Source organism: Homo sapiens, chromosome 12 (assembly GCF_000001405.40).
Source record: "Homo sapiens chromosome 12, GRCh38.p14 Primary Assembly".
Taxonomy (NCBI): domain Eukaryota; kingdom Metazoa; phylum Chordata; class Mammalia; order Primates; family Hominidae; genus Homo; species Homo sapiens.
In genome coordinates, this window is record NC_000012.12 from 55,848,055 (window position 1) to 56,076,843 (window position 228,789).

The window sequence follows — 228,789 nt, forward strand, 5'->3', positions numbered from 1 at the left end:
TTGGTTAGTGACCAGGGAAGTGGGAGGGGCTTGGGGATGGCTCAGGGACAGGGCCAGCACATTCTGTTCCCATGATGCTCCAAACTTCCTCAACCCCCATATGAACACTTCCTGGCATTCCCACCCACCCACCACTGCAGCTTGCACACACACTGCGTCGGGCACTGGCCTGCATCAGCTCAGTTGAGAGGACGTCAGACCCAAATCCAGAAGTTCTTCAGTTTCTGCCAAAGTGTGAGGGAGACCAACATCTGCTCCCCTTCTCCATTTCTCAGAAAAAGGTGCTGTCCCACAGGACTCCCCTGGAAATGGCTGGAGGCTTTTCTTTTCTTTTCTTTCCTTTTTTTTTTTTTTTTTTTTTTTTTTGGTGAGACAGAGTCTCACTCTGTCACCCAGGCTGGAGTGCTATGGCATGATCTCAGCTCACTGCAACCTCCACCTCCCGGGTTGAAGTGATTCTCCTGCCTTGGCCTCCCGAGTAGCTGGGATTACAGGCACGTGCCACCATGCCCAGCTAATTTTTGTATTTTCGCTAGAAATGGGGTTTCACCGTGTTAGCCAGGCTGGTCTCAAACTCCCGACCTCAGGTGATCCACCTTCCTCGGCCTCCCAAAGTGCGGGGATTACAGGCGTGAGCCACCACCCCCAGCCTGGTGCCTTCTACTGGTGGTCTTATTCCCCAGCACAGCGCCTGTTGCATGAAGGGATGAATTATAGCCCCTGGGACAAGGAGGAGACTAGAGAAATGAGAAATGTCAGTGTTCTCTCAGCATCTGGGATGATAGGGAAATGAAGGTAGCACAGGGGTTTTTTGCTGCTTCTAGGAATGGCAGGCTTTTCTTTCAAGAAAACCAAACTGCTTTTCCTAAGGGAGGTAGGATGTGGGTAAGCACTTTGCCCTCTTGTCCTCACCCTGTGACACCAGGAAACAGATCTGTCTTGACGTTGGGAACTGTCATGGGCATGGAAAACCCACGTTTGGTTCCTTTTTTGTTGGCAAAAGGGCTTGATAGGGGATTGGCAAGGGAAAGAGCCCAGCGCTGACCTCTCCTTCTTTTTTTTTTTTTTTTTTTTTGAGACAGAGTTTCGCTCTTGTTGCCCAGGCTGGAGTTCAGTGGCGCAATCTCAGCTCACCACAACCTCCACCTCCCGGGTTCAAGCGATTCTCCTGCCTCAGCCTCCCGAGTAGCTGGGATTACACGCCCGGCTAATTTTGTATTTTTAGTAGAGAGGGAGTTTCTACTAAAACCCAGAGGACGTCAGACCCAAATCCAGAAGTTCTTCAGTTTCTGCCAAAGTGTGAGGGAAATCAACATCTGCTCCCCTTCTCCATTTCTCAGAAAAAGGTGCTGTCCCACAGGAGTCCCCTAGAAATGGCTGGAGGCTTTTCTTTTCTTTTTTTTTTTTTTTTCTGTTTCTTTTTTTTGTGAGACAGAGTCTTGCTCTGTCCTCACCTTGGGTGAGGACAAGAGGGCAAAGTGCTTACCCACAACCTACCTCCCTTAGGAAAAGCAGTTTGGTTTTCTTGAAAGAAAAGGCTGCCATTCCTAGAAGAAGCAAAACCCCCTGTGCTACCTTCATTTCCCTATCATCCCAGATGCTGAGAGAACACTGACGCTTCTTATTTCTCTAGTCTCCTTCTTGTCCCAGGGGCTAGAATTTATCCCTTCATGCATCCTGGTGAGCCACTGCGCCCAGCCTGACCTCTCCTTTAGAAGAGAGTGGTAACTAGATGAGGGAGGGAAAGTTGGGAAAGACCTAGCTCTGTTCGTGCCAGGCCAGCAACTGCAGAGAGGGGTTTTGGGGTGAGAAGGCTGTCCTTGATGACGAAGGGATGCCTTGACACCTGTTTTGATGGGGTGGGGGGTTCTCCGCAACCCCTATTTTGCCTCTAAATTTTTTAAGAAGGATACTGGGTGTTCACCAGTGTGTTTTTATTCTTTTTTAAATGGAATTCATTAATTTGACCACAGGGGAAGGGTTGATGCTGTGTACAAGTATATCTTGCACAGAGGAAGAAAGAACTAAAAGGTTTTAAAGTGGTTTTAAAGGGGCACAATTCCAAACTCAAACTGGAATTGAGCTGTGTGCAACTTTGGCACAATGAGCACTGCTGCTCAGCTGTGAAAGGAGTTTTTGAAATGTGAAATAGGAAAAGATAACTGAGAAAAAAGACTGTTGATCCTAAGGAGACTGTTTTCTCGGATTTTTAATCTTTCTTTGCCTTCACTGGTTTGGAACCGCCTTCACTGTGAATCTCTCCTGGGCAAACAGAATGTGAATTGTTGCCTTCACACAGCCCCACAAACTAGAGGACATTTTACAGGGCTAGTGTCACCCTCCCCAGTGAATTCTTGGAGCCACACAGTCTTGGTGCATAGCATGGTCTTCGGGTCTCAGTTCCCTTCCTAATCCTTAGTGTTGTGGTTTTTAAGTGGAATCAGCATCCCAGACTAAAAAGCAACATTTATAGCTCCTTGAACAAGCCACCAGGGAGGCACAAATACCTCCCTGCTGTCTATAATACACCCTTACAAATCACAAGCTGGCTGTGTGATTGTCACCCTGTTTGACCTGGGGTAAGAGGGCACAAAGGAGGAAGCAGAAGGGGAAATTAAGTCTGAACTAAACAATGCCATAATACAAAGAAATTCCAGACTGCTTTTTTATGCTCTCAACTTCCAGAGGGATCTAAGACCCTGTTAAGTGAAAACTCAGGAAATGTTGACTACATCTTTTGCAAAAGGCTGAAAGACAGAAGACAGAGTGAGGTTGCAGGACCCAAGGATTGATCCCTGGTCTTCAGCACCTTTTAACTGAAATGGGGAGGACCCAGCCAGACAGGACCTAATAGGTTACTTGGATATTTCAGATAATTTGTCCTGGGGTTGTTGCCTCTTCTCAGCGCCCGGTTTAGAGAACATATGTCTCAAGCCATAACAGTCCAAAGGGGACATTACATCCTCAAGTCTTCCATTTTCAAGTGCCTCGTCATGAGTTGGAGAAACCTGGCCCAACACTTTGCTGACTCCTGACCACATTCCAGGCTTTGCTGCTAGCATAGCAGGGAATTGCTCTTCAGTGAGATCAAAAGCCTTGTTACAGGGAGGAGTTTCACAAGGGGAACCTAACTCTGTGGATGCCCCAGCTCTCTTTTTTGGTTGTGAATGTTCTCTACTTAATGTAATACTTGGTTAATATACTTTTTTAATTGAGAGATAGCACACATGCAATAAAATGTATAAAGTGCACTAATTTTAAGTGTGTATTTTGATTTTTAAAAATGTGTATATTGGCCTATGAAGCCATCACTCAGATCAAGATAGAAAATATTTCAGGCACCCCATGTTCTTTCCTTGTCTGTATTCCATCAAAGGTATTCTAGGCCAGGTATGGTGGTTCACACCTATAATCCCAGCACTTTGGGAGGCTGAGGTGAGAGGATAGCTTAAGCCCAAGAGTTTGAGACCAGCCTGGCAACATAGGGAAGCCCCCATCTTTAAAAAAAAAAAAAATCCATCCTGGCCAACACGGTGAAACCCCGTCTCTACTAAAAATACAAAAATTAGCTGGGCGCGGTGGTGCATGCCTGTAATCCCAGCTACTTGGGAGGCTGAGGCAGGAGAATTGCTTGAGCCTGGGAGGTGGCGGTTGTGGTGAGCTGAGATAGTGCCACTGCACTCCAGCCTGGGTAACAGAGCGAGACCCAGTCTCAAAAAAAAAAAAAATTATCCAAATGTCATAGCGCATGTCTGTGGTCCCAGGTACTCTGGAGGACGAGTCAGGAGGATCACTTAAGCTTGGGAGGTTGAAGCCGCAGTGAGCTGTGATCCTGCCACTGCACTCTAGCCTGGGCAACGCAGCAAGACCCTGTCTCAAAAAAACATCTACAAACACCTGTTCTGCTTGCTGCTTGTTCTTTTTTTAAAATTTTTTTAAAATTTGAGACAGGGTCTCTAAAGGTTATATGGAAAGGTAAAAATAAAACACAACAAAACAGAATAGTCAACTCAATATTCAAGAACAAAGTCAGCGGGCTAATACTACAAGACTTCATGACTAATAATAATCAAGACAGTGTGGTATTGGTGAAAGAATAGACAAATAGGCTGGGTGAGGTGGCTCACACCTGTAATCCTAACACTTTGAGAGGCTGAGGAGGGTGGGTCACTTGAGCTCAGGAGTTTGAGACCAGCCTGGGCAACATACTGAAAACCCATCTCTACAAAAAAATGCAAAAATGAGCTGGACATAGTGGTGTGCACCTGTAGTCCCAGCTACTTGGGAGGCTGAGGTGGGAGGTTGGCTTGAGCCCAGAGGTTGCAGTGAGACAAGATCGCACCACTGCACTCCAGCCTGGGTGACAGAGCCAGACCTTGTCTCAAGAAAAGAAGGATAGATAAGTAGATCAATGGAGCAGAATAGAGAGCCCAGAAACAGAAATAGAGCCGCATAAATATAGTCAACTGAGCTCCGACGGAGGAGCAAAGGCAATACAATAGAGCAAAATAGTCTTTTCAATAACTGTGCTAGAACAGCTGGAAATCCTCATGCGAAAAAAATGAATCTAGACGCAGACCTTATATCCTTCACAAAAATTAGCTCAAAATGGATCATAGACCTAAATGTAAAATGCAAAATTACAGAACTCCTGGAATATAACATAGGAGAAACCTAGATGACCCTGGGTATGGAAATGACTTTTTAGATACAATACCAAAGACATGGTTCATAAAAAAAAGTGATAAATTGGACTTAATTAAAATTAAAAACTGCTCTGCTAAAGACAATGTCAAGAGAATGAGAAGACATGACACAGACTGGAAGAAAATATTTGCATATCTTAATCAGAAATCTTATCTGATTTGTTTATCAGATATGTTTATCTGATTAAGGATTGCTAACTAACATATGCAAAGATCATTTAAAATGCAATAAATATATAACCCAATTAAAACGTGGGCAAAAGATCTGAAGAGTCACCTCATCAAATAAGATATACAGATTGCAGGTAAGCATATGAAAAGATGTTTGACATCATATGTCATTAGAGAACTGCAAATTAAAACAACAGTGAGATATCACTTACACCTATTAGAATAGCCAAAATCCAAAACACTGACCATACCAAATGCTGGCAAGGATATGGACCAACAGGAACTCTCATTCATTGCTAGTGGAAGTGCAAAATGGTACAGTTACTTTGAAAGACAGTTTGGCAGTTGCCTACAAAATTAAACATACTCTTATCATATGATCCAGCAGTTGTGCTCCTTCGTATTTACCCAAATGAACTGAAAAGTTATGTCCATACAAAATTTCCACATGGATGTTTACAGCAGCTTTATCCATAATTGCTGAAACAGGGAAGCAACCAAGATGTCCTTCAGTAAGTGAATGTATTAATAAACTGTAGTACATCCAGACAATAGAATATTATTTATTACTAAAAAGAAATGAGTTATCAAGCTGTGAAAAGACATGGAGGAAACTTAAATGCATATTACTAAGTAAAAGAAGCCAATCTGGGCCTGGCGCAGTGGCTCATGCCTGTAATCCCAGCATTTTGGGAGGCCAAGGCAGATGGATCACCTGGGGTCAGGAGTTTGAGACCAGCCTGGCCAACATGGCGAAACCCCATCTCTACTAAAAATAAAAAAAAAAAATTAGCCGCCTGTGGTGGCGGGTGCTTGTAATCCCAGCTACTTGGGAGGCTGAGAAAGGAGAGTTGCTTGAACCTGGGAGGTGGAGGTTGCAGTGAGCCGAGATCGTGCCACTGTACTCCAGCCTGGGCGACAGAGTGAGACTCTGTATCAAAAAAAAAAAAAAAAATTAGCCTGATGTGGTGGCATACACTTGTGGTCCCAGATACTCAGAGGCTGAGGTGGGAGGATCGCTACACCCCAGGAGGAGGAGGTTGCAGTGAATTGAGATCATGCCACTGCACTCCAGCCTAAGTGACAGAGTGAGACCCCATCTCAAAAATAAATGAATAAATAAACAAAATAAAATAAACAAGCCAATCTGAAAAGGCTACATGCTATGATGTAGCTTGTATGTATGATTCTAACTATATGACATTCTGGGAAAGGCAAAATCATGGAAACAGTAAAAAGATCAGTGTCAGGCTGGATGTGATGGCTCATACCTGTAATCCTACCACTTTAGGAGGCTGAGGCAGGAGGATCCCTTGAACCCAGGAGTTCAAGACCAGCCTGGGCAACATGGCAAAACCCCATGTCTACAAAAAACCAAAAACGGCCAGGCGCGGTGGCTCACGCCTGTAATCCCAGCACTTTGGGAGGCCAAGGTGGGTGGATCATGAGGTCAGGAGTTCGAGACCAGCCTGGCCAACATGGTGAAACCCCGTCTCTACTAAAAATACAAAAATTAGCTGGGCATGGTGGCAGGCGCCTGTAATCCCAGCTACTTGGGAGGTTGAGGCAGGAGAATCGCTTGAACCTGGAAAGTGGAGGTTGCAGTGAGCCGAGACCATGCCATTGCATTCTAGCCTGGGCAGCAGAGTGAGACTCCGTCTCAAAACAAAAAAAAAAAACAAAAATTAGCTGAGTATGGTGGTGTGTACCTGTGGTCCCAGCTACTCGGGAGGCTGAGTCAGGAGGATTGCTTGAGCCCAGGAGATCAAGGCTATGGTGAGCTGTGGTCACACCCCTGCACTCCAGCCTGGGCGACAGAGTGAAATCCTGTTTCAAAAATTAATTAATTAGGCCGGGCACGGTGGCTCACGCCTGTAATCCCGGCACTTTGGGAGGCTGAGGCGGGCGGATCACGAGGTCAGGAGATCGAGACCATCCTGGATAACACGGTGAAACCCCGTCTCTACTAAAAATACAAAAAAATTAGCCAGGCGTGGTGGCGGGCGTCTGTAGTCCCAGCTACTTGGGAGCCTGAGGCAGGAGAATGGCGTGAACCCGGGAGGAGGAGCTTGCAGTGAGCAGAGATCGCGCCACTGCACTCCAGCCTGGGCGACAGAGCGAGACTCCGTTAGGAGACATACATAATGTAAATGACAAGTTAATGGGTGCAGCACACCAACATGGCACATGTATACATATGTAACAAACCTGCATGTTGTGCACATGTACTGTAGAACTTAAAGTATAATAAAAATATATATATTTTAAAAATTAATTAATTAATTACATGCATTTATGTTCACTCTGTCCTCTAAAATGTTAATAAAGGAATAAACCCACAAGGACAAGGAGAACAGGAGAAGAGTCAATGCATGGGAGATGACAACACATTTTTGGAAGAGGGAAATCAAATAGAGGAGTGATAACATATAGTTTGGAGAGAGTTGAAGCCTAAATGCCCATGGAAGGTGAAACAAACAGGAAGCAAACCAATTTATGCCCTGACCCTGTCTCCTTTTTTTTGAGATGGAGTTTCGCTGTTGTCACCCAGGCTGGAGTGCAATGACATGATGTCGGCTCACTGCAACCTCTGCCTCCCAGGTTCAAGTGATTCTCCTGCCCAGCCTCCTGAGCAGGTAGGATTACAGGCACCTGCCACCACACCCAGCTAATTTTTTGTATTTTTAGTAGAGATGGGGTTTCACCATGTTGGCCAGGCTGGTCTCGAACTCCTGACCTCAAGTAATCCACCTGCCTTGACCTCCCAAAGTACTGGGATTACAGGCGTGAACCACCGCGCACGGTCGACCCTGTCTCTTTTATTCCAGAAGTATCAGAAATTGAAGGCATCAATCTCTCAGATGGCAGGGGAAGGGATAATTTAAATAAGACATATAGTTTATATAAGATCCGCAGTAAAAAAGTTTGTGGACCAGGCACAGTGGCTCGCGCTTGTAATCCCAGCACTTTGGGAGGCCAAGACGAGCAGATCACTTGACGCCAGGAGTTCAAGACCAGCCTGGCCAACATGGTGAAACCTCATCTCTACTAAAAATACACAAATTAGATTACAGGTGTGTGTGGTGGGATAAGCCTGTAATCCCAGCTACTCGGGAGGCTGAGGCATAAGAATCGCTTGAACCTGGGAGGTGGAGGTTTTAGTGAGCCAAGATCATGCCACTGCACTCCAGCCTGGGTGACACAGCAAGAATCTGTCTGAAAAAATAAAATTTATTGAGGCCCCTATACTTGTGTTTCTCTCACCAGGCCCAGGCAAATTCCCAGCAGATGTGAGGTTTGTTCTCCAGAGAAATTGATCCTGGGGAGGCAGAGCAGGGCATGAAACCAGACTGAAAGCAGAGATTTAAGTGAAAGTCACTGTATTCCTTTCCTATGGCTACTAAAACAAAATACCATAAATTGGCTGGCTTTCAAACAACAGCTATGTATTCCGTCACTGTCCTGGAGGCCAGAAGTCTGAAATCAAGGTGTCAGCAGGGTCACACACCCTGCAAAGGCCTTGGAGAAAATCTGTTCCTTGCCATTTCCAGCCCCTGGTGGCTCCAGGTATTCTTTGGCTTACGTCCACATTATTCCAATCTCTGCTTTCGTCTTCACATTATCTTCTCCTTTGTGAGGGTCTCCATCTAACCATCTCACCTCCCTCTGCCTCTGTCTTATAAAGGTGTGTGTAATAGTGTTTAGGGCCCATCTGGATAATCCAGAATAAAAAATCTTTTTTCTTTTTCTTAAAAATCCTTAATTTAATCATATCTTTTGCTATACAAGGTACTTTTTTGTTGTTGTTTTTTTTTGGTGTTTTTTTTTTTGTTTTTTTTTTTGAGACGGCATCTTGCTCTGTCACCAGGCTGGAATGCAGTGGTGTGATCTTGGCTCACTGCAACCTCCACCTCCCAGGTTCAAGGGATTCTCCTGCCTCAGCTTCCTGAGTAGCTGGGACTACAGGTACCTGCCACCACACTCAGCTAATTTTTTGTATTTTTAGTAGAGATGGGGTTTCACCGTTTGACCAGGATGGTCTCGATCTCCTGACGTCGTGATCCGCTCACCTCAGCCTCCCAAAGTGCTGGGATTACAGGCCTGAACCACTGCACCCAGCCATATGCAAGGTACTTTTAACTCTTTCATCAAATAATGTAATAGTCACAGGTCCTGGGGAATAGGAAGTAAATATATATCTGGAGGTGGGGGCACTCTTTCTGCCTATCAGAGTTACCATACTGAAGAATGAGACTCCTTGTCCTTCCCCGCTGCCAGTGTACTGGCATCCAGAATTTCGCCCACCATACAGAAAACTGGAGTATTCTTCTCTGGCAGGACTGAATAGCTCCAGAGGAAAGCACAAACACTGATACTTGGGTAGCCCCTTGACAAAAAGCCAACACACTGCCTGCTTCCCCACAGTGAAACTCATCATCAGCAGGTCACTGTGAAACACACAGAGCTTCTAACTAGGTTTTTTAGTTCCACACTCTTACATATAAATGAACAGTCACAGTTCACAAGACATCTGAGGAAAACTTCCAATATGGAAAACTGAGACCAGAACAAACAAGAAAAAAAAAAAAAAAAAGACTTGGAGAAACAGAATAAGCAACAGAAAAAGATTGCTTTTTAAATATATATATTTTTGGACAGGAGAAAACATCAGTGCCATGAAATGAAAGGTGCTATTTTTTTCTTTCTTTTTTTTTTTTGAGAGTCTCACTCTGTCGCCCAGGCTGGAGAGCAGTGGCGCGATCTTGGCTCATTGCAACCTCTGCCTCCCAGATTCAAGTGATTCTCCTGCCTCAGCCTCCTGAGTAGTCGGGATTATAGGCGAGCACCACCATGCCTGGCTAATTTTTGTATTTTTAGCAGAGACGGGGTTTTGCCATGTTGGCCAGGCTGCTCTCAAACTCCTTGCCTTGGCTTATCAAAGTGAAAAGGTGCTATTTTTTATAATTCAAAGAACAAGAAAAAAGTCATGGAAATTTAAAGTATGATAACCAATATAAAAACATTCCATTGGAAAAGCTGGAAGCTAAAGTCAGGGAAATCTCTAAGTAGAACAAAAAGACTAAATGAGTGACAATAGGAGTGAAAAGGATAGAAAACTCAAATGTCAGTTGAGAAGATATAATATCAGAAAGGAACAACAGAGAGAGAAATAAGGAGGAAATTACCAAGGAAATAATATGAAAATGCTTTCCAGGCCAGGTACAGAGGCTCAAGCCTGTAGTCCCAGCACTTTGGGAGGCCAAGGCAGGAAGAACTTGAACCCAGGGGTTTGAGACCAGCCTGGGCAACACAGGAAGACCCCATCTCTACAAAAAATAAAAATGAATTAGCCAGGCGTGGTGGCGAGCACCTGTAGTCCCAGCTATTCCGGAGGCTGAGGTGGGAAAATCTCTTGAGCCTGGGAGGTCAAGGGTACAGTGAGCCGTGTTTGTGCCACTGCACTCCAGTCTGTGTGACAGAGCAAGACCCTGTCTCAAAAAAGAAGTTTTCCAAAACTGAAGATTAGTCTCAAAATTTAAAAAAGTGTTCTAAGCATTCAGAAAGATAAAAATAAAGATAGAAATATACCAATCACATCATCAAGTTAAAGAGCGGATCCCAAAAACTTTCTTTTCTTTCTTTTTTTTTTTTTTCTTTTTTGCGACAGAGTCTTGCTCTGTTGCCCAGGCTGGAGTATGCAGTAGCACAATCTTGGCTCTCTACAGCCTCTGCCTCCCGGGTTCAAGCGATTCTCCTGCCTCAGGTTCCTGAGTAGCTGGGATTACAGGCGCCCACCACCACACCCGGCCGATATTTTTTTTTTTTTTTTTTGAGACGGAATCTCGCTCTGTCTCCCAGGCTGGAGTGCAGTGGTGCGATCTCGGCTCACTGTAACCTCCTCCTCCTGTATTCAAGCAATTCTCCTGCGTCAGCCGCCCAAGTAGCTGAGATTACTGGCACCCGCTGCCACACCTGACTAATTTTTTTTTATTTTTAGTAGAGACAGGGTTTCACCATGTTGCTTGCCCAGGATGGTCTTGATCTCCTGCCCTCGTGATCCTCCAGTCTCAGCCTCCCAAAGTGCTGGGATTACAGGCGTGAGCCACCTCGCCCAGGTTTGTTTTTTTTTTTTTTTTGAGACGGAGTCTCGCTCTGTCGCCGAGGCTGGAGTGCATTGGCGTGATCTCGGCTCATTGCAACCTCCGTCTCCCGGGTTCACGCCATTCTTCTGCCTCAGCCTCCCGACTAGTTGGGACTACAGGCGCCCGCCACCATGCCCGGCTAACTTTTTTGTTTTTGTTTTTGTATTTGTATTTTTAGTAGAGACGGGGTTTCATCCTGTTAGCCAGGATGGACTCAATCTCCTGACCTCGTGATCCGCCCACCTCCGCCTCCCAAAGTGCTGGGTTTAGAGGCGTGAGCCACCGCGCCCGGCCCTTTGTTTGTATTTTTTTAGTAGAGATGGGGTTTCACCATGTTGGCCACTCTGGCCGCAACCTCCTGACCTCAGGTGATCTGCCCACCTCGGCCTCCCAAAGTGCTGGGATTACAGGCATGAGCTACTGCACCCAGCCCCTAAAACTTTCAGAGAGAAAGCACAAGTCATATATTAGGTATCAGGAATGAGATGACATCTGTTTTCTCAATGCAATATTGAAGGCTAACGTTAAAAAAAAATGCCTTTAAAATTCTGAAAGAAATTATTTTAACCTAGAATTAAATACCCAGCCAAACTATAAGTCAAATGTGAAAGGTGAATAAAGGCATCTTCAGAAATTCAAGCTCACAATTTATCTTTCTTGTACCTTTTCTCAGTAAGGTTTTGTAGGGGCCAAAGGAAAACTTACCCTCTAGCCTCTGAAGGTTCACTGAAAACTCAACTCACAAAAGGCAGATTGATTGGAGAAAAGGCATACAAACTTAATAATGTGTACAGGGGAGACAGCCGTAGAATGATTATCCTATCCCCAGTGTGGTGCAGAAGCTTATATACCATCTCGAGGTTACAGATAGAATGGGGCTCAGAGCATGGCCAAAAACAGGCTACAGTGGTAAATCAAGTTATAGTGGCAAAACAGATAATGGGAAGGCGAGAAGAGGCCTGGCTAGCAAAGGTGGTCTTGTACTGCAAATGAAACCTCTCAAGCAGCAGCCCTCAAAGAGGATTGATGGTACATGTTTCTTTCAGGGGTTTAAAGGTGTCAGACTCTCACTGAATCTTCTCTGGATTTGGGCAAGGGAAGGCCAAGCTGTATCAATGCAGATTCTTACAGATGCAAATCTTCCCCCACAAAATACAGCTTTACAGAGCTACTATTTTCTGGCTCTCTGACAGCCATCTCAGAATATATCAAATAAATATATTTTGGGGTAAAACATTTTTATTTCCTTCAGTCCCCACTTTGAAACTTAAAAATGATTCAAATATTAAAAGTCAGGTTGATAGCTTTGGAGAGATTTGAGTTGAAGGTTGTTAGATAGAGATAGAGAAAGGAGCTGACAAATTTGGATAAGCAGAAAAGAGCAAATTTAAATGTATCATCCCATTTCTTCATTAATCAGAGTCTTAGTTCTGAGAATAGATCAGTTTGGTTAAACAGCTGTGTCCCATTCTAGGCGGTGCCACTGCAGATGGGCTAGGCCTCTATTTATGATGCAGACAAACAGATCTTTAATAAGAGTCATTTATATGGAAACGGAAGAAGAGCAAAAGTTAATGTCAGGAGTAGTCTATAAATTCATTTTTGCAGAGTCTCTAAAGTATCTTCAGATTGCCAATGCAATCCGACAGATTTTTCTGAATTGTAATTCGAACCAGGTGTTCAGGTGAACTTTCTGAGTATTCTATACATTAGCAAGCACAAATGCTGTTTCTACATAAGTTGCTGTGGTGATTTCTCCTGGAGTATACATCAAGCTATCTAGCTTCAGTATGCAGGGCTTCAATAAAAGCACAATTTTAATTTTTAGTGAGTCTGAGTCAGAAAAATCGCAGGAAAATTTGAAAACATTAGTTTGGAGACTTGTATCTGGGAAAGAATTCAGATTCAGTCCAAATTGTAGGCAAATAATAAAGACTCAAAAACAACGGCCAAGGCTACAATCTAATATCATGTGTACTATATTTTTTTGTGAAACATAATTTTTCTCTTTCCAGTTCCCCATTTCTACTTCTACCAAAGACAAATAATAATAGGATCAATTTATTTGCAAAATACATTTTACTTGTATTATACGTGGCCTGATTATCTGCATAAAGTGCAGCAAGAATAGTGATTGGTCATATAGTATATATAGTATCTTTTAAAGTTGTCTTTGCTGAAATTTTTTTTTTTTTTTTTTTTGAAATGGAATCTCACTCTGTCTGCCAAGCTGGAGTGCGGTGGCACGATCTTGGCTCACTGCAACCTCCGCCTCCCGGATTCAAGCAATTCTCCTACCTCAGCCTCCCTAGTAGCTGGGATTACAGGTGTGCACCACCATGCCCAGCTAATTTTTTGTATTTTTAGTACATATGGGGTTTCACCATGATGGCCAAGCTCGTTTTGAATTCCTGACCTCAAGTGATCCGCCCGCCTCAGCCTCCCAAAGTGCTAGGATTACAGGTATGAGCCACGGCACCTGGCCAGAATTTTTTAATAAGGAATTTTAGATTCGACTTTTAAAAGCCTGAAGGCTAGAAACCCACGTCAAAGATTTATCATCAGATTGTAACACCTATATGAATCTGGTGAATTCTTTTCTTCCCAAGGTCCTCAAAATACCTTGAAATTCCTAGACCTGGGCTGGGTGCGGTGGCCCATGCCCATAATCCCAGCACTTTGGGAGGCTGAGACATGCGAATCACTTGAGGCCAGGAGTTTGAGACCAGCCCGGTCAACACAGCAAAACCCCGTCTCTACTAAAAATACAAAAATTAGCCGGGCATGATGGTGGGCACCTATAATCCCAGCTTGAGAGGCTGAGGCTTGAAAATCACTTGCGCCTGGGAGGCAGAGGTTGCAGTGAGCTGAGAGCATGCCACTATACGCCAGCCTGGGTGATGGAGTGAGACACTGTCTTAAAAAAAAAAAAAAAAAAAGAATGAAAGAAATTCCTAGACCTGTCAGAAAGTGACATTCTTTACTTATCACAAGTCAGAAACCTTGTTAAGGGAAATATGTAGACAAGGTAGCAGGCCAGGCTTTCCAGGAGGCTTTATATCAACTCTGCAAAGTCTACTTCAATTCCTGAAAACAATTGGTCATATTTGAAAATATGCCAGTCCTGTCACAGCCTTAGTAAAATAAGGCTCCAATTGTGTCTCTTTACAAAAGAAAACGGATTCTTATTGAAATTTTTCAAATAACCATATTGCCATAAACTAAGAATCTTCACAAACAGTTTCTGAATTCTGGAGAAATCAGGCAGAGAGAAAAGCAAATATTTTGATTTTGCTCATAGAAGTATAATTTACCCAATTGTTATAAACTATAAATAGCTCAAGGCCAAGTGCAGTGGTTCATGCCTGTAATCCCAGCACTTTGGGAAGCCAAGGCTGGTGAATCACTTGAGCCTAGGAGTTCCAGACCAGCATGAGCAACATGGCAAAACCCCATCTCTACAAAAAATACAAAAATTATCCAGTGGCATGCATCTGTAGTCCCAGCTATTCAGGAGGCTGAGGAGGGAGGACTGATTGAGCCCATGAGCTCAATGCTGAAGTGAGCCATGATTTTGCCACTACACTCCAGCCTGGGTGACTGAGAGAGACTTTGTCTCAAAAACAAACATTAGGCCACACACAGTGGCTCATGCTGTAATCCCAGCACTTTGGGAGGCTGAAGCAGGTGTATCACTTGAGATCAGGAGTTCGAGACCAGCCTGGCCAACATGGTGAAACCCTGTCTCTACTAAAACTAGGAAAATTAGCTGAGTGTGGTGGCACGCGACTGTAATCCCAGCTACTCAGGAGGCTGAGGGGCAAGAATCACTTTAACCTGGGAGGCAGGGGTTGCAGTGAGCCAAGATCACGCCACTCCACTCCAGGCTGGGTAACAGAGACTGTCTTTTTTTTTTTTTTTTTTTTTTTTAACAATCTGATCTCTCTTTCTTTTCCCCACATTTTCCCCTTTTCTATTTGACAAAACCGCCATCGTCATCATGGCCCGTTCTCAACGAGCTGTTGGATACACCTCCCAGACGGGGTGGCGGTTGGGCAGAGGGGCCCCTCACTTCCCAGACAGGGCAGCCTGGCAGAGGCGCCCCCCACCTCCCGGACAGGGCGGCTGGCCGGGCGGGGGCTGCCCCCCACCTCCCTCCCGGGCAGAGACTCTGTCTCAAAAATAATAATAATAATGATAAAGGCTGGGTGCAGTGGCTCATGCCTGTAATCCCAACACTTTGGGAGGCCAAGGTGGGTGGATCACAAGATCAAGAGTTCAAGACAAGCCTGAGCAACATAGCAAGACCCCATCTCTGCAAAATCTTTTAAAAATAGCTAGGCGCCAGGCATGGTGGCATGACCCTGTAGTCCTAGCTACTCGGGAAACTGAGGTGGGAGGATCACTTGAGCCCAGAAGTAGTTCTAGGCTATCATGAGCAATGATCATGACACTGTACCCTAGTCTGGGTGACAGATTGGGATCCTGCCTCTAAAAAACAAAACAAGGAGCCAGGTGCATTGGCTCATACCTGTCATCCCAGCATTTTGGGAGGCCAAGGTCAGAGGATTGTTTGAGCCCAGGAGTTCAAGACCAGTCTGGGCAACATAGTGAGACCACATCTCTATGAATATTGTTTAAATTAGCCAGGCTTTGTGACATTAGCCAGCTAGTCAGGAGGCCAAGTAGTTTTTGCAGTTTAATTAAAAGGTAAGCAAAAATTGGCCAGGCGAGGTGGCTCACGCCTGTAATCCCAGCACTTTGGGAGGCCGAGGCGGGTGGTTCACGAGGTCAGGAGATCGAGATCTGGCTAACACAGTGAAACCCCGTCTCTACTGAAAATACAAAAAAAATTAGCCAGCTGTGGTGGTGGATGCCTGTAGTCTCGGCTACTCTGGAGGCTAAGGCAGGAGAAAGTCATGAACCCAGGTGGCGGAGCTTGCAGTGAGCCGAGATCATGCCACTGCACTTCAGCCTGGGTGACAAAGTGAGACTCCATCTCAAAAATAAATAAATAAAATAAAATAAAATAAAAATACAAACAATTAGCTGGGCGTGGTGGTGGGTGCCTGTAGTCCCAGCTACTCGGGAGGCTGAGGCAGGAGAATGGTGTGAACCCAGGAGACAGAGCTTGCAGTGAGCCGAGATCGCACCACTGCAGTCCAGCCAGGGTGACAGAGCAAGACTCAATCACAAAAAAAAAAAAAAAAAAAAAGTAAGCAAAAATCTTTTACTGTCTCTTAATACTGCACAAAAACCTTGTTTAAAAGAGAAAGCCAAATTCTATCTTTGCATGTGTATTATTAATGCCAAAGCTAATTTTAATAAACTCTTATAAACAAATCCATCCAATTTCAACCAATTTTGACCACACAAGGTAACATTTTTGTAAACCTTTTATAACCTCTTACAATTTTTTCATTCCTTTTTTCCAACTTTTTTTTTTTTTTTTTTTTGAGACGGAGTCTCGCTCTGTCGCCCAGGCTGGAGTGCAGTGGCGGGATCTCGGCTCACTGCAAGCTCCGCCTCCCGGGTTCACGCCATTCTCCTGCCTCAGCCTCCCAAGTAGCTGGGACTACAGGCGCCCGCCACTACGCCCGGCTAATTTTTTGTATTTTTAGTAGAGACGGGGTTTCACCGTTTTAGCCGGGATGGTCTCGATCTCCTGACCTCGTGATCCGCCCGCCTCGGCCTCCCAAAGTGCTGGGATTACAGGCATGAGCCACCGCGCCCGGCCTTTTCCAACTTTTTATACCCATTTAGTTTTATCTATCATCATTCTTCAATTTAAAACAACTTTTTTTTTTTTTTTTTTTGGAGACGGAGTCTCGCTCTGTCACCCAGGCTGGAGTGCAGTGGCATGATCTCAGCTCACTGCAACCTCTGCCTCCTGGATTCAAGCGATTCTCCTGCCTTAGCCTCCTGAGTAGCTGGGACTATAGGCACCCGCCACCATGCCCGGCTAATTTTTGTATTTTTAGTAGAGACGGGGTTTCACCGTGTTAGCCAGGATGGTCTTGATCTCCTGACCTCATGATCCGCCCGCCTCGGCTTCCCAAAGTGCTGGGATTACTTTGCATACAGAACTGTTTCTCTTGTATGTAGTAGTTTTTTGTTTGTTTTTTGTCTTTTTTCTTTTATATCTAGTAGTTTTAATTACACATATTCATTACAATGTTAGCTCTTAGTAACCCTAATTTTTAGTGTGAAACCTAGGAAGTAGGCAATTTTAATTATGTACCAGATGCAGATCCCAGGGCAAAGGACAGATCTGTGAAGATGCTGCCTGGAGGATCCAGCCACTCCAGCATGGCCAGGAGGCACAGCTGGAATAGTGAGGATGGGGCTGGGTGCTGTCCTCGGGCCTCACCAAGGCCACTTGTCTAGACCTGGAAATCTAAAGGCTCAAATTCAAAGACATAAGCTCACAGACAAAACAAGGAAGTATCAAAAAATATCAGAAGCAATAATTTTATGACCTTAAAATATCTAGCAGAGATAACATAAACTTGGTAGACTGATAGACCCAGGCAAAACAATGTCTAAATTAAATTTCGAAGATGTTTCTGTTTGATTTTTACCAATTTTTGAACAGGTTTTATTTACCAAAGATTATTAAAGTCACTTGAACTTGAAAAGCATTTGGGCTTATTTACTTAATTTATGAGTTTTCATTTATTTATAATCTAGTTTGATATCATATAGACAATATATAAACATAGACATGTATACATATAACATAAAGATACAAACAAACACAAATAAAGACTTTATATCTTTATTTTTTTTAATTTTAGCCATGAGACTGGTAAAACTCACTAGTTTTAAAAGGACAGTTGGATTAAAACTCTGCCTTTGTGAATGGAAAAGGTTAAAGTGTATTTTTTTCAATCCTAATGCTTCTGTAATTCGTTTCACATGGCTGAAGCCCTGAGTTTTAGAGAAAACAAAGTGGCAAATTTATATCTCAAAGCACAGAAAGAAAATTTAAGCTTTTTGAAAAAGGAGTTTGGGTGTGTTAGAGAAAGATTAAAAATAAATGCCATTCATAGCCTGCCAGGAATTTAAAAAAAAAAAAAAAGCACTGGACTCAGTGGCTCATGCCTGTAATCTCAGCACTTTGGGAGGCTGAAGTGGGAGGATTATGTGAGGTTGCGAGTTCAAGGCCAGCCTGGCCAACATGGTGAAACCCCATCTCTACTAAAAACACAAAAATTAGCTGGGCGTGGTGGTGGGCGCCTGTAATTCCAGCTACTTGGGAGGCTGAGGCAGGAGAATCGCTTGAACCCAGGAGGCACAAGTTGCAATGAGCCAAGATTGTGCCACTGCACTCCAGTCTGGGTGACAGAGCAAGACTCTGTCTCAAAAAAAAAGAAAAGAAAAGAAAAAAAAAAGGGTGCCAAGGAAACACAAAATCATAAGAATTTACCATAGGATTTTACAAGGAAACATATAGATGAGCCTAGAGGGAATTTAGAAATCTTATTAAAATAACCAGCTAAATCCCAGAAAGTTGTATTTTGGAGACTAACCTAGCTAAACAGTTTTTAATTTAGTCTCTGTTTTCTCACTGCATTGCGAAACTCAGGTCAGCGCCCATTAATGAACAGGGCCAACAAAGCATTTGCAGTCTGGGGGGCCTAATAATTTAAATATGTGAAAGCAGGCACAGCTGGAAAACAGAGCACCCACCTCTTTAAATATTATATATATTTTATTTATTTATTTATTTATTTATTTATTTATTTATTTTAGACAGGGTCTTGCTCTGTTGCCCAGGCTGGAGTACAGTGGTGTGATCTCAGCTTACTGCAACCTCTACCTCCCAGGTTCAAGTGATTCTTGTGCCTCAGCCTCCTGGGTGAGTAGCTAGGGTTACAGGCATGCGCCACAATGCCTGGCTAATTTTTTGTATTTTTAGTAGAGATGGCGTTTTACCATGTTAGCCACACTGGTCTCGAACTCCTGACCTCAGGTGATCCACCTGCCTCAGCCTCCCCAAGTGCTGGGATTACAGGCGTGAGCCACTGCGCCCGGCCTAAAAACCAAGATTTCTAATTTTACATTGAATCCTTGGTCCCCCCAAAAGAGGGAAACACCATGAGACTAGCACCATGTTTCCACAGTGCACCTTGCTGCAAGGACATTCCCCCAAAGCTGGTGGGTAACCAACACCAACCAACCCACCCTGTGATCAGCCCATCCCCCATGGAAGTTTTTTTTGTTGTTCTTTTTTTTTTTTTTTTGAGACAAAGTCTCACTCTGTCACCCAAGCTGGAGTGCAGTGGCGCGATCTCGGCTCACTGCAACCTCCACCTCCCGGGTTCAAGCGATTCTTCTGCCTCAGCCTCCTGAGTAGCTCGGACTACAGATGTGCACCACCATGTCCGGCTAATTTTTGTATTTTTAGTAGAGACGAAGTTTCACTATGTTGGCCAGGCTGGTCTCGAATTCCTGACCTCGTGATCCACCCTCCTTGGCCTCCCAAAGTTCTGGGATTACAGGCGTGAGCCACTGCATCCGGCCTCCCCCTGGAAGTTTTATCCCTTGATGGTGAATGTTCTCATAGCCTCCAAGTGCACTAACCTGTAGTCTCCTGCAGTAACAATTATTTATCACAACTGAAGTCAACCACCTCCAAAACTGCAGCTCTTACCAGTGACTTGCCAGTCATCACAAACACAAAGGTTAAGTTATCTCATAGTACAGAGTAACCCCTGGTACCTCCAAAAGTCAAAGACAGGCCGGGCGCAGTGGCTCACGCCTGTAATCCCAGCACTTTGGGAGGCCGAGGCAGGTGGATCACCTGAAGTCCAGAGTTCGAGACCAGCCTGACCAACAAGGAGAAACCCCATCTCTACTAAAAATACAAAATTAGCCAGGCATGGTGGCGCATGCTTATAATCCCAGCTACTCCAGAGGCTGAGGCAGGAGAATGGCTTGAACCTGGGAGGCGGAGGTTGCTGTGAGCCGAGATCACACCATTGCACTCCAGCCTGGGCAACAAGAGCGAAATTCCATCTCACAAAAAAAAAAAAAAAGTCAAAGACATCAGGTAACTCAATACAAAGCTTTAAACCTGAGAAGAATATGTCCACCATTCTTCAGACTCCATAGGAAGAGAGAAGACCCAAAAAAAGGGGTTAGTGGTGCCTTTTTCTGTGTTCCTTAAAGGGTCTGAGTCACTATAAGTTCCCTCTAAGCCAAATGCAGTGGCCCACGCCTGTAATCCCAATACTTTGGGAGGCCAAGGCAGGCAGATCACTAGAGCCCAGGAGTTTGAGACCAGCCTGGGCAACATGGCAAAACCCCATCTCTACAAAAATACAAAAATTTGCTGAGGGTAGTGGCATATCACGTACCTGTAGTTCCATCTACTTGGGAGGCTCAGGTGGGAGGATCACTTGAGCCCAGAGGTCAAGACTGCAGTGAGCCATAATTACGCCACTGCACTCCAGCCTGGGTGACAGAGTGAGACTCTGTCTCAAAAAATAAATAAAATAAAATAAAAGTCCCCTCTAGATCCTTTCCTGTGTTAATGAAGGGGAAAGAGAAGCAGGGAGAAGTAGAAGTAAACGGGAGAGCAATCCTTAAGAAAGTAAGAGAACACAGATACCAAGCACATAATTTTCTCTCTTTTTTTTTTTTTTTTTTTTTTTTTGTGATGGGGTCTCACTCTGTTGCCTGGGCTGGAGTGCAGTGGCACAATCTCAATTCACTGCAACCTCCCCCTCCCGGGTTCAAGTGATTCTCCTTCTTCAGCCTCCCGAGTAGCTGGGATTACAGGCACCCACCACTATGCGTGGCTAATATTTTTTATTTTTAGTAGAGACAGGGTTTCACTATGTTGGCCAGGCTGATCTCAAACTCCTGACCTCGTGATTCACCCACCTCGGCCTCCCAAAGTGCTGGGATTACAGGTGTGAGCCACCACGCCTGGCCCAAACACATAATTTTCAAAAGGGATTTCAGGGCTGGATGTGGTGGCTCACACCTGTAATCCCAGCACTTTGGGAAGCCAAGGTGGGCAGATCACTTGAGGCCAGGAGTTTGAGACCAGCCTGGCCAACATGGGAAATCCCCATCTCTACTAAAAATACAAAAATTAGCTGGGTGTGGTGGCACGCACCTGTAATCCCAGCTACTCTGGAGGCAGAGGTTTCAATGAGTCAAGATCACACCACTGCACCCCAGCCTGTGCAACAGAGTGAGACTCCATCTCAAACAAACAAATAAATAAAGAGGGGTTTCAAGGCTGGACATGGTGGCTCATACCTGTAATCCCAGCACTTTAGGAGGCCAAAGTGGGAGGATCATTTGAGGCCAGGACAACATAGCAAGGCCTTCTCTACAAAACATTTTTTAAAAAATTAGCCAGGCATAGTGATACTCACCTGTATTCTCAGCTACTTGGGAGGCTGAGGTGGGAGGATCACCTGAGTCTGGGAGTGGTCCTAGGCTACAGTGACCTATAATCATGCCATTTCACTCCAATCTGGGTGACAAAGTGAGACCCTGTTTCAAAAATTAAAAATTAAAATAACTTGTTTGTAGAAGATTCCCATCTCCCCAACGTTGTCCCTTCAGTTTTCAGAATTTTTTTTTTCTTTTTTTTTTTTTTTTTAGACGAAGTCTCGCTCTGTCGCCAGGCTGGAGTGCAGTGGTGCGATCTCGGCACACTACAACCTCTGCCTCCCAGGTTCAAGCAATTCTCCTGCTCAGCCTCCCGAGTAGCTGGGATTACAGGCACGTGCCACCACACCCAGCTAATTTTTGTATTTTTAGTAGAGACGGGGTTTCACCATGTTGGCCAGGATGGTCTCAATCTCCTGACCTCGTGATCCACCCGCCTCAGCCTCCCAAAGTGCTGGGGTTACAGGTGTGAGCCACCATGCCCAGCCAGAAATTTTAATTTTAAAAAGTCATAGGCCTTTTGGAAGTTGTACATTTGTCTAAGCAATAACTAAAATTTGTTTCTTCTTTGGTTGTTGAGGTGTACTAAATTTAAAGAAAATAACATCTACACTTTCCACAGTATAATTTCTGCTTTGTTGTCTGTACTTTGCAGCAGGCTTCACTGCATTTTCAGAAACGTCCTCTTTAAAATTTTCATATTTCATTATGTCAGCCATACTGAATTCCTTTTCAAAATCTGTATGAATCTGTTCCACGGCCTGAGGAGCCTCCATCTCTTTGCAGATGGTCTACGTATGTACTTCATCTGGGCCTGCAGTGAAAAAGTGTTCTAGCAGGAGTACTGCAAAACCAGCCTTAATGATCTTTAGCAAAGTACTCTGTGTCATGTTCACTTTCAGATACTCTGTCTCTCTCAGTACTCAGTTCTTGCAACATGTGTTCCAAGGCCCCACTCAAAGTAATGACCAATACACCGGAGTCATACTTGTCCACCAACTCTTTATTTTTATCAAACATTCATTTTTCTTTCTAATGCAGACTTTTTCATAAAGATTAATCAAGTACACCACTGGTTTAGAAGTAAAAAATAAATATTTAAAAATACAATCTCTTTGTCCCAATCATGATAGAAACAATGATGTTTCTTTTGATCTATACCCAGGATTTGACTGCAAATTATATCATGTTTGGGGCTTGTGATGGTTAATACTGAGTGGCAGCTTGATTGGATTGAGGGATACAAAGTATTAATCCTGGGTATGTCTGTGTGGGCATTGCCAAAAGAGATTAACATTTGAGTCAGTGGGCTGGGGAAGGCAGATCCACCCTTAATCTGGTGGGCACCATCTAATCAGCCCCCAGAGAATATAAAGCAGGCAGAAAAACATGAAGAGGCGAGACGGGCCTAGCCTACCACCCTACATCTTCCTTTTCCTTTTTTTTTTTTTTTTGAGACGGAGTCTCACTCTGTTGCCCAGGCTGGAATACAGTGGCATGACCTCGGCTCACAATCTTTATCTCCTGGGTTCAGGTGATTCTCCTGCCTCAGCCTCCCAAGTAGCTGGGATTACAGGCATGTGCCACCACACCCAGCTAATTTTTGTATTTTTGGTAGAGACAGAGTTTCATTATGTTGGCCAGACTGGTCTCGAACTCCTGACCTCAAGTGATACACCCGCCTCAGCCTCCCAAAGTGCCGGGATTACAGGCGTGAACCACCACACCCAGCCCACCCTACATCTTTCTCCCGTGCTGGATGCTTCCTGCCCTCAAACATCAGACTCCAAGTTCTTCAGTTTAGGGACTCAGACTGGTTTTCCTTGCTCCTCAGCTTGCAGACAGCCTATTGTGGGACCTTGTGATTGTGTAAGTTAATACTTAATAAACTACTATATATATATACTATTAGTTCTATCCCTCTAAGAGAACCCTGACTAATATAGGGTCTTTTGTTTCTTTGAAGACAGGGTCTAATTCTGATTGCCCAGGCTGGAGTGCAATGGTGCAATCTCGACTCAGTTCCTCGAGTTCCCAGGCTCAGGTGATTCTCCCATCTCAGCTCCCCAAGTAGCTGGGACTACAAGTGTGTGCCCCGACACCTGGCTAATTTTTTGTATTTCTTTTTTCAGTAGAGGCAGAGTTGCGCTATGTTGCCTAGGTTGGTCTCAAACTCCTGGACTCAAGCAATCCGCCCGCCTCCGCCACTCAGAGTGCTGGAATTACAACTGTAAGCCACCGTGCCTGGCCTCAGGTTTTAATTTTTTATCTCCTTCACTAGTTTTCACTAAACTAGAAAAAGGCCACCTTTTCTAGTTTATCTTTAATGGGCCCAATTATTCCCTCATATTTAAGCCCTTCATGTATTAGTTTTTGTTGTTTTTTTTTTTGAGACAGAGTCTCACTCTGTTGCCCAGGCTGGAGTGCAGTGGCATGATCTCGGCTCACTGCAACCTCCACCTCCCAGGTTCAAGTGATTCTCCCAACTCAGCCTCCCGAGTAGCTGGTATTAAAGGCTCCTGCCACCACGCCCGGCTAATTTTTGTGTTTTTAGTAGAAACGGGGTTTCATCATGTTGGCCAGGCTGGTCTCAAACTCCTGACCTCAGGTAACCCACCTGCCTCAGCCTCCCAAAGTGCTGGGATTACAGGCGTGAGCCACCACGCCCGGCCTCATGTATTACTTCTATATCTCAAACAGGATCTATACTTTCTTTAACATGCATGATATCATTATCTTTGGAAGCAAGTGTTAGAGGGAAGATTCCATCACAGGCACTGATTTGAGATAAAAAAGCGTCTCCACGGCCGAAATCAACTCCTCTCACAAAGCCAGCAATATTCACTACATCTAGAAAGGCAGAAATTTTGCGTGCTAGTTTGTGGTCCTGACAAAGAAAGTCAAATCTTTCATCTGGCACAGGTACTCTCCTCTAGTTAGAATCAACAGTTTAGAATAGGAAGTTTACTGCTGAAGTCTGACTACTGGTTAATACAGTGAAGATGGCAGATTTCCAAACATTTGGCAATCCAGCAACACTAATTTTCAGTGAGATTCCAAATCTTCCAATAATTGGGAGTGGTTTAATTCCATCACCTCCCTTTTTGGGGGTCATCATCCTTGGGGTGGGCAATGATATGGGGTATCAGTGTCAGCGAGGGACAGGTCCTGCTGGCAGTCAGAGGTAGACAGGAAGGAAGAGAGAGCAGGCCTGGCCCCTCTGCTAAGTGGCATGCTGAGCAGTAGTCTATTTTAGGTCAATTTTTGTTCTTTAATTTTTTTCAAGATAATTTCTTTTCTTTACTTTTCTTTTTTTTGAAACAGAGTCTTGCTCTGTTGCCCAGGCTGGAGTAAGTGGTGCAAACTTGGCTCACTGCAACCTCCAGGTCCTGGGTTCAAGCGATTCTCCTGCCTCAGCCTCTCTAGTAGTTGGGACTACAGGCATGCGCCACCACGCCCAGCTAATTTTTGTATTTTTAGTAGAGATGGGGTTTTACCATGTTGGCCAGGCTGGTCTCAAACTCCTGACCTCAGGTGATCCGCCCATCTTCGCCTCCCAAAGTGTGGGATTACAGGCGTGAGCCACCGAGCCCAGCCAAGAGAATTCCTAAGACTAGCCATGACATGATTATGTGTCTTTCTTTTAATTTACTCTCATAAATACAAATAAGGCAATTATTTAGAATGAGAAATCTCTATAATCTTTTTTTTTTAATTGAGGGATCTTTCTGATTTCAGGGATCCATTTTTTGGCCACTGATTAGAATTGCCAATGATGCATTTATTCCAATAGTGACACAATCCAATAGTCTCTTCATGGAAAAACCATGATGTAATTTTCCAGGTTTAGAAAAAGAGGTGTTTCCTAGAGAGCAGTATAAAAGGCAATCCTAAAGATTTCCACCCAAAAATTCACTCCCAGGAATAGGCTGAGATAACAAAGACTCTTGTTGCCACAGACAGTTAAGAATGGTGTTTCTGCATACAGTTCCTTCGGTAACCCACAAATTTGTGGGGGGCGGGGAGCTGGCAGTCACAGACTCATTAATCTGTGACACTCAGTAGGCCCTCCTGGGATTGGATCTTCTCTGGATTAATTTGGCAACAGGGGTTGAAACAAAAAAAATCCCTTATGTGCCAGCCGTGGTGGCTCACGCCTGTAATCCCAGCCCTTTGGGAGGCCGAGGTGGGTGGATCACTTGAGGCCAGGAATTCAAGACCAGCCTGGCCAAAATGGTGAAACCCCATCCCTAGTAAAAACACAAAAATGAGCCAGGTGTGGTCGCACGCACCTGTACTCCCAGCTACTTGGGAGGCTGAGGTGGGAGAATCACCTGAACCCAGGAGGCAGAGGTTGTAGTGAGCCAAGATCAAGCCATCGCACTCCAGCCTGGGCGACTCTGTTTCAACAACAACAACAACAACAACAACAACAAATTCCCTTATGGATGGAACTTATTATTAAGACAAACTCTACTGAGAGCTTGACACATTCAGAACAAAAAGTTTGTTGCTTAAAATCTTACATATCTTGGGTTCCCAGCCATTTTCAGACTGGCGACCTGACATGGCCTGAAAATCACAGCCCCTCAGATGGCAGAAACTAAGAGAAAGTGCTCCCACTCGGTCACACATCAAGCTCTCAAGGACATAAAACAAGATGAGAGGGGAACTTCCCTGGGCTTATATTTTGGGGACCCACAGCAAAATTTATATGCCAGTCTGATCAGAACCACAAAACTGACCAGTCTGCAGGGTCAGCTTGAATAATGGGCTTCTGTGGTACCTCTCTTTATGACAGAGCAACACAGAAAGACAAAGACAAAGGAAAAAACTATTTCTTGGAGGAAAGAGATCAAACAATATGAATATTCATACCAAAAAGTACACCAGAATGGCTATACTCAAGATTTAGTCACACAAATTCTTTTCTCCCATTAGACTTTGCAGAGGAAAAAGGGACAAACAGTGATTTTTACCATCTGCCTGACAGAATTCCACAGAAAGAGAGGCTGCAAGCCTGACCGAGAAATTCTTAGCCTTCTTCTGGCTTGTCATGTACTGAGTTCCCTTCACTGTGGCTTCCAGAAGAGTGGAGCTTTGGTATTCTGTTCACAGTGCCAAAAGTGTAGGAGCCAATGGGAAACTTCCCCCTTGCTCACTGAAGTTTCACTGAAAAACCAACTCACAATACTTACCTGGCAGGGGAGATATCATGATCACAAAGGGGATTTTTCCAGGGCGAGGCTTCTTGTTTGCACTCCAGATGTGCTGACTCCTGCAATTTCCCCAAATGTGGGAAACTCAAGTAAACAATTTGTGGCAGTGGGGAACTGCATTTGCACTCTTCCCTGATGTTTTTCATTCCAAAAAGCAAGTCACTTGTTTTTGCAAATATATAATACATTTGTTTGTTTGTTTGTTTGTTTGAGATGGAGTCTCACTCTGTTGCCCAGGCTGGAGTGCAGTGGCACGATCTCAGCTCACTGCAACCTCCGCCTCCTGGGTTCAAGCGATTCCCCTGCCTCAGCCCAAGTAGCTGGGATTACATGCGCACGCCACCACACCCGGCTAATTTTTGTATTTTTAGTAGAGACGGGGTTTCACCATGTTGGCCAGGCTGATCTCGAACTCCTGACCTCAGGTGATCCGCCTGCCTCAGCCTCCCAAAGTGCTGGGATTACAGGCATGAACCACCGCACCTGGCCATAATTTTTAAGAAAAAATATATAAAAAGAAGAAAAAGAAAAATCATCTCACGAAAGGCAGACTAATTGGGGGAAAGCATACAAATTTATTAATGTGCACATGGGGGAAAACCACAGAATGATTACCCCACCTCCAATGTGGTGCAGAAGCTTATATACCATCTTAAGGTTACAGAAAGAATGGTGTCTTCGAGCATGGCCAAAAACGGACTATGGTGGTAAATCAGGTTATAGTGGCAAAACAGGTTATGGGAGGGAGAGAAGATGAAGCCTGGCTAGCAAGAGTGGTCTTGTTCTGCAAATGAAATCTCACAGGTAGCAGCCCTCAAAGAGGAATGATGGTAAATGTTTCCTTCAGACCTTTAAAGATATCAAACTCACAGTTAATCGTCTCTGGATCTGGACAAGGGAAGAGGTGGCTGAATCGATACAGATTCTCTACAGATGCAAATTTCCCCAACAAAAGACAGCTTTGCAGAGCTACTTCTATTTTCTGGCTCTCTGACAGCCATCTCAACATATGTTAAATAAATATATTTTGGGGTAAAATATTTTTATTTGTTTCAGTGTTCTCCACCAAAAAGAATTAAGCCAAGATAGAGGAAAATATGAAGGCCAGGAAATGAGATTCTACCCATGAGATGGGTGAAGATCATCGCTACAATGTGGCAAAGGGAAATTCCAGGATATCAACAATGTAGCAGGCCCAGTTCTGAGGCCTCAGCAGCCAGTCCCAACTAAAAGGCATAAAGGTAGGCCCCAGAGGGATGTCACCAAGGAGAAACAACGGAATCAATAGATTATCTAGGCAGCCACTCCAAATCTATTCTAGAATCTTCGAGTTCTGGTGGGCTGCCTGTAAAAAGGAAACGAAAAGAAAGAAAAGAAAAAAAAAAGATTATCTAAGGATTCTAGGAAGATGGCAGAGTGGGAAGCACTGGGAATCTGTCTCTCCACCTACACAATAATTGCACTGGCAGAATCTGTCTGGTGTGAACTGTTTTGAAACTCTAGAGTCTATTGAATGCTTGCAAATTCCAGGGCAGGGCTTGGACTGTAAATTGCAGCTACTTTCAGTCAATTTCAGCTCTCTTAGCACAGTAAATTTTTTCAGCCCTTAGCCACCCATTCCTCACACCTCAGCTGCAGGCAGCTGTGCCTGTGTTCCTGGAACAGCTTGCCACAGTTTGCAGAGCCAGGTAGACAAAAAAGGATCTTACTTTCCAAATATTGGTTATCTATGCTCTCATAATTGATTGCTGCTTCTGGTCACAGAACTACAGAAAAAGAGTTGGGTGCCCTTGTTTTTTTACTTCCTTCCCACTCCCCTTTAAATCCTTTAAAGCCAGCACCCTTTCCTCTTGCCACACTTCATTTTTCTCTTTTTCCCCTTTTGGAACCCAGTCATTAAAGACTTGGACATTCAAAAACAACTACATATGTGGGGAAAAATTAGAAAATGACCATGCATGCACAGAGAAAATCTCAGAAAAGAGCTGAGAAGGAAGACCCTAAGTTCACATCTCAGGCCAATCCTCAGAACAGACACAGCCTACAATAATTAAAAAATTAAAAAGTTGGCCAGGAGCGGTGGCTTACGCCTGTAATCCCAGCACTCTGGGAGGCCGAGGCGGGCAGATCACAAGGTCAGGAGATCAAGACCATCCTGGCTAACACAGCGAAACCCCGTCTCTACTGAAAAAAAAAAAAAAAAAGCAGGCTGGGTGTGGTGGCTCACGCCTGTAATCTCAGAACTTTGGGAGGCTGAGGTAGGTGGATCACGAGGTCAGGAGTTCAAGATCAGCCTGGCCAAGGTGGTGAAACCCCATCTGTACTAAAAATACAAAAAAAATTAGCGTGGCGTGGTGGTGGGCACCTGTAATCCTAGCTACTCGGGAGGCTGACTCAGAGAATTGCTTGAACCCGGGAGGCGGAGGTTGCAGTGAGCCAAGATCACACCACTGCACTCCAGCCTGGGTGACAGAGCGAGACTCCATCTCAAAAATAAAATAAAATGAAACAAAAAAGCGATCAACAAAAATAATATCTAAAAACAGCAAACTCTCAGGGAGGGGACAGAATCTAATTTCCAGAGTTACCACATTATTAGATTCAAATGTCTAGTTTTCAGTGAAAAATCAGAAAATATACAAAAAAGGAAGGGCCCAAAGGAAAAACATAAATCAATAGGAGCTGTCCCAGAAAAAGACGTGATGACAGATAAACTAGACAAAGACTTTAAATAAACTATCATTAAGATACTCAAAGAACTAAAGGAAGATATGGACAAAGTGAAGAAAATGAGGCATAAACTAAATGGAAATATCAATGAAGAGATGGAAAATTTTAAAAGAAACCAAAAAGAAGTTCTGGAGCTAAAATTACAATAACTGAAGTAAAAATTTAACTAAAAGGCAGTTTGAACAGGCAGAAAAAAGAATTAGGGAACTTGAATAAAAGACAAAGGAAATTATCAGGTCTGAGGAACAGAAAAGAAAATTATTGAAGAAAAGTGAACAGAGCCTAAGGAACCTGTGGGACACCATCAAGCAGACCAATATATACATTGTGGGAATCCCAGAAGGAGAAAAGAAAGTGAAAGGGACAGAGAATATTTAAAAAAACAATAGCTGAAATCTTTCCAAATTTGATTTAAAAAACATGAATTTGAACACCCAAGAAGCTCAAAAACTCTAAGTAAGATGAACTTGAAGAGATCTACATGACAAATATTATAATCAAACTGTCCAAAGACAAAGAGAGAAGCCAAAAGTAATAAGAGAGAAGTGACTCATGACATACAAGGGATCTTCAGTAAGATCATGAACAGATTTCTCATCAGAAACTTTAGAGGCCAGAAGGTAGTTGCCAGATATATTCAAAGGAAAAAAAAAGTTCAACCAATAATTCTATATCCAGCAAAACTATCCTTCAAAAGTGAGGGAAAAATTAAGATATTCTCAAATAACAAAGCTGGAAAAGTGAGGAATAAATTAAAATATTCTCAAATAACAAAGCTGAGGCTGGGCATGGTGGCTCACACCTGTAATCCCAGCACTTTGGGAGGCCGAGGAGGGCGGATCACGAGGTCAGGAGCTCGAGACCATCCTGGCCAACATGGTGAAACCCCATCTCTACTTTTACAAGTAGAAGCCCTGTCTCTACTTTTTGTATTTTGTAAAAATACAAAAAAATATTAGCTGGGCGTGGTGGTGGGCGCCTGTAGTCCCAGCTACTCGGGAGGCTGAGGCAGGAGAATGGCATGAACCCGGGAGGCGGAGCTTGCAGTGAGCCAAGATCGCGCCACTGCACTCCAGCTTGGGCGACAGAGCAAGACTCCGTCTCGGAAAAAAAAAAAAACAAAGCTGAGAGAGTTCATTACCATTAGACCTGCCCTGCAAGAAATGTCCAAGGGAGTCCTACAGGGTGAAATAAAAGAACACTAGACAGTCACTTGAAGCTGTATGAAGAAACAAAGATCTCAATAAAAGTAAATACATGGGGCCGGGCGCGGTGGCTCACGCTTGTAATCCCAGCACTTTGGGAGGCCAAGGCGGGCAGATCACGAGGTCAGGAAATCGAGACCACGGTGAAACCCCGTCTCTACTAAAAATACAAAAAATTAGCCGGGCGTGGTGGGGAGCGACTGTAGTCCCAGCTACTCAGAGAGGCTGAGGCAGGAGAATGACGTGAACCCAGGAGGCGGAGCTTGCAGTGAGCCGCGATTGCGCCACTGCACTCCAGCCTGGGCGACAGAGCAAGACTCCGTCTCAATAAAAAAAAAAAAAAAAAAAAAAAAGGAAATACATGGGGACAGGCACAGTGGCTCATGCCTGTAATCCCAGCACTTTGGGAGGCCAAGGTGGGTGAATCACTTGAGGTCAGGAGTTCGAGACCAGCCCGGCCAACATGACAAAACCCCGCCTCTACTAAAAATACAAAATTTAGCTGGGCATGGTGGCATGCACCTGTAATCCCAGCTACTTGGGAGGCTGAGGCAGGAGAATCACTTGAACCTGGGAGGTGGAGTTTGCAATGAGCCGAGACTGCGCCACTACACTGGAGCCTGGGCAACAGAGTGAGACTCTGTCTCAAAAAAAAAAAAAGTAAAATACATGGGCAATTATAAAAGATAGCATTGTAGCAATGGTTTGTAACTACTTTTTGCTTAATACACGATTTAAAAGACAAACACATTTTTAAAAAACAACTATTAGTCTAAAAGATAGTATTATTGTAACTTTAGTTTGTAAATCCACATTTTGTTTTCTACATCATTTCAGAGAGTAATGCATTTTAAAGAATTATTAATTTATGTTGTGGGACATATAATGTATAAAGATGTAATTCTGGCCGGGCATGATGGCTCATGCCTGTAATCCCAGCATTTTGGGAGGCCAAGGAGGGTGGATCACTTGAGCCCAGGAGTTCAAGACCAGCCTGGGCAACATAGTGAAACCTCGTCTCTACTAAAAATACAAAAATTAGGCCAGGCATGGTGGCTCACGCCTGTAATCCCAGCACTTTGGGAGGCCAAGGTGGGCGAATCACTCGATGTCAGGAGTTCGAGACCGCCTTTGCCAACATGGTGAAGCCCTGTCTCTAATAAAAAAATACAAAAAAAATTAGCTGGGCATGGTGGCGAGCACCTGTAATCCCAGCTACTCAGGAGGCTGAGGCAGGAGAATCGCTTGAACCCAGGACCCAGAGGTTGCAGTGAGCCGAGATCCTGCCACTGCAGCCTAGGCAACAGAGTGAGACTCTGTCTCAAAAACAAAACAACAACAAAAAAACAAAAATTAGGCCAGGTGCAGTGGCTCACGCTTGTAATCTCAGCATTTTGGGAGGCCGAGGCAGGCGGATCACCTGAGGTCAGGAGTTTGAGACCAGCCTGACCAACATGACAAAACACCGTCTCTACTAAAAATACAAAAATTAGCTGAGCGTGGTGGCACGTGCCTGTAATCCCAGCTATTCAGTTGGCTAAGGCACGAGACTCGCTTGAATCGGGAGGCGGAGGTTCCAGTGAGCCGAGATTGTGCCACTGCACTCTAGCTTGGGCAACAGAGTGAGAGTAGGTCTCCAAAAAAAAAAAACAAAAAAAAAAATTAGCTGGCTGTGGTGGCGGGCGCCTATAATCCCAGCCACTCAGGAGGCTGAGGGAGAAGAATCACTTGAACCTGGGAGGTGGAGGCTGCAGTGTGTGGAGATTGTGCCACTGCACTCCAGCCTGGGTGACAGAGGGAGATTGGGTCTCCAAAAAAAAAAAAAGTAAAAAAAAAAAAAAAGATGTAATTCTGTGACATCAACAACTGAAAGGGGTGGGGATAGAGCTATAAAGGAGCAGAGTTGCCAGGCACAGTGGCTCACGCCTTTAATCCCAGCACTTTGGGAGGCTGAGGCAAGAGGATTGCTTGAGCTCAGGAGTTCAAGACCATCTTGGGCAACATTGCATGACCTCATTGCTGGGCGCAGTGGTTTATGTCTGTAATCCCAGCACTTTGGGAGGCTGAGGCAGGCAGATCACAAGGTCAGGAGTTCAAGGACGGCCTGACCAATATGGTGAAACCCCGTCTGTACTAAAAATACAAAAATTAGCTGGGCGTGGTGGCCTATGCCTGTAGTCCCTGCTACTCAGGAGGCTGAGATAGGAGAATCGCTATAACCCGGGAGGCAGAGGTTGCAGTGAGCCGAGATTGTACCACTGCACTCCAGCCTGGGTGACAGAGTGAGACTCCGTCAAAAAACAAAAAACTTTAGAATGCTAAATGTCATCCCCATGGAAACCACAAAAAAATAGCTATAGAATGTACATGAAAGGAAAGGAGAAAGGAACTTAAACATTTCACTACCAAGAAACCAACCAAACACAATTCTAAATAGAAAACAATACTGCCCAGTCTGGGCCTAATTAGGAGAAAGAAACCACACAGTAATTTGAACAAAAAAAGTTTAATATACCAAAGGGCAGAAAAGAAACTGTGATGCCACACCCTCAGGACTTGCTGGAAGTCTGCCCTGTAATGTGTCAGAGAAAACTATTCATGAGAAGATGCCTCACCTTTTGCTACAAAACCATCCAAGAAGGGGAATGCCATGGAAACTGCTGAGCTCTGGGCACTGCTTGCCACCATGCACTGCAGGAGCCAGGCACTGGAGAAGCCTTGCAAAATGCCGGAGCACATCAGAACCAGGAAACAAAAGACCTTCCTCCTGTAATGTCTCTGCAGTGCTCTCTTCTGATAAAGCTTCAGTGCCTACTGGCAAAGGAAAACTACTCAAAGCATCCCCATTCATTTCTTTTTCTTTTTCTTTTTTTTTTTTTTTGAGACGGAGTCTCGCCCTGCCACCCAGGCTGGAGTGCAATGGTGTGATCTCGGCTCACTGCAATCTCTGCCTCCCAGCTTCAAGCGATTCTCCTGCCTCATCCTCCTGAGTAGCTGAGATTACAGGCGCACGCCACCATGCCCGGCTACTTTTTGGATCTTTAGTAGAGATGGGGTTTCATCATGTTGGCTAGGCTGGTCTTGAACTCCTGACCTCGTGATCCACTCACCTTGGCCTCCTGAAGTGCTGGGATTACAGGCTTGAGCCACTGCTCCCTGCCATACCCCCATTCATTTTTACAGAGCAGGCCAAAAGGGTGAATTTGGAGCTAAGAGACAAAAAAAAATCAATAACCATCTCGGGGTTGACCTCTGTTGATTATCTTTTCCCTTGATAATTAGTCATATTTTCCTGCTTTATGTGTGTGTTGAAGACTTTTGGACTATGTCCTAGACATTGTGAATGTTATGTTATACAGACTCTGTTTGTTATATTCTTCTTAAGATTGTTGATGTTTCTTTCTTTTTATTTATTTATTTATTTATTTATTTATTTATTTATTTATTTATTGAGATGGAGTCTCACTCTGTTGCCAGGCTGGAGTGCAGTGGCACGATCTCAGCTCACTGAAATCTCCACCTCCCAGGTTCAAGTGATTCTCCTGCCTCAGCCTACCGACTAGCTGGGATTACAGGCGCATGCCACCACACCCAGCTAATTTTTTTGTATTTTTAGTAGAGACAGAGTTTCACCATGTTGGCCAGGATGGTCTCAATCTCCTGACCTCATGATCTACCCACCTTGGCCTCCCAAAGTGCTGTGATTACAGGGGTGAGCCACCACACCTGGCCAGAGTGTTGATGTTTCTGTTTGTGTAAAAAATAGGTTCTCTCTCACCTATGGTGGTGGGTGGTAGCTCGGATCTCAGGGTAAAATTTTAAGGCTGAAATTATTTTAGCCTTAACTGCCAGCTTCTCTCAGATCAGCCAGAGACTTAGTATTTATAAGCAGATTTGGGGGCCCCCATTTCCTGGTTTTCTTCTTTCTGGCATTGCCTCCTCACTTTCCCATGACTGTGTGTGCCCTGAGCTCTGAACTCTGGTTCTTCAGGCCAGACAGATGGTGGGTTTTTCATCAAAGTTTTAGCTGTCTCATTTCACACCATGATGTGGTATGCCCTTAGTCTAACAACATACAAATGGGAAACTCACCCTGGACCAAGTCCTTCATCCAACTTTCAACTCTCCTCCTAAATATGCCTGCTTTGGCTAACTCTCCAGAGCCTTCAGGTCGTTGTTTTGTTTTGTGTCCTCAGTTTATGTTGTTATCTGCAGAAAGGTAGGGCTGTTAGAAATTTCACTATTCTGGAAGAAGAAACCACTATACCTTTGTTGTTTTTATTAGTAAAGAAATTGCCTATTAAGAAGTAAGTTATAAACATCAATATATAGTGGGTCATAACAGAGCTAGGCAAAGCTATCAATTAAGGAAATAGAACAGTCCCCAGGCTAGAACAAGATGAAAAAGAAAAACTAAGCCAACCAAAGTAGTTTTGTAAGCCATGGAAGCATCAAAAAGCAGAGCCACAGACAGGCCAGGCACGTTGGCTCACACCTGTAATCCCAGCACTTTGGGAGGCCAAGGCAGGCAGATCACCTGAGGTGAGGAGTTCGAGACCAGCCTGGCCGACATGGCGAAACCCCATCTCTACTAAAAGTACAAAAATTAGCCGGAAGTGGTGGCGGGTAGCTGTAATCCCAGCTACTCAGGAGGCTGAGGCCGGAGAATCGCTTGAACCTGGGAAGCGGAGGTTGCAGTGAGCCGAGATTGCGCCGCTGCACTACAGCCTGGGCGACAAGAGCAAGACTCCGTCTCAAAAAAAAAAAAACAGGCCAGGTGTGGTGGCTCACGCCTGTAATCCCAACACTTTGGGAGACCAAGGCAGGTGGATCACCTGAGGTCAAGGGTTCGAGGCCAACCTGACCAACATGGCGAAACCCTGTCTCTACTAAAAATACAAAAATTAGCTGGGCATGGTGGCGGGCGCCTGTAACCCCAGCTACTTGAGAGGCTGAGACATGAGAATAGCTTGAACCCAGGAGGCAGAGGTTGCAATGAACCAAGATCATGCCACTGCACTCCAGCCTGGGCAACAGAGTGAGACTCTGTCTCAAAAAAAAAAGAAGCAAACACTGGTAGTGACCGTTCAAGGATGGTATTTGGGAGAATAAATCTTGGCAATGGACTTGAGTATTCAGGACACTTGACTAGGCCATCCCAACTGTGGAAGTAAATGCATCACACAATGGCAGCCTGATGTCTTCAATCTTTCTAGCGGTATAACTCACTCCCTGTATTAGTCCATTTTGCATTGCTATAACGGAATACCTAAGACTGGGTAATTTACAAAGAAAGGAGGTTAATTTGACTCACGGCCCTGCAGGCAGTACAAATATGGCACCAGTGAGGTCTTCCGAAGCTTTTACTCATGGCAGAAGGTGACGGGAGCAGTCGTGTCACATGGCGAGAGAGGAAGCAAGAGAGATTCCAGGCTCTTTTAAATAACCGGCTTTTGTGTGAGCTAATAGAGTGAGAACTCATTCATTACCATGGGGAGGGCACCAAGCCATTCATGAGGGATCTGCCCGCATGACCCAAACACCCACCTCCAGCCTCCAACATTGAAGGTCACATTTCAACATGAGATTTGGAGGGGACACACATCTAAACCAGGTCACTCCCCTAGTCCCAATTTCCATGCTGTGATAAGTTGAAAAATGTTCCCTGAAAAAAGATCTTAACTTCCTAATCCCTACAACCTGTAAACAATGCCTTATATGGCAAAAAAAAAAAAAAAAAAAAAGGTTGGGGGGCGGGGGGTGTCTTTGCAGATGTGATTAAGTTCAGGATCTTGAGATTATATTACTCTAGATTATGTGGCTGGGCCCCAAATACAATCACCTGTATCCTCATGAGAGAGAGAGAGATTTCACACACAAAGAGAGAAGACAATGTGAAGGAAGATAAAGGCAGGGATTGGAGTGATGCTGTCACAAACCAAGAAATGCTGGCAACTACCAGAAGCTGGAAAAGGCAAGGATTAGATTCTCCCCTATAGCCCCTGGGGAGGGAGAGTGCAGCCTTGTCAACACCTTGATTTTTCTTTCCTTTTTTTTTTTTCTGAGATAGAGTTTCACTCTTGTTGCCCAGGCTGGAGTGCAATGGTGCAAACTTGGCTCACTGCAACCTGTACCTCCTGGATTCAAATGATTCTCCTGCCTCAGCCTCCCAAGTAACTGGGATTACAGGCATGCACCACACACCCAGCTAATTTTGTATTTTTAGTAGAGATGGGATTTCACCACGTTGGTCAGGCTGGTCTCGAACTCCTGACCTCAGGTGATCCACCGGCCTCCCAAAGTGCTGGGATTACAGGTGTGAGCCACCGCACCTGGCTTTTTTTTCTTTTTCTGAGACAGGGTCTCGCTCTGCCACCCAGGCTGGAGTGCTGTGGCACAGTCATAGCTCACTGCAGCCTCCACCCCCTGGGCTCAATCGATCCTCCTAACTCACCCTCCCTAGTACTAGTAGCTCCCTAGTTGCTGGGACTACAGGCATGCACCACCATGCCTGGCCGACACCTTTGCTTTGATCCAGTGATACTGACTTTGGACTTCTAGCCTCTAGTACTTTGAGAGAATACATTTCTGCTATTTTAAGCCACCAAGTTGTGGTAATTTGTTATAGCAGTCACAGGAAACTAATATGCATACTCACCAAGTAACCTTCTGAATATAATTTGGTGAACCAAGGAGCAATGTTTGTGGGCAGTGAGAGTGCTGGTTGTGCTGACTCAAGTGTTCTATTCCTCATGGTAGGTTTGGTTTGTATAAAATGATAAACTGACATTCTAATTTATATGTTCTAGTTTATAAATCAGCCTTGTAAGCTTGACTAATATGGGTCTATCCTCAAGAATTGGATCTACTGTCTGTGCTGACAAAACCAGATGTCTGTAGGGATATTGGCAAGATCCAGACCATGGTCAACACATCAGGAAAAGAAATACTATTTTGTTGAGGTATCTTGAGAAGTACATACCTGGTTTCTCCTCATTTTCCATGATCTTACCATCAGTTCTCTATTTCAAAACTTCATCAATAATAACTAACTTTAGGCTGGGCATGATGGCTCATGCCTGTAACTCCAACACTTTGGGAAGCCCAGGCAGGAGGACCACCTGAAGCCAGAAGTTCACAACCAGCCTGGGCAATATAGCAAGACCCTGTCTCTACAAATAAAATTTAAAAATCAGCCCAGGCATTGTGGTGCATGCCTGTAGTCCTAGCTACTTGGGTGGCTGAGGTGAGAGGATTGCTTGAGCACAGTAGGTGGAAGTTGCAGTGAGCTGAGATCACGCCACGGCACTCCAGCCCAGGAGACAGAGGGAGACTCTGTCTCAAAAAGAAAAAAAAAAAAGAACTGAGATTTGAACCCGGTATTCTGAGAGCAAACCCTGGGAACTAGATTTGTTCAAAAAACAAACAGCTATATTATGTTTCATTATACACTAGGTACCAAGAATCATGGATTTAGAAATGGATAAGACTAGTCATTTCTACAGCCATGAGGAGCTCCTAACCTAGTAGGAATAAATAGAAATAATTCGCTGAATTTGCCTTTGTATTTTAGTGTTTGAGGATTGTTACAGCCTGCACTTTATTATCTGAAACACTATTGTTAGATAAGGCATTGTTTTTACAACCCATTTAAAACAAGCTTGTCACTCAAGGAGAGGAACTCCAGGCAGAAGGAATTCATATCAGGTTGGGCACTGTGGCTCACACCTGTAATCCCAGCACTTTGGGAGGCCAAGGCAGGTGGATCGCCTGAGGTAAGGAGTTCAAAACCAGCCTGGCTAACATGGTGAAACCCCATTTCTACTAAAAATGCAAAAAATTATCCGGGCATGGTGGCGCCTGCCTGTAATCCCAGCTACTCGGGAGGCTGAGGCAGGAGAATCTCTTGAACCCAGGAGGCAGAGGTTGCAGTGAGCTAAGTTCACGCCATTGCATTCCAGTTTGGGCAACAAGAGCGAAACTCCATCTCAAAACAACAACGACAACAACAACAAAATTAATCAGGCCTGGTGGTGCGTGCCTGTAATCCCAGCTACTTGGGAGGCTGAGGCAGGAGGAGGAGGAGGTTGCAGTGAGCTGAGATCACGCCACTGCGCTCTACCCTAGGCGACAAGAGCAAGATCCATCTCAAAAAAAAAATTATCCTTTTACAACATAGTTCTTTATTTTTTTTTCTAATCTATCTTCAGATAGAATAGTGGGTTTTGGGGTTTTTTTTGGTGGCTATATGGCATTTTATTGTATATCATATTATATTTCACCAGTGGTCTGTTTGGGGACATTAAAATTGAATTCTTTGTTTTTGTTTTGTTTTGTTCCATTTTGTTTTGTAAAACTACTCTTTAAAAATCCATATGACTAAATCTTTACACATCTCATTTTTTCCTTAGGAAAAATTCTTAGTATAATTACTGTGTCAAAGAAAATGTACCATCTTAGCTCTCTCGTTTTTAATTTTTTCCTTATTTTTTAATTGTGATAAAATATACATAACATAAAATGTACCATTTTAACCATCTTTTTGTCTGTGTGTGAGACTGAGTCTCACTCTGTCACCCAGGCTGGGTATAGTGACATACTTGTAGCTCACTGCAGTCTTGATCTTCTGGGGTCAAGCATTCCTCTCACCCCAGCCTCCTGAGTAGCTAGGACTACAGGCATGCACCACCATGCCTAGCTAATTTTTTAATGTTTTTATAGAAATGGGTTCTTGCTATATTACCCAGGCTGGTCTCAAACTCCTGACCTCAAGCAATCCTCCTGCCTCAGCCTCCCAAAGTGCTGGGAAAACAGGCATGAGCCACCACACTTGGCCATTTTAACTGTATTTAAGTGTATAATGCAGTGGCATTAAGTACATTCACAATGTGTTGTAACCATCACACGATTTCTAGAACTCTTCAATTATCCCAAACAAAAACTCTATATCCATAAAGCAATAACTCTCAATTCTCCCTCCTAGTCCTTGGCAACCGCTATTCTACTTATATCTATGAATACATCTATTCTAAGTACCTCTTATAAGTAGAATCATACAATATTTTTCCTTTTCTGTCTGGTTTATTTCACTTAGCATAATATTTTTAAAGTTCATCCACATTGAAGCAAGTTTCATAATTGTATTCCTTTTCGTGGCTGAACAGTATTCCATCCTATGTATATACCACATTTTGTTTAACTATTCATCTGTTGATGGATAATTAACAGATGGGTTAACCAACTTGGGTTGTTTGTGCTTTTTGGCTATCGGCCTCTAATACTTTTAACAAACTGTCCATACAAGAAATTTGCACCACCAGAAATATGTGAATGTACCCATTTCCCTGAGTCTTACCGACAGTGGACTCTTTATTTATTTATTTTATTTATTTATTTTTGAGACAGAGTCTCATTCTATCACACAAGCTGGAGTGCAGTGGCGTGACCTCGGCTCACTGCAACCTCTGTCCCCTGGGCTCAAGTGATCCTCCTGCCTCAGCCTCCCGAGAAGCTGGGATTACAGGTGTGTGCTGCCATGCCCGGCTAATTTTTTTGTATTTTTAGTAGAGACAGGGTTTTACCATGTTGGTCAGGCTGATCTCAAACTCCTGACCTCAAGTGATCCGCCTGCCTTGACCTCCAAAATGCTGGGATTACAGGTGTGAGCCACCATGCCCAGCCTCTTTTTATTTAAACAACACAATAGTAAAGTATATCTTATTGCTGTTTTACTTTTCCTTTCTAACAAAGACGCATTCCATATATGGGAACAAAGATAACAATGTAAGTCTAAAGACAATAGAATGACACCTTTGAAGTATTAAAAAATGTGAACCTAAAATGTTATACCCAGTGAAAATGGAATTGTATATTTATGACCATGACAAAGTAACTGGTATCTGACTAACCCATCTACCATTTTAAAAACTTAAACTGTACACAATATGTGAAACAACATTTTTCAGATGTTAGACAAAGGCAGCATAGGATTATGATCCCTGAGAAAAGGAAAGAAAACAAATTGTGTAAGCCTTTCAATTATCCCAACTATCTGCCAGAGAAACTTTCCAGACTGGCACAGGAATGGGAAACCTAAGCAGAGCACAGTAGTTTTGCTGAGTTGAAGGGTCAAAGATCAGAGTTCGGGGAGATTGAGGAGGTAGATATTACGGAAGAGAGTACAGGAAAGAAGGGAGCTATGCAAAGAAACAGCTCCACGTTGGCCTCCCAAAGTACTGGGATTACAAGTGTAGGCCACCACATGCAGCCATGAAAACCAATTATCAAAGCCAGGCGTGGTGGCTTACGCCTGTAATCCCAGCACTTTGGGAGGCCAAGGCAGGTGGATCACAAGGTCAGGAGTTCAAGACCAGCCTGGCCAAGATGGTGAAACCCCATCTCTACTAAAAATACAAAAATTAGCTGGGCGTGGTGGCGTGTGCCTGTAGTCCCAGCTGCTTGGGAGGCTGAGGCAGGAGAATCACTTGAACCCAGGAGGCAGAGGTTGCAGTGAGCCAAAATCGCAGTACTGCACTCTAGTCTGGGTGACAGAGGGATACTCCATCTCCAAAAAAAAAAAAAAATTATCAAAAGGAAATCTGAAAAGAAGCCAGAGAAAAAGATAAGTTACATATAGGGAAGCAAGGATAAGAATAATCACCGACTTATTGGAAATAATGCAGGCCAGAAGACAATAGAATGACATATTCAAAGTGCTAAAAGAAAAAGATGTCAAGCTAGAATTTTGTATCCAGTGGAAGTAACATATACCCATCAAACACAAAAACATTTTTAGACAAACAAAAGTTGAAAATGTTATCATTTGCACTACAAGAAATTTTAAAGGAGGTTCTGCAGATTGAAGAAAAATGATATTAAATGGTAACTGAGGCCGGGCGCGGTGGCTCACGCCTGTAATCCCAGCACTTTGAGAGGCCGAGGCAGGCGGATCACAAGGTCAGGAGCTCGATACCATCCTGGTTAACATGGTGAAACCCCATCTCTACTAAAAATACAAAAAAAAAAAAATTAGCCAGGCGTGGTGGCAGGCGCCTGTAGTCCCAGCTACTCGGGAGGCTAACGCAGGAGAATGGCGTGAACCCGGGAGGCGGAGTTTGCAGTGAGCTGGGATCGCACCACTGCACTCCAGCCTGGGCAACAGAGCAAGACTCCATCTCAAAAAAAAAAAAAAAAAAAGGTAACTGAGATCTACACACACAATAAAAGGCCATGCAGGAGTTAGAGACCAGCCTGAGCAGCATAACAAGATTCTGTTCCTACAGAAAAAAAATTGTTTTAATTAGCCAGGTGTGGTCACATGTGCCTATAGTCCTAGCTGCTTAGAAGGCTGAGGTGGGAAGATTGCTTGAGTACAAGGTTGCAGTGAGCTGTGATCGCACCACTTGCACTCCAACCTGGGTGACAGAGTGAGACCCTCTCAAAAAAGAAAAAGAAGGAAGAAAGAAGAAGAGGAAGGAAGAAGAAAGGGCATAGGAAATAGTAAACATGTACGTAAATATATTTTTTAATTTTTTTAATTATTTAAAAGAGCCAGGGCTGAGCACCGTGGCTCATGCCTGTTATCCTAGGACTTTGGGAGGCCCAGGTGGGAAGATTACTTGAGGCCAGGAGTTTGAGACCAGGCTGGCCAACATGATGAAACCTCATCTCTACCAAAAAATACAAAAATTAGCTCGGCTTGGTGGCACATCCCTGTCATCTCAGCTACTCGGGAGGCTGAGGCAGGAGAATCACTTGAACCCGGGAGGCAGAGGTTGCAGCAAGCCAAGATCACGCCACTGCACTCCAGCCTGGGTGACAGAGCAAGACTCCATCTCAAAAAAAAAAAAAAAAAAAAAAAAAAAAGTCAAAAATAATAATAGTGTATTGTGGGATATAATAGGTTTATAATATATGTAGAAGTAAGTACAAAGTATGACAACAATAGCAAAAAGGATGGGAGAGGGGAAAATAGAAGTATGATTTTATAAAGTTTTTACATTACATATGAAGTGGTATAATATTATTTGGGGCCGGCATCGGTGGCTCACGCCTGTAATCTCAACACTTTGGGAGGCCGAGGCGGGCAGATCACTTGAGGTCAGGAGTTTGAGATCAGCCTCGCCAGCACGGCAAAATCCCATCTCTACTAAAAATACAAAAAAAAAATTAGCCAGGCGTGGTGGTGGGTGCCTGTAATCCCAGCTACTCAGGAGGCTGAGGCAGGAGAATCTCTTGAGCCCAGAAGGCAGAGGTTGCAGTGAGCCAAGATCATGCCATTGCACTCCAGCCTGGGCGATAAGAGCGAAACTCCATCTCAAAAAAAAATTAAAAAAAAAAAAAAAAAAAATATATATATATATATATATATACACACACACACACACACACACACATATAAAATCATGTATTATAATATATAAATATGATTATATATTATAATATATAAATATGATTATATATTATTTGAATGTAGACTAATAAATTAAAGATACCTATGGTAAACCTTAGAGTAACCACTGAAAAAAATAAGAAATATAAGGGGAGATAATGTGAAATATCAAAAATAATCCAAAGACAGCAGGAAAAGAGGAAGAAAGCAAAAGTAAGTTGGGTACTGTGGCTCATGCCTGTAATCCTAACACTATGTGAGGCTGACGTGGGCAGATTGCTTGAACCCATGAGTTCAAGACCAGTCTAGGCCACATGGCAAAACCCCATCTTTACTGAAAATACAAAAAATTAGCCAAACGTGGTAGCATGTGCCTGTAGTCTCGGCTGCTCAGGAGGCTGAGGGAGGACCACTTGAGCCCAGGAGGTTGAGGCTGCAGTGAGCCATGCTTGTGCCACTGCACTACAGCCTGGGCAACACAGCAAGACTCCGTCAAAAAAAAAAAAAAAGAAAAAGAAAAAAAGGATGGAACAAACAGAAAACAAACAACACTATGGGAGATTATGGTAGACTTAAACCCAACCGTCTCAATAGAAATTGTCTCTTTAAGTACTTTGCCTGTTTTTCTGTTGGAGTAGTTGTCTTTTCTTGTTGATTTGCAACAGCTCTTTGTATATTAAAATATAAATTCTTTGTTATATAATATAGCCTTTGTTATATATAAATGTTATGCTTAGGAAACGTTTCCCTTTCCAAAAGAGTGTTGTGACAAGCAAGATAAGAGGAATAGCATAAACTTAGACCCTGAGGTAGAAAAGCATTAGCTATGTTCAGGAAGTAGTAAGTAGGTGGGTTTGTCTGTAAAAGGCACTTAAGGGAATTATACGGTATAAGATTGAAAGAGTAATTTAGGACCAGAACATAGTGTGCCTTGATTATTCAATGGACGAACTTAGTCTCCACCAGGTAGAGCAAAGTGAACTACTAAAGGTGGTTGTTCAATGAAATGTACCATCAACATTGGGCTTTAGGGAAGTAAATCTTGTTGAAAATCAAAGTGTTTAGGACATACTGGGGAAGTGGGTGGTGGGGAGAGACCTAAGTTGAAGACCAGTTAGTGTGGACCACTGGTTTGTAGTAGTCCAAATGAGAAGTAACTAAGATATCCACCTGGGTAATAAAAATATTGATACAAATTATTATGATCACCATAAAAGCTCATAGCCTCAGGCTTCCTTCAGTGTTTGGTTTTTAGACAAGTTGAATTTTAAGCATCAACACCAAAATAGGAGATATCTGATGGTTTTAGAGAGATGACTGGGCTAGAAAAAGATTGGGCATTATTAGCATAGATGTAATTATTGAAATCACAGGAGTAAATGAAGACACCAAGGGAGACTTGAGTACAGCAGAAATGTGTGGATTTTCAGGATGTTAGAGAGATACTATTAATTTTTCCAGACTCAGCCTTGGCCTCCATGTCATCTCCTCTGGGAAGCCTTCCCTGAGCACCATCTCCCCATCCCCATCTTCATAGCTGACTGAAGAGTCCACTCTCAGCCGGGCGTGGTGGCTCACACCTGTAATCACAGCAATTTGGGAGGCTGAAGTGGGCGGATCACTTGAGGTCAGGAGTTCGAGACCAGCCTGGCCAACATGATGAAACCCCATCTCTACTAAAAGTACAAAAATTAGCTGGGCGTGGTGGTGCACACCTGTAATCCCAGTTACTCAGGAGGCTGAGGCAGGAGAATCGCTTGAACCCGGGAGATGGAGGTTGTAGTGAGCTGAGATTGCGCCACTGCACTCCAGCCTGGGCGACAAGAGCAAGACTCTGTCTCAAAAAAAGAGTCCACTCTCTGCTTCCATAGCACCCTGTGTATGTCCCTATTAGGGTACTTATCACCTTGTATTGTGGTTGGGTATTGACCTGTGTTTCCCTTTAGTTTCTAGAAAGGAAAATTTATTCAACTTTCTATTATTCTGGCCTATAGAATGCTCTTGAAAAATGTTTTTATATTCAATATTTTCATTTATTCAAATTCTATGACTTGTTGCTTTCCCAAAGAAGAGATCCTTTAACATTTCCTTTTTCTCCTCCTCTCAGCCAATTATATTACCCCACACAGCCAGTTGTTCATTTGGGGTATAACCCCTATCCCTTCCACTGCAATAGAACATCTTCTTTAATCTCCAGGAGAGAATGGAATGCATTCCTGATCTTTAAGAGGTGGCAATATTGACCAAAAAATGTACCTGCTTCATCTTAGATTTTCTATCCTCCTCAATTTGTTCATCTAGGTTATATTTGGGAAGGAGAGGAAGATCTAGATACCCTTTCCTGAAATTATTGGGAGCCTGGGGAGAAAAAATTATCTAACAAAATAAACCTATCTGCTACTCTGAAAAAAAGCTGGAGTTTAGGGTCAAGGTAACTTGCAAACATTGGCTCCTCCTAGTACGACCTAGTGGACAATAATAAACTAACACATAGGTTCTGAGCCCATGAAAGTAAATGACCAGTCCTAAAACAACTCACTTCCAGATCCCTAGAATCTTGCTATTTGCACATCATGAGAGAATCACATGCAAGGCGGAGAGCAAGATTAAATAAATAGCCTTAGAAATAGAAAAGAAAGTCAAGGGATAATTTAATTTGCCATAAACTACACGGGCCCATTGGGGAAGTAATTAAAATAATATCCTTCTACCTCACACATCCCAAATATAGGAACCAGAAGAAGGAAAGGATGCGTGATACCTCAGCCTCTCACAATTGATTGTTATCAGTGGCTATCAAATTTATTATATATATATATAGTATTATGTACAGTTATGTGTTGCTTAGCAACAGAGATGTGTTCTGAGAAATGCATCATTAGGCCTTTTCATCACTGTGCAAACATTATAGAGTGTACTTACATACTAGATGGTATAACCTCCTACACACCTAGGTTATATAGTATGGCCTATTGCTCTTAGGCTACAAACCCCTATGGCATATACAAGCATCTACTGAATACTGTAGGCAAATGTAACACAATAGTAATTTATTTGTGTATCTAAACATGTAAACATAGAAAAGGTACAGAAAAATTAGGATATAAAAGGTAAAAAATGGTACACCATGAATGGAGCTTGCAGGACTAGAAGTTGCTCTGGGTGAGTCAGTGAGTGAATGTGAAGGCCTAGGACATTATTGTACACTGCTGTAGACTTTATTAAAGTATACTTAGCCTGCACTAAATTTATAAGAAAGTATTTTTCTTCAATAATAATTTAACCTTAGTTTACTATAAGTTTTTTTTTTTCTTTTTTCTTTTTTGAGATGGAGTCTCACTGTGTCACCCAGTAGAGTGCAGTGGTGCAATTTCAGCTCACTGCAACCTCCACCTCCCGGGTTCAAGTGATTCTCCTGCTTCAGCCTCCCGAGAAGCTGGGATTACAGGCACACACCACCACACCTGGCTAAGTTTTTGTCTTTTTAGTAGAGACAGAGTTTCACCTTGTTGGCCAGGCTGGTCTCGAACTCCTGGCATCAAGTGATAAACCCACCTCGGCCTCCCAAAGTGTTGGGATTACGGGCGTGAGCCACTACACCCAACTGATGTTTTTACTTTACAAACTTTTAAATTTTTTGTTAACTTTTTGACTCTTTTGTAAAAAACACTTAGCTTAAAACAGAAACACATTGTACAGCCGTACAAAAATATTTCTTTATATCCTTATTCTATAAGCTTTTTTCTATTTTTATTTATTTACTTATTTATTTTGAGATGGTGTCTTGCTCTGTTACCCAAGCTGGAGTGCAGTGGCGTGATCTCGGATCACTGCAACCTCTGCCTCCTGGGTTCAAGCAATTTTCCTGCCTCAGCCTCCTGAGTAGCTGGGATTACAGGCACACACCACAGTGCCCAGCTAATTTTTTTGTATTTTTAGTAGAGACCGGGTTTCACCATGTTGGCCAGGCTGGTCTTGAACTCCTGATCTCAAGTGATCCACCCGCCTCGGCCTCCCAAAGTGCTGGGATTACAAGGCGTGAGCCACCACGCCCGACTCTTTTTTCTATTTAAAAAATTTTTATTTTATTTGTATTGTATAAACTTTTTTGTTAAAAACTAAGACATGGGACAGGGCGCAGTAACTTTTAGTAATGTTTTAGTAACTTTTAGTCTCCACTAAAAATACAAAAAAAAAACATAATTGGGCGTGGTGACACACGCCGTAGTCCCAGCTACTCAGGGAGGCTGAGGGAGGAGAATTTCTTGAACTCAGGAGGCAGAGGTTGCAGTGAGCCAAGATAGCATCACTGCACTACAGCCTGGGTGACAGAGGGAGACTCCATCTCAAAAAACAAAACAAAACAAAAACAAACAAACAAAAAAAAAACCCCTAAGACATGGGAGCTGGGCGTAGTGGCTCATGCCTGTAATCCCAGCACTTTCGGAAGTTGAGGTGGGCTGACTGCTTGAGCCTAGGAGTTTGAGACCAGCCTGAGCAACATAGTCAGAACCCATCTCTAGAAAAAAATTTAAAAAATTAGCGGAGTGTGGTGGCACATACCTGTAGTCCCAGCTACTAAGGACGCTGAAGTGGGAGGATCACCTGAGTCCAAGGATTTAAGGCTGCAGTAAGCCGTTATCGTACCACTGCACTCCAGCCTAGGTGACAGAGATCCTGTCTCAAAAAAAGAAGGCCGGGAGTGGTGGCTCATGCCTGTATCCCAGCACTTTGGGAGGCCGATGCAGGCAGATCACTTGAAGTCAGGAGTTAGAGACCAGCCTAGACAACATGGTGAGACCCCGTATCTACTAAAAATACAAAAATTAGCCAGGCATGGTGGTGCACCTGTAATCCCAGCTACTGGGGAGGCTGAGGCAGGAGAATCATTTGAACCCGGGAGGTGGAGGTTGCAGTGAGCCTAGATCGTGTCACTGCACTCCAGCCTGGGCAACAGAGCAAGACTCTGTCTCAAAAAAAAAAGAAAATTAACTGAGCATGATGGAGTAAGCCTATGGTCCCAGCTACATAGGAGGCTGAGGCAGAAGGATCACTTGAGCCCAGAAGTCAAGGCTGCACTTAGCTGTGTTTTCACCACTGCACTCCAGCTTGAATGACAGAGAGGTGCTGCCTCACAAAAACAAAAACAAAAGCTAACAGACATATTAGCTTAGGCCTACACAGGATCAGGATCATCAATATCACTGTCTTCCACCACCACATTTTGTCCCACTGGAAGGTTTTCTGGGGCAATAACACACATGGTGCTGTCATCTCCTATAACAATGCCTCCTTCTAGAATATCTCCTGAAGGATCTTCCTGAGGCTGTTTTACAGTTAACTTTTTTTTTTTTTTGAGACAGATTCTCGCTCTGTTGCCCAGGCTGGAGTGCAGTGGCATGAACTTGGCTTACTGCAAGCTCTGCTTCCCAGTTCAAGCAATTCTCCTCCCTCAGTCTCCCGGGTAGCTGGGATTACAGGCGCGTGTCACCACACCTGGCTAATTTTTGTATTTCCTAGTAAAGAGGGGGTTTCACCACATTGGCCAGGCTGGTCTCGAACTCCTGACCTCAGGTTATCCACCCGCCTCGGCCTCCCAAAGTGCTGGGATTACAGGCATGAGCCACTGAGCCTGGCCAATAATGGTTTTTAAAGTATAGATTCCTGTAAGATATCTAAATTTACAAAGCATCAAACATCTCTGTATAAGCCAATTAAATCTCACATATAAAATCTCTATAATTTTATAGGGATCCTATGAAAGGGAACTCAGGCTGCTTTTGGTCTCACACTTGACTGGGGTGCTCAGTCAAGTACTCATTAACTGTTCAGCTGTGCGTGAGGCACTAATTATCCCCCATCTTCTGTTCTGCACATGACTTGCAGCCTCATTCAGTCAAATATTTGAGAATGTACTATGTCAGGGACTGAGGATGCAATGATGATAAATACAATCCCAGGGCTTGAGGAGTTCATAGTTTAATAAGGAGGAGGGCTGGCTGGGCACAGAGGCTCACGCCTGTAATCCCAGCACTTTGTGGGGCTGAGGCTGGCGGATCACCTGAGGTTGGGAGTTTGAGACCAGCCTGACCAACGTGGAGAAACCCTGTCTCTACTAAAAATACAAAAATCAGCCAGGCGTGGTGGTGCATGCCTATAATTCCAGCTACTCGGGAGGCTGAGGCAGGAGAATTGCTGGAAGCCGGGAGGCGGAGGTCATGGTGAGCTGAGATTGTGCTCCAGCCTGGGCAACAAAAGCAAAACTTTATCTTAGAAAAAAATAAAAAATAAATGCTACTACAAAAGTTAAGTTTGAGCTGGGCGCAGTGGCTCACGCCTGTAATCCCAGCACTTTGGAAGGCTGAGGCGGGCACTCACTTGAGGTCAGGAGTTCAAACCCAGCCTAGCAAATATGGTAAAACCTGTATCTACTAAAAATTAAAAAAAAAAAAAATTAGCCAAGCATGGTGGTGCACGCCTATAATCCCAGCTACTCAGGAGGCTGATATAGGAGAATCGCTTGGACCTGGAAGGTGGAGGTGACAGTGAGCTGAGATCACGCCACTGCACTCCAGCCTGATGACAAGAGTGAGACTTCATCTGAAAAAAAAAAAAAAAAAAAAGAAGCCAGGAATGGTGGCTCACGCCTGTAATCCCAGCACTTTGAGATGCCAAGGCTGGTGGATCGCTTGATGTCAGGAATTCAAGACCAGCCTGACCAACATGGTGAAACTCTGTCTCTACTAAAAATACAAAATTAGCCAGACATGGTGGCACACACCTGTAATCCCAGCTACTTGGGAGGCTGAGGCAGGAGAATCACTTGAACCTGGGAGGCAGAGTTTGCAGTGATCTGAGATCACACCATTGCACTCCAGCCTGGGCAACAACAGCAAAACTCCATCTCAAAAAAAAAAATAAAAAAAAAAAAAAGAAGAAGGCTGGGTGTGGTGGCGTGAGCCTGTAGTCCCAGCTACTTGGGAGGCTGAGGCAGGAGAATCACTTGAACCCAGGAGGCAGAGGCTGCAGTGAGCCGAGGTCGCGCCACTGCACTCCAGCCTGGGTGACAGAGCAAGACTGTCTCAAAAAAAAAAAAAAGTAAGTTTGGAGTTAAAAAGGAAGCAAATAAAGGTGCATAAATTAACATTTGAGAGTACAAGGCAGGCGGATCACCTGAGGTCAGGAGTTCGAGACCAGCCTGGCCAACATGATGAAACCCCGTCTCTACTAAAAATACAAAAATTAGCCCGGTGTGGTGGCACACGCCTGTAATCCCAGCTACTCAGGAGGCCGAGACAGGAGAATCACTTGAACCTGTGAGGCAGAGGTTGCAGTGAGCCAGGATCATGCCACTGCACTCCAGCCTGGGTGACAGGGTGAGACTCCATCTCAAAAAAAAAAGACTTCAAGACCAGCCTGTCCAACATGGTGAAACCTCGTCTCTTACTACAAATACAAAAATTAGCTGAGCATGGTATTGGGTGCCTGTTACCCCAGCTACTCAGGAGGCTGAGGCAGGAGAATTGCTTGAACCTGGGAGGCGAAGGTTGCAGTGAGTCAAGATTGCACCACTGCACTCTAGCCTGGGCAATAGAGCAAGACTCCATCTAAAAAAAAATATATATATATATATATATATTTATATATACACATATTATTTGTGTGTGTGTATATATACATATATATGTGCATATATATACACACTATATATAGTATATATATATACACACACATATATATGTATGTGTATATATATGTATGTGTGTGTGTGTATATATGAATAAAGGAAGGCTTCCCAGAGAGAATAACATTTAAGAGAGCCAAAGGCTAAGAAAAAGTTCATTAGGGGCCAGGCTCGGTGGCTCACGCCTGTAATCCTAGCACTTTGAGAGGCTGAAGCAGGCAGGTGGCTTTAGCTCAGGAGACCACCCTAGGTAACATAGTGAAACCCCGTTTCTATCAATTAAAAAAAAAGTTCATTAGGGGGTCAGGAAGTGTTCTAGGCAGAGGGACAAGCAGAGGCAAAGGACTGAGACTCAGACAGAATATGGTTCATCTGAAGAACTGAAAGAAGTTCAGTATAGCTGCAGCAATGAGTTTGATCAGAGTTGGAGAATGGAAAGACATGACGCTGGAGTTAAGTAGGGCCAGATTATATGTGAGCTTATGAGTCAGGCTAAGAACTCTGAACTCTTGAGATAGTTCATTACAGCTGACTTCCCACTCCTTTCATCTCCACCCCCACAGCTAGCTAGAGAAAAAGGCTGCGATAAATGAGGGTATGGAAACCAGAGGACATGTAAAAATTAAGTGACAGATCTTTTGGGTGTAAGTTCCTCTACATGTATCACTAATTTGCCCCACAATGCCATCTTGGGGTGGCATCTAAGAAGGTGAAATTTCAAAAGAGTTGTCCTAGGTGCAGCTGTGAAATAAGATTATCTTCAGAAACAGTAAGGAAGGTACAGAACTCCCGTTGCTATTCAGCACACTAATGGCAACATATAAATTAACATGTCAAGTTAAATTTGTTCTAAGTTTCATTTGATTATAACACTAATTCGTCTACTGAAGTCTCAGCAAACATGCAGAAATTAGTGTTGCTAATTTGGTCATAAACTCACAATTTTTAAAAATTAAATACCTCTGGCCGGGTGCAGTGGCTCACGCCTGTAATCTCAGCACTTTGGGAGGTTGAGACAGGTGGATCACCTGAGATCAGGAGTTCGAGACCAGCCTGGCCAACATGGTGAAACCCCATCTCTACTAAAAATAAAAATAAAAATAAAAATAATTAGTCAGGCGTGGTGGTGCACGCCTGTAATCCCAACTACTCAGGAGGCTGAGGCAGGAGAATCGCTTGAACCCAGGAGGTGGACATTGAAGTGAACTGAGATCATGACACTGCACTCCAGCCTGGGCAACAAGAGCAAAACTCCATCTCAAAAAAAAAAAAATTAAATACCTCAGGCTGGGCTCGGTGGCTCACGCCTGTAATCCCACTTTGGGAGGCCAAGGCAGGTGGATCACCTGAGGTCAGGAGTTCAAGACCAGCCTGACCAACATAGTGAAACCCAGTCTCTACTAAATACAAAAAATTAGCCAGGCTTGGTGGTGGGCACCTGTAATCCCAGCTACTTGGGAGGCTGTGGCAGGAGAATCACTTGAACCCGGGAGGCGGAGGTTGCAGTGAGCCGAGATTGCACCATTGCACTCCAGCCTGGGCAACAAGAGGGAAACTCTGTCTCAAAAATAAAGTAAATAAATAAATACCTCACCCTCATCTATACCAACTACGAGGTGGGCAAGGGTGACTTATGTGAAGGCACTCCCCAGGCAACTGAAGCCTTTTGAGACCCTGCCGTCCCAGAACCAGGGAGGATAGGCCTTCATTGTGGGCGACCAGATATCCCTCGCTTACTACAACCTGCTGGACTTGCTGATCCATGAGGTCCTGGCCACCAGCTGCCTGGATGTGTTCCCCCTGCTCTCGGCCTACATGGCACACCTCAGCGTCCGGCCCAAGCTCAAGGCCTTCCTGGCCTCCACTGAGCACCTGAACCACCCCATCAATGGCAACGGGAAACAGTGAGGGCTGGGGGGACACTCGGCGGGAGGCAGGGGCCGTTTGCCTCCCTTTCTCCAGGACCAACGAAGTTTCTAAGAGAAAAAAAAAAAATTAAAAGAAATATTGGGCTGGGTGTGGTGGCTCACACCTGTAATCCTAGCACTTTGGGAGGCTGAACTGGGTGGATCACCTGAGGTCAGGAGTTTGAGACCAGCCTGGCCAACATGCTGAAACTGTCTCTACTAAAAATACAAAAATTAGAGGGGGTGTGGTGGTGGGTGCCTATAATCCCAGCTACTCGGGAGGCTGAGGCAGGAGAATTGCTTGAACCCGGGAGGCAGAGGTTGCAGTGAGCTGAAACCGCGCCACTACACTCCAGCCTGGCAGACAGAGCGAGACTCCATCTCACAAAAAAAGAAAAAGAAAAAAATATATATCGGCTGGGCACAGTAACTCATGCCTAAAATCCCAGCACTTTAGGAGGCCAAGGTGGGTTGATCACCTGAAATTAGGAGTTCAAGACCAGCCTGGCCAACATGGTGAAACCCCATCTCTACTAAAAAATTAGCCAGGTGTGGTGGTGGGCACCTGTAATCACAGCTACTCGGGAGGGAGGCTGAGGCAGGAGAACTGCGTGAACTCAGGAGACAGAGTTTGCAGTGAGCCCAGATTACGTCACTGCACTCCAACCTGGGCAACAGCACAAAACTCTGTCTCGAAAAGAAAAGAAATCACTCCCAATACTTGTCTTCCTGTGCCAAACTCAGGAGATACAATATCTACTAGGAGCTGAAAATAAGGAGGCAAAGCCAGACATGTCTACTTGTGTTTATTCTCATTTTTGCTTTTTTTAAAAAAAAAAAAAAAATGAGGGATGGAGAGGGAAATAACCCATAAACACCGCGAACAGGAACCAAGACTCCAAGACTTGGGCATACTCCCTCTACCCTCAGCCTCAGTTCTCCAAGAGATTCCCACCCACCTGATTTTCTTTTAAACAAGACACCCAAATCAGCAGCAAAGGTACCTGGGGTAGTCACTGAGATTTTGAACACTGGGAATGGGAGGGGGAAAGTCCAAAAAGTAGAAGTTGGGAAGAAAAGGGAAGGATTGAGGGAGACGCTAGGCTCTGGAGGACAGAGCTGGGCCGCAGGAGGTGGAAGTAAGCCAGTATGGGGGGTACCCCTCCTGACTGCTGTTGCCCGTATTCCCCCAGACCCCAGAGAGCCCCACGGTTTGTTCTGCAGTCCATTCCCTATTCCCCAAAGGCCTCAGAGGCCTAACTCCAAGTCCTCTAACTCCTCTTCTAGCGCCCTCCTCCTTGCTAGCTTTTCTAGCTGCTCTTTGCTAGGCTGGCTGACTTCCCCAGCCTGGATCCGCTGCTGCAGCTCTTCCACCTGCCGGAGTTTCTTCTTTAGGTTCTTTATCTTCTTGGCTTTCTCAGTGGTGGCAGCTGAGTCAGGCTGGTCAGATGCAGCTGTGGGGGCTGCCCGAGAGCCCTGTGGAGCACTGGGGAGTTGGGCTGTCTCTTCCAGGGACACCTTATCAAGAGTCCTGCTCAAGGCCTCTGCCTCTCCTTTCTCTTGCTGCTGCCGCCTCTTCTCCTTTCGCTTCAGGTTACGTTTGGCTGTCTTGGAGAGGCCTGGTTCACCACCTTCAGGCCTGGATGGGGTGACAGGAGCAGTGGCCTCAGGGCTTAGCCCTGGGGGCAACTCTGGTTTACTCTTGAAAAACTTCACATACTTGTTTTCATATCTGCAGGAAACAAAGGATGTCAAGAGTTTCAGAGAATTACTGACTTTTTGATCCCTTTTCTTAAACTTCCAAACACTTCATCCTCATTACATTCTTGCTTCCTTTTTTTGTTGTTGTTTTTGTGGGGTTGTTTGTTTTTTGAGATAGAGTCTCGCTCAGTTGCCCAGGCTGGAGTGTAATGGCGCAATCTCAGCTCACTGCAACCTCCACCTCCAGGGTTCAAGCAATTCTCCTGCCTCAGCCTCCCGGGTAGCTGGGATTACAGGCGCCTGCCACCACGCCTGGCTAACTGTGTATTTTTAGTAGAGATGGGGTTTCACCATGTTGGTCAGGCTGGTCTTCAACTCCTGACCTCAGGTGATCCACCGATCTTGGCCTCCCAAAGTGCTTGGGATTACAGAGAGCCACTGCGCCTGCCTGTTTGTTTTTGAGACAGAGTCTCGCTCTGTCGCCAGGGCTGAAGTGCACTGGCGCAATCTCAGCTCACTGCAACCTCCCACTTCCCGGGTTCAAGAGATTCTCCTGCCTCAGCCTCCTGAGTAGCTGGGATTACAGGCTCGTGCCACCACGCCTGGCTGATGTTTGTATTTTGTAATTTTGTATTTTTAGTACAGACGGGGTTTCACCACTTTGGGGAGGCTGTTCTTGAACTCCTGACCTCAAGTAATCCACCTGCCTAGGCCTCCCAAAGTGCTCAGATTACAGATGTAGGCCACTGGGCCTGACCACCTTTCTCTCTTTATGGTCCCTCCCCAACTTTCCTCTGCTCTGCAGGAAAGATGCAGCGAAGTCCCTAGAACCTAAAGCTCTGGAGGTTCTAATGAACAGAGGTCAAAAGTATAGGACTAGTGATCTGTAACCCTCACTCATCCCTGAATCCCAGACTCTTTCTCTCCTTTCTCAGATAGTTGCCCCTCCTTCCATTTCCTTGGGGCTTAGGAGAGTCCTCCCTGAACTTGTAGGCATAAGGATATTCTATCCTTCTGTAGGGACCCCATCAGAAAACCCCTACGCAAAGCCTAACCACGTACACTGGGACCTCCTCCTGGGGCACATATCCTTCTTTCACCCTCCGCTGCTTGCGCCAGGTCCCGTCAGGTCGCTGTGTTGACGCGATATACTTGCCTAAAATAAGAAAAATCAAGTTGAAAATTACTCTTATTTTCAAACATTTTACAAGATGAGACAAGAATGTATAAATGTACATACCATCTCTCAGCACCCATTCATCCAAATGCAACCATTAGGCTCCTTTTCTCATACCAACACTCAATCCCTCTCTCATTATTTATTTACCGAGTGCCAATACACCGTACAAGAAACCATCCTTGCCCTCAAGAAGATTCTATTTGTAGGTAAGACAGGATAGGCACAGAGGAAGAATTTTGTTAAAAAACCAAGGCAATAGCATGGGAACATGAAAGGCAGTAAATGAACAAGAGGCTAAAAAGACACAAAAACCACGGGGAGGAGAAATGACAATAGCGGATGTTGTAAAGGAGAAATTTTATTTAGATGGAACTTAAAAAAATAGGTCAACTTTTAGGAATTCATACCATAGATACATACACACCAGTACACGAGGATGTATTTAAAGGGTATTTGGTTTTTGTTTCATTTTGTTTTGTTTTTAGATGGAGTTTCACTCTGTCACCAAGGCTGGAGTGCAGTGGTGCAATCTCAGCTCACCACAACCTCCACCTCCCAGGTTAGGTGATTCTCCTGCCTCAGCCTCCCGAGTAGCTAGGATTACAGGCCCCTGCCACCACATCCGGCTAATTTTTGTATTATTAGTAGAAATGGGTTTCGCCATGTCAGCCAGGCTAGTCTCGAACTCCTGACCTCAGGTGATCCGCCCGCCTCGGCCTCCCAAATTGCTGGGATTATAGGCATGAGCCACAGCGCCTGGCCTTTAAAGGGTATTCGTTGATGCATGATTTAAATTAGCAAAAAGCTGGCCAGGCACGGTGGCTCATGCCTATAATCCCAGCACTTTGGGAGGCCGAGGGGGTTGAATCACGAGGTCAGGAGTTCGAGACCAGCCTGACCAACATAGTGAAACCCCGTCTCTAATAAAAATACAAAAAAAAATTAGCTGGGCATGCTAGAGAGCGCCTGTAGTCCCAGCTACTCAGGAGGCTGAGGCAGGCAAATCACTTGAACCCAGGAGGCGGACATTGCAGTGGGCAGAGATTGCGCCACTGCACTCCAGCCTGGGCAACGGAGTGAGACTCCATCTCAAAAAAAAAAAAAAAAAAAAAAAAGAAAAAAAATTAGCAAAAAGCTGAAAGCAACTTAAAAGGCCATCAAGTGGAGTTCGAGACCAGCCTGGCCAACATGGTGAAACCCTGTCTCTACTAAAAATACAAAAATTAGCCGGGTGTGATGGCACACGTCTGTAATCCCAGCTACTGGGGAGGCCGAGGCACGAGAATCGCTTGAACCTGGGAGGCAGAGGTTGCAGTGAGTCTCAAAAAAAATAAAATAAATGTTCTGACACTGACTAGTGTTCAAGATACACTAAGTGAAAAAGCAAGCTGCAGGATAACATGTGGAGTAGTGGTCCTCTAACTTTTTTTATTTCAGGACCCCCTTTACACTGTTATTTTATAATATGCATATCATTATACAATATTTATTTATATTTATTTATTTATTTATTTTGAGACAGAGTCTCGCTCTGTCGCCCAGGCTGGAGTGCAGTGGCGCAATCTCGGCTCACTGCAAGCTCTGCCTCCCGGGTTCACGCCATTCTCCTGCCTCAGCCTCCCGAGTAGCTGGGACTACAGGCGCCTGCCACCACACCTGGCTAATTTTTTTTTTTTTTGTATTTTTAATAAAGACGGGGTTTCACCATGTTAGCCAGAATGGTCTCAATCTCCTGACCTCATTATCCGCCTGCCTCAGCCTCCCAAAGTGCTGGGATTACAGGTGTGAGCCACCGTGCCTGGCCTATTATACAATATTTAAAAGAGATCATATTCATTAATCTCATCACTAAAGTATTTAAGTACATGGAAGCTATCAAGCTCAGAATGGGAAATATAAGTTTTCCAAAATTCTTGGCAGGGCACAGTAGCTCATGCCTGTAATCCCAACACTTTGAGAGGCTGAGGCGGGCGGATCATCTGAGGTCAGGAGTTCGAGAGCAGCCTGGCTAATATGACAAAACCCTGTCTCTACTAAAAATACAAAAATTAGCTGGGCGTGGTGGCAGGCGCCTGTAATCCTAGCTACCCGGGAGGCTGAGGCAGGGAGAACTGCTTGAACCCACGAGGCGGAGGTTGCAGTGAGTGGAGATTGCGCCACTGCACTCCAGCCTGGGTGACAGAGCGAGACTCCAACCCAATTAAAAAATATATATATATGTATATATATATATATTTTATAGAATTTTGGAAAATTTATTTTATATTATATATATATTATTATTATTATATAAAATAAATAAGTTTTCAAAAATTCTAATTTTCTATATATATTAGATATATATATTATATATTAGATATATATATATCTATTAGATATATATATTATTATATATATCTAATAGATATATATATTATTATATATATCTAATAGATATATATATTATTATATATATCTAATAGATATATATATTATTATATATAATATAAAATAAATAAGTTTTCCAAAATTCTAATTTTCACCTAAGTGTTTGAATTTTATCATTGGCGAGAAAAACTATCAGTTGTTTTCCTTCACTTTCACTTCCTTCATTTTCAGGAAAATGATCATTGGATAGTCAGGTCTGAATTACCATAGTTTGTCAGTGTTTTTTTTTTTCAAGTAAAAAATACTGCTCCATGAGAAGAAAGTTTGTTCAGCTTGCAATTCAGACAACCATCCTACTTCGGTATGCAGCAGAAGTGTTTCATGCTTACTTCCCATGAGTCACAGAGAACATTAAAAAAATATGTATTCAAGGGCTGGGCTTAATACAATTAATCATTTTCATTGTATCATCAATGATATCCTTAGGTGAAACTGGCATTTACAGCAAGTGTGTGGCAGTGAAGAACAAAATGATTAGTATAATTTGGTGCCACTGCCCTGACAAATGCATGCTTACAGGGCCAGCAGTTTCACCAACCATGTCTTTTGCACCATTGGTGCAAAGTCAACCCCATGAAAAAGACAAATAAATAAGCATGATTATGAGAATAGTTTTGCTTGCAGACCTTCTGAAAGAGTCTCAGGGACCCCCTTAAGGGTCCTGAACCACACTTTGAGAATCGCTGATATAGAGTATGGTACTATTTTATTTTATTTATTTATTGATTGATTTTGAGATGGAGTTTCGCTCTTGTTGCCCAGGCTGGAGTGCAATGGTGCAGTCTCGGCTCACTGCAACCTCCTCCTCCCAGATTCAAGTGATTCTCCTGCCTCAGCCTCCTGAGTAGCTGGGATTACAGGCATGCACCACAATACCTGGCTAATTTTGTGTTTTTAGTAGAGACGGGATTTCTCTGTATTGGTCAGGCTGGTAGCAAACTCCCGACCTCAGGTGATCCACCCGCCTCGGCCTCCCAAAGTCCTGAGATTACAGGTGTGAGCCACCGCACCCAGCCAGTATGGTACTATTCTTGTTGGAGTAAAGGGCAACACTTAAAGACATGTAGTCTGTGTACAGGGACAAAGAAAAAGGTGTGCAAGGACACATACCAAACTGTTAATACATATCAAACATATATATATATATGTTAAGAGAGAAAGTTAACATATATATATATATATATATGTTTTGTTGTAGCTCTCTTATTTTAAGTATTACTTTTGTAAAAATAAAGAAAAAAGATTTTTAAGGCCAGATGCGGCGGTTCACACCTGTAATCCCAGCAATTTGGGAGGTTGAAGTGGGTGGATCACACAAGTCCAGGAGTTCCAGACCAGCCTGGCCAATATGGCAAAACCCTGCCTCTACTAAAAATACAAAAATTGGCAAGGCAAGGTGGCTCACACCTGTAATCCCAGCACTTTGGGAGGCCGAGGCAGGTGGATTGCCTGAACTCAGGAGTTCAAAACCAGCCTGGACAACATGGTGAAACCCTGTCTCTACATACAAAACCCTGTCTCTACATAAATACAAAAAAAAAAAAAAAAAAAAATTAGCCGGGCACGGCGGCATGCGCTTGTAATCCCAGCTACTTGGGAGGTTGAAGCAGGAGAATCACTTGAAACAGGGGGTTGGAGGTTGCAGTAAGCCGAGATTGAGCCACTGCACTCCAGCCTGGTGACAGAGCGAGACTTCGTCTGGGAAAAAAAAAAAAAAAAATTGGAGGCCAGGCGCAGTGGTGCACACCTGTAATCCCAGCACTTTGGGAAGCTGAGGTGAGTGGATCACTTAAGGTCAGGAGTTCGAGACCAGCCTGGCCAACATGGTGAAACCCCATCTCCATTAAAAACACAAAAATTAGCTGGGTGTGGTGGCAAGTGCCTGTAGTCTCAGCTACTCAGGAGGCTGAGGCAGGAAAATCACTTGAACCCGGGAAGTGGGGTTGCAGTAGGTCAAGATCATGTCATTGCACTCCAACCTGGGCAACAGAGCGAGACTCCGTCTCAAAAAAATAAAAAATAAAAAATAAGGCTGGGCATGGTGGCTCATGCCTGTAATCCCAGCACTTTGGGAGGCTGAGGTGGGCGGATTACTTGAGGTCAGGAGTTCGAGACCAGCCTGGCCAACATGGTGAAACCCTGTCTCTACAAAAATACAAAAAATATCCAGGCGTGGTGGCGGGCGCCTTTAATCCCAGCTACTTGGGAGGGTAAGGCAGGAGAATCACTTGAACCCGGGAGGTGGAGGTTGCAGTGAGCCAAGATTGCACCGCTGCACTCCAACCTGGGCGACAGAGAAAGACTCCATCTCAAAAAGTAAAAATAAGTAAAATAAATAAAAATAAAAAAATTAGCTGGGCATGGTGGCACGTTTGTAATCCCAGCTACTGGGGACGCAGAGGCATAAGAATTGCTTGAGCCCAGGAGGTGGAGTTTGCAGTGAGCCAATATCGTGCTACTGCACTCCAGCTTGGGCAACAGAGTGAAAATCTTTCTCAAAAAAAAAAAAAGAAGAAAGAAAAAAGAAAAAAAGACTTTTAAAATAAATGTCTAGGGCCTCCTACATGAATTATATATTATTACATGAATTGGTTTTTTGTTCAAAATGCAAATATCATTAATACATTAAAACAAAAAAGTCCAGGCGCACGGGCCCACTCCTGTACTCCTACCACTTTGCGAGGCCGAGGCAGGCAGATCACCTGAGATCAGGAGTTCGAGACCAGCCTGGCCAAAATTGTGAAACCCCATCTCTACTAAAATACAAAAAATAGCCAGGAGTGGTGGCTGGGCGTCTGTAATCCCAGCTACTCCAGAGGCTGAGGCAGGAGAATCACTTGAGCCCAGGAGGCGGAGGCTGCAGTGAGCCAAGATCATACCATTGCACTCCAGCCTGGGTGACAGAGCAAGACTCTGTCTCCAAAAAAAAAATAAAATAAAACAAAAAAAGTTGTTAAAGGCAATGGGTGATTCGACAGGTGGAGGGCATGGAAGAAAGAAAAATCATGAGCAAAGGGGCTCAAACTTGAGCAAAGAAAGGCATGGATGTGGGAATGGGCGTGAGTAGGGAACAGAAAGTTGAGAGGTTCAGGTGAATGAGACAGTTCATGTTAGGGAATAGGAAGCCTGGTTGGAAATGAAAAATGGGGTAATCGCAGAAAGCCTTAAAAACAAGGTCAAGAACTTTGGACTTTACTGGGTGAGTAAAACATAACTACTATGGATATTTTTTGCCCAGCTGTGACAAGAATAAAAACCAAAGAAAAAAAACTAGGAGGCTTCCTGGAGGGAGGACTGAGACAAGAGCTGGGCTTTGAAGGAAGAGTCAAACTAAACAAAAAGGGAGACAGAGTAGATTAGAAACAGTTCGTTCTCAAACAAAAACTCACGCATGGGAATGTAGATAGCATTTTCAGGCAACGACAAATAGACCAGTCAGGCTGAGCCAGAGACAAGGGCTGGAATGTTCAGACCTTGAATACCAGTTAAAGATTTTAATATCTGGCACATGGCATGCACTCAACAAATATTTGTCAAATGAATTAATCCTTTATGCGAAGTATTGTCTTAGGGCTTTGAATAAATGAATGAATCCTTTATACAAAGCAGTGTTTCAGAGTATTTAATCTAGCATAATAAAAGGGTGACTTGGAAAAAAAAAAAAAACACCAGAGACATGGAAACTAGTTAGGGAAAAAATATTGTGATAATCCTGGCATGAAGGGACAGAATTGGCTGAAACAGGGGCACTGGAACGTAAGAGACTAAGGGCAGATACATTATCAAAGAATCAACATTTGGTAATTCACTAACTAGGGAAGGAGTAAGAGGATAAGAAATCAAAGATAATTCAGTACACTTTTTATTTTAGTAATCTCAATGTCCACAATTTACCATAAACAGTTACTATCGGAAAAAATAAAAACAAAAAAGAGAGGAAGAGATAATCATATGAATATGATAAGCATTATCAATAAATAGCGAAAGGTCAGGCACAGTGGCTCATGGCTGTAATCCCAGCACTTTGGGAGGCCAAGATGGGAGGATCCCTTGAGCCCAGGCATTCAAGACCAGCCTGAGCAACATAGGGAGACCCCTGTCTTTACGAACTATACAAAAATTAGCTGTGTATGGTTAGTGGCATGTACCTGTGCTACCAGCTACTCAGGAGGGTGACCTGTGTTGATGAAAAGAGTCAAACTCTGTAAAATATTTTTAGAGATTCTGAGCCAAATATAAGTGACCATGGCCTCTGACACTGACCTTAGGAGGTCCTGAGAACATGTGCCCTAGGTGCTTGAGGTACGGCTTGGTTTTATACATATATATATATATATATATATATATATATATATAAAATTTTTTTTGAGACGGAATCTCACTCTGTCTCTCAGGCTGGAGTGCAGTAGCCCGATCCCGGCTCACTGCAATCTCCGCCTCCCCGGTTAAAGTGATTTTCCTGCCTCAGCCTGCCGAGTAGCTGGGACTACAGCGCATCACCACACCTGGCTAATTACTGTTTTTGTTTTTTGACACAGTCTAACCCTGTTGCCCAGGCTGGAGTGTAGTGGCATGATCTTGGCTCACTGCAACCTCCGCCTCCTGGGTTCAAGTGATTCTCTTGCCTCAGTCTCCCGAGTACCTGGGACTACAGGAGCCCACTACCACGCCCAGCTAATTTTTTGTATTTTTAGTAGAGACAGGGTTTCGCCATGTTGGCCAGGCTGGTCTCAAACTCCTGACCTCAGGTGATCCACCCACCTCAGCCTCCCAAAGTGTTGGGATTGCAGGCGTGAGCCACCACACCTGGTTTTATATATTTTAGGGAGGCATGAGACATCACTCAAATACATTTAAGAAATACATTGGTTTGGTTCAGAAAGGTGGGATGACTCAAAGCAGGGGGCTTCCAGGCTATAGGTAAATTTAAACATTTCTGGTTGACAATTGGTTGAGTTTGTCTAAAGGCCTGAGATCGATAGAAAGGTTCAGGTTCAGATAAAAGATTGTGGAGACCAAGGTTCTTTTGAAGTCTTATGGTGGCTACCCTTAGAGACAACAGATGACAAACGTTTCCTATTCAGTTCTTTAAAAGGTGCTAGACTTTTAGTTAACCTCTTCGGCATTGGGAGAGCCTGGAAGAAATAGATCTAGCTATGTTAATACAGAATTTTATTTATTTATTTATTTTTTTGAGATGGAGCTTTGCTCTTGTAGCCCAGGCTGGAGTGCAGTGGCACCATCTCTGCTCACTGCAACCTCCGCCTCCCAGGTTCAAACGATTCTCCTGCCTCAGCCTCCCGAGTAGCTGGGATTACAGATGTGTGCCACCACGTCCGGCTAATTTTTATATATTTTTAAGTAGAGATGGGGTTTTGCCATGTTGGCCAAGCTGGTCTTGAACTCCTGACCTCATGTGATCCACCCGCCTCGGCCTCCCAAAGTGCTGAGATTATAGGTGTGAGTGACTGAGCCCGGCCTGTTAATAGAGATTTTTTACAGATGCAGTTTCCCCTACAAAGGTCGGCTTTGCAGAGCCATTTTAAGATACGGCAAGAAACATGTTTTGGGGTAAAATATTTTTATTTTCTTGTTATGTCAGAGTCAAATTGAAAAGTAAGTAACGAGGCCAGCCATGGTGGCTCACGCCTGTAATCACAGCACTTTGGGAGGCCAAGGTGGGTGGATCACCTGAGGTCAGGAGTTTAAAACCAGCCTGGCCAACATGGTGAAACGCTGTCTCTAGTAAAAATACAAAAATTAGCTGGGAGTGGTGGCGGGCGCCTGTAATCCCAGCTACTCGGGAGGCTGAGGCAGGAGAATCACTTGATCCCAGGAGGGGGAGGTTGCAATGAGCCGAGACTGCGCCACTGCACTCTAGCCTGGGTGACAAGAGCGAAACTCCATCAAGAAAAGAGAAGGGGAGGGGAGGGGAGGGGAGATACAGGGTTAAATAACCCATCTGATGAGAACTTATGGTTTGTAGGGCATGACTCCCCAGACCCCTTAGATAGGAATTTTGGCAAGATAAAAAAAGTCAGAGCTTAGTCCTCATGTGGTAGGATCAATTGAGTCTTGGACAACATATTGAGACCCTATCTCTATTTTAAAAACTTTTTTGAAAATAATGTGCAAGGCAGGGTATAGTGGCTCATGCCTGTAATGCCAACACTTTGGGAAGCCGAGGCAGGTGGGTCACCTGAGGTCAGGAATTCGAGACCAGCCCGGCCAACATGGTGAAACCCTATCTCTACGAAAATAAAAAAAAAAATTAGCTGGGCATGGTGGTGCATGCCTGTAGTCCCAGCTACTCAGGAGGCTAAGGTGGGACAATCACTTGAGTCTGGGAAGTGGAGGTTGCAGTGAACCGAGATCACGCCACTGCACTCCAGCCTGGGTGATAGAGCGAGACTCCACCTCAAAAAATTAAAAAAAGAAAAGAACATGCAATAATGAAAATTCTATTGGGGTGATAAGATAACTTTTCTGTTAAAAATTTCCATTAGGCCAGGCGTGGTGGCTCACGCCTGTAATCCCAGCTACTTGGGAGGCTGAGGCAGGAGAATTGCTTGAACTTGGGAGGCAGAGGCTGCAGTGAGCCAAGATCGTGCCATCGCACTCCAGCCTGGGCAACAGGAGCAAAACTCCGCAAGAGGGGGGAAAAAAAAAAGGCCTTCTTGATTTACCTCTTGCTAGTTTTCAGCCTCTTAGCATAAAGCCACCATACTCTCTGCTCTAGAAACAAATATTTGGCTGGGTGCAGTGGTTCACGTATGTAATCCCAGCACTTTGGGAGGCGGAGGCGGGTGGATCATCTGAGGTCAGGAGTTCGAGACCAGCCTGGCCAACATGGAGAAACCCCATTTCTACTAAAATACAAAAATTAGCAGGTCACTGTGGCAAGCTCCTGTAATCCCAGCTACTTGGGAGCCTGAGGCAGGAGAATCACTTGAACCCGGGAGGCGGAGGTTGCAGTGAGCCAAGATCACGCCATTGCACTCCAGCCTGGGCAACAAGAGCAAAACTCCGTCTCAAAAGAAAAAAAAAAAATAGAAACTAAAATATTCACAAATCTCAACCTGACCCATGTCTCTATTCTCTGTACCTTTTTGCTTTTGCTTCCTCTGGCCTGGAATAGACTATATTTGCTTATCTTAAGTTCATTCCCATTGGTCTTTAAAGGTCAAATTCAAGTATCAACTCAAGGCAGCCTTCCTGACTTCCTTACGCCAAGCCAGGTTAAAACTTGCTTTCTGTGCACTCGCAGCACCTGTTTTAGCTTTTATCATGCTCTAATGCTTAACATAATTATTTGCTTGTTGGAAAGCAGAAACTGTCTTTGAACTTTGTAGCAAAGAGCCTGGCCCACAGAAGACAGTAAATATGGACTGAATTAATGAATAAATGTGAGTATCTCATCAGGGAAGAGCAAGAATCCAGAATGTTCTGGGCAAAAAGCATATGTAACGTGAAAAGAGACTCAGGGTAAATTAGTGAGACTATGAAAGGTCTCCAACCTCCACTGAGTTTGGACTGAAGCCTTAAGCTGTAGAATACTGATGGCCAATAAGGGAGTACAGGTGATCTGTTCAAAGCAATGATTTAAGATTAAACTGAAAAATGTGTACCATAAACTAAAGGTAGAGAAAATGAAAACAACAGCTGCAATGTGAAAAGACTTGACTTCGATGGTTTCTACAGGTAATGAAAGGAAAATGAAGGAGAAATTCATTGTGAAGATTAAATCAACAGGATCCAAAGACTTACCAAGATGTGAATTAGAGAGGAAATAATCAAAACAGTGACACAGTGGATTTAATCTCGTGCTTTTCACATGTATTCTTATTTTTCTCAATATACGGTAGGGCACATGGTAATCACATTTATTCACACGTGGATTTTAAATTTTTATTGAGCACTTACTCTTGTGCCAGACACTGTAACAGAAGCTAGGAATACAACAATGAATAAAGCAAGCAAGGTTCTTGCCTTCTTAGAGTATACATTCTAGTGAGAAAGATAACAAACAAGAACACAACTATTTATAATTATCACTCTTGAATTTGGAAAATTGGGAAAATAAAAACTACTGATATAAACAAAGTCCACAGGGGAAAACAACTTTGTGGAAACAATTCAATTCAGGCAAGTGTTTTACATGGAATTTGGGAGAAAGGGACAATACTACAAACATATATTTAAGTTGATTGCATAGAGATTATAGCTGAAGGTTTAGGAGGACTAAAGATAGACTGTAATGAAAGGCAGAGCAGAAGCTTCTTGAATGGCCATCCTGTGTGGAAGCCCTCAGAGATACAAATAGCCCATTATCACAAAGGAGCACCTATTTTATGTTATCTTGGTTCCATCCTCTGGCCTTGATGGTATCCAAGGGTGAAGTCAAAAAGAAGGGAGAGGTTTGGCGGTTCCCACCCCTAGAAATAAAAACCAAGGGCAAAATATCAGGACTTTCAGATAATATCTTGCAGAGAGTCAAAAACTAGAGATTGGGGACTGCTACTGTAAGAATCTTTTTAAGCTTTGTCATTTTCTCACATCTGCCGTTTTTTAATTCTCAATCTATTTCCTTAAGTCTGTCAGCAATAAAAACTCTTACACTGAAAGGGTCCTTGTTTCCAGGGGTTGCAGGTAGACAGTGAAAAGACAACATAGCAAGGCATGGAGGAACTCCAAAGAGGTAGGGGACATGGTTGTTAAAGGTATGAGACCTTTTTCAAATAAGAAAAGAGATCTAAGTCACAGGTCTCAGCCTGCGGATGATCTCAGGGCCAAAATAAGACCTGGATGTGGTTTCCAACACAGAGAAAATATAACAAAGAGAAGATGAGAGCTGGAGGAATGACCCTGAAATAATGATCATAATCATTTCCCTCAAGGAAGAAAAGGTGACAGCAACAACAGGAAATGATTCATAGGAAAGGAAGACCAGGACATGCTAAGCCATGGAGACCAACAGTTTTAAATAAAGGTAGGTAGGTGATGGCCGGGCATGGTGGCTCACACCTGTAATCCCAGCACTTTGGGAGGCCGAGGTGGGTGGATCACGAGGTCACGAGATGGAGACCATCCTGGCTAACACGATGAAACCCCATCTCCACTAAAAATAGAAAAAATTAGCCGGGCATGGAGGCACATGCCTGCAGTCCCAGCTACTCAGGAGGCTGAGGCAAGAGAATCCCTTGAAGGCGGGAGGCAGAGGTTGCAGTAAGCCAAGATCGTGCCACTGCACTCCAGCCTGGGCAACAGTCCAAGACTCTGCCTAAAAAAAAAAAAAAAAAAAAAAAGTAAAGGTAGGTGATTAACAGTATTAAATACTGCAGAGAGATCAAGGAAAGGAGAACTGAGAAAAAGGTTCTGGCTTTGGCATTTTGGAAATCCCTGGTTATCTCCACAAATACAGCCTCAGAAAAGCACGGTGGTAAAGAGGCCAGACTACAAATTAAACAAAATAAACATTAAAAGCCTCCTAGCTGGGCTTGGTGGCACACACCTGTAATCCCAGCTACTCGGGAGGCTGAGACAGGAGAATCACTTGATCCTGGGAGGCAGAGGTTGCAGATCATGCCATTGCACTCCAGCCTGGGCGACAGAGCAAGAGTTTATCTTTAAAAAAAAAAAAAAAAAGCCTCCTAGAAGAAAAGTACCGTAAGTGCCAATAGGGTTATCAAGATGAGTAAGATGGTCCCAATTTTCAAAAAATTTACAGACTAAGTAAGGAGGAAGTGGGCAAATTAGGCAAGCAAAGCATAAGACAAAAGTAAGAGTGTCGTAAGTATCCTAAGAGATGACAGGAGATAATCAGGAAAACCTCATTTGACACTAAAGACTAGAAAGTAGTAATAATTAATGATAACAACAAATCAGCAGCCAGTATTTCTGCAGGCAGAGAAAAGGGAAAGGGGATAAGAGGAACAACAAAAGCAAAATCCTAGCAGTGGAAAACTCAGTATTTAAGAATGATTAGTAAAGAGTATTTATTAATAAGTAGCTACATTACAGGAGGAACTTTGTATACATCATCCTGTTAAATCTAAACGATAGATAGATATCATCATTTACAGCCAAGGAAACAGTCTTCAAGAGGTTAAACACATGGTCAAGTCTTGGTGCGGTGGCTCACGCCTGTAATCCCAGCACTTTGGGAGGCCAAGGCGGGCGGATCACCTGAGGTCAGGAGTTCGAGACCAGCCTGGCCAACATGGCGAAGCCCCATCTCTACTAAAAATACAAAAATTAGCCAGACGTGCTGGCACATGCTTGTAATCCCAGCTACTCGGGAGGCTGAGACAGGAGAATTGCTTGAAGTCAGGAGGCAGAGGTTGCAGTGAGCTGAAACCACACCAGTGCACTCTAGCCTGGGTGACAGAGTGAGACTCCAGCTCAAAAAAAAAAAAGACATGGTCAAGATCCCAAAGGTAGCACATATCTGTAACCTGAACTCAAGTCTGATGCCAAAGCTTACACACCATCGCACTGCTGTTCCACATCAGCCATACAGCCCAGTTTCACTAGAGGGTATGGGCAAAAACATAGCATGTGATAATACTACATTTAAAAGTAGTCAGCCAGGCACGGTGACTCACGCCTGTAATCCCAGTACTTTGGGAGGCAGAGGCGGGCGGATCACCTGAGGTCAGGAGTTCAAGACCAGCCTGACCAACATGGAGAAAGCCCCGTCTCTACTAAAAATACAAAAATTAGCCAGGTGTGGGGCACATGTCTGTAATCCCAGCTACTCGGGAGGCTGAGGCAGAAGAATCACTTGAACCCGGGAGGTGGATGTTGCGGTGAGCCGAGGTCAGGCCATTGCACTCCACAGCCTGGGCAACAACAGCAAAAGTCGGTCTCAAAAAAAGAAAAAAAGAAAGTAGTCTGAGGTTGGGCGTGGTGGTTCATGCCTCTAATCCCAACACTTTGGGAGGCTGAGGCAGGCAGATCGCTTGCATCCAGGAGTTCAAGACCAGCCTGGGCAACATGGTGAAACCTCTTCTCTACAAAAATTAGCTGGGCATGGTGGCGCACACCTGTAATCCCAGCTACTTGGGAGGCTAAGCTGGGAGGATCACTTGAACCCAGGAGGTCAAGCCAGCAGTAAACTGCAATCACACCACTGTACTCCAGCCTGGGCAACAGAGTGAAACTCTGTCTCAAAAATAAAAAAAAATTTAAAAAGTAGTTTGTCAGCTGGGCGCAGTGGCTCACCATGCCTGCAATCCCAGCACTTTGGGAGACCAAGACGGGTGGATCACCTGAGGTCAGGAGCTCGAGACCAGCCTGGCCAACATGGTGAAAGCCCGTCTCTACTAAAAATAAAAAAAATTAGCCGGGCGTGGTGGTGGGTGCCTATAATCTCAGCTACTTGGGAGGCTGAGGCAAGAGATCACTTGAACCCAGGAGGCAGAGGTTGCAGGGAGCCAAGGTCGCACCATTGCACTCCAGCCTGGGCAACAAGAGCAAGACTCCATCTCAAAACAAAAAAAAATTAATTAATTAAATAAAAAGTAGTCTGTCACAGCCATAAAGAGCAAAATAATGTCCTTTGTAGCAACATGGATGCAGCTGAGGGCCATTATCCTAAGCAAATTAACACAGGAACAGAAAACCAAATACTGCATGTTCTCACTTATAAGTAGGAGCTAAACACTGGGTACTCACGGACATAAAGATGGCAGCAACAGACATTGGGGATTATTAGAGGCGGGCACGGGTTTAAAAACTATCTACTGGGGCCAGGCACAGTGGCTCACGCCTGTAATCCCAGCACTTTGGGAGGCCAAGCTAGATGGATCGCCTGAGGTCAGGAGTTGGAGACCAGCCTGGCCAACACGGTGAAACCCCAACTCTACTAAATACAAAACTCAGCCGGTCATGGTGGTGCATGCCTGTAATCCCAGCTACTTGGGATGCTGAGGCAGGAGAATCACTTCAACCCGGGAGATAGAGGTTGTAGTGAGCCAAGATCACACCACTGAACTCCAGCCTGGGCAACAAAGCAAGACTCCATCACAAAAAACAAACAAACAAACAAAAAAAAAACTTAACTATTGGGTACTAAGCTCACTATCTGGGTGATGGGATCACTCATACCCCAAACCTCAGCATCACATAATTATACCCATGTAACAAACCTACACATTTTCTTTTTTTTTTTTTTCTTTTTTTTGAGACGGAGTCTCGCTCTGTCGCCCAGGCTAGAGTGCAGTGGCGTGATCTCGGCTCACTGCAAGCTCCGCCTCCCGGGTTCACGCCATTCTCCTGCCTCAGTCTCCCGAGTAGCTGGGACTACAGGTGCCCGCCACCATGCCCGGCTAAGTTTCTTTTGTATTTTTAGTAGAGATGGGGTTTCACCGTGTTAACCAGGATGGTCTCAATCTCCTGACCTCATGATCCGCCCGCTTCGGCCTCCCAAAGTGCTGGGATTACAGGCGTGAGCCACTGCGCCCAACCACAAACCTGCACATTTTCTAAATCTAAAATAAAAATGGAAATCAACAAATAGGCCAGGCATGGTGGCTCACGTCTGTAATCCCAGCACACTAGGAGGCTGACGTAGGAGGATCACTTGAGCCCAGGAGTTCAAGACCATCCTGGGTAAGATGGTAAGACCTCCATCTCTATAAAAAATTTAAAAATTAGGCTGGACATGGTGGCTTACACCTGTAATCCCAGCACTGGGAGGCCAAGGCGGGTGGATCACCTGAGGTCAGGAGTTTGAGGCCAGCCTGGCCAACACGGTGAAACCCCGTCTCTACTAAAAATACAAAAATTAGCTGGGCGTGGTGGCACGTGCCTGTAGTCCCAGCTACTTGGGAGGCTGAGACAGGAGAATCGCTTGAACCTGAGAGGCAGAGGTCGCACTGAGCCGAGATTGCACCACTGCACTCCAGCCTGGGCGACAGAGCAAGCGTCCATCTCAAAAAAACAAAAATAAAAAAGGTAGTCCTATCATTTAATCACATTTCCCAAAGCTTTTGTTATGTAAAATACTACTCCCATAAGATATTAAACAGGGGTTATCCCTAAAAATTGTTAAATAAGTTTGGGAAATTCTGGGTTAAACACCAAAAAAGATTTTGCGTTTGTTTTTTTTAACAGCAAGGCTTAAATGAGTTACTATGTTCTTATTCAGGTACATATGCAAGATGGGAATATGGTTTACAGTGTTTCTCAAAATTTGTGCACAGAAACATTATTTGCATTTTATTTTATTTATCTTTGAGATGAGGTCACTGTCACCCAGGCTGGAGTGCAATAGCTGGACCTTGACTCACTGCAGTCTCCACCTCCCAGGCTCAAGCAATTCCTCCCACCTCAGCCTCCCAAGTAGTTGGGACTACAGGAGTGTGTGTGTCACCACACCCAGTTAATTTTTTGTATTTTTAGTAGAGACGAGGTTTTGCCATGTTGCCCAGGCTGGTCTCGAATTCCTGGGCTCAAGCAATCCACCCGCCTCAGCCTCCCAAAGTGTTGAGGTTACAGGCGTGAGCCACCACTCCCGGCCTCTATTTTAGTTATTTATTTTGTGTCACATCTCAGAAGATTACTAGGTGTTTCAAGGATTCATATTTTAGAAAATAACAGCCAATCTTAACAGTATAATTCAAAATATGTCATTTTACCTTAATGTTATATATGCATATGTGCTTAGAAAAACTAGGCTGGGGGCCAGGCATGGTGGCTCACGTCTATAATCCCAGCACTTTGGGAGGCCAAGGCAGGCAGATCACCTGAGGTCAGGAGTTCGAGACCAGCCTGGCCAACACGGTGAAACCCCATCTCTAACTAAAAATACAAAAAAATAGCTGGGCATAGTGGTGCGTGCCTGTAATCTCATCTATTTGGGAGGCTGAGGCAGAATAGCTTGAGCCCAGTTGGCAGAGCAGAGATCGCGTCACTGCACTCCAGTCTGGGTGACTGGAGACAGAGCAAGACTCCGTCTCAAAAAAAAAAGAAAAAGAAAAAAGAAAAACTAGGCTGGGTGCAGTGGCTCATGCCTGTAATCCCACCACTTTGGAAGGCCATGGTGGGAGCACTGCTTGTGAAAATGAGTTTGAGAACAGCCTGGGCAACATAGCTCTATAAAAAAATTCAAAAATTAGCCAGCCATGGTGGCGCATGCCTGTAGTACTAGTACCAGCTACTCAGGAGGAGGAGGCAGGAGAATTGCTTGACCCCAACAGTTAAGACTACAGCAAGCTATGACTGTGCCACTGTACACTAACCTGGGCAACAGAGCAAGACCTTGTCTCTTTAAAAAAAAAAAAGGAAAAGAAAAACTAGTTGCTCATGCCTATAATCCCAACACTTCAGGAGGCCAAGGTGAGAGGATCACTTGAACCCAGGAGTTGGAGACCTGCCTGGGAAACATAGCAAGACCTCATCTTACAGATAATTTAAAAAATCAGGCCGAGCACGGTGGCTCATGCCTGTAATTCTAGCATTCTGGGAGGCCAAGGTGGGCGATCCTTTGAGGCCAGGAGTTCAAGACCAGCCTAGACAACATGGTAAAACACCATCTCTACTAAAAATACAAAAATTACCTGGGAGTGGGGGTGCATGCCTGTAATTCCAGCTACTCGGGAGGCTGAGGCAGGAGAATCACTTGAGCCCAGGAGGTGGAGATTGTAGTGAGCAGAGATCGCACCACTGCACTCCAGCCTGGTGACAAAGCGAGACTCCGTCTCAAAAAAAAAAAAAGAAAAAAAAAGAAAAAGAAAATAACCCTAAATGCCGAAAAAGATGCATGCACAAAAACATTCTAGTGTTCTTATAATAAAAATTCTGAAAACAATCTAAAAGTCCAATAACAGAAGAAAGTAAGATAGGGTGCATGCCCAAACTATAAAACACTCTGCCAGTATTTTAAAAGATGTTTACAGAGTTTTTAATAGCAAGGAAAAACATTTACCTCATAAGGCTAAATGAAAAGGCAAGATATAAAAATGTATATACCATCTGGTTCTGCTATGTTTAAAACAGTTTAGAAAGATATATGCCATATATAACAGCAGACTCTGGGTTGATGAATTAATATTGAACAAAAATTACATAACTAAATTTGCACTTAAGAAGCAGTAATCTGGTAGCAGTGTATCTGTAGAAATGAAACAAGAGAGGGACTGGAAATACGATGACCAGTTTAGGAGGTCACAGTAATATTTGCAGAACAACAGAAACTAGAATTTTAGCAGGCACTTGGAATGGCCCAAGTACTATGCCTGGTACTTGGCCATATATAGTAATTTCTTCTAACCCATACAATGACCCTTACATAATAGTAATAATTATAGAACAATGTGTTGGACACTTTTTATGTGCCAAACATGTAAATTACTTTATTTAAATTTTAATACGCATAATAATCCTGTGTTGCAGGAGTTATTCCAATTTCATTGATGAGAAAACTAAGACTTAGATTCCCAAGGCTATATAGCTAACAAGTACTGTAGATGGGATAAGGGTAACAGCAGTAGGAATAAAAGAATGATATTTTGATAACTGATATACATGAGGAGGGCAAGAGAGAAGTAAAAGATGATAATAAAAATAATCATAAAAAAATAAAACTCCCATAAATAAAAAAAAATACTCCCATAGAAATAAAAACACCTAGTGATCAGATCTTAGTTTTTAACATTACTCTTTAGTAAAAAGAACAAGGGCTTCTTGGAGAAATGGCAGACCGCAGGACTGGAGCAGAGAACAAAATCATACCTGCAATGATGGCAAATGTCAAAGGGAGATGGGCCAAGTAAAAAACTAAAAGAGTTCCCAATGTTCAAAACTGGAACATTTGAGCAATAAAGCAAATAAAATAGTATTGGATTATAACCTAACATATAAAATACACATCTATAAGTCCATATTGATATACATAAATTAATAAAGGAAAAGAAAAAAATCTCCTGGGCAGAAAAATGCCAAATAGTGTGTTTTTTTAATTGTTTTTTGAGACAGCCTCTCACTGAGGATGGAGTACAGTGGCACAATCACGGCTCAATGCAGCCTCAGCCTCCCTGGCTCAATCTTCCCCTCTGAGGCTCCCTGAGTAGCTGGGACCACAGGTGTGTGCCACCTTACCCAGCTCGTTTTTTTTTTAAATCTTTTTGTAGATAAGAGGTCTTGCTATGTTGCTTAGGATGGCCTCAAGCAATCCTCCAGCCTCAGCCTCCCAAAGTGCTGGGATTACAGGCATATGCCACCATGCCCAGCCCTTAATCTCTTTTTTTAAGGAGAGCACAACTCTCTACTCCTTATGCGTGGGCTGGCAATAGTGACTTCCCTACAGTATGGAAAGGAAGGGGGTAAAGCCTAACTTTACAGTGAAGCCTTACAAACAATATCTCTGCCAGATGATCACGGTCAATACTAACAGGCTGGGCATAGTGACTCATGCCTAGTAATCCCAGAATTTTGGTAGGCCAAAGGGGAACAATACCTTGAGCTCAGGAGTTCAAGACCAGCCCAGGCAACATAGTGAGACCATCTTTACCAAAAAAAAAAAAAAAAAAAAAATTAGCTGGTCATGATAGCACACGCCTGTGGTCCTAGATACTCAGGAGGCTGAGGTGGGAGGATCAATTGAGACTGGGAGGTCAAGATTTCAGTGAGCCATGATGGCATCACCGCACTCCAGTCTGGGCAACAGAGGGAAGACCCTGTCTCAAAAAAACAAAAATATTAACAGTAAAAAATCATTGTGATACTATGTACCCTGATACAATGTGATGAAAATGTCACTTTACCTCTGTGGTCTTCCTCCCCAAAACACATAACCCAAATCTAATCATGAGAAATACATCAGACAAATTCCAATAGAAGGATATCCTACAAAATACCTGACCAGTACTCCTCAAAACTCAAGGTCATGGAAAACAAGGAAAGCCTGAGAAAATGTCACAGCCAAGAGGAGCTTAAAGAGACATGAGAACTAAATGTTATGTAGTACCCTGGATAAGATCCTGGAACAACAAAAAAAAATTAGGTAAAAAGGCTGGGCGCAGTGGCTCACACCTGTAATCCCAGCACTTTGGGAGGCCGAGGTGGGCAGATCACCCGAGGTCAGGAGTTTGAGACCAACCTGACCAACATGGAGAAACCCATCTCTACTAAAAATACAAAATTAGCCGGGCATGGTGGCACATGCCTGTAATCCCAGCTACCCAGGAGGCTGAGGCAGGAGAATCACTTGAACCCGGGAGGCAGAGGTTGCGGTGAGCTGAGATCTCACCATTGCACTCCAGCCTGGGCAACAAGAGCAGAACTCCGTCTCAAAAAAATAGTAATAAATAAATAAATATAAAAATAAATTAAGTAAAAACTAAGGAAATCAGCCAGGCATGGTGGTTCACACCTGTAATTCTAGCACTTTGGGAGGCCAGGGCGTGAGGATTGCTTGAGCCCAGGAATTTGAGATCAGACTGGGCAACAGAGCAAGACCGCATTTCTACAAAAAATACAAAAATTAGCCAGGCGTGGTGGTGTGTACCTGTAGTCCCAGCTACTCAGTAGGTTGAGATGTGAGGATCACTTGAGCCCAGAAGTTAAGACTACAGTAAATGGTGATTGCACCACTGCACTCCAGCCTGGGTGACAGAGCAAGACCCTGTCTGAAAAAAAAAAAAAACAAAACTAATGAAATGATGTATGGATTCTAGTTAATAGTAATATATCAATATTGCTTCATTAATTGCAAGCAAAGTACTATATTAACGTAAGATGACAGTAATGGGGAAACTGAGTGTAGGGTATATGGGAAATCTCTGTAGCATCTTCTCAATTTTTCTATAAATCTAAAAGTGTTCTAAAAAATCAAGTATATTTAGAATATTAAAAAAAGAAATGGCTAGGCGTGGTGACTCATGCCTGTAATCCCAGCACTTTGGGAGGCCAAGGCTGGCAGATCACGAGGTCAGGAGTTCGAGGCCAACCTGACCAATATGATGAAACCCTGTCTCTACTAACAATACAAAAATTAGCCAAGCGTGGTGACATGTGCCTGTAATCCCAGCTACTCAGGAGGCTGAGGCAGAAGAATCACTTGAACCAGGGAGGCGGAGGTTGCAGTGAGCCGAGATCGCGCTACTGCACTCCAGCCTGGGCGACAGAGTGAGACTCTGTCTCAAAGAAAAAAAAAAAAAGAAACGATACAAAAGTTTACCTTGGGTTGGCTAGAATAATGGTGCCTTTAACAGAAATAGTGATGGAAAAACTGATACTGGTTTTGGTCAGGTTGGATTTGAGGTATAACAGTATATCCAAGAGTGAAGATATTCACGAAACAATTAGAAAAAGGCATAGGCAACTCGAGAGAGGGTAGTGCTAGAAATAATGACTGCAAAGAGTTAAGAACAAATAGGCAGCAAGGAAACAGAAATATCAGGAGATTTCTTCATATTCGAGAAATCTGGGGCCAGGTGCATGCTCACACCTGTAATCCCAACATTTTGGCAGACTGAGGTGGGAAGATCACTTAAGGCCAGGAGTTCAAAACCAGCCTGGGCAACATAGCAAGTCTGCATCGCTTCATTTTTAAAAAAAGAAAGAAACAAACAAAATCTGGCTGTGAAGAAAAAGGAAACAAAAATGATAGGCCTTGAGTTTTCAGTGAAATAAAAATGAAGTCTTCTGCCAAAAGAAGGAGAATTAAAAGGGATGGTCACACAGATCTGGAAAAGGTTGGGGAAACAGCTATGGAAGAACATAAAAAATAAATTTAAATATTTATTTATTATTTATTTTTGAGACAGAGTCTCGCTCTGTCGCCCAGGCTGGAGTGCAGTGGTGCGAACTCAGCTCACTGCAACCTCTGCCTCCTGGGTTCAAGCGATTCTCCTGTCTCAACCTCCCGAGTAGCTGAGATGACAGGCCCACGCCACCATGCCACCACACTCAGCTAATTTTAGTAGTTTTAGTAGAGACGGGGTTTCACCATATTGGTCAGGCTGGTCTTGAACCCCTGACCTCAGTTGATCCACCCACCTCGGCCTCCCAAAGTGCTGGGATTATAGGCGTGAGCCGCCATGCCCAGCAAAAAATTTTTTTAAAAAGAAAAAAATAATTAGAAGCCATGATCTTGGCAGAAGTTAAGTTATATTGAATCTGATAGCTCTGTACTTTTTCTCTAGCAACATGCTGTGGCCTAGAAGCGGAAGCCAAGAAAACATCTCTAATCATACCCATCATTAGAGACAACAGAAGTGCCTGCTTAGTATAGAAAATCAAAATGAATAAAGAAAGCAAGAGGATATTATCAAAGTGGCTGGTCACAGAGGTCTAGCTGGGCAGCACCAAAGGCCATAAGGTACTGACAGATTCAATGAAATGGGAAGGTCAAGAACCAGAGAACTTGAGGACAAAAAGCTGATCCTGTGGGTTTAAGATAGTGAAATAGGTGACTGGTAAGGAGGCTAAAGTGATGGGGAGCAGCTGAAGAAAAAGCGGTGTCCTAGATGAGATCCAGGTTGTAGTGATTCTGATGTGCAACTGGTTTGAAAATACAAAGGAAAGTCGACCGTCTCATGCTGAGGAACTATGAAATCAGAATATTCCAATGGTGCTGGAGACACTGAAAATGATAGCAAGAAAAAAAGGAGAGAAAAAAATATGATGCAATAGGTCTGGGTCCCTGTGGGCAGTAAATGATGACACTAAAGTTTTACAGAAACTGCTATAATTGCATGGCAATACCTTCCATGAGGATTAGAGTGACAGTGGTAGATCAATGATCTGGACATAGTAAAGGAAAACAAAAAAGCAGTTTATTCCTTTTTCTCTTCCACATAGTCACGGAAAACAGAAAACAGCTTTTAGTGACAAGGTAAGGTAAGATGTGATACCTGGATTTTCACGGAGTCAGGGTAAAGAAAATGATTAAGAGTAAAGAGAAGTATACTGGATAAGTAGTATTTTCAAAACACACATTAAAAGTTGGTAATTCATGAAGGAGCTACTGGGTAGAGAACAGAAGGAAAGAGGTAGTACCACTTTAAATTGTGAGGTTGGGGAGAAGTAGCAGCAACCTGGGTTGTCATCAGATACCATAAAATAGGTGGGCTGAGGTGTAAGGAACATGGAAAGCAGCAGAGCAAGAAGCAAAATGGCACATTTTAAAACACCGTGTGTACCAAGGCACAGGCACACTGTTGCTTCTACAGACTACAGACTACACATATGAGGGCTACAAAAACAGAAACACTTTGCACTTGCACAGTATTTTATAAATTGCTTTTACATATATTATTTGATCATCATTGAGTAGCTATTACTACTATGCATATTTTCCTAAAGATGAGGCCATTAGGAAGGGACAAAACCATGATAAAAGCTGTGATTCTCCGTTTCCAACACATACACCTTACATACACAGCAGACACTTCAGCATCTCGGCCAGCCAGGCTGCAAATTCTTCTCTAGCCAGAAGGAATAGTGGGTTTTATTCACTTGTCAAAGGGCTTCGGAGAAAAGCCACTAGATACTTTCCTGTTTGCCTTTTCCCACCTTAGACCCCTCAATTTCTATCACCATCACGGGAGAAGGTAGCGAAGGGTGGCTCCATCAGGGAGAAAACTCAAGCTGAAAGTTGTATTAGGGTCCTCTTCCCTTCACACCTCTAAACCTCAGTGACCCAACAAATGAAGATACGGGAGAGGAAAAGGTACTATGTAGAAACGAGGAGGTCTTCAGCAAATAAAGCTTCGAGAAAAATAATGAAAACGGGACTGGGGTAGGGCAGAAACCAAGTATAGCTGAGATGGGGGAGGGGAAAAGAAGGAGGGCAGGAACTGGAGGGAAATGAGAGTGTAGAAGCCCCCAAGCCTGAAGAACCTAAAAGAGATATGAGTGGTCCAACTGCTGGAGAAAAGCTAAGGGCCCGTGAGGGTCCTGAAGCAGGGACCAGCACTGAAGGACCCCAGGGTTTGGGTGACCGGAAGCAGAGACCCCAAACACGAGACCAGAAGGGGGCGCAGGAGACACCCCGTAGGAGAGAATGAATGGGGAAGGCGGTCCGGGGGGCGGGGCAAAGGAGGGGCCCCGGGATGGGCGGGGCACAGACCCCTTTCCAAGTCCGAACCCCTGCCCCGAGAGCCCGGAGAGAAGCGGCTCCGCGCCTCCCGCACTCACCGCCGGTCTCGTCAGTAACATAGGGAGTCGCCATCTTGAAAACGCAAACCACTTCCGGCGTGAGCGGGCTGGGGTCCCGCCCCCCTCCCCACCGGAAGTGGAGTCCCGATCGTAGCAAGCCACCATCTTAGTCTTAAAGGGAGAGTGCACCATTTCATGGGCGGAGGTGGAGGAGGAGGAAGAGTGGAGAAGCTGAAATAGTTAATAAAATAAAGCCGTGGGCTTTTTACTGCCACCGATACCATTACTGAGCGCTTGCTGCCTGTAAAACAGTCCTCAGGGAGCCAAGAGAAGTTCCGAGGCACAGTCCCTCTCATCCCCAGGAACTCCTCGTACGTCCAGGACCTGCGAGGGAAAAGGGCGCAAGGCCCACCTGCACCCAAAAAGGGGGCCTTATAAATGAAGAAAGGAAGAATATCCAGGCTCTGGCCTGCACCCAGATCTCAGAGCGGCTTGGTGACGTGGAGCAGACAAACTCCAGGAACGCACTGGGGCGCACAAGTGTTTCTAGGGACGGTTGGAGACCCTATCTAACCCTAAGAAGGTGGGGAGGTCGAATTCGTGTGCCGATTGCTGTCGGCCAACCCACTCAACCACCAGAGACCCGCGGGAGGGGCGTGCAAGGCGGAGGGCGCCGCGGGTCGGTCACCTGTCTCCGTAGCCGCAGGGCTGCCGGCAGCTTCCATGGCCGAAGAGGCAGCGGACCAGGTTGGGCGGGCGGCCCTGGCCTGGCTCTGCCCCGCTGGGCGGCGCCGGGGATTCGGCGGCGAAGTGATGAGGGCCCTAGTTGCTTCTCGCCCAGACCTCCTAACCCTGAGTGCCTCCTCGGGCTGGGCCCTAGGGTCAGAGGGCAGGGTGAAAGCTTCTGGGCGGACCTACTTAGTATTCTAATTAAACTCGTCCAACCGCTGAGGATCTAAAGCGGGGCAACTCGCCAATAATCCGGTCCCGTAGTGTCACTCCATTTGTAGTCCTGCCCTGCGCCGTACCTCCCTATTCTGCAGACGAACCCATATGGTCTCCCTCCGCCGCCCATTTCAGCAACTGTTGTTCCTTCAGGGCTAAGTCCTGTTAAACTTGTTTCCCCTACAGCCTGAGAGGAGCCCGGCTGCAGGTTCCTCTCCTCAGGTGTCAACTCTGCCCTCCTCCACCCTCATATAGCTTTTTCCTTATCAACCCTTTTACCTTCCTGCTTATATCCCCACTTTGGCTTAGTTTAATGTCCAGCAGTACCCCTGGAACCAGGGAGGAGGCAGGAGGTAAGTATTGGTGACTACCTCCAACACTAGGCAGCATGTCCCATTTAAAAAACAAAACAAAACCCAGGCGCGGTTGCTCACGCCTGTAATCCCAGCACTTTGGGAGGCCAAGGCGGGTGGATCACGAGGTCCGGAGTTCAAGACCAACCTGGCCAAGATGGCGAAACCCCGTCTCTACTAAAAATACAAAAAAATTAGCCGGGCGTGGTGGCGGGTGCCTGTAATCTCAGCTACTCGGGAGGCTGAGGCAGAGAATTTCTTGAATCTGGGAGGCGGAGGTTGCAGTGAGCCAAGATCGCTCCACTGCACTCCAGCTTGGACGACAGAGTGGGACCCCGTCTCAAAAAAAAAAAAAAAAAAAAAAAAAAAAAACTAAAAAACTGAGCAATGGCTGACTAGGACCTTTATAAGACAAATTAGGCCTCAGAAGTTTTCTGGGGGCCGCAGCTTGCCTTCCTTCCCATCCTCCATGTCTGTGACTTCCACTAGAGGCCAATTCAGAATGTCTGGGGGTGGGGCTCATTTAAAAAGTATTTCCAGGCCGGGTGCGGTGTCTCATGCCTGTAATCCCAGCACTTTGGGAGGCCCAGGTGGGCAGATCACTTGAGGTCAGGAGTTCGAGACCAGCCATGGCCAACATGGTGAAATCCCATCTCTACTAAAAATACAAAAATTAGCCGGGTGTGGTGGCGAGTGCCTGTAATCCCAGCTACTCGGGAGGCTGAGGAATGAACCTGGGAGGTGGAGGTTGCAGTGAGCCAAGATCGTGCCACTGCACTCCAGCTTGTATTATAGAGCAAGACTCAGTCTCAAAATAAATAAATAAAAAGTATTTGCATACGATACACTGTTATTGCAAGTGTTGTGACACTGTGGTCTTAAACCCTTGCTCTCTTTTCACCGATTGTACTTCAGCCCTGCAGGGTCTAACATCTTGTCCTTAACCTTGTTATGATTAGACGTGAGAGTGTGGGATGAAGCCTCTAAGAACTAATGGGATACGTTGGTCTTGACTGAACTACCTCAGGAGTGGTCTCTGCAGCTTTCAGAGGCTGCTCAATAGACCTTTGTGCAGGAGGGAAACCTAAAGTCGCCCCTGTTCACTACCAACCCTAGGCCCCCTTCCCACCCCCAGACATCCTGCCTCAGCACTAGGGTTGACAGGAAGTGAAACTCAATTGTCTGCTTAGTAGACCTGCCTGGGACCCAACCCGGGGCCCCGGATGTGGCCCCCCACCCTGAGGAGGAACAGGGCAAAAAAGGCCGGGGAGAACAGGCTGTTGTTTTTTCCTTTCCCTTTGTTCATTGCGGTTTCTTTCTTTCTGATTTTTATGATGTGGTTGATTAAAGAAATGAGCACCTGGAACCGTAGGCATTAAACGCCTCCTTCTTAGATGTTTCTTGGCTTTTCTTCCCCCACCCACACCCCCCAGTAACTGACTTGGGGTATGATGGAGCACAGATCCTAAAGAAGACACAAAGAAGTCTAGAGTAAGACTGATTCCACCTTATTCCTTATTCGAGAGATAACATTACACCCCACTTTGAAGTACCAAAAACTATCTTAAAAGGAGTGTCTTCAACTTTATTTAGGGACATATCTAAAGACGATAGAGTGAGAAACACAGGTAATACATAGGGTGGCATTACTTTGAGCATTCTTTGCAAGGAAAGCTGAGTGCCTTAGAGATTAATATCGTTCCAAGATTTCTAAATGAAAGATCCAGGGACAGAAAACTGATAGGCAGAGGTGTTAGGGGACCTATTCTTACATTGTATGTTTGTTTAAAGTAGCTCAGAGCAGAGAGGCTTTACACACATTGCACCACTCATTGATATAGTCCCTAAACTGGACTATGTTTTTGCTTGTATTGCAGAACTAAGTACAGGACTTAGTGTATAAAAGGCCTTCAGAAGAGTTTGTTTACTATGACTAAGGAGGTCATAGAGGAAGGAGAGATGAAGCTTTGCTAACAGTGAAGAAAATACTGTAAAGACAGGATGGGGAGTGTCAAGGGCCTTGTTTTTTTTTTTTTTTTTTTTTTTTTTTAGACAGAGTTTTGCTCGTGTCACCCAGGCTGGAGTGCAGTGGCATGATCTCGGCTCACTGCAACCTCTGCCTCCCAGGTTCAAGCGATTCTCCTGCCTCAGCCTCGCGAGTAACTGGGACTACAGGCATGTGCCACCACGCCCGGCTAATTTTTTGTATTTTTAGTAGAGACAGGTTTTCACCGTGTTAGCCAGGATGGTCTCAATCTCCTGATCTCGTGATCCGCCTGCCTCAGCCTGCCAAAGTGCTGGGATTACAGGTGTGAGCCACCGCGCCCGGCCTTTGGCCCTTGTCTTTTTATGATTGGGGGTGAGAGGGTGAGACTTGGAGGGGCACAGGAGCAGAGAGACAGACCCCTCTTCAACCTATGCCCGAAATCTCCAGTTTGGATACAACAATACTCCCAAACCCTATTACTCAGCAGCTATATTTCTGGCAAATGTGGAGGAGTCTGTTCCAACAAGCCTGTCTTGAAACAATCAAGAACTGCTTAGATATCCCTGTTTCCACTAGAGGGCCTCATGTATTCATTCCCTTTCCAACCCCCACCAAAAGTATGTATATATTATGTGTGTGTATGTATGCATACACAATACCCACACATGCATATACCCTTCTAGTCAGAGGTCTCCCCTCCCCCTTCTTCCCACCCCCAGGTGTAAGAAGGACGATTCCAGGAACCTAAGGCTTTGTTACTCTGCCCCATTTTCAATGAAGGGTAGGAGGGAGTTAGACAGGGGTTGGGGCGGGGCCAGTGAGCAGGATGCCTGGGTCTCCAGTTCCTGCCAGTGAGTCCCTAGGCCTCCATCTCTCTCCCTTGCTGTACCACCTTCACCACCATCCATGCGACCCCAAGAGCCTTAATGACTCTAGAAGAGACTCCAGGCAGGGGAAGCTGAAAGGACCTTTCACTCCCTACTTTTGGCCAGGGCCTTCTGTGCCACCTGCCAAGACCAGCAGGTAAAGTGGGAGGATGAGGGCGTGGAGAAAGGGTGGACATAGACCAAAGTGCAAAACTCCACCCTAGAATTAAGGAGAGAACATGAGTCTTGACAGGAGGTGTCCTTAGACTGGGGAAAATAGGTCTAAAAGGAAAGAGGAACGTGAAGAAGGTGGGGAGATTGTCTCAAGCAGGGTAGAGCCCGGGGCGGGAGGGAGGTGTTTGGTCAGGTTGTGGAGTTTGGGACTCTGGGCTTGCCCCCGTGGGATCTCCTGAGTGTGAAGTCAGTGGTGGATGGAAGGGAGTTGGTTAGGGAAGTTCAGGATGGCAGCAATCAGGAGAGAATGAGACGTTGGTTGGGTGCCCAACTGCCGAGCTGTTCTGTTAGCGGCCCGCCCGGTATCTTGGTCTCCCAGGTTTGGGATGAAGGGAGAGGCTGTGAGTGATTAGAAAGAAGGGAAAATAGAAGCAGAGCTGCCGCCGGCGCGGGAAGAAGATGAGGAGCGCAGCAAATGGAGAAAATGTGTCCAAAGCCCCGGACATATTCGAGGGAGGGTGGAGCAGGTTATGGTGAACTGGAAACCTAGAAACGGGCCTCTCCAACTTCGAAGTTCCCAGAGTCGGGGGCGCCGGGCGCGGGCGCGGCGGGCAGGCTGGGGTGGGGGGCGGGCAGCTATGTCGTCAGGAACGGGGCGGCCCCGCTGCGGCCGCGTCTGCCTGGCCCGTCCCCTCCAGCCCAGCTCGGGCTCCAGCTCCAGCGCCGGCGCTTCAGCTGCGACCGCGAGCCCTCTCAAGCAAGGTAGAGACCCCGCGAGCCCCCCAGCGCCCCACCCTCCCCCATCGGAAAAGGACAGGGGTAGGGAAGCCGAGGACCCACGGGCTGCGTTCGTGCTGCTGGGTCGGGAAGGAGGAAGCGTGACAGCTGGAGCGGGTATCGAGAAGGGTCTGCGCTGGGACGCGGGGGTGCAGCGGGAGGGCTGGGCCCGAACCCGGTGGGTAACGTTTCCCAGACCTTCCCCTCCATCCCTCCCGCTCATTCGGAGGGATGGTGAAGCCCGGTTCCTGGGACCCGACTCGGAGGGAAGTCCTCTTCGGAACCTCCACAGTGCCGCACGGGTGGAGAAGGGTTCTTGTTTGGCCTCCAGGTCCCCAACTTCCCACCCCATCCTCTCCCCACCTGTCACTGGGAAGTTTCTGAAAATACCTGAGTCTGAATCTCACTTTTCACCTTGATAGGAGAAATGAGCCTTCCTGAGGAAGAATGGCAAATATTACTGGGCATCTCTTCAGCCTCAGCACAGACAAGCCCACATCCCCCAACCATGCCAGTATCGTAACTTCCTCCTATACTACGCAATGACACCCTCTACACACACACACACACGCACACACACACACACACACACACACACACACAACCCCCTCAGCCAGGTGTAGCACTGCAGTCTTCAGTGTTTGTGGAGGCTTAATAAGTTTTGAGGCTTCAAGCAAATGATTCCCTCTTGAGGGCTACCTACTAGCAGCAACGGTCAGGGAGAGGAGGAGGATACAGTCTATGATGTGATTAAGGAATTCAGAAGTCCAGGTAATCAGGCCTGGGCCCTCAAATTCGGGGCTCCTGCCCCTCTGGGGCAGCCTCAATATTCTGGAGACATAGCTATTTCCTGAGTAATGGTCGACTTAAAGGACTTGGAATGTGAGCAATGAACGCTTAAGTGAAAAAAGGAAACTTTAAATACTAACACAGGCTTTGGAAACAATATTTATCTCTTGGTTAAAATTTTAGTATTTGATGTTTAAAATTAGATCCAGAGAGCCATGAGCTCTAAGATTTAGTGGAATGTACTAAGGATGGGTGTCTAGAGTCTGACTGTGCCCTTAAGAGAGTAATTCTCTCTCTATGCCTCAATTTCCTCCTCTGTAAAATACGAGGGTTGGTGACTCCCAGCTCTGTGGATGTTCTAAGATTCTCTGCCTCCAAGTCAACTTCTTCCTTTCTCGCCCCAATTGGGTAGGGGCGGGCAGGGAAACCAGAGGAGGGAAGGGAAGGGTGAGTCACAAATAGCTGGCAGGCTGGCAGCAGACCCCACCCTCCCAGCCCTGGCCTTCGCCTAGACTAGCCCAGGTTATAGCCTCAGGGTTGGGATGGACCTGGAGGAAAAAAAATGGACTTGTTCTAGGTCTTCAAGTCCCCAGGATCCCACAGTTTGCTGCCCTTCAGCTCCAGGGATAGCTAAACTTTCAGTCAGAGAAGTCAAGAAAACCACTGAAAAGATCCCAGGAGCACTCGTTTCCAAGATTCCAGCCCAGGGGTGTCCTTGAACCCTGAGAGTCTAGCTCTAGCCACCTCGTCATCCTCCCAGAGGCAAAGTTCAGAATCCTGATACTACATGTTTGCACCTGACAGATATATTAATAACAAGGGGTAAGACGTACAACTGGGCTTCACTGATGCTAGCAGTCCCTGAAATTTATGCCTTCCTGGTTCAAAGACATCATTTTTCCTAATCTCCAGAAATGTTTCTCTAGGTACTACCCTTGTGTAATAATGATAATAGCTGATGTTCATTGAGTTCTTATTCTGTGCCATGCTGTTTGCTAAGTACATTGCATATATCATCTTATTTAATGCCCACATTGCGACTGATTTCTGTAGGTGCCCACTTTACTGATGAGAAAACTGAGGCTCAGGGAGATGAAATGACCTTTTAAAGAGCTAGGATTCTGATCCTTGCCTGTCCAATTTGCAAGTCCATTCTCTTAACTTCTACTGTATACTACTTCTCCAGGTTTAAGACCTGGGGAGCTAGGAAGGAGCAAGAAAGAGTTAGATCATTGTAAAAAGAGAGGCAGAGAAGAAGCCTGTCCTCTCTCCTTTGCATTGTAACTTGTTTGCTCCCTCCTTGTCACTTTCTCCCTCAGATTCCATTTCCTAGAACTTTGGAGTCATCTTAGAATCCCCAGGGGTAATCAGAGAGGCTAATTAAGCTATAGAGGCCCCATTAGCCATAAGACTATTAGTATTCATTAGGTCTGTTGGCAGCAGAAGTTGGACTATGGTCATTGAAAAGTGCCAGATGGGTAGAGTCCTTTCTCTAGGATGTCAGTATCCCAGAACCCTCTTCTGAGTGTTCCCAGAGAGCTGCTGGAATAGGAATGGTGTGCTGCATAAAAGTAGGCAGCAGAGATGTCCCAAGGGAAGAGGCTGCAGAGAAAGTTCTTGCATCATCAGAAAGGAAAAGGGCTAGGCTGTTCTTGAACACCCAAACTGCTTCCCTTACCCAACAAGCCCTAAATGAGTGGGTGGAGATCAGGGTGTTTGATGGGGTAGTCAATAAGTGCTTTTCAGCATCATTCATTTATTTAACAAATATTTATTTAGCACCTACTCTATGTACTACAAATTATCTCCTTTCCTCTGACTGTCAGGTGGACACTCTGGCATCCTATTCCCATGTAACCATATTTGGATTAATAGCCCCAAATTATGAATCCCCAGCTTTACACAATCATGTGTACAACCAATATTCAGCACCCACTACATACTGGGAAGGGTATCCCAGGCAGACAGAACAGTAAGACTCATTGCTTTGAGCAGGGGAGAGCTTGGCATGCCTGAGGAACAGAAAGGAGCACAGTGAGACCAGATGGCGGGGTGTGAGGAGAGAGTGGAACAAGAGGAGGGCAGAGGGACAAACAGAGGCACTACCACATGGCCTTGGGCTGGAGCCTTGGATTTTCCATCTATCAACTGCCTTAGGAAATCCAAGCTTCTCTGAGCTCCAGTTTCTTCATCTGTAGAATGGTTATGCCAATAATTTCCTATGTCTGATGATTTGATTCTAATTGTTAGTACAATAATAACTAGCATTTCTTGTAGGCCTCCTAAATGTCAGGCATTGTATGAGTGACTTTTCATATATTGTTTTACGTAAGCCACACAACTGTGAAAAATGGTTCTCATTCTCCCCATTTTGCAGATATAACTTCCCCAAGTCACACAGTGGTATCAGAGCTAAGAATGGGACCCAGATATGACTGATCTAGTTCTGTTCCAAAACCGTGCTGTATTATATTAACGTAAGATATGTTATTATCATTACTGAATCAAGGAAAGTCGCCCACTGCACCTTGGTCCCTGGATCCAGTAGCCAAAACCTGGGGCTCCCTAAGCACTGCTGACCTAGCGGAGTGGAAGGAAGTTCCCAGGAGCCGAGACACTAGCACTCGGCTCCATCGTCCCAGGACTGGGAAACACTAGATCTGTTGGCAGCAGAAGTTGGATTATAGTCATTGAAAAGTGCCAGATGGGTAGAGTCCTTTCTCTAGGATGTCAGTATCCCAGAACCCTCTTCTGAGGAAGAGACTCTGTGGGTACCCAGAGTCTCTTCCCCTGCCTCTTCCCTACCCCGCGCCTAGTTCCCCACCCTTCCCTAGTGGAGCTCCGCGGAACGCAGTCCAGGCGGGGCCGGGGCTAGGGACCTTGCCAGAGCTGGTTCTGTGTCGCGCGTCAGAAGCGCTAGAGGTCGTTGCGTGGCGTGGGTGGCTCGGGGAGTGGGTGGCTGAGCGGAGCTGGGGTCCCTGGCCAGAGGCGGAACAAAATGGGGTCATGGCCAGGAAGACGCGCTAACGCAGTAAGAGTCACTCAGAGGGCCGGAACTGCCGGAACTGCCGAAGACCCGAGATGGGAGAGAGCTCAGGATGGGGAGAGTCTGCAGAGATTGACGATGGTGGAAGAAAGCGCAGAAACAGACAAGGGACACACCCACAGAAACATATATAGACTGAGAAAGCCGGGTGCGGGTGGGAAGGTGAGGGTGGTCAGATGAATCAAGATAGGTTGGGGGAGAGGGAGAAGGATCCAGAAATGGAGAGACAGAGATGAGTCAGAGAAACAGAGACAGAGGACAGACACTGTCAGGGAAGGTAGAGGCATAGGGAAGAGGGACACAGGGAAAGGAAGATGTTTAGGGAGGGACTAGGAGAGAAGGAAAGAACAAAAAATAATAGTGGGAGTAGAGACAGAATGGAACAGACAGAAGAAAAGACACCCAGACAGCTGGCTCTTCCCACTGTACGCTCTGTCACCTTTCCCCAGGCCTACCCTCTGAAGAGGTCCAAGCAACGGAAGTACTACTACGAAGCTGCCTTTCTGGCCATCCTTGAGAAAAATAGACAGATGGCCAAGGAGAGGGGCCTAATAAGCCCCAGTGATTTTGCCCAGCTGCAAAAATACATGGAATGTGAGTCTTCCTGTCAGGCCTTCAGTTCTGGAGACCCTGCCCCAGAGAATCCCTCCTCCTCCTCATTACACCCCCTGCCCCCCAGCTTCCTCAGTGGCTTTGAGCAGTGTGCTGCTCAGATGTGCCCATGACTGGAAATGGGAGGAGTGGGAGATGGGGAGATGTCAGAAAAAGATCCGGATCTACCACAGTCTAACTGGGCTGCATTGTGCAAGGTCTCGGCTCTCTACCCACCTTCGCTATACCTGGACTGCTTGCTCCAGCTCTCAGAGAAGAGGAGTAAAGAGTGGTACTGTTTTGGAGGATCTGAAATATTTTTCCCTCTGTATTTCTGTGTTTCTTCTTGGAATTTCTTCATCTCATTTGAATCTTTTTTCCTGCTGGATTTCTCTGGCAAGAGAACTCAGCTGGACTAATAATGCTGTTCTCTTACTCTCTCTACACCCTAGACTCCACCAAAAAGGTCAGTGATGTCCTAAAGCTCTTCGAGGATGGCGAGATGGCTAAATATGTCCAAGGAGATGTGAGTGGCAGCTGGGAAATCTTCTTCTTGATCAACTCTTCCCATCTTTGTTTTTGATCCCCAACTTCCAGGAATTATTCTGGGCCTGCCCCTCACTATCCCCTCTAGAGATACCCTAGTGTCCATTGTCACTCTGACTATTGCTTTAGGATAAAACAAGGGATTCTATTAACTCAGGACTTAATCAAAGAAACCATACTCCTGCCTCAGATGCTTCTCAGCTCTGCATTTATTATCCCTGTCCCCGCTACTCCCAATTCTTCAGCCCCAGCTCTGACCTTGCAGACTCCCCAGGATAATGCTCACTCTCATTATAGGCCATTGGGTACGAGGGATTCCAGCAATTCCTGAAAATCTATCTCGAAGTGGATAATGTTCCCAGACACCTAAGCCTGGCACTGTTTCAATCCTTTGAGACTGGTCACTGCTTAAATGAGACAAATGTGACAAAAGGTATGGTCAAGCAGGTAGGACTGGGCTAAGCCTCTGGCAGAAAAATCAAACTAGTATGGATTTGGGGTTGAGAATTAACTTGAGTCACACGTTGTGCAGGTTGGGGGAAATTGGTGGAGAATAGTCAGGCTGGTCTAGGAGCTAAAGGGAGGAAAGGTAAAGGGGAAAGGTAAGTCGAGGGCAGTGGCTCACACCTGTAGTCCCAGCACTTTGGGAAGCTGAGGTGGGAGGATTGCTTGAGGCCAGGAGTTCAAGGTGCAGTGAGCAGTAATCATGCCACTGCACTCCAGCCTCAGTGACAGAGCAAGACCCTGTCTCTCAAAAAAATCAGTAAATCTTTTTTTTAAAAAAAGGGAGAGGTGGGACAAACAAAGGATAAAACATGAGCCAAAGTGGAGGGAGCCCTGACTTCTGATCTGCTTTTTTGTAACCAGATGTGGTGTGTCTCAATGATGTTTCCTGCTACTTTTCCCTTCTGGAGGGTGGTCGGCCAGAAGACAAGTTAGAATGTGAGTTGCCCTTCTGAAGTGAGGTGGCAGGGCAGTGAAGGGAGAGAGAGGTGTTTCCCATCCTCCTTTCCCTTATTCCTTCAGGATTCCTAAAGGCTGACAGGTCTAGACAAAGGTGGGGCCAGAGAATGAGCCCATTTCCTGTGTTCTCCCAGACTATTTATACCTAATACCCTTCACCATAGTCACCCCAGTACCCATGTCTTGTGCATTCCCATGTAGGCGGCCTAGGATGTCCTTGGGATATGGATTATGTATTGTCTCCCCTGACACATTCACTGAGGGTAGAGTCCATGCCTGTTTTCCTTTCCTTTTTGTCTCTCTCTCAGTCCCATCCCAGGCTCTAGGCTTCTCACCCAAAAGCTCTCTCCCTGTCTCTTTGTTTCCCCCATATTCTGGTATGAATTCTTTGGGTATCTCTCACAAACTGACCCTGGCCCCCCTAAAACACCCCACAGTCACCTTCAAGCTGTACGACACGGACAGAAATGGGATCCTGGACAGCTCAGTGAGTTGGGGACCCTGTATGCTGGGCAAGGGAATATGTGTTAATTTGTCTGCACCCTCCTGCCCCAACTCTTCCAGGGTCTTAAGAAACAGAAGAGGATGGGGGGAGAGGTTGAGTCCTCTAGGACTAAATTTGAAAGTAAGTCCCAAGCTCTTGACCCCTCAAAGAGAATGCTGGATACATGAATTGGGTCTGCCTTACAAACATACAAACACATTTATTTACTTGGCAGACATACCTGAGAATGAGAGGTGTGAATCTGGGGTGGAACCCAGGAACACTGATTTCTGGAAAAGAGTTTGGATGGTGGTAGTAAAGGGGATATGGCTGTGGCTCTTGCCCTTTTTGCTCCAGGAAGTGGACAAAATTATCCTACAGATGATGCGAGTGGCTGAATACCTGGATTGGGATGTGTCTGAGCTGAGGCCGGTAAGGCAGCTCTTCCTTCATGTCCCTTCTTGTACCTTCTTCCCTGGTGAGTCCTGCATCTGCCTTACTTCATCTCTGACAGGCAACCTGGTTCCCTTGGCTAGGATGGCTGGGCTGGATATCCTAAGAGGCAGTGGAGAGGTGTTGGGTCTGAAGACCCACTCATACTGAAAGTCCCTTTCCACTCTGTGCTCAGATTCTTCAGGAGATGATGAAAGAGATTGACTATGATGGCAGTGGCTCTGTCTCTCAAGCTGAGTGGGTCCGGGCTGGGGCCACCACCGTGCCACTGCTAGTGCTGCTGGGTCTGGAGATGGTGAGTAGGAGAGACTTTGGGGGATGAGTAAGACAGCCTTGGGTTATGCTTGCCCGGATTGGCCCTGTAAGGGCTTTGACACTCCCTAGCATCTACTGTGCCTTCCTAGACTCTGAAGGACGACGGACAGCACATGTGGAGGCCCAAGAGGTTCCCCAGACCAGTCTACTGCAATCTGTGCGAGTCAAGCATTGGTCTTGGCAAACAGGGACTGAGCTGTAACCGTGAGTAATGGGAGCTGGGAGGTAGGGGAAGAGGGTCAGCCCAGCTATCTGTGGGAGCTTGATGCTGTAAACTTAGAAAAGACCTAGGTTTGAATCCTGGGCTCTGCCACTGACTAGTTATGTGACCTTGGGAAAGCCACATCACTTCTTTAAGCCTTAGTTTCCTCAACTGAAAATGAGGTAATTGTGAGCATTAAAAAAGTTGGTGCAAGAAAAGTGCTTCAGATGGTGCATGCACATACTATAAAATGCAATAAAAAATATCTATTATGATTACTGTTGCTGTTAGACCTGGGCCTCCCAAGCATTATCCAGCTCAGTTCCTGCCTGGCACATGGATGGTGTGGGGCAGGCATGCAGTAGCAGCTGATCTTTTAGGAGGAAGAGTAAGGAAAAGGCGTGGGTTTTGGAGGTGGGCACTTCACCCCGAACTTTTATTCTGCTACACCCTCAAGCAAGGGATCACATATCTGATCCTGCCTCACCCTCAGGTAAGAAGGAAATAGGGGGAGAGGCTCAGCTAAGCCTCCCAACTTCTTCCTTCTCCCTCAGTCTGTAAGTACACTGTTCACGACCAGTGTGCCATGAAAGCCCTGCCTTGTGAAGTCAGCACCTATGCCAAGTCTCGGAAGGACATTGGTGTGAGTGATCTCATGCCTCCACCCCCAACATCACCTACATCCTGGCCCTGGCCCTGGCCCTTGGCCCATTGCTGCCCTCAGCCCCTCCCTCCCCTAGGTCCTGCTCAGACCCTGCCAGACAAGGAACTGCCTTTCTCCCCAAGGTCCAATCACATGTGTGGGTGCGAGGAGGCTGTGAGTCCGGGCGCTGCGACCGCTGTCAGAAAAAGATCCGGATCTACCACAGTCTGACCGGGCTGCATTGTGTATGGTGCCACCTAGAGGTCAGTTTGGGAGCCATCCCTTCTGGGTGCGTCTTACCCCGCAGAGCTGCCTTCTCCACGGGCCTCCGGCCACACCTCCTTTACAGGCACAGTTGCCCCTGCTCCCAAGGGCTCTTTCCAGCCCAGACTGCCAGGTTGAGAGGAGACAGGGTTACCTTCGTGATCTCTCTGTGCCCACCTCGTCTTTCAGATCCACGATGACTGCCTGCAAGCGGTGGGCCATGAGTGTGACTGTGGGCTGCTCCGGGATCACATCCTGCCTCCATCTTCCATCTATCCCAGTGTCCTGGTGAGACCCTCGGCAGCAGCGGGGAGGGGACAGGAGTGCCTCCCCGATTTCCCACACGCACAGAGTGGCATTTAGAATAGAGAGCTCATACTTTTAGGATTCAAGTCAGACCCCTCTATTTAGGGATTCATGCACAATACAGCTTTTCTTCCCTCTACTTTCTTCCCCTCCCAGGCCTCTGGACCGGATCGTAAAAATAGCAAAACAAGCCAGAAGACCATGGATGATTTAAATTTGAGCACCTCTGAGGCTCTGCGGGTACAGGGCTGAGAGTCTTGGGCTTCATGATGGGGGCAGGTTTTTCACTGGAGCCCTCATGGGTGGGAATGAAGTGGGAGAGCCTGGTGGGGAGCGGTTGATGCTCACTCTCCAGAAACTCCACCATGGTAGGGGAGGGAAGGGGAGGGAAACAGGAGGGAGGGGGGAAATATCTTGGTGGAATGCTAGCCCTCTGCCCCTGTCTCCTGGGCCCACCTTAACTCTGACAAAATCCTGCTTTCTTTGTCCTTATTTTCTTCCCCCAATGCAGATTGACCCTGTTCCTAACACCCACCCACTTCTCGTCTTTGTCAATCCTAAGAGTGGCGGGAAGCAGGGGCAAAGGTGAGGAGAAATATATTGGGTCTTCTAAGATGAGAGGCAGGGCCTGCCTGCAACACTTAGAAGGTGGAAGGGGATGTGTGTGTCTGGAGGGGCATACCTTGAGGAACACACAAAGAGGGTGAGGTTCAGAAGATCACCCCCAACCCCCGCGCCTGCCATGAACTTTTCTTTTTCCCACACACAGGGTGCTCTGGAAGTTCCAGTATATATTAAACCCTCGACAGGTGTTCAACCTCCTAAAGGATGGTCCTGAGATAGGGTGAGCACAGGTTAGGGACTGTATCACAGTGTTTTCGTGGGTCTGTGTATCTGTATATGTTAGGAGAGTGCAGGAAAGAGTGCAGATTGGGAGAGGAGGGCTAGAGATCCCCAAGAGGCCAGAATTCAGAATATTTCCTTCCCTAGGGTCACTGGGTATCCCATCCTCCGAGCTCTCTGGCCCATCTTTGTCCTGCTCTCAAAGAATGAAGATCCAATTTTTCCCTAACCACTGAGGAGTGGCTATAACTTTCCCCATTGTTCTTTTCTGTGACCTTCATAGAAACTCAAGTCTTTTGACAAAAAGGAGGAGGGTCCTACGGAATGAGAGACAAGAAGCAATCTGCCTGCTCAGGACTTGGGTAGCCTCAGTCCTGTTATCCTTCTTCATATTCTCTCTCCCCTTTGTCTCAGGCTCCGATTATTCAAGGATGTTCCTGATAGCCGGATTTTGGTGTGTGGTGGAGACGGCACAGTAGGCTGGATTCTAGAGACCATTGGTCAGTGCAGGGAGGGGCGTGGGGAAGGTATTGGGGTCGTAGTCTTGCAGAGCTAACTCACTCCATCCTTCTCTTCACCTGCCTCCGCAGACAAAGCTAACTTGCCAGTTTTGCCTCCTGTTGCTGTGTTGCCCCTGGGTACTGGAAATGATCTGGCTCGATGCCTAAGATGGGGAGGAGGTAAGTGGTTAGAAATTGTTTTGCTGTAGGCTGAGAGGAGTTGTGTAGGAAGGGAAAGGCACTTAGAGAAGAAACTAGGCATCTGGTATGGAAAGGATTGGGGAAGAAGAGGGGCACAGACAGGTGGATACAAAAGTGGAATGTCCAAAAAGAAGAGAGCTTTGGAAGAAGCAGGGACCACAATCTGAACCTAGAAGGGTCAAGGGTGATAGTCCCCTTTCCTGTAAATATTTTTATGTTTCTCCCAACCAACTCTTATGGCTCAGAGAATCAAGGAATATGGGGGTGGGGAACAATGTGTGAATAAGGAAGGTTGTATAAGAGCTAAGCCAGATGCTGAATGATGGAGCTAGCAGGTCATGACTCATTCACTCATTCAAACAATTAACCAGGTAGTCATTAATTAATTCACTATGATTTCTTTCAGAGTATTGCAATAGTCTCCTAACTGCTCTCCCATTTCTAATCTCTTATGCCTTTCAAACAGAAGGAGTTTGAGGGATGGTATTGGTAGATAAAGAGGTCAGTGTAGGGCAGATTGTGTTTGAGGAATCTTGGAGTTGAGGTTATTGGGTTCAGGGTCCAGCTCTAAGATCTTGCTGGAGATCTTAGGGAATAGAGATCTGCTAAGGGCAGCGGAAGGCATTCTAGGTGGAGGAAGTAGTGTAAGGCCAGAGGAGCCACCAAACAACATGGTGGTGCATTGGGGGAACTGTAAGTCATTCATCATGATTGGGACATAGGGTGAAAGGTGGAAAATGTGGAGAGGGAAGACTAGTTGAGCAGAGTCCAGATGATGGAGGGTTATGAATACTGTGCCAGGGAGTTTTTAATTTTATCCTGTCAGAGATTGCAAGCTGACAGCCCACAGTAATGATTTTGTGTTGTTTTGTATTAGTTGCCTTGCAGTGTTTTCAATTTCTTTGTACTTGATTATTTCTAAGTGGGACATGTATTCTTCAGTTTATCACAATCCCCTTGGCTCCCTGCTAGTCACTTATTCACTTTCCCTTTCTTTTTTTTTTTTCTTGAGATGGAATCTCGCTCTGTTGCCCATGCTGGAGTGCAGTGGTGCCATCTCAGCTCACTGCAACCTCTGCCTCCCAGGTTCAAGTGATTCTCCTGTCTCAGCCTCCTGAATAGCTGGAAATACAGGTGTGTGCCATCACGCCCTGCTAATTTTTGTATTTTTAGTAGAGACGAGGTTTCACCATGTTAGCCAGGATGGTCTTGAACTCCTGACCTCAAGTGATCTGCCCACCTAGGCTTCCCAAAATGTTGGGATTACAGGTGTAAGCCACCATGCCCAACCCACTTTACCATTCAAGCCACTCAGGTATTTGAGTGTGCAATCCCTGAACTATGAGCAAACTCTTTTTTTTTCTTTTCTCTTTTTTTTTTAACTCAATCAAACAAGCAGCAGTGAGGGGGAACTCGATGTAAGTAAAAGATGTAACTAAAAGAACAAATAGGAAGAAATATCTCTGAGTGCTCATTATAACTTGTTTTATATATAGACATATAACCAATTCTTTGACCAGTTTTCAGATCCTCAACATCTGACTTCTTCATTTATAATATTAGATATTTTGAAATTACATATTTTATGTCTTCCCTGTATTCTGCAAACAAAAATCAAGTTAGCATAAACAAGCAAACAAGTTAGCAGAAAACATTGCAGTTTTCTGCTAACTCAACCTGAATCATGACAATAAGGATATAAATGTAGCACTAATGAAAATGTATGTTGGGCTGGGCACGGTGGCTGATTCCTGTAATCCCAACACTTTGGGAGGCCAAGGTCAGAAGATCGCTTTAAGCCAGGAGCTGGAGACCAGCCTGGACAACAAAGTGAGACCAAGTCTCTACAAAATATTTTTTAAAAAATTAGCTGGGCATGGTGGCACGCACCTGTAGTCCCAACAACTCAGGAGGTGGAGGCTGGAGGATTCCTTGAGCCCAGGAGTTTCAGGCTGCAATGAGCTATGATTGGGCCACTGCACTCAATCCTGGCTGACACAGTGAGATCTCATCTCTAAAAATAAATAAACACACAAATAAATAGCCAGGCATGGTGGCACATGCCTATAGTCCCAGCTGAGGCTGAGGCGGGAGGATTGCTTCAGCTGAAAAGATCGAGGCTGTAGTGAGCCATGATTGCACCACTGCACTCCAGCCTGGGCAACAGTGTGAGACTTTAAATTAAAAAATAAAAAGGAAAACATGTTGACACTGAAAAAATCATAAGGTTCGAAGAGGGGGGATTGAAGGGATTATCACTATGGGAGCTCTGTGGAAGATGGATTGTAGGAAGGAGACAGAATAGGAAATTACCTGTTTGCAGTAGTCCAGACAAGAGATGATGAATACAGAAGCCAAGGCAGCAGCAGTGGAGTTAATGAGGTAGAAGCCACAGCTCTGGATAACTGATAGGTTGTGGAGAAGGAGGTAGAGAAAAGTCTAGGACATTTCCTAGGTTTGTGGATTCAGCAGATGGAGGTGGCATTTATTTATTCATTTATTCATTTATTTATTTTTATTTATTTATCTTTTTGAGACAGAGTCTCATTCTGTTGCCTAGACTGGAGTGCAGTGGCACAATCTCAGCTCACTGCAACTTCTACCTCGCAGGTTCCGGCGATTCTCCTGCCTTACCCTCCCGAGTAGCTGGGATTGCAGGTGTCCACCACCACATCCAGCTAATTTTTGTATTTTAAGTGGAGACGAGATTTCACCATGCTGGCCAGGCTGGTCTCGAGCTCCTGACCTCAGGTGATCCGCCCACCTCTGCCTCCCAAAGTGCTGGGATTATATGCGTGAGCCACCGTGCCCAACCTTGGGGTGGCATTTATTAAGACAGGGAATATAGGAGGAAGACCAGTTTAAGGAAGAAAAATTCAGTTTGGGGCAGGTGGAGATGTTGTGGTGGGTGGTTAGAAATACATGTCAGGAATTTAGGAGAGAAGTCAAATATTTTAGGAGATACATGTTTGAGAGTCATCTGCTCCTAGGTGGTAATTGACATTCTGAAAGTAGCTGAGATTACCCAGAGAAAGAGGTAAGAGAAGGTGAACAAAGACAGCAAGATCCTGGTAAACACCCTATTTAACAGTTGAGCAGAGGAAGAGGAGTTATTAAAGGGTCTGCATTAGCGTCCCATTGCTGCTGTCGCCAATTACCACAAACAGTGGCTTAAAGCAACACAAATTTATTGTCTTACAGTTCTGGATGAGAGAAGTCCAAAATGGGTCTCACTAGGCTAAAATCAAGGTGTTGGCAGGGCTGAGTTCTTTTCTAGAGGCTCTAGGGAATAATCCTTTGCTTTTTCTAGTTTCTACAGGCTGTCTGCATTCTTTGGCTCAAGGTCCCCCTTCCAACCAGTGGTCTTATCACTCCAACCCCTGCTTCCACAGTCACATCTCCTTTTACAACTCTTTTCTCCTGCCTTCCTCTTTCACTTATAAGGACCCCTGTGATTACATTGGTACCACCCAGATGATCCAGTATGATCCCCCATCTCAAAATCCTCATTTTTTTTTTTTTTAAGACAGAGTCTCCCTCTGTTGCCCAGGCTGGAGTGCAGTGGCACAATCTCGGCTCATTGCAACCTCTGCCTCCCTGGCCCAAGCAATTCTCATGTCTCAACCTCCCAGGTAGCTGGGCTTACAAGCCTATGCCAACACACCGGCTAATTTTTGTATTTTTAGTAGAGACAGGTTTCACCGTGCTGCCCATGCTGGTCTCGAACTCCTGACCTCAAGTGAACCACCTGCCTCAGCCTCCCAAAGTGCTGAGATTACAGGCGTGAGCTACCATGCCTGGCCCAGAATCCTCAATTTAAATGTATCTGCAAAGTCTCTTTTTCCATGTAAGGTAACATTCACAGTTTCTTTTTTTCTTTCTTCTTCTTTTTTTTTTGTTTTTGAGAGGGAGTTTTGCTCTTGTTGCCCAGGCTGGAGTGCAATGGCACGGTCTGGGCTCAATACCACCTCTGCCTCCCAGGTTCTAGCGATTCTCCTGCCTCAGCCTCCCTAGTAGCTGGGATTACAGGCATGTGCTACAACACCTGGCTAATTTTGTTTTGTTGTTGTTGTTGTTGTTGTTGTTTTTGGAGATGGAGTCTCACTCCATCGCACAGGCTGGAGTGCAGTGGCGCGATCTCAGCTCACTGCAACCTCTGCCTCCCAGGTTCAAGTGATTCTCCGGCCTCAGCCTCCTGAGTAGCTGAGATTACAGGCGTGCGCCATCACAACTGGCTAATTTTTGTATTTTTAGTAGAGACAGGGTTTCGCCATGTTGGCCAGGCTGGTCTCAAACTCCTGACCTCAGGTGATCCACCCGCCTCGGCCTCCTAAAGTGCTGGGATTACAGGCGTGAGCCACCTCACCCAGCAATATTCACAGTTTCTTGAGATTAAGATGTGGACATCTTTGAGAAGCTAGTATTCTGCCTACCACAAAGACTAAAAAGGAATAGTCAAAGAGAAAGGAAAGTCCCTCTGTAACCGAGAGAGTGATATTTCAGAGGTTAAGTGAAGACTTTCAAGAGTTAAAATGAGAACGAAAGATACACTGTTGGCAGGAGTCATTGGCAATCTTTGCCAAAAAAGTTTCAGCAGGGTGGGATGGGCAAAAGGTAAATTACAGTGGATTGAACCCTCAGTGGAGTGTGAGGAAGTGGAGACTTTTTTTCTTTTTCTTTTTCTTTTCTTCCTTTCTTTCTTTTTTTTTTTTTTTTTTGAGGCAGAGTTTTGCTCTTGTTGCCCAGGCTGGGGTGCAATGGCGCGATCTCGGCTCATTGCAACCTCCACCTCCCGGGTTCAAGCGATTCTCCTGCCTCAGCCTCCCGAGTAGCTGGAATTACAGGCATGTGCCACCACGCCCAGCTAATTTTGTATTTTTAGTAGAGATGGGGTTTCTCCGTGTTGGTCAGGCTGGTCTCGAACTCCTGACCTCAGGTGATCCACCTGCCTTGGCCTCCCAAAGTGCTGAGATTACAGATGTAAGCCACTGCGCCCAGCTGTGGAGACATTTTTAAAACCTTTTTTCTTCCCTGACTACAATTATAATACATGCTGGTGGTAAAAAATAACTCAAACATTTCATATACATGTGCCAAGAAAGTGAAAGCTCCCTATAATCTATGCCCTACAGTTTTGGGGGCTGTTCCTCCATGTTTTACTTCCTAGACACAAACTAACATGTATTTAAACAATGAGATCATTTTATAGATGTTTTTCTTCTTTTTCTAACTTAACAGTTCATATTGATTATCATTATATTTCTATACAGTCAGGTTTGCCTCATCCATTTTAGCACTGAATAGTGTTCCGTTGTGTGAATGTGTAATCATTTATAAACAGTTCCCTATTGGTGGACATTAGGGTAGCATTCAGTTTTTTAATCTTACAAACCATGGTGCAGTGAACACTCATACATCTATCTCTGCGCACAGATATGAACATTTCTCTAGGAGAGACTTCTAGAAGTAGAATTGCTTACTCGGAGAATATGAACATTTTTATTTTATTTTATTTATTTTTTTGAGACGGAGTTCCACTCCTGTTACCCAGGCTGGAGTGCTATAGTACAATCTCGGCTCACTGCAACCTCCACCTCCGGGTTCAAGCGATTCTCGTGCCTCAGCCTCCCAAGTAGCTGGGACTAAAGGCACGCGCCACCACGCCTGGCTAATTTTTTGTATTTTCGGTAGAGACGAGGCTTCACCATGTTGGCCAGGCTGATCTCGAACTTTTGACCTCAGGTGATCCTCCCACCTCGGCCTCCCAAAGTGCTGGGATTACAAGTGTGAGCCACCATACCCAGCCGAAAATAACTATTAATAGTAAAATGTTCATGCTGGACATGGTGGCTCATGCCTGTAATCCCAGCACTTTGGGAGGCCAAGGCGGGTGGATCATGAGGTCAGGACTTCAAGACCAGCCTGGCCAAAATGGTGAAACCCCGTCTCTACTAAAAATACAAAAATCAGCTGGGTGTGGTGGCAGGCACCTGTAATCCCAGCTACTCAGTAGGCTGAGGCAGGAGTAATCGCTTGAACCCAGGAGGCGGAGGTTGCAGTGAGCCGAGATCATGCCACTGCACTTCAGCCTGGACGACAGAGCTAGACTCCATCTCGAAAAAAAAAAAAAAGGTATTTTCTTTTTAAAAAACTATTCAAATAGCTGAACATGGTGGCTCACACCTGTAATCCCAGCACTTTGGGAGGCCAAGGCTGGAGGATCGCTTGAGCCCAGGAGATTGAGACCATCCTGGGCTACACAGTGAGACCTCATCTCTATGAAAAATAAAATAATTAACCAGGCATGGTGGCACACGCTTGTGGTTCCAGATACTCAGGAGGCTGAGGTAGGAGGATAGCTTGAGCCTGGCAGGTTGAGGCTGCAGTGAGCCAGTGCACTCCAGCTTGGGCAAGAGAGCAAGATCCTGTCTCAAAAAAAAAAAAAATTACACAAATGGGCTGGGCGCAGTGGCTCACGCCTGTAATCCCAGCACTTTGGGAGGCCAAGGTGGGTGGATCACGAGGTCAGGAGATCGAGACCATCCTGGCTAACATGGTGAAACCCTGTCTCTACTAAAAATACAAAAAATTAGCTGGGCCTGGTGGCACACGCCTGTAATCCCAGCTACTTGGGAGGCTGAGCAGGAGCATAGCTTGAACCTGGGAGGCAGAGGTTGCAGTGAGCTGAGATCATGCCACTGCACTCTAGTTTGGGCAACAGAGCCGGACTCCATCTCAAAAAAAAAAAAGAAAAACTTACATAAATAAGTCATCAGTACGTTGTCACCGTAAAGATTTAAAGACTCCCCACAAAACTCCATGTACCTCCTCAGAGATAAACATTGTTTCCTATTTACAGTCATTTTTCTGTTTTTACATGCATGCACACACACACACACACATATGCATAAACAGACATTTTTTTTTTTTTGAGACGGAGTCTCACTCTGTCACCCAGGCTGGAGTACAATGGCACGATCTCAGCTCCCTGCAACCTCTGCCTCCCGGCCTCAAGCGATTCTCCCTGTCTCAGCCTCCTGAATAGCTGGGATTATGGGCACCCACCACCATGCCCAGCTAATTTTTGTATTTTTAGCAGAGACAGGGTTTCACCATGTTGGCCAGGTTGATCTCGAACTCCTGACCTTAGGTGATCTGCCCACCTCGGCCTCCCAAAGTGCTGGGATTATAGGCATGAGCCATGGCACCCAGCGAAAAATATGTTTTGATAAAATTGGATAACATTTTGATAAAATTTGCCAAAATGCTTTCCAAAAATGACTTATCAAGTCATGCTGTAGCTAACAGCAAATGAGAATGCCAATTTATTCATAAACTCATTAGCATTTGGTTTTCTGAATCTCCTTATACTTTGCCAACCTGATATGCAACAAAAGTTAGCTAATTGTTTTAATTATGGTTCTTGAAATTGTTAGTAATACTGAGCACCTTTCCTATGCATATTGGCCATTTGTATTTTTTCTTCTATCATAGGCTTGTTTGTATTATTTGCACATTTTTCCTTTTTTGTTTTTTGTTTCTTTCTTTGTTTTGAGATAGTCTTGCTCTGCTGCTCATGCTGGAGTACAGTGGTGAGCTCACAGCTCACCACAGCCTCGAACTCCTAGGCTCATGCAATCCTCCCACCTCAGGGTAGCCTGGACTACAGTCACATGCCACCACACCTGGCTAATTTTTTTTTTTTTTGAGACAGAGTTTCACTCTTGTTGCCCAGGCTGGAGTGCAGTGGCGCAATCTCAGCTCACTGCAACCTCCGCCTCATGGGTTCAAGCGATTCTCCTGCCTCAGCCTCCCAAGTAGCTGGGATTGCAGGTGTCCGCCACCACGCCTTGCTGATTTTTTGTATTTTTATAGAGATGGGGTTTCACCATGTTGGCCAGGCTGGTCTGAAACTCCTGACCTGGTGATCTGCCCTCCTCGGCCTCCCAAAATGCTGGGATTACAGGCATCAGCCATCGCGCCCGGCCTACACCTGGCTAATTTTTATTTTATTTTATTTTATTTTATTTTTTATTTTTTGAGACGGAGTCTTGCTCTGTCACCCAGGCTGGAGTGCAGTGGCGCAATCTCGGCTCACTGCAAGCTCCACCTCCTGGGTTCACGCCATTCTCCTGCCTCAGCCTCCTGAGTAGCTGGGACTATAGGTGCCCACCACCACGCCTGGCTAATTTTTTGTATTTTTAGTAGAGACAGGGTTTCACCATGTTAGCCAGGATGGTCTCGATCTCCTGACCTCGTGATCCGCCCGCCTCGGCCTCCCAAAGTACTGGGATTACAGGTGTGAGCCACTGATACCTGGCCAATTTTTATATTTGTTGTAGAGATGAGGTTTTGCCATATTGTCCAGGCTGGTCTCAAACTCCTGGTCTCAAGGGATCACCCGCCTCAGCCTCCCAAAGTGCTGGGACTACAGGAGTGAGCCACTGTGCCTGGCCTTGTTTGTTTGTTTTTTGAGATGGGGTCTCACTATGTTGGCCAGGCTGGTCTCGAACTCCTGGGTTTGAGCAATCCTCCTGCCATGTAGCTGGGATTATAGAGGCTACCATGTCCGTCTAGTTTTAAATTTTAATATAATTATATTTATCTATCTTTTTCTTTTGGGCTTCTAGTTTTGTATCCATTCAAAGATTATAAAAACATTTACTAATGTTTTCTTCTAGTACAAATTCTGGCCAGGCGCAGTGGCCTGTAATCCCAGCACTTTGGGATGTTTGGGGTATGGATGGTCACATCATGCAGGTAGCGAGCATAGAACCCAGTAGGTAGTTTTTCATGCTGCTCCTCCCTTTCCCCAGCACCATTTATTGAATAATCTGTCTTTTCCCCATTTATTTGAAATGACATCACATACTAAATTTCTATATATACTTGAGTCTATTTGGGGGCTCTCTATTCTTTACTATTGAACCTTTTATTGCATTCACTCTGCCTGTATAACACTGTTTACACATGGTTGCTTTGTACTGTGGTCTGTCTGAATGGGGAGTGAAAGCATCAGGGGTCAAGGGTGAGAGAGGATTATCCCCATTTGTCACCCATCTTTTTCAGCATTCTCCTGGCTATTCTCTCCAACCTTCCAGATGACTGTTGGCACCATCTTTGCATATCCACACACATTGGAAACATTCACCCTCCACACAGCATGGAGGAAAGGTCCATGGGAGCTGTGACCATGCACCCTGCCCTGTCACTGGCTAGGGCTGGGAGGCTCTGTAGAAACAGGGCAGAAGGCCCCTGGGAATTTGTGGAGCTGGGAGCTGAGAAGAGGCCTCTCTGGGACCCAGAGCTCAGTGCTAACCTGTCTTCTCCACTCCTAGGTTATGAAGGACAGAATCTGGCAAAGATCCTCAAGGATTTAGAGATGAGTAAAGTGGTACATATGGATCGATGGTCTGTGGAGGTGATACCTCAACAAACTGAAGAAAAAAGTGACCCAGTCCCCTTTCAAATCATCAATAACTACTTCTCTATTGGCGTGGTCAGTGGAATGGGGCCTGGGGAGAAGGGAGAAAGGGGGGGCCAAGCAGTCAGAGGCTGGAGGAGAGCAGAAAAGGAGGGGGAGGTTAAGTGACCTGTGACACAGGGAAATTGGGAGTGCAGTACAGTGCTGAGTTGCAAGGGAAGATCTTGGGACATGCTGTGGGGAGCAGCATGGGGACTTGGGAAAGAGGGGAGACCGGGAGGGAGAGATTGAGCTCTGTACTGACCTTCATGTCCCGAACTCTCCAGGATGCCTCTATTGCTCATCGATTCCACATCATGCGAGAGAAATATCCGGAGAAGTTCAACAGCAGGTTAGGGAAAGGAGGGGGCAGTGTGGGCATACACAGTGTCAGGAGCCAGGTTTTGACCAAGTTTGACTCAGATTGCTCAGAAGAACAGTGGCACCTCTAGGAGGTCCCCCCAACCAAAGCCACCCTTGTTCCCCATGGGACTAAAGTTAGGAGGTTGATGCCCTTCCCTGTCACGTACCACCCCTGCCAGCACTGTGTAACCTGTCCCTCCCTACTGGGCCTTGTGTTGGGGCTGACACAGAATGAAGAACAAGCTATGGTACTTCGAATTTGCCACATCTGAATCCATCTTCTCAACATGCAAAAAGCTGGAGGAGTCTTTGACAGTTGAGGTGTGTGTAATAAGACTTAACCCTACATCCTTTTCAGCTTCTTAATAGCCAAGTTTCTCCCTCCATGGCACCCTTAGGAACTTCCCATATTCTTGAACCTATGCTTCTTTAACCTCCCAGCTCTCCTACCCCAATTCTCCAAGTCCTCAAGATACACTAGTCCCTATTTCCATTCCTTGCACACCTCCAAATCCTGCCTTCTCCAGTTTGTCATCTGGTGGAGGGAGCGATCACATCTATGATCATGCCATGAGGTGAGGATCTGTACCCTCCCTAACTGGGACTGTGCCCCCTCCTCTCAGATCTGTGGGAAACCGCTGGATCTGAGCAACCTGTCCCTAGAAGGCATCGCAGTGCTAAACATCCCTAGCATGCATGGTGGCTCCAACCTCTGGGGTGATACCAGGAGACCCCATGGGGATATCTATGGGATCAACCAGGCCTTAGGTGCTACAGCTAAAGTCATCACCGACCCTGATATCCTGAAAACCTGTGTACCAGGTGAGAGGAGCAGCCTTGGGAGCTGAGTGGGCAGGACGAAGGGAAAGTGTGACTCCCTATGGGGATACCCTGTTTATGTAAAACTTTACTCCCTACTTCGTCCCCAGACCTAAGTGACAAGAGACTGGAAGTGGTTGGGCTGGAGGGTGCAATTGAGATGGGCCAAATCTATACCAAGCTCAAGAATGCTGGACGTCGGCTGGCCAAGTGCTCTGAGATCACCTTCCAGTAAGGAAGACTCCACCAGGGTCCCTGAGGGAAGGTGTGGGGCTGGGGCAGCAGAAGGGTCATGGGAATGGTGGGGAGGGGCTTTACTAGATCTCCCTCAATGACAAAAGGTCTCAAAGCCAACCTAAGAAGCAGAGTTTTGGTATTCGATTGGTAAGGAAATCACCAATGTTCCTTGGCCTCCTATAGCACCACAAAAACCCTTCCCATGCAAATTGACGGAGAACCCTGGATGCAGACGCCCTGTACAGTGAGTATTGACGATCCCAGCCAAAAATTAAACCCTTGGGCTCCATGGATCCTAAATCCCCATTCCACAGCTTCTTTACACCCTTCTGATGCCTGAACTTCCCCTGCACATCATTCATCCTAAACCCTGATTTCTCAGCCCCTGGTTTCCCTATCGTGGCCTCTCTAGGAACCTAGCAACCCACCCCAAACCCCACAGATTTCCCTCTAAATCTCTGAAGCCACAGCCCCAAAGTATCAGGTCCTGCCTCTGAATGTGCTCCCTTCCCTTCCAGATCAAGATCACCCACAAGAACCAGATGCCCATGCTCATGGGCCCACCCCCCCGCTCCACCAATTTCTTTGGCTTCTTGAGCTAAGGGGGACACCCTTGGCCTCCAAGCCAGCCTTGAACCCACCTCCCTGTCCCTGGACTCTACTCCCGAGGCTCTGTACATTGCTGCCACATACTCCTGCCAGCTTGGGGGAGTGTTCCTTCACCCTCACAGTATTTATTATCCTGCACCACCTCACTGTTCCCCATGCGCACACACATACACACACCCCAAAACACATACATTGAAAGTGCCTCATCTGAATAAAATGACTTGTGTTTCCCCTTTGGGATCTGCTAAGTAAGTGGTACACTTCCTTCTTTTATACCTTCACTCCTTAAATGACGTAGATTCTCCCAAGAAGCAACAGAAAAACCAGCATCAGGCTCTGAGTATTTATTTCAGTTAATAGTAGTCTCCCAGGGAAGACTGGGGGAAATATAGGTGTTTCTGTCAACTCCAGGAAAATCACAGCATCATATGAGAGTACTCAGACCTGCTGCCCACTGAGGAGGGGGCTGTTCTCACCAATGGGACAAGAGCAGAAGATGCGGGGTAGACGCAGCCAGTGACTGCTGCTATGTGGCAACTGGGGTACGGAGAAGTCTTGCTTCATAAGTCTGCGCCTGATATTGGGAGAAGGGGTAAACTGGTTAGCAATGGACAAAGGTAGCTTGTCTGTGCTTCTCCAAAGAAGGGAACACACCCATATCCCAGTCTGCTTAGCCTTGATCCTAGCTTCCTCCCCTTCTCCTCACCTCCAGGGTTTACCCTCTCTTATTTCTGTGGTAACCTCTGTCCATTCCTCCCTCACCCCGTAAGCTTTCCTGCCTGAGGACCATGCCACCCCAGGCCTGGGGGATCTGCCCTTCTTGCAGGTAGAAAACTCAGTTCACCCCAGGCCAGGCACGGTGGCTCATGCCTGTAATCCCAGCACTTTGGGAGGCCAAGGTAGGCAGATCACGAGGTCAGGAGTTTGAGACCAGCCTGGCCAACATGGCGAAACCCTGTCTTTACTAAAAATACAAAAATTAGCCAGGTGTGGTGGCAGGTGCCTGAAATCCCAGCTACTCGGGAAGCTGAAGCAGGAGAATCGCTTGAAACTGGAAGGTGGAGGTTGCAGTGAGCTGAGATTATGCCACTATACTCCAGCCTGGGCAAAAAGGGTGAAACTCCGTCTCAAAAAAAAAAAGAAAACTCAGTTTACCCAAACTGCCCCCACTCTTCATATTATTAACAACAGTCATTAATATCAATTATTGCACTCTTGCTTCAGAGCCAGGTGCTTTACTCATTGTTTCTAATCTTTACAACAGCCCCACAGGGCAAGTATTAGTTTACCTACTTTTCAGAGGCTTAGACAGGTTAAGCTACTTCCCCCAGGTCCTACAAGCAAGACTGCAACCCAAGTCTGTCTAACTTAAAAGCCTGGGCTCTTTCCTGGACACCATGCTTCCTCAAAGGGAGAGGTGGTTTCTTCTCCCCTTGAGGAAAAGTGAGTAGTGATAATAAGGGATAAGGGGGTCTGAGCTGTGTGATGAGGCCCTTACCTATATATCAGAGATGCAAGGACCACAGCCATCAACACCAGCAAGATGCCCACGATCAGCGGAACCTGCCCAAGGCCTGCTTCTTGACCTGTGAGAAGAATCCCAGGCACTGCTTCACTCAGTGTCTGCTGCTTGCCAGCTGCCCTCTATCCACTCCCTTCCTCATCTTAGCTCTTGTCCAAGGACCTACCAGGCATGATAAGCTGGGTGCTGACCACTGCCAGGCTGTTGGTATCAGCCAGAGACACATTGAGGCAGTATGTCCCCGAGCCACCCTTCAGTATCTGGTGCAGAACCAGCTGGCAGGCTGGGCTGGGTAGCACAGGCTGGCACAGCCGCTGGGCAGGGGGCTGGCACCCTGGCGATGAGATCTCCATGCAGGCTTCCTTGGGCAGCCTGGAAGAAGTGTCAGCATATATAAGGGGATCTGGGAAGGGACACTAAATGCCAGAGAGCGGAGAAACAGTCAACCAAAGAGTTACCAGCACACTAGTGAGACACTCACCCGCCTTGGCAGGACACAGTCAGCTCAAATGCATCCCCCTCACCGGACGGCACAGCCTGCAGGATCTCGGCACTTTCAATACCCTCTGCAGAGTTGCAAGCTTATCAAATTAGGATTCCTCTACCTGGCCTCCCCAAAAGCCCAGAGACAGAAAAGCCCCAGGGCTGCTCCACCAATCCCATCCCTGTGCTTTCAAATGAGGACTCTGGCATTTGGGTATTCTTCCTATCTAGGTGAGTAATTCCTCCCAAGGTGTGCTTCCACTGACCAGCCCTAGGTAGCACACAGCTGCCTCCATCAGCCACCAAAGTAGGCAAGACTCACGGACAATGTCCAGGGTGACGGAAAAGGAACCATATCGATACAGAACACAATCCAGGGGGACTTGTCTCTTCACCAGCCTTAAGGTGGCTGTACCATCCAGCAGGGGGCCCAGGGAACCTGGCAGGAGAGGATCAAGGAGGCAAGATCAAGAGACAGATGACTCATCTGGAGGCAGAGGCCAAGCAGGCATTTTTTCAGGTTGAACCAGAGTTACTGGATTCTGGAGTCACAGGCTTGGAATCAGATAAGACCTGGGAAACCTTATTCTATAGATAAGGAAACTGAGGCCCAGAAGAAGAAAATGACTCCTCCAGAGTCACAGTTAGGGGTGGCATTGGAGTTTTAAAAAATCCTCAAATGTTTATCACACCCCACACTATGTCAGGTCCTAGGCTAGACATTCAACGTGTGTTAACTCATTTAAGCATCACTGTTTCATTCCTCCCTTTTTGCTTTGGGATGGGAATCCAGGGTTGGGAAATGGAAGGATCAGGATCTCGGAATCTGGGAAGGATTTTCGTGCATTTATGCTTGAACAGAAAATGAGCTATAAATATTATATAAATGATCACAGTCTGTTCCCTGGTCTCGCCAACCGTTCTCAGCAGTAGAGAAAGCAACAAGCTCTTTCCTCATGGCCTAGGGGAAGACCTTGGTTTCCTGAACTCCAGACCTATTCCATGTCATTAAGAGAGACTGGAGGGCTTTATAGCCAGGCCAGTGAGAACTCTGAGGGGACCATAGTGCTAAGCAAAGGATTGGGTAACATCTGAGTCCTGGGTAAGACTTACAGAGTAGAGTAGGGTACCCCACCTCCGTGAACCTCATTCGCACTGATACTCTTACCTGTAATACTTTCCGTAGACATGATTGAGCTGGCATCTGGACCTTCAGGCTCAGGGATAGGTAGCTCTCTAGCTGTGGTCTCCACCCACTCTGTAGTTGTTACCTGTGCAGCTGTGGTTCCAGAAAGCACCACAATTGATACCTCTGCAGGTGTCATACCTGTAGCCTCTGGAGTTGACATCTCTGCCAGTGTGGTACCCATGACCTCTGAAACTGGCACCTTCTCAGGTGTCATACCTGTGCTCTCTGCAGTTGGCATCTGCACAGGTGCAGTGCTTATGACTTCAGTGGTTGGCACCTGCACAGATGTGGTTCCAGAGGGCTCTGCAGTTGGCGCCTGACCAGGTGTAGTACCCACAACTTCTGTAGTAGGCACTTGGCCAGCTGTGGTGTTAGGGGCCTCTGCAGTTGGCCTGTGCCCATCTGTGGTGCCTGGAACTGGGGAGGAGCCACAGGAGGTGAGAGGAATGGCAGCCTGCAGGACCACCTGGGCAGTGACTGGGCCAGGCTCCAGGTAAGTATGAGTGACCACAAGTGCCCGAGAGATCAGGGTTCCACTACTGTCTCCAAAGTCCCAGGTGTAGGAGAGGTCAGCTTCAGCCAGATAGCCACTGGGGTCATGGAGCTGGAGGGCAAAGGTCAGAGGCTGATTTCTCAGGAAGTGCTTGTTCCCTCCATCCAAGGCCCGCAACTGGGACACGCTCACGGAGAAAGGCACCTGGTCTGGGATTGGAGCCAGAAAAGGTGAGAACCAGGCCTGAGCCACAGCTTCTCCTTTCACAGCCACACCCTCCAACTCCAAGCTGACTGGCTGGCCCTTCACTGGCACTAAGCCTCACATTTCTCTGCCTAGGTCTTCCTGGCCCTTCTACTTTAAGTTTGCACAGCATTTCACCTTTCTCCTTTCCAGTCCATCCAAGCCTCCCTGCCTTCTCTTGCCCTACAACTGGCCTTGCCCCTTCCTAAACCCTTACCAGTAATGGTGAAGGCTGAGCTGGAATGAGCAAGAGGCACATAGCTCCGGGATCCCCGGCGATGGTAGACAGTCACTTCCATGGTGTGTGTGCCCAGCATTGCCCTGCCTGTCCCAATGCTCAGCCCAGACACTGGGCCCCCTAGAACTTGCCAGTATTGGCCTGAAGTTTTTGGAATGAAAAGCAAGGAAGAAGAGATTACTGGTCAAAGGGGACTGAGGGACAGGCTTCGAAACGGCACTGGAGATGGGAGGTCAGGAAGTATGATTACTTCTGAGGGTGTTTGGAAGGCTGTGATATGGGGGGACAGGGAAGGGGTCCTAATGAGGCATTCCATGGGGTAGGACTACAATTGAGGAAGAGTTGCCAGAAAGAATTATGATAGAGTTGAAGGGGGCTAGGTGCTAAGAAAGAGAAAAGATCTAAGAGGAAAATGAAGATTAGAGAAAATCACAGAAGTTAAGGTGGAAGGGGCGGCCAAAAGAAAGGTGATCAGGTAGAAAGAAGTAAACACAAGTGTGGATGATAGGCTGAGAAGGGAGTCCCTCACCCCAGGTCTTCCAGACATAAACAAAGCTTCTCTTCTGAGACCAAGAGCCAGATGGGCAAGGTCCACCATCAGGGAAGATGCAGGCATCGTCAGTTTCCTGGGGATACACTGGCTGTCCTCCCCACACCTGGCTCCCTGAAAGATAAATACAGAGTCACTCTCAAACCCTGGCATTCTTTTTTGTATATCAAAACCCCTAAAATTGCTCCCAGGGTATCAGAGAGGGGCTCTGGGAATATTCCCTAGCTAGAAAGTACATTCTCCATGATATAACCATTTGGGGTGGTAGTTGGGGGTTGAGGGTGTGGAAACTACATTTTTTTTTTAGAGACAGGGTCTTAGTCTGATGCCCAGGCTGGAGTGCAGTGGTGTGATCACAGCTCACTGGAGTGTCAACCTCCCAGGGTCAAGCAATCCTCCCACCTCAGCCTCCCGAGTAGCTGGGACTACAGGTATGCACCACCATACCCAGCTAATTTTATTTTTTTGTAGAGACAGGGTCTTGCTATATTGCCAGGACTGGTCTTGAACTCCTGGGCTTAAGCAATCCTCCCACCTCAGCCTCCCGAAGTGCTGGGTTTACAGGCGTGCACCACCATGCCTGGCCAGAAGCTATAATTTAATTGGCCAGGTGTGGTGGCTCATGGCTGTAAACCCAGCACTTTGGGAAGCTGAGGTGGGAGGACTGCTTGAGGCATGGAATTCAAGACCAGCCTGATCAACATAGCAAGACCCTGTCTCTACAAAATACATTTAAAAAAAATTAGCCAGGTGTGGTGGTATGCACCTGTAGTTCCAGCTACTCCAGGGGCTGAGGAAGGAGGATCACTTGAGCCCAGGAGGTTGAGGCTGCAATTAGCTATGATCACACCACTGTACTCCAGCCTGGGAGAGAGAGAAGGACCCCGACTTTAAAATAAATAAATAAATAAATAAATAAAATAAGAAAAATAAAAGAAAAAGAAGATATATGTATATATATATAGCCACATATCAAAATATTTAGAGTGATTTGCTCTAGCTAGTGGAATAAAAATAACAGCACTAGGGGGCCAGGCGCAGTGGCTCACACCTGTAATCCTAGCACTTTGGGAGTCTGAAGCGGTTAAATCACCTGAGGTCAGGAGTTCAAGACCAGCCTGGCCAACATGGTAAAACCCTGTCTCTACTAAAAATACAAAAATTAGCCAGGCGTGCTGGCGGAAGCCTATAATCCCAGCTACCCAGGAGGCTGAGGCAGGAGAATCGCTGGAACCTGGGAGGTGGAGGCTGCAGTGAGCCAAGATCGCACCACTGCACTCCAGCCTGAGCGACACAGCGAGACTCTGTCTCAAAAATAAATACATAAATAAATAACAGCACTAGATAGCATTTATTTAGCCTTTACTGTAGGCTAGAGCAGACACTACATTAAGTACTTTACACATATTATCACATTCTAATCCTTACAACAATCCTTTTATCTTCGGAAATGGAAACACAGTGAGGTGGGCAGATCACTTGATCTCAGGAGTTTGAGTCATCCTGGATAACATGGTGAAACCCCGTCTCTACTAAAAATACAAAAGAATTAGCCGGGCATGGTGACATGCGCCTGTATCAGCTACTCGGGAGGCTACTCCCAGCTACTCAGGAGGCTGAGGCGGAAGGATCACTTGAACCCAGGAGGCAGAGGTTGCAGTGAGCTGAGATCCTGCCACTGCACTCCAGCCTGAGCGACACAGCCAGACTCTGTCTCAAAAAAAAAAAAAAAGAAAAGAAAAGAAAAGAAAAGAAAAAAAAAGAAATGGAAACACAAAACAAGTAACTTGCCCAAGGTCACATATCAAGGACAAGTTTAAATATAGGTCTGTTCAACTTCTAGGTCCCCTGAATTCTGCTGTCCTCCACTTTAGGGACTGTAATTTTCTTTTTTCTTTTTGAGACAGGGTCTCACTCTGTCACCCAGGCTGAAGTACAGTGGCGTGATCATGCAGTCTCGACCTCCCAGGCTCATGATCCTCCCACCTGAGACTGCTAAGTAGCAGGGACTACAACTGTAATTTTCTTTTCTTTTTGCTTTCTGTTTTTTTTTTTTTTTTTTTTTTTGAAATGGAGTCTCGCTCTGTCGCCCAGGCTGGAGTGCAGTGGCATGATCTCGGTTCACTGCAAGCTCCACCTCCTGGGTTCACGCCATTCTCCTGTCTCAGCCTCCCAAGTAGCTGGGACTACATGCGCCTGCCACCACGCCCGGCTAATTTTTTGTATTTTTTTTTTAGTAGAGACAGGGTTTCACCGTGTTAGCCAGGATGGTCTGGATCTCCTGACCTCGTGATCCGCCCGCCTCGGCCTCCCGAAGTGCTGCGATTACAGGCGTGAGCCACCGCGCCCGGCCTTCTCTGTGTTTTTAAATTTTAACTACAATGAGTATGTATTACACATATAACTTGTTTTAAAAATTAAAGGAGGAGGCCGGGTGCGATGGCTCACGCCTGTAATCCCAGAACTTTGGGAGGCCGAGGCGGGCGGATCACAAGGTCAGGAGATGGAGACTATACTGGCTAACACGGTGAAACCCTGTCTCTACTAAAAATACAAAAAAAATTAGCCGGTCATGGTGGCAGGCGCCTGTAGTCCCAGCTACTCGGGAGGCTGAGGCAGGAGAATGGCGTGAACCCGGGAGGCAGAGCTTGCAGTGAGCCGAGATTGCGCCACTGCACTCCAGCCTGGGCGACAGAGCGAGACTCCGTCTCAAAAAAGAAAAAAAAAAAAAAGTAGAGAAGGAAGGGGCATTCCCTGAGCTCACTGGGCATACCAGGGAACCTGAGCCCTAGGAATAAGGACCTAGAATAGAGAAGTACTCACCATTGATGATGGTATTGTTGACCCAGATAACCTGCCCATCTGGCAATACCTTTTGGCTTCCAGGGAAGTTCAAGGCAATAGAGAAGGAGGCATTTGCACCAATCAGTGTAGGCCCATCATTACTGACCTTGAGGGACACTTGACCACCTGGGAAGGAAAGCTACATTAGCTGGGACTCCTGGGCTTCCCCTCCCTGTATACGTTTCCCCTCCTTTTCTTCCCAAGCTACACTCGATGCAGTTCAGCTTGCTTTTTTCCTCATCCCACTCCCACCATGCCCTCCCCTGGAACTTCCAAGTTCCTACCTCTCCAGCAGTCAAGTCTCTGGGCTTCTGTCCACTCTGGATACAGCTGCCTGTTCCAGGCTTTGGTTCTGAGTTGCCTTGAGACACCAAGCCAGTCCTGGTTTCTGGGTACTAAAAGGAATGTGCCATGAAGGGCCCTAGGATCCTTTCAGTTCCTTCTCAGGGATAACACTCTATTCATGTCACTCCATTCATTCTCACATTCGAAGTGCATTTTTTTTTTTTTTTTTTTGAGATGGAGTTTCGCTCTTGTTGCCCAGGCTGGAGTGCAATGGCATGATCTCGGCTCATTGCAACCTCTGTCTCCTGGGTTCAAGCGATTCTCCTGCCTCAGCCTCCTGAGTAGCTGGGATTACAGGCATGTGCCACCATGCCAGGCTAATTTTGTATTTTTAGTAGAGATGGGGTTTCTCCATGTTGGTTGGTCTGGTCTCGAACTCCCGACCTTAGGTGATCTGCCTGCTTTGGCCTCCCAAAGTGCTGGGATTACAGGCGTGAGCCACTGCGCCCGGCTGAAGTGCATTTTTAAAACTCATTTATTTGGCCGGGTGTGGTGGCTCACACCTGTAATCCCAGTACTTTGGGAGGCTGAGGCGGGTGGATCATGAGGTCAAGAGATAGAGACCATCCTGGCCAACATGGGGAAACCCTGTCTCTACTAAAAATACAAAATTAGCCGGGCATGGTGGTGCGCACCTGTAGTTCCAGCTACTTGGGAGGCTGAGGCAGGAGAATTGCTTGAACCCGGGAGGCAGAGGTTGCAGTGAGCTGAGATTCTGAGATTGCACCAGTGTACTCCAGCTGGCGATAGAGTAAGACTCCATCTCAAAAAAAAAAAAAAAAAAAAAAACACAAAAAACCCCTTATTTATTTGTTTATTTATTTATTATTACTCTTTTTTTTTTTTTTTTTTTTTTTTTGAGATGGAGTCTCGCTCTGCCCCCTAGGCTGGAATGCAGTGGCGTGATCTTGGCTCACTATAGCCTCCGCTTCCTGGATTCAAGCAATTCTCGTTCCTCAGCCTCCCAAGTAGCTGGGACTACAGGCACCCACCACCACACCCAACTAATTTTTGTATTTTTAGTTTCGCCATGTTTCATGGTTTCTCCATGTTGGCCAGGTTTGTCTCAAACTCCTGACCTCAAGTGATCCAACCGCTTCGGCCTCCCAAAGTGCTGGGATTATAGGCGTGAGCCACTGCGCCTCGCCTGTTTTGTTTTAAATCAAGACATAATTCACATACCATAAAATTTACTTTTAGCCAGGCATGGTGGCTCACATCTGTAATCCCAGCACTTTGAGAGGCCGAGGCAGGTGGATCACAAGGTCAGGAGTTCGAGACCAGCCTGGCCAAGTGAAACCCTGTCTCTACTAAAAATACAAAAATTAGCCGGGCGTGGTAGTGGGCACCTGTAGTTCCAGCTACTCAGGGGGCTGAGGCAGGAGAATTGCTTGAACCCAGGAGGCGGAGGTGGCAGTGAGCCGAGATCACACCACTGCACTCCAGCCTGGGCTACAGAGCAAGACTCCGTCTCAAAAAAAAAAAAAAATTTACTTTTGAACATGATCAAATTTGTGTTTTAGAAAGATCACGATGGCAAGCAGTGAGGAGGATGGATTAGAGGCTGGCAGAGATTGGGGATGGGGACAGGGAAGACAAAATTATTGTAACTGACCAAGAGAGGTCTGAGAAGAAAAGGATATGCTGGACCTCCATCTGCCCCACCCAGGTCCAACAACTATCAACACCTTGCCACATTTGCTTTGTTTATCCTTACTAGTTGTTGTTTTTGTTTTTGTTTTGGCTAAAGTATGTAAAAGCAAATCCCAGACATCGTGTTATTTTAACCCTACAAATTTAAAATGTATGAGTATTTTCTTGCATAAGCACAATGTCATTTCATGCTAGACAAAATTATCAAACTCAGTCCATATAAAATTTCATGAATATCTGGAAAAATGTCTTATGATTTTTAAAATCAGGATCCAAAATATAAGTACAGTCTTTTTGTTAAGAGCCTTAGGTGGGTGGGTGTGAACAGACTCTTTCCAGGATACATTAAGGAATATAGTAAAAGAAAAAGACTTGAAACTGCAGCACAGCGAGGAAAGTCACATCAAGGAGAACTTCCTAGAAATCTGTGACACTAAACATCTAGGGAGAAAGCAGGGCTGGGATATAATGTATGTATTTCAGCACAGCAGAAACTACCCTCACCCCATTTTTCCCTTTCCTGCAGAAACCTCTCTCCCCTCCCCTTCCCTCCCCTCTCCTCTCCTTTCTGTATATAGTTCAGCACAGCAAAAACTACCCTCACCCCATTTTTCCCTTTCCTGCAGAAACTTCCTTCCCTTTCCTTTCCCTTTCCCCTTTCCTTTCCTTTTGATACAGGGTTTTGCTCTCTCACCCTGCGTGCAGTGGCACGTTCATCACTCACTGCAGCCTCAAACTCCTAGGCTGAAGCCATCTTCCTCATTAGCCTCCCAAGTGGCTAGGACCACAGGTGCTCACCACCAAGCCTGGCTAATTTTTTTTTTTTTTTTTTTTGAGACAGAGTTTCGCTCTTGTTGCCCAGGCTGGAAGGCTGGAGTACAATGGCACGATCTCAGCTTACTACAACCTCCGCCTCCCGGGTTCAAGCGATTCTCCTGCCTCAGCCTCCTGAGTGGCTGGGATTACAGGCATGCACCACCACGCCCAGCTAATTTTGTATTTTTAGTAGAGACTGGGTTTCTCTATGTTGGTCAGGCTGGTCTCAAACTCCCAACTTCAGCTGATCCACCTGCCTTGGTCTCGCAAAGTGCTGGGATTACAGGCGTGAGCCACCAAGCCTGGCCTAGGCCTGGCTAATTTTTTTACGTTTCGTAGAGACAAGGTCTCACTATGTTGCTCAGGCTGGTCTTGAACTCCTGGGCTCAAGCAATCCTATGACCACGGCCTCCCAAAGTGCTGGGATTACAGGTGTGAGCCACTACACCCGGCCTCCTTATCTCTTTTCTTTTCTTTTCTTTTTTTATTTTTTTGAGACAGAGTCTTGCTGTTGCCCAGGCTGGAATGCAATGGTGTGATCTCGGCTCACTGCAACCTCTGCCTCCCAGGTTCAAGCGATTCTCATGCCTCGGCCTCCCAAGTAGTTGGGATTACAGGTGCGTACCACCATGCCCAGCTAATTTTTGTATTTTTAGTAGAGATGGAGTTTCACCATATTGGCCAGGCTGGTCTGACCTCAAGTGATCCACCCGTCTCAGCCTCTCAAAGTGCTAGGATTACAGGCATGAGTTACTGTGCCGGGCCTCATCCCCTTTCTTTTTTTTTTTTTTTTTGAGACGGAGACTCGCTCTGTCACCCAGGCTGGAGTGCATTGGTGTGATCTTGGCTCACTGCAACCTCTGCCTTCTGGGTTCAAGTGATTCTCCAGCCTCAGCCTTCTGAGTAGCTGGGACTACAGGCATGTGCCACCATGCCCAGCTAATTTTTGTACTTTTAGTAGAGACGGGGGTTTCACCATATTGGCCAGGCTGGTCTCGAACTCCTGACCTCGTGATCCACCTGCTTCAGCCTCCCAAAGTGCTGGGATTACAGGCGTGAGCCACGGCGCCCGGCCTCATTCCCTTTCTAATGTGTGCTGTAACCCTAGTTGATTCTGCTGGGGGAGGATCTGGAATCATCTATTGAGCATCCCACCACTAGAACAAGAGAAGTCATAAGATACCCCATTCTTTCTCCACTTCCAACTCTCCTCAGAGCAGCACGGGACATTCCAGACCCTCTCACCACCCCACCCCCGCCCCTTGCTCCTGTCACGAGGCCCAATCCCCCAGAGCCCTTTCATGTGATGCTCAGCTGAGACCCCTCTGCCTATCTCTCCAGCCCCAGAACAAAAGGTCTGGGCTGTGTTCACCCGTACCCATCCCAAGAGGAGAGGATTGTATCTCCTTAGTGTTCTTACCCAATACCACATTCTCTGACTCCCCACTTTAAATCTCCTACCCCAAGAGACGTTTCCTAAAAGAGTCTCCTGCACATTTCACCCCTTTGGAGCCCGTGCTCCAGCTCACTGCCAAGGAAGCCTCAGAATCAGTGCCACAGAGACCTTCTATCCTTCTGCCCCTCCAAGCATATGAGATTATTTTCAGGCAAAATCCCAAATCTCCATGTAGGGAGGGAGCCCAGGTGCCCACATCCTCACTAAATCAAATGAGTGGGAGACGCCTGAAATATTGCCGCTATCTCCCATTAGGAGGACAGAAACCAGAGCAGGGGGAATTCATCCCCAAGTTCACACCTGCTCATGTCCACATATCCACACATACCTTTTGTAGCCCCCACAGCCAGCAAAGCACCTATCACAGCCAAATGAAGAAGGCATCTTTTTAGCACCAGATCCATTGTGTTCTTCCCTCCAGCAACCAAAGGCACTGGGGGGACTGGGATAGGCCCCTATATAAGAAAAGGGTGCTCATTTGCATAGCCCTTCCTCTTCTCCCTCAGAGAAGGCCTGGGAGGGGCCGGAGGAGAGGAAAAAGGAAAAACTGACAAAGGGATCCTGGTCCCTAGACATTGCTTTCCCATCCTGCTACTCAATGACAGTTTCTGGTTTCACTGGGTCACTCTCATCTTGATGCACTCCCGGGCAAGAGCTAACTGAAAGGCAGCTGCGTAACACATACCAGACACAACAGTTTATCATGGGAGAGTGAATTAAACCAGGAACTTCTCAAAAAGACAGAAACAGAACCCTGCATCCCAAAACAGAGACAGTGTCGGGGTATGCTATGAGGCAGAGGCAACGACTCCTCTGAGGCCCAGGATTCCTTTGCAACGAGATTCCCGGCTTCCTGGTTTCCAAAGGAGGCTCCTGGGCCAGGTGGAATTTAACCTTAGGTCGATACATATTTTCCCCAGGATTGGTGAAAATAGTGAGTTAGAAATCAAGAAATCCCTACAGACTAGAGACATAGGTAGGAAACTTGGACCCAAAGCAGGTACTTGGGAAGAGTGTTCAGCCGCCCCACCGGGGAAGAAACTTGTCTAGCCCCCAAGAACCAAACTTGCCTGGGGCGGGATCATTTGCGGGGAGGAGCGCTGGGCTCGCCCCCCGGCTCTGACGTTGACCAATAGAAAGGCCTGGGGGCGGAGCCAGGGAAACGCGGGAAGCAGGGGCGGGGCCTCTGGTGGCGGTCGGGAACTCGGTGGGAGGCGGCAACATTGTTTCAAGTTGGCCAAATTGACAAGAGCGAGAGGTATACTGCGTTCCATCCCGACCCGGGGCCACGGTACTGGGCCCTGTTTCCCCCTCCTCGGCCCCCGAGAGCCAGGGTCCGCCTTCTGCAGGGTTCCCAGGCCCCCGCTCCAGGGCCGGGCTGACCCGACTCGCTGGCGCTTCATGGAGAACTTCCAAAAGGTGGAAAAGATCGGAGAGGGCACGTACGGAGTTGTGTACAAAGCCAGAAACAAGTTGACGGGAGAGGTGGTGGCGCTTAAGAAAATCCGCCTGGACACGTGAGTGGCCTCTGTACCCGGGACTCCTAACTGGGGACCTCCTTGATTGTCCCCCCCAACCCCCCACGGGCGGGTAGCCGTCCAGGGACCGGAAGAGAGCAGGGAGGGACTTCTTTAGAAGTGGAGAGGTGGGTTGGGGGCCAGTAGAAGGTGAAGAGTATACTTATACTCCCTGGGGAGAGTATAGGGTGGTGTGGAATCCATGGAAAACTTTCTTCCCAAACTGAGCCGGATCGTGCCCCCAAATGTGCGACTACAGACTCGGGGAGAGAAAGGAGGTCTCTGAGATGAGGTCCAAGACTCTCCATGGAGTGGAGTTATGTGGGAACCGGCGAGAATCGCCTTTCTGAATGAAGAGCCCTCTTCACTGCCCCACCCTCACCTTAGAATTCTCTCCTCTTTCCAAAGAATGGCAGTTGAACCTCACTGGCCCCTCTGGGGAGGCTGGGGGCTACTCCTGCATTTTTTCCCCTCCATTACAGTCTCCCTGCTTCACCTTCACCAGGCGGCTTTACTTACCTACCCCTGGGAAAAGAGGAGATAATGGCCTTAATATATCCAAAAACCACACCCTGACTACCCAAGAATTAGCTCTTACCATCACCCTTTCTCTTCTCTCACTTTCCTAGGGGGTGCTGGGTGGTGTCTCCTTGGGGGAAAGAAATGACTAGGTGGGGGGGAAAGGAATATTTGTAACCATATTCCCATCTCTGCTTTCCCAACCTCTCCAAGTGAGACTGAGGGTGTGCCCAGTACTGCCATCCGAGAGATCTCTCTGCTTAAGGAGCTTAACCATCCTAATATTGTCAAGTAAGTATGCGTCTGAGAGGTGATCCAGCTGGAAAGGAGGATAAGTTCTGTCTGTACAGTGTGGGCATTTCTCTCTCTCACACACCTCCATTTCCTCAAACTTTCCTTCTCTAGGCTGCTGGATGTCATTCACACAGAAAATAAACTCTACCTGGTTTTTGAATTTCTGCACCAAGATCTCAAGAAATTCATGGATGCCTCTGCTCTCACTGGCATTCCTCTTCCCCTCATCAAGGTAATGCTTCTCATCAGCTCCTCTCATCATGGGCATGTCTTGGGGGACTGGTGGCAGGCAATTCAGGGTGATATTTTATGATTTTGGCCTCCTTCTGAGCCCTCATCTCCTATACACACACACTCCCCTTCTTTTTGTGTCTCCTTCCCTGCTCATTATATTCATTAACCCTAGGGTTGGACTGAACAATCAAAGTTGAAACTCTAGTGAGTCAACCTAGCAACTCAGGTGGGAGGTCAGATGAAACTCAGATAAACGGGATTTGAGAGCACTTGGTAAATTCCTCCAAAAAGCCCTTCCATTTGGTGGAAGACCTAGCTAGTGAGTCCCTATTGTCTATTTTAGGGCTGGATTCTTCACTCCCAGAGCTACTTTCAATCTATTAACAAACATTTTTTCAATGCACAGGATGTAGAAAAGGGATGGAAAATTGAGTAAGACTTGGTCCTTATCCTCTCTGGGCTGACAGTCCATTGGGAGAAATAGCTTGTAAATATGTAACTATAATCCAACATAATAAAGGCTTTAGTAGAGTTTTAGGGGCACAGAGCAAACCCAGTCTGCTCACTGTAATGGAGAAACACAGTCCTCTCTTTCTCCTTTGTCAGAGCTATCTGTTCCAGCTGCTCCAGGGCCTAGCTTTCTGCCATTCTCATCGGGTCCTCCACCGAGACCTTAAACCTCAGAATCTGCTTATTAACACAGAGGGGGCCATCAAGCTAGCAGACTTTGGACTAGCCAGAGCTTTTGGAGTCCCTGTTCGTACTTACACCCATGAGGTGAGTCCCTTTATGTCTTTTTTCTCTGAGCTTCCCAAGAGGTGTTAACTAGGGTATTCACAAAGTTACTAAAAATATCTGGCTAACAGTTTCTTACTAGGTAGAAATAATCTCTTGACATCCTAAAGAGTCTTAGGGTATGCATGGAATTCATACTGTGTTGCTAACTGGGCCCACACCTGTAATACCAATACTTTGGGAGGCTGAGGTGGGAGGATCACTTGAGCCCAGGAGTTCGAGACCATCATGGGCAACATAGCGAGACCCCATCTCTACAAATCTACAAAAAGAAAAAATTTAGAAATAAAATTATGACCAATTTGTCTCAAGTTTTTCCAGGAAGATCTCAAATTAGGGGTTCAGTCCAGAACTATGGACTGGAAATCAGTGGGAGGGGAAAGATGATGGAGGGAAGGAAACTGCTTGTTAAGAGGCCAAGAGTAAGCAGAGTAGTGTTGAGGAACTGAGATGCGGGAATTTCCATACCCTATAAACCACCCCGCCCCTCCCTATTCCCGTCCCTCAGGTGGTGACCCTGTGGTACCGAGCTCCTGAAATCCTCCTGGGCTGCAAATATTATTCCACAGCTGTGGACATCTGGAGCCTGGGCTGCATCTTTGCTGAGATGGTATGGAGGCTTGCCCAAGTTCCACCCAGCCCCCTCCCTCTCCTCCCCACATCCAAGAACAACAGAACTGCTTCTTGGCCCAGACCTATGGCCCTTCTATCACAGGGTTCTCTCTCTAAAGTAGCACCAAGGGGAATGGTGGGAAAGGATGCAACTGTTGCCCTGATATCAACCACAGTGTTAGGATATCCTCAAACAGCCTTAGTACCTGGTATACATCTCTTATCCCTGAAATAAGTTAAAGCATTTCTGCAGCTGTTTTAGCTGTAGTCTGCATATATTTGGGAGAATGATTCCATTTAGTGCCTCTTTTATTTCAGGCCTTCATTTCAAGGCTTGTAGACCTTGTTGTATGGTGCCAGCAATGTAGTGAAGACAACTGTGGTCACTTTACCCACACCTTTCATTTAAACTGCAGATTTAGGCAGGGTGCAGTGGCTCACACCTATAATACCAGCACTTTGGGAGGCTGAGGTAGGTGGATCACCTGAGGTCAGGAGTTTGAGACCAGCCTGGCCAACATGTTAAAACCCTGTCTCTACTAAAAATACAAAAATTAGCCAGGTGTGGCTACTTGGGATTACACACCTGTAATCCCAGCTACTTGGGAGGCCAAGGCAGGAGAATCGGTTGAACCCGGGAGATGGAGGTTGCAGTGACCAAGATTGCACCACTGCACTCCAGCCTGGGCGACAGAATGAGATTCCATCTCAAAAAAAAAAAAAAAAAAAAAAAAAAAAAGATTTAGATCATGTTCCCCTTCAACCTCTGGCTTTTCAGACTGAAGGATCCTTGAAGCCTGGCTTTATGTAGAAGCTCCCATCTCCTTTAATATAACAGTACAGTGGTGCAGTAGGCTGTCTTCAAATCAGCAATATGTTTTATTGTCTTTTATCTTGGTTGTAACCAAGAGCTTAAAGACCATTAGCCTATACATATGTAATGTGCATTTATCCCCCCAGTGCATTACCTTACAATTGTCCGTATTCCTCTCTCAATTCATCAAAAAATATTTGTTAAGCACCTAGTGGGTACCCAGCACCATGCTAGGTGCTGTGGGGAACACAGAAGAAATGGAAGACAGAGTCTCTGCCCGCTGTGCTCGTATCTAGAAGTGGCTGCATCACAAGGTTGGGGGATGACCGCAGTGTCTACCCCCTACCCCGTGAGTGGCTTGGGATACCTTTGCTACATGTCAGTGGCACCCCAGACATTCACCCCCTCCCAGACCCACCCAGCCTTGGGGATCTGCAAAGCCATGGTTGGGGGAAGGAAGGAGGGGGCGAGGAGACAGATGAAGGAACTTCATTGTCTCAGGTTCTGTGTGACTGACCCCATGAAAGGCCCTGGGGAGGGAGTCATGGGGCCCTGCTGACCTTTTACTGTCTGTGGGAACTCCTTTGTATAGAGGAGAGTTTTGACTGACGTCAACGTGGGTCTTGGTATTTCCTCTTTCCCCATTTTCAGGTGACTCGCCGGGCCCTATTCCCTGGAGATTCTGAGATTGACCAGCTCTTCCGGATCTTTCGGACTCTGGGGACCCCAGATGAGGTGGTGTGGCCAGGAGTTACTTCTATGCCTGATTACAAGCCAAGTTTCCCCAAGTGGGCCCGGCAAGATTTTAGTAAAGTTGTACCTCCCCTGGATGAAGATGGACGGAGCTTGTTATCGGTGAGAGTGGGCACCTGTTTTCCCTCATTCATTTCTCCCAGGGAAGGGCTTTTCCAGGATGAAGGAAGGATGAGACCCTGAAATCTGGGCCTCAGTGTTTCATTTCCCTGGTTCCTGCTCTCCCTGTTGGCACACTGATTCAGCTATGGGAGGATGGAAGTGAGAATTCTGCCTTGGGTAGAAGGAGTTCTGGTTTCCTGATTTCTGGGAACACCTGCTGCCCATTTAGTCCACTATCACATCATTGAAGTCAACATGCATCTCTCCCTCTAGCAAATGCTGCACTACGACCCTAACAAGCGGATTTCGGCCAAGGCAGCCCTGGCTCACCCTTTCTTCCAGGATGTGACCAAGCCAGTACCCCATCTTCGACTCTGATAGCCTTCTTGAAGCCCCCAGCCCTAATCTCACCCTCTCCTCCAGTGTGGGCTTGACCAGGCTTGGCCTTGGGCTATTTGGACTCAGGTGGGCCCTCTGAACTTGCCTTAAACACTCACCTTCTAGTCTTGGCCAGCCAACTCTGGGAATACAGGGGTGAAAGGGGGGAACCAGTGAAAATGAAAGGAAGTTTCAGTATTAGATGCACTTAAGTTAGCCTCCACCACCCTTTCCCCCTTCTCTTAGTTATTGCTGAAGAGGGTTGGTATAAAAATAATTTTAAAAAAGCCTTCCTACACGTTAGATTTGCCGTACCAATCTCTGAATGCCCCATAATTATTATTTCCAGTGTTTGGGATGACCAGGATCCCAAGCCTCCTGCTGCCACAATGTTTATAAAGGCCAAATGATAGCGGGGGCTAAGTTGGTGCTTTTGAGAACCAAGTAAAACAAAACCACTGGGAGGAGTCTATTTTAAAGAATTCGGTTGAAAAAATAGATCCAATCAGTTTATACCCTAGTTAGTGTTTTGCCTCACCTAATAGGCTGGGAGACTGAAGACTCAGCCCGGGTGGGGCTGCAGAAAAATGATTGGCCCCAGTCCCCTTGTTTGTCCCTTCTACAGGCATGAGGAATCTGGGAGGCCCTGAGACAGGGATTGTGCTTCATTCCAATCTATTGCTTCACCATGGCCTTATGAGGCAGGTGAGAGATGTTTGAATTTTTCTCTTCCTTTTAGTATTCTTAGTTGTTCAGTTGCCAAGGATCCCTGATCCCATTTTCCTCTGACGTCCACCTCCTACCCCATAGGAGTTAGAAGTTAGGGTTTAGGCATCATTTTGAGAATGCTGACACTTTTTCAGGGCTGTGATTGAGTGAGGGCATGGGTAAAAATATTTCTTTAAAAGAAGGATGAACAATTATATTTATATTTCAGGTTATATCCAATAGTAGAGTTGGCTTTTTTTTTTTTTTTTTGGTCATAGTGGGTGGATTTGTTGCCATGTGCACCTTGGGGTTTTGTAATGACAGTGCTAAAAAAAAAAAGCATTTTTTTTTTATGATTTGTCTCTGTCACCCTTGTCCTTGAGTGCTCTTGCTATTAACGTTATTTGTAATTTAGTTTGTAGCTCATTAAAAAAATGTGCCTAGTTTTATAGTTCATCTCTTTCCTCCTCTTATTTACTGAAAGAATGGTGGGAGACAGAATATGAATGTGTGTATGTGATCATTGATTTCAGACCCCTTTTCCTAATCTCTCTGTGCATGGCTGCCCACCCCACCCCATTTTGGCTAGTGCTGACGGTGAACAAAGTGGTTATTATCATCCCTATTTATGGCTGGGGAAACTGAAGCCTATATACTTCCTACTTCACTTTCTCCACACACCAGCAAACCTCCTTTCCCCCAGCCAACATACCACACACACACCACACCACACACACATCACATACACACACCACACACACATCATATACACACATATACCACACACACCACGTATACATATACCAAATACACACACACCACATACACACCATATATGCACACACACCCCATACATACACACACCCATGCACATACATAGCGGCAGGAAGAGGGCTCCCGGGGAATTTGCCTTTCGACACTGCATTTCCCAGTAAGCCCGCCGTTTTTCCTTTCTGTTTCATATCACAGACAGAAAAGTTTTCCAAAGATTCTTTTATTTACATTTACATACGATTCTGAAAAAGCGTCTCCAAGCTACCACTTCTTGTAGTTGCCATTGTCTCATTCCACCAAAAAACATCTCAGACCGCCCGCGGCCACCCCAAATACGCCTGTCCACTGAAGCCTCACTAAAAGGAGGAAGCGCTGATGTCAGGGTTACTTAAATTCCCAGGCTCCGGATCCCTAGAAGAGGTATTTCCCTTTACGCCCGCGAATTTGTCATAGAAGGCAGGGCACTAGAGCCAGCCCCAGCCAAGTCCAGGGGGAGGGGCGAAGGTCAGTAGCGGCCTTCCTAAGGCTTCCTTCAACCCCTCCTTGCCTGCCAGTCAAGTACCGTATTTTCGCAGTACTGGTTAAAGTTTCACTTTGACCCGCCTCCATCACTCACCTGATTAGATGTTTATGAGTCAAAAGGCGGGGTCATGGGGTGTCGAGATTTTATTGGTGGATACATACGCCTGTCGGCAGTGTACCGCCCCCTGTCTTCAGGAGCTTGCTCTTTAATGGCTCCTTACCTCGTCCATCTTCGAGGTTTCTCCCTCGCTATTGGCTTGTGGCCCCGCCTGTCGCGTCCCTTGCTCGTACTTGTTGGTGACAGCGCCCAAAGAGACTCGCCTTTCTCCAGAGGATTGGTGGATGAGTGCACATATAGCCCACCCTCGAAGGTAGGCGGGTAATCGAGCTATTGGCTGGAGCCCCGCCCCAGGGCGAGGAGGAGAAGGAGGGGCAGGAGGGTTTGGTTGAGCTGCAGCTGTTTGTCTGTTCGACACAGGCTTGGGGCCGACGGGGGAGACGGAGCCCCAGGTACCGAGCTGATGGAGCCCAAAGGGCAGGGGCGGAAGCGCCCGGGAGATGAGAGCAGCCTGGCCTGAGAGCGGAGGCGGGTCTGGTCCTAAGCGAGGGGTTAGAGTGGCCCACCGGAGAGGGGAGAAGGGGGCCGGGCCCCGGCAGGCCTAATGGGGGTCGCTGAGGAGGGGACTGGGCGGCCTGGGACCCCGAAGTTGGTGAGTCGGGAAGGCGGCTGGGCTGTGGCGGCGGCCAGGCCGAGGGCCGGGGGCTGGAGGCCTGGAGCTTGAGTGAGGGCAGGGGCAGGCCTCATTAAGCAGCGCTGAAGAGGGAGGAGCTGGGGAAAGGAACAGGGCAGCGGGTGAGGTAAGCCCATTTGCCGGGAGGTGAGGAGGGTCAGACCTGTCGCCCGAGCCCCGGGGGTGACTGGGGCTGGGTCCCTGCAGAGAGGTTCATTGGAAGGGCCTGAGAAGGGTTCTTAGTTGGGTAAGAAGCGTTCTTTTCAGGGAAAGTGCCTATTGTAAAAAGAACTGAGGGTGCTATGGTGTTGAGCTGAGAGAGATTTGGGTTCAGTGAGGGAGAACTGGGGAAAATGAAGAAGGCTGTATTAATCTAGAAGACTAAGGTAGTTGAAGTAATGGAAGCAGGGCCTGGTATCAGTTATGGGAACTTCTGGGAATGCTGAAGGGTGGGCTGGGGGCTCTGGGTCTTGGGAGTACACACTCTTTTGTTCCCTTTAGTGTTTAGATGTGGTAATTTGAAGCTTTTTAAAACTCCCAGGGTAGGGATGAAGATCAAAGTAATTTTTTTTTTTCCATGACTGTTGGCTGCTCCAAACTCAGCCCCTACACTTTCTGTTGGCCTCATAGCTGGTCTATACTGCAGTCTGTTTCTTAACTTACTGTTTCATGTCCTATGAAAGAGCTAAGAAGTTGGATTGGGGGCATGTTTTGTCCACTTCTTTCCCACTTAATAATGTGGTCTATAGCAAATACCATGTCTCCTAGAACTGAGAATCTATTTCATATCTATTTCATTATCTACATGGGAAAGGGGCTTAGAGATCCTCAGCCATCAGGAGATCTTCTGATCATAGTTGGTGAAACTTTTGTGGGACTTAGACTTGACTTGGGTATTTCCCAGGCAGGTAATGGAGTTAACAGGTCCGAAACTATGCGGTGATATCACTGAGGAAGAGATTTGGGGAAGAGTGAGAAATTCCATTTCAAAAGCTTGGCATCACCCCTTGTTCTTTGTCTACTTCAAAAGCCCAGATTTCTGTGCTGTTAGAAAGTTGGGTCAAACTATGAAGTATCTGGGGAAGATGGTGAGTAGAGAAAAAGATACAGAGGTGCAGTAGCCCACGCCTGTAATCCCAGCACTTTGGGAGGCTGAGACAGGAGGATCACTTGAGCCCGGGAGTTCGAGGGTGCAGTGAGCCATGATCTTCCCACTGCACTCCAGCCTGGGCAACAGAATGAGACCCTGTCTCCAAAAAAAAAAAAGACAAAGATTGCCAAAGCAGAGGAGTGGAGTACCCTCCTCCCCACATATTTTTAATGGTCTGCTAGCCTTCTTAGTCCCTCATAGATTGGAGCCTATTGGATTTTCCCTTACTGTACTTCCTCCTTTTCTGCGTCTCTACCAATATATTTTATCACTACATTTCTTTTTTTTTTTTTTTTTTTTTTGAGACGGAGTCTCACTGCAACCTCCACCTCCCAGGTTCAAGAGATTCTCCTGCCTCAGCCTCCCAAGTAGCTGGGACTACAGGCGTGCGCCACCACGCCCAGCTAATTTTTGTATTTTTAGTAGAGACAGGGTTTTACCATGTTGGCCAGGATGGTCTCAATCTCTTGACCTCATGATCCGCCCACCTCGGCCTCCCAAAGTGCTGGGATTACAGGCGTGAGCCACCACACCCGGCCATCACTACATTTCTTAATTACAAAAGTTAATATGTACATATTTTAAAATATGGAAGGTGTACAGCAGTTTAAGAAGTATAAATCCTCCCACACATACCTTATTCATATTTCATTTAGGAAGGTCAAGGATCAGAGACAGCAAATCAGACTAATCTTGCTTTGCTTTGGGGGATGTGTCACAAAAGGCAATTGTGTTTTCATGTTCTCATCAAACTCTAGTCTTATTCTTTCTACAGTTTTCCCTTCTGGGATGATACTCTGTTATTTATTGTGTTCCTTTCACAGTTCATTTTGTCTTCTACCAAGTCCGACAAGCAGAGGGCTGTACTGTGTGTTATTCACCTTGAGTACACACAAACACACACACCCCAAGTTGTGTGCTGGGTGTCCTAGGAAGTGCCCAAAGAGATGGAACAAAACTTTATGGGGAGAAAGGATCATTTTGGTTGGGATAATTGTTGGCATCTCTGCTAAAGAAAGGAATTTCAGACCCTTATCTCAAATTCATGGTCTCTGGATGTTCATGGTCTCTGCATGTTCACATTACTTGACTATCCCTTTCTTATCCATGATGATGATGGTTCTCCTAAGAGGCCCCTGTATTTGTCTTTCTTTTCTTTTCTTCTATTTTTAGAGACAGGGTCTTGCTTTGTCACTTAGGCTGGAGTACAGTGTGTGTCTTTCTGTAGGGATCTGAGAAGCTCCAAGCTTATCTGGATTTGAAATCGGTTTTCCTCTAAATCTCAGAGTCAGAGTACAGCTGGGGCATTTCATACTACCACCTTATTAATTGAATTTGTCCTTACTAGCTTTAAAAGCCCTCTGTTGTACCCAGCCTTTGTACAGCGCCCATTGGAAACCTCGGTTTTTTCCCCCAAGGAACTTTTCTCACCTGCAAGCCAGTCCTAGAGACAGTTGTGTAGGAGTATGTGTGTGTGTTTTTAGACGGAGTTTCACTTTTGTCACCCAGGCTGGAGTGCAGTGGCATGATCTCGGCTCACTGCAACGTCTGCCTCCTAGGTTCACGCGATTCTCCTGCCTCAGCCTCCAGAGTAGCTGGGATTACAGGCGTGCACCACCACGACCAGCTAATTTTTGTATTATTAGTAGAGACGGGATTTGACCATGTTGGCCAGGCTGGACTCTAACTCCTGACCTCAGGTGATCCACGTGCCTCAGCCTCCCAAAGCACTGGGATTACAGGAGTGAGCCACCGCGCCTGGCCGTGTGTGCGTGTGTGTGTGTGTGTTTTAATCCTATCTAATTTTTCCAACAGTTTTTTGCATCCTAAGAGAGTTTAGGAGTAGAATTATCAATAAGGAATTTCATACATAGACCTGGAGTTGCAAAAATATATTTGGAGAAGAGAGCTTTCCCATTGCCCTTCAAGTCATACCTCATATCTTTTAAAATTTTTTTCCTGGACAATCCCTACTGCATAACATACCTCATATCTTCTAACTCTTACTTTACCTGGGAGCAAATATTGCTTATTGGTATGAATTTTACTTCTGAGAAGGAGGCATAGGGTAGAAGAAGCAAGCGTATAGTTTGCTCCCTAATCCTAAAGCATTTCAGATTGGAAGGTAACCAAAGTGTGAGACAATGAACTTATAATAAGGAAATGCAGCAGCCCTCTTGGAGGAAGGATACCATAAAACCCTACATGGTATACTCCCACTTCCGTTTTGGGAAAGATTTAGCCATTGACTCAACAGTAACTGAACTGAATAAGGAGCTACCCAGGTGAACAAAGTATGTGTACATTTCTGGGCAAGGTTGTAGCTTCTGTTCAGGGACAGTGGGTACCTTTTCAGAGTGTCTCCTGGTTCTGTGGTGTTATGGCTCCTTTTTTTAAACTTGTGTTTCTCAAGTCAGGAATTAATAGATAGTGGCCCAAAGCTTTTGACCGTTCAACATCAACTGAAAATTCAGCGAACTTTGTTTTTAGCTATAGTTGCCTCAGTGTTTGGGTGGGAGGGCCACATATTGGGTGTGATTAGGCCATCTGAGGCATAGTAACGGGTGACAGGAAAAGCAGTTAGCCCATGCGAGTTGCAATAGTACCTTGTGGGCAAGATCCCAAGGGGGCCCTCCATCCAAGGGAGATCACAGAGGAGCCAGGGAGAGAATTGATTCTGAGGCCTATTAAAAATATTCCCAAATGGGGCCGTGTGCGGTGGCATGCGCCTGTAATCCCAGCACTTTGGGAGGCTGAGGCGGGTGGATCACGAGGTCAGGAGATTGAGACCATCCTGGCTAACACGGTGAAACCCCGTCTCTACTAAACAAAATACAAAAAATTAGCTGGGCGTGGTGGTGGGCGCCTGTAGTCCCCCAGCTTCTCGGGAGGCTGAAGCAGGAGAATGGCGTGAACCTGGGAGGCAGAGCTTGCAGTGAGCCGAGATCGCGTCACTGCACTCCAGCCTGGGCGACTGAGCAAGACTCCGTCTCAGGAAAAAAAAAAAAGAACCCAAATGGAATTGAGTAAGATCTGTCCAGATGGTACAGAAAGGGAGGAGTTGATTGGGGGAGAGAAGTAGAATTACTTAGCCTTAATTTAGGGAGCATTTAATGAGCACCTACTAGGGATCAGGCAGCATGCTGTGCTCTGAAGATTTTAAGATAAACTCCCACTTTTAAAGAAGTTCATAGTTTAGCAGAGCAGACAGACACAATTTATATACTGTGATAATGTGATACATACTATTATAGAAATACAGTCTTTTTTTTTTTTTTTTGAGACGGATTCTTGCTTTGCTGTCCAGGCTGGAGTACAGTGGTGCAATCTGTGCTCACTGCAACCTCCGCCTCCCGGGCTCAAGCAATTCTCATGTCTCAGCCTCCTGGGTAACTGGGATTACAAGCCTGTGCCAACATGCCCAGCTAATTTTTGTATTTTTAGTAGAGACGGGGTTTCACCATATTGGCCAGGCTGGTCTCGAACTCCTAACCTCCAGTGATCCATCTGCCTTGGCCTCTCAAAGTGCTGGGATTACAGGTGTGCGCCACCACACCTGGCCAGAAATACAGTCTTAATACTGTGGGACCCTACGGGCCTCTAGAGAATGATTAATTCTGTGGGGGAGAGGGTGATTATGTAATTTCACTGAAGTAACATTTGAGCTTGGTCTTATGAGATATATAGAATTTTGCTAGGCAGACAAGTAGGGACGGGCATTCCAATCTTACCTAGGTCAATAATAGGGAGTTTGTACTACCATACTGATAAGAGGTAAGTATGCTTTTTGCCTCTTGGAGAAATATAAGGGAAAGGGTGCGAGATGTGGAAGGAATCTCATTTAATCCAATGACTCATTAGGTAACACTGGATCAACAAAATGAAGAGCTGAGCCAAGTGGTAGAACTCTCATTTCAAGATTTTGGTGACTTGGGTTTAAACAGAGTTGGAGAGGGAGATGAAGGTATTTACTGGTTTCTGCTCTATCTTCCCTACTTAGTAAAACTCTCACATTAATCGCAGGGCCCACCAAATTCTGCAAAAGTTACCGCTTGTTTTCCTATTGCCTCTCATTGAATTGCTTCTATTTCAACTGTCCTGGCAGGGTTTGGTCATAGACCTTCTAGAAAAGAGTAGTGATGAATTAATTCTTCTGTCAGAAAGATATGGGACTGCATCCCAGTTGCCAAGGAAGGCCTGGGTCTTCTTAATTTGTTTTTAGTCCCAAAGCAAGTACTTACCTAAACTGAATAGAGGCAGGAACTCTATCCAGTCTAAGCTCTCGATCCTGTCCTGGTGTTCTCTTTAGAGTTCAGCATTTCCTGCTTCCTTAAGAAGTATAGTGGTATAAGAGGCAGGAGTACCTGACTAGGAGTCCTACATTTACTGCTTAGCAGTTGGCTGTATGGTAACACTTGACAAGTTGACTAATTTTATTTTATTTTTTATTTATTTATTTATTTTTTGTGCAAATGGTGGCCTTTAATACCAAGAAAGACCATGACAAGTGACAGAACAGGAGCAAATTCCCTAGTGTAGTGCCGAGCTAGCCCTTTGCAGGACCCTAAAACCTGATCTAGTAACAGAATAAATCAGTGTATTTACATTTATGTTTGCCCTGAAAACCCAGGTAAGGTCTGAAGCCTGAGGCATCTCTCCTTCCTTTCCTCCTCCCTCTCTTCCTACCTCCTTGCCTTCGTTCACTTCCTCAATTCATTCCTCTCCCTTCTCCCTTCCTCTCTTTTCCTTCTTTTCCTTTCTGCTTTTCCCTTTTCTCCTTTTTCTCCTCATTCTCTTTACCATCTACCTATGTGTCCCTCCAAGCCCCTCTGCTATTTCTCCCCTGCTCACTCCCTCTGCTGTTGTCTCCCTCAGGTTCAGCTTCCGGGGTGGGGAGGCAAGAAAGGGTCCTCAGCTCAGGGAGCACTTGTTGGTGTTCTTTATGTCACAAGTTTTCAGGTCAGTACTGGGAGGCTTGTTGCCGTTTCCTGATCTCCGGCCTCCTGACTTGAGCAAGATGTCCCGGGCCAGGGAACTAAAAGCCTCATCCACATTCATACTGGATTTAGCACTAGTTTCGAAAAATCGGATTCCATGCTCTCGAGCCAACTTATCGGCCTGCTCCTTCTGCACCTTCCTCTTGGCCTCCATGTCACATTTGTTCCCTAGCAAGAGGTGCTCCACCCCAGCTGAGGCATTCTCCATGATGCTTTTCATCCAGTTCTGAATATTCTCGAAAGATTTCTCATCCGTGATGTCGTATGCTAGGATAATGCCCATGGCTCCACGGTAGTAGGCAGTAGTTATTGTCTTGAACCGCTCTTGGCCAGCTGTGTCCCAGACTTGTAGTTTGATCTTCTTCCCCTCTATATCCACAGTGCGGATCTTGAAATCAATTCCGATGGTGGAGATGTAAGTGTTGTTGAAGTTGTCCTCTGCAAAGCGAATGATCAGACAAGTCTTGCCCACCCCCGAGTCCCCGATCAGCAGCAACTTGAAGAGGTGGTCGTAGGCTTTGGCCATGGCGGACACCGGGGGAGCCGGGGAAGGGATGGGGCTATTTATTTATTTTTGAGACGGAATCGCTCTGTTGTCCAGGCTGGAGTGCAGTCGTGTGATCTCGGCTCACTGCTACCTCTGCCTCCCAGGTTCAAGCAATTCTCGTGCCTCAGCCTCCTGAGTAGCTGGGATTACAGGCACGCACCACCACACCCAGCTAATTTTTGTATTTTTAGTAGAGACAGGTTTTCACCACGTTGGCCAGGCTGGTCTCAAACTCCTGACCTCAGGTGATCTGCCCATCTCGCCCTCCCAAAGTGCTAGGATTACAGGTGTAAGCCACCACGCCTAGCCCAAATTGACTAATTGTATGTGTCTCGGTTTCCTCACCTATAAAATATAGAGACTGGACTAAATGACCTCTAGACTGGCTCTGATCTGCCTGACTGACCTTAAGGCTGACAACTGGTACTGGGTTGGACTCCAGTGGCTATATATACCGAGAACTCTGTCTCTGTTGATAGGTGATAGACTTCTGGAGACTTCATATGTATTTGGTTTAGGGACTCAAAGCTAACAAGTGGAAGGGGGCTTGAGGAATGGAGTCTTACTCTAGCTGGGACTGCTAAGACACTTTTACTGTTATGCCTACTTTGCTGCACTGCTTGGGAGAGTTGCCCACATTAAAGAACATCCTCCATGGGTCTCCTGCATCTAGTGGGCTAACCCATGGTCAGGCCTCAATCCTCCCTAGTTAATGGGTCATTTTATAAGTCATTCTTGTAGAGCCGTACTTCTTTTTTTTTTTTTTTGATGGAGTCTTGCTCTGTCACCCAGGCTGGAGTGCAGTGGCAAAGTCTCGACCCACTGCAGCCTCTGCCTCCCAGGTTCAAGCAATTCTCCTGCTTCAGCCTCCCAAGTAGCTGAGATTACAGGTGTCAGCCACCACACCTGGCTAATTTTTGTGTTTTTAATAGAGACGGGGTTTCACCATGTTCGCCAGACTGGTGTTGAATTCCTGACCTTAGGTGATCCGCCCACCTCAGCCTCCCAAAGTGCTGGGATTTCAGGCATGAGTCACTGCACCCGGCAGAGCTGCACTTCTAAGGGAAGTTAAATCTGATTTCTTCTCTTCTGAGCTAAAAAGGTTGAAAGGAAGAGAAACCTGCCCCATCTCCCTTTTTTTTGTCTCGGGTTTGAAGGTAATAATCATCATACCACTTGACTGGTTTACCAAAAAAAAAAAAAAAAATTAGTATTTTTGTGGGAAAAAATGAGAATAGAAAATAAATAATTGAATCTTATATGTATTATTTCATTTCTGTACCACAGAATTTTTGAGAGTCTAGCTATTATATTTTTTAAATGATACCCTTATAAACATGATAAGATTAAAGATCAAAGCTTAGAGGTGGCTCAACAATTGCTGTGAACAGGGAGGAAGGCAGGACATATTCTTTCTTTTTCAGAGGTGGGATCTCACTATGTTGCCCAGGCTGGTCTCAAACTCCTGGGCTCAAGTGATCCTCCTGCCTTGGCCTCCCAAAATGCTGGTATTACAGGCGTGAACCATGATGTGCAGCCAGAACATACTCTTAAGGCTACATATTAGGGTACGAGGTAGTCTTTTCTAAGTCAGTAGTTACTGATCTCTGAGAATCCAAGGTTGCTTAGTAGCAAGAAAGCTTGCTGACCACATCTGGGCTCTGGCTTGACTTCCCATCTCTGAGAGTTAGTGACAGAGACTTTGCAACTCAAGCGTGTCTGCAATTGTTTCCTGTCTTTACACTCCCCCAGAGCTCAAGTGATATGTTTAGCCATGAGAATTCAGTCCATTCTAACTCCCACATTTTCCTTTATTGTAGAGTAGTAACATTGAGGCTTAATATTCTACCCCTTGGATCACATGCTTTGAAATACATAAAAATGTAAGGGAGTAAGTTGAAAAAACCAGTAACTTTTTCTATTGTTTCTTGAGAGTATAGCATATATATGTCACCTGAAGGAAACTTGATCAGCTTATCATCTGTCCTTTTTTTTTTATTATGGTGTCACCTGTCTTCTCTTTTATTTATTTTTTATTTTGAGAGACGGAGTCTTGCTCTGTTGCCCAGGCTGGAGTACAGTGGCATAATCTCAGCTCACTGCAACCTCCGCCCTCTGGGTTCAAGCGATTCTCCTGCCTCAGCTTCCCAAGTAGCTGGGACTACAGGCATGTGGCGCTACACCCAGCTAATTTTTGTATTTTTTAGTAGAGACGGGGTTTCACTATATGTTGGCCAGGCTGGTCTCAAACTCCTGACCTCTCAAACACCAGAGTGAGACTCTCTCTAAAAATGGAAAATAAATTTTAAAATGTTATAATTAAAGATACTCATTTAAATTGAATAAATTTAGCTTTATGAAAAATTTGCTGTATCATCTTTATTTTGATCCTTTCGTCATAGGCCATTGAAAACTTAATCATAAAATGGTACATGTATATCTGAATTTTTAAGACTGACTGACCAAGGGGACTACAGAATACCCAGTAGAATCAAAGTAATTGTCATGTTCCTCTGTATTAATCTAGTCTACTTTGGGACCTTGAGTTCTCACCTCTCATTCTTTTGCTAACTTCCTCTTTACCCTTTAGTTATGTCTCCTTTTTTTTTTTTTTTTTTTTCCAGAGATAGCGTCTTGTTCTGTCGCCCAGGCTGGAGTGCAGTGGTGTAATCAGCTCACTACAACCTTCAACTCCTGGGCTCCAGTGATTCTCCCACCACAGCCTCTGGAGTAGCTGGGATTACAGGCACATACCACCATGCCCAGCTAATTTTTTTAAATGTTTTCTAGAGACTCAGTCTCGCTATGTTGCCTAGGCTGGTCTCAAACTCCTCACCTCAAGCAAGGCTTCCCCTTTTATCTCCCAAACCCCTGGGATTACAGGCATGGGCCGCTCTGCCAGGCCTGTTTTTTCTCTTTTTCTTTCTCTGTACCACTTTCATATTGTGGCTTCTTCCCTGCCCCCGATCTCCCCCCTACCCACCCCAGGTGGAGTCTTGCTCTGTTACCCAGGCTGGAGTGTGGTGGCACGATCTCGGCTCACTGCAACCTCCGCCTCCCGGGTTTAAGCAGTTCTGCCTCAGCCTCCCGAGTAGGATTACAAATGCCGGCCACCAACCACACCCGGCTAATTTTTTTTTTTTTTTTTTAGACTGAGTCTCGCTGTTGCTCTGTCGCCAGGCTGGAGTACAGTGGTGCAATCTCAGCTCACTGCAACCTCCACCTCACAAGTTCAAGCAGTTCACCTGCCTCAACCTCCCAAGTAGCTGGGACTACAGGCACGCGCCACCACGCCCAGCTAATTTTTGTATTTTTAGTAGAGACGGGGTTTCACCATGTTTGCCAGGCTTGTCTCAAACTCCTGACCTCCTGATCTGCCTGCCTTTGCCTCCCAAAGTGCTGGGATTACAGGCGTGAGCCACTGTGCCCGCCTTTTATTTTTTGAGACGGAGTCTCGCTCTGTCACCCAGGCTGGAGCACAGTGGCGCATCAGCTCAGTGCACCCTCTACCTTCTGGGTTTAAGCGATTCTCCTGCCTCAGCCTCTGGAGTAGCTGGGATTACAGGTATGCACCACCACACCCAGCTAATTTTTTTTGTATTTTTAGTGGAGACGGGGTTTCACCATGTTGGCCAGGCAGGGCTCGAACTTCTGACCTCAGGTGATCCACCTCAGCCTCCCAAAGTGCTGGGATTATAGGTATGAGCTACTGCACCCAGGCTGTGGCTGCTTTTTAGGAATATATTGATAACAACTAATATTGAGATATATTTTAATAGCTATTAGCACTATGCTAAACACATCTTTCACTTATTATTTGTAGCTATGAGGATGGTATTTTTTCCATTTTACAAAGGTAGAAGGTAAGGCTTAGAGAGGTAGAGAAATTCTCTTTATATCATATTAGTAATGATTAGTAGCTTAATATTTATTTAGCACTTAGTATCTATCAAATACTTAAAATACTTTAGTTATTTATATGCATTATCTCATTTAATCCTTACAACACCCTTATGAAGTAGGTGCTTATAAGGCTATTATCTCATTTTACAGATGAGGAAATGAATGCACACATATATTTAGTGACTTGCTCAAGGTTCATAGCTAGTAAGTAGAGCTGAAAAACAAACGTGGAGAATTGGACTCCAGAGCCTTTATTCCTCTGAATTGCCTCCTGTATGATTTTCTGTCTTTACGATCTAGTAAGTGGGGTTACTGAAAATTTTTAACCCCAGTTTAACTCCAGTCCCACTAATTGTGGTGACAAAATAATGATGTTTCCCCACATATGCCATAGAGTATGATGTCTGTGAAGTCACTAGGATCTGCTTTGGAAAAGCGAAAGAGTAATTTGAACAAGCAAAGTACAACTCTCAAGCAATGCTTAGGTTTGGGAGAGAGGTTTTTGCATGCTCTGCCTATGCTAACTTCCCTTTGAATTTCATAGTTCCTTTCCGCTCAGAGTCAGGATGATGAAATGTATTCAGATTTAGACGATTAGAATCTCAAAGTCCCAACTCTTCTCTCTGTTCCCTGCCCCACCAGCAGCTTTCTTAGCCCTCTTAGAAGATAGAGGAGCTGATTCAGTGTATTCTTTCATCAAATACTGATTGCTTGCAGACTTAACGCCCTATACCATCCTCTGGAGACTTCTGCATGTCTTTAGAAGGTATACCTTTCTCTGCCTCTAATTTGGAGGGCTACAGCTGTTAGGCCCCTTTGGTGTGGAGGGTAATCTAATCCCTAGGCACCAGCAAGACAGCTGCAAGTTGAGAGTAGGTCAAGCTTACTGATTCTTGATAGACTTTCAGATTTGGAAAGATGGCAGAAACAAAGTGAAAAAAGAGTTGTTAATGAAACAAAGAGTTGATAATGAATGTGATCTGTTGGTTGTATTTCTCTCTTTACCTTCAACCAAAAATGAGAAAGGATAGATTTTGTGGCAATGGGACCCTGGTTAGATCTTTAGAAATGTCTTATCAGGGAGACCGGTCATATATAAAGGATACAGCAGCAACTACCCTTCTGCCCTTAGGAGTGGTGACTCTTATCCCACACCCCTAGAGTGAATCTCTCATTTTGACAAAGAGCTAAGGAAAAATGAAAAGAAGGCCAGGCACGGTGGCTCATGCCTGTAATATCAGCACTTTGGAAGGCCAAGGCGGGCAGATCACCTGAGGTCAGGACTTCTTAGACTAGTCTGACCAACATGGAGAAACTCCGTCTCTACTAAAAATACAAAATTAGCCAGGCGTGGTGGTGCATGCCTGTAATCCCAGCTACTCGGGAGACTGAGGTGGGAGAATTGCTTGAACCCGGGAGGCAGAGGTTGTGGTGAGCCAAGATTGTGCCATTGCACTCCAGCCTGGGCAACAAGAGTGACGTCTCAAAAAAAAAGAAGAAAAGGAAAAGAAGAGCACAGCACCAGGATGCCAAGGAGATACTGGGGATCTAGGGTACCGGTGGGTGGATCTGGATATTCTTCAGGCCAGCTAAAGGTTGATCACTTTGTGTGACTCAAACAAAAAACTTTGAAGACCTGGTGGGGAATTACTGGGGAATTAAAAACTCTCAGTTTTCAGTCTCTCTATTTCGGCTCCCTTGGCAGTTAGAGATTATGTGGTAGGGCAGACTCCAGAAGCAGTTCTTATTTTGCTCTTCCCAACTCTTACCACTGAGGATCAGCTGCCTGGGACCTTCTCAGAGCTAAGTCCTCATAGAAGCAAGGAGATGAAGAGGTTCTATCCTTCTCTGAAAAGCGATTGCAGCTTCAATGGACGTATGTTTAATTTTATTCACTTTTTTTTCTTGCAGGAGTGTTGAAGCCTGGAAATCCCCTCCCCTTCCCCCTCCCCCCTTTACAGTATCCCCCTCCCTCCACCCTTTCCCATTCTGATAATCTGGCCATGACTAGCAGAAGCACAGCTAGGCCCAATGGGCAACCCCAGGCCAGCAAAATTTGCCAGTTCAAATTGGTCCTGCTGGGAGAATCTGCAGTGGGAAAGTCAAGCCTGGTATTACGTTTTGTCAAAGGGCAGTTCCATGAGTACCAGGAGAGCACCATTGGAGGTGAGTGCCTTGGGGTAATAGGAGATTGAATGTTTGGTAAGGGTTTTTTTTTTTTTAGATGGAGTCTTGCTCTGTTACCCAGGCTGGAGTGCAGTGGCGCAATCTTGGCTTACTGCAACCTCTGTCTCCCAGGTTCGAGCGATTCTCATGCCTCAGCCTCCCGAGTAACTGGGATTACAGGTGCACACCGTGGCACCTGTCTAATTTTTGTATTTTTAGTGGAGAGGGGGTTTCACCATCATGTTGGCCAGGTTGGTCTCAAACTCCTGACCTCAGGTGATCTGCCTGCCTCGGCCTCCCAAAGTGCTGGGATTACAGGCGTGAGTCACCACGCCGGGCCGGTAAGGCTTTTGAAAAGAGATATAAGACCTGATTATGGAGCTGGCCCTCTTAGTCCCATTCTTTTCCCCAGAAATGGAAACCCTTTATAAAAACAGAGGCCGGTCCCAGTGGCCCACCACTTTGGGAGGCCAAGATGGGCGGATCACCTGAGGTCAGGAGTTCGAGACCAGCCTGCCCAACATGGCGAAATCCTGTCTCTACTAAAAATACAAAAAATTAGCCAGGCGTGGTGGCAGGCGCCTGTAATCCCAGCTACTCGGGAGGCTAAGGCAGGAGAATCACTTGAACCCAGGGGGCAGAGGTTGTAGTGAGCCGAGATTGCGCCACTGCACTCCACCCTGGGCGACAAGAGCAAAACTCCATCTCCAAAAAAAAAAAAAAATCAAAATCTGGTAAAATAGGCTGGGCATGGTGGGTCACACCTGTAATCCCAGCATTTGGGAGGCCAAGGCAGGCGGATCACTTGAGGCCAGGAGTTCAAGACCAGCCTGGCCAACAAGGTGAAATCCCCGTCTCTACTAAAAATACAAAAAATTAGCTGGGCGTGGTGGCACATGCCTATAATTCCAGCTACTCAGGAGGCTGAGGTAGGAGAACTACTTGAACCCAGGAGATGGAGGTTGCAGTGAGCCAAGATTGCGCCATTGCACTCCAGCCTGGGTGACTAGAGTGAAAATCCGTCTCAAAAAAACAAAACAACAACAACAACAACAAAGATTAGCCGGGCATGGTGGCACATGCCTGTAATCCCAGCTACTTGGGAAGCTGAGGCAGGAGACTCGCTTGAACTCATGAGGCGGAGGTTGCAGTGAGCCAAAATCACGCCAGTGCATTTTATCCTAGGCGAAGGAGCGAGACTGTTTCAAAAACAAAAAAAAATCTGGTAAAATAGAGGCTGGAACTAATGCAAAATACAAAGGGTGTCTGTCTTTCTCATCTTTGCTACCTTTTCCCCACTACTACCCCAAAATAGGGTGCTAATTCAATAAAGGATCTTTTATGAGAACTTCCAAATTATTCCTTCCCCTTGTTATTTTTATTTATTTATTTATTTATTTTTGAGACGGAGTCTCTGTCGCCCAGACTGGAGTGCAGTGGTGCAATCTTGGCTCATTGCAACTTCTGCCTCCCAGGTTCAAGTGATTCTCGTGCCTCAGCCTCCTGAGCAGCGGAGATTACAGGCACATACCACCATGCCCGGCTAATTTTTGTATTTGTATAGAGACAGGGTTTCACCGTGTTGGCCAGGCTGGTCTCAAACTCCTGACTTCAAGTGATCCACCCGCCTCGGCCTCCCAAAGTGCTGGGATTACAAGCATGAGCCACCGTGCCTGGCCTCTTTCCCCTTTTTATTAGTCATCTTGGAAATGTATTCCTGGACCTGCAGCAGATTATATGAAAAAGTAACAGCCAAATAATATTGATAATGATGGGACTTGCCATCAAGCTTTAAAATCTTCTAATTAATTCTTTTTTTTTTTTTTTTTTTTTTTGGATACTGAGTCTCACCCTGTTGCCCAGGCTGGAGTGCAGTGGTGCAGTGGTTGCCCATTGCAACTTCCGCTTCCCCAGTTCAAGCACTTCTGCTGCCTCAGCCTCCCAAGTAGCTGGAATTACAGGCGTCCATCACCATGCCTGGTTAACTTTTGTGTTTTTAGTAGAGGCGGGGTTTCACTATGTTGGCCAGGCTGGTCTCGAACTCCTGACCTCAAGCCATCCACCTGCCTTGGCCTCCCAAAGTGCTGGGATTACAGGCATGAGCCACTGCGCCCAGCCAATCCTCTAATTAATTCTTTTGTTTGTTTGCGTTTGTTTGTTTGTTTTTTGAGACGGAGTTCCGCTCTTGTTGCCCAGGCTGAAGTGCAGTGGCGCCATCTTGGCTCACTGCAACCTCCACCTCCCAAGTTCAAGGGATTCTCCAGCCTCAGCCTCCCGAGTAGCTGTGATTACAGGTGTCCACCACCACGCCTGGCTAATTTTTGTATTTTTAGTAGAGACGGGTTTTGCCGTGTTGGCCAGACTGGTCTCGAACTCCTGACCTCAGGTGATCCACCTGCCTCAGCCCCCACCTCCCAAAGTGCTGGGATTACAGGCGTGAGCTACCGTGCCCAGCCCAATCTTCTAATTAATTCTTGATGTGACTTTTATCTGAAGCTATTTTCTCTGTCATTTGTTATTCTCCTATTTTGGTTAGAAGAAGGATGACTCGTATAAGTGCCAGTTCTTCTGTCCCTCTTAGTTTATGATGTACCCCCATTCCTTAGCTAGTGACATTTCTGGCAGGAAGGACTTAGCCAAGGGCAGTCTTAATCCTGGTTTCAAGACTTACATGTAAGGAGAACTCAAAACCTTTTCCTGTAGCTGACTATCCTGGGTGGTGACTGGTCTTAGTGTAGGGCAGTTACATTTTGAAGGGGGGGAGGGATGTTCCCATTCATCCTCCCACTTACAGCATCTTCCCCTCCATTCTCTCATCCATAGCGGCCTTCCTCACCCAGTCCGTTTGTCTAGATGACACAACAGTGAAGTTTGAGATCTGGGACACAGCTGGGCAGGAGCGATATCACAGCTTAGCCCCCATGTACTACAGGGGTGCCCAAGCTGCAATCGTGGTTTACGACATTACTAATCAGGTAAGTGAGCTAAGAAGACTGTCCTTGTTGGCTGGACATGGTGGCTTACGCCTATAATCCCAACACTTTAGGATGCCAAGGCGGGAGGATCATGAGGTCAAGAGATTGAGACCATCCTGGCCAACATGGTGAAACCCCGTCTCTACTAAAATTACAAAAATTAGTTGGGCGTGGTGGTGCGCGCCTGTAGTCCCAGCTACTCGGGAGGCTGAGGCAGGAGAATCGCTTGAACCCAGGAGGCGGAGGTTGCAGTGAGCCGAGATCGAGCCACTGCACTCTAGCCTCGGCGACAGAGCAAAACTCCGCCTCAAAAAAAAAAGAAAAAAGACTGTCCTTGCTTATATTTAGAGGAGTTAGTTTGGGGCAGGGGGTAAGGGGGCAGAAAACGGGTTCTTGAAATAGCAAATAAGAGTACAAATTATGCTTCCAAGTGCTAAGAAGACAGATAATGAATTATCAGAGACCTGTGGTTTCACTGAGGGAAGACCACCTAGAAGAGGTGAATTTTGAGACTCATTTTAAAAGGTGATGGATATGGATTGGCAGTCATTCCAGCCTACTCATTCTCTTCATGTTTTCCTAGGAAACCTTTGCCCGAGCAAAGACATGGGTGAAGGAACTACAGCGACAGGCCAGTCCTAGCATCGTTATTGCCCTGGCAGGGAACAAAGCTGACCTGGCCAACAAACGTATGGTGGAGTATGAAGTAAGGTGGCCCGTGGAGTTCCTCTCTAACACTTCCTCTGTTCCTGGGACCTCTTTTTTTCCAAACCAGCCCTCTCTGAAAACGTCAACAGAGGACATTCATTGTCTCATTCCCCAGTTCTACACCAAGTTAAATACAGCAACACTGTGACCCTAATGACAGCCAGGAGATTTTCAAAGGAGTCAGGAGAAAACTCCAGAGCAGAGGGTTAGGGAGGTACCAGCTGTGGGGGTACCAGTGTGAAAACAGGAAGGAGGGAGCAATTAAATTTGTGGTAAGGGACTATTCAAGTGTCACAACCCAAAAGCCCCCAACTAACTTACCCTCTCCCCTATAATTAAGCTTTCTGACATTTGTGTGTTGGACTGAGTGGACATGGGGTCATCTTGAGGGAGTTGTCATTAAATTATGCATCTAGGCTAGCTGGCTCAAAGGGGTATTAATTAAGGGGAGGGAACCTAGGATTTTGCCTAGCTGTTGTGCTGCATGGGAGTGGAAAGGCAATACTCGTTCCCACCCTACATTCTGAGCACTAATACATCCCACTCCTTGCAGGAGGCCCAGGCATATGCAGATGACAACAGCTTATTGTTCATGGAGACTTCAGCCAAGACAGCTATGAACGTGAATGATCTCTTCCTGGCAATAGGTAAGGTCAGAACATCCTGAGGTCCTCCTTTTTCCCTCGTTTATAGGCAAAATTATAGCTAACCCAAATCAAGGATAGGTGCGAGTATCTCCTTTTGCAAAAACTTTAGGTATGGAAATACCTTAACTTTCTGTTATGACCTCCATCCTTGGCTGCAGCTTTAGCTCCCTTGTCTTCAATGTGTAAGTTTGCCGGCCAGGTGTGGTGGCTAACACCTGTAATCCCAGCATTTTGGGAGGCCGAGGCGGGCGGATCACGAGGTCAAGAGATCAAGACCATCCTGGCCAATGTGGTGAAACCCCGTCTCTACTAAAAATACAAAAATTAGCTGGGCGTGGTGGCGCACACCTGTAGTCCCAGCTACTTGGGAGGCTGAGCCAGGATAATCACTTGAACCCGGGAGGTGGAGGTTGCAGTGAGCCGAGATTGTGCCACTGCACTCCATCCTGGCAACAGAGCGAGACTCCATCTCAAAAAAAAAAAAAAAGTTTGCAAATAGTGAACCCTCCCATCTTCAGAACATTCTTTTAATCTCTCAAATTCTCCCTTTTCCCCAATTCAGTAGCCGTTTTTGGCGGGTGGAGGCAGAGGGGTAGGGAAGTAAAGTCTACCATACTTTGTTCTCTTCTCTTTTTATCTCTAGCTAAGAAGTTGCCAAAGAGTGAACCCCAGAATCTGGGAGGTGCAGCAGGCCGAAGCCGGGGTGTGGATCTCCATGAACAGTCCCAGCAGAACAAGAGCCAGTGTTGTAGCAACTGAGGGGGTGGCTAGCAGCAAACAAGTATGGAGCTAGCACAAGAGCTAAGAAATAACCTCCATCCCTACCCCTCAGCACACAACCCCTACGGTAACAGCACACTGAGCCCTGGCTCCCAAGGGCTGCCTCCTGACAGCTCCGTCATGGCACTTTTTAACGCTTCAGCAACAAACACCAGGCAGCTGTTGCCACTGGCCTCCTACCCCCTACTCTGGGGCTTGGGGGTCAACTCCCCCCAGGACTTACCTTCCAAAACAAACTTTCTTCACTTTGTATTATAGGTACAAGACAGCGACTTACGTATCTTTTCTCCTCCTCCCTAGTGTTCCTCCCCATTTTTTCAGAAAACACTTCTGACTCCTGTCCCTTCCCCTTCTGCTTTTGGTCAGTCCCTGTTCTTGAGCCTCTTTTCTCCTCTCCCCAGGATGCAGAAAGTGGTGAACCCAGGAACTGAGGAAGGAGGTTTCCAGTTCATTTACATTAAGGGCCCTGGGGGAGAATAAAGCTCAGAGCAGGAGGGAGTAAGGAAACATTTCCTTTTTGTTTTTATTTGGTTGGAGTTTCTCATATTTGAAAACATTGCGGTATCCATGATTTGGCCTTGTGGAGGGTGTTCCTAGGTAGAGGTGAGAATGGGGAGGCAAGATCTCAGGCACCAGGCAGGAGGTGCCTTGTAAGCTAACTGGGCGGAGGTGGAGGTGCAGTGTCAACTGTGGCTCTGTAACTCTTCAAAGGCCCAGTTTCCCCTCACGCAGCCTCTTAGGTAGCGTTTCCCCTAATCGTGGGGGTTGGACCCCAGAGTCTTCCAAAGAATTTTCACTGGTTGCCTGCATCTTTGGCTCTGCTGTGATCTGATTGGAGGAGGGACAGTTTCTGGTACCCATCCTCTGATTTATACATATGCATTTTTTCCCCTCTGGCCTTTAGATGGCCTCAGCCCCAGCCACCATATACCCCTGCAGTTTGCACTTTAATTGATGGTAGTTCAGTTGGGGTACTTGTTTTATGGAAGTTTTGATTGATTTACTTGCCCTCCCACCTTCTTTTTAATTCAATGAAATCTGAGGTTAATGCGAGGTTCGAGGAGAGGTTATAGATAAAACTACCAGTGGCAGCTACTCAAGTCCTATCTCCACTGTTAGCTTCCTCCAACTCTAATTATTAACCTATATTCTTGCCAAGCTAACTATTGACTATAGGTTTGCCTTTCCTGGAGAATTAATTGAGCAATTGAGGAGTGTCTCAGGATAGCACAGGCCAAGGTAGGGGAGTAAAAAGGAGGTCAGGCAAAAGGGAGGAGTTTTCTGTCCTTTCCCAGGTTTCACACTCAATTTGATATCCATTACCATGTCTTTTCTACTTCCTTGTAAATAGGTATGATCTTTATTCCCACTGTACAGTCTGTTCTATCCTCTGCCTCCCATCAGGCCCTGTTTCTTTGTTCCTTTGTTAATATCTTGAATTTAGTCCCTCCATCCTTAATCCCCCCATCCCTCCCCATCATGCAACCAGTGGTTTAATCCATGTACCAATAGGGGCTAGTACCACAGAGGCCTCCTGTGGTGCCCTCGTATCATACCACCTGTTCCTGTGGAGAGGGAATGACCGGCACTGAAGGTACCTTACAACTGGCTCATATTATCAGAGGACCTTGGTCCTTTCTAAATCTCTAGTCTCTCTTCATATCCTTCATCAGGTGTTTTAAGATGTCTCTGAGAAGCCATCAAGGCAAAAGAGAACTTTAAGTTCCTTGTTCCAGCCCGGAGTTTTGGGAAAGAAAGAAAGGAAAGGTCACAGTGACCTAGGATTGGAACCTTCCTGCCCTTTTGGCTTGCAGACTGCCTTCTATCCCAGAACAGCTGAGAAATCTATGAAGCTGAGATTCTGAAGGACCCAGCTTAGGTTCTTCCACTTAGGCCTCAATTCCCTTCCTTTTCCAGGGGCAGCCTTAGTTCCCATGGCCCTGAAACACACACATTTCCCCCTTCCTTTCCCAGAAGCCACTGGCCCCCCATAGCACCCAGTGCATCCTTTTTACAAGTGGAAGAACTAGGATGGCTTTCCAAAGTCTTCTAGAAATGAAGTTCTTTCTCTGTGCAGCTTTCCCCCTTGGAGCAGGAGTGAAGATGTTTCATTATCTTGGGCCTGGGAAACCACTTCCCCAGGCTTCTCCCTCCCCCCACCCCCATAGGAACAGGATTTGGCCTTAGCTTCTGGGCCTATCGGCTGCCTTCCCTCTACTTCCTACCACCTCTTCTGCCTTCCTTTGAGCTCTGTTGGGCTTGGGGATCTTAGTTTTCTTTTGTTTATTTCCCAGCTCATTTTTTTCTTCTGGTCAGTTTTTTTAAGGGGGGGTGTTGTGGTTTTTTGTTTTTGTTTTGCTTCTGAGAAAGCATTTGCCTTTCTTCCTCTCCCAACATAACAATCGTGGTAACAGAATGCGACTGCTGATTTACCGATGTATTTAATGTAAGTAAAAAAAGGAAAAAAAGAAAAGGGCATTGGAGTGTTGCTTTTTTTTATTTTATTGTTATTATTATTATTATTTTTGCTATTTGTCAGGTACTAGGAATTTGGAAGAAAGGATACCCAGTAATGTTCTACTGAATCAGAAACACACCTTTCCCTGCATCTTGATACATCTTTATTCCCTTTAATCTTTTCTTAAACATCTAGTTTAGAAAATAGCCCTTCTATTGCTATTTAATCACCCCTCTTCTAAGGCCACTAGATTGTTCATCAAATCAAACCCTATTATATCTTTTTAGGCCCTCTTAACAGAATGTATATGTGTAGGGTATGGTCTGTGGATCTTTGGGCCCACTGATCAGATTAGAGAGAGGGGTGCTATTTGAAGTAGTATACAAAAATGTATGTGCATATTTCTTTTTTTTTTTTTAATTGAGACGGAGTCTCTGTCGCTAGCCTGGAGTACAGTGGCACGATCTTGGCTCACAGCAATCTCCGCCTCCTGAGTTCAAGTGATTCTCCTGCCTCAGCCTCCTGAGTAGCTAGGATTACAGGCACGCACCAACACACCCAGCTAATTTTTGTATTTTTAGTAGAGACGGGGTTTCACCATGTTGGTCAGGCTGGTCTTGAACTCCTGACCTCGTGATCCACCCACCTTGGCCTCCCAAAGTGCTGGGATTACGGGCGTGAGCCACTGCGCCCGGCCGTATGTGCATATTTCTAGGATCCATTTCTATATGTTTCTCAAAGGGGTCCATGACCCAAAGGTTGAAAAACATCACTGAGTTAGTTTTCTTGTAGCTTCCACCTCAACGGGAAAATTTCCTCTGGATCTGCTCTTGACTCCTAGTGTACTTCAAACCCTTCAGTCCACCACAGTCTAAAGGTCGAGGGAAGGGAAATGAAATAGGATTATGTGTGGTTGCAGTAGGCTTTAAATTCCAAAGAATCTGAAGGTGGATAGGAAAGAGGACTGGTGCCAGACAAATCTGACATTCTAGGCCTGTCTCTGTCAACTTAACCAGCTGTGGCCTTGATCAAGTTAGTTAGTGCCTTCCGCCTCGTTTCTTCATCTGTAAAGTAAAAGCTGAAGATTAAGGTCAATTATGTAAAGTATGTGTGTCACACAAAAGTAGATGACACTATTAGGAAGGAGGCTTTTAGATAGTCCCTAACTGACTTCTCTGTATCTTCCTTTGGCTGAGACTTTTTTTTTTTTAGGTTGAAGCTCGCTTTCTCTCTCTCTCCCTCTTTCTCCCTCTCTCTCTCTCTCTCACTCTCTCTCTCTCCATATATATATACATATATATATATATATATATTTTTTTTTTAACAACTGGTAGGATAGGTTGGGCATTAGCCTTCTTCAGTGATTTGATTGTATACAGATTGAAATCCTTTCCATTTCCAAACACTTAAGAGCCAAAGCCAACTTGCCAACTTTTCACTGTCGGTTCCCTTACCTTATATCTCTTGGTAATACCCCCCACCCCCGTTCCCTGATTCCTGGTAAAAGCTCTAGTTGGAGAGCCGAAAGGAAAGGAAATGATCTTTCAAAATTAAAGGTGAACACCTTCACTTAAACTGATTAAAATTGCAGCTCCACCGTCCGGCCTCTAGAGGGCAGTGTATGGATACATTTGTCCAGATTGGGGGACTAGGTTTGATAAATTTTGTCCTGCATCAAATGACAAAAGGGTAATAGGAAATGTATTATATTTATGCCCCTTACTTTGAGATAAGAGACTACAACCTTCATACTTCGGGGTGTTAAGCTGCCATTGCTCTTGTTAAGGGGCAGTTTGTTTTTTAAGAGATGGGGTCTTGCTCTGTTGTCCAGGCTGGAGTGCAGTGCCGCGATCTTGGCTCAGTGCAACCTCGAACTCCTGGGCTTAAGCGATCCTCCCGCCTCAGCCTCCCGAGTACTGGGACTACAGGCGTGTGCCACCAAGGGGCGATTATTATTTTTTTTTTCTACGCAAAATAAAAGACGGCTATTCAGTGTTGTTGTTTCATTTTTGTTTGGGGAGAAATTCGACTAGCCCAAGGAATCTCAAATTCTTGGAACCACTATTTTAGGCATTTCTGTTATCATTCCTGGAATACGAGAACTAAGCGATTGACTTTGCTTTCCCTAAAAGATAAACAGGGTAGTTGTAGTTGCAACAGAGTAGATAGAGGTAGGTCTACCCTGGGTTTAAAGTGGAGATCACAGCCGGGGAAAACCGGACTGGATCCCGAGGCCTCCTCCAGGGAGGGGCGGCAGGGGTGTCTCAAAATCTCCCACCTGTCAGCCCAACTTTTGGATTCCTTGTCACCTTCCACACTGCCCGAGCTCCGGACATACAGCCCTGGTGCACAAGGGTCCCATTCTTTGCACACCAGGGGTATAATGGACTCCGGACTGTTGGCGAGAGTGACAGCAAAAAGAGCCAGCCTCTTCTCCCAGGCTTCTTAGCAACCTGCCTGTCTCGGCTCCAGGAGGCGGGTTCCAGCCAATGGTTGAGCCACCCGCTTCCAGCCAATGGCTGAGGGATAAGCTGAGGGGAGTGAGAGGTCACTTACTGCAGCCGGACATAACGGCGCTGGCCCCGCCCCTTCTCGAGAACTCGCAGAGCTGGGCTGGTAAAATTGCAGTGCTGAAGACACTGGACCCGGTAAGGAGACTGGGGGTGGTAAAGAAGCTGGGGAGGAAGGGCTGCTGAGCTGGGCAGCGGAGGGGGCCTTGGTGTCCAGCTGTGCTCCGAACCTCAAGGGCAACAAAACTATCAGTACCTGCCTCCACTCCTTCTGTCTGGGTGCTCTTGAGATCGCGGGGTGTTGCCGCAAGACCCTTTTGTGCCTGGATGCCGGACGTATGTTCCTACCTAACGTGCCCATGGGGAGTGAGGGGTCATCACCTGCACCAACGGGTGGCATTTCTGTATTACAGCAAAAGGCTGTCCCTCCCAAACCTGGGATTCTGGGCTCACTGAGTTCACCTGCGAGTCAGCCCTACCTGCACTGCTCTGGTCTAGTACAAACAGGCTGCTGGCATTGAGGTAGGTGGCAGAGAGAGTAATGGTCCCATGGCCCAGGGGCAAGGTGAAGACTGCTCCTATTCCCATCTCTAGGTTTCCTTTCCTCCCTACCCACGACCCACCCACCCCAGCACATTGGTCTCCAGCATCTCATCAGCAGTTTAGACATTTGTCACCCCTCCTCACTTTGGCCCTGCTGGGTCAGTGCTCTCTGTTCAGCAATTTGAGGAAGAAACTTGCAGGGCAGAGAGCAGAAAAATTACCTTCCTTCTCCAGCCTGCCCCTGACACTCTGGCCATTAACTCCTCAATTTGCTGAGCTCACTACAGTGGCACAGAGAAGATTGAGGTGGTCCGGGACCCTAGGTTGGGGTCCAGTTCCCAGCTGGGTTCAATTTTTTTTAGGGTGAATGGAGGGAGAGTTGGGGACTGAAAAGCCTTCAAAGACAATGTTATTACAGCAGTCTCCCCTTATCCAAAGTTTCCTTTTCCTGAGTTTCAGTTAGCTATGGTCAACCGCTTGGAAAATAGTTGAACACAGTACAATAAGATATTTTGAGGCTGGGAGTGGTGGCTCATGCCTGTAATAATCCCAGGACTTTGTGAGACCAAGTTTGAAGGATCACTTGAACCCAGGAGTTTGAGACCAGCCTGGGCAACATAGTAAGACCTCATCTCTACAAAAAAAAAAAAAAAAAGACCATGCATGGTGGCACACGCCTGTGGTCCCCGCTACTCAGGAGGTTGAGGCAGGAGGATGGCTTGAGCCCAGAAGTTTGATGCTATAGTGAGCTGAGATCACGCCACTGCACTCCAGCCTGGGCAGAGCAAGACCCTGTCAGGGGCAGGGGGAGGGGAGGGGAAGCCGGACAGTGGCTCATGCCTGTAATCCCAGCACTTTGGGGGCTAAGGCAGCAAGAGGCCAGGAGTTCAAGACCAGCCCTGACAACATAGACTCCCATGTCTACAGAAAAATTAGCCAGGCTTGGTGACACACACTTGTAGTCCCAGCTGCTGGGGAGGCTAAGGCAGGAGGATGGCTTGAGCCCAAGAGGTTGAAGCTTCAGTGAGCCATGATCGACACTTGCTCCATCGCCCAGGCTTTTTTTTTTTTTGAGACAAGGTCTTGCCCTGTTGCCCAGGCTGGAGTACGGTGGCGCCATCATAATTCATTGCAGTCTCGACCTCCTGGACTCAAGCCATCCTCTCATCTCAGCACTCCTCTCCCCACCACCCCGGTAGCTGAGACTACAGACAGGCACCACCATGCCCAGTTAATTTGTTTTTTTTTTTCTAGAGACACAGTCTCACTATGTTGCCCAAGCTGGTCTTGAACTCCTGGAGTCAAGTGATCCTCCTTCCTTGGCCTCCCAAAATTTTGGGATTATAGGCATGAGCCACCATGACTGGCCAAAAAAAAGTATATTTTGAGAGAGAGACCACATTCATATAACTTTTTTTTGTTTTTGTTTTGAGACAGGGTCTCGCTCTCTGTTGCCCAAGCTGAAGTGCAGTGGCACAGTCAGCTCACTCTGTAACCTCAAACTCCTGGGCTTAGATCTTCTCAGCCTCCAGAGTAGATGGGACCACAGGTGCGCTCCACCATGCCCAACTAACTTTTTATTTTGTAGGGACGGAGTCTCCAACTCCTGGCCTCTAGCAGTCCTCCTGTGTAGGTCTCCCAAAGTGCTAGTGTGTCCGGAATTGGTGGGTTCTTGGTCTCACTGACTTCAAGAATGAAGCCGCGGACCCTCGCAGTGAGTGTTACAGTTCTTAAAGGCAGCGTGTCCGGAGTTTGTTCCTTCTGATGTTCAGATGTGTTTGGAGTTTCTTCCTTCTGGTGGGTTCGTGCTCTTGCTGGCTCAGGAGTGAAGCTGCAGACCTTCACAGTGAATGTTACAGCTCATAAAGGCAGTGTGGACCCGAAGAGTGAGCAGCAGCAAGATTCATTGTAAAGAGGGAAAGAACAAAGCTTCCACCGTGTGGAAAGGGACCCAAGCGGGTTGCCACTGCTGGCTTGGGCAGCCTGCTTTTGTTCTCTTATCTGGTGCCACCCACATCCTGCTGATTGGTAGAGCCGAGTGGTCTGTTTTGACAGGGTGCTGATTGGTGCGTTTACAATCCCTGAGCTAGACACAAAGGTTCTCCACATCCCCACCAGATTAGCTAGATACAGAGTGTTGATTGGTGTATTCACAATCCCTGAGCTAGACATAAAGGTTCTCCAAGGCCCCACCAGAGTAGCTAGATACAGAGTGTTGATTGGTGCATTCACAAACCCTGAGCTAGACACAGGGTGCTGATAGGTGTATTTACAATCCCTGAGCTAGACATGAAGGTTCTCCACCTCCCCACCAGACTCAGGAGCCCAGCTGGCTTCACCCAGTGGATCCCGCACTGGTGCTGCAGGTGGAGCTGCCTGCCAGTCTCGGTGCCATGCGCCCGCACTCCTCAGCCCTTGGGTGGTTGATGGGACTGGGTGCCGTGGAGCAGGGGTCGGTGCTCCTCGGGGAGGCTTAGGCCCCACAGGAGCCCACGGCGAAGGGGGGCTCAGGCATGGCGGGCTGCAGGTCCCGAGCCCTGCCCCGCGGGGAGGCAGCTAAGGCCCGGCGAGAAATCGAGCGCAGCGCTGGTGGGCCGGCACTGCTGGGGGACCCAGTACACCCTCCGCAGCTGCTGGCCCAGGTGGTAAGCCCCTCATTGCCCGGGGCCGGCAGGGCCAGCCGGCTGCTCCGTGTGCGGGGCCTGCCAAGCCCACGCCCACCCGGAACTCCAGCTGGCCCGCAAGCTCCGCGCTCAGCCCCGGTTCCCGCTCGCACCTCTCCCTCCACACCTCCCTGCAAGCTGAGGGAGCCGACTCTGGCCTTGGCCAGCCCAGAAAGGGGCTCCCACAGTGCAGCGGCGAGCTGAAGGGCTCCTCAAGTGCCGCCAAAGTGGGAGCCCAGGCAGAGGAGGCACCGAGAGTGAGCAAGGGCTGTGAGGACTGCCAGCACAATGTCACTTCTCACTAGGATTATAAGGGTGAGCCACCACACCCAGCTCTTTTATTACAGTATAATGTTATAATTTTTTTCTTTTTCTTTGTTTTTTTTTTGAGACGTTTGAGACGGAGTCTCACTCTGTCGCCCAGGCTGGAGTGCAGTGGCGCGATCTCGGCTCACTGCAACCTCCGCCTCCTGGGTTCACGCCATTCTCCTGTCTCCGGAGTAGCAGGGACTACAGGCGCCCGCCGCCAAGCCCGGCTAATTTTTTTTTTTCTATTTTTAGTAGAGATGAGGTTTCGCCGCGTTAGCCAGGATGGTTTCGATCTCCTGACATCGTGATCTGCCCGTCTCAGCCTCCCAAAGTGCTGGGATTACAGGCGTAAGCCACTGCGCCGGGCTAATTTTTCTATTTTGTTATTGTTGTTAATCTCTCTTTTTTTTTTTTTTTTTTTTTTTTGAGATGGAGTCTCTCTCTGTTGCCCAGACTGGAGAGCAGTGGCGTGATCTCAGCTCACTGCAACCTCCACCTCCCAGGTTCAGGTGATTCTCCTGCCTCAGCCTCCCGAGTAGCTGGGGTTACAGGCACGTGTCACCATGCCTGGCTTATTTTTGAATTTTTGTAGAGACAGGTTTTCCCCATTTTGGCCAGGCTGGTCTCAAACTCCTGACCTCAGGTGATTTGCCCGCCTCAGCCTCCCAAAGTGCTGGGATTACAGACGTGAGCCACTGCGCCGGGCATTGTTGTTAATCTCTTACTGTGGGTAATTTAGTAATTAAACTATAAGAGGTATGTATGTATGGGGGAAAAAACAGTAATATAGGGTTTGGTGCAATCTGTGGTTTCAAACATCTACTGGGGGTCGTAGAACATATCCCCAGTGGATAAGGGGGTACTACTGTACTTGTTGGCTCTTCATGTTAGCTCTGCTAGGCAGATGTCATTTCAGAGATGAGGAAGCAAGTTCAGAACGGCTTGGAATCTTGCTCAGGAAATCGGGCTGGTTAATGAATAACAAGAGATCCAGTTTCACAAACCCAAGGCATTTTGCCCCCAGAATCTGGGCTTCTTCACCCATTTAGGCTGTCACTACTTTTTTTTCACTTTTTTATCCCTGTTTAAGTCAGTCTGACCCACAGTTGTCCTCTGCTGACTTCAGAAATAATAATCTGGCCAGTAGACATTTGGTTTCGGTCCTTTAGGCCCTTCGCCCCAGGCATCGTTCTCTATGGTGGACAAAGTTCAGAATGGAAGATGGGAGAAAGGTGATTCTGATTCTAGAAGCACCCATCCCTCCTACCCCATTCCCCACCCGCATTACCTGCCATCCTGTCAGCACAGTCTGTCTCTGAAGTGCTCCAAGTTTTCTCTAAGGGCCCATTTGGACTCCCACTCTCAAGACTCCTCACTTGCCCAGAAAGCTCCTTGCTGACCTTCTCTGTGTCTTCCTCTCACCCATTCCCTTAGGCCTCCCTAATATCCCCTCCCAGGGTCTCCCTATCTTGATCCCAGAATCTTCCTTCTACAGGTCTGCTACAATGCTGCTGCTGCACAGAGCTGTGGTCCTCAGGCTCCAACAGGCCTGCAGGTAGGCCAGCCCATCCCAGGACTTGCCTCCTAGCCCCTATCTGCCACCCTTAGTGTCTTTTACAATGTCATACCTTGCAAATAAGACAGTTGAGAGAGTGTGTCCAGGGAGGACAGAGAAAGCCAGATCCCACTTTTCCCACCTATCCCTGGAGAAACTAAGTTCCAACTTAAGGAACCAATGGCCAACCAGGGAGAAAGAAGTAGACCCCAAGCCTTCACTAGCCCTTTCACATGACCATACGTGCTACTAAGACCGACCTCTCTTCCAGACTCAAGTCAATCCCCTCAAGGATCTGCATTCAGGCCTGCTCCACAAATGATTCATTTCAGCCCCAGCGCCCCAGCCTCACCTTCTCTGGTGATAACTCCAGCACCCAGGGATGGAGAGTCATGGGGACCCTATTAGGTCTCGGTGCAGTGTTGGCCTATCAGGACCATCGGTGTAGGGTAAGTAGGGAAAGTGCTTCATTGTCAGAACAGACTGGGTGCAGTGGCTCACGCCTGTTATCCCAGCACTATAGGAGGCCAAGGTGGGTGGGTCACTTGAGGTTAGGAGTTTGAGACCAGCCTGGGCAACATGGCAAAACCCCATCTCTAGTAAAAATTAGCCAGGTGTGGTGGTACATACCTGTAATCTCAGCTACTTGAGAGGCTGAGACACAAGAATCACTTAAACCCAGGAGGCTAAGTCTGCAGTGAGCCAAGATCAAGATCAGGCCACTGCTCTCCAGCCTGGGTGACAGAGTGAGACTCCATCTCAAAAAAAAAAAAAAAATTGTCAGAATAAAGGAATCAGTCCTAGTAAACTCCACAGGCAACCCAGGCTGTGACCCATGTTCTTGTAGTTACCACAGAGTTCACAGTGACGCAGTCTTCATGCACAGTGGAGATGAAATCTGCTAATCTGCTACCTTCGCTTCCCAGTGGCCAACACCGTGGGTTGGGTCAGGGTGAGCTCAAGTGATTTCTTCTTATTCTTCTTCATTTTTTCTTTTTTTTTTTTTTGAGATGGAGTTTCACTCTTGTTGCCCAGGCTGGAGTGCAATGGCATGATCTCAGCTCACCACAACCTCCACCTCCCGGGTTCAAGTGATTCTCCTGCCTCAGCCTCCCAAGTAGCTGGGATTACAGGCATGCACCACCATGCCCAGCTAATTTTGTATTTTTAGTAGAGACAGGGCTTCTCCATGTTGGTCAAGCTGGTCTTGAACTCCCGACCTTATGTGATCCGCCCACCTCGGCCTCCCAAAGTGCTGGGATTACAGTTGTGAGTCACCACGCCCGACCAAGTGATTTCTTCTTAATAGTCTCTTCCCTTTTATCTTACTCCTTCCCTGCCAATAGGCTGCTCAGGAGTCAACACACATATACACTAAGGAGGAAGTGAGTTCCCACACCAGCCCTGAGACTGGGATCTGGGTGACTCTGGGCTCTGAGGTCTTTGATGTCACAGAATTTGTGGACCTACATCCAGGGGGGCCTTCAAAGCTGATGCTAGCAGCTGGGGGTCCCCTAGAGCCCTTCTGGGCCCTCTATGCTGTTCACAACCAGTCCCATGTGCGTGAGTTACTGGCTCAGTACAAGATTGGGGAGCTGAATCCTGAAGACAAGGTAGCCCCCACCGTGGAGACCTCTGACCCTTATGCTGATGATCCTGTACGTCACCCAGCCCTGAAGGTCAACAGCCAGCGGCCCTTTAATGCAGAGCCTCCCCCTGAGCTGCTGACAGAAAACTACATCACACCCAACCCTATCTTCTTCACCCGGAACCATCTGCCTGTACCTAACCTGGATCCAGACACCTATCGCTTACACGTAGTAGGAGCACCTGGGGGTCAGTCACTGTCTCTTTCCCTGGATGACTTGCACAACTTTCCCAGGTACGAGATCACAGTCACTCTGCAGTGTGCCGGCAACCGACGCTCTGAGATGACTCAGGTCAAAGAAGTAAAAGGTCTGGAGTGGAGAACAGGAGCCATCAGCACTGCACGCTGGGCTGGGGCACGGCTCTGTGATGTGTTAGCCCAGGCTGGCCACCAACTCTGTGAAACTGAGGCCCACGTCTGCTTTGAGGGACTGGACTCAGACCCTACTGGGACTGCCTATGGAGCATCCATCCCTCTGGCTCGGGCCATGGACCCTGAAGCTGAGGTCCTGCTGGCATATGAGATGAATGGGCAGCCTCTGCCACGTGACCACGGCTTCCCTGTGCGTGTGGTGGTTCCTGGAGTGGTGGGTGCCCGCCATGTCAAATGGCTGGGCAGAGTGAGTGTGCAGCCAGAGGAAAGTTACAGCCACTGGCAACGGCGGGATTACAAAGGCTTCTCTCCATCTGTGGACTGGGAGACTGTAGATTTTGACTCTGCTCCATCCATTCAGGAACTTCCTGTCCAGTCGGCCATCACAGAGCCCCGGGATGGAGAGACTGTAGAATCAGGGGAGGTGACCATCAAGGGCTATGCATGGAGTGGTGGTGGCAGGGCTGTGATCCGGGTGGATGTGTCTCTGGATGGGGGCCTAACCTGGCAGGTGGCTAAGCTGGATGGAGAGGAACAGCGCCCCAGGAAGGCCTGGGCATGGCGTCTGTGGCAGTTGAAAGCCCCTGTGCCAGCTGGACAAAAGGAACTGAACATTGTTTGTAAGGCTGTGGATGATGGTTACAATGTGCAGCCAGACACCGTGGCCCCAATCTGGAACCTGCGAGGTGTTCTCAGCAATGCCTGGCATCGTGTCCATGTCTATGTCTCCCCATGAGCATGGAAAGGAGCCACCTCCACCCCTTTCCCCACCCATTAGCCTCACTGCTTCAGAAAAATCTTTCCCACCTTTCAACTTCTTGGATCACAACTCTGGCCTTCCTAAGCCATACCCAAGTACACATATAGCACATTTCACCCAAGGACCTTCCCTCTTTGGACACTATGTTACATACCCCTCTTGGCCTTTGAACCTGTGCCAGGAAGTGTGAGCTGTTACAGCAAGGGGCTAGAAGTGAAAAAAGTAATTCTGGAGACAAGCACTATTTTCTCTTCCTACCCCACCTCCATTTCTAATGCCTACTGCCATCAAGGCCTTGTTTTGCTTTTCTTTTTGGATTGTTCAGAGAAATGTGTGTGGCATGTGTAAGAAAAGTGTATATACTATCTTATACTACCTCTCCAGGTTGCCAGAGAGTTGCGAGGAGAGCAAGGGGCACAACCGTCTCCCTTTATAGTTCTACTTTTCTAATAAATAGTCTGTTTAAGATCATAACTCTTGGGCCTGGGGAGTGAGCCTATTGCAGGAGGAAGGATGCATTTGTACTGGGATGTATAATGAGATTAGACCAAAACAAACAAAACTGGGGAGGAAGACAGAGAGGAAGTAGGCTTGTAGGTTAAGAAGTAGGGCTTCCGGCTGAGCACAGTGGCTCACGCCTGTAATCCCAGCACTTGGGAGGCCAAGGCAGGTGGATCACTTGAGGTCAGGAGTTCGAGACCAGCCTGGCCAACATGGCAAAACCCAGTCTCTACCAAAAATACAAAAATTAGCTGGGTGTGGTGGTGGGTGCCTGTAATCCCAGCTACTTGGGAGGCTGAGGCAGGAGAATCGCTTGAACCAAGGAGGCAGAGGTTGCAGTGAGCCGAGATCACACCCACTACACCCCAGCCTGTGCGACAAAGCGAGATTCTGTCTCAAAAAAAGGGGGGCTTCCTTCTCTGAGGTTTGGCAGTATCTGCAGGGACACCTAGGTGATTGACCTCAGGATACCATGAAGAGAGGAGAGGTGACAAAAACATGTACCCTCCAACTCCTTTCCCCAACAGTTCCAATGCACTTGGCAGGAAAGGCAAAGGGTGCTAGGAGTTTAAAATCAATATTGTCTTAGGAGGTCGTGAAAGCAAAATAAATCTTGAGGCCCCAGAATCACTAAGCTAAAGGGAAAAGTCAAGCTGGGAACTGATTAGGGTAAACCTGCCTCCCATTCAAAGTCATCCCTCTGCTCACTGAGATAAATGCATACCTGATTGCCTTCTTTGAGTGGAATACAACCATTTGCCTCTTTTTTTTTTTTTTTTTTTGTAGAGACAGAGTCTTGCTCTGTCACCCAGACTGGAGTGCAGGAGTGCGGTGGCACGATCTCCGCTCACTGCAACCTCCGTCTCCGGAGTTCAAGCAATTCTGTCTCAGCCTCCCAGGTAGCTGGGACGACAGGCGCACACCGCCACGCCCGGCTAATTTCTTTTGTATTTTAGTAGAGATGGGTTTCACCATGTTGCCCAGGCTGGTCTCGAACTCCTGAGCTCAGGCAGTACGTCTGCCTCGGCCTCCCAAAGTGCTAGGATTACAGGCGTGAGCCACCAAGCCCGGCTTTTTTTTTTTTTTTTTTTTTTTTTTGAGATGAAGTCTCACTCTATTGCTCAGGCTGGAGTGCAGTGGTGCGATCTCGGCTCACTGCAACCTCCGCCTCCCGGGTTCAAGCGATTCTCCTGCCTCAGCCTCCCAAGTAGCTGGGACTACAGGCGCGGGCCACCACACCCGGCTAATTTTTTATTTTTAGTAGAGATGGGGTTTCACCATGTTGGCCAGGCTGGTCTTGAACTCCTGACCTCAGGTGATCCGCCCGCCTCGGCCTCCCAAAGTGCTGGGATTACAGGCGTGAGCCACTGCGCCCCGCTCCATTTACCTCTTATCTACCTATGACCTGGAAGCCTCCTCCCAGCTTGAGTTGTCCCGCCTTTACATATATTGATTGATGTCTCTTGTCTCCCTAAAATGTATAACACCAAGCTGTGCTCCAGTCACCTAGGGCACATGTCGTCAGGACCTCCTGAGGCTGCGTTACGGGCGTGCGTCCCTAACTTTGGCAAAATTAAGTTTTGCCAAAAACTTCCTAAACTGAGACCTGTCTCAGATTTTTGGGATTCACAAGGTACAGAGGGAAAACTTGGCTCTAGGGCCTGACGTGCCAGGCCACATCGGGCGTCCAGCGTGTGCTTAGATTGCAAACTGGGTGCAGATTAAAGGCTAGTTTTTGGGTTACCTTCGGCAGACGATGGTGCCTTTCGGATTTGAATCTTTCGGCGCTCGGCTACTCTCCCCTAGCTCCTCTCCCATTTTCCCCCAGCAGTCTCCCGGGCTTGGGGACGCTCGGTGTTCGGCCACGCCGCCTGTCGCCTGGTAGTGGGACCGGAAGTTGTTAGGGGGAGGGGGACGGCTGTGATGGGGGGGGATATTTGGGGGGGCAAGTCCCTTCTCAGGTGAAGCTGCTGATGGAGATGGAGCCGCCGCCACCGCCGCCTCTGAGCGCCCGGGTCCTGGCTCCGGCCCGGCGACTGCCGCCGCCTCAGTGACCCCACTCCCCCCGCACTGGGCCGCCCGGGCCAGAGTGGGGGACCCCCGCCCCCTCGCCTCCCTCTCCCCCAACACTGTCCCCTCTCCCCAACCCCTCACAGCCTGCGCGCGCGCGGAGACACCTCAGGTGAGTGAGGGGCGGGGCTTGGTGGGGGTAAAGCGGGGGCGGGGCCTCGGTAGCCGGGGGCGGGGCCTGAGGGGCTCTGGCGTGAAGGAGGGGGGAGACGTGGGCGGGGGAAGGGGCCAGGCTGAGAGAGGGTCGCGGGTTGGGCTGGGGCCGGAGGGTTGGAAGATGGCCGGGGGAGTTTGGCCCGAGGCCCCAGTATTAAGAGCGAGGTAGCAGGGACTCGGGGGTCCTAAAAAGGCGGGAGACAGATCAAGGCAAGGGGCCGAGGACAGGCAGGAGCTGCCAGGCGCGGGGCTCCTCCGTGGGGATGTGGCTTGGGTATACAGCAGAAGGACAGCGAGGAGAAAGGAGCAGCAAAGAGGGTATCTGAACAAAAAAAGCGAGGGACCCGGGTGTTGGGTCGAGGAATGCTGAAGACAGGAATCTGGGGATAAAGACGTAGGCCTAGGTGAGATCTGGGAGGCAATGAGCATATTGGGAGAAACATGTAGAGAAGAAACTTAGGATGGAGTGAGAAGTGCACAGTGTAGGGTGAGAGGTGTAGGGAACTTGGGAAGCAAGGCTGGGAAAGAAGAGATTCACTGCTTGAGAGCCCTAAGAAAGAAATGCAACAGAGGAATCCCCAGGGCAGACATCCAGACGGGAGCTGCAAACTTGGGAAGCAGGCTGCCTGCTCCTGTGTACCAAAACAGCCCTCCCTGTACCTCCTCACACAAACCCCATCCCGTTATTTTCTTACCTCATGGCTGCTAGAGTTGTAGGTTCTCACTTTTTAAATTTTCTATATTATTTCTGTGCCTTTAAAAAAAATTATGACTAGTCCTTTCTGGGAACAGTGGAGTGTTTAATGGAACGTGGACCTTTCGATATGCTTATGAAATATTGTACCCCAATCCCCATCCAAGGTCAAGAAGTTACGAACTCTGCTTCCAGGAAATTTTTTTTTTTTTTTTTTTTGAGACGGAGTTTCACTCTTGTTGCCCAGGCTGGGGTGCAATGGCGCGACCTCAGCTCACTGCAACCTCCATCTCCCAGGTTCAAGAGATTCTCCTGCCTCAGCCTCCCAAGTAGCTGGGATTACAGGCACCCGCCACCACCCCTGGCTAATTTTTTGTATTTTTAGTAGAGATGGGGGTCTCACCATGTTGGCCAGGCTGGTCTTGAACTCCTGACCTCAGGTGATCCACCCGCCTCAGCCTCCCAAAGTGCTGGGATTACAGGCATGAGCCACCGTGCCTGGCCAGAAAATTTTTTGCATACCTTATTTCGCCCCATTCCCTTCTCTCATGAACAAAACTGTCTATTGTTGTTACTCTTGTCAACCCTCGCTTATATGTCTAATAGTTCCTACTGTGCCTGTCTCCCCAGCCTGTGCCCTCGAAGCATCAATGGTGGGCATGGTATGTTCCTGACATGCTCACATGTCAGCTTTAGATGTTCCAACGTCATGGTCAACCAGATGACCATTGAAGCCTGTCTCCCCTTACTGATACTTGCTCACTTTGCCTGGGTGAAGATACATGTTCATATCCTTAAGGAAGCATGAAAATGTTATCTGACTACCTAGAATATTTCCACTTAACGATAACTCAGATTCTGAGGACAAGGCCAGATAAAAGGCCAAATCAGACAATCTTTGAAAGCATAGTGTTTCGTTTGGTTGGGGTGTATGGTAATCCCTCACCTCCCCATGGACCTGCCAGTAGGTCCGTGAATCTTGCTTTATGGTTTGCAGGAGGACTTCAGCTTTCCCTACTAACAGCCTAAAGCCAGAGAATCCAGACAGACCCTTGGGTCATGAGAACAGTCAGATGAGTAGCTCCTGAGATAAAAATAAAATCTTAAAAGAAGAAAATAGCTTTACCATTGGGAAGCAAGAGAAGTTTCACTGGAGCTTCTGGGGTGGGCTTCAGAATGGTGAGAGCTGCCCTCATTTTGGCAGCTTCAGAATTATACCTTGCCCTAGTCAATAGAAGTTGATGTCTCAAACACAAAATATAATGTCTTTGTTGCCCACTGAGTGCAGTTAGTTAGTTGAATTGTAGCTTCTGGGCAATCCCCTTCCTCTGAGTAGGTTAAGGGTAAGGCATATTTCAGGACTTGGCTCAGAAATAAGTCCTGACTTTTTTCCAGTGAAAATGCAACTGAAAGTCTCTTTATGTCCTCTTAGTTTGAAATCTGCAGCTTGAACTTCCCAGCATGGGAGAAACTTATCCCACCTTTCACCGTACCCCCTGCCCCCCCACACACAGTAGTATCCACAAAGGAATTATTTTTTTTCCCCAACTGGCCATCTCTCTCTCTGTCTCTCTCTCTCTCTCGCCACACACACACACACCAAAGAAAAAGAAAGATAGGTATTTCTAGCCTCGTTTTACTCTGTAGGAACAAATAAGAGTGTGGGACCCTGTGAGTGTGGACAATGCCACAGGCAGAGGGACTCCCTTTCTTTATTGGTCTGTTGACTCTGCTGAAGAAAGCTTTGAATTCCAGGCTTTGATTTGCTTCCTCTTCTTAGAAGAGTTATGGACTCTGTTCTGGAAACAGAGAGATAGGTTCAAAGTTTATCAGACAAAGGCATCTAAGAAAGGGTAGTGCTGATATGAATGACCTGGTCCAGCTGCGGGGAGGATCCACATTGTAGGCTCTGATGCAATACCTATGCTGGGGTAGTCCTCAAGCTAAGAGGCCGTTTCTACTTTAGAGACTTAATGACCATCTAGTTTGGTGTTTTCCTCAGGTCCATTATCTCTGAAAAGAGACATAGGAGGAAGAGGATTATTTATCCTCCCATCCATAAGCCTGTGTTTCCAGTTCAAGGATTTAGGTCAGCAAGACGCAGACCCAAAAACCATTCATTTAATAACCCAAGAAAGAAGGCAAGCAGGGTGGCCCAAATCTTCCAACTGGGGCAAGATTTAATATAGTGTTCCAGTGGAAAGAATCTTCTAATGGTAACTTGGACTCTACATGTCCTAATTCTGTTGTTAATGAGATTGATGACTCTGGGCTTAGTTTCTTCTGTTAAAAACTAGGAAATTGTAGATAATCTCTCAACTCCATTTCAGCTCCAGGATTTCTCAGTTCCTGGAGTACCCCTGCCCTAGACCCTCCACATGAAGAAGAGAGTCTTACCAAATTGGATTATCAGAGCAAGACTATTAGCAGAGAAGCCTGAAAACATCTTTCTGGCCCAAACAACAGTGAACTTTTTTGATCAGCATGTATTAGGGACTTTTGGGCACAATTGCAATCAAAGGCAATTGTTCCTGTCTCTTCTACATTTTTTTTGCTACTGTACCCTAGTCAGAATAGTTCACTGAGACTTCCCTGTAATTTCAAACTTCACTTGAGAGTGCTAACCCTGTTTTGGGCATCTTTGGCTTTAAAACTGATTATTATAAAACTCAAATTGAATTTCCCTGCTCTACTTTCTCCACCCCTGCCAAACATACCACTGAACAGCAGTGATTTTGTGAGGCCTTTCTATAAACAGAGAGCTATACTTGGGGGTACACCCAAAAACCCCAAAAAGTATCATCTCCTATGTATCATATCTAGTGATTTAAAGTGTTTAGTTTGGCCCTTTTCCTTAGTTCCTTATGTCCTGAAATGAGACATGGGAGGGATAGGATCGTTTCTTCTCCCACTCATAAACCTTAGCCTTCTCTCTCTTCTGCAGTCTACATGGGGAGGACAGAGAAGCGCAAAGAACAAGAGAAAAGATGCATCCATCTGAGATCTAAAAGGAGACAATGAGGTGATATTTTCCCCCTGCCCAGGTGTTGTGTTTTCAGCTCTTACCCCTTTTTATTTTAGAGACTGGCCATTCCTAGGATGACCTGGGAATTTATCCCCTCTGCACTGCTCCCCAAGCACTTGGATAATGAAGCTGAGCTGTCTTCAACTGTATTATATGTAGACAGAAGGTCACCATCTACAGCCTGGTGAAAAATGAGTCAGACCTTTCCACTGTAAAGACAAACACATGAGCTGAGCTAAGGTTGGTGGGTTTCCTTCAGAGAGCACTAGGTTGACCCTAAAGATAATTTCAGAGCTGCAAATTGCTTGATGTCTAGGTCTTTTTCCTGGAAAGGGGCTTGCAGACAGTGGCTAATTCCATACCTTTCCCTGGCCCCTTTGCGTCTTCTCCCTCCTCAATTATGCAAAGCTTTGATAGAGAGCAGAGCCAGCTATGTGATTTCAACATATTTTTGCTCAGATTTCACTCAGTTCAGGAAGGCATAGACAGTAGAGGATGATGCTGTGGGTTTGCTCTACTTGTAGCACCTGAATGGCTCATACCCAAGGCACATGGGAAGTTCTGTCTTGTTAATAACTACTGCTCTCCACCGCAGAACCCAGGTACTAAGGGAAAGTGGAGAAAATTTTTCTACTTCTGCCTGTTATAGTTTGGGAATAATAACAAAAACATGGTATGGATCCTTGCCATTCTCTCTACCTTCACCATCTTTCCCAACAATATTCTTCTCATGACCTTTTACCCCCTAGGCCACATTAAGCATGTGTTAAATGACTTTTTTTTTTTTTTTTTTTGAGACGGAGTTTTGTTCTTGTTGCCCAGTCTGGAGTGCAATGGCCCGATCTCGGCTCACTGCAACCTCCGCCTCCTGGGTTCAAGCGATTCTCCTGCCTCAGCCTCCTGAGTAGCTGGGATTACAGGCATGAACCACCACCCCTGGCTAATTTTGTATTCTTCGTAGAGATGGGGTTTCTCCATTTGGTCAGGCTGGTCTCGAACTCCTGACCTCAGGTGATCCACCCACCTTGGCCTCCCAAAGTGCTGGGATTACAGGCGTGAGCCACCACACCTGGCCTAAATTACTTTTTTTTTTTTTTAGTGTCTCAGTGTGTTGCCCAGGCTGGCCTAGAACTCCTGGCCTCAAGCAGTCCTCTTGCCTTGGCCTCCCAAACTGCTGGGATTGGCCCTCACTGCTGCCTGTCAGGGAGCCTGGTGGGAAATCTTCTGTCTAGAAAGGATGCCCATTCCTGTTCAAATGTGTTGTAATGTTGATAGGAGAAAGCCAGGGCCATGGAGGACTCTTGTTTATGCCAAGTGGATTCAAACAAATGGGGAAGAGCTAGGCACAGTGGCACATGCACCTGTAGTCCCAACTACTCATTAGGCTGAGGAAGGAGGATTGCTTGAGGCCAAGAGTTTGAGGCTGTAGTGTGCTGTGATTGTGCCCATGAACAGCCACTGCACTCCAGCCCAGACAACATAGTGAGATCTCATCTCTAGTAAATATAATAAATAAATAAGAACAGGGAAGAAAATTTGTGTCTCCAGAGATTACAATGACCAGCGTTTCCTCCCTCCTCACAGAGATATTCCTTTTGAATTGGAACACTGATTGTTTCTAGTTGCTTTGTATTCAGCTCACAGCTGAATTTACAGTACATATGTGCCTACCCGCCATCACTGAGTGACGGTTATGTTGCTTTATTTATTTATTTAGTGACAGAGTCTCACTCTGTCACCCAGGCTGGAGTGCAATGGCGTGATCTCGGCTCACTCCAACCTCTGCCTCCGGGGTTCAAACGATTCTTATGCCTCAGCCTCCCAAGCAGCTAGGACTACAGGCATGTACCACCAAGCCCAGCTAATTTTTGTATTTTTAGTAGAGATGGGGTTTCGCCACGTTGGCCAAGCTGATCTTGAACTCCTGACTTCAAGTGATCTGCTTGCCTCAGCCTCCCAGAGTGCTGGGATTACAGGTGTGAGCCACCGCCCCCAGCCGACAGTTATGTTGCTTTAAAGCTAATCTCCTTCCAAGATCTTTGATACAAAACTGTCTCATGTAACTAACTTCCCTCTCCTTATACCTCCTCCTCCTGCAATGTGTCTCCAATTGGCAGTGCCTAATTTGACCCAGTTCCTCTAAGGAGACGCTAAGATCTGCCTGGCTGGTTAGGCAGGGGAGGAGGTGCTTTAAGGGGTAGAGAGTGGGAAGGCTGGGCGGGATGTGCTGCAGGGAGACTTGAGCAAAGAGTAAAGTACATCTGCTGATTTGCTCCTGGTTTGCACAGAAAACCAGGACTGAGAACAGCAGTTTCAATCCAATGCCCTCTCACTTCCAGGGTTACCAACTTGGTATTAAAACCAGCTGGAGAGCCGGGAGCAGTGGCTCACGCCTGTAATCCCAACACTTTGGGAGGCCGAGGCGGGCAGATTACCTGAGGTCAGGAGTTCGAGAACAGCCTGGCCAACATGGCAAAACCCTGTCTCTACTAAAAATACAAAAATTAGCTGGGTGTGGTGGCGCACGCCTGTAATCCTAGCTATTCAGGAGGCTTAGGCAGGAGAATCACTTGAACCCGGGATGCAGAGGTTGCAGTGAGCTGAGATGAGATCGTGCCACTGCACTCCAGCCTGAGTGACAGATCGAGACTCCGTCTCAAAAAAAAAAAAAAAAGAAAAGAAAAGAAACAAACAAACAAAAACCCCCAGCTGGAGGCAGCTAAGTACAGCTAAGTACTGATTTTGCCCAAGATGTGTCACAGAGCACGTTAAGAGCAATTAAGCAGGAAAGCTCAGTTTACTGTTAGAAAGAAAGTCCAGCTCAGAAAACAACTCCTTCAGACCTTTCTGGAAATTGTTTTGGGGCCATCTGGGCAAAAGTCCAAGAATGAGATACACTTCCTGAGCCAGTGCTAGCTGAATGGTATGCTTCACCTGTTCTACCCACCTAGTGCTTGTCTAGCCCTTCATTCACACAGGCATTAGGCATGCTGCATGCACACAAACACACACACACACACAAAATAATATGAGCATATTTCTTCCTGTAGAGCCAGCTCGACTTGTTCTTCCTTTTTAAGTAACAGACCCCACTCCCACAGGGATCACACCAAAGGAAAAGATGACTTACCTGATGTTAGAACCAGGGAAAAAGCCGAGTGTGGTGGTCCATGCCAGTAGTCCTGGCTACTCAGAAGGCTGAGCCAGGAGAACTGCTTGAACCCGGGAGCCAAACTCATGCCACTGCACTCCAGCCTGGGCAACACAGCGAGACTCCGTCTCAAAAAAAAAAACAAAAACAAAAACAAAAAAAACAGGGAAAAGCAAGAAAACCCATGAAGGCCTTGAGTAGCCTGGCTTTTGAAAGGTTTAATAGAAAGAGGACACCTCAGAGAGGCAGGCAACTTGTGTTCTTGTTCTTGTTCTATTCTCACCATGAACCTTGGGACAAGTAACTTCACTGCTCTCAGCCTCAGTTTCTCTCAGTTTCTCCAAGCAGAAAACAGGAAAATCCTGCTCACTCTTGCCTCTCCTGCATGGGGAGGTGTGTGAGGGAAGTTTCAAGTGGCACTTTGTGGGCTTGTTTTGTTTTGTTTGAGACAGAGTCTTGCTCTTGTCGCCCAGGCTGGAGTGCAATGGCACGATCTCGGCTCACTGCAACCTCTGTCTCCCGGGTTCAAGCAATTATCCTGCCTCAGCCTCCTGAGTAGCTGGGATTACGGGCGCACCCCACCACGCCCGGCTAATTTTTGTATTTTTAGTAGAGATGGGGTTTTGCCATGTTGGCCAGGCTGGTCTCAAACTCCTGACCTCGTGATCCGCCCGCCTCCGCCTCCCAAAGTGCTGGAATTACAGGCGTGAGCTACCACGCCCGGCTTCAAGTGGCACTTTGAACTTTGCATTCTTTTTTTTTCTTTGAAATGGAGTTTCCCTTTGTTGACCTGGCTGGAGTGCAGTGGCGTGATCTCCGCTCACTGCAACCTACACCTCCCCGGTTCAAGCAATTCTGCCTCAGCCTCCCGAGTAGATGGGATTATAGGTGTGTACCACCACACCCAGCTAATTTTTTTGTATTTTTAGTAGAGATGGGGTTTCACCACGTTGGCTAGGCTGGTCTCGAACTCCTGACCTCAGGTGATCCACCCACCTCGCCCTCTCAAAGAGCTGAGATTACAGGCCTGAGCCACCAAACCCAGCCTGAGCTTTCCATTCATTTTGAAAAACACCAAAGGGCAATTGTGAATCTAATGATTTGGAAATGAAAGGGCCCCTCAATACCAGACTGCCCTCCTTTATCTTTTGATCTCTATCTCAAGTTTTGTGGCTAGTTCCAGAGAGTCTGAGTTCTCTAACAACTGTGGACTTGGGCTCTTCTAATGATTGTTCCTAAGGGACCCTTCAAGGAACCACTTATTGTGTGGCTTGTTCTAGTGGTCCAGTCCCAAAGTTCAGTCCATCCCAGGAAGGATGTCAAGAAAAGAGGGTTAATAAACTTAGAGAATTTTTTTCTCCATGCCCTGGCTTCCTAGGGAAATAGGGTTGATACTAGGAATCTCTCTGACAAAATGTAAGAGAGAATTGCTTTGTGAAGTGAAGGTAAGCGCATGTTTCAGGTTTTCTCATGAGCCTTCAAAAGGAGTCTCAACTCCAGACAAGAATTGGGTGGGGGTGGGGGGGCAGGAAAACAGATACTTTACTCTGTGTGCCTTCCTGCACCCCCTCACCCCCACCCCTACCTCTCTCAATATACCATTACAAGCAAACCAAATCTTTATCCATCTGCCTCAGTGAGATCCTTCAAAAAGACCAAGAATCCCCACAGCAGCTCAGACTGTTCCCTTGCCCCATTCTTGCTTCTGCCTCTGCCTCAGGGCGTTTAGTTTTCATCAGATGAGTGGGGAATGCAATTTTCTTTTTTTTTCTTTTCTTTTTTTTTTTTTTTGTGACCGGGTCTCACTCTGTCGCCCAGGCTGGAGTGCAGTGGCAGGATCTCGGTGCACCGCAACCTCCACCTCCCAGGCTCAAGCGATTCTCCTGCCTCAGCCTCCCAAGTACCTGGGATTACAGGCTCATGCCACTACCGCCCAGCTAATTTTGTTTTGTTTTGTTTTTTTAAGAGACGGAGTTTCGCTCTTGTTGCCCAGGCTGGAGTGCAACGGCGTGATCTTGGGTCACCGCAACCTCCGCCTCCTGGGTTCAGGTGATTCTCCTGCCTCAGCCTCCCTAGTAGCTGGGATTACAGGCATGCGCCACCATGCCTGGCTAATTTTTTTTGTATTTTTAGTAGAGATGGGGTTTCTCCATGTTGGTCAGGCTGAACTCCTGACCTGAGGTGATCCGCCCGCCTCGGCCTCCCAGAGTACTGGGATTACAGGTGTGAACCAGTGTGCCCAGTCATAATTTTGTATTTTTAGTGGAGACGGGGTTTCACCATGTTGGCCAGGCTGGTCTTGAACTCCTGATTTCAAATGATCCACCCACCTCAGCCTCCCAAAGTGCTGGAATTACAGGTGTGAGCCACCATGCCAGCCGCAATTTTGGAGGTATGTAAATTTCCACCAGATAGATTTTTTTTTTCTCTCCTCCCACAGGCTCCTAAAGAGATAATTCATTGCAACAAATTATCACTTTTAAGTGTTCTCAGTTCCCGATTGTTTAATACTCTACTGCCAATTACTGCTTGCCTTCCCTCAAATAGACATTAACCTTCATTTTAAATTCAGACTCCCCCCCCGCCCCCCCCGTCCTTTTTTCTTTTTTAAAATAAGCGTGGTAGAGTAATTGATGAGAGGGTGGGGATAACCATTTACAGGTTTAACTTGTTTATTACACCTTCAGTAGAGGACTTATCACTGAACCCTGAGTGGGCTGCTCTCCTCCATCTTCTCCTTTTCCTGTCACCCTCCCTCACACCACATACTCCAAGACAGAATCCCTTGAATGACTGAACCCAGCTTCTTAATACTACCCCCATCTTTAACTGAGGTATAGAGCCTCTAAGGGGCTGTTTCTTTGCCTCCTCAGGGCTGAGGTGTAATCTCCACCTACATACACGGTCTAATCTCAAAATCAAGGACCACTCTGGATTAAGATAGTGTTTCCACCTCAGAGGCTGGGGAGGCCTGCAGAAGTTGTAAATTGGAGGAAATATTGGGGTTTGTAAATCAGGGTATGTTGTCTTTCACCAGGACAAAGTGTAAGGTTTTTCTTGGAGACAGGGTCTCGCTCGGTTACCCAGGCTGGAGTGCAGTGGTAAGATCACAGCTCACTGCAGCCTCGACCTCCAGGCTCAAGTGATCCTCCCACCTCAGCCTCCTGAATAGCTGGGACTACAGGCACATGCCACGATGCCTAATTTATTTTTATATTTTGTAGAGATGGGATCTCCCTATATTGCCCAGGCTGGTCTCAAACTCCTGGGCTCGAGTGATCCTCCCACCTTCTTTCCAAAGCACTAGGATTACAGGTGTTGAGCCACAGTGCCTGGCTAAGGTTTTTCTTCTTTAGGATAGTATCAGACCATGCTTAAGTGCTCCTTTAGGTTTCTTGCTAACTCAAGAATATTAAAGAAAAGCCTCCTCCCTTCCCAGAGCTATCTTCTAATAGCAGCTATTTTCTTTTTCAGCAGAATCTCTTTAAAATGGACATAGAAGACTGCAATGGCCGCTCCTATGTGTCTGGTATGCCTTCTGTGTGTTCTATTTGTTAGGGGCTGGAAGCAGACACTCTCCTGTAGAGCAGAGCAGAGAGCCTTCAGCCTAGGCACACAGCCTCTAAATGTCCTAGTCACACAGCTAACACTCATGCTTGGTGGCCCTTGGTAGTGTGCAATTATTTTGGTGATCTTACATTCCCTAAATAGTAATTTTCTTTTCCAGACTTCTTGGGGTATAGAGGAAGGGAATAGGAGGGGAATATGAGCAGACATCATTAGAAGAATAATTTGAAGCAAATAGATGGAAACAAGATGTGGTTCCTTCTCCTTTGCTCTGAAGTCACCAGCCAAACATGAAATCCTGTTCTATCCAGATAGAGCGGCACAAGGTTTCAAAGCTCAAAGGCCTGCAAGGGCCAGGTAGTCATGTGAATGAGTGAAGTAAGGTTAGGATAATAAGCAGAAAAGAATGGTGGGGGCTGTCATGAAGTGGAGAACATATGTCCCACTTAAAGGGACAGCAGCTTTCAGTGTCCACTAGAACTTGTCATGCAGGAATGTGTATCTAGTGTGGCCAAAACTTCTAAATTTTTAAGAGATACCAGAAATCCAAATTTTTATATGAAATGTCTCCATTTTAAAATAATGACTCAAGGCTGGGCATGGTGGCTCACGCCTGTAATCCCAGCACTTTGGGAGACAGGCAGATCACCTGAGGTCAGGAGTTCGAGACCAGCCTGGGCAACATGGTGAAACCCCCTCTCTACTAAAAATACAAAAATTAGGCCAGGCACGTGGCTCACGCCTGTAATCCCAGCACTTTGGGAGGCCGAGGTGGGCAGATCACGAAGTCAAGAGATCAGGACCATCCTGGCCAACATGGTGAAGCCTCATATCTACTAAAAATACAAAAATTATCTGGGCGTGGTGGCTCACGCCTGTAGTCCCAACTTCTCAGGAGGCTGAGGCAGGAGAACCCAGGAGGCGGAGGTTGCAGTGAGCTGAGATCACGCCACTGCACTCCAGCCTGGCGACAGAGTGAGACTCCGTCTCAAAAAAAAAGAAATAATAGAAACCAAAACTGGGTTTTGATGTGATGAGTATCCCTATCAGAAACCCAAGCACCATTTTGGAAATGACCTATAGCTTATTTTTTACTCTAAAGTAGGACCAATGAAGGAATTATTGGCATGCACTAAAGGAGATAGCAAGATGGGTCAGACACACATATGAGAGTCATTGGCAACACCCGGGTAATGTAAGGTAAGATGTTGACTCTGACCCCTTTCTTGTTTAAGGAGGGAAGGAGTTGGAATGGGTAAAGGCATTCAATATCTGCCACATGCTTGACAGAATGACAGGGATCAGGTAGACTCATTTAATTGGAAGAGACTTTATTAGAACAAAAGTCATGGCCTTGTGAGGAGCGAGCCAGTCCTCCTACCTCCTGCTCAGTTAAGCCTATTCAGAAAACCACTACTGAGCAACAAGTACACTTGGGACCCTGCTTTAGTGCTGGGGAACACTCAGATGGATAAAATCCAGTCCCTACCATAAAGCAGGCAAATGAGAAACTACAAATCCTGTGGAGCTCTTTTCAAACCTGTTTATGGAGAATATTGGATACTCATGGAGGTGATTTGCTTCACCGTGCTATGAAACCAAGTTTTCCCTGCTTTCAGCAGATTGGCATGTCCTAGATAAGAAGTGGCCTCTGCACAGGATGGTTTTTGAATGGAAGTGGAGGCCAGGAACTCCTCCTCTGTACTTTGAGAATTTTAGATGTCAGCAGCTACCTTAGAAAGGGAAAAGAGAAAGTCAAAGTAAGGCTACCATTAGCCCTGAAAAGTACCCCTCTTAGGACTGGGCATAGCTGCGCTCATCACTGACCCATCTCTCCTGGAAGAGTCATATGGAAGCAGAGGGAAAGGCTGCAGCATGCAGCCCTCCCGAAGCACACTGCGGGCCTCCACAGGCCATCATAGTTCTTCTGCTCCACGCCAGGTGACCTTCCCTCATCAGGCCACTTGATGAAAAGGGTATCTCTCCTGTTCTTCCAAGAGATTTGAATTCCTCACAGAATGTGATTCAGAAAATCCATCTTTTCTCCCCTTTTCTCTTTTTAAAGGTACAGATCATTCCCTTCTGGGGCAGGGAAAAGGGGGAGATAAGCAGGAGTCTATTAATTTATGGCACAGATAACCACCCCCTCCATTTTCCTATCTTTCAAGGGAAACAGAGTTGCTGAAACCCAGCTCCTGCCATTAATTGACTGAGCAGGGCTTGCCCCAAGTTTTCTGAGACTGTGAAATGTTTTAGAGAACTTTAGTAGAAAGGGATTCAGGGGTAGGCAGCCCGAAGTTTCACAGCCCCTCCCACCCCCAAATTCTTGGAATCAGAAAATGTAGTCTTCCAAAGTAGGTCAGTTTGTCAGTGAGCAGCTCCTCTGAAAGGGAAGGGAGCAGAGGCCTTGTCCTGATAGAGGGCGGATTCATCCAGGGCTTTCGGCTGCTGGGGCCCCAGGGGCACAGGAAGGGGGGGAAATGGGGAGACCGTACCAGCCTTTTTGCCCGGGATCTGAAAGGTCTCAGGGCCACGGAGCAACACTAGCCTGACACCAGACTCTGCTGGGCCCTCTCACTGCTGGAAAGGAGGAGGCTGTCAGTCCCCACATCTAGAGAGCAACCTTCCTCCTGGAGGAGGAGGGAAAGAGTTCGGTGGGGGAGGGGCTTTCTGCCTCTCTGAGAGCCTTGAAGCTGTCCGTGTCCTGGGCCCCATGACCTCTGGGGCCTTGGCTTCCCCAGCTGGCAGAGGATTGGGCCTTCCCTAGGGCCCCCCCTTTCTCCCTCCCACCCGCAGGCCCATCCATCTCTCTCTCTCTCTCTTGCACACACTCTTGCCTCTCTCAGGCATTTGTTGTGCAGTTCCTCTTTGTCTGCTGGGCACGAGGGGCAACAGCATCTGCCTTTCCCTCCCTGTGCACACACCCACCACCCACCCCCTTCACTGTCTTGGAAAAGGGATGCTGTAGCCTAGCATCTCCCCCACTATATACACATATACATTCTCTCCAGCCCCCTCCCCAAGCACATCCAAGCGTGCTCTCCCCTCTCCTTCTCTCCCTCTCTCTCTCTCTCTCTCTCACACACACACACACACACACACTCAACACACATACACCCTGGGCTGAGCTGCTCTTGCTGGCTGCAGCCGTGGGCCTCTGCTCACCGTGCCGCTGCTGCTGCCTGCGAAATGACGGCGGTTCCCCTCACTTCCAGGAATCCACGCTTCCTGGAAGGTGAGTGGCTGGGCTCACCCCTGCCTGCCACTGAGACGCAGACATGCATACACCACCCGCACTCCCTCGCCGTTTCCAAGGCGGCGGCCGCGTTCGCACCCCAGGGTCTCACCGGCAAGGGAAGGATAATGTAAGTTCAGGCAGAAGGCGGCTAGTGGAGGGAGGAAGGGGGGTGCTGGGGCTAGGGAGCCAATTCAGTAACTACTCCCAAGCCTGAGGAGATGGAGAGGATGGGGGCTGTGTGTGTGTGTGTGTGTGTGTGTGTGTGTGTGTGTGTGTGTAGCGGGGGAGGGGGCGTTCCTCCTTATACTTGCGGAGGATGGGAAAGGGTGTTTGGTGTTGCTAAGCAAAGACGGCGACTTGGACAGTGGGAGCCTATGGTGACATCTTGATTAGGCCTTGGGGATAGAGGTAGAGCTGCCTGGGGTGAAATGCCGAGACAGGCCTGGGTGGGAAGGGGTAGTGGAGAAAATCAAGGTAAGGAAGAGGAGCCTTGGCAAGCAGATGCCTCAGCCTGGAACAGAGATCTGAGGGGCCTCAGCTTCCTCCCCACAAAAGAGCTGAGGATGGGCGTCTTTCTTTGCTCTTGTACCCACTATTCCCTGCTAGCAGGCTAGGATCCTGCCACCCTGGAGCCCGTGGTCAAGAAAGGGAAAGCAGTTATGATGAGGTGCCTTGCAGAGAAGTGTGGAGGTTCTCCATGTTCTCCAAGCTCATGGCTATTCCCTAGATGTAGCCACTATTTAAAGGTCTCAAGGAAAGGCAGCAGGAGTGGAGGCTAGCCTCCTTTAACATATGAAACACCTTTAGCTTGTGGCCTGTTTCCCAGTTCCTTTCTCTCCCTCCTGCTTTTCAGCCTTTACCTACCTCCCAGTTCCTCTAATGTGAACCTCATGATTTGGCTTTGCCCTCTGGGGGTTCAGCCAATCTATGATGACTTTGAGCAAGAAAATTTCTCAGAGACCTAAGAGCAGCCTTAATTCTTGGCTTTGACAGTCTGGGATTTCTTGGGAGTCCCAGACTTTTGAGATTCCCTCACTGGGGTTTCTGGGGCTGAGAGAGGAACTGTTAAACTTCCTAAATCTTACTCTAGTCCCCTCACCCCTGAGCTAGAATTCAAAATCCTTGGTGCCCAAGAAAGCCTTTCTGACTCCTGAAACAGATTCATTATACATATATTTTAGCCCCATGAAAGTAGACTTGATCCTGTTTTTCCCCTTACCTTAATCTTAGGGAGGGCAACAGCATCAAAGAGCCTCTTGAATTACTGGTGTGACTCCTGCTTCTCTTCCTGTTTCTGGGCCTTAATTGGGAAAGCCACAAAGGATGCTTTTCCCTCAGTGTTTCTTTTTTTTTTTTTTTTTTTTGAGACGGAGTCTCGCTCTGTCGCCCAGGCTGGAGTGCAGTGGCGCGATCTCGGCTCACTGCAAGCTCCGCCTCCCAGGTTCACGCCATTCTCCTGCCTCAGCCTCCCGAGTAGCTGGGACTACAGGCGCCCGCTACCATGCCCGGATAATTTTTTGTATTTTTAGTAGAGACGGGGTTTCACCGTGTTAGCCAGGATGGTCTCGATCTCCTGACCTCGTGATCCGCCCGCCTCGGCCTCCCAAAGTGCTGGGATTACAGGCGTGAGCCACCGCGCCCGGCCGCCCTCAGTGTTTCTAAGTGTACTTTTAAATATATTTTCCTCCACATAGCAAGTCGCTGGCCTCAAGAGGCAGCCTCAGCCGAATAAGCTGGGACCAGTGATGGATTTCCAACAAGTTCACTCATCCTTTTAGGGTCAAGGCCTCAAAGCCAAGTGCCCTGTTCTTCCCTGATAGTAACATCAAGTGATTTAGGGCAATTCAGCACTAATAAAGGGAATAAGAAGATAACATTTTCAGCCCTTTTAACCCTAGTAAACCCTACACTTAGTTGAAAGGATATATTTAAAACTGGCTCTGAGTCTACAAGTCTCAACCCACAATCCTGAGATGCTCACTTCATGATATGTGTGTGGTTCTGATTTCGGGCAACATTTTTAGGTAACCATGGCTCACCTAAAAAGCCCCAGCTGGGAAAACTCAGATTCAAGCCATAAGGCTTTTTCTATAGATAGTGAACATTTTTCCTCAGGCTTTGACGGGATAGAATGGGGAAAATGGGACTTTAGGAGAGGATATGAATGGGAAATGGTCCCAAAGTCCTGAGTGGTTGTTTTCTTCCCACTGACCAAAGCTGGAGAGGGATCCCTCAGGAGGGTGTGTTCCGGATTTCTTGCCTCAGGCCCAAGACTCCAACCATTTTATAATGGAATCTTTATTTTGTGAAAGTAAGTATGTGCATAGCTGGGCAATTGGGTAAAGTACTAATAGGTGGACTTCAGGGATGAATTTTAGGCTTCCTCTCTCTTTCTTGCACTCTCCCTTGCTTTCTCTTTCTCTCTTCCATATTTAGGCCTGTGTGCACACATCCATGCATGTTCATGTTAGCAGATAATGTAGAAGGCTACCAGTATGTTTATCCCAATAGGTATGTTCTCTTTATATGTATCTACATATGTGTTGTGTCTCTGTGTGTGTTTATCTACATGTATTTTTATTTCACCTATATATTTGTGTAGAAGATTGTGGGGAGGAGGGATTTTTTTAAAAAAGACATTCATATCTTCCTTTAGGTATGTTATCTGATTTTGAAAAACATTATGAAAGCCTCAAAAAGCATTTTTACAAAGCAATTTATCAGAAAATTAAAACAAATATACTGAGAATAAGTTGATCACTTAACTGTCAATGAATATCAAATAGTAAACACGTGATTGGAATCAGATCAGTAGGAGACTTTCTAGAGTAATCAAATTTTTGCTGAATTTAGAAAGTCTAAGAGGCCCAATTCTTCCCTACTAAGATTGTGACCACCAATTGGCTGTGTAGGTGCTGGTTAAGGACATGGACGCTTACTGTCTATGATCCCAGTTCCACACTAGCAGCTATGTAACCTTAGACAACTAACATAACCTCTTTTGTACCTCAGTTGCCTCATCTGAAAAAATCATGATATTAGCACCTACTTCATATAGTTGTTGTGAGGATTAAATGAAATTATTCATTTCAAGTGCACAGAATAAAGCCTGGCACATAGTAAGTACTCAATTAATATTATTAGCTGCTATGATGATTACTAATATTATCATTAGATTCAAGGACAATTCCAGTTACCTTTCCTGCAGATCCTGAACCGGCTGGGGGCTCCAGAGAGGAACAGTAGGGAAGAATGTCTGTCCTGAACATCTGTCCCTTCTGCAGCCCCCATTTTCCTCTCCGCCCTGGCGCACCCAGCCTCAGCCCTGCTTCCTGTGGACGTCAGGCAGTGATGCTCTTGCCCTCAGGCCTAGATAAAGGTAGGGTAGGCAAGGCCCAGCCACTGAGCTCACAGAAGGCAGCACCAGGCATCCAGACTGGCGGGGGCACAAGGTATGGTGCCCAGCATACAACACTGCTTTGTACATGGCTATGAAGGAAATGTTTGTGAAATTTAACTGAATTTTTTTAAAAGATTAGGCAATGGACAGTAGATATCTCCAGCTCCAGCTTTACCTGCCCTCTTGTTCTCTCCTCCAAGGTAGCGGGGACTCATCTCTGGAGAAGGAGTTCCTCGGGGCCCCAGTGGGGCCCTCGGTGAGCACCCCCAACAGCCAGCACTCTTCTCCTAGCCGCTCACTCAGTGGTAAGTGTAACCTCCTACCACCTCCTGGCAGTAGGCACCCCCTGTTGCATTTGGCCTTCAATTCACCTTCCACTGGCAACCATTTCCCCATCGTCACCTCCTGCTGGTCTCCTGCTTAGTCTCTAAGAGCAATGAGGAGCCCAGTGTCTAGGGTTTTTCTGGCTTCTGAAAGGAGAGTGAATAGTCAGTCACTGGCAGACTAGGGTGGAATTAAAAGAGGTATGGGTGGGATTAAGGTAAAAGTTTCAAAGAGAAATTATGGAATTAGAGAAGCAGGTAGATAGAAATGGTCATCAGATGGAGTTAGATAGGAAATAGAGAGTAGAAGGACCTCCCCATCTCCCCACAGCTCATTCTCCTACCCAGACAGGGTCCCCATGACTGCCTCTCCCCAGCTGGCCCTAGATCTGTGACATTCTCTAAATGGTTGGAGTAGCCAGGAATGTAGGTCGGAGCTAGAGCCAAAGCCTTCTCCTCAATGGTTCCTCCTTCCTTTACCCCTCCTGCCCTGCCTCAGAGTTTTATGGAGGTGGAGGGGGTAGAGGGATTCAATCTAATGAGGTGGGAGGGAACTGTAAGCATGTCTGTCTTCCAGGTTTGCTCTCTTTGGCCTGTTGTCCCCCTTCAGTCTTCCTAGATCTGTTTTCCCGCCACTGTTAACTTGCTGGCTTCCTGCCCAGGGCCAAGCCAGACATCTTTCTTCATGACAAGAGAGTAGAGAAAAAAGCTCCCCTTAGTCGCCTCCTCTCCTCAGCGACAGAAGACATCCTATGTACCCCCAACTTTTTTCTTTTTGAGATGGAGTCTTGCTCTGTCGCCCAGGCTGGACTGCAGTGGCGTGATCTCAGCTCACTGCAACCTCCGCCTCCCAAGTTCAAGCGATTCTCCTGCCTCAGCCTCCGAAGTAGCTGGGATTACAGGCGTACACCACCATGCCCAGCTAATTTTTGTATTTTTAGTAAAGACAGGGTTTCACCATGTTGGCCAGGCTGGTCTCAAACTCCTGACCTCAAAAGAATCCACCCGCCTTGGCCTCCCAAATTGCTGGGATTACAGGCGTGAGCCACCACACCCGGCCCAACTTTTTTCTCTTGAAGCCTATTTGCCTGGTGGGTGGGAGAAAAGGTTGTCTCAGGTTCCAGTAGGATTCTGATATCAGCAGCAGGGATACTAGGGTGTTAGTTCCATTTAAGGCTTGAATGTCTCAGGGCCTAAAGACACCCTCTTAAACTTTAAGAGTGCCATTCTGGGCCAGGCGCAGTGGCTCACACCTGTAATCCCAGCACTTTGGGAGGCCAAGGCAGGCAGATCACCTGAGGTTGGAAGTTCGAGACCATCCTGACCAACATGGAGAAACCCTGTCTGTTCTAAAAATACCAAATTAGCTGGGTGTGATGGTACATGCCTGTAATCCCAGCTACTCAGGAGGCTGAGGCAGGAGAATCACTTGAATCTGGGAGGTGGAGGTTGCGTCGAGCCAAATTCGTGCCACTGCACTCCAGCCTGGGCAACAAGAGCGAAATTCCATCTCAAAAAAAAAAAAAAAAAAAGAGTGCCATTCTGGCCTGGGAGCAGCTTCCCCCTTTGCCTCTCTCTATTCTAAACACCATCCCACCCCTCAGCCAACTCCATCAAGGTGGAGATGTACAGCGATGAGGAGTCAAGCAGACTGCTGGGGCCAGATGAGCGGCTCCTGGAAAAGGACGACAGCGTGATTGTGGAAGATTCATTGTCTGAGCCCCTGGGCTACTGTGATGGGAGTGGGCCAGAGCCTCACTCCCCTGGGGGCATCCGGCTGCCCAATGGCAAGCTCAAGTGTGACGTCTGCGGCATGGTCTGTATTGGACCCAACGTGCTCATGGTGCACAAGCGCAGTCACACTGGTAAGTAAGCCAGAGGGGCTCTGGGAGGAGCTCCCAGGGTGGGGTTGAGAGGCAGGGGCAGTGCTGGGACAACAGCAGGTATGGGGCTGGAGGAGGTCATGCAGGGAGTGGGTAGCCTCAGAAAGGGAAGGGTCTCACCCAGCACATTTTCCAGCTGACAAAACGAGGCAGGGTGGGGGTGGGTACAGAATTTGAATTCCCCTCAATACCTTTAGTTTCCTGGCACTCTCCTCAACCGCTGTTATAAAGAAAAGGTGATATTTTTCTCAGTATATGAGGGAGGGGAAAGTGTAGACTCAAGAATGAGCCAATGGTCCAATAGGGGTAAGACTCCTGGGTATTCTTTGGGCCCTCCCATCTAATAATTAAAAAACAACAACAACAACAACAACAACAAAACAGAAAACAAAAGCCTTCTCTTCTCAGCTTCCTTGGGCCTTGGGCTCCTAGGGCAGAGTGGGCCCTGTGGGGCTCAGTTTTTGGTAACAGTCTTTTGGCCTCGTGTTCCAGGCCCCTCTCCCTGCCACACACCTCTAATCCACACCTTCCCCAGGGTAAGACCCCAGGGATCCCCAAGGGATCTTCATAAATCAGGGTTTGTGTGCATTGCACTTCTGCCCGTCAGCAATGTGTTCAGAGCACCTTCCCTTGGGCAAGGTAGGGCAGAGGGTGGGTGATAGGTTCAACCTTCAAAGTTCCTCACATGCAGTCCTCTGGGATTTGTTCTTTCACTTGCAGGTGAAAGGCCCTTCCATTGCAACCAGTGTGGTGCCTCCTTCACCCAGAAGGGGAACCTGCTGCGCCACATCAAGCTGCACTCTGGGGAGAAGCCCTTTAAATGTCCCTTCTGCAACTATGCCTGCCGCCGGCGTGATGCACTCACTGGTCACCTCCGCACACACTCAGGTCAGTGTCTGTCCAGTGGGAGGAGGGAATGAGGCTCCAACACACCCAGTATGTAGAGCTCAGTGACTTCTCTTGTATTTGGGGAGTTCCAGTGTCTGTCATTGAGGAGGGGGGAGCATTTACAGAGCAGATAGGGCCCCCTGCCTCTCTCACCCATCCTCTGGGCAGCAAGGCTTCATGGGAAATTTGGGAGACACCTTGATGGGGTATTTTACATCCACCATATGGATGTAAAATCCATCTACTTGGAGCAAAAGGAATAGGAGCAATGTTCTTGGCTGTTAACGGTCACCCTTGGCCTGGCGCGGTGGCTCACGCCTGTAATCCCAGCACTTTGGGAGGCCAAGATGGGCGGATCACGAGGTCAGGAGATCGAGACCATCCTGGCCAAAATGGTGAAACCCTGTCTCTACTAAAAATACAAAAAAAAAAAAAATTAGCCGGGCATGGTGGCAGGCACCTGTAGTCCCAGCTACTTGGGAGGCTGAGGCTGGAGAATGGCGTGAACCCGGGAGGCGGAGCTTGCAGTGAGCTGAGATCGCGCCATTGCACTCTAGCCTGGGCGACTGAGCGACACTCAGTCTCAAAAAAAAAAAAAAAAAAAAAAAAAAAAAGTCACCCTTCCCTGACTTTTGTTTGTTTTTTGTTTTTTCAAGACGGTGTCTCACACTGTTGCCCAGGCTGGAGTGTAGTGGTGCAATTTTGGCTCCCTGCAGTCTTGATCTCCTGAGCTCAAGCCATCCTCCCACCTCAGCTTCCTGAGTAGCTGGAAGGATACTGCCACACCCAGCTAATTTTTCTATTTTTTTGTAGAGACAGGATCTCCCTATGCTGCCCAGGCTTGTCTTGAACTCTTGATCTCAAGCAATCGGCCCACCTCAGCCTCCTGAAGTACTGGGATTACAGGCGTGGTGTCAGCCACTGTGCCTGGGCTTTCCTGACTTTTATATTTTAGATTGTTGATGCCACAATCCATGCCCTATTACCCCCAACATCTAAGCCCCTGGGAAATCCCTCCTCTCACTCCCATCTGCCTCAGGCCCCACACCTGTCATCATCTTCACCCTCCTTCCTCCCACACCACCAGAGGTCTTGAGCAACCAGTCTGTCCTCTCCTTTACTTCCTTCTGGCTCCTGGAAATATCCATAGCCCTCTCAAATTGCAAAAAAGGGAGCCTAGGACTTCCAAATAGGAAAAGAGTATCCTATTTCTGTTCCCTATCCCAAGAGGTTGTCACCTTCCCAGAGGCAAGAGAAAGTCCAGAGGGTACCTAGAGATCAATGTTTGGAACAGTGCTGGGAAACTGGATTAACAAGGTTTTCTAGCCCAGTCAAGACTGTTTGAATCAGTATCTGTCTGAATCAGCTGGACAGATAGCACTTTTTAGGCATTTTACTAAGCTTTAGGCTTTTGGCTTGGACTTGGGAAGAGGCCAGGAGCTGAGCTGGCAGGAAGGAGGGAGCTCAAGATTGGGAAAAGGCAGGAAGAAAGGAAGGGGGAAAGAATTAGTAGGGTCTGTCCTTGGAAACTTTCCTGGCTATTTTTCTCTTCTTAAACTCTCCTGAGCCAGGATTTAAAGGGACAGAGCAATCATTTCATCACCCTCTACTTTCTCCATCCACTTACCTTGTTCCAGGTTCTCCCACCTTGTAATTGGGACCTCTTTATCTCTATGTATGTGGAGAAACAGGGAGAAAGATCATCGTTGATACATGCTTTATATCTACAGAGCATTTCACTTGTGTTTCTCCATGTGATCCTCATAACAATTCCAAGGTAGATGTGATTATCCCCATTTTGTTGACAAGGAAAATGAAGCTGTTGGGGGGAAAAATGAGTTGCGGGTCACATAGCTATTCTTCAGCCTAGCTGGAACCCCATCAAGGTCCAGTGCCAGAAATACATACTCCTTTTCCTCAGAAAAGGGGCTGCTCCCCCTGCTGGTTTGGAACAAGGATGGCTTGGCCCCTAGAATTCTTACCAACTACACAGTGAGGTGAACTGGGTAGATTTTGGATGTTGATCTGTAGATTATTAACAACAGAAGCAGACACAGATATACTGTCAGGTCCCATCTCTGTGAAGTGCTTTCTGTTGCAACCCCTATTATAAGAAAAAAGAGACTGGATGCATGTTCTCACTCATGTGGGAGCTAAAAAAGTTGATCTCATAGAAGCACGGAGTAGGTTGGGTGCAGTGGCTCACGTCTATCATCCCAGCAGTTTGGGAAGCCAAGGCGGGTGGATCGCTTGAGCCCAGGAGTTTGAGACCAGCCAGAGCAACATAGTGAGACTTCGTCTCTACTACAAAAACAAAAACAAAAACAAAAACAAAAACTAGGTGTGGTGGCACACACCTGTAGTCCCAGCTACTCAGGAGGCTGAGACAGGGAGGATCACTTGAACCTGGGAGGTCAAGACTTCAGTGTCCTGTGATCATGTCATTGCACTCCAGTCTGGGTGACAGAGTGAGACCCCATCTTGGGGAAAAAAAAAAAAAAGCCAGGCACGGTGGCTCACGCCTGTAATCCCAGCACTTTGGGAGGCCAAGGCGGGCAGATCACCTGAGGTCAGGAGTTCAAGACCAGCCTGACCAACATGGAGAAACCCTGTTTCTACTAAAAATACAAAATTAGCCAGGCGTGGTGGCGCATGCCTGTAATCCCTGCTACTCGGGAGGCTGAGACAGGAGAATTCCTTGAGCCCAGGAGGCAGAGGTTGCAGTAAGCCAAGATCGCGCCATTGCACTCCAGCCTGGGCAACAAGGGTGAAACTCCGTCTCAAAAAAAAAAAAAAAGTAGAGAGTAGAACAGTGGTTACCAGAGGCTGACTGAGAAGGGTTGGGAGTAGGTGGATAGCGAGAGGCTGGTTAATGGGTACAAGATTACAGTTAGATGGGAGGCATAAGTTGTAGTGTTCCACAGCATAGTAGAATGACTGTAGTTAACAATAATTTATTGTATATTTCAAAATCGCTAGAAGAGATTATTTTGAATGTTCCCAATACAAAGAAATGATAAATGTTTGCTGGGCATGGTGGCTCACGCCTGTCATCCTAGCCTTTGGGAGGCTGAGGCAGACAGATCATGAGGTCAGGAGATTGAGACCATCCTGGCTAACATGGTGAAACCCGTCTCTACTAAAAATACAAAAAATTAGCTGGGCATGGTGGTGGGCGCCTGTAGTCCCAGCTACTGGGAGGCTGAGGCAGGAGAATCGCTTGAACCCAGGAGGTAGAGGTTGCAGTGAGCCGAGATCGTGCCACTGCACTCCAGCCTAGGCAACAGAGTAAGACTCTGTCTCCAAAAAAAAGAAGAAAAAAAGATAAATGTTTGAGGTGACAGATATGCCAGTTACCCCAACTTGATCATTACATGTCGTATACATGTATGAAAATATCATATGTATCTCATAAACATGTATAATTATTATGTATCAATTATCAATTAAAATTTGAAAAAAAAGAAAGCGGTTGGAGGATCATTCCTCTCCCAGATGTTAAACTGTTTCCCCAAGGGTCTTTGGGTGGATAGGGACCATGGTGTTCATTTCATCCCTAAAATACAAGAGTTTACAGAGCCTGAGTAAAATCCAGTAGATTGATTTAGTCAAGGCCCAGCTTTGGCATGGCAAGGTTAGGGGTGAATAGTAATTACCAGCTTCCTAGAGATACCTTCTCCTGTCTCCCTGCTCAATAGCAGCAAGATACATCAAATATACAATACGTTGTTTCTCTCCACTTTTTTCTCTCCTCTCACAAATATCTCTTAAGAGTTATCTTTAAATGAAGTACCACTCTGTTTTCCAATTTTCTTTCTTCGGTAGAAACAAGACCTTTATAACCTGTTCCTTATTACAAGCACATAAACAAACAAACCCAAATTTGGTGTTCTCTTTTTTTTACTCTTCTTTATTTTCTTCTCTGTTCTTTTATTCTTTTTCTCTTTTCAGAATTACTCTATCAGTGATGGGCTTTCTAGACCTCTCTTGGTATCTCAGCGTAGAGAGACAGAGAGACAAAATAATCAGTAAACCAGGCTAGGGCTGGAGGTCAAAATACAAGTAAAGGTCAATGAAAACTGCCCCCTCCCCACATTGGCAGATCTAAGGGCTCTCATTTCTGTCATGCCAGCCCACCAGTTTCCCCCAAACCAAAGCAGATAGTTCATAAAAAGCAAAAAATCCCCTTGTCTGATAAACAGCACTTACATCCGCCTGCCAAATGGAAAGGTTAAACCACAGTCTGGGCCCCAGACTCTGAGATCCTGCAGTGGGGCCTGCCTGTCTGCTAGGGATGATCCTCTACAAAGTCCCTGGGTCCTCACTTCCTTTAAGCAACAATTTGGCCATCTTGAACAAACCCACCACCAGTCTGAAGCCACATGCCCTAGGATTCCCTTGCCCCCATAACTGCACATTATCCTTCATCATCAAATATTGTTCATCTGTCCGCGGTTGCAGTTGAAGTTGGGAAATGAAAGACAAGTAGAAGAACTCAATTTAGCAACATCCTTTCCTTCCCATGCCAGTGTATACTTGCTCTTGGCTGAATCTGCAGAGCCAGGGCACAGCGAGAAATAGCTCTGATGCCATCTTTCCACTCTCCTCCACAGTCTCCTCTCCCACAGTGGGCAAGCCCTACAAGTGTAACTACTGTGGCCGGAGCTACAAACAGCAGAGTACCCTGGAGGAGCACAAGGAGCGGTGCCATAACTACCTACAGAGTCTCAGCACTGAAGCCCAAGCTTTGGCTGGCCAACCAGGTAGGGCTATTGATGTACTACTGGGGAGTTAAAAGGGGATGGTGAGAGGGAGTGCTAGACAAGGGTGACTCCAGTATCTCCCACACTGAGGGATGAAGTCTGTGGAACAGGGGATGATTACCCCAGTAAATCTGCCAAACACCCCATTCTAGGTAACCCAGTTGGTGGAGAGCCTTGTCTGTGGTGGGTGCTTTAGGGAGATCGACAGGTAGGGGAAGTTTGGGTCTATATCCTTGGCCTAATGGGAGAGAGAGAACACAAGAAGTATAAAACCAAGGGCCAGATGTGTATGATTGTCCCCAAATGATCTGAAATTTTATTGGAGTGAGCTTTAGGTAGGGTAAACAGAGCCCAGTTTCCCAGGCAACTGGTATGTCCTTCCTTGGCTACTGACCTGCTGGTTTTCTCCAGGCAAAGGCTGTGGGGCCAATGCTACCCCTACTCAACTGCTACTACTGTCTCCACCTTCTTCCCACTAGGTGACGAAATACGTGACCTGGAGATGGTGCCAGACTCCATGCTGCACTCATCCTCTGAGCGGCCAACTTTCATCGATCGTCTGGCCAATAGCCTCACCAAACGCAAGCGTTCCACACCCCAGAAGTTTGTAGGTAAGAATCCAGTTGGAAAGACGTATCAGCTTTAAGCCACAGCTCAAATAAATCTGAGCTGTGTGGTCTGGAGATTCGGTTTGGGGAAAGAAAGCAGTCTGGTGGGCTGGGTGCAGTGGCTCACGTCTGTAATCCCAGCACTTTGGGAGGCCAAGGTGGGCAGATCAAGAGGTCAGAAGATCAAGACCATCCCGGTTAACACAGTGAAACCCCCTCTCTACTAAAAATACAAAAAATTAGCCGGGCGTGGTGGCGGGCACCTGTAGTCCCAGCTACTCGGGAGGCTGAAGCAGGAGAATGGTGTGAACCTGGGAGGCGGAGCTTGCAGTGAGCGGAGATCGCGCCACTGCACTCCATCCATCCTGGGCAACAGAGCAAGACTCCGTCTCAAAAGAAAAAAGAAAAAAGGAAAGAAAGAAAGCAGGCTGGTGGCCTCTGATACTGAAAATCTATCCTCAGGACAGGAGGAAAGTAAAGAGGGAGGATGTACTCAAAGAGAGTGGAGAAGGGTTGGCACTGAAGACTCTCGTGGTGGTTGTAAGGGACAGGGTCGAGGCATCGGGCTGTCTCAGTTTTTTGTTTGTTTGTTTGTTTTTGAGACGGAGTCTTGCTCTGTCGCCCAGGCTAGAATGCAGTGGCACGATCTCGGCTCACTGCAACCTCTGTCTCCCAGGTTCACGCCATTCTCCTGCCTCAGCCTCCCGAGTAGCTGGGACTACAGACGCCTGCCACCATGCCCGGCTAATTTTTTTTGTATTTTTAGTAGAGACGGGGTTTCACCGTGTTAGCCAGGATGGTCTTAATCTCCTGACCTCATGATCTGCCCGCCTCAGCCTCCCAAAGTGCTGGGATTACAGGCGTGAGCCACCGCGCCCGGCCCGGGCTATCTCAGTTTTTAAGAATAACAAGAACTTCAGTCTGTGTGGGCCCTTAGAGAGTCAGAGAGAGGAAATAAGTATGTGGTTCCCCCTATCCCCAGCACTAGTCATGAGCTCTCTAAGGACCTGGAGCTTTATGGAGAGTAATAAAATGAAGTATTAAAAATCAATGGGCTGGGATTGAGTCCTTCTCTAAGATTATAGCCTAGAGTCAGGGAGCAGTCCCACAAAGGACCTGACCCTGCGAAAGTAAATGCCACGTAGTAAATAATGTTACACCCAGCCCCACAGGTAAAAAAACAAAGAAGTAATCCTGAGGAGAGTGTAGGAATTCTCCAAACCCAGCCCTGCTGAGTTCCTGTTCTCCACAGGCGAAAAGCAGATGCGCTTCAGCCTCTCAGACCTCCCCTATGATGTGAACTCGGGTGGCTATGAAAAGGATGTGGAGTTGGTGGCACACCACAGCCTAGAGCCTGGCTTTGGAAGTTCCCTGGCCTTTGTGGGTGCAGAGCATCTGCGTCCCCTCCGCCTTCCACCCACCAATTGCATCTCAGAACTCACGCCTGTCATCAGCTCTGTCTACACCCAGATGCAGCCCCTCCCTGGTCGACTGGAGCTTCCAGGATCCCGAGAAGCAGGTGAGGGACCTGAGGACCTGGCTGATGGAGGTCCCCTCCTCTACCGGCCCCGAGGCCCCCTGACTGACCCTGGGGCATCCCCCAGCAATGGCTGCCAGGACTCCACAGACACAGAAAGCAACCACGAAGATCGGGTTGCGGGGGTGGTATCCCTCCCTCAGGGTCCCCCACCCCAGCCACCTCCCACCATTGTGGTGGGCCGGCACAGTCCTGCCTACGCCAAAGAGGACCCCAAGCCACAGGAGGGGTTATTGCGGGGCACCCCAGGCCCCTCCAAGGAAGTGCTTCGGGTGGTGGGCGAGAGTGGTGAGCCTGTGAAGGCCTTCAAGTGTGAGCACTGCCGTATCCTCTTCCTGGACCACGTCATGTTCACTATCCACATGGGCTGCCATGGCTTCAGAGACCCTTTTGAGTGCAACATCTGTGGTTATCACAGCCAGGACCGGTACGAATTCTCTTCCCACATTGTCCGGGGGGAGCATAAGGTGGGCTAGCAACCTCTCCCTCTCTCCTCAGTCCACCACTCCACTGCCCTGACTACAGGCATTGATCCCTGTCCCCACCATTTCCCAAGGAGTTTTGCTTTGTAGCCCTCACTACTGGCCACCTGACCTCACACCTGACCCTGACCCCTCCTCACCTATTCTCTTCCTCTATCCTGACCGATGTAAGCATTGTGATGAAACAGATCTTTTGCTTATGTTTTTCCTTTTTATCTTCTCTCATCCCAGCATACTGAGTTATTTATTAATTAGTTGATTTATTTTTGCCTTTTTAAATTTTAACTTATATCAGTCACTTGCCACTCCCCCACCCTCCTGTCCACAACTCCTTTCCACTTTAGGCCAATTTTTCTCTCTTAGATCTTCCAGCAGCCCCAGGGGTAGGAAGCTCCTCTTAGTACTAAGAGACTTCAAGCTTCTTGCTTTAAGTCCTCACCCTTTACATTATCTAATTCTTCAGTTTTGATGCTGATACCTGCCCCCGGCCCTACCTTAGCTCTGTGGCATTATATCTCCTCTCTGGGACTCTTCAACCTGGTACTCCATACCTCTTGTGCCCTCTCACTTTAGGCAGCTTGCACTATTCTTGAATGAATGAAGAATTATTTCCTCATTTGGAAGTAGGAGGGACTGAAGAAATTCTCCCCAGGCACTGTGGGACTGAGAGTCCTATTCCCCTAGTAATAGGTCATATTCCCCTAGTAATATGAGTTCTCAAAGCCTACATTCAGGATCTCCCTCTAGGATGTGATAGATCTGGTCCCTCTCCTTGAACTACCCCTCCACACGCTCTAGTCCCTTCAACCTACCGGTCTATTAAGTGGTGGCTTTTCTCTCCTTGGAGTGCCCCAATTTTATATTCTCAGGGGCCAAGGCTAGGTCTGCAACCCTCTGTCTCTGACAGATTGGGAGCCACAGGTGCCTAATTGGGAACCAGGGCATGGGAAAGGAGTGGGTCAAAATTCTTCTCTTTCTCCTCCACCTCTCAAACTTCTTCACTATAGTGACCTTCCTAGGCTCTCAGGGGCTCCTTCAGTCCCCATCCTATGAGAAACTAGTGGGTTGCTGCCTGATGACAAGGGGTTGTTTCAGCCCCTCAGTCATGCTGCCTTCTGCTGCTCCCTCCCAGCAGGATTCACCCTCTCATTCCCGGGCTCCTGGGCCCTGTTCTTAGGATCAGTGGCAGGGAGAAACGGGTATCTCTTTTCTCTCTTCTAATTTTCAGTATAACCAAAAATTATCCCAGCATGAGCACGGGCACGTGCCCTTCACCCCATTCCACCCTTGTTCCAGCAAGACTGGGATGGGTACAACTGAACTGGGGTCTTCCTTTACTACCCCCTTCTACACTCAGCTCCCAGACACAGGGTAGGAGGGGGGACTGCTGGCTACTGCAGAGACCCTTGGCTATTTGAGTAACCTAGGATTAGTGAGAAGGGGCAGAAGGAGATACAACTCCACTGCAAGTGGAGGTTTCTTTCTACAAGAGTTTTCTGCCCAAGGCCACAGCCATCCCACTCTCTGCTTCCTTGAGATTCAAACCAAAGGCTGTTTTTCTATGTTTAAAGAAAAAAAAAAGTAAAAACCAAACACAACACCTCACAAGTTGTAACTCTTGGTCCTTCTCTCTCTCCTTTTCTCTTCCCTTCCTTCCCCTTCCATCTTTCTTTCCACATGTCCTTTCCTTATTGGCTCTTTTACCTCCTACTTTTCTCACTCCCTATCAGGGATATTTTGGGGGGGGATGGTAAAGGGTGGGCTAAGGAACAGACCCTGGGATTAGGGCCTTAAGGGCTCTGAGAGGAGTCTACCTTGCCTTCTTATGGGAAGGGAGACCCTAAAAAACTTTCTCCTCTTTGTCCTCCTTTTTCTCCCCCACTCTGAGGTTTCCCCAAGAGAACCAGATTGGCAGGGAGAAGCATTGTGGGGCAATTGTTCCTCCTTGACAATGTAGCAATAAATAGATGCTGCCAAGGGCAGAAAATGGGGAGGTTAGCTCAGAGCAGAGTAGTCTCTAGAGAAAGGAAGAATCCTCAACGGCACCCTGGGGTGCTAGCTCCTTTTTAGAATGTCAGCAGAGCTGAGATTAATATCTGGGCTTTTCCTGAACTATTCTGGTTATTGAGCCCTTCCTGTTAGACCTACCGCCTCCCACCTCTTCTGTGTCTGCTGTGTATTTGGTGACACTTCATAAGGACTAGTCCCTTCTGGGGTATCAGAGCCTTAGGGTGCCCCCATCCCCTTCCCCAGTCAACTGTGGCACCTGTAACCTCCCGGAACATGAAGGACTATGCTCTGAGGCTATACTCTGTGCCCATGAGAGCAGAGACTGGAAGGGCAAGACCAGGTGCTAAGGAGGGGAGAGGGGGCATCCTGTCTCTCTCCAGACCATCACTGCACTTTAACCAGGGTCTTAGGTACAAAATCCTACTTTTCAGAGCCTTCCAGCTCTGGAACCTCAAACATCCTCATGCTCTCTCCCAGCTCCTTTTGCATAAAAAAAAAAGTAAAGAAAAAGAAAAAAAAATACACACACACTGAAACCCACATGGAGAAAAGAGGTGTTTCCTTTTATATTGCTATTCAAAATCAATACCACCAACAAAATATTTCTAAGTAGACACTTTTCCAGACCTTTGTTTTTTTGTGTCAGTGTCCAAGCTGCAGATAGGATTTTGTAATACTTCTGGCAGCTTCTTTCCTTGTGTACATAATATATATATATACATATATATATATATTTTTAATCAGAAGTTATGAAGAACAAAAAGAAAAAATAAACACAGAAGCAAGTGCAATACCACCTCTCTTCTCCCTCTCTCCTAGGGTTTCCTTTGTAGCCTATGTTTGGTGTCTCTTTTGACCTTTACCCCTTCACCTCCTCCTCTCTTCTTCTGATTCCCCTCCCCCCCTTTTTTAAAGAGTTTTTCTCCTTTCTCAAGGGGAGTTAAACTAGCTTTTGAGACTTATTGCAAAGCATTTTGTATATGTAATATATTGTAAGTAAATATTTGTGTAACGGAGATATACTACTGTAAGTTTTGTACTGTACTGGCTGAAAGTCTGTTATAAATAAACATGAGTAATTTAACACCTCTGGTTGTTTTTGCAGACTTCCTTTGCCTTGCTTTTCTACTAAGAGGGAGGGGTCCTCCTTGCAGTATGTTATACCAACTACTGAACAGTTTAGGAGGTAAACAAAAACGAAGAATTTTCAGCCTAGACTGGGAAATGGAGGAGATTTTCCTACCAGGAAGGAGTGCCTTCAGGATAGGAGAGAAAGTCTGACTTGCCTGTCTACCCAAAGTAGAAATTAATCAAACATTTGTTGAGTACCTACTGTGCACAAAACACATTCTATGCCCAGGGTGAAATAATGCGAATGATGACAATCATAGGGTCTACCACTGCTTGAGCATCTCATAAATGCTAAGTACTCATTGAATTGTAGAAACACCTACAAAAGGATGATCACAATTATTGGTAAAAAAATAAAAGCCCAAGAGAGAATAAATACCTTATCCAAGGCTCATCAGCCAGTAAGTGACAGAACCAGAATTTGAACCCAGGGGTGTGTGATCCAAAGCATGTGCTCATCGCTTTATGCCAGGGAATGCAGCCAGTGAAACCCCTAAGCTAGAAAAATCCAAAGTAGGAACATAAATTTGTTTCTGTCTTAAATAGTAACTATTTTCTGTTCTCTTCACTCTGAACTTTTTTATGTTCTCTTCCATCTACCTCATTGCTATTCCATATAGTAATGTCTGCCTTCTGTTTTCCACAAGATTACAGTGAAGTGAAAATTAGAGACACTCCTATCTAGAGTCTATTATTTTCCATGTCCCACTGAAACTGGCAAATTCAAAGTCAAAACAGACAGGAAAGCTGGAAGTGGTGGAGGACACCTGTCCTCCCAGCTACTTGGGAGGATCACTTGAGCCTAGGAGTTTGAGAACAGCCTCAGCAACACAGGGCAACACCATCTCTACAAGAAATTTTAAAATTAGCTAGGCATGGTGGTGCATGCCTGTAGTCCCAGCTACTCGGAAAGCTGAGACGGCAGGATCACTTGAGCCCAGGAGGTCAAGCCTGCACTGAACTGTGATCATGCCACTGCAGCCTCCAGACCCATCTTAAAAAAGAAAAAAAAGCGCTGGGCACAGTGGCTCATGCCTGTAATCCTGGCACTCTGGGAGGCTGAGGCAGGCGGATCACGAGGTCAGGAGATCAAGACCATGTGGCCAACATGGTGAAACTCCGTCTCTACTAAAATACAAAAAATTAGCCGGGCATGGTGGTACGTGCCTGTAGTGCCAGCTACTTGGGAGGCTGAGGCAGAAGAATCGCTTGAACCCAGGAGGCGGAGGTTGCAGTGAGCCAAGATCGCACCACTGCACTCCAGCCTAGGCAACAGAGCAAGACTCCATCTGAAAAAAAAAAAAAAAAGTCTGGGCACAGTGGCTCACGCCTGTAATCCTAGCACTTTGGGAGGCCGAGTCGGGTGGATATCCTGAGCTCAGGAGTTCGAGACCAGCCTGGGCAACATGGCGAAACCCTATCTCTACTAAAAATACAAAAATTAGCTGGGGCCGGGTGCAGTGGCTCACACCTATAATCCCAGCACTTTGGGAGGCTGAGGTGGATGGATCACGAGGTCAAGAGATCGGGACTGTCCCAGCCAACATGGTGAAACCCTGTCTCTACTAAAAATACAAAAATTAGCTGGGCATGGTGGCGCCCACCTGTAGTCCCACCTACTCGGGAGGCTGAGGCAGAAGAATCGCTTGAACCCGGGAGGCAGAGGTTGCTGTGAGCTGAGATGGCACCACTGCACTCCAGCCTGGGTGACAGAGCAAGAGTCTGTCTCAAAAATAAAAATAAAAAAAGAAAGGAAAAGAAAAAAGAAAGTAAGAAAACAGATTTTAGCCCCAAGAAGTGGGTTAAAGGTTAAAAGAAACCATGATGGGTTGCTGGAGGGAAGGTGAATCTGGTGTGTTCAAACTCTAGAGTGAGTCATAAATGAACAATGGTTTCCATCTGTACCATCCTGGGTCTGAATGCTAGGAGGTCCCCTTGCCACCCTAGTGTCTTCAACTTTGGAGACAACTGGGTGGTTGGCTGTGGACAGCCATTCCTGCCAGGCTGAAGCTTGCTTGCTTTTTTTTTTTTTTTTTTTGAGACAGAGTTTCGCTCTATTGCCCAGACTGTAGCACAGTAGCCCAATCTCAGCTCACTGCAACTTCTGCCTCCCGGGTGCAAGCAATTCTCCTGTCTCAGTCTCCCGAGTAGCTGGGATTACAGGTGTGCGCCACCAGGCCTAATTTTTATATTTTTAGTAGAGGTGGGGTGTCACTATGTTGACTAGGCTGGTCTTGAACTCCTGACCTCAGGTGATCCGCCTGCCTTGGCCTCCCAAAGTGTTGGGATTACAGGCGTGAGCCACTGCACCCAGCCTAAGGCTTAAGTCTTTCCGATGGCTCTTCAGAGGTAAATGGAGCTTACACATAATCTTTCAATTAGGGGTCAGATTCACTAATGAGTGGTGAAATAATTTTCGTGGTTTTTGATCAGCATTTATTAAAATAGAGAACAGAAAGATTAAGTAAAAATAAAGAATAGAACATACCAGCACACCTATGACAAGGGTAAGTATCGTTTCATAAAGCTTGTGTTTCAGTTTTGCATGTGCATGTAATCGTGTTTGTGTGTGTACTGGGTACCAATGTAAAATGTATTCGTGCTATGAATCTGGGTGAAAAACGTTTAAGTCATTAGTCCAGGCTATTCCTCCATCCATTTGTTAGGTGACATACAGCATAGTACAGCGGAGCCAGAATACCTACTGCACGTCAGTTCTTCAATCTTTTTTTTTAATTGATTTATTTATTTTTGAGACAGAGTTTCGATCTTTTTACCCAGGCTAGAGTGCAGTGGCGCGATCTCGGCTCACTGGAAACTCCGCCTCCCAGGTTCAAGATTCTCCTGTCTTAGCCTCCTGAGTACCTGGGATTACAGGCGCCCACCACCAGGCCGGGCTAAATTCTTCAATCTTTAAAGTGAGGATAATAATAGTAGCTACCTATAGGCTTGCTCAAAGTTAAATGAGTTAATATTTATAAAGACGCTTACCACAGGGCCAGGCACTGTGCCAGAGATAAAAAGATGAATGAGAAATAGCCCCAGCCTCAATGCACTTCATTGTGGGATTTTCTCCATATTGGAAGGAGGGATTCACAAAATGCTTGTTTCCTCTCAGGCCTTCCTCTTCGTAATCCTACACCTACCTAGTAGAAGGACTGTCAGAGAAATGAGCCCAGGGCGTCCCCCGGTGGCGCAGCGCCGCCTTCGGTCTAAGCACTTGGGGCAGGGGGGAAGGGGGGGAGGGGGGAGCCTCTTGGCTTCGCACTACAATTCCCACCAAGCATCTGTCCCTCTCTGGCCTCTAATAACGAGTGCGCCTTGTGGTCCAGCGTCTGGCAACTTTCACGCCTAGCGTCGCGTATACCGGAAAACTGCATCGTCCAGAATTGCTTCCGAGTCGGCGCGGCGCAAGGCTTGCTGGGAGACACATAACCTCGATTTTCTTCCGCCATCCGGCTAAATAGTCCCATGTGCACTTTGTTCCATGGATAAATAAACACTAGGAACGCATTTCCACCCTAGATTTCAGCAGAAATGCTGAATGTAAAGGAATATTTGAGTAAAGTGAGTTGCCGTTCTTGAAGCCCGTCTCCTAAGGATTCTCCCGGTGTCCGCGTAGGGATCTCATGCTATATAGGAGGGCCCTGCCAGGCACCGTCTCCTCTCTCCGGTCCGTGCCTCCAAGATGGTGAGTCTTCTTGCGTGGTGAGGGTGGGGGTTCGGGTGCAGACTCTGGGATTGTGGGGAAGTGAGAGCCTGGAGCACGGCTGAGGGGTGGACCGAGTGTACATTTCATTTGCTCTGGGGGTCGGCGGGATTTGCGGAGAAACAGGAGATCCGAGCGGCGCCTTCCTGGAGGCTGCCGGTGCGGCTTGTGGCCGGAAAGGGACTGAGGCTGGGTGAGTTGCGCCGTTTTCCTAACAGTTTTCCCATCCTGTCGCAGACAAAGAAAAGAAGGAACAATGGTCGTGCCAAAAAGGGCCGCGGCCACGTGCAGCCTATTCGCTGCACTAACTGTGCCCGATGCGTGCCCAAGGACAAGGCCATTAAGAAATTCGTCATTCGAAACATAGTGGAGGCCGCAGCAGTCAGGGACATTTCTGAAGCGAGCGTCTTCGATGGTAAGTGGGTCACCGGCGCGAACTGTGTGAGGATCCCAGTATCTTAAAGCCTTCGCCCAACTTCGCCCTTTTGGAGGCTCTGTTCTTTGGAGCCTCTCAGGCAATTTCCACGTATTTAAGGTTGTTACTGGTAGAAGAGAATTCTCTTGTTTGCCGTTTTGATTCTTTTCTGGGCAGAGGGTGACTTTGTGATAGAGTGCACAGCCTTTACTCTGAGGTAAAGGTTTGCCTGTTTCGGTTATGAGATTGCAAAAACTAGAAACTTGGTAAATTTGACAATTCTTGTGCTATTGATTATTTGAATATTTGTGAAAATATACAGGTGAGGAAGAATGTCTTCAACGTTTCGAGAATGGAGGCCGTCTAGTTTGGTGTGCAAGGATGATGTTTGGAGCAATAAGAACGTCGCTTTGTTTTTTTCCTTTTATAGAAAGAGCAAGGTTCAGGGTAGGCATTAGGGCGGGTGTAGGTGTAGAAGGAACTGGATTATTGGTTTATTGCATTTAGAATGTCAGTCTGGTCCTTGCGGTGTCAAGATGAACTCACGTGGGATGTTAATTCACTTGTAAAACTGAGGGTTATACATATGTGCTCAGGTATTGGGCTGAACAGGTGCTTTGGGGGTGCTTTTATGTGCCCGACAGGCATTTAAATAGGTTTAGTTTTAATTGACGTAAACATGTAAGGTGCTCTTCATTCATGTAACAAAAAAGCAAGGTAGGTATATAATACCAGTATAACTCTATTTTCTATTCCTTAGCCTATGTGCTTCCCAAGCTGTATGTGAAGCTACATTACTGTGTGAGTTGTGCAATTCACAGCAAAGTAGTCAGGAATCGATCTCGTGAAGCCCGCAAGGACCGAACACCCCCACCCCGATTTAGACCTGCGGTGAGTATTTTAAAAGGAGAATGGAAGCCAGGGGAGTGATGGTTAAAATTTCATCCTGGAGGGTCAGGGTGTCCTATACCTGTAACCTCAACACTTTGGGAGGCTGGGACAAGAAGATTGCTAGAAACCAGCAGTTCAAGACCCCATCTCTTCAAAAAATATTGAGAAGGAAGCCAAGCATGATAGTGTGAACCTATAGTCTGGCTGCTCGAGAGGCTGAGGCAGGAGGATCACTTGAGCCCAGGAGTTTGAGGTTGCAGTGAGCTATGATTATACCACTTGCGCTCCAGCCAGGGCAAAAGTGAGACCTTGTCTCTTAAAAAAAAAAAAAAGTTGCTTCCTCCTGTGGTGCAGGGGGTATCAAATTAAGGTCTGTGCCTCAGGTTAAGCTGTAAGGCAGGTGAGACCCACACCTGAACATGCTTAGAGACACTGCAAAGCAGTGTTAGAATCAGAATTGGTTTTTAGGATGCAGAGTAGTGTTCTCCCTCCACCTCTATCAGCTTCCCATGCATTTGTAGCCTGAATACATCAGTTTGTGAGAGGATGGTGGTCAAGTTCTTTGGGGGAAGGGAGTCTTGGATCCATGGGTTTTAATTTACTCTTTTGTTTCTTTGTCTTTCAGGGTGCTGCCCCACGTCCCCCACCAAAGCCCATGTAAGGAGCTGAGTTCTTAAAGACTGAAGACAGGCTATTCTCTGGAGAAAAATAAAATGGAAATTGTACTTAATATTGCATGTTAAGTGTATCTGTGCCAGATAAGGTGGGGATTTTGTGTGTTAGACCAAGTGTGAAGTGACACACATTATTTTCATGGGGAAGAAAGCTTATTCATGTAATTTAATTTTTTTCTTTTTTTTTTTTTTTTTTTTGAGACGGAGTCTTTGTCGCCCAAGCTGAATTGCAGTGGCGTGATCTCAGCTCACTGCAACCTCCGTCTCCCGGGTTCAAGTGATTCTCCTGCCTCAGCTTCTTGAGTAGCTGGGATTACAGGTGTCTGCCACCATGCCTGGTTAATTTTTGTATTTTTGGTAGAGATGGGGTTTCACTATGTTGTCCAGGCTGGTCTTGAACTTCTGACCTCAGTTAATCCACCAGCCTTGGCCTCCCAAAGTGCTGGGATTACAGGCTTGAGCCACCTCGCCTAGCTATTTATGTAAATTAAACTTTAATTGTGGTCGTATGGTTGGCCTCACAATTCGCATAGCTGTGTGAAATGGAGATTAGGCATCTGAATTTTGGATTTAACCACATCAAGTTTAAGTTGGCATCCTAAAAATGGGTAAACATTAGGAGAATGAGGAAAAGCTATTAGTTGAGTGAGGAGCACATTGGGAAGTGACCTAAACTGAGGTGTTTATACCCCTGGAGGGGGAACTTGAATAGTGGATGTATGACTTGGATAGCTTCAGAGCATAAAAGGATTAATGTTCAGATGCTCATCTTCCTACCTTGGAAAAGACACTAAAGGCATTTCTAGAAACGAGACATCCCGGAAATATAAGGTAGAGAAAGGCTCTACCTTATTTTTGTCTGTATGACAATAGTTTAATTTGTCCTAGAATTCAGGAAAAAAAAAATCTATTTGGGAGTAAATTGTTACTGACTTCGCCAGTGAAAGGTAACACCTGTATAGCTTGGAGATTTTAGACACTTGGGAGTCACCTGCACCCCTGCCCCCTTTCAAGCAGTTCTGCCTCAACCTCCCAAATAGCTGGGATTACAAGCATGCACCAGCTAGTTTATTTTTTTGGTAGAGATGGGGTTTCACCATGTTGGCCAGGCTGGTCTCAAACTCCTGACCTCAAATGATCCACCTGCCTCGGCCTCCCAAAGTGCTGGGATTATAGGTGTGAGCCACTGCACCCAGCCTAAGGAACGGGTAGAGATTTTAGAATGTGGAGGTTCTGTTAATTGGAATGCACTCCCCAACAGAAATCTGAGACAAGAACTGCTGACCTGACTTGACTGTCAGTACACCAGTGTTTGTACTGGAATATCTGTGGCAAACCCGGAGTGTGTAAGAGCACTGAATGTAGGCGATAATCTATATCCTTCAGGGAGTCTCAAGACATCAGTGCCCCTTGCAACCTGATCACACCAAGGGTAAACAGGAAGTGATAGAAGAAAATTAAGAGGTCCAAGGCAAAAATGGGTACTGAATCTGAGTGATCCCAAAGTCCAGCTTGCTCAACAGAACCAGATTCAAATAGTAAATCGTGATTGTGGGTGTACTTACAGAGCTGATCCAAGATTCCTCTTGAAGTGTCTAGAGTCACAGCCTGTCACGTGGGTCCTAACTACTACCTCTTCTGTGGGTTTACAAACTCACAACATACTCTGCATTCTAAGCGCAGAGTATGTTGTTTGATTGTCTCCATAGATTCTACTTTCAAGAACCTAGCTGGTAAGAATTGACTTAGTTTTTCGTCTTAATAATCCCAAACTTTGTTGTTTTTGAGATGGAGTCTCTCTCTCTTACCCAGGCTGGAGTGCGGTAGCCCGATCTCGGCTCACTGCAACCTCCGCCTCCCGGGTTCAAGTGATTATCCTGCCTCAGCCTACCAGTAGCTGGGATTACAGGTGCCCGCCACCATGCCCGGCTAATTTTTGTATTTTTAGTAGAGATAGGGTTTCACCATGTTGGCCAGGCTGGTCTTGAACTCCTGATCTCAAGGGATCAGCCCACCTCAGCCTCCCAAAGTGCTGGGATTATAGGCGTGAGCCACCGCGCCTGGCCAGGAATCTGCATTTTAATAGTGTCCCAAGTGATTGTGATGCAACTGGTCTGTGGACTATACTGCAGAGCAGATGGTGAAGGGAATGTTGCATTTGGAGGATTTTATTGATGATGAATCCTGGGTTCCAGAAAGCTGTGAAAGGGTTTCAGGAGATGGGGAAGAGTGCAAATGGGGTCAGAAAGGACTGCATGAGAACCAGAATCTGAGAGACGTGGAATGAGCTGGAGGCTTGGGCTTCTGGTGGTGACTGCACGAATAGGTGCAACTGAGCCATGGTGAACATCATGCTCACAAGCCAAGTGTGCAGTGTGACTTGGAGTCCCAACTCACTATCTACAGGCCCAGGGACCCTGACTTCACAGCTGCCTCCCAAGGCTATTTTCCTAACCTTTTCTCTCTACTCTCTTAGATCAGTGTTGGACTCATCATTTCTGAAATATGAGAATGTGTGGGAAGGCAGCAAGGTGAGATAGGCCCAGAAACATTGGGAGGGGTGTGGGGAGCACTAGGAGAGGAGGAGATCGATTGGGGTGGGGAAGAGGAATACAGTCTCCCTCCCACATCCCTGGACCCCAGAAAGAAGTCCTGAAGACACATCCTTTTTTCTAGTATAATGCACTATTTACCCTGATTCAGGCACTCTGAATGAAAGGTGACTTCCGGATCAGGCGCCCTGGCTCACGGCTGTAATCCCAACACTTTGGGAGGCTGAGGCGGGTGGGTCACCTAAGGTCAGGAGTTTGAGACCAACCTAACCAACACGGGGAAACCCCATCTCTACTAAAAAATACAAAATTAGCCGGGCGTGATGGCACGCGCCTATAATCCCAGCTACTTGGGAAGCTGAGGCAGGAGAATAGTTTGAACCTGGAAGTGGAGGTTGCAGTGAGCCAAGATCATGCCACTGCACTCCAGCCTGGCGAAAGTGCGAAATTCTTTCTGGAAAAAAAAAAAAAGAAAAAGAAAATTGGGTGACTTTCTCAGGCTACAGTTAAAGATGATGTCATGAGTAGTTAACCAGGCCTCATTGATGTTAGTACCTCGGGATGACCATAGAGGGCAGTGTCGTGCAGGAGTTAAGAGCCCAGCTTCGGAGTCTGACAGACCTAAGTTTGAGTCCTTCCTTCGCTCTTTGGTAGCTTTGTGTGTAGCTTTGGGCAAGTTACTCTATCTAAACCTCCAAAAATTAATTTAAAAACACTTCACAAGAACATTTTGAGAACTAAATGAAATAATCTTTGCAAAGGACTTTGCAAAGAACCTGCCAGATAGGCCGGGCGCGGTGGCTCACGCCTGTAATCCCAGCACTTTGGGAGTCCGAGGCGGGTGGATCACGAGGTCAGGAGATCGAGACCATCCTGGCTAACATGGCGAAACCCCATCTCTACTAAAAAATACAAAAAAAAAATTAGCCGGGCGTGGTGGCGGGTGCCTGTAGTCCCAGCTTCTCGGGAGGCTGAGGCAGGAGAATGGTGTGAACCCGGGAGGCGGGGCTTGCAGTAAGCCGAGATCACGCCACTGCACTCCAGCCTGGGCGACAGAGCGAGACTCCGTCTCAAAAAAAAAAGAAAAAAAAGAACCTGCCAGATAATGCAACATTACAAATGGCAGTGGTTACTATTTTTGGCCCAGTCTTACTCTGTAAGTCTTAAAAAAAAAATCAGTGTTTTTTTGCAGATTTATTGAGGATAATTGAAGTATAATACATTGTAGGTATTTAACGTGTACAATTTGAAAAGTTTTGTGTTTGTTTTTTTGAGACAGACTCTCACTCTGTCACCCAGGCTGGAGTGCAATGGCGCCATCTCGGCTCACTACAACCTCCGCTTCCCAAGTTCAAACAATTATACTGCCTCAGCCTCCCGAGTAGCTGGGATTACAGTCATGTGCCACGAGGCCCACTAATTTTTGTATTTTTAGTAGAGACGGGGCTTCACCATGTTGTCCAGGCTGGTCTTGAACTCCTGACCCCATGATCAGCCTGCCTCCGCCTCCCAAAGTGCTGGGATTACAGGCATGAGCCACTGCGACTGGCCGAAGTTTTGACATATACCCAAGTGTATACCCATGAAACCATCACCATACTCAAGATAATTAACATATAGATCACCCCAGAAGTTGCCTCTTGCTCCTTTGTAATCTCACCATCCTGCCACTCCCAGCACTGTCCCCAGGCAACCACTGACCTGCTTTCTGCAACTATAGATTAGTTTGCATTTCTAGAATTGTAGAATCGTACATAAATGGAATCCCACAGTATATATGTGTGTATACTAAAAACATATAAATTAGCCAGGCATGGTGGCAGGCGCCCATAATCCCAGCTACTTGGGAGGCTGAGGCAGGAGAACTGCCGGAACCCGGGAGGTGGAGGTTGCAGTGAGCCCAGATCGTGCCACTGCACTCCAGCCTGCGTGACAGAGTGAGACTCAAAAAAAAAAAAAAAAGAAAAAGAAAAAAAACTTGCTACAAACATTTGTGTACAAAGTCTGTGTGGACATATGCTTTCTTTTCTCATATGTAAATAGAGTCATGTGTCCTCAAGAACAGGGATATGTTCTGAGAAATTCATCCTTAGGCAGTTTTGTCATATGAACATCTTAGAGTGTACTTACACAAACCTAGATGGTATAGTCTACTACACACCAAGGCCATATGGTAGAGTCTATTACTCCCAGGCTACCAACCTATGCAGCATGCTACTGTACTCAACGCTGTAGGCAATTGTAACATAATGATATTTGTGTATCTAAACATAGAAAAGATACAGTAGGCCAGGCACTGTGGCTCATGCTGGTAATCCCAACACTTTGGGAGGCTGAGGCGGGCTGATTTCTTGAGACCAGGAGTTTAAGACCAGCCTGACCAACATGGTGAAACCCCGTCTCTACTAAAAATACAGAAATTAGCCAGGCGTGGTGGCAGGTATCTGTAGTCCCAGCTACTTGTGCGGCTGAGGCAGGAGAATTGCTTTAACCCTGGAGGCGAAGGTTACAGTGAGCCAAGATCGCGCCATTGCACTCCAGCCTAGGCAACAAAGCAAGACTCCATCTTGAGAAAAAAAAGAAAGAAAGAGGGAGGGAGGGAGGGAGGGAGGAAAGAAGGAAGGAAGGAAGGAAGGAAACGAACAGTAAAACTATGGCATAAAAGATTAAAAATGGGCCGGGCTCAGTGGCTCACGCCAGTAATCCTAGCACTTTGGGAGGCCGAGGCGGGTGGATCACGAGGTCAGGAGTTCAAGACCAGCCTGGCCAACATGGTGAAATCCCATCTCTACTAAAAATACAAAAAATTAGCTGGTTGTGGTGGTTAGCGCCTGTAATCCCAGCTACTTGGGAGGCTGAGGCAGAGAATTGCTTGAACCCGGGAGGCAGAGGTTGCACTGAGCCGAGATCACGCTACAGCACTCCAGCCTGGGCAACAGAGCGAGACTCTATCTCAAAAAATACAAATAAATGGGCCGGGCACGATGGCTCATGCCTGTAATCCCAGCACTTTGGGAGGCTGAGGCGGGTGGATCACCTGAGGTCAGGAGTTCAACACCAGCCTGGCCAAGCTGGCGAAACCCTGTCTCTACAAAAAATACAAAAATTAGCTGGGTGTGGTGGTGGGCACCTGTAATCCCAGCTACTCGGGAGGCTGAGGCAGGAGAATCACTTGAACCCGGGAGGCAGAGTTTGCAGTCAGCCGAAATCGCACTATTGCACTCCAGCCTGGGCGACAGAGTGAGACTCTGTCTCAATAAATAAATAAATAAATAAATAAATAAATAAATAAATAAATGGGCAGGGCGCAGTGGCTTACGCCTGTAATCCCAGCACTTTGGGAGGCTGAGACAGGTGAATCACGAGGTCAGGAGTTTGAGACCAGCCTGACCAACATGGTGAAACCCCATCTCTACTAAAAATACAAAAAATTAGCTAGGCATAGTGGCAGGCGGCTGTAACCCCAGCTACTCCGGAGGCTGAGGCAGGAGAATCGCTTGAACCCAGGAGGCGGAGGTTGCAGTGAGCCAAGATTACACCACTGCACTCCAGCCCGGGTGACAGAGTGAGACTGTGTCTCAAAAAAAAAAAAAAAAAGATTAAAAATGGTACACCTGCATGGGGTGCTTACCATAAATGGAGTTTGCCAGACTAGATGCTGCTCTGGGTGAGTCAGTGAGTAGTGAGTGAATGTGAAGGCCTAGGATATAACTGTATACTACCATTGACTTTATAAAGACTGTACACTTAGGCTACATTAAATTTATTTATTTATTTATTTATTTATTTTATTTTTTATTTTTGAGATGCAGTCTCGCTCTGTCGCCCAGGCTGGAGTGCAGTGGCGCGATCTCGGCTCACTGCAACCTCCATCTCCTGGGTTCAAGCGATTCTCCTGCATCAGTCTCCTGGAGTAGCTGGAATTACAGGAGTGTGCCACCATGCCCAGCTAATTTTTGTATTTTTAGTAGAGACGGGGTTTCACCATGTTTGTCAGGCTGCTCTCAAACTCCTGACCTCGTGATCCGCCTGCCTCGGCTTCCCAAAGTGCTGGGATTACAGGCGTGAGCCACCGTGCTCAGCAAATTTGTTTTAAATATTTTTTCTTCAATAATAAATTAACCTTAGCTTACTGTAACTTTTTTTTTCTTTCTTTTTTTTTTTTTTGGAGACAGGGTCTTACTCTTGTCACCCACACTTGAGTGCTGTGGCACAATCATGGGTCATTACAGCCTCTACCTCCCAGGCTTAATGGATCTTCCTGCCTTAGCCTCCTGAGTACTGGGACTACAGGCATGCTCCATCATGCTTGGCTAATTTTCCTTTTCTTTTCTTGTTTGTTTGTTGTTGTTGTTTTTTGTTTGTTTGTTTGTTTTTGTAGACACGAGATCTCACTCAACTAGCAGGGGAGGCTTGTCTTGAACTTCTGAGCTCAAGCAATCCTCCCACCTTGGCCTCTGAAAGTGCTGGGATTACAGGCACGAGCCACTGCCTCTGGCACCAGGTTACTATAATTATTTTACTTTATAGACTTATCAACTGTTTTACCTTTTTAACTCTTTTGTAATAACAGTTTAAAACACAAACACTTTGTACAGCTGTACAAAAATATTTCTTTCTTTATATCTTTATTCTATAAGCTTTTTTCTATTTTAAAAATTCTTGATCTTTTTACTTAAAATTTTTTTTGGCCGGGTGCAGTGGCTCACGCCTGTAATTCCAGCACTTTGGGAGGCCGAGGCAGGCAGATCACAAGGTCAAGAGATTGAGACCATCCTGGCCAACATGGTGAAACCCCATCTCTACTAAAAATACAAAAATTAGCTGGGCGTGGTGGTGTGCGTCTATAGTCCCAGCTACTCGGGAGGCTGAGGTAGAAGAATCACTTGAACCTGGGAGGCAGAGGTTGCAGTGAGCCGAGATCCTGCCACTGCACTCCAGCCTGGCAACAGAGCAAGACTCTGTCTCAAAAAAAAAAAAAATTATTAAAGACTAAGACATGGGCCGGGCGCAGTGCCTCACACCTGTAATCCCAGCACTTTGGGAGACCAAGGTGGGTGGATTGCTTGAGGCCAGGAATTCGAGAGCAGCCTGGGCAACATGGTGAAACCCTGTGTCTACTAAAGTACAAAAAAATAGCCAGGCATGGTGGCACGCACCTGTCATCTCAGCTACTCGGGAGGCTGAAGCACAATAATCGCTTGAACCCAGGAGGCAGAGGTTCCAGTGAGCCGAAATGGCGCAACTGCACTCCAGCCTGGGTGACAAAGCAAAACTCTGTCTCAAAAAATAAAAAATAAAAATAAAAACTAAGACATGTCCGGGCACGGTAGCTCATGCCTATAATCCCAGCACTTTGGGAAGGCCAGGATGGGAGGACTGCTTGAGTCCAGGAGTTCAAGACCAGCCTGGGCAACATGGTGAAACCCCTGTCTCTACAAAAAAAAAAAAAAAAAAAAAAAATAGCCAGGTATGGTAGCGTGTGCCTCTCTCGTCCCAGCTACTCGGAAGGGTAAGGTGACAGGATCGCTTGAGCCCAGAGGCAGACATTACAGTGAGCTGAGATCACACCAGTGCACTCCAGCTTGGGCAACAGAGGAAGACCTTTTCTCAAAAGAAAAGAAAAGAGGCCAGGCACGGTGGCTCACGCCTGTAATCCCAGCACTTTGGGAGGCCGAGGTGGGCAGATCACGAGGTCAGGAGATCGAGACCATCCTGGCTAACACAGTGAAACCCCCGTCTCTACTAAAAATACAAAAAAATTAGCCAGGCGTGGTGGCAGGCGCCTGTAGTCCCAGCTACTCGGGAGGCTGAGGCAGGAGAATGGCATGAACCCGGGAGGCAGAGCTTGCAGTGAGCCGAGATTGTGCCACTGCACTCTCGCCTGGGTGACAGAGCGAGACTCCATCTCAAAAAAAAAGGAAAAGACAACTAAGACATGAACACATACATTAGCCTAGGCCTACCCAGGGACGGGATCATCAATCCACCCGCCTGGGCCTCCCACCTCCACATCTTGTCCCACTGGAAGATCTTCAGGGGCAATAACACTCACCTTTTGTGATAACATGCCTTTTTCTGGAATACCTCCTAAAGACCTGCCGGAGGCTGTTTCACAGTTAACTGGTTTCTTTTTTTTTTTTCTTTTTTTTTTTTTTTGAGACGGAGTTTTGTTCTTGTTGTCCAGGCTGGAGTGCAATGGCACAATCTCAACTCGCTGCAACCTCTGTCTCCTGGCTTCAAGCGATTCTCCTGCCTTGGCCTTCCAAGTAGCTGGGACTACAGGTGTGCGCCACCATGCCCGGCTAATTTTTTGTATTTTTAGTAGAGATGGGGATTTCACCATGTTGGCCAGGCTGGTCTTGAACTCCTGACCTCAGGTGATCCACCCACCTCGGCCTCCTAAGGTGCTGGGGTTACAGGTATGAGTCACTGTGCCTGACCAACTTGTTTCTTTTAAGCAGAAAGAGTACACTCTAAAATAACGATCAAAATAAATAGGTAAACCAGGCTGGGCGTGGTGGCTCACACCTGTAATCCCAGTACTTTGGGAAGCTGAGGCAGGTGGATCACGAGGTCAGGAGTTCAAGACCAGCCTAGCCAAGAAGTGAAACCCCGTCTCTACTAAAAATACGAAAAATTAGCCGGGCATGGTGGCAGGCACCTGTAATCCCAGCTACTCGGGAGGCTGAGGTAGAAAACTGCTTGAATCCAGGAGGCAGAGGTTGCAGTCAGCCGAGATCTCACCACTGCACTCCAGCCTGGGCGACAGATCGAGACTCCATTTCAAAAAAAATAAACAACTAACATCAGTCACTTTCTTGGGATAGTCCCTCCTATCCGGGAAGTTAACTCAGGAGACCAAACTATAAAACTAAGGCTTGTTTCATCAGCACAGGATTAGGGCTGGAGTAGTAAATTGCTCCTCTACTCTAGGGACAGTTTTATCTAGGAAAGATAATCATTTCTGTATAAACACAACAAGCTCTCTATGACTCTATAAACAAGATACACTTCTAGTAATCATTCTTTTTTGTTTTTGTTTCTTGGGGGTTTTTTATTGAGATGGAGTCTCACTCTTGCCAGATTGAAGAGCAGTGGCACCATCTCAGCTCACTGCAACCTCTGCCTCCTGGGTTCAAGCGATTCTTCTTGCCTTAGCCTCCCGAGTAGTTGGGATTGCAGGCATGTGCCACCATGCCCAGCTAATTTTCTAGTAATCTTTCTTTTCTTTTTTTTTTTTTTTTGAGACAGAGTCTTGCTCTGTCACCAGGCCTGAGTGCAGTGGCGCGATCTTGGCTCACTGCAACCTCCGCCTCCCGGGTTCACGCCATTCTCCTGCCTCAGCCTCCTGAGTAGCTGGGATTACAGGCACCCACCACCACGCCCAGCTAATTTTTTTTTTTTTTTTTTTTTTTTTTGGAGACAGAGTCTCACTCTGTCGCCCAGGTTGGAATGCAGTTGCGTGATCTCGGCTCACTGCAACCTCCGCCTCCCGGGTTCAAGCAATCCTCTGCCTCAGCCTCTCAAGTAGCTGGGATTACAGGCATCCGCCACCACACTCGACTAATTTTTGTATTTTTAGTAGAGAAGGGGTTTCACCATGTTGGCCAGGCTGGTCTTGAACTCCTGACCTTGTGATCCACCTGCCTCGGCCTCCCAAAGTGCTGAGATTACAGGCGTGAAACACCGTGCCTGGCCTAATTTTTATATTTTTAATAGAGACAGGGTTTCACCATGTTGGCCAGGATGGTCTCGATCTCCTGACCTTGTGATCCGCCCGCCTCAGCCTCCCAAAGTGCTAGGATTACAGGCGTCAGCCACCATGCCCGACCGTTTTCTAGTAATCTTTCTAAATTCTCCTCTTAAAAAACAATTACAGCATGTAATCCCAGCACTTTGGGAGGCCGAGGCAAGCGGATCAGGAGGTCAGGAGGTTGAGACCATCCTGGCTAACATGGTGAAACCGTCTCTACTAAACATACAAACAATTAGCCGGACATGGTGGCATACGCCTGTAGTCCCAGCTACTCAGGAGGCTGAGGCAGGAGAATCGCTTGAACCTGGAGGCGGAGGTTGCAATGAGCCAAGATCATGCCACTGCATTCCAGCCTGGGCGACAGAGCGAGACTCCGTCTAAAAAAAAAAAAAAAAATTACACATGCATTTGCTATGTTTGTGCATGGAATATTTCCAGAATGATTCTCAAGAAACTATTAACAGTTGTTGCCTCCAGGGAAAAGAAATGGGTGACTGGAGGGCAAATGGAAGAGAGATTTCTTTTTCAGTGCTGTGGTACTTGTTCAGGCCACCATTATCTCTCACCTAGATTATATTGGGGCCTCCTACCTGGCCTTCTTGCCTCTATTCTTGTCCACCACAGTTCTTTTACCACACAGCAACAAGACTGATTGTTTTAGTTTAGTTTAGTTTCTGAGACAGAGTCTCACTCTATCACCCAGGCTGGAATGCAGTGGTGCAATCTTGGCTCACAGCAACCTCCACCTCCCAGGTTCAGCGATTCCCCTGCCTTAGTCTCCAAGTAGCTGGGATTATAGGCATGTGCCACCACACCCAGCTGATTTTTTTTTTTTTTTTTTTTTTTTTTTTTTTTAGCAGAGATGGGTGTCTCACCATGTTGGCCAGGCTGGTCTTGAACTCCTGACCTCAAGTGATCCATCCGCCTCTGCCTCCCAAAGTGCTGGGATTACAGGCATGAGCCACCACACCCAGCGAAGGCTGATTATTTTAAAAAGCAAACCACTGCCAGGTGCAGTGGCTCACACCTGTAATGCCAGTGCTGCAGGAGGATCCCTTAAGCCCAGGAGTCCCAGACCAGTCTGATCAACATGGTGAAACCTCGTCTCTACAAAAAAAATTTTTTAAATTAGCCAGGTGTGGTGGTGTATGACTGTAGTCTCAGCTATTGGGGAGGCTGAGGTGGGAGGATCCCTTGAGCCTGGGAGGTCGAGGCTGCAGTGAGCCAAGATAGTGCCACTGCACTCCAGTCTGGGCAACAGAGCAAGATCCTGACTCTTAAAAAAGAAAAAAAAAAAGGGCTGGGAGTGGGGCCTCACGCCTGTAATCCCAGAACTTTGGGAGGCCAAGGCAGTAGATCATGAGGTCAGGAGTTTGAGACCAGCCTGGCCAACATAGTGAAACCCCATCTCTACTAAAAATACAAAATTAGTCAGGTGTGGTGGCACATGCCTGTAGTCCCAGCTACTCAGGAGGCTGAGGCAGGAAAATCGCTTGAACCTGGGAGGCGGAGGTTGTGGTGAGCCGAGATCACACCACCGCCCTCCAGCCTGGGCAACAGAGCTAGACTCCATCTCAAAAAAAAAACAAAACAACAACAAAAAAAAAAACAAAAAAAAAAAAACGGCCAGGTGCAGTGGCTTATGCCTGTAATCCAAACACTTTGGGAGGCCAAGACTAGTGCGGTGGATTATGAGGTCAAGAGATCGAGACCATCCTGGACAACATGGTGAAACCCCGTCTCTACTAAAAATACAAAAATTAGCCAGGTGTGGTGGCACTTGTCTGTAATCCCAGCTACTTAGGATGCTGAGACAAGAGAATTGCTTGAACCCAGGAGGCGGAGATTGCAGTGAGCCAAGATCAAGCCACTGTACTCCAGCCTGGGCGACAGAGCAAGACTCTGTCTCAAAAAAAAAAAAAAAATACAATCTCATCACTCCCCCACTGAAATTCTTAAGCTTCTCTCTGTAATTAAAATGTACACTCCTTACTGTGGTATATATGCCCCTGCATGGTCTGGCCCCTCCCTTCCTCTCTAACCACCTCCTCTGCCATGGCCTCCCCATGATTCTTTCTGTTCCACCACACTGGCCTCCTTTCTGTTCCTCAGACCCTCCAAGCTCATTCTTCCTTCAGACCTTATCCCCTCACTAGTTGCTCTGCCAGCAATGCTCTTCTTTCAGGTCAACACAAAACTGGCTCCTTCTTATTTAAAGCTTAGTGCAAATGACACTGCCTCAGAGACCCCCCTTCTTGACCACTCTGTCTAAATTAACTCCTCCAGGTGAGCAGCAGTGGTCACTTTCCCAGTATCTTGTTTCGTTTTCTTCATGCCACTTACTACTGAAGTTATTTCCTGAGTTGTTCATTGGCTGTCTGCACTCTCTAGAATGTAAGCCCCTTGAAGGCAGAAACCTGTCTCTTGTTCTCCTGTGTCCTCAGTGTTTGGAGCAACACATAACACTGAATGAATGAATGCATGCATGCATGCATGTATGGGGGCGCATGAGAAGGATGCAGGTGGCAGGCAGTTGTATTTGTTTCCTCTCGGTGCTGTAACAAATTACCACAAACTCAGTTTTATTATTATTATTATTTATTTTAGTTTTATTTTTTTGAGACAGAGTTTTGCTCTTTTTGCCCAGGCTGGAGTGCAATGGCGTGATCTCAGCTCACTGCAACCTCCGCCTCCCGGGTTCAAGTGATTCTCCTGCCTCAGCCTCCCAAGTAGCTGGGATTACAGGTGCACACCACCACACCCGGCTAATTTTTTGTATTTTTTAAGTACAGACGGGTTTCACCATGTTGTCCAGGATGGCCTCGATCTCTTGACCTCGTGATCCACCCGCCTCGGCCTCCCAAAGTGCTGGGATTACAGGCGTAAGCCACCGTGCCCGGCCAGTTTTATTATCTTATAGTTCTAGAGGTCAGAATCTGAAACGGGCCTTACAGGACTACAAGGTGTTGGTGAAGATGGGTTCCTTCTGGACGCCCTAGGGGAGAATCTATTTCCTTCCCTTTTCAGCTTCTAGAGGCTGCCCGAATTCCTTGGCTGAGGTTGCAGTGAGCCAAGATCGCGCCATTGCACTCCAGCCTGGGCAACAAGTGCAAAATTCTGTCTCAAAAAAAAAAAAAAAATTGGTCTGGGTGCACCAATTTTACTAGTCCCTGGATGTTTCAAAGATAAATCAGATGCAGGCCAGGTGGCTCATGCCTGTAATCCCAACACTTTGGGAGGCCGAGGCAGAGGATTACTTGAGGACAGGAGTTTGAGATCAGCCTGGGCAACATAGCAAGACCCTCTTTCTTTCTCTCTTTCTTTTTTTTTTTTTTTTTTTTTTTTTGAGACGGAGTCTGGCTCTGTCACCCAGGCTGGAGTGTAGTGGCGCCACCTCGGCTCACTGCAAGCTCCGCCTCCCAGGTTCATGCCATTCTCCTGCTTCAGCCTCCCAAGTAGCTGGGACTACAGGTGCCCTCTGCCACGCCTGGCTAATTTTTTGTATTTTTAGTAGAGACGGGGTTTCGCCATGTTAGCCAGGATGGTCTCGATCTCCTGGCCTCGTGATCCACCCACCTCGGCCTCCCAAAGTGCTGGGATTACAGGCGTGAGCCACAGCACCTGGCCTCTTGCTTTCTTGCTTTCCACTCTCTTTCTTTCTTCCTTCCCTCTCTCTCTTTTCTTTTCCTTTTCTTTAATTTTCCTTTTGTTTTCTTTCTTTTTTGAGACAGAGTCTCACTCTCTTGCCCAGGCTGGAGTGCAGTGGCACACTCTCAGTTCACTGCAACCTCCGTCTTCCAGGTTCAAGCGATTCTCTTGCCTCAGCATCCTGAGTAGCTTACAGGCACCTGCCACCACGCCCAACTAATTTTTATATTTTTAGTAGAGACAGGGTTCACCATCTTGGCCAGGCTGGTCTTGAACTCCTGACCTTAGATGATCCGCCTGCCTTGGCCTCAACTTAGACCTTAGCATCACCAAAAACTGTACCATCTTAGAAATTTCAACCCCAAATCTCCAATAATCTCCTTTTAGCTCACTTACTCAACCATGCCACCTCAACAATTTGTGTCCTTCACGTTCACTGCAATCCATTGATCTTACCATTTCCCCAGCATCCAGCAGTCTCCACATATTTCTTCAAGAATCTTGGTTTCTTTAATGAGAAATGATAATTAGAGTTGGGCATAGTGGCTCACACCTGTAATCCCTGTGACTTGGAAGACTGAGGCAAGATGATCACTTGAGTCCAGGAGTTTGAGACCAGACTGGGGAAAAATAGTGCCCAATGGTCTCCACAAAAATAAAAAACTTGGCTGGGGGGCTGGGTGTGGTGGCTCACACCTGTAATCCCAGCAATTTGGGAGGCTGAGGAGGGTGGATCACCTGAGGTCAGGAGTTCGAGATCAACCTAGCCAACATGGTGAAACCCCATCTCTACTAAAAATACAAAAATTATCTGGGCATGGTGACGGGTGCCTGTAATCCCAGCTACTCGGGAGGCCGAGGCAGGAGAATCACTTGAACCTGGGAGGCAGAGGTTACGGTGAGCTGAGATGATGCTGTTGCTCTCCAGCCTGGGGGACAATAGTGAAACTCTATCTCAAAAAAATAAAAAGTGAAAAAAAACTTGGTAGGGTGCTGTGGCATGTACCCATAGTTCCAGCTACTTGGGAGGATGAGGCAGGAGGATTGCTGCAGTAAGCTATGATTGGGTCACTGCACTCCTGCCTGAACAACAGAGTGAGACTCAACTGTAAAAGAAAAAAAAAGGTCATTAGAGACTACCATCTCTGCACCAGGATGCTCATTACTATTGAAGATGCTCATTACTATTGGGTTTGTCAAATTTGGGACTACAAAACTACAAAAAGTCTGTGTTTTCTTTCTTCCATCAAGAGTCATGGTTCTTACGGACACAGAAATGGGAGAATTAGAACATTCCATAATTCCTTATTTGTTTTATCCTACACAATACATTAAACAGTCTCAGAATAACTAGTAGTACTACCTTCGTCATTATGATTACTAAAAACATATTTAAACTTTTTTTGTAAATGCTATTTCCTTTCTCCTTATTTTTTATGGTTATAATGTCTACATTATCAGATCATATGGCCATTACATACTATACTCTCTCTTTTACCTTCATTAGTCTCATTTCCATGAGTAACTAATATACAGTACTGACTCTCAGCCCTTCTGTTGACATCTCTCTAGTTGTCTGAAGTGCACTCTCTAGTGGATTTCTCAGGAAGGGGTCGTGGGAAAAATAATCCCTGAGTCCCTACATATTGATAACAATTTGTCTGTGCCCATTATCGTTGAAGATTAGCTTTGCTTTGGCTCACCTGTTCTTCCTTTTTATTTATTTATTTATTATTATTATGTTTTGAGATGGAGTCCCGCTCTGTCGCCCAGGCTGGAGTGCAGTGGTGCAATCTTGGCTCACTGCAAGCTCCGCTTCCCGGGTTCAAGCGATTCTCCTGCCTCAGCCACCCAAGTAGCTGGGATTACAGGCACACGCCACCATGCCTGGCTATTTCATATATATATATATTTTTAGTAGAGATGGGATTTCACCATGTTGGCCAAGCTGGTCTCCAACTCCTGACCTCAGGCGATCCGCCCACCTCAGCCTCCCAAAATGCTGGGATTACAAGGCGTTGAGTCACCACGCCTGGCTTGTTATTCCTTAAATATTTAAAATATGTCAGCTAGGTGCGGTGGCGCATGCCTATAATCCCAGCACTTTGGGAGGCCAAGGCAGGCGAATCACTTTGACATCAGGAGTTTGAGACCAGCCTGGCCAATGTGGTGAAACCCCATCTCTACCAAAAAAAAAAAACACAAAAACCCACAAATACTAGCCAGGTATGGTGGCAGTTGCCTGCAATCTTTTTCAAATTACAATATTTGTCATTTTGGACTAATGAGATCACTTAATCACTTTGGATCACTTGAGGTCAGGAGTTCAAGATCAGCCTGGCCAACATGGCGAAACCCCATCTCTACCAATAATGCATAAATTAGCCAGGTGTGGTGGTGCATGCCTGTAATCCCAGCTACTCGGGAGGCTGAGGCATGAGAATCGCTTGAATCTGGGAGGTGGAGGTTGCAGTGAGCCAAGATTGCACCACAGCACTTCAGCCTGGGCAACAGAGACTGTCTCAAAAAAAATTATTTATTTCTTCATTTATTTATTTATTTTAGAGATGAGGTCTCACTCTATTGCCCTGGCTGGAGTACAGGTGCAAGCCACAGTGCCTAGCTTCTTTCATGTCTCTCTCTTTTTTTTTTTTTTGAGATGGAGTCTCGCTCTGAAATGCTGGAGTGCAGTGGCATCGTCTCAACTCACTGCAACCTCCACCTCCCAGGTTCAAGTGATTCTCCTGCCTCAGCCTCCCGAGTAGCTGGGACTACAGGTGCACGCCGCCATGCCTGGCTAATTTTTGTATTTTTAGTAGAGATGGGGTTTTGCCATGTTGGCCAGGCTGGTCTCAAACTGCTGTAATTCGCCTGCCTCAGACTCCCAAAGTGCTGGGATTACAGGCATGAGCCATAGCACCCGACTTTATATCACCTTCTTAATGTCTTTTAGCTCATTTTAAAATAAAATGTTATGATTTTCGTCTGTTTTGGGAGCATCTCTCTGGCATGAATCTTTTTCTGTCCTCATTATCTGTTTTCTTTTTCTTTTTTTTTTTTAACCTACCTATTCTCAATTCTCTTTTCTTTTTTTTTAACTTTTTTTTGAGACTAAGTCTCACTCTTGTCCCCAGGCTGGAGTGTAATAGCACGATCTCAGCTCACTGCAACCTCCGTCTCCCAGGTTCAAGCCATTCTCCTGCCTCAGCCTCCCGAGTAGCTGGGATTACAGGCGCCTGCCACCATGCCTGGCTAATTTTTGTATTTTTAGTAAAGACGAGGTTTCACCATATTGGCCAGGTTGGTCTCGAACTCCTGACGACCTCAGGTGATCCGCCCACTTCAGCTTCCCAAAGTGCTGGGATTACAGGCGTGAGCCACTGCGCCCGGCCTCAATTCTCTTTTTCCTTATAGTAACTTTGTGTGGAATTTAACACGATACTCTTCTGTTGCTCACATTTATGTAAATTTAATTTTTCTGAAAGATTTCTTCAGATGGCTTTCCTATGTAGACTGAGCTCCTTCTTCTGTCTGTCGTTTTCTGGTAGTGTTCAAAAACATGATGTCTTGCTCTCTGAGGCTCTCTACCTCTACCCCACTTTTGTCCAAACCTCCTCTTTCTTTGTCTTTATTGTCCATGTCCTACTAAGTTTTTGGGATTTTTGTTTTTTTTTTTAAGACAGTGTCTCATTCTGTCTCCCAGGCTCACTGCAGCTTTCGCCTCCCAGGTTGAAGCAATTCTCCTGCCTCAGCCTCTTGAGTAGCTGGGATTACAGGTGTGCAACATCACGCCTGGCTAATTTTTGTATTTTTTGAGAGATGGAATTTCGCCATATTGGCCAGGCTGGTTTCAAACTCCTGACCTCAAGTGATCTGCCCTCCTTGGCCTCCCAATGTACTAGGATTATAGGTGTGAGCCACTGCATCCAGCCCATGTCCTACTAAGTTGTTTTGTTTTGTTTTGTTTTCTTTAGATGGAGTCTCGCTTAGCTGCCCAGGCTGGAGTGCAGTGGTGTGATCTTGACTCACTGCAGCCTTGAATTCCCAAGCTCAGGTGATCTTCCCACATCGGCCTCCCAAGTAGCTGGGACTACAGGCGTGAGCCACTGTGCCCGGCAAGGAGGGGATTATTAACTGAGTCACTCGAAGAACAATGAGAGGACACAGAGATGTTTAGTTGGAGAAAAGAAATGTAAGGGGAGCCACACATGGTGTCATGCACCTGTAGTCCCAGCTACCCAGGAGGCTGAAGCAGAGGGAGGGGGATCCCTTGAGTCCAGGAGTTCGAGGTCAGCTTGGGCAACATAGCAAGACCCCGTCTCTAAAAATTAAAAATAAAAATATTTTAAAGGCTGGGCACAGTGGCTTACACCTGTAATACCACTACTTTGGGAGGCCAAGGCAGGCAGATCCTCTTGAGCCCAAGAGTCTGAGAACAGCCTTGGCAACATAGAGAAACCCCATCTCTACAAAACACCTAAAAATTAGCCAAGCATGGTGGTGCACACCCGTAGTCCCACCTACTCGAGAAGCTGAAGTGGGAGGATCACTTGGGCCTAGGAGGTTGAGGCTGCAGTGAGCTATGATTGTGCCACTGTACCCCAGCCTAGGTGACAGAGCAAGACCTTGTCTCAAAATAAAATAAAATAAAACAAAATTAAATTAAATTAAAAAGAAAACTAAAGGGGAAAAGAGAGACATTTTCAAAGATCTGAAGGATTGTTATATACAAGAGGGATTAACCAGAGGTTAGAATTAGACTTGCTTGGTAGAAGTTATAGAGAAACACAACTGGTCTAAAATTTTTCTTCCTTCTTCCTTCTTTCCTTTCCAATTATTTTATTTTTGATCACATAAAACATGAAAAAAATATAAAAAGTACAAAAGAATGTATAGTAAAGTCTTGCATTCAGTTCCTCTTCCTAGAGCCAGTTTCTTGTGTATCCTTCAAGATACATTTTAAGCATATATAAACATTTTTTTATTCTTTAAAAAGAATTTAATATGCTTTTAGATAATGAAAATATTTCTTATTCTTGTAGCAGCAGTCTTGCAATGACTGTCTCAGGCATTTCCTGTCCTGGAGCTATTCAGGGGAAATAGACAAGAAATCATCTGAGGTATATTTTTTTCTCTCTTGCAAATTATTTGTTGAAAAAACTGGATTGTACCTCCTTCCCTGTTCCAGGTGAAAAAGAAGAAAAAAAGAAAAAAAAAATGGATTGTTGTCCTATAGAATTTCCTGCATTCTGGATTTTGCTGATCATGTGGCATCTTTCCTCTGTCCTATGGATTTTTTGTAAATTGGTATTGGATTGAAAGGTTTGATCAAATTCAGATTTGATTATTTTGGTAAGACTACTTCATAGACAGTGGCGAGTTTTTTTGTTTGTTTGTTTTGTTTTGTTTTTTGAGATGGAGTCTTGCTCTGTCACCCAGGCTAGAGTGCAATGGCACGATCTCGGCTCACTGCGATATCCACCTCCTGGGCTCAAGTCATTCTCCTGCCTCAGCCTCCTGAGTAGCTGGGATTACAGGCGCCCGCCACCATGCCTGGCTATTTTTTGTATTTTTAGTAGAGATGAGGTTTCACCATGTTGGCCAGGCTGGTCTCGAACTCCTGACCTCGTGATCCGCCCACCTCGGCCTCCCAAAGGGCTGGGATTACGAACGTGAATCACTGCGCCCAGCCAGTGAGTTCTTCCATCAGGAGACACATAATATCCGGTATCTCTTTTTGTGATGGTCACAACTCCGGATGCTCAAAGCCTAAATCTATAAACTCATCAGAAGTGGACAAATGGTTGGCTGGTTGGGGTGGCTCACACCTGTAATCCCAGCACTTTGGGAGGCCCAGACGGATGGATCACCTGAGGCCAGGAGTTCAAGACCAGCCTGGGAAAAAAAGTGAGACCCCCATCTTTACAAAAAATAAAAAATTCAGCCTGTTTGTCGCAGCTACTTGGAAGGCTGAGATGGGAGGATCACTTCAGTCCGGGAGGTCTAGGCTGCAGCAAGCTGTGATTTTACAAAAATTAAAAAATATAGGCCGGGCACGGTGGCTCACGCCTGTAATCCCAGCACTTTGGGAGGCCGAGGCGGGCGGATCACCTGAGGTCGGAAGTTTGAGATCTGCCTAACTTGGAGAAACCCCGTCTCTACTAAAAACACAAAAATTAGGGTGTGATGGCGCGCGCCTGTAATCCCAGCTGCTCAGGAGGCCGAGGCAGGAGAATCTCTTGAACCTGGGAGGTGGAGGTTGCGGTGAGCCGACATCACGCCAAAAAAAAAAAAAAATGGCACAAGAAGTATGCTGAGGAAACAGGCGGATGGTGGTATTCTCTCATTACTCTCTTTTGTTTTTCTTCTATTTCTTTTATCTCTGCTTTGGTCTTTATTATTTCCTTCCTTCTACCACTTTTGAGTTTAGTTTGCTCGTCTTTTTCTAGTTTGAGATATAAAGTTGGATTACTGATTTGAGATATTTCATTTGTTTTATTTATTATTATTATTATTATTATTATTATTATTATTATTATTGAGACGGAGTTTCGCTCTTGTTGCCCAGGCTGGAGTGCAATGGCATGATCTCAGCTCACCACAAGCTCCGCCTCCCAGGTTGAAGCTATTCTCCTGCCTCAACCTCCCGAGTAGCTGGGATTACAGACATGTGCCACCAAGCCTGGCTAACTTTTTGTTGTTGTTGTTTGTTTTTTGAGACAGAGTTTCCCTCTTGTTACCAAGTCTGGTGTGCAATGGCGTGATCTCGGCTCACCACAACCTCTGCCTCCCGGGTTCAAGCGATTCTCCTGTCTCAGCCTCCCAAGCAGCTGGGATTACAGACATGTGCCACCAGGCCTGGCTAATTTTGTATTTTTAGTAGAGATGGGGTTTCTCCGTTTTGGTCAAGCTGGTCTCGAACTCCCGACCTCAGGTGATCCGCCCGCCTCGGTCTCCCAAAGTGCTGGGATTACAGGCGTAAGCCACCGCACCTGGCCTATTTCTTCTTTTGGAAAGTTGGCATTTACAGCTACAAATTTTCCTCTGAGCACTGCTTTTACTGCATCCAGTAAGTTTTGATATGTTGTGATTTCATTTGCATTCATCTCAAAGTATTTTCTAATATTCTTTGTGATTTCTTCTTTGACCCACTGGCTTTCAACAGATTGAAAACAGAAAACCAAAAGTTTGGTTATTTGAAAAAAAATCAATAAAATTAGCAAACACTTAGCTAAGAAAAAAGAACACAAATAATTAAAATCAGAAATAAAAATGAGGCTGGGCATGGTGGCTCACACCTGTAATCCCAGCACTTTGGGAGGCCAAGGCGGGTGGATCACAAGGTCAAGAGATTGAGACCATCCTGGCCAACATGGTGAAACCCCGTCTCTACTAAAAATACGAAAATTAGCTGGGTGTGGTGGCACGTGCCTGTAATCTCAGCTACTCAGGAGGCTGAGGCAGGAAAATCGCTTGAACCTGGGAGGTGGAGGTTGCGGTGGGCCCGGATTACACCACTGCACTCCAGCCTGGCAACAGAGTGCGACTCCGTCTCAAAAAAAAAAAAAAAAGAAAAAGAAATAAAAATGAAGCCTGGGCATGGTGGCTCACGCCTGTAATCCTAACAATATGAGAGGTGAAGGCAGGAGGATCATTTGAGCTCAGGAGTTGGAGTTCAGCGTGCACAACATAGTGAGACCTTGTCTCTATACTATAAAAATAAAAAATAGACCAGGCGCGGTGGCTCATGCCTGTAATCCCAGCACTTTGGGAGGCCAGGGCGGGCGGATTCCAGCTACTGGGGAGGCTGAGGCAGGAGAATCGCTAGAACCTGGGAGGCAGAGGTTTCGGTGAGCCATGATCACACCATTGCACTCCAGCCTGGGCAACAACAGCGAAAATCCATCTCAAAAATAAAATAAAATAAAAAATAATAAAAATAAATAAATAAAAATGAAGACATTACTACCAACCATACAGAAATAGAAGGGACTATAGGAAAATACTATGAGTATTCAAACGAAACCCTGGTTTCAACACTCCAGTATGCCCTCACCTAGTGCCATGGGGGTGATGCTGCCACCCCAGTGACTCTGGAAGGTGAAGCATCAAGCCAAAAAGGATTATTTTCTTTTTCTTTCTTTTCTTTTTATTTTTTTTGAGACAGAGTCTCACTCTGTCGCCCAGCCTGGAGTGCAGTGGCACGATCTCGGCTCATTGCAAGCTCCGCCTCCCGGGTTCATGCCATTCTCCTGCCTCAGCCTCCCGAGTAGCTGGGACTAAAGGTGCCCGCCACCATGCCTGGCTGATTTTTTTGTATATTTTTTTTAGTAGAGACAGGGTTTCACCGTGTTAGCCAGGATGGTCTCAATCTCCTGACCTCGTGATCCACCCATCTCGGCTTCCCAAAGTGCTGGGATTACAGGCGTGAGCCACCGCGCCCAGGCAAGAGGATTATTCTTAAAGCTTTCGATCTAATGGAGTTTGCCTTGCTCAATTTTTTTGTTTGTTTGTTTGTTTGTTTGAGACAGAGTCTCACTCTGTCACCCAGGCTGGAGTGCAGTCGCATGATCTCAGCTCACTGCAACCTCCGCCTCCTGGGTTCAAGCGATTCTCCTGCCTCAGCCTCCCGAGTAGCTGGGATTACAGGCACCCACCACCACACATGACTAATTTTTTGTATTTTTAGTAGAGATGGAGTTTCACCATCTTGGCCAGGCTGGTCTTGAACTCCTGACCTCGTGACCCACCCGCCTCGGCTTCCCAAAGTGCTGGGATTACAGGCATGAGCCACCGTGCTCGGCCTGCCTTGCTCAGTTTTTTTACTTGCATGGAACTCATCACCTTCTTCTTTGATTTCTACCTTTTGGAATGGGAATATCTAACTCATGGCTGTTTCACCAGTGTATTTTGGAAGCACATAGTCTGTCTGGTTTCATAAATTCACAGCTAGAGGGAAATTTTACCTCAGTATGAATCATTTCTAGAGTCTTACCCATACCTGATCTGATTTAGATATTTAGATGAGACTTTGGACTTGGAACTGATTCTGAAATGGTTTTAGCCTTTAGAGAGTGTTGGGGGGTGATAGACTGAATGTATTTTGCATGTCAGAGGTACATGAATTTGGAGGGGGCAGAGAGAAAGATGATATGGAGTAAATTGTGTTCCCCAAAATTCATATGTTGAAGTCCTAACTCCTAGTGTGACTATCTTTGGAGATACGGCCTTTAAGTGATTAATTAAGGTTAAATGGGTCATGAGCGTGGGACCCTAATCCAAGAGGACTGTTGTCTATAAGAAGAGGAAGGGACTCCAGAGCTCTCTCCATGTGTGCGCAGAGAAAAGTCCATGTAAGGACATACAGAGAAGCTGCCATCTGCAAGCTGAGGAGAGAGGTCTCACCAAAACCCAATCCTATCAGCACCTAAATTTTGAACTTCCAGCCTCTAGAACTGTGAGAAAATAAACTTCTTTTGTTTAAGCCACCCAGTCTGTGATATTTTGTTACAGCAACCCGAGTAGACTAAAATACTATATATAGGAAATTCCAAAGAATTTATAAGAAAGCTATTAAAGTTAAATGAATTCAGCAAAGTTGCTGTTATGAGATCACCACATGAAGATACATCAACCTAAAAGGAAGAAGCCAAGGCAAAATTAATGGTTTTTTTTGTTGTTGTTGTTTTGTTTTTGAGACAGAGTTAGGCTTTTGTTGCCCAGGCTGGAGTGCAATGGCTTGATCGCGGCTCACCGCAACATCTGCCTCCTGGGTTCAAGCGATTCTCCTGCCTCAGCCTCCTGAGTAGCTGGGATTACAAGCGTGGGCCACCATGCCCGGCTAATTTTTTTGTATTTTTAGTAGAGACGGGGTTTCTCCATGTTGGTCGGGCTTGTCTCTAACTCCCAACCTCTGGTGATCCGCCCACCTTGGCCTCCCAAAGTGCTGGGATTACAGGCGTGACCACCGCACCCAGCCAAAATTAATGTTTAAGTAGAGAGTTTGTTTGGGCCAATCTTGAGGATTACAACCTAGGAGCACAGATTCAAGTTGTCCTGAATATACTCGCTGATTAGCAGCAGTTACAAGTGGATTTTTTTCTTTTCAAAAAATTTTTTAGAGAGAGTATCTCACTGGCCGGGCGCGGTGGCTCACGCCTGTAATCCCAGCACTCTGGGAGGCCGAGGCGGGCGGATCACGAGGTCAGGAGATCAAGACCATCCTGGCTAACACAGTGAAACGCCGTCTCTACTAAAAATACAAAAAAAAAATTAGGCGGGCGTGGTGGCGGGCGCCTGTAGTCCCAGCTACTCGGGAGGCTGAGGCAGGAGAATGGCGTGAACCCGGGAGGCGGAGCTTGCAGTGAGCCGAGATCGTGCCACTGAACTCCAGCCTGGGCGACAGAGCGAGACGCCATCTCAAAAAAAAAAAAAAAAAAAAAAAAAAAAGAGAGTATCTCACTATGTTGCCCAGGCTGGTTTTGAATGCCTAGCTTCAAGTGATCCTCCTGCATTGGCCTCACAAAGTGCTAGGATTACAGTCATGAGCCACCCTGCCCAGCAAGCAAGCAGTTTCAAGAGATGAATGCATAGCTCAAACGGGGGGAGTAGAACATGATTGTTGTCTTTTTTTTTTTTTTTTTTTTTTTTTTTGAGATGGAGTCTCGCTCTGTAGCCCAGGCTGGAGTACAGTGGTGCTATCTCGGCTCACTGCGAGCTCCGCCTCCCGGGTTCAAGCAATTCACCCTGCCTCAGTCTCCTGAGTAGCTGGGATCACAGGTGCCCGCCACCACGCCTGGCTAGTTTTTTTGTATTTTTTAGTAGAGACGGGATTTGATCATGTTGGCCAGGCTGGTCTTAGACTCCTGACCTCAGGTCATCTGCCCACCTCGGCCTCCCAAAGTGCTAGGATTACGCCCAGTCTATTGTCTCTTTTTTTTTTTTTTTTTTTTTTTTTTGAGACGGAGTTTCACTCTGTCGCCCAGGCTGGAGTGCAGTGGCGCGATGTCGGCTCACTGCAACCTCCACCCTCCGGGTTCAAACGATTCTCCTTCCTCAGCCTCCTGAGTAGCTGGGACTACAGGCACCTGACACCGCGCCCGGCCAATTTTTTGTATTTTTAGTAGAGATGGGGTTTCACCATCTTGGCCAGGCTGGTCTTGAACTCCTGAACTCATGATCCACCCACCTTGGCCTCCCAAAGTGCTGGGATTACAGGTGTCAGCCACCGCACCCGGTCTATTGTCTCATTTTAATGTATCTCAGGGCCTCATAATTAAAAGTACTGGCATTCCTCAGATAAAAGTTATTTTCTTTTATCATTTCTCTCTCTCTCTTTTTTTTTTTTTTTGAGACAGAGTCTTGCTCTGTTGCCCAGACTGGTTTCAAACTGCTAAGTTCAAGCAATCCTCCCACCTCAGCCTCCCAAAGTTCTGGGATTACAGGTGTGAGCCACCATGCCCCAACCATAAACCACTTTTTGAGAAGAATCAAAGTAAAACAATAATTGTCTGTGGATGACAAAAGACTTTTGGTTTGACTATTCTAGCCATGGTTAATGACACAATTGAGAAATAATATTTCTGTAGCATATAACAATTTAACATAATAACCGTAATTATTATTGATAACATTTATTAAGACATATCAAAATTTTAGGAATTTCAGACGATTTTGAAACATATATATTAATAACATATTTGTACAAATATAACCCAAAGAAAGTTAAACACCTTCAAATTCATATGGAATTAACCAGGGATCCAGAAAAGCCAAAACAACCTTGAAAAAGAACAAAGTTGGGTAACTCACACTTCCCAATTTCAAAACTTACTACAAAGCTACAGTAATCAAAATAATGTGTAACTGGCATATAAATAGACATATAGACCAACAAAATAGAATTGAGAGTCCAGAAATAAACCCATATGTCTATGGCCAATTAATTTTCAACAAGGGTGCCAGGACCACTCAATGGGGAAAGGATAGTCTCTTCAACAAGTGATGCTGCAACAACTGGACATCCACATGCAAGGGAAGGAAGCTGGGCCCCCATTCACACCATATATAAAATTAACTCAAAATGGACCAAAGAGTTAAATCATAAAACTTAGGAGAAAACATAGGGGTAAATCTTCATGACTTTGAATTTGGCAGTTAATTTTTTCTTTTCTTTCCCTTTTTTTTTTGTCACTCCAGCTTTCTTTCAATTGGCAGTTGATTCATTCTTTGTTTTTTCTTTGAGACAGAGTCTCGCTCTGTTGCCTGAGCTGGAGTACAGTGGCGCAATTTCAGCTCACCGCAACCTCCACCTCCTGGGTTCAAGCGATTCTCGTGCCTCAACCTCCTGAGTAGCTGGAACTACAGGCGCATGCCACCACACCTGGCTAATTTTGTACATATTTGGTAGAGACGGGGTTTCACCATGTTGGCAAGGCTGATCTTGAACTCCTGACTTCAGGTGATCTGCCTGCCTCGGCCTCCCAAAGTGCTGGGATTACAGGCATGAGCCACCGTGCCCGGCTTCATTCTTAAATATGACACCAAAAGTATAAGCAGCAAAAGAAAAAAATAGATAAATCAGATTTCATCAAAATTAAAAACTTAGCCAGACATGATGGCATGTACCTGTAGTCTCAGCTACTCAAGAGTCTGAGACAGGAACATCACTTGAGCCCATTAAGTTCAGGCCAGCCTGGACAAAAACAAAATTTCTTTATAAATTAAAAAGGCCAGGAGCAGTGGCTCATGCCTGTAATTCCAGCACTTTAGGAGGCTGAGGCAGGAGGCTTACTTGAGCCGAGTTTGAAACCAGCCTGGGCAACACAGTGAGATACCATCTCTAAAAAAATAAAATAATAATAGTAATAATAAATACAAATTTAAAAAAAAATTAGCCAGGCATGGTGGTGGGTGTCTGTAGTCCCAGCTATTCAGGAGGCTGAGATGGGATGATCACTTGGGCACAGGAGTTTGAGGTTACAGTGAACTGTGATCAGGCCACTGCACTCCAGCCTGGGCAACAAAGACCCTGTCTCAAAAGAAAAAAAGAAAACAGGTATTCAAGCAAGTATAAATACTTGTGCAAAATGTTCACTGTAGCACCATTCACAATAGCCAAAAGGTGGAAACATCACAAATGTCCCTCTACAGACAAATGGATAAACAATTTGCGGTAGCCAGGTGCTCATGGCTATAATCCCAGCACTTTGTGAGGCCAAGGCAGTGGGATTGCTTGAAGCCAGGAGTTCAAGACCAGCCTAGGCAGCAAAGCAAGACCACATCTCTACCAAAAAAAAAAAAAAAAAAGGGCCGGGCGCAGTGGCTCACGGCTGTAATCCCAGCACTGTGGGAGGCTGAGGCGGGCGGATCACCAGGTCAAGAGACCGAGACTATCCTGGCCAACATGGTGAAACCCATTTCTACTAAAAATACAAAAATTAGCTGGGCGTAGTGGCACGCACCTGTAGTCCCAGCTACTCGGGAGACTGAGGCAGGAGAATTGCTTGAATCCGGGAGGTGGAGGTTGCAGTGAGCCGAAGTTGCACCACTGCACTCCAGCCTGGTGACAGAGCAAGGCTTTGTCTCAAAGAAAGAAAAAAATTAGCTGGGCATGCTGGCACGTGCCTGTAGTGCCAGATACTTGAGAGGCTAAGGCGGGAGGATCGCTTGAGCCCAGGAGTTCAAGGCTGCAGTGAGCTATGATTGCACCACTGCATTCCATCCTGGGTGACAGAGCAAGATCCCATCTTTATTAAAAAAAAAAAAAATTTTGTGGAACCCAGTGGAATGTTATTCAGTCATAAAAAGGAATGAAGTATTACTCATGCTACAACATAGATAAACCTTGAAAACATGCTAAGTTGAAAGAAGTCAGACATAAAAGATTACATATTGTATCATTCCATTTATGTAAATTATCCAGAATAGGTAAATCCATAGAAATAGAAAGACTGGTGTTTGTCAGAGGCTAGAAATAGGGGGAGATAGGGAGGAACTGTCTAATGGATATAGGGTTTTATTTTGGGATGACAAAAATGTTTGGGGCTGTGCAGTGGCTCATGCCTGTAATCCCAGCACTTTGAGAGGCTGAGGCGAGCAGATCACCTGAGGTCAGGAGTTTGACACTAGCCCGGCCAATATGGCGAAAACCTATCTCTACTAAAAATACAAAAATTAGCTGGGCGTGGTGGCACCACAGGCCTATGTTAACTCTCTTGCCCTCTATCATAAAACAATATGAACAGATCTGACCAGCTAAAGGTCTCTCAAAACATCACTGTATTGATCTGTTACATTGATAACATCATGCAAATTGGACTGGTTGAGCAGGAAATGGCAAGTATGTCAGATGCCTTAGTAAGACACTTATCCTCCAGAAGGTGGGATATTAACTAACTTTAATCCAGAGTTCTTTTCAGGATTAACTGAAGTGTTTTTGGGGTGGTGGGGCGGGCGGAGACTGAGTCTCACTCTGTCACCCAGGCTGGAGTGCAGTGGTGCAATTTCGGCGCACTGCAACCTCCACCTCCCGGGTTCAAGTGATTCTCCTGCCTCAGCCTCCCAAGTAACTGAGATTACAGGTGTGTGCCATCACGCCCGGCTAATTTTTGTATTTTTGGTAGAGACAGGGTTCCACCATGTTGGCCAGGCTGGTCTCAAACTCCTGACCTCAAGTGATTCACTCTCCTCAGCCTCCCAAAGTCCTGGGATCACAGGACTGAGTCACCGCACCTGGCCTTCTCTTTTTTTTTTTTTTTTGATACGGGTTCTCACTTTGTCACCCAGGCTGGAGTGCATGGTGCGATCACAGCTCACTGCAGCCTCAACCTTCTGGGATCAAGCTATCCTCCCACTTAGCCTCTTGAGTAGCTGGGACCACAGGTCCCCACCACCATGCCTGGCTGCTGGTGGGGTGTCTACTCTGCAGCCCAACTTCTCCTTCTGTCCAGTCCTGCTTCTTCCTTTCTTTTCCTGCAAGTATTGATCCCAAGTGCACTCACTCACAAGCTTCCCACACTCTAGTTTCCACCTTAGAATTGGCTTCCATGGAAACTAGAGTGTGGCAAAGCTTTGTTTTACCAGGCAAAAATAACTCAAAAGTGAGGTGAGTTTTTTGTTTGTTTGTTTGTTTGTTTTTGTTTTTTTTTAGACGGAATCTCGCACAGTCGCCCAGGCTGGAGTGCAGTGGCACGATCTCCACTTACTGTAACCTCCGCCTCCCAAGTTCAAGTGATTCTCCTGCCTCAGCCTCCCAAGTAGCTGGGATTACAGGCACCTGCCACAATGCCTGGCTGGTTTTTTGTATTTTTAGTAAGGACAGGGCTTCATTATGTTGGCCATGCTGGTCTTGAACTCCTGACCTTGCGATCCGCCTGCCTCAGCCTCCCAAAGTCCTGTGATTAGAGGCATGAGCCACCGCGCCCAGCCTAAGATGAGATTTTAATATGTGACAAAATTCAAGGGAAAAAGTTCGGGACAAAAGAGAAAGTGTTACATAATGGTAGAATAAACAAGAAAGCAAGAAAATATAACCACTGCAAATGTACTTGCCAATATAGATTCAGAATATACAAATACCTCTTCTAAATCTTCTTGTAAACAAGAAAAAAGAAACACAATATACAAATAGTAATAGTTAACTTTATTGAGTACCTTTGATGTGTCAGGCACGTGCCATAGGCTTTATATTTGTTTGTTTGTTTGTTTTTTGAGACAGAGTCTCACTCTGTCGCCCAAGCTGGAGTACAGTGATGCGATCTCAGCTCACTGCAACCTCCGCCTCCCAGGTTCAAGCTATTCTCCTGCCTCAGCCTCATGAGTAGCTGGGACTACAGGCATGCACCACAATGTCTGGTTAATGTTTTTGTATTTTTGGTAGAGACAGGGTTTCACCGCATTAGTCAGGCTGGTTGCAAACTCCTGACCTCGAATGATCTGCCCGCCTCGGCCTCCCAAAGTGCTGGGATTACAGGCGTGAGCCACCAGGCCTGGCCTTACCTAGGATTTCTTTATTATTTTTGTATGATGTAGAGATGGGGAGTCTGGCTATGTTGGCTAAGCTGGTCTTGAACTCCTGGCCTCTGCAATCCTCCCACCTCAGTTTGCCCAAATTGTTTGGATTTCAGGCATGAACCACCATGCCTGGCCTTACCTAGGATTTCTTACTGTTCTACTGAGACTAGTGATCTGCCCACCTTGGCCTCCCAAAGTGCTGGGATTACAGGCATGAGCCACTGCACCTGGCCCAGGATGATTTCTTTTACTTTTATTTTCACAGTAAAATAATAGCCAAAGTCATCAGCTAAGAGTAAGGAAAGATAAAGGGATGCTGGAAAACTGCAGAGATTGTTCATAAATAAAGCCTCCCTTCTTTCATTTATTCAGTCAGGACAGCACCCAACAGAGGTGGCCAGTTACTTGGCAGCTTTATCTACTGTGTATATCCGGGATGCTTAGCATGACGTGTCCCTAAGTGTTGAAGAATCCATCGCATCTTGGGATCTAGCTGAGAGGGAAGGGTTGGGGTTGGGAAAATAGCAATAGATACAGCTAGCGTTCATTGAATGCTTCTTAAAGGTTGAGCACAGTAATTCAGAGCTCCACCTGACTTTTCTCATTGAATCCAAACAACAGTCAGCCAGATGCAGTGGCTCACGCCTGTAATCCCAGCACTTTGGGAGGCTGAGGCGAGTGGATCACCTGAGGTCAGGGGTTCAAGACCAATCTGGCCAAAATGGTGAAACCCCATCTCTACTAAAAATACAAAAATTAGCCAGGCGTGGTGGCAGGCGCCAGTAATCCCAGCTACTCGGGAGGCTGAGGCAGGAGAATCACTTGAACCCAAGAGGTGGAGGTTGCAGTGAGCCAAGATCACCCCATTGCACTCCAGTCTGGGCAACAAGAGCGAAACTCCGTCTCAGAAAAAAAAAAATCCAATCAACAGTCTTTTTTTTTTTAAGGTTTTTTTTTTTTTAATTTATTTTTTTATTGATAATTCTTGGGTGTTTCTCACAGAGGGGGATTTGGCAGGGTCATGGGACAATAGTGGAGGGAAGGTCAGCAGATAAACAAGTGAACAAAGGTCTCTGGTTTTCCTAGGCAGAGGACCCTGCGGCCTTCCGCAGTGTTTGTGTCCCTGATTACTTGAGATTGGGGAGTGGTGATGACTCTTAATGAGCATGCTGCCTTCAAGCATCTGTTTAACAAAGCACATCTTGCACCGCCCTTAATCCATTTAACCCTGAGTGGACACAGCACATGTTTCAGAGAGCACAGGGTTGGGGGTAAGGTCACAGATCAACAGGATCCCAAGGCAGAAGAATTTTTCTTAGTGCAGAACAAAATGAAAAGTCTCCCATGTCTACTTCTTTCTACACAGACACGGCAACCATCCGATTTCTCAATCTTTTCCCCACCTTTCCCGCCTTTCTATTCCACAAAGCCGCCATTGTCATCCTGGCCCGTTCTCAATGAGCTGTTGGGTACACCTCCCAGACGGGGTGGTGGCCGGGCAGAGGTGCCCCTCACCTCCCAGACGGGGCGGCTGGCCGGGCGGGGGGCTGACCCCCCCACCTCCCTCCCGGACGGGGCGGCTGGCCGGGCGGGGGGCTGACCCCCCAACCTCCCTCCCCGACGGGGCGGCTGGCCGGGCGGGGGGCTGACCCCCCCACCTCCCTCCTGGACGGGGCGGCTGATCGGGCGAGGGGCTGACCCCCCCATCTCCCTCCCGGATGGGGTGGCTGCCGGGCGGAGACTCTCCTCACTTCCCAGATGGGGTGGCTGCCGGGCGGAGAGGCTCCTCACTTCTCAGACGGGGCAGCTGCCGGACGGAGGGGCTCCTCACTTCTCAGACGGGGTGGTTGCCAGGCAGAGGGTCTCCTCACTTCTCAGACGGGGCGGCCGAGCAGAGACGCTCTTCACCTCCCAGACGGGGTCGCTGCCGGGCAGAGGCGCTCCTCATATCCCAGATGGGGCGGCGGGGCAGAGGCGCTCCCCACATCTCAGACAATGGGCGGCCGGGCAGAGACGCTCCTCACTTCCTAGATGTGATGGCGGCCGGGAAGAGGCGCTCCTCACTTCCTAGATGGGATGGCGGCAGGGCGGAGACGCTCCTCACTTTCCAGACTGGGCAGCCAGGCAGAGGGGCTCCTCACATCCCAGACGATGGGCGGCCAGGCAGAGACACTCCTCACTTCCCAGACGGGGTGGCGGCCGGGCAGAGGCTGCAATCTCAGCACTTTGGGAGGCCAAGGCAGGCGGCTGGGAGGTGTAGGTTGTAGTGAGCCGAGATCACGCCACTGCACTCCAGCCTGGGCACCATTGAGCACTGAGTGAACGAGACTCCGTCTGCAATCCCGGCACCTCGGGAGGCCGAGGCTGGCGGATCACTCGCGGTTAGGGGCTGGAGACCGGCCCGGCCAACACAGCGAAACCCCGTCTCCACCAAAACCAGTCAGGCGTGGCGGCGCGTGCCTGCAATCGCAGGCACTCGGCAGGCTGAGGCAGGAGAATCAGGCAGGGAGGTTGCAGTGAGCCGAGATGGCAGCAGTACAGTCCAGCTTCGGCTCCGCATGAGAGGGAGACCGTGGAAAGAGAGGGAGACCGTGGGGAGAGGGAGAGGGGGAGGGGGAGGGGGAGGGGGAGGGACCAATCAACAGTCTTATAAGTAGATACAACAGTGTATAAACAAGGAAACCAAGGAAGATTTTTCTCCTT

The 228,789-nt window shown here is 46.6% G+C and overlaps 8 protein-coding genes, 2 long non-coding RNA genes, 1 other non-coding gene and 4 pseudogenes across 82 annotated transcripts, besides 29 other annotated features; 8 read left to right on the top strand and 7 right to left on the bottom strand.

Annotated features, from left to right (window-relative positions):
- Positions 1-21,972: 21,972 nt before the first annotated feature.
- OLA1P3 (OLA1 pseudogene 3) lies at positions 21,973-22,661 on the bottom strand (annotated as a pseudogene).
- RN7SL676P (RNA, 7SL, cytoplasmic 676, pseudogene) lies at positions 22,887-23,165 on the bottom strand (annotated as a pseudogene).
- Positions 26,624-26,787, top strand: LOC124903120 (U1 spliceosomal RNA). Its single transcript, XR_007063652.1, has one exon. It is a non-coding gene; the product is annotated as a U1 spliceosomal RNA (small nuclear RNA).
- On the top strand, positions 52,246-52,646 carry GSTP1P1 (glutathione S-transferase pi 1 pseudogene 1; annotated as a pseudogene).
- On the bottom strand, positions 53,359-79,840 carry PYM1 (PYM1 exon junction complex associated factor). Of its 2 annotated transcripts, none has more exons than NM_032345.3 (3): positions 79,671-79,840; positions 55,333-55,426; positions 53,359-54,301 (listed from the first exon to the last, which is right to left on the bottom strand). In NM_032345.3, the coding sequence occupies exons 1-3, from the start codon at positions 79,705-79,707 to the stop codon at positions 53,818-53,820; spliced, it is 615 nt and encodes a 204-aa protein (NP_115721.1). In that variant the 5' UTR covers positions 79,708-79,840; the 3' UTR covers positions 53,359-53,817.
- Positions 60,564-60,712: a silencer, noted in NCBI's record as "fragment chr12:56302402-56302550 (GRCh37/hg19 assembly coordinates)". NCBI's record gives its function as "represses an EF-1alpha promoter that drives an FKBP-Casp9 reporter gene in an ReSE screen in phorbol 12-myristate 13-acetate-treated (for megakaryocytic differentiation) K562 erythroleukemia cells {active_cell/tissue: K562(+PMA)}" and the evidence as "EXISTENCE:reporter gene assay evidence [ECO:0000049][PMID:32094911]".
- On the bottom strand, positions 65,772-75,717 carry LOC124902941 (uncharacterized). 3 transcript variants are annotated; one of them, XR_007063325.1, is made up of 2 exons: positions 75,387-75,717; positions 65,772-66,312 (listed from the first exon to the last, which is right to left on the bottom strand). It is a non-coding gene; the product is annotated as an uncharacterized LOC124902941 (long non-coding RNA). The 3 variants fall into 3 exon arrangements; XR_007063327.1 differs by lacking the exon at positions 75,387-75,717 and adding an exon at positions 68,923-69,694; XR_007063326.1 differs by lacking the exon at positions 75,387-75,717 and adding an exon at positions 67,389-67,478.
- Positions 78,782-78,931: a silencer, noted in NCBI's record as "silent region_4539". NCBI's record gives its function as "represses an Ori minimal core promoter by ATAC-STARR-seq in GM12878 lymphoblastoid cells {active_cell/tissue: GM12878}" and the evidence as "EXISTENCE:reporter gene assay evidence [ECO:0000049][PMID:35858748]".
- Positions 78,950-79,530: an enhancer, noted in NCBI's record as "NANOG-H3K27ac-H3K4me1 hESC enhancer chr12:56320788-56321368 (GRCh37/hg19 assembly coordinates)". NCBI's record gives its function as "activates a minimal SCP1, AML or CMV promoter by ChIP-STARR-seq in primed H9 embryonic stem cells {active_cell/tissue: H9 hESC(primed)}" and the evidence as "EXISTENCE:reporter gene assay evidence [ECO:0000049][PMID:30033119]".
- Positions 79,022-79,241: an enhancer, noted in NCBI's record as "active region_6461". NCBI's record gives its function as "activates an Ori minimal core promoter by ATAC-STARR-seq in GM12878 lymphoblastoid cells {active_cell/tissue: GM12878}" and the evidence as "EXISTENCE:reporter gene assay evidence [ECO:0000049][PMID:35858748]".
- On the top strand, positions 79,262-105,969 carry DGKA (diacylglycerol kinase alpha). 33 transcript variants are annotated; one of them, NR_147027.2, is made up of 26 exons: positions 84,009-84,201; positions 87,251-87,350; positions 88,369-88,513; positions 88,963-89,036; positions 89,354-89,489; positions 89,924-89,998; positions 90,584-90,644; positions 90,861-90,935; positions 91,132-91,251; positions 91,361-91,475; positions 92,028-92,116; positions 92,260-92,379; positions 92,570-92,668; positions 92,843-92,926; positions 93,198-93,271; positions 93,456-93,530; positions 93,944-94,029; positions 94,120-94,209; positions 95,243-95,364; positions 103,569-103,729; positions 103,981-104,045; positions 104,287-104,377; positions 104,680-104,878; positions 104,986-105,106; positions 105,296-105,356; positions 105,631-105,969. NR_147027.2 is itself a non-coding variant. In XM_047428434.1 (26 exons), the coding sequence occupies exons 4-26, from the start codon at positions 88,450-88,452 to the stop codon at positions 105,712-105,714; spliced, it is 2,208 nt and encodes a 735-aa protein (XP_047284390.1). In that variant the 5' UTR covers positions 84,009-84,201; positions 84,507-84,855; positions 87,251-87,350; positions 88,369-88,449; the 3' UTR covers positions 105,715-105,969. The 33 variants fall into 33 exon arrangements, 31 of the variants coding, with proteins under 31 accessions (NP_001400526.1, NP_001400527.1, NP_001336.2 ...); XM_047428434.1 differs by lacking the exons at positions 90,584-90,644; positions 95,243-95,364 and adding exons at positions 84,507-84,855; positions 90,457-90,506; XM_047428435.1 differs by lacking the exons at positions 84,009-84,201; positions 90,584-90,644; positions 95,243-95,364 and adding exons at positions 83,356-83,442; positions 90,457-90,506.
- Positions 79,282-79,451: an enhancer, noted in NCBI's record as "active region_6462". NCBI's record gives its function as "activates an Ori minimal core promoter by ATAC-STARR-seq in GM12878 lymphoblastoid cells {active_cell/tissue: GM12878}" and the evidence as "EXISTENCE:reporter gene assay evidence [ECO:0000049][PMID:35858748]".
- Positions 79,531-80,111: an enhancer, noted in NCBI's record as "NANOG-H3K27ac-H3K4me1 hESC enhancer chr12:56321369-56321949 (GRCh37/hg19 assembly coordinates)". NCBI's record gives its function as "activates a minimal SCP1, AML or CMV promoter by ChIP-STARR-seq in primed H9 embryonic stem cells {active_cell/tissue: H9 hESC(primed)}" and the evidence as "EXISTENCE:reporter gene assay evidence [ECO:0000049][PMID:30033119]".
- Positions 91,886-92,386: an enhancer, noted in NCBI's record as "H3K4me1 hESC enhancer chr12:56333724-56334224 (GRCh37/hg19 assembly coordinates)". NCBI's record gives its function as "activates a minimal SCP1, AML or CMV promoter by ChIP-STARR-seq in naive H9 embryonic stem cells {active_cell/tissue: H9 hESC(naive)}" and the evidence as "EXISTENCE:reporter gene assay evidence [ECO:0000049][PMID:30033119]".
- Positions 92,387-92,887: an enhancer, noted in NCBI's record as "H3K4me1 hESC enhancer chr12:56334225-56334725 (GRCh37/hg19 assembly coordinates)". NCBI's record gives its function as "activates a minimal SCP1, AML or CMV promoter by ChIP-STARR-seq in primed H9 embryonic stem cells {active_cell/tissue: H9 hESC(primed)}" and the evidence as "EXISTENCE:reporter gene assay evidence [ECO:0000049][PMID:30033119]".
- Positions 92,507-92,596: an enhancer, noted in NCBI's record as "active region_6463". NCBI's record gives its function as "activates an Ori minimal core promoter by ATAC-STARR-seq in GM12878 lymphoblastoid cells {active_cell/tissue: GM12878}" and the evidence as "EXISTENCE:reporter gene assay evidence [ECO:0000049][PMID:35858748]".
- On the bottom strand, positions 106,051-118,655 carry PMEL (premelanosome protein). 6 transcript variants are annotated; one of them, NM_006928.5, is made up of 12 exons: positions 118,624-118,655; positions 117,882-118,008; positions 113,568-113,678; positions 113,263-113,409; positions 110,419-110,553; positions 109,869-110,030; positions 108,895-109,617; positions 108,049-108,165; positions 107,725-107,809; positions 107,410-107,615; positions 107,220-107,307; positions 106,051-106,295 (listed from the first exon to the last, which is right to left on the bottom strand). In NM_006928.5, exons 2-12 carry the CDS (start codon positions 117,955-117,957, stop codon positions 106,160-106,162), a joined length of 1,986 nt encoding a protein of 661 aa, NP_008859.1. In that variant the 5' UTR covers positions 117,958-118,008; positions 118,624-118,655; the 3' UTR covers positions 106,051-106,159. The 6 variants fall into 6 exon arrangements, with proteins under 6 accessions (NP_008859.1, NP_001307051.1, NP_001307050.1 ...); NM_001320122.1 differs by lacking the exon at positions 118,624-118,655 and having other exon boundaries at positions 108,895-109,005; positions 109,132-109,617; NM_001320121.1 differs by lacking the exon at positions 118,624-118,655 and having other exon boundaries at positions 107,220-107,328; positions 108,895-109,005; positions 109,132-109,617.
- Positions 108,851-109,352: an enhancer, noted in NCBI's record as "H3K4me1 hESC enhancer chr12:56350689-56351190 (GRCh37/hg19 assembly coordinates)". NCBI's record gives its function as "activates a minimal SCP1, AML or CMV promoter by ChIP-STARR-seq in primed H9 embryonic stem cells {active_cell/tissue: H9 hESC(primed)}" and the evidence as "EXISTENCE:reporter gene assay evidence [ECO:0000049][PMID:30033119]".
- Positions 112,477-112,977: an enhancer, noted in NCBI's record as "H3K4me1 hESC enhancer chr12:56354315-56354815 (GRCh37/hg19 assembly coordinates)". NCBI's record gives its function as "activates a minimal SCP1, AML or CMV promoter by ChIP-STARR-seq in naive H9 embryonic stem cells {active_cell/tissue: H9 hESC(naive)}" and the evidence as "EXISTENCE:reporter gene assay evidence [ECO:0000049][PMID:30033119]".
- Positions 118,467-118,546: an enhancer, noted in NCBI's record as "active region_6464". NCBI's record gives its function as "activates an Ori minimal core promoter by ATAC-STARR-seq in GM12878 lymphoblastoid cells {active_cell/tissue: GM12878}" and the evidence as "EXISTENCE:reporter gene assay evidence [ECO:0000049][PMID:35858748]".
- Positions 118,776-124,735, top strand: CDK2 (cyclin dependent kinase 2). 4 transcript variants are annotated; one of them, XM_011537732.2, is made up of 8 exons: positions 118,776-119,070; positions 119,803-119,880; positions 119,995-120,115; positions 120,724-120,894; positions 121,421-121,522; positions 122,544-122,687; positions 122,990-123,193; positions 123,467-124,735. In XM_011537732.2, exons 1-8 carry the CDS (start codon positions 118,955-118,957, stop codon positions 123,569-123,571), a joined length of 1,041 nt encoding a protein of 346 aa, XP_011536034.1. In that variant the 5' UTR covers positions 118,776-118,954; the 3' UTR covers positions 123,572-124,735. The 4 variants fall into 4 exon arrangements, with proteins under 4 accessions (XP_011536034.1, NP_001789.2, NP_439892.2 ...); NM_001798.5 differs by lacking the exon at positions 122,544-122,687; NM_052827.4 differs by lacking the exons at positions 121,421-121,522; positions 122,544-122,687.
- Positions 125,768-125,917: an enhancer, noted in NCBI's record as "active region_6465". NCBI's record gives its function as "activates an Ori minimal core promoter by ATAC-STARR-seq in GM12878 lymphoblastoid cells {active_cell/tissue: GM12878}" and the evidence as "EXISTENCE:reporter gene assay evidence [ECO:0000049][PMID:35858748]".
- On the top strand, positions 125,895-148,629 carry RAB5B (RAB5B, member RAS oncogene family). Of its 5 annotated transcripts, none has more exons than NM_001414458.1 (7): positions 126,024-126,285; positions 131,318-131,420; positions 138,815-139,069; positions 141,893-142,044; positions 142,628-142,750; positions 143,306-143,399; positions 144,043-148,629. In NM_001414458.1, the coding sequence occupies exons 1-7, from the start codon at positions 126,238-126,240 to the stop codon at positions 144,156-144,158; spliced, it is 891 nt and encodes a 296-aa protein (NP_001401387.1). In that variant the 5' UTR covers positions 126,024-126,237; the 3' UTR covers positions 144,159-148,629. The 5 variants fall into 5 exon arrangements, with proteins under 5 accessions (NP_001238965.1, NP_001401387.1, NP_001401386.1 ...); NM_001414457.1 differs by having other exon boundaries at positions 126,024-126,085; NM_001252036.2 differs by lacking the exons at positions 126,024-126,285; positions 131,318-131,420 and adding an exon at positions 125,895-125,946.
- LOC100131294 (RAB13, member RAS oncogene family pseudogene) lies at positions 131,920-133,013 on the bottom strand (annotated as a pseudogene).
- Positions 148,996-149,496: an enhancer, noted in NCBI's record as "H3K27ac hESC enhancer chr12:56390834-56391334 (GRCh37/hg19 assembly coordinates)". NCBI's record gives its function as "activates a minimal SCP1, AML or CMV promoter by ChIP-STARR-seq in primed H9 embryonic stem cells {active_cell/tissue: H9 hESC(primed)}" and the evidence as "EXISTENCE:reporter gene assay evidence [ECO:0000049][PMID:30033119]".
- Positions 149,082-149,271: a silencer, noted in NCBI's record as "silent region_4540". NCBI's record gives its function as "represses an Ori minimal core promoter by ATAC-STARR-seq in GM12878 lymphoblastoid cells {active_cell/tissue: GM12878}" and the evidence as "EXISTENCE:reporter gene assay evidence [ECO:0000049][PMID:35858748]".
- On the top strand, positions 149,222-157,471 carry SUOX (sulfite oxidase). Of its 3 annotated transcripts, NM_000456.3 has the most exons (6): positions 149,222-149,285; positions 149,561-149,669; positions 151,279-151,404; positions 154,158-154,217; positions 154,489-154,666; positions 155,564-157,471. In NM_000456.3, exons 4-6 carry the CDS (start codon positions 154,168-154,170, stop codon positions 156,971-156,973), a joined length of 1,638 nt encoding a protein of 545 aa, NP_000447.2. In that variant the 5' UTR covers positions 149,222-149,285; positions 149,561-149,669; positions 151,279-151,404; positions 154,158-154,167; the 3' UTR covers positions 156,974-157,471. The 3 variants fall into 3 exon arrangements, with proteins under 3 accessions (NP_000447.2, NP_001027558.1, NP_001027559.1); NM_001032386.2 differs by lacking the exon at positions 151,279-151,404; NM_001032387.2 differs by lacking the exons at positions 149,561-149,669; positions 151,279-151,404.
- Positions 152,575-152,765: a silencer, noted in NCBI's record as "fragment chr12:56394413-56394603 (GRCh37/hg19 assembly coordinates)". NCBI's record gives its function as "represses an EF-1alpha promoter that drives an FKBP-Casp9 reporter gene in an ReSE screen in K562 erythroleukemia cells {active_cell/tissue: K562}" and the evidence as "EXISTENCE:reporter gene assay evidence [ECO:0000049][PMID:32094911]".
- Positions 153,471-153,765: a silencer, noted in NCBI's record as "tiled region #2650; K562 Repressive non-DNase unmatched - State 16:ElonW". NCBI's record gives its function as "represses a minimal TATA promoter and a strong SV40 promoter by Sharpr-MPRA in K562 cells {active_cell/tissue: K562}" and the evidence as "EXISTENCE:reporter gene assay evidence [ECO:0000049][PMID:27701403]".
- Positions 158,081-158,702: an enhancer, noted in NCBI's record as "H3K27ac-H3K4me1 hESC enhancer chr12:56399919-56400540 (GRCh37/hg19 assembly coordinates)". NCBI's record gives its function as "activates a minimal SCP1, AML or CMV promoter by ChIP-STARR-seq in naive H9 embryonic stem cells {active_cell/tissue: H9 hESC(naive)}" and the evidence as "EXISTENCE:reporter gene assay evidence [ECO:0000049][PMID:30033119]".
- Positions 159,434-159,553: a silencer, noted in NCBI's record as "silent region_4541". NCBI's record gives its function as "represses an Ori minimal core promoter by ATAC-STARR-seq in GM12878 lymphoblastoid cells {active_cell/tissue: GM12878}" and the evidence as "EXISTENCE:reporter gene assay evidence [ECO:0000049][PMID:35858748]".
- Positions 159,450-190,381, top strand: IKZF4 (IKAROS family zinc finger 4). 23 transcript variants are annotated; one of them, XM_017019806.2, is made up of 12 exons: positions 159,450-159,680; positions 163,363-163,683; positions 170,072-170,123; positions 171,264-171,361; positions 173,377-173,526; positions 175,617-175,710; positions 177,000-177,104; positions 178,727-178,987; positions 179,726-179,893; positions 184,507-184,656; positions 185,136-185,267; positions 186,517-190,381. In XM_017019806.2, exons 5-12 carry the CDS (start codon positions 173,440-173,442, stop codon positions 187,275-187,277), a joined length of 1,758 nt encoding a protein of 585 aa, XP_016875295.1. In that variant the 5' UTR covers positions 159,450-159,680; positions 163,363-163,683; positions 170,072-170,123; positions 171,264-171,361; positions 173,377-173,439; the 3' UTR covers positions 187,278-190,381. The 23 variants fall into 23 exon arrangements, with proteins under 23 accessions (XP_016875295.1, NP_001338018.1, XP_016875299.1 ...); NM_001351089.2 differs by having other exon boundaries at positions 163,363-163,440; XM_017019810.2 differs by having other exon boundaries at positions 163,500-163,683.
- Positions 159,574-159,933: a silencer, noted in NCBI's record as "silent region_4542". NCBI's record gives its function as "represses an Ori minimal core promoter by ATAC-STARR-seq in GM12878 lymphoblastoid cells {active_cell/tissue: GM12878}" and the evidence as "EXISTENCE:reporter gene assay evidence [ECO:0000049][PMID:35858748]".
- Positions 162,038-177,037, bottom strand: LOC105369781 (uncharacterized). The gene is made up of 3 exons (NR_135023.1): positions 176,975-177,037; positions 163,485-163,624; positions 162,038-162,217 (listed from the first exon to the last, which is right to left on the bottom strand). It is a non-coding gene; the product is annotated as an uncharacterized LOC105369781 (long non-coding RNA).
- Positions 193,585-194,374: an enhancer, noted in NCBI's record as "NANOG-H3K27ac-H3K4me1 hESC enhancer chr12:56435423-56436212 (GRCh37/hg19 assembly coordinates)". NCBI's record gives its function as "activates a minimal SCP1, AML or CMV promoter by ChIP-STARR-seq in primed H9 embryonic stem cells {active_cell/tissue: H9 hESC(primed)}" and the evidence as "EXISTENCE:reporter gene assay evidence [ECO:0000049][PMID:30033119]".
- Positions 193,585-194,552: a biological region, named in NCBI's record as "NANOG-H3K27ac-H3K4me1 hESC enhancer GRCh37_chr12:56435423-56436212".
- Positions 193,613-193,672: a silencer, noted in NCBI's record as "silent region_4543". NCBI's record gives its function as "represses an Ori minimal core promoter by ATAC-STARR-seq in GM12878 lymphoblastoid cells {active_cell/tissue: GM12878}" and the evidence as "EXISTENCE:reporter gene assay evidence [ECO:0000049][PMID:35858748]".
- Positions 193,823-194,152: an enhancer, noted in NCBI's record as "active region_6466". NCBI's record gives its function as "activates an Ori minimal core promoter by ATAC-STARR-seq in GM12878 lymphoblastoid cells {active_cell/tissue: GM12878}" and the evidence as "EXISTENCE:reporter gene assay evidence [ECO:0000049][PMID:35858748]".
- RPS26 (ribosomal protein S26) lies at positions 193,864-196,643 on the top strand. The gene is made up of 4 exons (NM_001029.5): positions 193,864-194,115; positions 194,371-194,548; positions 195,309-195,439; positions 196,065-196,643. Exons 1-4 carry the CDS (start codon positions 194,113-194,115, stop codon positions 196,098-196,100), a joined length of 348 nt encoding a protein of 115 aa, NP_001020.2. The 5' UTR covers positions 193,864-194,112; the 3' UTR covers positions 196,101-196,643.
- Positions 194,293-194,552: an enhancer, noted in NCBI's record as "active region_6467". NCBI's record gives its function as "activates an Ori minimal core promoter by ATAC-STARR-seq in GM12878 lymphoblastoid cells {active_cell/tissue: GM12878}" and the evidence as "EXISTENCE:reporter gene assay evidence [ECO:0000049][PMID:35858748]".
- Positions 197,967-198,560: an enhancer, noted in NCBI's record as "H3K27ac hESC enhancer chr12:56439805-56440398 (GRCh37/hg19 assembly coordinates)". NCBI's record gives its function as "activates a minimal SCP1, AML or CMV promoter by ChIP-STARR-seq in primed H9 embryonic stem cells {active_cell/tissue: H9 hESC(primed)}" and the evidence as "EXISTENCE:reporter gene assay evidence [ECO:0000049][PMID:30033119]".
- Positions 199,050-199,424: a transcriptional cis regulatory region, noted in NCBI's record as "candidate enhancer chr12.2135 targeted for multiplex CRISPR interference". NCBI's record gives its function as "positively regulates CNPY2 gene expression in K562 cells {active_cell/tissue: K562}" and the evidence as "EXISTENCE:mutant phenotype evidence [ECO:0000015][PMID:30612741]".
- Positions 199,050-199,445: a biological region, named in NCBI's record as "CRISPRi-validated cis-regulatory element chr12.2135". NCBI's record gives its function as "regulatory_interactions: CNPY2".
- Positions 199,151-199,445: an enhancer, noted in NCBI's record as "tiled region #7554; HepG2 Activating DNase unmatched - State 12:CtcfO, and K562 Activating DNase unmatched - State 5:Enh". NCBI's record gives its function as "activates a minimal TATA promoter and a strong SV40 promoter by Sharpr-MPRA in HepG2 and K562 cells {active_cell/tissue: HepG2 | K562}" and the evidence as "EXISTENCE:reporter gene assay evidence [ECO:0000049][PMID:27701403]".

What these genes read in the sequence shown, in the direction of transcription:
- PYM1 (NM_032345.3), bottom strand. Translation starts at nt 79,707, where the DNA reads ATGGAAGCTGCCGGCAGCCCTGCGGCTACGGAGACAG. An exon ending in CCCTGCGGCTACGGAGACAG is followed by an intron (nt 55,427 to 79,670) that starts GTGACCGACCCG and finishes TTCTTATTTTAG; the next exon opens with GCAAGTATATCGCGTCAACA. An exon ending in CCCCAGGAGGAGGTCCCAGT is followed by an intron (nt 54,302 to 55,332) that starts GTACGTGGTTAG and finishes TGTTTCCTGCAG; the next exon opens with ATATGAAAACAAGTATGTGA.
- DGKA (XM_017018900.1), top strand. Translation starts at nt 87,872, where the DNA reads ATGGGGTCATGGCCAGGAAGACGCGCTAACGCA. An exon ending in GCTGCAAAAATACATGGAAT is followed by an intron (nt 88,514 to 88,962) that starts GTGAGTCTTCCT and finishes TCTACACCCTAG; the next exon opens with ACTCCACCAAAAAGGTCAGT. An exon ending in ATGCCTAAGATGGGGAGGAG is followed by an intron (nt 94,210 to 103,568) that starts GTAAGTGGTTAG and finishes CTCCACTCCTAG; the next exon opens with GTTATGAAGGACAGAATCTG.
- PMEL (NM_001200054.1), bottom strand. Translation starts at nt 117,957, where the DNA reads ATGGATCTGGTGCTAAAAAGATGCCTTCTTCATTTGGCTGTGATAGGT. An exon ending in CTCAGCCTTCACCATTACTG is followed by an intron (nt 109,618 to 109,868) that starts GTAAGGGTTTAG and finishes CTCCAATCCCAG; the next exon opens with ACCAGGTGCCTTTCTCCGTG. An exon ending in CACCCAGCTTATCATGCCTG is followed by an intron (nt 107,329 to 107,409) that starts GTAGGTCCTTGG and finishes TGAGTGAAGCAG; the next exon opens with TGCCTGGGATTCTTCTCACA.
- CDK2 (XM_011537732.2), top strand. Translation starts at nt 118,955, where the DNA reads ATGGAGAACTTCCAAAAGGTGGAAAAGATCGGAGAGGGCACGTACGGA. An exon ending in TTCGTACTTACACCCATGAG is followed by an intron (nt 120,895 to 121,420) that starts GTGAGTCCCTTT and finishes CCCGTCCCTCAG; the next exon opens with GTGGTGACCCTGTGGTACCG. An exon ending in ATGGACGGAGCTTGTTATCG is followed by an intron (nt 123,194 to 123,466) that starts GTGAGAGTGGGC and finishes CTCTCCCTCTAG; the next exon opens with CAAATGCTGCACTACGACCC.
- RAB5B (NM_001414458.1), top strand. Translation starts at nt 126,238, where the DNA reads ATGGGGGTCGCTGAGGAGGGGACTGGGCGGCCTGGGACCCCGAAGTTG. An exon ending in GGCCTGGGACCCCGAAGTTG is followed by an intron (nt 126,286 to 131,317) that starts GTGAGTCGGGAA and finishes ATGACTCATTAG; the next exon opens with GTAACACTGGATCAACAAAA. An exon ending in AACGTATGGTGGAGTATGAA is followed by an intron (nt 142,751 to 143,305) that starts GTAAGGTGGCCC and finishes CACTCCTTGCAG; the next exon opens with GAGGCCCAGGCATATGCAGA.
- SUOX (NM_000456.3), top strand. Translation starts at nt 154,168, where the DNA reads ATGCTGCTGCTGCACAGAGCTGTGGTCCTCAGGCTCCAACAGGCCTGC. An exon ending in AGGCTCCAACAGGCCTGCAG is followed by an intron (nt 154,218 to 154,488) that starts GTAGGCCAGCCC and finishes CCTCTCTTCCAG; the next exon opens with ACTCAAGTCAATCCCCTCAA. An exon ending in ATCAGGACCATCGGTGTAGG is followed by an intron (nt 154,667 to 155,563) that starts GTAAGTAGGGAA and finishes CCCTGCCAATAG; the next exon opens with GCTGCTCAGGAGTCAACACA.
- IKZF4 (XM_017019806.2), top strand. Translation starts at nt 173,440, where the DNA reads ATGCATACACCACCCGCACTCCCTCGCCGTTTCCAAGGCGGCGGCCGC. An exon ending in AGCTTTGGCTGGCCAACCAG is followed by an intron (nt 184,657 to 185,135) that starts GTAGGGCTATTG and finishes TCTTCCCACTAG; the next exon opens with GTGACGAAATACGTGACCTG. An exon ending in CACACCCCAGAAGTTTGTAG is followed by an intron (nt 185,268 to 186,516) that starts GTAAGAATCCAG and finishes TGTTCTCCACAG; the next exon opens with GCGAAAAGCAGATGCGCTTC.
- RPS26 (NM_001029.5), top strand. An exon ending in TGAAGCGAGCGTCTTCGATG is followed by an intron (nt 194,549 to 195,308) that starts GTAAGTGGGTCA and finishes TCTATTCCTTAG; the next exon opens with CCTATGTGCTTCCCAAGCTG. An exon ending in CACCCCGATTTAGACCTGCG is followed by an intron (nt 195,440 to 196,064) that starts GTGAGTATTTTA and finishes TTTGTCTTTCAG; the next exon opens with GGTGCTGCCCCACGTCCCCC.